At 45.3% G+C, this 288,358-nt stretch overlaps 7 protein-coding genes across 12 annotated transcripts in view; 4 read left to right on the forward strand and 3 right to left on the reverse strand.

Moving 5' to 3' along the window:
- Window positions 1-79,106: 79,106 nt before the first annotated feature.
- On the reverse strand, window positions 79,107-85,602 carry LOC310700644 (uncharacterized protein C17orf67). The gene is made up of 4 exons (XM_083490623.1): window positions 85,463-85,602; window positions 84,122-84,222; window positions 81,387-81,507; window positions 79,107-81,268 (listed from the first exon to the last, which is right to left on the reverse strand). Exons 1-3 carry the CDS (start codon window positions 85,509-85,511, stop codon window positions 81,391-81,393), a joined length of 267 nt encoding a protein of 88 aa, XP_083346749.1. The 5' UTR covers window positions 85,512-85,602; the 3' UTR covers window positions 79,107-81,268; window positions 81,387-81,390.
- A 3,292-nt stretch (window positions 85,603-88,894) lies between these two features.
- DGKE (diacylglycerol kinase epsilon) lies at window positions 88,895-118,535 on the forward strand. Its single transcript, XM_083490107.1, has 12 exons — window positions 88,895-88,999; window positions 90,209-91,421; window positions 98,880-99,039; window positions 99,741-99,860; window positions 102,373-102,516; window positions 104,082-104,239; window positions 106,524-106,575; window positions 107,296-107,409; window positions 107,565-107,636; window positions 109,204-109,331; window positions 109,574-109,685; window positions 110,788-118,535. The coding sequence occupies exons 2-12, from the start codon at window positions 90,961-90,963 to the stop codon at window positions 110,980-110,982; spliced, it is 1,716 nt and encodes a 571-aa protein (XP_083346233.1). The 5' UTR covers window positions 88,895-88,999; window positions 90,209-90,960; the 3' UTR covers window positions 110,983-118,535.
- Window positions 118,536-132,145: 13,610 nt separating this feature from the next.
- Window positions 132,146-143,860, forward strand: LOC310700570 (meteorin-like protein). The gene is made up of 4 exons (XM_083490456.1): window positions 132,146-133,242; window positions 137,340-137,749; window positions 139,003-139,062; window positions 142,981-143,860. The coding sequence occupies exons 1-4, from the start codon at window positions 133,112-133,114 to the stop codon at window positions 143,295-143,297; spliced, it is 918 nt and encodes a 305-aa protein (XP_083346582.1). The 5' UTR covers window positions 132,146-133,111; the 3' UTR covers window positions 143,298-143,860.
- A 4,283-nt stretch (window positions 143,861-148,143) lies between these two features.
- Window positions 148,144-167,372, reverse strand: TRIM25 (tripartite motif containing 25). 2 transcript variants are annotated; one of them, XM_083490068.1, is made up of 9 exons: window positions 166,132-166,939; window positions 164,499-164,594; window positions 162,084-162,317; window positions 160,985-161,141; window positions 159,218-159,277; window positions 158,886-158,972; window positions 155,075-155,101; window positions 153,290-153,397; window positions 148,144-152,193 (listed from the first exon to the last, which is right to left on the reverse strand). In XM_083490068.1, the coding sequence occupies exons 1-9, from the start codon at window positions 166,756-166,758 to the stop codon at window positions 151,664-151,666; spliced, it is 1,926 nt and encodes a 641-aa protein (XP_083346194.1). In that variant the 5' UTR covers window positions 166,759-166,939; the 3' UTR covers window positions 148,144-151,663. The 2 variants fall into 2 exon arrangements, with proteins under 2 accessions (XP_083346194.1, XP_083346195.1); XM_083490069.1 differs by lacking the exon at window positions 159,218-159,277 and having other exon boundaries at window positions 166,132-167,372.
- A 4,614-nt stretch (window positions 167,373-171,986) lies between these two features.
- On the reverse strand, window positions 171,987-185,926 carry COIL (coilin). The gene is made up of 7 exons (XM_083490093.1): window positions 185,629-185,926; window positions 182,617-183,787; window positions 180,649-180,735; window positions 177,071-177,118; window positions 174,815-174,884; window positions 174,145-174,233; window positions 171,987-172,201 (listed from the first exon to the last, which is right to left on the reverse strand). Exons 1-7 carry the CDS (start codon window positions 185,889-185,891, stop codon window positions 172,109-172,111), a joined length of 1,821 nt encoding a protein of 606 aa, XP_083346219.1. The 5' UTR covers window positions 185,892-185,926; the 3' UTR covers window positions 171,987-172,108.
- A 4,279-nt stretch (window positions 185,927-190,205) lies between these two features.
- On the forward strand, window positions 190,206-214,340 carry SCPEP1 (serine carboxypeptidase 1). Its single transcript, XM_083490109.1, has 13 exons — window positions 190,206-190,602; window positions 196,069-196,214; window positions 197,422-197,511; window positions 199,064-199,223; window positions 200,981-201,051; window positions 201,729-201,801; window positions 201,943-201,980; window positions 203,202-203,330; window positions 204,433-204,526; window positions 205,081-205,194; window positions 207,909-208,046; window positions 210,446-210,609; window positions 212,801-214,340. The coding sequence occupies exons 1-13, from the start codon at window positions 190,221-190,223 to the stop codon at window positions 212,864-212,866; spliced, it is 1,665 nt and encodes a 554-aa protein (XP_083346235.1). The 5' UTR covers window positions 190,206-190,220; the 3' UTR covers window positions 212,867-214,340.
- Window positions 214,341-226,849: 12,509 nt separating this feature from the next.
- RAB11FIP4 (RAB11 family interacting protein 4) overlaps window positions 226,850-288,358 on the forward strand; it is a 219,313-nt gene continuing 157,804 nt past the window's right edge. For 3 of the 5 annotated variants that reach the window (XR_014522597.1, XR_014522598.1, XM_083490042.1), the window contains exon 1: window positions 226,850-227,168. Coding sequence is in view for 3 of the 5 variants with exons in the window: in XM_083490042.1 (XP_083346168.1) it covers window positions 227,016-227,168 (153 nt within the window). In the remaining 2 variants the exon portion in view is untranslated. The remainder of the gene's footprint in view (window positions 227,169-288,358) is intronic. The other 2 variants (XM_083490044.1, XM_083490043.1) reach the window with 2 other exon arrangements.

Genomic DNA, 288,358 nt, shown 5'->3' on the forward strand with positions numbered 1-288,358 from the left:
CTGGACCTATTGGTCAGGGGTCCCTTTACCTTTACCTTTAACGTTTCCACAGAAGACATTTCCCTCCCCTCATCAACGTAGGGAGAACAACAGCCTATGTAGAGATGTCCCATTTTCAAGCGGTGCCATTGTTTCCCATGGTACATAGCTAGTCCCTCCCTACATGCCATATATGATGGAACGAATTTTGCCTGCATGCCATATCCGATGGTACTAGTTTTGCCTGCTTCAGGCTGCACCTGAGTATACCCGATTCCTTATTTGAGATGCTCGTTCCTTGGGCGTGTGAGGGTGCTAGCTGCACGTGCTACTCTTTCTTTCCCCCGCCAGTGAAGTATTTTTATTTTGTCTTAATCTGAGTAAGAGAAATTAGCACCATTAAATAAATAGTTCATCCTTTTTTCTAAAAAGAAGTAAACCACAAGACCACCTGCACCCCATCGCCTTACTTTATCAGAAAGCATTTCCAGACCCTCCAAGTGACCCTGTTTTCCAGGGACAGTTCCGAATTTACAGAAGCCGTCCCTGTTTCTGATTTGATCCTGGAATGTCCCGCTTTTCCTTAAAGGTAAAGGGACCCCTGACCATTAAGTCCAGTCGTGACCGACTCTGGGGTTGCAGCGCTCATCTCGCTTTATTGGCCAAGGGAGCCGGCGTACAGCTTCCTGGTCATGTGGCCAGCATGACTAAGCCGCTTCTGGCAAACCAGAGCAATGCACAGAAATGCTGTTTACCTTCCCGCTGGAGTGGTACCTATTTATCTACTTGCACTTTGAGGTGCTTTCAAACTGCTAGGTTGGCAGGAGCAGGGACTGAGCAACAGGAGCTCACCCCATCGCAGGGATTCGAACCACTGACCTTCTGATTGGCAAGTCCTAGGCTCTGTGGTTTAACCCACAGCGCCACCCGCGTCCCCTTAGGACGTCCCTATTTTCACTGGAGAAATGTTGGAGGGTATGGAGTTATCCTTTCTTGCTCCACCCCCAAATTGCATTCTGCTCTTTAGGTCACAGGTATTGCTCATCTTGGGGTTCAGGTGTCTTACTTCTCTGTATTCCAGTGGTGTCCAAACTTTTTTGAAAGAGGGCCAGATTTGATGAAGTGAAGGGCCGTGAGTTGTGGACCTTTTTTTAGGATTGTTAAGGTTTTTTCAGGATTTTACCGCACGAAATAAACTGCCACAGGGGCCGGATTAAACTGACCGGCGGGCCAAATTAGGCCCCCAAAATGGACTTTGGACATGCCTTCTGTATCCTGATCAAATCAAAAATCCCTCAGTTTCTTCCATGGGAATTACATACTGTATTGTGCTTGTGTTTTCTTTTCTGTGCAACGACAAACATCTGTGTCAAAATTAATATGGTTATCAAATCAAAACCCACCCAGCCCCCCCCTTTTTCAACCATCCTAAAGCAAGCCATGTGGCCAACATCTGGAATATATGTGGGAATTATTCAAATGAGCTGTAGAAGTAATCATTCTATTCCAGGCGTCGACTAAGAGATGAAAAGAATGGGATCGTCAGCGTGTTATGTGGTATAAGCAAATATACGTAAATATACCAACTGTCCCAGTGGTTCCCTCAAGGAATATTACTTGGTTACTTCTCTACTTTTTGTTTTTAAAATAATTCTAGGGTATTCAATTTTTTAAAAAGCAAAGCATCACACTTAAAAATAAATTTAATTCAGTTATTTTCAGGATCCCTATGCTGAATGCACTAGTGAGTAAGTTGCATTCTGAGTGAGCCTTAGTTGAGAGATTCAGTCTTATGTTTGAGGCCCTTTGCTTCACAGATAAAACTCCTTATTCGAGAGCCACATTGTTCACTTAGTTTTGAAGTTTGGAATCATAGACTTGTACAGCTGAAGGGACCCAGTGTGGTGTAGTGGTTAAGAGCGGTAGACTCGTAATCTGGCGAACCAGGTTCGCGTCTCCGCTCCTCCACATGCAGCTGCTGGGTCACCTTGGGCTAGTCACACTTCTCTGAAGTCTCTCAGCCCCACTCACGTCACAGAGTGTTTGTTGTGGGGGAGGAAGGGAAAGGAGAATGTTCGCCACTTTGAGACTCCTTAAGGTAAAGGTAAAGGGACCCCTGACCATTACCGTAGGTCCAGTCACAGCCGACTCTGGGGTTGCGGCACTCATCTCGCTTTATTGGCCGAGGGAGCCGGCGTACAGCTTCCGGGTCATGTGGCCAGAATGACTAAGCCGCTTCTGGCGAACCAGAGCAGTGCACAGAAACACAGTTTACCTTCCCGCCAGAGCTGTACCTATTTATCTACTTGCACTGGTATGCTTTCGAACTGCTAGGTTGGCAGGAGCTGGGACAGAGCAACAGGAGCTCACCCCATCATGGAGATTCGAACCGCCAACCTTCTGATTGACACGCCCAAGAGGCTCAGTGGTTTAGACCACAGCGCCACCCGCGTCCCTCTCTCAAAGTACAAAGCATGGATCTAAGGGCACCCAGCATGCTCTATGGGGCTTTGACATTTTGGGATACGAAATGTCCCTTGGGAAAACTGAAAATAAAAAATAGAGCGAATTGAGCAGTCCTTGGCAGCAGCGGCAGTTTGCCTAAGGCCAGCTCCTGTTGGTTCTGCTTGACGACTGGAGAGAAGAATACGTAAAAGCATGTTCAAGGAGGTTATTTTTCCTCTCCCCTCAGTCTTCCTGGCGCTTCCAGCCTTGGCTCACAAACACATATACAGCTCTTTAAAAAAAAAAAAAAAACCCTGACAGAATGAGGGTTTTCAGCAGCTCCACTGGCTCCTCTCCTTGGAGCAGTTTGAAACTTTCTGACGGCTTAGCAGCTCGGTGGCGTCATTTTCACACCCGTCTTAGCACACAGACGGAGGACAAGGGGACCGAGGAAGAGACACTTGGCAGAAGGAATGTTTGACTCTTTTCCATACTGTGAAGCCAGTGTGAGCTTCAACCAGTGCCAGATTTACGTATAAGCTAAACAAGCTATAGCTTAGGGCCCCACTCTCTTGGGGGCCCCCAAAAAATTTTAAAGGGAGAAAAAGCTGGATGTACATTTCCAAAATATAAGATAAAAAGCAAATAAAATAAAACCTACATACAGCAACAGTGTTTTGTGTTGCGTAGGCTCCTATGATGTAAGTCATGGGCCCCGCCTGCTAGCCTGCTCCCTAAAATATCACTGCTTTGCTCATTTCTATACAGTGATACCTCTGGATACGAACGGGATCCGTTCCGGAGCCCTGTTTGCATCCTGAAGCGAACGCAACCCACATCTGCGCGGGTCCCGATTCGCTGCTTCTTTGCATGTGTGTGACGTCATTTTGACCGTCTGCGCATGCGTGAGGGACGAAACACGAAAGTAACGCGTTCTGTTACTTCCGGGTTACTGAGGAGCGCAACCCGAAAGCGCTCAACCTGAAGCAACATCAACCCGAGGTATGACTGTATATAGGGTGTCTACATTCTGCATGTGCAAACGGCTTTAGATACCTATTAGGTCCGTAAATTACCATATAGCATATATTCAACACAAAAAAAAGGGACAATTTGTTGTTGACAAAGGGCAGCTGGACATATAAAGGGCCCCATTACCTTCAGTTGCTTAGGACCTCATCAAACCTAAACCCGGCCCTGTCTTCAACATTTTGTGCCTAAGAGGGAACGGTAATCGATTTTTGTTGATTGGCTTCAAGCTGATAACTGTCACTAGGAAAATCCAAGGAGCCTTTGTTTGTAATTAATTGGGCCACACTGATTTGATTGATTGATTGATTGATTGATTGATTGATTGATTGCCACATTTGGTATCAGCACGAAGTTCCATTTTCAGGCACACCTAATTGTTCCACAAAGGAAAGCAGCCGCTCTCAGTTTATGTGGTATCTGTTTTGGCCCTACAATGGGCTCAAGGGTCTGCATTCAGATCTCAGTGTCGCTGGAGTGTTCCTTGAGGACGTACTCTGACTGTGCACACATCTAAAGCACCTTAGAAGTGCATTTCCCCCCTCAAAGAATTCTAGGCACTATAGTTTGTTAGGAGTTGCTAGGAATTGCAACTCTGCAAAGCGTAAACTACAGTACCCAGAATTCTTTGAGGGAAAGAATGTGCTTTGCACGTAATTCAAAGGTATAGCTTTGAACATAATTCAAAGGTATATGGAGCCTCAGTTTATAGCATGGGTAGGCAAACTAAAGCCTGGGGGCCAGATCCGGCCCAATCGCCTTCTAAATCCAGCCCACGGATGGTCCGGGAATCTGCGTGTTTTTACATGAGTAGAATGTGTGCTTTTATTTAAAATGCATCTGTGGGGCATAGGAATTCATTCATCCCCCCCCCTTCAAAATATAGTCCAGCCCCCCACAAGGTCTGAGGGACAATGGACCAGCCCCCTGCTGAAAAGGTTTGCTGACCCCTGGTTTATAGGCCCGCATGAGACCACGATGTAATTACACAACAGAGGACTGAGCCAAAATGACACACTTTTTAATGAACTTTTTGACAGTGGCAGAAAGCTTCCCCATCCCTTCCCATCCACCTTGGTGATCATGCCAAACATGTACAGAAGTGCTTTCCTATTCAGAAAGCACTGGTCTCATTCTGAGTGGGCCTTTTCTTTTTGCCCTCAGTGATATTGTCACAAGTCAATGCCTGATTGGTTGCATAGCAGGATCCCTGATTAGCTGGAATCATTCATGTTACTAATACAGTCATACCTTGGGTTACAGACACTTCAGGTTGCACATTTTCGGGTTACGGATGCACCGAAACCCGGAAGTACCGGAACGGGTTACTTCCAGGTTTCGGCGCTTGCGCATGTGCAGAAGCGCCGAATCACAACCTGTGCGTGCGCAGATTCAGCATTGCGGGTTGCGGACGCTGCGGGTTGAGAATGTGCCTCCCGCATGGATCACGTTCGCAACCCGAGCGTTCACTGTATAGGGAGATTGTCTTCATTCTCAGTTAGCCTTTTACATTCGGTGACATCATACAGTCAAAAATAGCACCACAGTGTCATCCCAGTCATCCGTGATTAGCCAGGATCATTCGCATGACTTCTTGGCATCCATCTGTATTGGGAGACAATGGAGGAGTTTGCCTTTGGGAGTAAGTTCAAACTGTTGGAAGTTTACAGCATCTGCTGTGGCTATAGAGACTGATACAGGAGAGACGTTGTTGTTGTTGTTATTATTATTATTATTATTATTATTATTATTATTATTTATATATATACCGCCCTATACCCGGGGGTGGCGCTGTGGGTTAAACCACAGAGCCTAGGACTTGCCGATCAAAAGGTCGGCAGTTCGAATCCCCGCAACGGAGTGAGCTCCCGTTGCTCGGTCCCTGCTCCTGCCAAACTAGCAGTTTAAAAGGACCTCAAAGTACAAGTAGATAAATAGGTACCACTCCGGCGGGAAGGTAAACGGTGTTTCCGTGCACTGCTCTGGTTCGCCAGAAGCGGCTTAGTCATGCTGGCCACATGACCTGGAAGCTGTACGCCGGCTTCCTCTGCAAATAAAGTGAGATGAGAGCCGCAACCCCAGAGTTGTCTGCGACTGGACCTAATGGTCAGGGGTCCCTTTACCTTTATACTCGGGGGTCTCAGGTGATTCACAGAATAAAATCAAGATATAAAGCCACAAAATACATAATAAAAATAAAAACAACAATCCAATAGCCCCCCCCCCCCCGTTTTGTTGCAGCTGGGGCAGAAGAAGGTGTCCAGTTGTCACGTGACTATTCCAAGAGTAAAGAAAGTCATGGTTTAGAAGAGAATGTGGCAGCAAAGCAGGAGTAGAAAAAGGAATAGTTACAAACGGGATCAAAAAAAATGTGACTACTAACAGTCTTACAAATATGGGTTTGCTTGTTGCAGGAAATATTTCTAAACACACTACTTTTGACCTGGAAATCAAAACAGGTGAACATTTGGGCGCAGTCCTAGCTGTCAGACAAACTCTAAACGTTCATAGAGGAGCCCTAGAAGAAGAATAAAAAAAATGAAAATGAGCCTTCATTTCTCAAAGAGTGAACCTGGCTTTGAACATGGGTAGGTAAGTTTGAGCAGCCCTACTCTTTCCCCAAAACAAACAGCCTACTTTCATCTTCCCTTTCCAGTGCGTTACCCCAACCCAAATCTATTGCAGGCATTGCTTTGTTATTGGGTGAGCTGAAAAGGGATGGCTGATAAAGGTTCTGAGAGTGCACCATGCCCTCTAGTGGACTTTTGATTTTTTTAAAAATTAGGCAGCATGCATGATGCCCAAGAATCTTCTTCACCGTAATGTAGGGAAGCAACGCCTAAAAAGAAACCCATGATGACTCAGGAAAAGGGAGAAGATGCCTCCCTAATGTTGCTGCGGGTTTATGCAAAAGCCATGCAAGCTATAACTTGGCGTCAATCTAGCTACATCAAGCCAGTCACAGGAACAGCTATCGTGGTTCTTAGAAGAAACAGCATAACCCTTATTCCGGACTTATTAGGATGTTCCAGCAGTTAGATTTCTAAATTCAGCAGAACCATCATTGAATATATTTTATAGTGTTGTAAGATGCAGCAGCTGCCAGTGCTTTTCTGAAATGCACATCGCATCTCTCAGATAACATTTGGAAATTGCTTGAGACATGGTTGTTGTTGTTGTTGTTTAGTCGTTTAGTCATGTCCGACTCTTCGTGACCCCATGGACCAGAGCACACCAGGCACTCCTGTCTTTCACTGTCTCCCGCAGTTTTGTCAAACTCATGCTGGTAGCTTCGAGAACACTGTCCAACCATCTCGTCCTCTGTCGTCCCCTTCTCCTTGTGCCCTCCATCTTTCCCAACACCAGGGTCTTTTCCAGGGAGTCTTCTCTTCTCATGAGGTGGCCAAAGTATTGGAATCTCAGCTTCAGCATCTGTCCTTCCAATGAGCACTCAGGGCTGATTTCCTTAAGAATGGATAGGTTTGATCTTCTTGCAGTCCACGGGACTCTCAAGAGTCTCCTCCAGCACCATAATTCAAAACCATCAATTCTTCTTTATGGTCCAGCTCTCACTTCCATACATCACCACTGGGAAAACCATAGCTTTTGAGACATGGGGTTACTCCAAAAATTTAAAAAAATAAAAAGGTTAATAATAATAATAATAATAATAATAATAATAATAATAATAATTCATTATTTATACCCCGCCCATCTGGATGGGTTTCCCCATCCACTCTGGGCGGCTTCCAACCGAGTATTAAAAACAATACAGCTAAAACTTCCCTAAAGAGGGCCGCCTTCAGTTGTCTTTTAAAAGTAAAATAGTTGTTTATTGCCTTGACATCTGCTGGGAGGGCGTTCCACAGGGCAGGCACCACTACCAAGAAGGCCCTCTGCCTGGTTCCCTGTAACCTCACTTCTCGCAGTGAGGGAACTGCCAGAAGGCCCTCGGCGCTGGACCTCAGTGTCCGGGCAGAACGATGGGGATGGAGACGCTCCTTCAGGTATACAGGGCAGAGGCCATTTAGGGCTTTAAAGGTCAGCACCAAAACGTTGAATTGTGCTTGGCAGTGTACTGGGGGCCAATGCAGATCTTTCAGGACCAGTGTTATATGGTCTTGGCGGCCACTCCCAGTCACCAGTCTAGCTGCAGTAACTATGCGAATGATGAAATTATAGACTCGGGTTGGAAATTAGTCTTCTCTAGCCATTAGCTCAGTTTGTGGGATGTTATGGGATACCTATGAACATCCCAACTGATCAGAACTTTGAAAAGATTGTCAGCACTCATGGCTCAGTTGTTTGCGTGGATATTGCATGTGTCTGTGAGTGGCACCTGTGAATTGTGTGAATATGAGCATTGTGTGCAAGCTCTGTGTATCTGTGTGGATGATTCACCCTTCCCTATCCCACATACTTCCTCATCCACACTGTGACTGGGAAAATAGTACAGTGGTACCTTGGTTCTCAAACTTAATCTGTTCTGGAAGTCCGTTCCAAAACCAAAGTGTTCCAAAACCAAGGCGTGCTTTCCCATAGAAAGTCATGCAAAATGGATTAATCCGTTCCAGACTTTTAAAAGCAGCCCCTAAAACAGCAATTTAACGTGAATTTTACTATCTAAAAAGACCATTGATCCATAAAATGAAAGCAATAAACAAAGTACTGCAGTCACGCAACCAATCAATCAGTAGCTGAACTGGGTTCCACACCATCACAAAAACAAAACAAAAAGAGCCACAAAAACAAAAATGCAAAATAAATAGCAAAAACACAGACCACAGCGTAACACTCAAAACGAAAGTGTGGCACTCAAATCGGAAGTGTTGCACTCAAAACAGAGCACGTTCGGCTTCCCAAAAAAAGGGTGCAAACCGGAACACTTACTTCCAGGTTTGCAGTGTTTGGGTTCCAAGTTGTGTGAGTACCAAGGCATTTGAGAAGCTAGGTACCACTGTATATGGACACCGACTTACATCCCTATGTTTATGCAGTTTTGGGCAGTCTCCGTGTTCCTTTCACACATTCAAGGGAAGTAATAGTGCCACTGTATTCTGCTCTGGTCAGACCTCACCTGGAGTACTGTGTCCAGTTCTGGGCACCACAATTCAAGAAGGACACTGACAAACTGGAACGTGTCTAGAGGAGGGCAACCAAAATGGTCAAAGGCCTGGAAACGATGCCTTATGAGGAACGGCTAAGGGAGCTGGGCATGTTTAGCCTGGAGAAGAGGAGGTTAAGGGGTGATATGATAGCCATGTTCAAATATATAAAAGGATGTCACATAGAGGAGGGAGAAAGGTTGTTTTCTGCTGCTCCAGAGAAGCGGACACGGAGCAATGGATCCAAACTACAAGAAAGATTCCACCTAAACATTAGGAAGAACTTCCTGACAGTAAGAGCTGTTCGACAGTGGACTTTGCTGCCAAGGAGTGTGGTGGAGTCTCCTACTTTGGAGGTCTTTAAGCAGAGGCTTGACAACCATATGTCAGGAGTGCTCTGATGGTGTTTCCTGCTTGGCAGGGGGTTGGACTCGATGGCCCTTGTGGTCTCTTCCAACTCTATGATTCTATGATTCTATGATTCTATGATTTTACTGAGACCTTCCTAAAGATTAAAAAAAAAAACCGTCAGTCTATCCCTCCATAAGACTTTCTGCAAAATATGTCCTGTGCCATTTGGCCTGCCCTCCTAATACTCTACTGCCTTTCCCACACAAGGAATATAAGCAGCAGGTGTGCAGTGAAATTTTTTCATAGGGAAACAGGGCTAGAAGCACCAGATCGCGAGGGCGATTGGAGGAGTGTGGCGTTTGCCCTCCTAGGTGTGTGACATCATGCTGGGTTCACAAGGAAAGGGTTAACTAATTGTAAAATGACTAACCAATGGGAACCCAATGGGCAGAGTTAACTGTGTATAAGGTTTAAGCACAGAGGGGTTTGGGGGGGGAGTTAGAGTTAGGGTGGTTGAGAACACAGTCTGGAGTTAGAAGAGAGAGAGAAGATAAGTCTGTGGGTTGGGCTAGTCTGGTGTGAGAGAATTTGTTAAGAGGAGTCAGTCAAAGAGTTGAGATAATCAGTCAGAAGGTATTAGGAAGGTATAGGCCGGTAAAGAAACTAAAGTTAAGATACTGACAGGAATATTATCTGAGAAACCATAAACTTGTTAATGTTTATAAAATAAACTTGTTTAATTGGTTCACTTTTAACAACTGACTGGACTCAGTGTTTTACCCGGAGTAACGGGTTGGTGGCAGCGGGGAAGCGAGCACAGTGGTGGCACAGGGATCAATAGACCGTTAAATGTCCGGGGACCCTGTGTGATCGCCACAGGGAGCAACGTTGAGCGTGTGACGTCCTGACGTCGTCGTGTGTTTGAACATTGTGCCTCCCTCTCTAAACCAGGCAGAAGCTTTCCAAGCTTTGGGAAGGAGGAGCCAGGGCTCTGACAGGATGCTGAAGCTCTCCTGTCTCCTTCCCAAAGCCAGGCGGGCTTGGGGAAGGTGGCTGCAGGCCTCTTGGTCCCATTGCAGTATCGCACCTCCTTCCTGAAGCCAGGCAGAAGCTTCCCGGACCTTGGGGAGGAGCCATCAGGGGAACTTTTAGTCCCCCTGGTCCACTGACTGCATGCCAGAAACAACGATGGTTCCTCCTGCTCTTCTGATTGGCTACCTTCACCTCCCATTCACTTTGCCCTCTTACCACATTGGCATGAGTTGTGCTTTGGGATGTCAGAGAATTCTGATGATAATGGAAACCGAAATTGCTGGCGTTTTGCTCATTCGCTCCATGTCTGGAAGAGAAATCAGTCCAGTGAACATGATGGCTGTTGCTGTTTTCAGCATGCAAACAATGCGTACTTGATTACATTTCTCCACCCTTCGTGTTGCATTTCCTTTACATTCAAATGAACGGGGTGCAATAATGTAAAGACAATGCGATTTATGCAATTAATTGCATAGCTTAATGTAATTTTGCCACATCGGACAGTGAGATGAATAACTGGGTTTTTTGGCAGAGGATAAAGAGCAGTGGAACAGAAACAGCAACAAATACAGGGCAGGGTGGAAAACAATGCCTTTTTACATTCCTAATTGTGCCTGTTTGAGAACTGTGGAGACAGTTCTTATGTTCTCACAGTCACACTTCATTGTCTGTAGCTGAGACGAATATTTGCAAATATTCGAAATTTTGAATCTGGGCTTTGGATGAGAGATTTCAGCCCAGCATTCAAGTACTTTAGATTTGTTGGCTTTAGATTTGTTGGGGAGAAAACAGCAAAGACCTGGTGAAGAGAGCACAGCAGAGGTTATATTTTCTGAGAATCCTCCGGAAAAACAATCTCTCAAAGGACCTGTTGATGGCATTTTACCATTGTACTGTGGAGAGTGTATTAACTTATGGTCTGTGTGTGTGGTTTGGGAGCTGCACAGTCAGGGGAAAAACAATGCTGTCCAGGATTGGAAAGACTGCGGAGAGAATAATTGGGTGCACTCTTCCCACCTTGGATCAAATCTATGCTTCCAGGTGCCATAAGAAAGCTGCAGAGATAGTGCAGGATAGTGCGCACGCCGGAAATTATCTCTTTCAGCTTCTGCATCCTGGAAGAAAGTACAGGGTTATAAAGACTAGGACTAGCCACCTGAGAAACTGTTTCTATCCAAATGCGATTTTGGTTTTAAATGCAGTGTAAGGTAGTCTTTAAGGGACGCGGGTGGTGCTGTGGGTTAAACCACAGAGCCTAGGACTTGCCGATCAGAAGGTCAGCAGTTTGAATCCCCGCAACGGGGTGAGCTCCCGTTGTTCGGTCCCTGCTGATGCCAACCTAGCAGTTCGAAAGCACGTCAAAGTGCAAGTAGATAAATAGGTACCACTCTGGCAGGAAGGTAAACGGCGTTTCCGTGTGCTGCTCTGGTTCGCCAGAAGCAGCTTAGTCATGCTGGCCACATGACCCGGAAGCTGTCTGCGGACAAACGCCAGCTCCCTCGGCCTATAGAGCTAGATGAGCGCGCAACCCCAGAGTCGTCTGCGACTGGACCTAATGGTCAGGGGTCCCTTGACCTTTACCTAAGGTAGTCTTTATGTGAGTATATTGTATTCAATTATGGAGTATCAGAGTTTTTAGGGGCTAACCAGGCTGGGATAGCTGGGGTAGCTGGCTTGTGGGTTTTTGAATGTCTGATGTAGATTTTTTTCAATTTCGTTGTTCTGTATGGGACAATGACAGTAAAGATTATTGTATCGTATCTCAACTGCCGTGATTGTGGCAGGCATTAAATACGAAATCTCATAAGCTGTCAAATGCTAAATCCATAGCACAGAGGTTTTCAACCTTATTGAGTTCGTGGCTCCCTTGATCAACTACATTCTTTCTGCGGCCCAGGAGCCCAGTTATGTCACCCGTTGCCTGCAGAGCTGGCAGCCTCTCACCCTTTTTCAAACACCCTCCCTTGTGGAGTGTATCCTCAGCCTCCTCTCCTCTCCTTGGGAGTCCTCTGGGCAGCGGCTGCTGCCACCCCTGGTATCTGACCCGCTTCCCCTACCCAAAAGAGAGCTGCCTCCTCACACTGCCCCACAGGAGTCTGGGACTTGTCTTCCATTCTCAACAACAAGGGCTAGTGGACTGGCTGCCTGGGCTCCCTCACCTGTTTGCTTGCTTGCTTCAAGATCACCACAGTTCCTGGCACCCAGCCAGTGGCGTAGCGTGGGTTGTCAGCACCCGGGGCAAGGCAAGTAATTTGCGCCCCCTAACCCATGGATTTGCACCCCCTAACCCGTGGATTTGTGCCCCCTAACCCTAACCCCCAGATGTTGCGCCCAGTGCGGCCGGCCCCCGTGCACCCCCCATGCTACGCCACTGCACCCAGCACCCCCTGGCCAGCCCCAGAGGCACCATTCGCCTGCGGAGCTTGTAGCCAGGGCTGCTGCAACAAAAGCTGCACAAGCCTTGGGGAGGCAGAGACGCAAGAGGAGGAAGGAGGGAAGGAAAGAGGGACAGAGGCCAGTGCTGCCTGCGCAACCCCTGACCATCATTCAAGGCACCCCAGCATACTGGTTGAAAACCAGTGCCATAGCATATAATCTACCAGATAGCTCCTGCAACCAAGTAACACTGCATATCATCTATCAAATACAGTGGTACCTCGGGTTACATACGCTTCAGGTTACATACGCTTCAGGTTACAGACTCCGCTAACCCAGAAATAGTACCTCAGGTTAAGAACTTCGCTTCAGGATGAGAACAGAAATCATACTCCAGTGGCAGCGGGAGGCCCCATTAGCTAAAGTGGTGCTTCAGGTTAAGAACAGTTGCAGGTTAAGAATGGACCTCCGGAACGAATTAAGTTCTTAACCCGAGGTACCACTGTACTCTCAATAACTAAACACCTCTGAAGCCAAAGACCAACAGATGTCACATACAGACTTGAAATATTCGACCGCTATTAAGCTAATATTCAGAGATTATCCAATGAACATCATTTGACATCAGCATTTGCAGAGTCAAGTTACAGTGGTACCTCAGGTTACATACACTTAAGGTTACATACGCTTCAGGTTACACACTCCGCTAACCCAGAAATAGTGCTTCAGGTTAAGAACTTTGCTTCAGGATGAGAACAGAAACCGTGCTCCGACGGCGCGGCAGCAGCGGGAGGCCCCGTTAGCTAAAGTGGTGCTTCAGGTTAAGAACAGTTTCAGGTTAAGAACAGACCTCCAGAACGAATTAATTACTTAACCTCAGGTACCACTGTATTAGGAACATTTTTGGCTACAAATTATTTTCTATTCTATCATGGAGAACTTCAGATTGTTTCCTCCCTAGCCAGCTAGTGGCTTACCATCACAGCCAGCAGATTTCCGTGTATGTATCTGCCTATAGAAGAGAAATTGTGTGTGAACCTGGGTGCTACACAACTCATTCCTTCACCCAGTCCATAAACCAGAGCTGGGCATGCATTTTCCCATCAAACAATCAACTGTAGCCCCAATTAGGATAGAGGGGAAGGGTCTTTAGTCCTCCTAGCACTATTCACTCCCCATAAAACAGCTGATTGGCATAATTGCCATTTATCCAATAGACATACAATTGGACGGAGGCTTAAAAAAAAATCATAAGCAGTTTTTTTTATTTTAAAAAGATGTCCACATTGTGTACCATCCATTTGGATCCCTCCGGTGCTCATTGATTCCCAATTTGTGCTATGGGCTGGCCTTTACTATGGCTTGCTCTTCACCAATAATGCTGATAAATCACGTTAATGATCATTTGATCCTTGGGTTCTTCTGCATCTAGTGTGAGCAGCCTTTGGCCCACCAGGTGTTGCTGAGGGACAGCAACACCCATCATCCATGGCCCTTGGTTGTGCTTGCTGGGGCTGATGGGGGTTGTAGTTCAGCAATATCTGAAGGTCCAAATGATCCTCCTGCAGCTCCTCCATCTGCCAACACAACAGATCCATGGCCAAAGTTCTTGGCCTGGATGTTGCCCTCACACCAGTGCCTATGAATGTGGCTTCAGACTTCTGCCTGCCCTTTCAGTCATGGTGGTGAGAATGGAATTGTGCACATTGGCAGAAATGACTGGCAGAATCCGAGACCAGGGAGAAGAGTTGGTGAAAGAAGACTGGAAGAAATTTAAAGACTATTTACAGAAATATTGTAAAATTAATGAATGTTAGAAGGATGTTGGATAGAAACTAAGGGGTTTCCAGCTGTAATGCTTTAGGAGATACGGGAAAAAAAGGTTTATAAAAGGGGAAAAGCTTAATGGTAAGGATTTGCTGAACTAACAAATTGAAGTGGGATACAAAGAAGGGAGGTATGAGGAGGTCTGGGGAAATAAGTGGAAGGAAGATATGTTATGGAAAATTATTTGTTTTTTAACTGTTTTTATGTTGTATTTTGTATTTTGTTTCTTTTTATTATTTTTTTCATTGTTATATTTTAAAAAACTTTAATAAATATTTTTTTTTAAAAAAGAGAGAGAATGGAATTGTGCACAATGTGCCTTGCAATAGTTTGCAGAGAGCAACCTAAAACCACAGTTCCCAAGACTGCAGTCTTGTGCTCACTGTTGACATATATAAAAACAGTGAAAATAATTGCATATATAAAAACAATTGAAATAGATAGATACAGTGCTATTTTTCTAGAAAAAGAGGTGCCGGAACTCACCATGAATGCCTCCCTTGTAATAGTATTAATAATAATAATAATAATAATAATAATAATAATAATAATAATAATAATAATTTATACCCCGCCCATCTGGCTGTGTTTCCCCAGCCACTCTGGGCAGCTTCCAACAGAATATTAAAAACACGACAAAACATCAAACGTTAAAAACTTTCCTAAATCAGGTTGCCTTCAGATGCCTTCTAAAAGTCAGATAGTTGTTAATTTCTTTGACATCTGATGGGAGGGCGTTCCACAGGACGGGTACCACTACCAAGAAGGCCCTCAGCAACTGCACCCACCTGAGGGGTGCTAGAACTGAGTTCTGGCAAGTTCCAGCTGAAAAATGGGCCTTGATAGATAGCCAAAAGAGAGCAGGTCTGAGAAGAGCGAGACATACAATGGGCACCACCAGTGAAAAGGCCCTGCTCCTGCCCAATTGCCCTCCTTCTTGAGATGGAATGCTCTTTATTGGAGTCTCCAGGTCCAGTTCAAAGACCATAAGAAGGGAGAGCAGGGACCTTGAAGTTCCCAACAGCTGTTAATCAAGCAAGCAAGCAAGCACACGGGTCACCTTTGTCACAGTCAGGATGCCTATGTCCTAGCCAGGCCTGTTCCCAATCTTGCTTTTGTACAATCTTGTTTGTTCTCAGTAACCAAAATTATATTATCAACGTATACAAGAGAAAAGTTGTTCTCCTTCATTTGCAAGGAATCGTACAAAACAAAGTGGCACTAATAAAGAAAAGTTCCAGGGTGGCAACAGAAAGCAAACTAAAAATGCTTTTGCAGTGCATCAAAACTATCCAGCAATATCAAGTTATAAGAAAACTGGTGCTGTTAACAGTAATCCTTCTAGTTTGTTAATCGGTTTGGCAACTTCCATGCACATGACATGTGATGCTAATTATTTCCGCAAAGAGTTAAATGATAACTAACCAGAGGCAGCTACAGTTGCAAATGGGAACAAAATATCTGTGAAAGGAAAAGGAGCAGGTGTGCACAAGTGTGTTGCAGGTAGAAATACTTTTTGTAATGAAGTGAGAACAGTAGTTCCCTTGCTCGAATGAACAAATAAGAAAGTTATAAGAATTTACATGCTAGATTAAAATTGATTACTTAGTTGAGAAGGGGATTGTAACAAAAACACTGGGGCCTAATTTGAATAGTAGAGTGCCTGGTATCTGGTGGGCAATCTCCTCCTTTATTTCCACACTGCGACTGCAGACCAAATCACCTGTCAGGAGAGCTATGAGATTCAGGTGAGGTTCATATGCCTTGTCAGTCCCAGCAGGTATATAAGAGGACAACCGCCCTGGCCAACATGACAAAAACAACCTTGAGCTCACATACTCCCTCCCTCTCCCTCTCTCGTTTCTTCTATGTTGCAGCCTCAAAAAGGAAATCAGAAGCTTCTGCTCCCGATTTCAGTTAACCGCAGTTTAGTGTGTTGTCCGAATCCTAAACTGTGGTTAACGATAACGATGTTAAAATACGTCAAATTCTTAACCCCACTGTTCAAAGCTGGCTTGTTCTCAAATGAACCAGAGTTAACATGGACCACTGTTTGTCAGTTCAAATGACACAAGCTGCAGTTAATCTACTACAGAAGGGAGAATGTCCTAACTCTACCTTGCAGTCATGATGGAGAAGGAGAAGGGAGCATGGAAGCCTGCTACAGCTTGTTTGCATCCCGCAACACTATGACTTAGCATGGGGTCCGGACTGAGCCACCATCTCTCAACCTCAAGCCCATGTTTGTAGCCGAGCATTAATAATACACTGCAGGGCTGTTGTAAGGATTGCTGAGATAATATAAAAGGATAATTCCATTGCTCTATAAATCATTGTGATTTTTCTTGTGGCTGTTGCTGATGTGAAAAGCAACATCCAACTTTGCTGTCTGACTCCAGAAATTTCCAGCTGTAGAAACCTGAACCTGATTCCCCCCCCCCCCAACACACACTTTAAGTTTCAAAATAGGACTGTGGTATGTGTACCACGTGCGGTAACGGCCTATATCACCCCCAAATCATCCTCTGTTCTCTTTTTTCAAAGCAGAACATGAGAAGTGCCGGATGATATTTGGGTGCCGCTCAGCTATTCCAGGGCTCTTGATGTCCGGATTTGTTTTGATGCTTTCTTTGAACTCCGTTTTTCCCACCCCAGCAAAAAGGCACAGACAGCTCTACTGAGTTAAGCATCAGACAAGTCGGAGACAATGAAGGCTCCCTCCCTCCTAGCCCCCCTCCCTTTCCCAAATTTGCAGACATCTGCTAGCTGGAGCGCAAGTCGGTGGTAATAAAGAAGACCAGGCACCCATGTGATGTGCTGCCTTAAGCATTCGCAAATGACTGAAATTAACCTCCCTTCTATCGGCTTTAATTCAGTTTACGACGGGGCGTCTTTTGTTTTATACAGCAATACAGAGGTGCCTTTGCCGTGCTAAAGATTTTAACTATAATTATAATGAATGATACTTGCCAGCAGTGTGGCCCCTAATTAGAACAAGTCCCACAGACATATTGTCTCCTTGATTTCCTCTGCTACATTTCTCTCGCTTTTTTTCTCTGCCTGGGACACATGGGTCCCATTAAACATTCGAGTATTTAATGTGGTTCCCTTAAATTACTTCTCGAGTTTTCGAGTTCCGTTGAGAAATGTATGTTACTCCGCTCGATTGCGTCCCCCCGATAGGGAAATAGATACATTTTCTCACTGGGGTTTATGCATTCAAGTCAGTTGCAATTGCACTCCTGCCCCACCTGGTGGAAAGGGTTGTGGGTGTGTAGGTGTGTGTCCACACACACGGTTGTGTGCTGTTGCACAAGGGCTGCCCATTGACTCATTGGGTCAGCAAATGAAAGCTTTTCAAACTCTTCTTTGCAGATCACTCGTAGCCAAGCAAAATTGTCTTCCATGAATATGGAAGTGTCTTAATGGTGTGTCCATAAGTGACTGTGGAGGCCAGTTCTGGATCTACACATCCTTCCACAATGGGGACATAGGTTTCCAGGGAGGAGTTGATCACGGTGAGGGTTTGCCAAGCATGCCTTCCTCTTAGCACATTTCTCCCTTTCGTCCTGAGTTCAAGCATCTTCAAAACCCATGACATCTTTGCAAAAGGCTGTTCTCCAATTGGAGCAATCGCAGGCCATTGTTTCCCAGTTGTCGGTGTTTAGACTACGTTTTTTAAAATTTGCCTTAAGACAGTCTTTAAACCTCTTTTGTCAAAGCATTACGCTTTCTATTTTTTAAAGTTTGGAATAGTTGCTTTGGAAGACGATAATCAGGCATCCGAACAACATGACCAGTCCAACGAAGTTGATGTTGAAGAATCATTGTGTTGACACTGTTTTCAAACTAATAGAAACATGGGCTGCCATGAACAGGGTGGCACATCCTTTAAAACACATACGGGAGGGAATGCCTTTACTACTAAGAAGCTTGCCACCCCACAGAATCATAGAAGAGTAGAGTTGGAAGGGACCCCATCAAGTCCAACCTCTGCAATGCAAGAATTACAGCTAAAGAAACCCTGGCAGATGGCCCTCCAATTTCTGTTTCAAAACCTCCAACGAATGAAATTCCACCACCCTCTGAGGTAGCCCATTTCACTGTCAAACAACTCTTACTGTCAGAAAGCTCGTCTCACAGTGGTCAGAAAGTCACACTTTTGTGACATAGTTGTCCACCTGAGTCATACGCGCCGAAATATATAGATTAGGGCAAAGTGTGCATGAAAATGCATATATCTTTGAAAATAACCTAAGCAGATGCTTTTATGCTTGGGGAAATCACTTTGCCAAAAAAAAATGTGCATATTAGGTTTAATTACATCTAAACGTATGAATATTCGGAGAAATTCACATGAAAATATTGCTGAATTTTCATGGCAATTCTTTTTCGGGGAGGGGGAACAGAATTACAAACTGATGTAGAGAATGAAACTTAAGGTGGGGGAAATGAGAAAATGAGAGAAACCAAAGTTGACATATGCAGTCGTCACTATTCACAGGCCCTGAAAGAGAGAGAGAGAGAGAGAGAGAGAGAGAGAGAGAGAGCGTGTGCACACACACATGCACACACACACAGTTTCAAAGATTTTCCCAGCTAGGAGTAAAATTCCATAAAGAGCTCACCAGTGCTGCCCAAAGCACTGAGCCAAAAAGCTCCAAATTCACACTAGTGGAGACCACCTTTTGTCGCTGGGTTGGGTGTCAGCGGGAGATGGCTACCAGCCAGCCACTGACCCATCAGAGTTCCTTCCCAATTCACTAAGGTGTTTTGACCCTCCTTCTAGAGCGAGATGGGTGGCACTGTGGTCTAAACCACTGAGCCTCTTGGGCTTGCTGATCAGAAGGTCGACGGTTCGAATTCCCCGCATTGCTCTGTCCTAGCTCCTGCCAACCTAGCAGTTCGAAAGCAGACCAGTGCAAGAAGATAAATAGGTACCACTGTGGTGAGAAGATAAAGGGTGCTTCCATGTACTCTGGTTTCCGCCAGTGTCCCGTTGCACCAGAAGTGGTCTAGTCCTGCTGCCCACATGACCCGGAAAGCTGTTTGTGGATAAACGCTGGCTCCCTCAGCCTGAAAGCAAGATGAGCCCTGCAACCCCATAGTCGCTTTTGACTGGACTCAACCACCCAGGGGACCTTTCCCTTTTTTAAAAACCTATTCCCACCACCCTCCATTCCCTGAAATTTGAGTCAAAAGATCTTTCAGCTGTGCCTTAATTTCCTGCACCCGTTTTTCAAGAGGGCTACGAGCAAAGGAGGCCTCTCAAAAACACTACGCTTCAATCCTTTACAGGGCGATGATCAGAATCTTACAAGAAGCCAGCTTTTATTTTACAAAAAAAGAAAATAACGAAGAAAGCGAAATGGGGGGCCATGCCGGGGTGGGGGGTGGGGAGGAGGTGGCAGCTAGGCTGAAGAAATGCTAAAAATGCAACGTAGAAGTGCCTGCAAGAAGAATAATGGCTGACATAAGGCCACTTTGGTCGAGGTGACAGTTCTGGCAAGCACATCCGAAGAAAGACTTTCACAATTACAGCATGAAGCGAAGTGTGACTCTGACTTGTTGGAACAAGCAATAAAACAAGACGGTTTTCCAGACGGAGCCTTGAAAGTATCGGGCTGTCTGTAGCGCTGACTGTATCTTTGCACGAGCCACTGGGTGGCACTGTGCAGAATGGCTCGGCTGTCCTTTGGAACAATTTCATTGTGAGCCCCATAGAAAGGGACAAGATTCATGTGGTGGTGACCACTGCATATAGCAGGGTGCTGACCTGCTGGTCCAAGCCGGAGGCCTGGAGGAACCTTTAGAATCTACTTGTTCAGCAGGAGCAAACCTCAGGGTGGTGTAAATCAAATTCTCAGCACAATTCTGACTTTGAAATTGGCTGAGTGCAGGAGATCCTCCCCTTGTGGCAAGTTAAACCAAAAAAAGGTAAAGGACCCCTGGACAGTTGTTGTTGTTGTTTAGTCGTTTAGTCATGTCCGACTCTTCATGACCCCATGGACCAGAGCACGCCAGGCACTCCTGTCTTCCACTGCCTCCCGCAGTTTGGTCAAACTCATGCTGGTTGCTTTGAGAACACTGTCCTCTCTCGTGCCCTTCTCGTCCCGTCATCTCATCCTCTCTCATCCCCTTCTCCTTGTGCCCTCAATCTTTCCCAACATCAGGGTCTTTTCCAGGGAGTCTTCTCTTCTCATGAGGTGGCCAAAGTATTGGAGCCTCAGCTTCACGATCTGTCCTTCCAGTGAGCGCTCAGGGCTGATTTCCTTCAGAATGGAGAGGTTTGATCTTCTTGCAGTCCATGGGACTCTCAAGAGTCTCCTCCAGCACCAGAATTCAAAAGCATCAATTCTTCGGCGATCAGCCTTCTTTATGGTCCAGCTCACACTTCCATACATCACTACTGGGAAAACCATAGCTTTAACTATACAGACCTTTGTTGGCAAGGTGATGTCTCTGCTTTTTAAGATGCTGTCAAAGAGCATGTCTCTGGCTCCATCTCCCTCAGCAACTACAGCACCTTCTCAAGATCATAGGATGATTCACAGCATAAAGACATAAAGTTAAAGTGTCTCTATTTTCCAGGGACAGTCCTGGATTTACACAAACTGACCTGGTTTCTGATTTGATCCCAGAAGGTCCCGCTTTTTCCTGAAGACGTCCCTATTTTCATCAGAGAAATGTTGGAGGGTATGGTAGGACGTCCCTATTTTCGTTGGAGAAATGTTGGAGGGTATGGAGTTATCCAACCCTTCAGCTATCTGAAGGCAGCCCTGTACAGGGAAGTTTTTCTAAAATATTTTATGTTTAATTATGTTTTTATATATGTTAGAAGCTGCACAGAATGGCTGGGGTAGGGTTGCCATACAATGGTACCTCGGTTTCCGAACATCTCCGTTGATGAACATTTTTGTTTTTGAGCATCATAAACCCAAAAGTAAATGCTTCAGTTTTCGAACGCACCTTGGAAGTCAAACATAAAACGCGGCTTCCGTACTGAGTTTACCAAACTGAGTTTTCCATTTTGAGACTTCCGTACTGAGTTTTCGGTTTTCAAACATTTCGGAACTCAAATGGTCTTCTGGAATGGATTATGTTCGAAAACCGATGTACCACTGTATTTCAAAAAGTGAAAATCCACCAAAAGGAAATTTGCCAAATCTACACTTCCGACATGGGTTGCCATACATTCAGATTTCCCCAGAAATTTAACAATTTTTCTGCCTGGACACTGTTTCCGACAGCCAAATCCTAGCTATGTCCAGGAAATTCCAGATGAATGGAAACCCTAGGCTGGGGCAACCCAGTCAGATGGGTGAGGTATAAATAGTAAAATGATGATAATGATAATGTAGGACATTCCTATTTTCATTGGGAAAATGTTGGAGGATATGCCGTCTATAATACAGTGGAACCTCAGTTGTCAAATGTAATCTGTTCTGGAAGACCATTCTACTTCTAAAATGTTCAACAACTGAGGCGCAATTGCCAGTTGGCAGATTCCTTTTTAAAAATGGAGAAACACGCCTCAGAAGCCGTTCAACATCCGAGGCGTGTTCAAAAATGGAAGCATTCATTTCCAGGTCATCGGCATTTGGGTTCCGAATTGTTCGGTTTCCAAAGCGTTCGACAACCAAGGTTCCACTGTATCGTGATCAGGGCCTCACAGAATACACCAAATACACTCATAGGAGTGAAGGTCAGAAGAGAGCCCTCACATGAGATCTGGCAAATCTACCTTGCTCCGCGCTCCTTCTCAAATGAGTGAAATCTGCAGAGGTACAGACTGGGGCCTTCTCTGCAGTGACGACTTCTAGACGGAGAAAGCAGCCCAAGACAAATAGAGAGCTAAGCATTTCCTTGAACGGAAGCCGGAGATGCGTCTTCCTTAAAGCAGCAGCCATGCCAACTCCTTTTACCACATGATGGATCTTTTTTCGGCTGACTGACTCCAACTACAAAAGCTGAGGCCACTGAAGAGGCCAGAGGCCATCTTGGCGGCAAGTCCTGGAAGACCTGCTCTCTGCCTTGCGGGCCTTTTCCCACCTGGCCTGGGAGGGCGGGACCATGACTGACTCCAGCTACAAAAGCTGAGGCTGCTGAACAGACTCTTGGGCTGGAGGTTTACGGGATTTTGTTGGGGGTTTTGCTCTTACTAGATATATTTTTATTTTTGCATCTTTATTTTAGATGTTATGATTTATGTGGAAATTGTTTTAATTTGGCTGTGTGCTTTTTATGTTTTTTTATTGCTTGGACTACTTTTGTTATGTTTGTAATTATAATGTTGTAAGCTGCCTTGAACATGGTTTTAACTGTGGAAAAGCAAATAAAATTATGTATGTCTGTATGTATTCTTGATTTCCTTCTGCCAGTCTTTTTTTCCCCCTTCTCGCCCGCTTCACTGAGAGATGGAATTATGCTAACTTTTTATTGCTGCTTTTGTATTTTTCATTTCAAAACCCTGCTTTGATTGAGTCAGTGTGTGCCTTTGCACGGTTGTAAGCCACCTCGAGTACAAATTTCTTGTGGAAAGGAGGTGATAGATAGATTGATGGATCAATAGATCAGGGCTGTCTCAAGACGTTTTGGCACCTGAGGCAAAATGGTGCCTGACTCCCTGCCAGAGAAGAAGGGTTACAGATAGGTAGCCGTGTTGGTCTGCCATAGTCAAAATAAAAAAATCCCTTCCAGTAGCACATTAAAGACCAACTAAGTTAGTTCTTGGTATGAGCTTTCGTGTGCATGCACACTTCTTCAGATACACTCTGGTTGATGGACTTCCATTTCATGCGGCTCAATGTGGTGCCTTCCATGGTTCCAGTTACAGATAGGTAGCCGTGTTGGTCTGCCATAGTCAAAATAAAAAAATCCCTTCCAGTAGCACCTTAAAGACCAACTAAGTTAGTTCTTGGTATGAGCTTTCATGTGCATGCACACTTCTTCAGAGAAGAAGGGGTGAGCGAAGATCTATGTTGGGAACAAGGGGGAAATAAAGATCTACATCAGAATCTACTGCCCTCGTGGATCCTGCCTCCTGAAGCAGTCACCTCACCTTGCCTCATGGGTGGGCCGGCTCTGAGACAGATAGATACATGTGTGTTCATGAGTACAGTGGTACCTTGGGTTACATACACTTCAGGTTACAGACGCTTCAGGTTACAGACTCTGCTAACCCAGAAATAGCACCTCGGGTTAAGAACTTTGCTTCAGGATGAGAACAGAAACCGCGCAGCAGCAGCAGCGCAGCGGCAGTAGGAGGCCCCATTAGCTAAACTGGTGCTTCAGGTTAAGAACAGTTTCAGGTTAAGAATGGACCTCCGGAATGAATTAAGTATTTAACCCGAGGTACCACTGTACACAGGACACAGGTGGCGCTGTGGGTTAAACCACAGAGCCTAGGACTTGCCGATCAGAAGGTTGGCGGTTTGAATCCTCATGAGGGGGTGAGCTCCCATTGCTCGGTCCCTGCTCCTGCCAACCTAGCAGTTCGAAAGTACGTCAAAGTGCAAGTAGATAAATAGGTACCGCTCCGGCGGGAAGGTAAATGGCGTTTCCGTGCGCTGCTCTGGTTCGCCAGAAGCAGCTTAGTCATGCTGGCCACATGACCCAGAAGCTGTACGCCGGCTCCCTCGGGCAATAAAGCGAGATGAGCGCCGCAACCCCAGAGTCAGTCATGACTGGACCTAACGGTCACGGGTCCCTTTACCTTTACCACTGTACACAAGAGAAAGATACATGCGCATCCACAAGCACAAAGGCATGGATTTGGAGTACACAGGCCTTGGATTTAGAGTTCCTATGTGTGGATGGTTGGATAATCTTACAGCAGCAAGCTGGCCTAGGGCTAAATGGCCTATGGATCCCTTCTAGCTCTTATTATAAGAACTGCTTCTGGAGGTATTACGCTATTTGGCTGCTAGCCACATGAGAGAGTAGCTTTGCAGGTTGTCTCCCATATCTTATTTACAAATGAGAAGCTGCAGTGCCGTTAGACCACCCTGTCAAAAAACCAGAAGCAGCCCATACGCAGGATTCATCTTAGAACGTTTATGTTCAGAGGTGCAACCTTCTCTGGAGGAGTCAGCACAACGTCTGGATGTCACTTGTGGGGCACTCTGAGCATTGAGGGGGGCTGGCCCTCTCAAAAAAAAGAGAAGAAGATGGGGTCCCCAATGCCTCAGCCCCCAGAAACCGGTGCCCTTGTCTATGTTTGTATCTATCTAGATGCTTAATTATGGGACGCAGGTGGCGCTGTGGTCTAAACCACAGAGCCTAGGACTTGCCGATCAGAAGGTCGGCGGTTCGAATCCCCGCAACGGGGTGAGCTCTCGTTGCTCGGTCCCTGCTCCTGCCAACCTAGCAGCTCGAAAGCACGTCAAAGTGCAAGTAGATAAATAGGTACCGCTCCGGCGGGAAGGTAAACGGCGTTTCTGTGCGCTGCTCTGGTTCACCAGAAGTGGCTTAGTCATGCTGGCCACATGACCAGGAAGCTGTATGCCGGCTCCCTCGGCCAATAAAGCGAGATGAGCGCCGTAACCCCAGAGTCGTCTGCGACTGGACCTAACGGTCAGGGGTACCTTTACCTTTACCTTTAGATGCTTAATTACTACTATAAGCTCTCATTCCTTCACATACACAGCATTGTTATGAAGTGGTGAGCTTTCCGCCCCTCTACCACCTCAGGCCACCTCACCCACAAACTCTCAAGGTCACATTCCCTCATAAGGGAGCTTCTGAGGACTGCATGCTAACAATGAGTAGAGCTCTCAACCTTCTCTTAGTCTCTCTCTCACACACACACACCACACAAAGATTTTATGTAATGAGACCCGCTCCATAGCAAGCATGCCTCAGGTTCAATATTCAGTCCATCCAGCTAAAAGGACCAGGCTGCACAGAACTGGAAAATATCACTCAGCTTTAGACCTAAAAGAGATGCTGCCAGTCTGAATAAAAGGTAAAGGTAAAGGGACCCCTGACCGTTAGGTCCAGTCATGACCGACTCTGGGGTTGTGGCGCTCATCTCGCTTTATTGGCCGAGGGAGCTGTCCGCAGACAGCTTCCGGGTCATGTGGCCAGCATGACTAAGCCGCTTCTGGCGAACCAAAGCAACACACAGAAACACTGTTTACCTTCCCGCTGGAGCGGTCCCTATTTATCTACTTGCACTTTGTGCTTTCGAACTGCTAGGTTGGTAGGAGCAGGGACCGAGCAACGGGAGCTCACCCCGTTGCAGGGATTTGAACCGCCAACCTTCTGATCGGCAAGTCCTAGGCTCTGTGGTTTAACCCACAGCACCACCTGCATCCCTGCCAGTCTGAATAGACAGTACCTTAGTGCAGAATTCAGCGGCCAGGTTGCTCACCGGCGCAAGACGGTTTGAGCATATTACACCGATCCTGGTCCGACTGCACTGGCTACCAATGAGTTTCCGGGCCCAATTCAAAGTGCTGGTTTTGACCTATGAAGCCTTAAACGGCTCAGGACCGCAATACCTCAAGGACTGCCTCTTTCGGTATGAACCTGCCCGGACCCTGAGATCATCTTCTGAGGCCCTTCTTCATGTTCCTCCTCCTCGAGAGGTCTGGAGGGTGGCAAAATGAGAACGGGGCCTTCTCTGCAGTGGCTCCCCATCTGTGGAATGCTCTCCCCAAGGAAGTTCACCTGCAGTCTTCATTATACATCTGTAGGTGCCAGGCAAAAACCTTCCTCTTTAACCAGGCCTTTGGCCTTTTAAAATGTGTTGGGAGAGGGTATTGTGTTGCTTTTGTTTTCATTTTGATTGTGTGTTTTGTATTTTTATCTTGTGAACTGCCCTGAGACCTGTGGATATAGGGCGGAATAATAATAATAATAATAATAATAATAATAATAATAATAATAATAATAATAATAATGGGATTTTTCTTTCTGTTTTGCAAATGCCTGTATATTGTACCCTTTCAAAGCTCCATGATGGTTGCAATCAGAGAAGAGCTTTGTGCATTTAAAAACAACCTAGACTGTGCCGAAAGCTGATCTAAAATCTGTGCACGTACACTGGGGAAAAAGCTGGTGACCTGAATAACTTCAGCAAATTGAGCCAGACTTGATAGGTGTGCTTCTGTCTCTCAGGTACATCTGTTTCTTCGCCAAGCCTTCAATCTTCCTTCATCAGTAGCAACACCAAAGAACATCGCTTTTTAATAGCCTTAGCAATTCTGCCATCCCACACATGTGGATAATTGTGCTTCAGAGCCCATATTATTTATTAGGGTCCCCGTGCTGATAGCACATGTGGCACAGCTGAGAAATGGCAGGATGAGTGATGTCTGGCCAAGCACGCTTCCATCTCATATTGGCCACCTCACTGCGGAGGCTGCAGTTTCCTCTCAGGTGATAGCAGATGGCTTGCCGCTCTTTTTCTGACAGGGAAAGCCGCAGCTGACGACAGCCTGAATTAATGCCCGACTTTCCAGCAACAACTGGTGGAGACCGTGAGATCACCAGAGAGATAAATTGAAGCTTTAGACATTGCTTCTCAGAGCATAGACCCCTCTCAAAGTAGCACAGTAGAGTTTGGGTTGCAGTGTGGATTGCCATCCGCACCGTACTTTGAAAACACATGGCTTCTGCCCAAAGAATCCTGGAAATGGTGGTTTACCCCTCAGAGAACTATAATTCCCAGAACTTTTAACAAACTACAATTCCCTTTGAGAATCCTCTGAGTTTGCTAAAAACTCAAAGGAAAAAATTCACGGGGAAATGGGATGGTTATAGAAGATATGTTCAAAAATACAATAATAGTTTTGACTCGGTGCTAGCATTCGAGTGATAAGGGAACTAAAAGGAGGTGGACCACAATTAAGGATTTATTATGTTTTCAGAATGTATTGGAAAATTTATATAGAAAGGTTTATTGTTTTGTGTACATTCGATTATAAGATAAAATATATAAGGGACTTGAGAGGAAGTCAAAGATGAAGAAAAGATTTTGTAAGATAAAAGGGGGGGATATTGAGTTTCATTATTATCATTTTGGGTGTGGGTGTCTGCACATATGCGTGTTTTTGTACGGAATGTTTGGGAGCAAATAAGACAGTAAATAACAAATAGCAAACTAAATATTGATGTGTGTAATTTTTATTTCTTAATTATATTTAGTGGTAGTATGGTTGTATTGTTTTTTGCAACATAAAATCATTCAAGAAAAATTATTTAAAAAACAAACAAACTACAATTTCCAGGATTCAATAGTGGAAGCCACGTGATTTCAAAGTGTGGGTGTGACCAAACCTTGGGCTCCATTTTTACTAATGGTAGATGTCCACGTAGAACTCAGTCGGCAGAGCATGAGACCCTTAACCTCAGGGTCTTGGGTTCAAGTCACATGTTGGGCAAAGGATTCCTGCCTTGCAGGGGGTTGGACTAGATGGCCCTCGTTGTCCCTTCTAACTACACAATTCTATGATTGTGTGGGGTCCCGTGGAGATGTCAAGGAGCTGTCAGGCAACCCCGGGTCATCCACAGGACAGGGAAGACCTTGAGACACAAAATGTACAGTGGTACCTCAGGTTACATATGCTTCAGGTTACATATGCTTCAGGTTACAGACTCCGCTAACCCAGAAATAGTACCTCAGGTTAAGAACTTTGCTTCAGGATAGAACAGAAATCGTGCTCCGGCGGCCTGGCGGCAGCGGGAAACCCCATTAGCTAAAGTGGTGCTTCAGGTTAAGAACAGTTTCAGGTTAAGAACGGACCTCCGGAACGAATTAAGTTCTTAACCTGAGGTACTACTGTATTCCGCTTTTTATTCACAGAAAACAACAACGCAGCAGCGTTCCTCTGGCTCGTCTCATTTAGCTGGAGACATTGCTGAAACTGACCACTGGCACTGCCTTTCCCTTCTAGCCTCTCAGTCTGGATCCCTCCCAAACAGACAAAGGTGGCATCTAGGAAGAAGAAGAAGAAGAAGAGTTTGGATTTGATATCCCGCCTTTCACTCCCCTTCAGGAGTCTCAAAGCGGCTAACATTCTCCTTTCCCTTCCTCCCCCACAACAAACACTCTGTGAGGTGAGTGGGGCTGAGAGACTTCAAAGAAGTGTGACTGGCCCAAGGTCACCCAGCAGCTGCATGTGGAGGACTGAGGAAGCGAACTCGGTTCCCCAGATTACGAGACTACCGCTCTTAACCACTACACCACACTGGCTCTCTCTGGCAATCACACTGGCAATCTCCTCCTCTGGGTCTGTGCAGAACTCTCTTCAAGTGGAGTGTCAGCCAGGGAGAAGAGGCAGCAGGACCAGGACTGTCCTGCTGCTGCTTTAAAACACCCTGACTGGGTCTGTGGTCGCATCCATACCACATGTTTAAAGCAGATTTATAGCGTGCCTTCCTGCAAAGAAACCTGGTTTTTCCAAGTTGCTGTGAGTTGTTTGGAGATGCCTTGCAAAGCTGCAATTCCCAGCACTCTTGATGAAATACAGCAGTGGCATAGCATGGGGGCTGTGGCCCGGGGCACATATTTTTGCGGGGTGTGACCAGGTGCCCCCACGACAGGCTGGCTTGTTGGACCCTGGCTCCAGCGCACAAAGGAGCTGCAGAGACAGTTTCCTCATGCAACGGCCCAATGCCGCCAGCCGTAGCTCCACTGCTGGGCAATGGCGTCACAACGGGGGCAGAGCACCCCAGGTTTCACATCTGGGAGAGTGACAAGGGGGTGCTTGCCCTGCCGCCCCCGCCCGGGCACGGCGGCGCAAGCAGCCATCGCGCCACTGCAGCCACATGTGGTGGATCCTCCGTTCACGGCTGCAGCCGTGAGCAGAGAATACCGGCGCCGGCGGCAAACCACTATGTACAGGGTATGTGTGGTGTTGCACACATGTGCTGTACGTAACAACGCTGCACATGAGCTATACAAAGCAGTTTGCTCCTGGCGCCACTCGAGCACCACACAGATGGTGATGGGATCCCTCTGTTGCCGCTACAGCTGCGAGCAGAGGATCCCAGAACCGTCCGTACGGCGCTGGAGCACTGACAAACCGCTATGTACAGCGCATCTGCAGCATTACTACGTACAGTGCATGCGTCATATATAGTGATGAAGAAGAAGAAGAGGAGTTTGGATTTGATATCCCGCTTTATCACTACCCTAAGGAGTCTCAAAGCGGCTAACATTCTCCTTTCCCTTCCTCCCCCACAACAAACACTCTGTGAGATGAGTGGGGCTGAGAGACTTCAAAGAAGTGTGACCAGCCCAAGGTCACCCAGCAGCTGCATGTGGAAGAGCGGAGACGTGAACCCGGTTCCCCAGATTACGAGACTACTGCTCTTAACCACTACACCACATGTGATGCTGCACATGCGCCCTACATAGCGATGCCCCACCCCGGGTGTCACAACGCCTTCGTTCGCCCCTGCTCCCGGGTCAAGCCTGATCCCGGGGCAGAGAGAGGAGAGTCGGCGGCAGCATCCACACTTTGGAACTCCCTGCCTGTTGACATCAGACAGGTGCCTTTGCTGTACACTTTCTGGCATCTGCCAAAAACCATTTTAGCAATCCTGTAGCAGTGTGATGACACACCCTGCGAGGACCAGGCTTCATTCTCATGCCCATGCATTTGGGCAGTTTGTGGTTGGCATGCCAGGCCTGCTTGGATGTCTTCTCTTTCCTCTGAAGGAGTTTCTCCACCCCCAACGTTCTACCCGGACACTGAGGTCCAGTGCCGAGGGCCCTCTGGCGGTTCCCTCACTGCGAGAAGCCAAGTTACAGGGAACCAGGCAGAGGGCCTTCTCAGTAGTGGCACCCGCCCTGTGGAACACCCTCCCACCAGATGTCAAAGAGAGCAACAACTACCAGACTTTTAGAAGACATCTGAAGCCAGCCTTGTTTAGGGAAGCTTTTAATGTTTGATGTATTATGGTATTTTAATATTTTGTTGGAAGCCACCCAGATGGGTGGGGTATAAATAAATTATTATTATTATTATTATTATTATTATTATTATTATTATTATTCCTGCAACTTTGTGGTTCCTGCAACTTTGCGGCTGCCCCTTCTTCCTTGTTCTGCCTACTTAAGCTTGACCCTGGAGCAATCGTGGACTGTGCAATTTGAGGATCAGGCTCTCTTGGCCACAGATGTGAACACTCCATACCTTCCAACGTTTCTCCGATGGAAATAGGGATGTTCTATTCCATGGGTAGGCAAACTAAGGCCCAGGGGCCGGATCTGGCCCAATCGCCTTCTAAATCCAGCCCGCAGATGTTCCGGGAATCAGTGTGTTTTTCCATGAGTAGAATGTGTCCTTTTATTTAAAATGCATCTCTGGGTTATTTGTGGGGCATAGGAATTCGTTCATTCCCCCCCCAAAAAAAAAAAACACCAAAAAACATAGAACATAGTCTGGCCCCCCACAAGGTCTGAGGAACAGTGGACTGGCCCCCTGCTGAAAAAGTTTTCCATACCCTCCAATATTTCTCCAAAGGAAATAGGAATGTCCTAAGAAAAAGACGTTCCGGGATCAAATCAGAAAAAGGGATGACTGTAAATTTGGGACTATCCCAAGAAATTAGGGACAATTGGATGGTCTGCACCAGTGGCGTAGCGTGGGGGTGCAGGGGGGCCGGCCGCACCGGGCGCAACATCTGGGGGTTAGGGTTAGGGGGCGCAAATCCACAGATTAGGGGGCGCAAATTACTTGCCTTGCCCCGGGTGCTGAAAACCCACGCTACGCCACTGGTCTGCACACTGCTTTTTGCTCTGCATCCCAATGGGAAGTGGTTCACACATGACATTAGCCACGATCCATATCTATCCTGCCATTCCTTACGATGCCTTCTGCCCCTGAAGCCGGCTTCGATCCGAATTGAGAAGAAGAATGCCCTAGCTGTGTTTTCAATGGGTACACAGCCAGGGTGAGTTTTCCTTACCACGCAGGAGGATGAAATCCATTCGGGATTTGATAACTCCAGCCAGCGAGGGCCACACACATACTATAAAGTGCTCTCCAACCACAAAATCTGCCTGGAGTTGACTTGTTGCCTAGAAGGAGGAGGGGGTAATATTAGATGCAAGGGGGGATTAAAGGGTTAACAGCCAAGGAGGCACAATGAGGCATGGGGGGCGGGAGAGGGGGAGAAAGTCAACAAAAGCCCCCTCATGTCTGATTTAATTAAGAGATAATCCCCTTTCTATTAGCCTCGATAATCATGAGTCACCAGTAGTTAATGAAGGCAAACGTACACAGTGATGACATCATGTGAATGGCACAAATCTCCCTGACGAGGAATGCGACGGATTACTCCGGCACAGTTGAGCCCTGAGCCTATGGCTGTTAGGCTTGGGTTAGGAGATTTTTTTAAAAAAAAGAAATTAACATGAGAAATATTTCTCAAAGCACCAACATGAGAAAGGAATTATACGACCTCAAGTTATTAAAAACAATAAGCTCGCTTTTTCAAAAGGTCTCATTTACTTAGAATAATATACACTCGGCTCGACATGAGGCCGCGATTCCATCGCTTCGTTCCGATGACATCAGGACCCGCAAGAGCAGAGTCGTCGCGTTTTATCAAGGGTTCTAATATCACGTCCTCCCCTCTGGGATGGAACCATGGCCTCCCCTTTAATCTGCGGTGCAGTGGTTAAAACCTGATATGGATAGGGGCTTAGAGACGGGTGTTAGCTTTGCTTCAGCAAAGTGGCTTCTGACTGACGAACGGCTAAGCCAGAAAAGGGATCATTAAATTCATGACCCAGGGATTTATTTATTTTTATTTATTTTTTAAGGAACCGTGTTTTGTGATGCTAACACAAGCATATCTGGATTTTTGAAAGGAGCAAGTCAACTACCATTTAAATGTGTTTACTTAAAAATGGAAAGCGTAATGCCGGTGGTCAACAAAAGAGGTTCAAAGACTCTCTGAAGGCAAATCTTTACAAACGTAGTATAAACACCAACAACTGGGAAACACTGGCCTGCGAGCGCTCCAATTGGAGAACAGCCTTTACCAGAGGTGTCATGGGCTTTGAAGATGCTTGAACTCAGGACGAAAGGGAGAAACGTGCTAAGAGGAAGGCACGCTTGGCAAACCCTCACCATGATCAACTCCCGCCTGGAAACCTATGTCACCACTGTGGAAGGACGTGTGGATCCAGAATTGGCCTCCACAGTCACCTACAGACTTACTTTTAAAACCGTGTTTATGGAAGACAATCTTACTCGGCTACGAGTGATCGCCAAAGAAGAAGAAGATATCTCACACTTATCTCCAAGGAGGTCCAAGTGGCTCACGTGATTCTTCCGCTCCTAACTAAATGCCCATTAAAAAAACAACCTGTGAGGTAGGTTTGGCTGAGAGGTAGCAACTGGTCTGAGGTAAGCCAGTGAGCTTCAAGGTCGGGGGAGGACCTTGGAACCCTGGTCTCCCACGTCCTAGTCCAACACAAACCGCTACATCACGTTGGGTTCCACTAGGGGAAGAGATATCGCCTTCAAAAATCAAGAGGGTTGAGGAGGAAATGTCACTAGCCAAGTGGCCCAGCCACTGCCCATTTATGCAAAAAGAGGGAAGGCATCCGCTCAGGAATGAGAAGTGAAAATCTTTAAGGAAAGGGTTGGGAGAAGTGGTCCACCTACAGCACTCATCATCCTTGACCATTGGCCATGCTGGCTGGGACTGATGGGTGTTGGAGTCCCACGAACATATGCAAGACCTCATGTGAACTGCCCCTGCTGTGCATTATAATTTATTCAGTCAATTTAAAATCTTTGTTCTCAGTCTCCAGGTAGTGTGTATCGGTTGATTGGATGGTTTTTGCTCCATCGACTGGAAAACAATGACCAAAACTATACCTCTGAAAGCAACATATATCACAAACTAAAACTGGTATGCAACATTAACTAATATAAGACCAGGGTGTTTTTTTCCAGATAGAACTCACCTCTCAAGTAGGCGCCATTGACATTCTAAGAGAACGAGGGAGGTGTTCATGGTGAGTTCCAGCACCTCCTTTTCTAGAAAAATAGTGTTGTTGTTGTTGTTGTTGTTTAGTCGTTTAGTCGTGTCTGACTCTTCGTGACCCCATGGACCAGAGCACGCCAAGCACTCCTGTCTTCCACTGCCTCCCGCAGTTTGGTCAAACCCATGCTGGTAGCTTCGAGAACACTGTCCAACCATCTCATCCTCTGTCGTCCCCTTCTCCTTGTGCCCTCCATCTTTCCCAACATCAGGGTCTTTTCCAGGGAGCATACCCCCTCTGTTTCTGGGGGTAGTACATAACCATCATATCTAGGTACCACTGATGGATTTATTCGCCACAAATATGTCGAATCTCCTTTCAAAGCCTTCAAAGGTTGTGATAGTTGTAAAATGCAGCCAATTGGATTGTAATTCGTCTTCTGTCATCCCCTTCTCCTTGTGCCCTCCATCTTTCCCAACATCAGGGTCTTTTCCAGGGAGTCTTCTCTTCTCATGAGGTGGCCAAAGTATTGGAGCCTCAGCTTCAGGATCTGTCCTTCCAGTGTTCTAGAAAAATAGTACTGTATAATACTAATGGGAACAGTTGCTAAGCCATTCAGTTGTGAAGACAACAATTGGCCAGAACCCTCTGAAATAAAAAAGTGCTTTAATTTTTTACCTTGGCAGAGCTCTCTGGGAACAGATTTTCACTGCATGGGAACTACCATTAAGGAAGCAATGCCCACTACAGTTTTTGATAGCTGCTACAATGAGGTCCCACGCGCAGACAGACTTTGTATTTGTGGCCAACATCAGATGGAAGACGTCACTCATCTGTTAGCCTGCCCGTTATCTAGAAACCCAAGAGATCGCTTTCTGAAACCTTTGTTTGTACACCCTGGCAGAAATAGTTTGGTTTCTTTTGAGCGACAAGAATAGTTTTGTAATGCACATAGCCTCCCTCTATGCCCTTGCTGGGGGTGGGGGGAAACAAACAGGAAAAATGAGTTTGATAAACTTGCTATGAATTGTTTTGGTGATTCAGAGGTTTAATCTGAAATCAAGCTAGATGTAAACTTGCTAGCCTCTCTGGCATCTTCTCTGTGGATGTCAACATATTAACAATACGCCGGCTCCCTCGGCCTGAAAGCAAGATGAGTGCTGCAACCCCATAGTCGCCTTTAACTGGACTTTAATTGTCCAGGGGTCCTTTACCTACTAGGTGCTGTCGAAGGCAGGAATGTTTCTGAGTACCAGCTGCTGGAAATTTCATTAGATAGTCCCAGACCCAGGTAGGAAGACCCCTTTCTCCCCTCCATTCAAAACACGACAGATACTTTGCTGTTTTCATAAAATAATAGAATTGTGTAGTCATCTAGTTCAATCCCGTACAATACAGGAATAAACCCCTGACCATCCGAAATAGAACAGATTTAGCATCTACTGGACCCTGCAGCTTTGCCTATCATTTGATGTTTAGAAGGATAAAAGGAGAATTCTGTCATTTAAGTTCTCCATTTTCCTTACTGTCCTTGTTTTTTAATGTTGGTTCTTGAGAGATAATCATGTGAATTGCTGCCCCAGATTGAATTATTTTGTGGCACCGCTGCGTACCGTATTGCAGATGCAGTTGCTGGACAAGAAAACCACATCAATAAAGGAGTAGATAAATAAATGAATCGAGGAGAAGAGATTTGGGAGCAAAGCTTGGAGATGTCTGAGGCAGGGGTCCTTTTTCTAATTATGGGATGGTAAGCTCGGAGACTCTAGATGCCCAGGCGAACTGAATAAATAAATCTCTTAAAGGAAAAAAAGATAGTTGTCTGCCAAAGAAACCCAATACTGAATGCTAGGAGTGCAGCTCCGAAAAAGATTTAATTGGAGATATAGCCCTAAGAATATGTAAATAGTCTCTCATTTTCTCAACTGAAAGGAGAAACAGATGCCAGGCCTGGGATCTGAGATTAAATATGAAAAGCAGCGAGGCTCCTAACATGTTGTTTAAAATGTATATAATGAGATCCCTATCTCCTTAAGGATTGCACACTGCTTTGGATCTTGTGCACTGTAAAACACACACAGAGAGAGGGGAGGGAGAGATCGAGACTTACTGGAATACCACTGTAGAAGCTGGGCAACAGAACTGGAAGATGCTCTTGACATTGATGGGAGTCCTATTAAAGCAAATGGAGCTCGTGCTTTGTTGTTTAGTCGTTTAGTCGTGTCTGACTCTTCGTGACCCCATGGACCAGAGCACACCAGGCACTCCTGTCTTCCACTGCCTCCCGCAGTTTGGAGCTCATACTGTAAAGGTAAAGGGTAAAGGGACCCCTGACCATTAGGTCCAGTCGTGACCGACTCTGGGGTTGCGGCACTCATCTCACTTTATTGGCTGAGGGAGCCAGCGTACAGCTTCCGGGTCATGTGGCCAGCATGACTAAGCCGCTTCTGGCGAACCAGAGCAGCGCACGGAAACACCGTTTACTTTCCCGCCGGAACGGTACCTATTTATCTACTTGCACTTTGACATGGTTTCGAACTACTAGGTTGGCAGGAGCAGGGACTGAGCAATGGGAGCTCACCCCGTCACAGGGATTCGAACCGCTGACCTTCTGATCGGTAAGTCCTAGGCTCTGTGGTTTAACCCACAGCGCCACCCACGTCCCTTGGAGCTCGTGCTAATAGTAGGTAAAAAGGTTCATCTTGCTTTCAGGCTGAGGGAGCCGGCGTTTGTCCACAGACAGCTTTCTGGGTCCCCCTAAAATAAATCCTAGCTATGCCCATGCATGGCACAGCTCATTACAAACAGTTTATTACAGAAAATGAAAAGGTGGGCTGCCGCCCCGCCCCCACCGCCATTCCAGATCACCTGTCATTTCTCAGCACCACAGACACTAACTATGCAGTCTTCCTGTCTGAATGACGAGCTAAAGCAAAAGAAGCAGGTTTTTCCAAAACAGAAAATAAGTGGTACAACATTGCTGGGGGGTGGGGGGCAGGACGGATGGGATAGGCTCAAGTTCCTTTTGGAAAGTCAACAGTCCTGCGGTTTAGGTTGGTCAGGAAAGATTCCCAGATCGGTTCTGAACAACTCGCGCCAGTGAGTTCATAGCACATTTCTCCGCAGCGCAAGCTTCTGGAAGGACTCTGTGGCACCTTGGGAATAGAATTGATCCAAGATCATGTTTCTCCTGACCTGACATGGTGAAACTAAAGAAATAAAACATTAAGAGGTTGGTGGAGGCATGTTTAAATTTAACAGGGGTGGGGTGAGGAGGTATGAAAAGTGTATTAATAAGCCCTCCTCCCCGGTGATCTTTTGCCAAAAAAGAGAGGGAGAGGTGCCATAGCTGATGGGGGGGGTTCAGTCCTACTCAGTTCAGGTGCATGAGGGAGTCCCCACACTGAGCCTCTTGGGCTTGCTGATCAGAAGGTCGGCGGTTCGAATCCCCGCGACGGAGTGAGCTCCCGTTGCTCTGTACCAACTCCTGCCAACCTAGAAGTTTGAAAGCAGGCCAGTGCAAGAACTCACCATGAATGCATCCATCATTCCCTTAGAATGGCAATGGCACCCACCTGAGAGGTGCTGGAATTGAAAAATAGACCTGCCTTTGACAAAGATTTTGGGGTCTTGGTAGGTACTTGCTTCAGCACATATCTTTTTAATGTCTTGATTAAAATACAGTGGTACCTTGGGTTACATACACTTCAGGTTACATACGCTTCAGGTTACAGACTCTGCTAACCCAGAAATAGCACCTCGGGTTAAAAACTTTGCTTCAGGATGGGAACAGAAATTGTGCAGCAGTGGCGCGGTGGCAGCAGGAGGCCCCATTAGCTAAAGTGGTGCTTCAGGTTAAGAACAGTTTCAGGTTAAGAACGGATCTCCGGAGCGAATTAAGTACTTAACCCGAGGTACCACTGTATTTGCATAATGTGCAATTACTGGTGCCTCTAATTAGCATGTGCAGCATGTGGTGTTGATTTCTCTGATGCCCTAACACTGCCAAAGCTAAGCGGATGGGTGTACTTGACCAGTGCTAGCTTATAGGGGGAATGGACCACACTGGAAGCACCACACAGGGCTGGACCTTGGTAATATGGCACCCTGTGTGGGGCCAAACTGTGACAACCCCCCACCTCCTCAGATAGCAACATTTGTAGGTACCCAAGCGCTCCTTGTCACATTTAAACTGGGTTACTGGTGCCTGTTGGGAGGTGGGTGGCGCTGTGGTCTAAACCACTGAGCCTCTTGGGCTTGCCGATCAGAAGGTGGGCGGTTCAAATCCCCGTGACAGGGTTGAGCTCCTGTTGCTCTGTCCCAGCTCCTGCCAACCTAGCAGTTCAAAAGCCGACCAGTGCAAGTAGATAAATAGGTACCACTGTGGCGGGAAGGTAAACTGCGTTTCTGTGCATTCTGGCTTCCGTCACGGTGTCCTGTTGTGCCAGAAGCGGTTTAGTCATGATGACCTCATGACCCGGAAAGCTGTCTGTGGACAAACACCGACTCCCTTGGCCTGAAAGCCAAATGAGCGCTGCAACCCCATAGTCGCCTTTCACTGGCCTTCACTGTCCAGGGGTCCTTTACCTTTTTTACCTTTACTGGTGCCTATGCACACAATGTCAAGGATGTATGGCCTGAAGAGTGTTGTACTGGCCTGTTAATGCAAGACACATAGGCAGCACTGACTTACTTTAAATAAAAAAAATCCTTCCAGTAGCACCTTAAAGACCAACTAAGTTAGTTCTTAAAGACCAAGAACTAACTTAGTTGGTCTTTAAGGTGCTACTGGAAGGAATTTTTTTATTTTGGCTATGGCAGACCAACACGGCTACCTATCTGTTACTTTAAATAATATTTCAAGCACATGGGGCCTTGCACATGTAAGGTCTTTGCACCCAGCTAGCACCATATTGAAATTGAATTGAAATACTTTATTGTCACTTGTACAACTTGTATACAGTGAGATTACACGGGCACCCCCCACTCAGCTCTCTTAGTCTTAATTCCCCTCGTTTACTGACGCACACCAACCAAACCCGAAAGTCAGTTGCCCTGTTGTTATCTTTTCATTCAGCAGCCTAACAGCCCATGGATAGAAGCTGTTCTTTACCCTGTTGGTGCGACTAACTATGCTTCTATATCTTCTGCTCGAGGGCAGGAGATCAAGAAAGTGCCGGCCAGGGTGTGAATCATCCCTGAGAATTTTCCTCACTCTCCTGAGGCAACGTTCTTCAGCGATGTCATCCAGCAAATTCACAGGACAGACCATAATATCTTGTGCTGTATTCACCAACCTCTGTAGGCACTTCCTATCAGTTGATGTCAAACCAGCATACCACACCGTGATGCAGTATGAAAGGACACTTTCTATTGTGGACCGGTAGAAGGAGATCATCAAATGTTGATTGACATCATTCTTTCGCAATACTCTGAGGAGATGGAGTCTCTGTTAGGCTTTCTTAACCACCTGGGCTGTATTGATTTTCCAAGTAATGGCTTCACTGAGATAAACTCCTAGGAATTTAAAGGAAGAGACTTTTTCCACACAGCCCTCCCCAATGTACAGTGGGGCTAGTTCTCCTCTCTTCCTCCAAAAGAATATGCCAACCTGGTCTTAAACCTGCCATACTTATGAACTGGATTACAGTCATTTTTCAGATGCCATGTTGTAGCTTTCATATGCTGTGCCCATTTGATGCCAGTTTATTTTGCTCCATTTAAATACGGCCACAGAAGAAGAGAAGGGCCTTTGGTAGAGGAAATATAATCAGACAGAGATAGCTAAAACTCCAAAAGTTAAAAAAAGGAAGTGGAAAAGCAAAGAGACTGGAAGAAACATGGTTAAAGGCAAAGAGAAGAGAAAAACAGAAAGGGGACGAGCCAGTGAAAACACACTTCTGGCTGCTGCCAATGCGGCTTGAAAACACGAAAAAATTAATTGCAAATTTTGAAAATTCATCCAGAATCTAAGCTCCCTGTGAACTTTTGGCAGCACTGCCAGAAAGCATTATTGCTTTGAATTTGGGATAATCTTTAAGCAGAGATGTGAATAGCTTGTGCAGGGAGAAGGATAAAGGAGATCCCCCCCCAAAAAAAAATTGTCAATGTAACTAGCTTTTGGGGGAGGGAAAAGCAATAAAATTAGATACGGGGGCTACCAAAGCACAGAGGCCATCAGTGGCAAGCCTTGAAGCTGCCACTTGGAATCATAGAATCATAGAATCATAGAGTTGGAAGAGACCACAAGGGCCATCGAGTCCAACCCCCTGCCAAGCAGGAAACACCATCAGAGCACTCCTGACATATGGTTGTCAAGCCTCTGCTTAAAGACCTCCAAAGTAGGAGACTCCACCACACTCCTTGGCAGCAAATTCCACTGTCGAACAGCTCTTACTGTCAGGAAGTTCTTCCTAATGTTTAGGTGGAATCTTCTTTCTTGTAGTTTGGATCCATTGCTCCGTGTACGCTTGTCTGGAGCAGCAGAAAACAACCTTTCTCCCTCCTCTATGTGACATCCTTTTATATATTTGAACATGGCTATCATATCACCCCTTAACCTCCTCTTCTCCAGGCTAAACATGCCCAGCTCCCTTAGCCGCTCCTCATAAGGCATCGTTTCCAGGCCTTTGACCATTTTGGTTGCCCTCCTCTGGACACGTTCCAGTTTGTCAGTGTCCCTCTTGAATTGTGGTGCCCAGAACTGGACACAGTACTCCAGGTGAGGTCTGACCAGAGCAGAATACAGTGGCACTATTACTTCCCTTGATCTAGATGCTATGCTTTGTTGGCTTTGTCCCAAATGCAGACCCTCCATGTGTCCCTGTATTCCAGGGACTGTCCCAGATTTACAAAAGCTGTCCCGGTTTCTGATCTGATCCCAGAATGTCCCGCTTTTCCTTAGGATGTCCCTATTTTCATCGGAGAAATGTTGGAGAGTATATGCAGTTATGTGAACCCTGAGCCAAGGAGATAAGTAACTATACAACCTTTAGAAGAAATCTTAAGGCAGCCCTGTATAGGGAAGGTTTTTTAAATGTTTAATGTTTCATTATGTTTATATATACAGTGGACGCTCAGGTTGTGAACGTAATCCGTGCGGGAAGCACATTCGCAACCCGCAGCGTCTGCAACCCGCAGTGCCGCATCTGCGCACGCGTGGGTTGCGATTCAGCACTCCTGTGCATGCACAAAGCGCAATTTATCACATCTGTGTATGCGCAAGCACCGAAACCTGGGAGTAACCCATTCCGGTACTTCTGGGTTTGGCGCGGTGCGCATCCCGAAATCGCACAACCCGAAGTGTCTGACTTTTAGAAGGCATCTGAAGGGAAGTTTTTAATGTTTGATGTTTTATCGTGTTTTTAATATTCTGTTGGAAGCTGCCCAGAGTGGCTGGGGAAACCCAGCCAGATGGGCGGAGTATAAATAATAAAATTATTATTATTATTATCATCATTATGGCATAGGATGTCCCTATTTTCATTGGAGAAATGTTGGAGGGTATGAATACCTCCTCTTCACTTGCCATTTGTTTCTGGAGCCGGTATGCATGTTAAACCCTGCCTTGCGTCCGGAGACAAAATGAGCATAATGTCTTCTGCAGGCATCTGTCCACAACACAAAAACCACCTAATAATATGTCTCAATTCATCACCCCTTAGGTTGTGTGTCTGCTTTATGGAGACCAAGGCCTGGAATAACAAGGATGGTATTGGCCAACACTGAGGCACCTTGGCAAGACCGGGAGGGGAAAAATCTGCCCACTCAGTGCCTGGCTCCAGACGATGCTTGGATGATACCTAAATTCCCCAGCAATTTTTATTTTATTTTTTTTGGAGCGGGGCGGGGCATGGAGTCAGGAAAGAGAGTGCGAGAATGGAGAAAATTAACTGCCTGTTTTGCTTTTAGTAATCGAGAGCCTCCTGCAATGTGCTCGATGGGCACTCGAACAAGAGCTCGTTGTAATTCTCAGATTCCCACATCATGCCCTTCTCAAGCCCAATTAGTTCACAGTAGCACAGCAAGTCGACCAAGGAAAGTTTGATCTGGTCCAGGCCTCACCAAAACTCCACCCTGGAACCCAACTGCGGTGCCAGCACAGGGCTGAGCGTTGGAAGATGCCAAGTGGCGGAAGATTAATCTGTTTGCATTCTTGGTGAAGGTATTCTACAAGCACCTTCCCCACCTGCTCGTCTTATTTTTTTAATGCATATTTATTAGGGCTGAGGTAGCATGGGGACGCGTTGTAACAACAACAACAACAACAACAACAACAACAACAACAACAACAACAACAACAACAACAACTTTATTATTTATACCCTGTTCATCTGACTGGGTTGCCCCATCCAATCTGGGCAGCTTCCAGCATATACAAAAACACAATAAAACATTTTTTAAAAAAAACTTTCCTATACAAGGCTGCCTTCAGATGTCTTCTAAAGGTTGTATTAACTATCTTTCTTGACATCTGATGGGAGGGCATTCCTCAGGGCGGGTGCCTCACTACCAAAAGGCCCTAAGCCTGGTTCCCTGTAACCTCACTTCTTGCAGTGAGGAAACTGCCAGAAGGCCCTTGGAAGTGGACCTCAGTGTCTGGGCTGAGCGATGGGGGTAGAGATTTCCTTCAGGTATACAGCACTGAGGCCATTTAGGGCTTTAATGTCATTTTATCACTTCCCTCCCCCAATAAAAGCACATCCTTATTGGCAATTTGAATTGGTGGTGGTATCAAAAGCATCCATCCCTTGTGTTGGGGAAGATGTGTATGGGTGAAGATGGAACACATATCCCCATTGCCCTGTTCCTGCAGGGCTCAATGGGAAGGGACATGCATTACAAGCAGAAGATTCCAGATTTGATCCCCAGCATCTCCCCATGGGGCTGTCAGAGGCCTCTTCCTGAAACCTTGGAGAGCCACTGCTGGTTTCAAGGCTCTTCAAGGCTTCAGGAAAGCTATTTCTCTCCCAGTTGCAGCAAGAGCAGAAAAAACAAGGTAGAGGTCTTTTTAATGAGTTTTATTCAATCTGAATTGTTGTTGTTTAGTCGTTTAGTCGTGTCCGACTCTTCGTGACCCCATGGACCAGAGCACGCCAGGCACTCCTGTCTTCCACTGCCTCCTGCAGTTTGGTCAGACTCATGCTGGTAGCTTCGAGAACACTGTCCAACCATCTCATCCTCTGTCGTCCCCTTCTCCTTGTGCCCTCCATCTTTCCCAGCATCAGGGTCTTTTCCAGGGAGTCTTCTCTTCTCATGAGGTGGCCAAAGTATTGGAGTCTCAGGTTTAGGATCTGTCCTTCCAGTGAGCACTCAGGGCTGATTTCCTTAAAAATGGATAGGTTTGATGAGTTTTATTCAATCCGAATAGTGAGAGACAAAACAACGCAACAAGCCTTAGCACTGGCGTTGCTCCAAACTGGGCTCCTCCTCACAGTGGCGGAACTTCATGCTCTGGCACCGGGGGGGCGGGGAGCAGGTGGGGGCGGGGCTGGTGCGCCCACAGGTGTGTGGGCATGGCACCCAGCGCGGGCAGGGGGACACTGCGATGGCACCCCACTGGGATCACGCTGCCAGGGGCAGAGCGCTCCCCCTGCACTCCTCTTCCTCCATCACTGCCTCCTCCCTTCTTCCTAGCAACAGCGCCTTCTCTTACGGTGGCCACTCATGATCAAATGTCTCATTCATATATATATATATATATATATATATATATATATATATATATATATATATTAGAATATATATATTATATATATTAGGAATTTAAACAGAACATATTATCTAAAAACATATAATCCTTAATCCCCCCCCCTTTTCCCCGTTCCCCCCCTCCCATAAAACAACCCATCCTCTCACCCCCACCCCCGACTTTCCTCAGTTCCAATCTCTGGTTTATCTTCAAATGCTATTCTCAGCATGTTACAAAATTGTATAAATCCTTAATTTGTCTAACTGGTTATTATCAATAAAGAGTTTGTGTATGTTTATTCAAAACCTGCCAAAGAGTCCAATTCACTTTGTTGGATCTTTAGATACTTTGTAAAGGGTTCCCATTCATCTTTAAAGTCACAGTTATCCTTGTCCTGTAATTTATGTGTCAGTTTTGCCAGTTCTGCATAGTCCATCAATTTCTCTTGCCATAATTCTTTAGTCGGGATTTCCACGTTCTTCCATCCTTGTGCTATTAAGACTCTCGCCGCCGTTGTCGCATACATGAAGATGTTTTTTCAACTTCTTTGGTAGGTCTTTTCCTAAATGTCTCTGATTCCGTTGTTCCTGCACTTTCAATGAACGTAGCCTTCTGGGAGAAGGGGGATCAGAATTACTCTCCGGTGAGAACGTGTCAGCTGTCTGCTCCTCTGCAGTCCCCCCCCACACACACACCTTCTTCCAACACTGCCCAACTCCTCTGCTCATCTATCTGTGAGTTGTGACCTCCTTCAAACTCCTCAAAGCCCTGCTGTAATTCAATGCTGCCTTCCTCCTCTCCTGCAGCGTCAGGAGAAGCAGGGAGGGGGGGTGATCTCCACCACTCCTCCTCCAGTTCGCCCTCTTGAGTCCATTCCCTGACAGCTGGGCAGCACAGATGAACCAGTAGTCTAATTCAGTATAAGACAGCTTTCCATGTTCCTGATGTGTTCCCTCTTCCATGAAGACATTCAAAGTAAAATCACGAATGCTGAATTGGAGAGAACCATAATTTCTCCAGGGCTGATTTCCTTCGGAATGGATAGGTTTGATCTTCTTGCAGTCCATGGGACTCTCAAGAGTCTCCTCCAGCACCATAATTCAAAAGCATCAATTCTTCGGCGATCAGCCTTCTTTATGGTCCAGCTCTCACTTCCATACATCACTACTGGGAAAACCATAGCTTTAACTATACGGACCTTTGTCGGCAAGGTGATGTCTCTGCTGCCTGCTGCCATGTACCAAATTACGTATTGGGGGTCCTAATCTGGCTAAAATAAAGGTGGGAGTTGGATGGTGGATTTCATTCTGGTAGGGCCCCAGCACCTCTCTACCCCCACCCCTACCCCAAGAATTTGAGCACTGGGATGGTGGCTCCTTTTTCTGCCCCTTTTCTCTCCTTCTGTCCACCTGGTGCATCTCTGGGAGAGTAGCTGGAGCAGCAACAGGCCTTCAAAGTCCACCATAAACTTGTGCTGGAAGGCGGCTAGCTGACAAGAAGGAGCAAGTGATATTTCAACAGTTGCAGTACAACACAGAGTGCAATTCCACCCAACATGCGAACACGCCTGGCATGTTGGCATTGCGTACTGAATATTCTCTGCACTTTCTGATTCCACCGCTCGTGTTCTTTTCTGTACAGCTTTACACATGGATCCGCTTCAAATGTGAATTTATTCTCTGCGGGAACATAGAGGATAGACACACTCTGACCACCTCTTTCCTGTCTTGGGAAGCAGACCAGAGAGGTGGGTGGAGGTGGGTGCTGGCAACCGCCTTATGTGTGTAGCTATGTTATGCGGCCACTTTCCCATTTTTAGGATCAAAGAGCTTGGCACATAGGAGCTTCATCCTTGCTTTCCCAAACGAGAGCATCTCCTTTTGGAAGTGTTATTCCGAGCAGCCAGTTATTCAAGCCCGGCTTCCTTCCTACACAAAGGCTTTCTAGTTTCCACAAAAACGTAGACTTTCTACATTTAAATTTTAAAGGTAAAAGTAAAGGACCCCTGGACAGTTAAGTCCAGTCAAAGGCGACGATGGGGTGAGCTCTCATCTCACTTCAGGCCAAAGGAGCCGGCGTTTGTCCACAGACAGCTTTCCGGGTCAGGTGGCCAGCATGACTAAACCGCTTCTGGCGCAACGGGACACCGTGACGGAAACCAGAGCACATGGAAATCCCGTTTACCTTCCCGCCACAGTGGTACCTATTTATCTACTTGCACTGGTGTGCTTTCAAACTGCTAGGTCGGCAGGAGCTGGGACGGAGCAACGGGAGCTCACTCCGTCGCAGGGATTTGAACCGCCAACCTTCTGATTGGGAAGCCCAAAAGGCTCAGTGCTTTAGACCACAGCACCACCCTGTGCAGTGCCTGACACACCCCTGCTGATGAGCCCAGCATGCCTCCCCATCTGGCACTGATGCTCTGGGCTCCTTCAAGGGTTGCGCCAGAGTGCTGGACATTTGGCACTCTGGCACAAACCTGCTGATGGGCACAGCTCACCTACCCGCCTGGTGCTGGCACAGTGGATTCAAGAAGGAGGTCAACGGTTGGAAAAGCCAGCCATTGGGGGCCTTCTCTGCCCCCTCAACATTGATGGGGCCCAGCCTCTCGCCCAGAGATTTCGAGGGGACCCCCTGGAATTGGTGCACCTGACAGATGTAGGTGGTGGAGAAGAAGACACTTACTTGCCTAAGAACTCTCAAACGCTCCCCCATCTTCAAAATGGCCAGAGACCATCTGCAATGTTTACACTGACTCTGCAAGTTGCCTTTTGCATACACATGCACGTACATATAAAATGAAAACACACACACACACAGCTCAAGCCTGCCCAAAAGAATAAATGACTAACCAGGTTTTTTATTTTTTAAAAAAAAATCAGTACACAAGCGAGATTCAATGATTTATGAAGAAATCTTAGGTCCCGTCAAATGGAATTTTCCCAAAATAAATTCATGTAAACAACTCGCCACAAAGAGGCAGTCAGAGCAGCCTGGAATGTGTAAACAGCTTTAACAGTTGAGAATATAATCTCCTTGATGGCTGGACTGGTCTACTGAGATTCATGCAGAGTATCCCCTCAGCAAACCACCTCCAGCTCTAGCCGTTTTTTGACATCATAATACCACCCATTTCATGAGTTCCCCGCCCCTCTCTCTTGAACCCTGCCCTCATCCACAGAAGGCCAGAGTTGCTTCAGCTCCCAAGACTGAATGTATTTGGGTTCAACATTCTTTGTTTTTGAAGATGGCATTTCAGATGGTACTGTGGTGGCGGTAGCAGTGATGATAGGGCATCGTGCGCACAAAAGCTCACAGATTTACATAAAATCAGTGCCGGATTTATGTACAGTGGTACCTTGGGTTACAGACACTTCAGGTTACAGATGCCGCTAACCCAGAAATAGTACCTTGGGTTAAGAACTTTGCTACAGGATGAGAACAGAAATCGTGCTCCAGCGGCATGGCGGCAGTGGGAGGCCCCATTAGCTAAAGTGGTACCTCTGGTTAAGAACAGTTTCAGGTTAAGAACATACCTCCAGAACGAATTAAGTTCCTAACCAGAGGTACCACTGTATAGGCTAAGTAGGCTGAAGCCTAGGGCCTCTAAATCTAGGGGGCCTCACTAGCCAGCCCACTCCCCAGGGGGCAAACTGAATTATAAAGCTCCAAAATACAGGCCAAAAGAGAGCAGGTCTGGGAAGAGTGAGCCATGCAATGGGCACCACCAGTGAAAAGGCCCTGCTCAGTGTAGCTCCTGCCCTGTCATTTGATAGGGTGCCCACTTGCCCTCCTTCTTGACATGGAATGCTCTCTATTGGAGTCTCCAGGTCCAATATAAAGACCATAAGAAGGGAGAGCAGGGACCTTGAAGTTCCCAACAGCTGTTAATCAAGCAAGCAAGCGCACAGGTCACCTTTGTCACAGTCAGGATGCCTATGTCCTGGCCAGCCCTGTGTCCAATCTTGTTTTTGTACAATCTTGTTTGTTCTCAGTAACCAAAATTATATTATCAACGTATACAAGAGAAAAGTTGTTCTTCATTTGCAAGGAATCGTACAAAACAAAGTGGCACTAATAAAGAAAAGTTCCAGGGTGGCAACAGAAAGCAAACTAAAAATGCTTTTGAAGTTCATGAGAACTATCCAGTAATATCAAGTTATAGGAAAACTGGTGCTATTAACAGTAACCCTTCTAGTTGGTTAATTGATTTGGCAACTTCCATGCACATGACGTCTGCTGCTAATTCCCCTCCCAAAAAAGTTAAATGATAACTAACCAGAGGCAGCTACAGTTGCAAATGGAAACAAAATATCTGTGAAAGGAAGAGGAGCAGGTGTGTTCAAGTGTGTTGCAGGTAGAAATACTTTTTGTAATGAAGTGAGAACAGTAGTTCCCTTGCTTGAATGAACAAATAAGAAAGTTTTGAGAATTTACATGCTAGATTAAAATTGATTAATTCATTGAGAAGGGGATTGTAAGAAAAACACTGGGGCCTAATTAGAATAATAGAGTGCTTGCTATCTGGTGGGCAATCTCCTCCTTTATTTCCACACTGTGACTGCAGACCAAATCACCTGTCAGGAGAGCTATGAGATTCAGGTGAGGTTCATATGCCTTGTCAGTCCCAGAAGGTATATAAGAAGGCGACCCTGCCTGCGGCCTGCCCAGGCCACATGAATGTGTCAAAAGCAATTATTTACGCATGAATTGAGAAGTGTTCAAGTCCATTCATTCTTGGAATGTGCTCTGCATGAACTACATAGGTGGGATCTCATAGCACCCCCAAACACTGAGATTAGCACAGCCCCTTGCTCAGACATGGGTTTATTTATATCCCAACTTTCTTCCAATGAGCTCAGTGGTTCTTCCTCTACTGGAACAACCCCGTAAAGTCCATTAGGCTGAGAAATGGTGACTGGCCTGAAGTGATCCCAGCGAGCTTTGTGGTTGAGTAGGAATTCGAACTTGGGTCTCTTCCATCCCAGTCCAATCCTCTGACCACTACACCATGACTCAAACTGGAGTCAATGTAAGATTTACACATTTTTGAACCCACAGGCAGCAATAAAAACAATCACCCGCCACTCTCAATTAGATCTGTTTAAAAACATGAAACATGGACACCCCACCCTGCTTTTGTTACCGAAGAGAAAGTGTCGCCAAGTACAGAATTTGGCTTGCCTCTTTAGCACTGGGAATAAATGGTAAGGTAAAGGGGACCCCTGACCATTAGGTCCAGTCGTGACCGACTCTGGGGTTGCAGCGCTCATCTCGCTTTATTGGCCAAGGGAGCCAGCGTACAGCTTCCGGGTCATGTGGCCAGCATGACTAAGCCGCCTCTGGCAAACCAGAGCAGTGCACGGAAATGCCGTTTACCTTCCCGCCACAGCGGTACCTATTTATCTACTTGCACTTTGACGTGCTTTTGAACTGCTAGGTTGGCAGGAGCAGGGACCAAGCAACGGGAGCTCACCCCATCGCGGGGACTCGAACCACCAACCTTCTGATCGGCAAGCCCTAGGCTCTGTGGTTTAACCCACAGTGCCACCCGTGGCACTGGGAATAGCCGCAAGCAAAAACAGCCTTCTGTGCAGGCAGATCTCTCCTGCTCTTATTTTTAAACACAGCTGGTTTTAACATAGGGAAAGTGTTGCTTTGTGTCTGCAGCATCCATATAAAAGTGATGAAATGAATCCAGGTTCTGAAATGTAACAAATATTCAGACCAAATAGCATTGTACCTGGTATCTTAAAATATTAGATGATTGGAGTAGACCAGCTGCAGAAATATAGAGTTTTCAGGTGTTCCTCATTGTGCATGCAATATTCTCCCCACACACACTTTTTAAAAAAACCACTCACCATTTAAAGTCACTGTGATACCCTTAACTCTATAGCTCTAGAAAGGTGCATGTGTGTGGTATTAATATTTGATATTTCTGGTTTTACAGCAGGAACAAACCTATTTCTCTTTGATCCCCATTTTACTGCTCAGTGCTTTAGAGCTGCCCTGGGAGGCTGAGAAAAATATCTTTCTTTCTCTTTTATTTTATGTTACACATCTGTTTTGTTGGAGAGAAAAACCATGTCAAATATTAAATTGGCTTCAGAAGTGGGAAATGTTTCTGAAACATCGACAGAAGGTGTTGCGCTTATGCCTGTGACTGAGGGAGCAATTCTAGGAAAGGTGGCTGAGGGCAGGCCACAGGATCACATCATTCTCCCTTTCTATCAGTAGGCCAATGTGCAGAGAGGGAGGTTTGCTGCCGGAGGAACTTTGAGGTGGTGGCAGAAAGTGCCATCGCTGCTCCATGAGGAGAAATTCCTCCTCCAGAGGCCATGAATCCACAGGTCTCGAAGCTTCCCTGTTCGCTCAACACACACACCATAAACTGGCTACAAAACTATGTCAGCTCTAGAGCTAAAATAACTTATTGCCCCCACCCCGTACTGGAGTACAGTGGTACCTCGGGTTACAGATGCTTCAGGTTACAGATGCTTCAGGTTACAGAGTCCGCTAACCCAGAAATAGTACCTTGGGTTAAGAATTTTGCTTCAGAATGACAACAGAAATCATGCAGCAGCAGGAGGCCCCATTAGCTAAAGTGGTGCCTCAGGTTAAGAACAGTTTCAGGTTAAGAACGGACCTCCAGAACGAATTAAGTTCTTAACCCGAGGTACCACTGTAAATGGGAAAGGTTGCAGCAGGAAGAAGACGGAAAACCCCATTTTCTCCCAACTCCCCTGCCCTGTCCCCCAGACATACATTCTCTCCTGGATGGTGTGAACCTGCAGAGATTAAGAAATGGTGGCGCAGAATTCTCTCTCCCCCTCAGCTCCACCTTAGGATTGCTGTGCCAACCAATTTTTGAGTACTGCCAAATTACCATACCTCTTTTGCTTTGGTGCATCAGTGGCTTGCACAATTCCAACATATTGAGGAAAAGTACTATCGTTTCAAAATATGTCACTCTTGTGTGAATTTTATTACGAAGCTTGTAGACCAGGCCTGGGCAAACTCGGCCCTCCAGATGTTTTCAGACAACAATTCCCATCATCCCTGACCACTGGTCCTGTTAGCTAGGGACCATGGGAGTTGTAGTCCCAAAACATCTGGAGGGTCGAGGTTGCCTATGCCTGTTGTAGACCTCTGGCCTAAGTATACCAGGCAATAGGGACAGAGTTCTCTCGCTATTCCCTATATGCCACTAAACCACCTAGACATGCATAGCATTTCCCTTTGTGCTTCTATGGTGTGCACCGCAGTAGGTCAGCAGTTTATGCTGGGGAGAAAGGTTTGGCTTTGAGCAGAAATGCAGATGGATTATTGCTGTTCTGCATTTGCTATTTACCAAAGGGCTCCTCCAAATGCCTATTTGACATTCATCCTGATTTTCTTGCACAAAGCTTACACAGCGGTTAGACTATGCCAGGTCTTTACTGAACATACGTCCTGATTTGTTTGCAAGATGCAATGAGTGTTCATCCTTCTCGGTAGTGGCGCCCGCCCTGTGGAACGCCCTCCCATCAGATGTCAAGGAAATAAGCAACTATCTGACTTTTAAAAGACATCGGATGGGAGCCCTGTTTAGGGAAGTTTTTAATGTTGTTGTTTTTTTAAAAAAAAAATTTGTTGCAATTTTAAACAACAAAAATAACAACAAAGCTACAGAAAAACAAAGAAGTACAAAGTAAAGTTATACAAAGAAATAAGAATAAAGAGAGTAAGAATAAAAGATAAGGAAAAAGATTACAAATGTTCATAAGACATACTTTCATGATCTTTGGACTTCCTCACGTCACCCTCCCCTGCGTTCTCCATCATATAGTTAAATACAGCAATTTATTACCTTACTTCCAATCTTATTTTGTAATTCTCAGATATCCAATTCCTAATTATAGATATTTTGATCATAAATTAACCTGCTAAATTTGAACATAGTGTTTCTTCAAATTTCACAATTTCTCTACACATCACCTAATCTCATATATCTTACATTAGATTTACTGCTGCCATATTGCTCTCATTTGTGCATACTCCTAACATTCATACAATTTATAACGTTTCTGTAAATAGTCTTTAAATTTTTTCCAGTCCTCTTCCACCGTCTCTTCTCCCAGGTCTCGGATTCTGCCAGTCATTTCAGCCAGTTCCATGTAGTCTATCAGTTGCGCCTGCCATTCTTCCAGAGTGGGCAAATCTTGTGTCTTCCAATGCTTTGCGATAAGTATTCTTGCTGCCGTTGTTGCGTACATAAAGAAAGTTCTATCCTTCTTCGACACCCCTTGGCCGACAATGCCCAGAAGAAAGGCCTCTGGTTTCTTAAGGAAGGTATACTTAAATACCTTTTTTAGTTCGTTATAAATCATTTCCCAGAAAGCCTTAATCCTTGGGCACGTCCACCAGAGGTGAAAGAATGTTCCTTCAGCTTCCTTACATTTCCGGGAAGTTTTTAATGTTTAATGCTGTATTGCGTTTTTAATATTTGGTTGGGAGTGGCTGGGGAAACCCAGCCAGATGGGTGGGGTATAAATTATTATTATTATTATTATTATTATTATTATTATTATTATTATCCTGTTTGCAGGATTATTACACACCTTCCCTTGACTCACCAGTTCATCCCACACTTTTCAATGTGTTTCCCATCACTGCAAAAGGTTCCCGTTTTGTTTGGATTTGTTGCACCAGGGCAACAAAGCACTTTAGAATACACAAGCCTAAAGTTCAGGTATGCATTTCAATCTCTCCCACAAAATACGTGTAGTCTGGAGGCACTCAAAGACTCTATAAAAAATCCAACATTTATTATCAGGCAAATGGTAAATTTTTGCAAGCTTGACTGGTGTTATGTACCACCTATAGATCATTTTCATTAAGTTCTCTTTTAAGGCATTACATGCCGTAAATTTCATACCAGTGGTCCATAACTGTTCCCAGTCAGCCATCATAATATTATGTCCAACATCTTGTGCCCATTTTATCATAGCAGATTTCACCGTTTCATCCTGAGTATTCCATTTCAACAGCAAGTTATACATTCTTGACAGATTCTTAACTTTGGGATCTAACAATTCTGTTTCCAATTTTGATTTTTCCACCTGGAAGCCTAGTTTTTTGTCCAAATTATATGCCTCCATTATTTGATAATAATGGAGCCAGTCTCGCACTCTGTTTTTTAATTTTTCAAAACTCTGCAATTTTAATCTATCTCCCTCTTGTTCCAGAATTTCCCAATACTTCGGCCATTTGGCCTCCATACTGAGTTTTTCTGAGCCTTTGCTTCCATTGGTGACAACCATCTTGGGGTTTTATTTTCTAACAAATCCTTATATCTTATCCAGACATTAAACAGTGCTTTTCTAACAATATGGTTTTTAAACGCTTTGTGTGCTTTAACATTACCATACCACAGGTATGCATGCCAACCAAATACGTTGTTGAAACCTTCCAAATCCAACACATCCGTGTTTTCAAGAAGCATCCATTCTCTCAGCCAGCAAAATGCGGCTGATTCATAATAAAGTTTAAGGTCTGGCAGGGCAAATCCACCTCTTTCTTTAGCATCTGTTAATACCTTAAATTTTATACGAGGCTTCTTGCCCTGCCAGACAAATCTAGAGATATCTCTCTGCCACTTCTTGAAACAGTCCATTTTGTCCAAAATTTGCAATGTTTGAAACAAAAACAGCATTCTTGGCAGTACGTTCATTTTTATCACAGCAATTCGGCCTAACAACGATAGCTTCAAATTTGACCATATTTCTAAATCCTTTTTCACTTCAGTCCAACATTTTTCATAGTTATCCTTAAATAAATTCATATTCTTAGCAGTCATGTTAACCCCTAAATATTTCACTTTCTTAACCAGTGTCAATCCTGTCTCCTTCTGAAACTTATCTCTCTCAATCTCAGTTAGATTTTTCTCTAAAACTTTAAGGAGACTGAAGGTACTTTCTTTCACCTTTGGTGGACATGTCCAAAGATTAAGGCATTCTGGGAGATGATCTATAATGAAATGAAAAAGGTATTCAAATATACCTTTCTGAAGAAACCAGAGGCTTGCTTTTGGGCATGGTTGGCCAATTGGTGCCAAGGAAAGATAGAACTTTTTTTATGTATGCCACAACAGCAGCAAGAATACTTATTGCAAAATACTGGAAGACGCAAGATCTACCCACCAGGGAAGAATGGCAGATGAAACTGATGGACTACATGGAAATGGCGGAAATGACTGGCAGAATCCGAGACCAGGGAGAAGAGTCGGTGGAAGAAGATTAGAAAAAATTTAAAGTATATTTACAAAAGCATTGTAAAATTAATGAATGTTAGAAAGATGCTGGAATGAATTTACATGGTTTTAGCAGAAAGGTTATAAAGAATTGAGTAAAAATAGATTGTTAATGGGTCAAAGTGTAAAATTTAAGGTTAAATTGTGTCAAGATAAACTATGGAACAAAGTTGGAGAAAGAGGGAAAGGACTTGCTGAAACAACTAATTGAATTAGAACACAAAAAGGGAGGTGTGAGGAAGTCAAGGAAATAAGTAAATGAAAGATAAAGATATGAAAATACTGGATGTTAGTGTTTTTAAATGTTTTTGTTTTTTCACTCTTATTGCTTTGTTGTACTGTTTTTGGGTTTTCTTTTTTTCTCTCTCTTTTTTTCTTAGTATTGTATTTTTCTTTTATTTTTGAAGTATTGTAATCTTTTTTCTTTTTTATCACTGCCTGCTTTTCTTTTTTTTGTAATTGTTAAACTTTAATAAATATCATTTATAGAGAGAAGAAGAAGAAAAAGACTCTATAAAAAATCTTCAACGGAATTCCCATTAGAAAAGAAGGCTTCTTCCAATAATCTAGGTAAAGGTAAAGGTAAAGGGACCAATAATAATCTAGATAATCCAATAATCTAGAGGAGAGATTAAACTCTTCCTCCATCCTAATGCCACAAGACCTGTTGATGTGTCAAAGATTCAGGCCAATGTGTAGACATGGCTTCCATGTTTATTTTTACCTTTCTGTTCAGTGCTAACAAGGCAGTTTACCTGGGCAATTAATGGAAGCATTTGCCCCGTGAGAAGGTGAGGCTCCAAGTCTTAACCTTCCCTTTAAAAGTAAATGAAATAGCTGCTTTCCACCCCCAAAATCGTTTGCTTCCCTTTACTCTTGCAGACAGATCCCTGGAGGAGGAATGAGGGAGCTTTCTCTTCTGTGAGCATCAAGCCTGGGGCATAAGAAGGGCATCTGTTGCTTTTGCCCCTCTGTCTTTCCTCTTCTAACGTTGCAAGTCCTGCCAGTTTTCACAGGGTGCATAGACATGCAGTCAGAACGTGCATTTGCTGCCTTCCACATATGCAGGTTTTGGTCATTGTCCACACACTGACATTTTCATATTGTTAGCATTGTTACACGTCGCTCCCAATCTCTGAGCAGTGCAAGATTCCAGGGAGTTCCAGGCATGCTGCTCAGAGTCCATGTTTCCTTTTAGAAATGAAGCAAAGCGGAGACTGTGGTGTCTTTATGATATATGGTTTACTTACACATACAGTGGTACCTCGGGTTACAGACGCTTCAGGTTACAGACGTTTCAGGTTAGAGACTCCGCTAACCCAGAAATAGTACCTCAGATTAAGAACTTTGCTTCAGGATGAGGTCAGAAATCGCGTGGCGGCTGCGGGAGGCCCCATTAGCTAAAGTGGTACCTCAGGTTAAGAACGGACCTCCAGAACGAATTAAGTTCTTAACCAGAGGTACCACTGTATATACAACCTGAGTACGATGGAGGGGTTCACAGCATTAATACCCCCAAAGGGTCTTGCTTCTCTTATAGCCATAGCCTTGGATTCAAGCAAAAAAAAAAAACATTATACTCTGCATCTCTGCCTTCCCAGCCTGCGGCTTTTCTTCTGCTGTTGTTTAGTTGTTTAGTCATGACCGACTCTTCGTGACCCCATGGACCAGAGCACGCCAGGCACTTCTGTCTTCCACTGCCTCCCGCAGTTTAGGCTTTTCTTCTAGGTCACATTAAACAGACTTTCAGCTCTAAACTCTGGCTTTTGTCCTTCTCACTATCTAATAGTTGGTGGAGGGGGTCACACTCATTTGATGTCTCTGACACAGAGCCACCTTTCCTGGGTTCTCTTAATGGCCCATCTCCCAGTCAATCTGCTGGGAGGGGCCACAGTCATTTGCTGTCTGACACAGAGCCACCTTTCCTGGGTTCTCCCAATGGCCCATCTCCCAGTCAATCTGCTGAGCACGGGAAGCTGGGTCCAGAGATTAGCAGCTTGGCATCCAGTTAACTCCCCAAGCACCAGGTCACTAAACCATTGCCACTGTGTCTTTTCTTCTAGCAGATCAGGATAAGCAGGTGACAGCAAAAACTGCAAAGAAAATAGCAAAGGCAATCAGAATAAGATCTGTTATTTGATTAACTTTTTAACAGTTTTTTAATCAAAAGAAAGCCTATTACTTCACATGTTTTATCCGTGGCTAAAGGATTATGTATTAATTCTCCCATTTGTATTGAACGTCCTTTGTATAGCTAAGCATTTAGATCTATCCTCAATACATTATTGCTATGGCTGATGCAAATATAGATTCTATTCTATTCTATTCTATTCTGTTCTGTTCTGTTCTGTTCTATTTTATTCTATTCTTCTCCCCAAGCCTTGATTAAAATCTAACACCTACTGGACCCAGGAATTTAGGACAGTCTGGCACCCACAAACTCATAACACTGTTCTCTTAATACCTCAGACTGCTTTAAAATTATGCATTGCAAAAAATATATATACAGGAAAATACATTTTTTTAAAAAAAAATAGGCTTCAAAAATATGCCTTTGATGGGATCTTCCTAAAGGCCTATGTCTGCAGTGACCCCTTCCATGATCTATTATAAAATACAAGCATGACTCTGGGCAGGATTTGGCTGAAGAAAAGCACCCTTAAAATAAGAAAATTCCTTCCAGTAGCACCTTAAAGACCAACTAAGTTAGTTCTTGGTATGAGCTTTCGTGTGCATGCACACTTCTTCAGATGTGTATCTGAAGAAGTGTGCATGCACACGAAAGCTCATACCAAGAACTAACTTAGTTGGTCTTTAAGTTGCTACTGGAAGGAATTTTTTTATTTTGACTATGGCAGACCAACACGGCTACCTATCTGTAACTGAAAAGCACCCTTGTTGCTTATAGACCTGTTTTACCTGCAGTTGCTCTTAGTCTGCGCTTCAGAGGAAAATGAGGCTTCCATTATGTGTATCTCGTCCTGGGCCTCATCGGATTCTAACCTGAGCCTTTTCTCTTTTCTGTCATTCATACTTTTTTCTCTCCCCCCCCCCCAAACTTCCATGCTCAACAACAGGATGCTCTCTTCAGTTCTTTCTCTCTCCTTTCCCTCCCTCATCTCGAGAGGTGCAAACAAATCCGGAGCCACTCTGTCTGCCGGCCGCGCTCTCCGTTTAAAGAAACAGACACACATTTCTCACCGAAGAACAGTTAGGTAAACAATAATATTTTTTTAACACAGAAAGTTACTCAGCATTCACAGCGTGAAGCCAATGTGTCTAGTAAACCCCAAACTAATTTTAGGAAGATGGCATCTAGGGGAGAGGTTGCTTCCCCGCCCCCAAGCTCCTTCATTTACGTTTGTGAAACTTTGTGGCTGCAAGCGTTTTGCTGGTCTGGGGCAAAAGAGAGGCAAAGAGACATGTTTTAAAATAGCCTGATATAAAGGGGGGGAACTGCCTCTTGTGTCAGCAAGGATCTTTGCACTTGCGCTGAAATTGTGGGTGCGCATCACTTCGAATAAGGGGATCCCTCTAGGGCTTGCAGTTATTATCATTGTTAATTGTATTTATATCCCGCCCTATACCCAGAGGTCTCAGGGTGGTTCAAAGAAAAGATCACAACATATATAATCAGAATAAAAACAACAACCCAATAACACACACCCTGAAAAGGGTATAGGATGTCAAACAGATCAACCAAAGGCCTGGTTAAAAAGGAACGTTTTTGCCTGGTTCTTAAAGGTGTGTAATGAAGGCGCCAGGCGAACTTCCCTGGGGAGAGCATTCCACAGATGGGGAGCCACTGTAGAGAAGGCCCCGTTCTCGTGTTGCCACCCTCCGGACCTCTCGAGGAGGAGGGACACAAAGAAGAAGAAGAAGAGGAAGAGTAGTTTGGATTTGATATCCTGCTTTATCACTACCCGAAGGAGTCTCAAAGCGGCTAACATTCTCCTTTCCCTTCCTCCCCCACAACAAACACTCTGTGAGGTGAGTGGGGCTGAGAGACTTCAGAGAAGTGTGACTGGCCCAAGGTCACCCAGCAGCTGCATGTGGAGGAGCAGAGACGCGAATCCAGTTCACCAGATTACGAGTCCACTGCTCTTAACCGCTACACCACACTGGCTCACAAAGAAGGGCCTCAGAAGCAGGAGCTGGGGAAGGGGGGTGCGGTGGGTGCAGGCCACACCAGGTGTCACTACTTAGGGGGTGACAAAATGCCGGGCGGCACTCACCGCGAGACCTGCAGTGCGCCTGAGCCACGCATCTCTCCTGGGCTTCGCACGGCCCAAATGGTCCACCCGCTGCCTCCCCCCAAGCTGTAGGGCGGCTGAGTAGGAGGAGGCAGGCAGACTCCAGAGGCCCCATGGTGCGCCCTGCCCCTATGGGCAGCTTGCCATGCCTCTGGTCGCACTGCCGCAGGCGCCCGAGCAGCTTCCTCCGCCGCTGCTCAGAAGATGATCTCAGGGTCCGGGTAGGTTCATATGGAAAGAGGCGGTCCTTGAGCATGTCTCAGACAGTAAAAGGTTGCCCGCCAACCCCTGCTTGAGTCACAGTTTCTCGCCTCCCCTCTCCCCGTTTTTAAAAAGTTTTTGTCTTGCCTGAGGATTGAACATTTCACTGTCAGGCTCTTCAGGAAATCTAGGAACTGGGACACTAAACCAACTGAAGACAAGGCAGCTGGTCAGACCTTTGGAGAAGGAAGGAAACAGGCGTGGTTCCTTCTGCCTTGTCCAGCTAGTTCATCGGTAGGCAAACTAAGGCCCGGGGGCCAGATCCAGCCCAATCGCCTTCTTAATCTCCAGGAATCAGCATGTTTTTACAAGAGTAGAATGCGTCCTTTTATTTAAAATGCATATCTGAGTTATTTGTGGGGCCTGCCTGGTGTTTTTACATGAGTAGAATGTGTCCTTTTATTTAAAATGCATCTCAGGGTTATTTGTGGAGAATAGGAATTCGTTCATATTTTTTTGTTCAAAAATATAGTCCGACCTCCCACAAGGTCTGAGGGACAGTGGACCGCCCCCTGCTGAAAAAGTTTGCTGACCCCTGAGCTAGTTGCATCAACTGCAGCAGTTGAAAGAAGATGAAAAACCCACCACCACCGGTCCCAATCTAAGAAGAGAAATTGGCATGTACAGCAACCCTGCCTGCCCTCCCCTTGTCACATGGAACTAGCATTGGGTCTGATTGGATACGCACATGTCCACCCAGAAACATTAAGTTACCTCCAAACTGTCAGTATTTTGCAGGATGGATTCAGGTGCATTCTGGGAATGTGAGGTTTGCCCAATTAAAGCGGGATTAAAGTACTCTGTCGGTCAGGGGAAACAAACCCACTTTTTTTTGCATTTAGGAGTAGGATGGGGAAATACACCAAAAAAAAGCGTGGGATAAGCGACTGCAGAACAGGACGGCGTTCAACTTCTTTGACACAATCAAATCTTGACGAGGCCAGTACGAATGTTCATTGTCGTATAACCTGCCCACAGACAAATCAGAATGGATGCTCAGCAGAGTCAAGATGTAGCCTAACCTGCACGTGAGCTTCATTCGAGCTAAGCAGAGGACCTTTGCTTGGTGTTATTTATTTATTTCATTTCAACAATTTATATGCTGCGATGGTGCAGTGCAAGCACGGCCAGATTTAGGTTTGATGAGGCCCTAAGCTACTGAAGGTAATGGGGCCCTTTATATGTCCAGCTGCCCTTCGTCAACATCAAATTGTCGCTGCTTTTGTGTATTGAATATATGCTATATGGTAATTTATGGACCCAATAGGTATCCTAATAGAAGACTCCCTGGAAAAGACCCTGATGTTGGGAAAGATTGAGGGCACTAGGAGAAGGGGAGGACAGAAGACGAGATGGTTGCACAGTGTTTTTGAAGCTACCAGCATGAGTTTGACCAAACTGCGGGAGGCAGTGGAAGACAGGAGTGCCTTGCGAGTTCTGGTCCATGGGGTCACAAAGAGTCGGACACGACTAAATAACTAAACAACAATAGGTATCTAAAGCCATCTGCACATAACAAAATATGTATTTTATCAAAGTAATGGTTGAACTGAAATACAATTAAGAAGTATTTTAATAGTGAAATACATTTAAGAAGTATATTAATAGTGAAATAATTATTAAGCTTAAACTTAAAATGATTTTTTATTCATAACAAACTTAAAAATGCAAACACATTGGCATTTGGCAATAACAAAAGTTCCTTTAGAAACACAATTTACAAAGACCCATAGAAACTGGAGGGGGGCAAGAGTGTGGAGCCCTTAGCTATAGATTGTTTAGCTTATACAGTGGTACCTCGTGTCAAGTACCTTACGAATGCTTCGGATTATGCGCTCCACTAACCCGGACATAGATGCCCCTTGTTGCAACTTTTGCCCCAGGATGCGAGCAGAATTCGCGTGCTGGCAGTGCAGCAGCAGCGGGAGGCGCTGTTAGTGAAAGCGCGCCTCGTGTCACGAGTGGTTTCCGATTATGAACGGACCTCCGGAATGGATTAAGTACGTAACACGAGGTACCACTGTACAGTGGTACCTCGGGTTAAGTACTTAATTCGTTCCGGAGCTCCGTTCTTAACCTGAAACTGTTCTTAACCTGAAGCACCACTTTAGCTAATGGGTCCTCCTGCTGCTGGTGCGCCGCTGGAGCACGATTTCTGTTCTCATCCTGAAGCAAAGTTCTTAACCCGAGGTACTATTTCTGGGTTATAGCAGAATCTGTAACCTGAAGCGTATGTAACCTGAAGCGTATGTAACCTGAAGCATATGTAACCCGAGGTACTACTGTACGTAAATCCAGCACTGACTGCAAGTGTAAAAATATACAATGAAGATAAAATAAGTTTATTTTTTAATTTTTTAAACTTTATACATTTTTCTTTTTCATTCATTACATACACCTCAAATTCTTAACATTTACTATGTATACCTTCCTGCCTCCCCTCCTCCTAGGCTTCCCCCAACTTCCACTTCTGGTTTGTTTTTCTTTTCACCCACTTTTCTATCTCCTAACAGAAAAAGTTATTAATAACATAACATCAAACCTAAAAACATAAAATTAAAAATAAATGCACCATAATATTTCACTATCTTCTAAACATTTTCTAATACTAATAATGTGAATGTTTATTTCAATCCTGCCATCAAGTCTATTGACTTTCTTTGTTTCTGCAAGTATAATATACAGTGGTACCTCAGGTTAAGAACTTAATTCGTTCCGGAGGTCCGATCTTAACCTGAAACTGTTCTTAACCTGAGGTACCACTTTAGCTAATGGGGCCTCCTGCTGCCGCTGCGCGATTTCTGTTCTCATCCTGAAGCAAAGTTCTTAACCCGAGGTACTATTTCTGGGTTAGCGGAGTCTGTAACCTGAAACGTCTGTAACCCGAGGTACCACTGTAAATGGTTCCCATTCTTTTTCAAAGTCGCTATTGTCTTTTTCTCTTAACCTGTCTGTCATTTTTGCCAGTTCTTCACAGATAAAATAAGTTTAAACTCAGCGTCATGTTGGAATGCTGACCTAAGAGGCCTGCTGAATTGATCTCTCTCACAGAGATTGAGCGGGTGAGGTATGTGCAGATCAGGCGTGGAGGTTAGGGAAGGAGAAGCCCCAGAGATTGGGTGGGTGGGAGGAGAGGAAACGGAGTCACCTCCACTTCATGGTTTGAGTGGGGGGAGATGGGGATGGGGGCTGGATCAAGCTGAAGTCACTGGGGCAGCCAGCAGTGGCAGCTAGTGAAATTGCACATCCACTGTGGCCGCTGCTGCTTTCCTGCTAGCTGTGAAAAACTCCCCCGCCTCAGTGCCAGGGGAAGGTAGTGCCACTGTGCAATCCGCTGCCCTGTTCACCATATATTGCTGTGTATTTCCAGGTCAACATTGTTATCTTGGTGTGATTTCAAAACCGATTTTGGCTAATACAGTGGTACCTTGGTTCTCAAGCGCCTTGGTACTCAAACAACTTGGAACCCAAACACTGCAAATCCATAAGAATGTTACGCTTCCCATTTGAGTGCCACACTTCCATTTTGAGTGTTACGCTGATGTAATGGGTATGAGTTACTCGTGCGTAAACTGGTGCCTTTCTCGGCTAATTTGCCTTGTTAAACCTTTCTGACTGCACAGCCCCTTCTCATCGTGGCTGCCTCAGTCACTGGCAGAATCCGTCAGTGGGCGTTTCTTGAACCTCTTCCAACATAAAAGTTGTTTGACACCCAGTCTCCTCCTCCTCTCACTGCGCGGGAGTCTTCTGCTCAGGGAAGCCGTGGGTAGCGGAGGACCTGGGCTCTCCTCACTGATGTCCAGTGAAGAGTCCTGGAGCCCTCTCTCCAATTCCCCCATCATCTGCCCCCCTTTATCCCTGGTGTTGCGCTGATTAGCTTCCCCCTCTACTGAGCTGTTTCTCCCCCTGCTGCTGGGTCCTTCGCCAGCATCATCTGGGAGCCTCCCCTTCGCCTCTCGCTCCGATGTCAGTTCCCTGACAGCTGAGGACCGTCTTTTTTTGCTATTTATTTTGAGCTTGTGTGTTTGCGGCTCTTTTTGTTTTGTTTTTGTGACTGTGTGGAACCCGGTTCAGCTACTGATTGATTGGTTGATTGTGTGACTGCAGTACATTGTCTATTGCTTTCTTTTTATGGATCAATGGTCTCGTTAGATAGTAAAATTCATGTTAAATTTTACCGGTTGTTTTTAAAAGTCTGGAATGGATGAATCCATTTTGTATTGCTTTGTATGGGAAAGTCCACCTTGGTTTTGGAACGCTTTGGTTTTGGAACAGACTTCTGGAAGGGATTAAGTTTGAGAACCAAGGTACCGCTGTATATTGAAAAATTGCACAGCACTAAAGCAGGCCATAAAATTTGTGATATTACCATGCAAAAATGACAAAAAAGTAGGGGGGAGGCAAAGGATGAGGCCACAGACCCCCTGGGTGCGTTCCGTGGACCCCCAGGGGTCCCTAGACCCCTAAATGGGAACCACTAATCTAAGGAATCAGGTGGTCTTTAAAGTATCCTGGACACAAGTTGCTAAGGGGCTGGTAAGTTAATACAATGTTGTACCTGGTAGCATATAGACAGCCAGGGCTGTTCAGCCTGGAGTTACCTTCTGGTGGTAATAAGTCCATTCTAGCAACAGCTTTGCAGCATCTTGAGCCTCCAGATCAGGCCCAAGGGTAACCCAACATAGAGCACATTGTAATAATCGAGTCTTGAGATTCTCAGTGGAGGAATCACCATGATCAAGCAATTCCTGTTGAAGGACAGCGATAGTTGGCATAGCAGCTGTAACTGCTAAAAGACATTCATTGAGGCTACTTCCAGCATTGGAGAAATGTTGGAGGGTATGGTAGGACATCCATATTTTCATCGGAGAAATGTTGGAGGGTATGGAGTTATGTAACCCCCGATCCAAGGAGATAAGTAATTATACAACCTTTGGAAGACATCTGAAGGCAGCCCTGTATAGGAAAGTTTTTTAACAAAATGTTTAATGTTTTGTTATGTTTTTATATTTGTTGGAAGCCACCCACAGTGGCTGGGGCAACCCAGGAAGATGTGTGGGTTATAAATAGTAAAATTATCATGATGGAATGGGACATCCCTATTTTCATTGGAGAAATGTTGGAGGGTATCCTATCAGGGCGATGGGCAGGGTATACATAATAAAATTATGATAGTGATGGTGATGGAATAGGATGTCCCTATTTTTATCAGATGAATGTTGGAGGGTATGCTCTTGCTTGCTTGGATAGAAGACAGGGAGGGTTGTGAGAGTGTGTGTACACACAAGTCTGCAGCACAAAGGTAGAATTTGCATTTACTCCACCCATATTTGCCCCTGGTCCCACCCACCACAGTCATGTGACCCTTGGAAGGTTGTCCAGATGGGTCACCATCCCTATATTAAGGGAAACCCTTATACACTCCTTTCCAATGATTTCCCAGAACACAGTCTGAAACAGGAAAGCAGGAGGGTTAAAATAAAATGTGTATGTTCATTTGGTGGTGGAGGGGCAACGTGCCAAGATTTCCAGGACTTCTGAGCTAGACACCCTGGTTTGTGGGGCTGTCTCAGTCCCACGGATGATTTCTTCGTCCCACATGGAAAATAGTCTTTTCCCAGAATTTTTTTTTTTATTGGGGGGAAATACCTTGATTTCTTTCTTTCTGCCTCCTCCATCACCCCACCTAGCACGATTTGTTTCTGGAAACTAGAGGGCCGAGGGCGCCACACATATTATTGGAAAGGAGGAGAAATGATAAACAGGCAGGCTTGAACTAATTGGACAAGCCAGGAGCAGGAGAATTTGGCAGGGCACAGGGATGTAGGACAGGCAGGTGGAGGAAGGGAGAATTAACACAGAAGCTACGGAAGGGAAAATACGAGCAATCAGAGAGAGCAAAATGGCAGGCTGCTTGCTGCGGCTTGGCAGGTGTAGGGAGAAAAGGACTAGCTGCACAGATAGCACTTGGAAAGAGGAACTGTGCCATGGATATGTCAATGTGGGAGACATCTTGGAGGAAAGAATGCTTCTGTCCGCCTAGTTCCCCCCCCCCTTGAAACTATTCCCCATCAGTTTTTTTCACCTGCTGTCCCCAGTTGGGCTCTGAGACCAGATATAAGCCTGCCTGCAAGAGAAACCAGCCTTGGGTGGGATAGGAATTGCAAGGAGCGGTCTAAGGGCCACATTCCTTCACGGTGAGCCTTCCAGGGGCCACTTGCCAGTGTGGACCTCCCTATCTTAGACTACTGCAATGCGCTCTACATGGGGCTACCTTTGAAGGTGACCCGGAAACTGCAATTAATCCACAATGTGGCAGCTAGACTGGTGACTGGGAGTGGCTGCCGGGACCACATAACACCGGTCCTGAGAGATCTGCATTGGCTCTCAGTATGTTTCCGAGCACAATTCAAAGTGTTGGTGCTGACCTTTAAAGCCCTAAATGGCCTCGGCCCAGTATACCTGAAGGAGCGTCTCCACCCCCATCATTCAGCCCAGACACTGAGGTCCAGCACCGAGGGCCTTCTGGCGGTTCCCTCATTGCGAGAAGCCAAGTTACAGGGAATCTGACAGAGAGCCTTCTCAATAGTGGCGCCCACCCTGTGGAACGCCCTCCCTTCAGATGTGAAGGAAATAAGCAGCTATCTTATATTTAAAAGACTTCTGAAGGCAGCCCTGTTTAGGGACGTTTTTGATATTTAATGCTGTGTTGTTTTTAACACTCGATTGGAAGCCGCCCAGAGTGGCTGGGGAAACTCAGCCAGATGGGTGGGGTATAAATAATAAATTATTATTATTATTATATCTCATTGTATCCTGTCCTTCCTCCTATGCAATGTTTGCCTGAGTCTCTAGGCTTCATATTGGACCTTCAAACTTCTTCCAAGACAGTTGAGCTGCCGTAGGCTGGATCTACACTGACCTGTTTTAACATTATATTTCCCCATTCAAATAATATTAGATATGTCATTCTAAAACGTCACAGGGCACACTTGTCAATTAAAACGTTTTTTACCTTGGGTTTTTTCCCGTCCAATGTAAGTGCCATATTTTTTGCTCTATAAGACACACCAGACCACAAGACACACCTAGTTTTTGGAGGAGGAAAACAAGAAAAAAAAATTCTGAATCTCAGAAGCCAGAACAGCAAGAGGGATCGCTGTGCAGTGAAAGCATCTGTGACAGCTGCGCAGCCTGCATTCGCTCCATAAGACGAACACACATTTCCCCTTACTTTTTAGGAGGAAAAAAGTGAGTCTTATAGAGCGAAAAATACGGTAATACCCGGCCACACCATTTTCAAAAACACTGCTTCTTTCCCTGCTCCTGCTCGCTGGTTGCTCTGTCCTAACCTCTCGTATCACATTTTAATTCTTCCTCCCTCCATGTCCTTTGTTATCTGCCCCTCGAATACCATTGGAGGGGGGGGTCAGAGTTTGAATGCAGTAAAAAAAAGGTACAGTGGTACCTTGGTTCTCAGAATTAACCCGTTCCAGAGGTCCGCTCCAAAACCAAAGCATTCCAAAACCAAGGCGCACTTTCCCACATAAAGTAATGCAAAATGGATTAATCCATTCCAGACTTTAAAAAAACAACCCCTAAAACAGCCATTTAACATGAATTTTACTATCTAACGAGACCATTGATCCATAAAATGAAAACAATAAACAATGTGCTGCAGTCACACAATCAATCAGTCAGTAGCTGAACTGGGTTCCACAAAGTCACAAAAAACAAAAGAGCTGCAAAAACAAAAAAGCAAAATAAATAGCAGAAGCAGACAGACTTCAGCGTAACACTCAAAACGGAAGTGTGGCAATCAAATTGGAAGCGTAACACTCAAAATGGAGCATGTTCGGCTTCCGAACAAAGTTCGCTAACCAGAGCACTTAATTTGCAGTGTTTGGGTTCCAAGTTGTTTGAGTACCAAGGCATTTGAAAACCAAGATACCACTGTAAAACACTACATAGGGACATATGAGCAGTGTTTCACCGATATAGCAGCATAAAACGAGTAAAAATTAAGCAATAAAAAAGACAAGGTGATAATGCGTTATGAACATAAAAAATAGGACGCCATGTGTCCATCTATGTTGTCGAAACCATTTCTTAACCCTTCCTTAATGTTAAAAACCATGAATGTAGATTCACCCCTAGACCACAGAAGAATGTTATTCCTCTCTTCTTTTTTTCCCCTTGCCCACAAAACGTTTTTATGATTTTCCATACAAGCACTGGAGGAAAATACGAGTAACCACACTGGCCTCAGGTGGGGTTTGTGTGTGGGTGTGCGCGTGTCACACCATCTCTGAGCAAGGAGGAGGAGCAGCAAGGATGGAGGAGTTCAGCAACCGTACAGAATTGTGCGGCTTTTGAAATCTCGGAACGGCTCTTTGCTCTTATGAGGAGGATTTTGACGTGCCCATTCCCACAGCTCTCGATAACAGGGTTGGGAAAGGAAATGCAGGAAAAACCAGAGAAAGTATTTAGAAAGCCCTTTTCGCCTCTTGGCATTTGCTGGAATCTGGGATTGCGAAGCCAGAGGAATCCAGTCCGTGTGTGAGCTGAGAGTGCATGCACGCGCATTAATGTATAACAGGGGCGAGTGAGGAGGGGAGTCGCCTTTTTATGATGGTGTCTACTCTGCACTCTTCTTAAAGGCCTCTTTGTACCTGAGCAATGCCAATTTCTTTATAGGAACTCTCTCTCTCTCAGCATATTAATATATATGGTTTGGGAGCGTGGGGGTGGCGTGTCATTACTTCAATTTCAACGGAGCCAACTGCTGTATCTGGTAATTTTTCCCCCCTGCCAGTTTCCTGCAGCGAAAGCAACGTAGCTGTCACAAGCAGAACGTTCTACAGAATGTTAGAATTCCTCAACAACAACAACAAGTCCAAGGCAAAACGAAAAGCTTGCTTGTTCGTGGCGGCTTCTAGAGTATCTCCAGTAAAATGCCATGGATGTTTGCCACCAGACAAGCACAGAAACTAGTAAACTACTCCCCTGAAATTCTTTTATTCCCTCAGGGGGACTCGTGGAAAGGGATGCATTGATGGCTGCCATCAGATAGACACACGAGCTGGCAATAAAATGCCCGTGATTCACTGCGTTTCATTCCGCAGGGCAACTTATGCAAAGGTAGCGGCTGATATTTATGTTCGGTTTATGCCTCCGCAAGATGAGAAGAACGAACACCCGGTTTTATAGCATGTGCATAAAACCCCGCAGGGGAGGAATTATTTAGGTGGATTCCTATATTTCACACTAGTCAATTTTGTTTCCAATCTGTTAAAATGTTTCTATACCCTGGTGAGTTCCAGCACCGTGTGTGTGTGTGTGTGGTGTGTTTTTTTAAAAAAAATGCACTGGTCAAAGGTGTTTCTTCTTTGAGTGGACTTAACCAACTAGGGGTCCTTTACCTTTTACCTTTTTTTATTTATTGAGAACACGCTCTCATACAAAAAACAAAGACACGCCCCAAAGCTGACTTGAACATGTGTATTATTGCACTGCTAATAACGTGCGCTGTGTGTGCATGGGAAAGTTTGTGGTCGAAGCATCCTGCTTGTTAACTGAAATTCAAAGCCACAAAATAACATCTGCATGTCGCCGGTAACATGACTGGTAGCTCAGGACCAAGAGCTATAAATGCCTAACAGTTTTAGCATTGTCCGATGATCCCTTTTTGAACCTAACCCACCATACTGTCCCTTAGCAGGGATGCTATAGCATCATCCATGGACCACAAACATTGAACTTCAATTTGGCCTCTAATTCTATGTTGCATCATGCTTTCCAGCCAAAAGATAAGGAGGCCTATTTTGTAAAGCGAGGATATTTTCAAGCAAGGATACTTTCCTTTAAAAATGGCAACTGTTGGCCTTCAGCATAAAAAGGTAAAGGGACTCCTGACCATTAGGTCCAGTCGTGCCCGACTCTAGGGTTGCGGCGCTCATCTTGCTTTATTGGCCGAGGGAGTACAGCTTCTGGGTCATGTGGCCAGCAGGACTAAGCTGCTTCTGGCTTAGTCCAGAGCAGCACACGGAAACGCCGTTTACCTTCCCGCTGGAGCGGTACCTATTTATCTACTTGCACTTTGACGTGCTTTCGAACTGCTAGGTTGGCAGGAGGGTCTTCAGCATACAGGGAAGCAAAAGCTTTGGGTCCTAGGTGTTGTCTCTCCAATGTGCCCAAAATCGAGGGCAGGATTCCTTGCTTGTGTAATGAGGCTCCCCTCATGTGTCCCCCACATGGGGGTTGGACGAACACCCAGAACACTGTATGGGGGAGAGGGGTCATTGCATTGGGCAAGCTGAAAAGCTTGCTCTGACAGAACATCCAACATAGTGTGACATTGGATTCCTGAAGGAGCGTCTCCACCTCTATTGTTCAGCCCAGACACTGAGGTCCACCTCCAAGGGCCCTCACTGAGAGAAATGAGGTTACAGGGAACCAGGCAGAGGGCCTTCTCGGTAGTGGCGCCCACCCTGTGGAACGCCCTCCCATCAGATATCAAGGAAATAAACAACTGTCTGACTTTTAGAAGACATCTGAAGGCAGCCCTGTTTAGGGAAGTTTTTAATGTTTGATGTTTTATCGTGTTTTTAATATTCTGTTGGGAGCCGCCCATAGTGGCTGGGGAAATCCAGTCAGATGAGCGGGGTATAAATAATATATTATTATTATTATTATTATTATTATTATTATTATTATTATTATTATTACCTTGCCACCTAGGAATCTTGGGTTAGCACTGGATCCAGGAGAATCCCCAAGCAGCGACTTGATCCTTCATGGGAGTGGTACACCATCCAGCAAATTAACTAAGATGGGTAATTAAATAAACAGTATAGGAATGACAATACCAATCTACCTTGCAGGGTTTTTGTTAAAATTTCAGTGGTGATTTGTGTGAGATAGTTTGAATGATCAGGAGCCATGTACATGCTTAGCTGGAGTATTTTCATCTTATCAGCTCAGATACTAACTTTTACTCCCTCTAGAGGAAGGAACCAGAGACAAGTTATTGGAAGCCTATCTTTGTAGAGTCATCCTTCCTATTTTAGCAAGAAAAATAAAAATATTTCCTATTTGAGCCAGAGTTCTGCACTAAACATCTTCTCATTTTCCTGTTCTTATAGATAGAGGGTAACCTCTGGAAATTACACATTCATGCTAATGCGTTTAGATTTAAAGTACCAGGAGTTGATTTAAAGGTTCTCAGGAGACAAAAAGTGGTCGCGGGCATCATTGGATAACCCTGTTGTTCAGGACTTGAGCAGTCTGCATGTGTGAAGAATATCTCAACATTTCCTCACAAATCTAAACCTTTTTTTTTTCTGGCCAAAATCCACATGTCCTTATTTAACCCTAAATACCTGTCTGTAAGCTTCCAGGAATGTGTTCCTTTGTGAAATATTTGGAAAGATCGCTCCCTCCCTAACCCTCCCCCCCCCCAAAAAAAACCCCTGCTTCTAAAGTCAGCAAAGTTTCATATTTAGAGGAGTGAGACACCAACACATCCTATCCTGAGTAAGGTCCTTTGATCGGTCGTGACACTGAATGAATAGTAAATATATCCTCAGACTCAGAGTAAATATCAAATGGCATGTAACTCAGGTAGAAAGGAGCAAATTTTACACACGTTGGCCACAGACGCCTTGTCATTTCCCAGCAAATTAAAGGGTCTTCCGTTGGACCTGTAAATTTAAATTTATCATGCTAGTATTCTTCCATAATTAAAGCAATAGAAGACCCCCTGTTTTTTAATACCGTCTTCCATTCCCTGCAGACAACAAGAGCTCCGTGCTGTGTGTGTGTGTGTGTGTGTGTGTGTGTGTGTGTTCAAAGGAGAGGGAAAGAGGGTTTGAGGGCTAGGCCTTAAGGCTTCTGTTTTCCTCAGTTTTAGCCCATCCCCAATTAACTTTATTTCCCCTTAAGGTTTTGCTTGCATTCCTGGCCAGAAAAAGAAGTGCTTTTTCATGGGTTCTCCTCACTTCTTGGCAACTGGAAAACCCTTTCCCCGATGCTGGGGTCGCCTCAGTAACGGCACCACAATCTCCTCAGTCAACAAAATAAATAAAGAAGTGGCGAGTCTAGGTGTGTGGCATGTGCTCCGCCAAATTGTTGCTGCAGGGGTGGAGAAGGCCAGTGGGGAAGTTGCCCTCAGCGGTACAATGTGAGTTTAAATTACTACGTAGCAATCCGTTCCAATGCCTGCCCAGGGCCAAGCGTGTTGCTCTGCTTTTCTTTTCTTTTCTTTTCTTTTCTTTTCTTTTCTTTTCTTTCTTTTTTTCTTTCTTCTTAAATTTTGTTTTTTACCAACCACACAAAAATAAACAGTGAACCCCCCCCCAGGCGGCTGATAAATTGGGTATACAGTGGTACCTCAGGTTACATACGCTTCAGGTTACATACGCTTCAGGTTACATACGCTTCAGGTTACAGACTCCGCTAACCCAGAAATAGTGCTTCAGGTTAAGAACTTTGCTTCAGGATGAGAACAGAAATCGTGCTCTGGTGGCACGGCAGCAGCAGGAGGCCCCTATTAGTGGTGCTTCAGGTTAAGAACAGTTTCAGGTTAAGTACGGATCCCCAGAACGAATTAAGTACTTAACCTGAGGTAAAACTGTACAATATTCAGTAATATACATATTCAATAATATTCAATAATAACATATTCAAATCAACCATATGTACACTTCTATATGCCTTAGCACGCCTCCCTCCACAAGGTTTATTTAACATTTAACATTTTAATTGCCCCAAATTGTTCAAACCTACCCAAATACAGTGGTACCTCGGGTTACATACGCTTCAGGTTACAGACTCCCCTAACCTAGAAATAGTACCTCAGGTTAAGAACTTTGCTTCAGGATGAAAACAGAAATTCTGCTCTGGCAGCGTGGCGGCAGTGGGAGGCCCCATTAGCTAAAGTGGTGCTTCAGGTTAAGAACAGTTTCAGGTTAAGAACAGACCTCCAGAACGAATTAAGTTCTTAACCTGAGGTACCACTGTAATTCAATATTTTCTCAAACCAATCCTCCTCTTTCTCACTGACCTTAAGCCCTTTCATTCTATGTATCTTCACAGTTAGGTATTCTAAAATTATAATATTATTCAGTTTTTTCCTCCATTGGTTCACCCCAGCTCTTCTGCATTTTTCCAATTACTCGCTGTCAGGGAACTGACATCGGAGCTAGAGGCGGAGGGGAGGCTCTCAAATGATGCTGGAGAAGGGCCCAGCAGGGAGAGAGGCAGCTCAACAGATGGGGAAGCAAATCAGCGCAACACCAGGAATAAAGGAGGGGAAGATGGGAGAATTGGCGAGAGGGCTCCAGCGGGGAGAGTACGGGTCCTCCGCTATCTACGCCCTCCCTGCACAGAAGACTTCCGCGCAGGGAGAGTAGGAGGAGACTTGGTGTCAAACAACTTTTGTGTTGGAAAAGGTTTAAGAAACGCCCACTGACGGATTCTCCTAGCGACTGAAACAGCCACGAAGTGAAGGGCTGCCCAGACTGAAAGGTTTAGCAAGGCAGCAAAGCCAGGAGAGGCGGCAACTTACGCACGAGCAACCCATACTCATTACACTCGCTATAACCTGCTTTTCTTTGGACAACGTCAGCGAGTCTGGGGAGGGGGGTGCCTTGTCGTCTGGGCATCCCGGGACCTCCATACACGCTTCCCACACTGGTGCCTCAGGGAGGTCACTTCAGTGCTGCTAACGGAGCAGCTTGACGTCACCCCCAGAGCTGTACCCCATTGTCTCTTGAGACAGACGGACACCAATAACAACAACTACTGCACAAAGGAAAAAAGCACGCATTCATTGCATCAGAGCCAGCGTGGTGTAGTGGTTAAGAGTGCTGGACTCGTAATCTGGTGAACCGGGTTCGCATCTCCGCTCCTCCACATGCAGCTGCTGGGTGACCTTGGGACAGTCACACTTCTCTGAAGTCTCTCAGCCCCACTCACCTCACAGAGTGTTTGTTGTGGGGGAGGAAGGGAAAGGAGAATGTTAGCTGCTTTGAGATAAAGTGGAATATCAAATCCAAACTCTTCTTCTTCTGCACACTTTGCCTCTGGCCCTGCCCACCCCTCATAGGAGCCAACTCCTGGGGGCCAAGGTCCCTTCAGACCCCCCATTAAATATTTGAGGGGGGCTCCCGGCTGGTGGGCACTGTCTTTCAAATGGTGTGTGTATGTGTTATTTCATGTGATTGATTATGCAGGGCAGGGTTTACCTTTCACCCCAATATTTTATTCAAGTTGGCACCCCTGCCACCACTAGCCCCCCAAAAGTTGCCCAGAAAGAATCGTTGTCCTCAGGCTGCAAATGTTCCTCACCCCTCCAGCAAAAGGGGGGGGGAGATGGTCTGAAGCCTCCCCCCCCCCGGCAGACTATGCAGGAGGAGGGGATAAAAAAGGGTAAAAAGGTAAAGGGCCCCTGAACAGTTAAGTCTAGTGAAAGGCAACTATGGGGTTGCGGCGCTCATCTCGCTTTCAGGCCAAGGGAGCTGCCGTTTGTCCACATACAGCTTTCCGGGTTATGTGGCCAGCATGACTAAACCGCTTCTGGTGCAACAGAAAACAGTGACGGAAACCAGAGCGCACAGAAATGGCGCTTACCTTCCTGCCGCAGTGGTACCTATTTATCTACTTGCACTGGTGTGCTTTGGAACTTCTAGGTTGGCAGAAGCTGGGACAGAGCAATGGGAGCTCACCTCATCGTGCAGATTCTAACCGCCGACTTTAAAATCAGCAAGTCCAAGAGGCTCAGTGCTTTAGACCACAACTCCACCTGCTCCCCTGCTGTGGAGGGCATAGACAGAACTGCACCCTACACCCCCTGAAGCAGCTTTCTGCTTTTAAGGAAAGTGGGGGACACCATCCCATAACACCAGTGTCACCCAGTCACCCAGTAGCCAATCTACTTAGCTTTTCTCCATGAAAGGCTGGGGGACAGTCGCCGTCTTGTTTGCTTTTGCCTTATGTTATATGATTATAGGAAGCAAAGTGTTTGCTAATTTTAAATGCTGCTGTTATCATTGCAAGCTGCTTTGAGCTCATTGCTGCTGTGGGAATACAAATAACATATCATATCAAAACATTGGCTCATCTAGTTCAGTAATGTCTACTGGCAGCGGCTGCAGAGTTTCTGCTGGAAGTCGTCTCCAGGCCTCCTTAGAAATGCTGGAACATCCAGTTTGCAAAGCAGGTGATCTACCACTGAAACGATAGATAGATAGATGATAGATAGATAGATAGATAGCTAGATGATAGCTAGATAGATAGATAGATAGATAGATAGATAGATAGATAGATATAGATAGATATGGGTGGGGGGTTTGAAATGTGAAATGTTCAACTGCATGTCTGCACACTCTAGCAAAAGTTTTAAAACACACGCCCCCATCTCACCAAAATACAAACTAGGGGGAAGTTTTAATCAGGCTTAAAGGGAAAGGGTAAAGGCACCCCTGACCATTAGGTCCAGTCATGGCCGACTCTGGGGTTGGGGTGCTCATCTCGCTTTATTGGCTGAGGGAGCCGGTGTACAGCATCTGGGTCATGTGGCCAGCATGACTAAGCCGCTCCTGGCGAACCAGAGCAGCGCACGGAAACGCCCTTTACCTTCCCACTGGAGCGGGGGACCAAGCAAGGTACCCAAAAAATAGGGATAGCAGCGAATGAAATGAACTATTGGTTTTGATGGTCAAGGCTTTTGCTTTTGCAGATTGAATAAGTAGCTGTGTGTGGAGCTGAATATGGCAACAAGATGTAAAGATAGTTCTTGATGCCAGGCTCACATTCCAACCAATGTGTGTAAATATATCTCAGAGCAATTGTTTACTGAGCAAGTGCCCATGTTTCTACTCAGGCTTTGTAAACTAAAGTTTACTTATGGTGAAAATTATACAAAACGAAACTACTTATAGGAAGAGGTAACTGTTAACAACTCGATGGTTTATATAAGATCACTGGATCAATATGCCAAACTATTCCTGGATTATTAAACAAAATAACGATACATCTTTTCCATATATATATATATATATATATATATATATATATATATATATATGGATAGGTTATAATGAATCTGTTTTTCCTCATTGTATGGGGAAAGCGCTACATTATAGCCATGAGACACCTACAATTAAGACTTTTATCATTTGAGCCAAAAAGTTTATATAATTTACATGCAGGAACAGTGACATCTAGTGGACAGCTAGCTTTCAAAGATTTCCAGTTCCAGTGAAGTGGTTTGCTGGTTTGTGAACACACAAAGATTTAAACGATACAAGTTAAACATTCTAGAAGTTCTTATCTCATGCACCAAATCCCAGATCTGATTCCCCTGCCACCCCTTTTAATTTATTAAAACTGTTTACAGGGGAACTGGGCAGGCTAAAGAGTGAATGCTGGTGAGAACCCACCCATTTTCCATCTTAAGTGGCCCAGAGCTACGTACTTCTTTTAGTTTTGATATTGTACATAACTCTTGCCAATGACTTGGCGGGGGGTGGGGAGCAGAGGACCCAATCCACAACATACCCTGTACTACTGAACCAAGAAAATCCTGGCGCCACCACATAGCTCAGAATAAGCCAGTTTGCTTTCCCTTCTTGGAAACTTCAGCCTAAATTTGCATCTATACCTATAAAATAGCAGGTGCAAATTTGTGCCCCAAGTCTTTGAAATACATACCAATGCCTCTAGTATTAGATATTCTTATGGTAACTGCATTCTAATATTCTAACTGTTTTCTGAGAAACTTTATTGAAACCCGCCTTCACGGGTACAGCTTCGAGCAAGATATTCACATGGAGAATAATGGAAAGTTATGTGGCTTTAAGATATAGAATACGTAATGTAATAGCTAAGCTAATGCTAGCATGGGCCAGAATTTTTTTTCTAAACATTAATAGAAGAGGCAATTCCTAGATTGCCTAGGCCAGGGGTGGTCAAGGGGATCCCTTCCTCCAGATGTTGTTGAACTACAATTCCCATCAGCTCCAGCCAACATGGCCGATGCAATGCAGCAACATCTTACCTGCCACAACCTGAGCTAGCCAGATCAGAGCACCTGAGATAGTCATGGGTGGGTCAGTCCTGGCTACAACAATATTTTCAAGGCCCAAGAGATGATAGATGATAGATAGATAGATAGATAGATAGATAGATAGATAGATAGATAATAGATAGATAGATAGATGATAGATAGATAGATAGATAGATAGATAGATAGATAGATAGATAGATGATAGATATAGATAGATGATAGATGATAGATGATAGATGATAGATGATAGATGATAGATGATAGATGATAGATGATAGATAGATGATAGATAGATAGATAGATAGATGATAGATGATAGATGATAGATGATAGATAATAGATAGATAGATAGATTATAGATATATATATAGATATAGATATAGATATAGATATAGATATAGATATAGATATAGATATAGATATAGATATAGATAGATATAGATATACAGTTTTACCTCGGGTTACAGACGCTTCAGGTGACAGACTCCGTTAACCCAGAAATAGCACCTTCAGGTTAAGAACTTTACCTCAAGATGAGAACAGAAATTGTGCTCCGGTGGCACGGCAGCAGCAGGAGGCCCCATTAGCTAAAGTGGTACCTCAGGTTTAGAACAGTTTTAGGTTAAGAACAGACCTTCAGAACAAATTGGTTCTTAACCTGAGGTAGCACTGTACAGTGGTACCTTGGTTCTCAAACGCCTTGGTACTCAAACAACTTGGAACCCAAACACTGCAAACCTGGAAGTAAGTGTTCCAGTTTGCGAACTTTTTTCGGAAGCCGAATGTGCTCTGTTTTGAGTGCCACACTTCCGTTCCGATTGTTACGCTTCCATTTTGAGTGTTTTGTTTCTTATTTGAGTGCCACACTTCCATTTTGAGTGTTATGCTGTCTGTTTTTGCTATTTATTTTGTGTTTTTGTGACTGTGTGGAACCCAGTTCAGCTACTGGTTGAATGACTGATTGTGTGACTGCAGTACATTGTTTATTGCTTTCATTTTATGGATCAGTGGTCTCGTTAAATAGTAAAATTCATGTTAAATTGCTGTTTTGGGGGATGTTTTTAAAAGTCTGGAATGGATTAATCCATTTTGCATTACTTTCAATGGGAAAGTGTGCCTTGGTTTCGGAATGCTTCGGTTTTGGAACGACTTCCAGAACGGATTAAATTTGAGAACCAAGGTACCACTGGATATATTGGCTGGGGTGAAGTGAGTGGGGACCCAGGACAGGGCCTTCTCGGTGGCAGCCCCTAAGCTATGGATCTCCCTCCCCACAGAGGCGCATCTATCATCTTCATTCTCCACCTTCCAATGAATGCTGAAGATGCATCTCTTTCCCCTTTGCTTTTGACACTTGAGATGTATGTTTTTAGGACCCACCTTGCTTTGGTGATTTTAAGTTATTTAAAACAGTTTTCAGTATTATGTTTTAAAGTTGTAACCCACCCTGGAAGTTCAGGGTGAAGGGCAGGTAATAAATAAGTACAGTGGTACCTCAGGTTAAGAACTTAATTCATTCCAGAGGTCTGTCCTTAACCTGAAACTGTCCTTAACCTGAAGCACCACTTTAGCTAATGGGGCCTCCCGCTGCTGCTGCGCCACTGGAGCACGATTTCTGTTCTCATCCTGAAGCAAAGTTCTTAACGCGAGGTACTATTTCTGGGTTAGCGGAGTCTGTAACCTGAAGTGTATGTAACCTGAGGTACCACTGTAAGTAAGTGCAAAGTGGGTCCTCTGAGAAGGGCACTCTATAATTGGGGGTGCAATAACAAAAAAGGTCATCTCAAAGGAGCTCAGAGAAAAATCTCAGGGTCTAGGAAGGTACATGTGGTAAGAAGTGATCCTTGGTATACCATGTTCTCACACGATAAAGAACTTTGGGTTTTTTGTCATAATGTTTTGGTTTTCCTAGGTAAAGGTAAAGGTACCCCTGACCGTGAGGTCCAGTCGCTGATGACTCTGGGGTTGCACGCTCATCTCGCTCTATAGGCTGAGGGAGCCGGCGTTTGTCCGCAGACAGCTTCCTGGTCATGTGGCCAGCATGACTAAGCTGCTTCTGGCAAACCAGAGCAGCATACGGAAACGCCGTTTACCTTCCCGCAGGAGCGGTACCTATTTATCTCCTTGCACTTTGACGTGCTTTTGAACTGCTAGGTGGGCAGGAGCAGGGACTGAGCAATGGGAGCTCACCCCGTCACGGGGATTCGAACCGCCGACCTTCTGAGCGGCAAGTCCTAGGCTCTGTGGTTTAACCCACAGTGCCACCGCATCCCATTTTCAGTTTTCCTACAGTTTAACAATTTTAACAATTTCATAGAATTTAACAAATTCAGTTTTGGTTTCGGTTTCCATACAGTTAGGTGGCCAAAGCAGTTTCAGCACCTAAATTCTAAATGAAATGGATTTAGGAAAATCAGTTGCATTCCAAAGTGCCTTGAATTGGCCAGCAGACATTTCCTTAGGAAAGAGCCATTAGCCATAAACCAAAAGTTGTTCCAATATATGTGGTTTTTTTTCCAGGAGCAGCTATACTCCATTAAGGTAGCTAGGATCACCCCTCTGTCAACAAGGCATTTGCCAACTTCCTGCTAATAAACCAAGAGTGGAACATGCAAAGATGTCATCCAGCCTTGTCCAAGCTTCTTGTCCCCATCCTCAGGCCTTCAGTACCGATAGTCAATCAACAAACAGGATCAGGCAGGACTTTAGACCAGGGCCAGTCCACCTATGAGGCAAGGGGAGTCAACCGTAGGCACAGCAGATTGGATGTCGATATTTGTTCCCTCCTTGTTCCTGATGTAGATCTTCACTCAACCCTTCTTCCCTGACAGGGTAATGGGGGCCTCAGGTGCCAGATTGTCTTGGGCCAGCCCTGTTCTGGACTAGGGATGTGGGAGAAATTCAACTTACGGTAGTTTTCATCTCAAGGCAAACTTGCCTAATTTGCCTTTTCTGAAATGCAATGCAAACTGAAGAGTGGCCATCCTTCAGAATTAATTAATTAATTAATTAAATTCATTAATTCAATTTATTTTAATTAATTCTCCAAGCAAGCAATGAATGCACAGAGGCATATATTGGGGGTAAAATCTGCACACAGGTGCATGTATTGGTGAAAATAATATACCAAAAAAAAAATCATTAGATGCAACCCTATTCCCTGTATAGGGAAGCTTTTTAAGGTTTAAGGTTTTACTTTGTTTTTATATATGCTGGGAGCCACCCAGAGTGGCTGGGGCAACCCAGTTAGATGGCAGGGGTACAAATAAATTATGATTATAATTATGATTATGATCCATTTTCAACAGAGCTCAGCAACAGAAGTGCACGGTTGTACTGAGGCAGCACCGGGTGTTGAAATTATGCCCCCCCTAAGAATTTTGCACCCAGGGCAACTGCCCCTGTGCGCACCCCCCCCCCCAAAAAAAAGCTACGTCAGCCCCAGAACCACTTCTACTTCACTTTCATTTTGGGGCAGGTCACACTTCAACACATCCTTGTATATACCCGTAAAGTATTCCTGGGGAGTTTTTTTGCACCTCTTAGTTACTGAACTAAAGCAGATTCATCTACAAATTGTCACTGTATAGCAGATAAGAACTCCTCACTCCCAGTGCCGTAGCGTGGGGGGTGCAGGGGGGCCGGCCGCACCGGGCGCAACATCTGGGGGGCACTCGCACTCACAGCTCTCTGCCCCCTGCTAAAATCCACGGGTTAGGGGGCGCAAATTACTTGCCTTGCCCTGGGTGCTGACAACCCACGCTACGCCACTGCTGACTCCCATGGGAAAACCACCATTGATACAAGATGTAAGCAAGGAGCAAAGCATGCCTTGCAATCATCTGGCAATTTGACTGAGACTAAGTGATTTACCGGGGAGGACCTGGTTGGTGGCAGCGGGCTAGTGGTGTATGGGTCAATAGTCTATGAGATGACCAGGGGCTCTGTACGAATGCCACACATTGTACTTTCACACCTGGTTCACTGCACGCTATATTTTAGACTCGTGATCTGGCGAAACAACTCCCCCGTTGGACTGTTGAAGGAGGGTGGGAATGGGGAGCGGCAGATCTGCAAGCAGCTATTACAGCCACATTTATAGAGTAACAAGTCACCGCCTAGTGAAAATTTCTACCCACACTCATCATCAGATTCAATGAAGAAACACCAAAATAATGAAAACAAGCTTTGTTTGAAGCAGGTTTTATATGAGGCAATTAACAGAATGCTAATGCCGAGCAAATGGTTGCATTTAATTACAAAGTAATTAGCAAAACTACTGTCATTCAGCTCATCTTCCAAATCCGCTACGTTATTTGCCCCCGTGGCTACTTATTAGTGAAAGCTTCCAATTTCCTTTTCTACCCTAAAGTGGAAGTTTCTGACATTTGGAACAAAATTGCAGCTACGTATTCCTCAAACTTGGAGGAAATATGAAAGGATGTCTCTGAGGACACAAGCTGTTTTAATTAGAAACTACCCCTATTTGTACTGCCCAACTGATACACGAGACAAAACCCTTCAAAATGTGCACTTCTCCACAATAATGAAGGACCAAATGATGTGCACAAAAACACATTGTACTGGAGGAAATGGCATTCAAAGAGAAGTGTAGATCAGTCAAAACTGCATTCAAATATGTGTGCATTAGGAGAAGTTTGCAATGAGACGACAAATCTTCATGGGGATTTTTAAACAAAAATATGCACATTGCTGCGGAAGTGCGGAGAAACGGAACTTAAGATCAGAAAAAAGAGAAACTGAGGGGAACAAATAAATAGAAGTAGTGGAAAAGAAGGAAGGGGGAGGGCAGCAAGGTGAAAAAATGGACAGGGCTTCTGCACCATTACTAGTTGTGCAGAAGAAGAGGTGATTTCAGTGGGTCTGCTTGCCATTTAAGTTTGTGATAGGAATTTTGAAGTCTTAGATATATGGTAATGTTCATAAGTGTACCAACCAAGCACATACATAGATCAGCACAGGAAGGCCAACCTGGAACCATTTTGATTCCTAAACTGACCAAATCTTTTCTCTGCAAGGTCAAAATGGAAAAGCCTCCCCATTGTGTTTTCCTTCACAAATCCTGTCTTAAGGGTATGTCTGTGTTTGAATAGGGTGTGAGCCTGTGACATGGCCCAGGAACTAAGTATTTATCATTACAAAAGACTGGCCAGGCTCCCCAGGAAATCCAATCAAGTAACCTGCCAGACAGGAGATAAACAAGGGCAGGAGGAAAAAAATATATATTAAAATTTCTGTTTTAGACTGCCTTTTCTGTGATGTAGGTGTGATGTATCTGAGGGGTCTTAGGTTACACCCCTTCTGTGATGTATGTATGATGTTTCTGGGGGTGGGCTTGATCTACAGGGTGGAAATTTTAAAAGTCTTTATAAGGCCTTGCATGCCATTTTTCTGGGTCCATCCTCTCTCCTGCAGGTGAGGGGAACACCCTGTTGCAACAGATCAATAAGGCCAAGCCTACAGGCTGCTGTTTTGCTCCAAATAATCCTGGTTGGTGTCTTTGTTTTTGTCCAAGGGAGCCCTCGGGTTTTTCCGTTAACAAGCTACACCTTCTGAAATCCCCGCTTCTATGCAACTAGTAAGGGTACAGGGGTCCTGCCTTCTTTTGCATCTGGTCTTGCTAGAGAGGCAGTAAAATCATTAAGATCTCCATCTTCTCTGGGAGGACATTTTATTAAACTGGGTAGGATTCAGTTCCAAATCAGGCATCAGATCACATTATACATTATAATTGGTAAAGAATGAGCAGAGATGGGAGAAGGATGCAGGCTAGTTCCATGCATAAAATCAGAACTGTAGATTTGGAAAAGACCCTGAGGATCATCTAGTCCAAACAGCTGTCTCATATGGGGATCAAATTTTCGATCATATTGGCATTATCAGCACCACACACTCTAACCAACCGAGCAATCCAGGAATGCTCAGTTCAAAGGAACTTTGCTCCCAAGTCAATGGGCAAAGCATTGCAGTTGAAGGAAACTATGCCAGGGCACAGGAAGTCCTTGGCATAGCTGTCAACTTTCAGATTTGAAAATAAGGGAACAGCAGCCTCAAAAATAAGGGATCAGCAGCCTCACCTGTCCCGGGGACAGTCTACGGGATATCTAACAATCCGGGATAGCAGCGGGAAGCAGCGGGAAACGGCGCTGGAATAAGGGAATTTCCCGCAAAAAAAGGGAAGGTTGACAGCTATGGTCCTTGGCCATTGAGGTTGTTGACTTAAAAACAGATGCACAGATGCTGACTTAAACCACTTCATGTGGCTGCATTTGAAGAACAAGAATAGCAACAGAATTCTTAGGAATGTCTAAGGAACCTACCGCTTTCTAAACTAGAAATCACGATTCCATGTTTCAGAGAGAGACGGAGGCCTGGGAGATTGCACAATTGTATGCCTGTGCTTTTTCATCAAAATGAAGCGCTTATCGTCGTGACCAAGAAAGCTCAGCTAAGTAGCTAGGACCGCAGATTAGTCTCCAAAAACACCCAAGCCTTGGATGTTCTACTGGCATAGACAGTACTAGGTGAATCTTGTCTCATTTAACGTTGACGGTTCCTTTTCCCACACACAGAAGGATGATCTGGGAAGAAATATTGGGAAATGTTATCACAACACTGCATTGCAAAATGAGGTTTCTGCCCCGAACGAAATAGTTAAAAATGAAAAGAAGGCTTGCCGTCATTTAGAAAGGAGCTGACTCTTTTACACCGGGTGAACTATATTCCTGTTACAATGAGGGAGGCAGTGTGGATTCAGCCAGTGCTCAAAGAATTGTTCTTCAGATCTCTGTTCCAGTTGCTGGAGGTAAAGCAGGTATTCCTATTAAAGGAAAGTATTTTTTAAAGCCACTCAGAGATGGGCCACTGAGTCTGTTGGTTGGATGTACTGAACCACCTTAGAGTGACTGTTGCTTTACCCATAGTATATGCTAACAGCAAACTCAGTGACCCAGTTTGCACGTAATGCTAAGCCAAACTATGGTTTAGCACGAATGAGTTAACATGCAGGTTCCCGGAGAGATCACAGCTGCTCTGCTCTTCCTTTTGCCCTGCTGCTACTATGTACAGTGGTACCTCGGGTTAAGAACTTAATTTGTTCTGGAGGTCCGTTCTTAACCTGAAACTGTTCTTAACCTAAAGCACCGCTTTAGCTAATGGGGCCTCCTGCTGCCGCCGTGCCGCTACCAAGCGATTTCTGTTCCCAGAGCAAAGTTCTTAACCCGAGGTACTATTTCTGGGTTAGCGGAGTCTGTAACCTGAAGCGTCTGTAACCTAAAGCGTCTGTAACCTGAGGTACCACTGTACTAAGCCATGGCTTAGTGCTATGTCTGAACTCAGGCTTGTGGTTTATCTCACTTCAGGCAAACAACAAGCTGTAGGTTTGTTCTATGACTTATCCCTCACCGTTCATGTGTAGTGAGACAAACGCTAAGCCAAACCATAGCTTAGCTCACAATAGAGCAGCAGAACTGGAGGAAGAGCAAAACGGCCCCAATCTTCTCTCCAGGAACCTACACATTTGCACATTTCTGCTACTACCCTTCTGAGAAACACCCCACCCCACCCTCCCACTATATAAACTGTAAGGGTCTGGTGACTTCTGTTTCAGTGTATCTGAAGAAGTGTTCATGCACACGAAAGCTTATACCCAGAACAAACTTAGTTGGTCTCTAAGGTGCTACTGGACAATTATTTAATTTATTTTGACTGCGTCAGACCAACACGGCTACCTACCTGAATCTGTTTTATTAAACTCAATTTTATTAAAGGTTTTCAACGTATAATACAATAAAAACCAAACTAAGCTGCTATCTAAAGAGAACAAAATAATAATAAAGGGAAAAAGAGAGTAAAGACAAAGAAGAAAGAAGAAAAACACTCACCCACAAACAAAAATGTATATTCGGTCAACCTTCTATCTTAATCTTCCGTTCACAAACAGTGATCCACATCTTCCCAGCTCCCACATGGGACAGCTCCCATCTTTCTTAGCATCACATCCTGAAAAAACCACTCTATTCTGTCTCTCTTCTATCAATTTTCTCTCTGTATGTATCTCCATATCATATCATATCATATCATATCATATCATATCATTCGTATCATAGTTATAAGTAGTATGATTTAAAATTTATTAATTTTAAAAAACTATCAATAATTAAATAATAAGAAATAAACAAAGAAGAAAGCATCTAGACCTAATCAGGTTTGTTTGTTTTTAAGTATCAGTAAATAAATACAGCACATTTTAAAACACTGAGCAGAGACACCTAGACGTCCATTAAGGCAGAGGTCCCCTGCATGATTGCGCCTCCATGTCTGCTTTGCATTTAAGACAATGTTCTCTTGTACAAGTTGCTTGGTTTGCGCGCAAATCAGAGACAACGTGAAAAAAGAACATGGTGGTGTAATGCGGCCTCGCTTCACAACAGTTTGTAGCCAATGGTATAAGACCAAAGTCCCTCCTGTGCGTGAATGGTAGTTGAAGGTCTGTAAAGATGAATTAGGGACGCAGGTGGCGCTGTGGGTTAAACCACAGAGCCTAGGACTTGCCGATCAGAAGGTCAGCGGTTCGAATCCCCACGACGGGGTGAGCTCCCGTTGTTCAGTCCCTGCTCCTGCCAACCTAGCAGTTCGAAAGCACGTCAAAGTACAAGTAGATAAATAGGTACCGCTCCAGTGGGAAGGTAAACGGCATTTCCGTGCGCTGCTCTGGTTCGCAAGAAGTGGCTTAGTCATGCTGGCCACATGACCTGGAAGCTGTACACCGGCTCCCTCAGCCAATAAAGTGAGATGAGCGCCGCAACCTCAGAGTCGGTCACGACTGGACCTAATGGGCAGGGGTCCCTTTACCTTTACCGATGAATAAATGACAGGCATATGGAATATATGAGACTAAAATGGAAGGCCACTTGGGGGGGGGATCCTGGTCTCTTTTATTAATTTCCTAAAAATGATCAGTAATGTAAATATAGAATTACAGGCTTAATATTATAGTGGGTCATTGTTGTTTTTTAAAAAAGAGGATTTGTCGTGCATACTCTTCTATCCTTCACTTTGTACATTAATGCACAGAATAATTAAAGCATTGCTTGATTGATGCCCCCTTCCTGCAGATGAAATACAGCTTTCTTAACTAAAAACTGAGCCATTTTGTTAGAATGGAGAAGCAGGTGTGTACAGTTATTGATTCTCAGACCTGGGGAGCAGTGGCGAGGAGTCTCACAGATAGAACACAGAGGTACATTCAATCATGCCATCATAGAAATGATCCGCTTGAGTTTATTTTGGGGGGGAAATGTTCAAACGCTTAACAATAGAAGCTTTGTGCTGATTTTAATGGTTTGCTTAGAATCTGTCGCATTTAAAGATAAGCCAGCAAAAACAAACAACCCAAAAGCATCTGTTTTACTTAAGTGAAATATTAAAATCACCCTCATTGGTTCATCAGGGAATCCAGCTTTTCTTGGTCTGTCTTCGCGACGGGTTCTCAAAAGCTGCTTGGCTTGTTTTTCTGGTAGTATTGGCGAGGCATCTTTTTAAAAAAGCGAAATGGACAAGAATAGTTAAGTTTTCAGGTACAGGCTAAAGTGTTTGGAAGGCTTATATTATAGATGTGTGCGTGTATCTCTCTCTCTCTCTCTCTCTCTCTCTCTCTCTCTCACACACACACACACACACACACACACACACACATATATATATATATATATATATATATATATATTACAATACACAAAGTGTTCTTTCATTACAGTGCCTTCTCAGGAGGATATTACATTCCAGGAGGCATGAGTGGAATCTGAAACCATTTTTAATAATAAACTAGGGCTTGTTTATAAGTTGGATAGGTTAAAGTAAACAAAACCTACATAGAACCACATCTCTTCACAAAATTAGGAAAGTATAACGGCACCGTCTACTTGTGATCAGATTTACTCTTTTTCCATTGGGTACAATCCACTGGGGTGTGCATCTGTGTGCGTGTGCGTGTGTGCATGCAAGCCCCATTGAAATGAATGGAAGGCGTGCTCTGAACAGCCCTCATTCATTTGAACACAGTATGTGCAGGAGAACATCCTGGTTAATATTGCACTTCATCGTCTAAAGGGCTGCTATGCAAGATAAAGGCATTTATTTTATTGATTGATTGATTGCTCTGAGAGCCTTATCTAGGCAAAGAAACAGCATGGATCACTGAGCAAGAGCTGCAGTAAAATACTGGCAATTTAAAAAAAACAGGTTTACAACTTTAAAGGACCCTGTGCAACGTTTTGTCGAAGTTAAGTGCGCTGAATTCAAAGGCAATCACTCCCAGGTAAGGATGCATAGGACTGTAGCAGCACAGTGAGATCTTAAGCATATTTACCCAGAACAAGTACATAAACCCTAGTAGGAAGTGTGTTTAAGAGAACAGCAGCTAGCAGTTTGTTTACTGATCTCTGACTCTAATATCCACAGGATGGATCTCTTTCAGACTGCAATCCTAAAAACACTTGCTGGGAAAATAAGCTCCGTTGAATTCAGCGGGGCTTACTGCTAAGTAAACATGCGCAGGAATAGGGCTGATATTGATCTCTATAGATTATCTTCCACACTAGCCCGGTTGTCAAGCTGTCAAAATTAAAAGGCTGCAGTGTAACACCACAGTAGGAAGCACAGCCAGAATCGTGGAGAAAATTTCAGTAGCAAAATACAACAAGCCAGTTTGCTGTCTAGAGCTCCCGACAGAATAGTACATATTCCCTTCCACCCCCATTGCTAATAATACCTACCTACAAAAATGGTTAGAAGGGTCAAAACAATAACAAAAGCTGTCTTCATTTTGATTCTGCTGCTTCTTAGTCTGCTCCTCGAAAATGAATTACCCCGACGGAGGTATTAGCCTACTTGAGGCAGCTACGTCAGTCACAGATGTTTGTTTATTCTTTGACTACTATGACTTAAGAGTATGAGTTTGAGGACATCTGGTCCTGGGTTTTGAATATGGCTATTGTGAGCTTTTGACATTCTTGGGGGGGCTAATCTATTCCTTGGGAAAAGAAACAGGCAGGCCTTCTTTGCAGCGTTTCAACACTTTTTAAAAAAACAAAACAAGACATGGAGAGGAGCACCAAAAAGGCAGAAGTAAACAAGGAGGAGGGTGTCCGAAAGGTGCTGTGCGCCAAGATGTATTGCCTGAAGTGTTTGTGTGTGATTATAGAGAAGGAAGCTAGCTCAGGCAAACACACTGTCTACACCAGAATCATTATGATCAATTGTTTCCAAAGAAGAAGAGTTAGACCATGGGTAGGCAAACTTAAGGCCCGGAGGCTAGATCCAGCCCAATTGCCTTCTAAATCTGGCCCGCGGATGGTCCAGGAATCAACATGTTTTTACATGAGTGGAATGTGTCCTTTTATTTAAAATGCATCTCTGGGTTATTTGTGGGGCCTGCCTGGTGTTTTTACATGAGTAGAATGTGTCCTTTTATTTAAAATGTATCTTTGGGTTATTTGTGGGGCCTGCCTGGTGTTTTTACATGAGTAGAATGTGTCCTTTTATTTAAAATGCATCTCTGGGTTATTTGTGGGGTATAGGAATTTGTTCATTATTTTTTTCAAGGTCTGAGGGACAATGGACCGGCCCCCTGCTGAAAAAGTTTGCTGACATCTGAGTTAGACTCTGAAACAGGCCAGACGGCCCTAAGTTGTGGAATTCCCTTGCTACAAAGATGTATCTTGTACCTTCACTTTGGCACCTGAAACCTGTGTTTTCAGGACTCATCCTATTCCCATGGCTGCAGTTTGTTTTAACTGTTTTTAGTACTGAATTTTAATAATAACAATAACAATAGCAACAACAACTATTATTATTATTATTATTATTATTATTATTATTTATTTATTTATTTATTTATACCCTGCCCATCTGGGTAAGTTAAACTGTTGTAACCTGTCATAGGACCTGTTGGTGTAGGGGTGGTTATAAAATTAACAACCAGGGCTCGCTACTGGAAATTCCTACACCGTGCCGAATTCTCCTTTCTCCCCGTTATATTCAGTTCAACTTACTCTTTGCCCTAATGTCATTAAAGTGTGGCACTTTCCTCACCCAACAGGCACGGAGGGCAGGGGAGGGTGTGTATGAAAAACAAACATTGCGCCAATTAGCAATGGACCATATTGAAATAAAAATTCATTTTTGTCATCATCTTCTGGAGTTGATGCGGGAAGATGGCTGTGATGGTTTTCGATCCAGAGCCTATATCATCCAGGAAATCTTATTGTGGGCCTTGAAGGGCTGGCAGAGGGGAGACAGGGTGGGGAAACTGCATTCTATTGACTCGCTTCTGGTGGTGTTTCAAGACAACACCATCCTACTGAACTTACCAAGATCCACTTTTGTTCCATGTGCAGTCTAGGGCTGCCAGCTTCTGAACTTGGAATCTGTAGCTGCAACAGCAATTTGATTTGAAAAATGAACTGGCAATTGCATTTGGCTCTATGCCGTTTAAAGTATTACCCATTCACTTCTGCATTATCAAACCTCTATTAAAGGCTCAGGAAGAAGCTGGGCTGTGATTCTATTTACTTAGCCAGTTGGAAATACAACTTATACCATGCAGTTGGGCAAATGGGTTTAGGCATCAGCCTTTGAATGCAGCTTCTCAAGCTCAGCACACAAACAGCACATCTCAGACAAGTATTCCATTTCTTCCTCATCTTCTTTCAATTTAGCTCCCTCTAGCGGGATTGCAATCTGCCAATCCACTTTCTCTGTAATAAATCCCTCTGTGTTATATCTGAGGCTAGCTCCGCTCAGTAAACCCACTTGAATTTACATGCATGACTAATTGAATCTGTTAATTTCAGTGGGACTACTTTGGGTAGGTCTTCATTGGGTACAACACTTTAAGACTTTAATCCTGCAACAAATGGATTGTGGTTGTGATATAATTAGGGAGGGAAAACCCCTCCTGATAGCACTGTTGATATTGGTCTTTTAGCTTCACTTTATGTTTGAATTACAAGGTGGGGAGCACCAGACCCTTCAAGTGTCCCTATTTTCCAAGGACAGTCCCAGATTACAGAAGCCATCCCGGTTTCTGATTTGAACAAGGAATGTCCCACTTTTCTTTAGGATGACCCTATTTTCATCGGAGAAATGTTGGAGGATATGGAGTTATGTGTGACACCTGAGCCAAGGAGATAAGTAACTACAATCAGTGGCGTAGCGTGGGTTGTCAGCGCCCGGGGCAAGGCAAGTAATTTGCGCCCCCTAACCCGTGGATTTGCGCCCCCTAACCTGTGGATTTGTGCCCCCTAACCCTAACCCCAGATGTTGCGCCCGGTGCGGCCGGTCCCCCCTGCAGCCCCCACGCTACGCCACTGACTACAATCTTTAGAAGACATCTGACGGCAGCCCTGGATAGGGGAGTTTTTTTAACGCTTAATGTTTTATTATGTTTTTATATATTTTGGAAGCCATCCAAAGTGGCTGGGGCAACCCAGTCAGATCGGTGGGGTATAAATACTACTGCTACTACTACAAGCAACAACAACAACAACAGACGAGGAAACCGCACTTTCACTGGAGAAATGTTGAAGGGTATGTATTATTTTATTTTCTTCCCCATTCTTTACCAAGACCCCAGGGTGGGTTACAGCAATTTTAAAACACTGTATAAAGCAGTTTTAAGCAAATTACAGACAAGAGAATAAGTTAAATCCTATATACAGTATGTGTCCATTGTCAAAGTTCAGGGTGAAAAGGAGACAACCTCTTCAGTGTACAAGGAAAATGCATGATGGTGTCTATCTATTGGGAAAGCCAGATGGGCAGGATATAAACAAGAAAAATTATTACTATCATTATTATTACGTTGTTGTTTGTTGTTGTTGTTGTTGTTGTTTTGGAACAGGGTGTCCCTATTTTCATCGGAGACACGTTGGAGGGTATAGAACACCCGTGTCTTTTGGGAAAGGCTGACGTTTTCAAAAAGCAAATTATAGTCAAGAGAAAGTACAGTCCAAAGCACAGGCGGGAGGGGAGTCAGTGACGCAGAGCGGGGCGGCAGGTGATCAGCTCCCTTCCTCCTTCCCTTCGCCCGTCCCTTTCATCAGCATCGCTTGTTCGACCTCTCCCCCCTCGTCACGTGGGCCGGCGGCCGGGCGGCCGTTTCCTAGCAACCCCGCATCAGCAGCTTCCTGGCCCGCCGTTCCTCCTCCTCCTCCTCCTGACCCCGCCCCTCTCCCGCTCAGAGAGCTCTTCCGCTTCCGGCGCTCATCCCTTGCCTGGCTGCCTCTCCAGAGGGTCCCGTCGAGCTGTCGGTGAGAGACCGGGGGGGTCGGGGGGGCTGAGGGGACTGGGGGGGGGGGACCACCAGCAGCAGCAGCATCAGAACTGCCAGGGCTGTTCGCTGCTGCTTCTGCCTGGAAATGTCATGGGGCGGTGAATTTGTAGGAGGGACAGGTGGCCGCCCCAGGTTTATGAAGGGATTTCGCAGCCTCACAGTGTGTTGGGGGGGGGGCGGCGGTTCGTTACTATTATATACTATATACAGTGGTACCTCAGGTTACAGACGCTTCAGGTTACAGACGCTTCAGGTTACAGACTCCGCTAACCCAGAAATCGTGTTTCAGGTTAAGAACTTTGCTTCAGGATGAGAACAGAAATCGTGTGTTGCCGGTGCGGCAGTAGCAAGAGGCCCCATTAGCTAAAGTGGTCTTCAGGTTAAGAATAGTTTCAGGTTAAGAACAGACCTCCGGAACAAATTAAGTACTTAACCTAAGGTACCAGTGTATATGAAAAGGAAAAGCCAAGCAATAGGCCTAGGAAATGAAAGCCGAGTGAGGTGCGCTTTTGTACATGAAGGTTGGCAGGTTGGTATCTGAAGAAGTGTGCATGCATACAAAAGCTTAAACCAAGACAAGCTTAGTTGGTTTACAGTGGTACCTCGGGTTACATACGCTTCAGGTTACAGACTCTGCCAACCCAGAAATAGTACCTTGGGTTAAGAACTTTTCTTCAGGATGAGAACAGAAATCGCTCAGCGGCGGCAGCGGGAGGCCCCATTAGCTAAAGTGGTACCTCAGGTTAAGAACAGTTTTAGGTTAAGAACGACCTCCGGAACTAATTAAGTACGTAACCAGAGGTACCACTGTATAAGGTGCTACTGGACAATTTTTTATTTTTTTATTTTTATTTTGACTGCGTCAAACCAACACGGCTACCTATCTGAACCTAGGTTATGTAACGTTTCATTTCCGGTTATTATAAACGTCAGAAGCCGCCCAGAGTGGCTGGGGCAACCCAGTGAGATGGGTGGGGGTACAAAGAATAAAATTATTATCATCATTATTAAGGGTAGAAGAAGGTACCACAACTGAGTGAGCAGCCACTGCTTTTGTGGAATCGTAGAATTGCAGAGATGAGCCCAAGGGTTGTCTAGTCAGCCCCCTGCAATGCAGGAATATGAAGCATCTGCTGCCCGCCCCCTCAACCCTCAGGCTAACTCAGGTTGTTGTTTTTAATTTCAGATGACTTAATCCGGAGCTACTGCACCCTTCTGCTGTCCTGCCCTCATGGACTAAAGTTGGCCCAAAAGGCACAAGCCTAGCATTAAAAGGGGCGGGGAACCACCTGTGTTGCACCCTGGGTGTGGGTGGGTGTTAAGGGGTAAATTGATTGTTCTTGTTCTTGTATGCGTGTAGAGCAAGAAGCAAGGTAGTCATAGCCATAACAAGGAGAGAAACGAGGTGCTGTTGTTTATAGCATGGAAGGTGAAAGTGCTTGACTCTGTTTTTGGAGTTGGCATTTGCTTCTGTGCATCGGCTTAGTGTTGGGTTTCTGCTATAACAAAGGACAGGTGAGCTATAGCAAGAAAGCAGTCACTGTTGTCATGATGGTGTGATGTTGTAAGGGTACATTGATAGGAGAAAAACAAGTTGTGGTGAACTATTTAATAGCACGAGAAATATATGTAGCATTGGAATTGCGTAAAACTAAGTCTTCTGCTTTGTCAGGTATTTTAAGACAAGTGGATATTTGATTTCAAGACACAGATGTTTAAGCCTTTCTTTAGGGGAGCCACAAATAAAAGGAAAAAGTGAGGCTTTGTCCAGTAAGGTCTAATGAGGAAGGAACAGGCAATGTGGTTAATGATGGCAGATTAGGGAAAACTTCTGAAATGAACATGAGCAAATCTATGTTGGGACCTACATGATCAAAACATGCTCCCTTGTGTCAGGTTTAATTTGACACCTAGAGATTGATACTAAATCAATTAAGGATGGAAGGGGCTGAAAGGAACAGCTCCATATTCTCTCCAAGACCGTTTCAAGAATGGAGTCTGGCCTTCTGGACTCTGTGCTCGGTGATGGTTCCCGTACTGATCACCTTGTGGTGCAGCTTTCGGCGATCTCGGAGGCAGGAACTGATGCAGGACATTTTCCGTAAGAGCAAGCACAATTGGCAGGACACAGATCTCTTCAGCCAGCCCACCTATTGCTGCATCTGCTCTCTGCACATCCTTCAGGGAGCTTTCTGCAACTGCTGTGGGCTGTGTGTCGATGAAGAGTGCCTGAAGAAGGCTGACCGGCGTTTCCTCTGCAAGGAAATAATAATGAGGGGTGAAAGCGGCTTCAGGACCTCTATGGTACACCAGTGGATCCGTGGCAACGTCCCTCTGTGCAGCTACTGTGTCGTGTGCAAACAGCAATGCGGTACCCAGCCCAAGCTGTGTGATTACAGGTAATGCTGGGAGTACAATTTATTTATTATTACATTTGTAGCCCAGGTACTCATAAAGTGGCGTATGCTCTTCTCCCCCTTCTGAATTTATCCTTGCAACAGCCCTGTGAGGTAGGTTAGGATGAGAGATGGTGATGGCCCAAAGGTGAGCTTCATTGCTGAGTGGGGATTTTAACCCTGGTCTCCCAATCCTAGTCAAACACTTACCGTATTTTTCGCCCTATAGGATGCACTTTTTCCCCTCCAAAAATGAAGGGGAAATGTGTGTGCGTCCTATGGGGCGAATGCAGGCTTTCCCTGAAGCCTGAAGAGCAAGAGGGGTCGGTGCGCACCGACCCCTCTCGCTCTCCAGGCTTCAGGAAGCTATCCACAAGCCTTGCAAGCCCGGCGGGAGGTCCCGCCGGCTCGCAAAGCTTGCGGGCAGCAGCCTGCAGCCCGCAAGCTCGGGGGATAGCGGGGAGGCGGAGCGCCGTCACCCCGCTATTCCCCGACCTGATCTGGAGGCTGGCGGGGGGGGGGAGAAGCAAGCTTACTTCTCCCCCCCCCCCGCCAGCCCCACAAGCTCGGGGGATCGTGGGGAGGCGGAGCACCACCACCCCGCTATTCTCCGACCTGAACTGAAGGCTGGCGGGGGGGGGAGAGAAGCAAGCTTACTTCTCCCCCCCCCCGCCAGCCCCACAAGCTCGGGGGACGGCGGGGCAAGCTGCTGCCCCACGGAGGCTAGAGAGGCTGTCCCTGAAGGCAGAAGAGGGAGACGGAGCGCTCCATCTCCCTCTTCTAGCTTGGGGATGGCTGCGCAAACCTGGGGGGGAAATAAAATTTTTTTCCTTGATTTCCCCCCCAAAAAGCTAGGTGCGTCCTATGGGCCAGTGCGTCCTATAGGGCGAAAAATACGGTAACTACTACACCACAAAAGGGTCACAGTTATGAGACACGGTGGTGGCAGAATGCTTCCCTGTGGAGGTGAGTCATCAGAAATGTGCTCTGCATTTTCTCATTGTGTTCACAGGCTACCTCTAACTTTCCATGAACAAGGTGATGAGTACTCTTATCTGTGATCTCTGTACCCTGCTGAATGAAGCTATGATTTACCGTATTTCCAAAGACTACAAAGAAAGTAGGCCAAGTAGAGAGGTGTTCTTAGTGAACGCTTTTCAACTTTACAGCTTCCGTCTCCTGGAGAGCAGTACAACCTGTTCTTACTGGCTTAGGCATTTAATTTAATACTAAAAGTACACAAGAGTCCATTTTAGTAGGTTAAAGAGATAGAAATATATATATTAAAACAGGAAGGGAAGGTATTCATTCTCTTTATTCCACAAGCTGGCCTAATGAAAGCTTGAAAGGCCCCACACCCCTGGTTGCTTGTGATGAGCAAATACTTTCTTATAGGTGTACATTGGTTGGCTAGTAACGCTTTTTATGGTCTTTTAGCTTAGTCAGCCAAGCCAGCCTAGTGGGATAAGGATTACGGATAAATCAAACCAAAATAATTACTTAGTAGAATTCTAGAGTCATCTATGCGTTGTATGTAAGTACAGCAAGTGTGTTTACAAAGCATCATCTTATCTCTTCGTTTGGATGGTGCAGCCTATTGTCAGAGATTATGGGAGTTGTAGTCCATCACAACCTGAAAGAACCAAGTATTCCCCATCTTTGCTATAGGGAATGTGACAGGCACATGACAGCTTTTTCCTCTGGCTTTTCTTGACAACCCTCCTCTTGGAAACTTACCTGAAGCCAAAAGTGGGTGGGAAAGCCTCTCATGTTTTCTCACATTTAGTGATGAGTTGAGTGAGAACCGATGTGCCCAAGGGCAGTGTAACTGAAAGTATGATTCTTCTGATGCAACTGAAACACATCTTTGGATTAGATTGCTGCGTGAAAAATACCAAAGGCAGAAATCCTGGGATGTAAACCACCCCAACTAGTGTGGAAGCCCAGTCCCTAATCCCAATTGCAAGGGAACAAGCTGGTGATTAATATTCATCAATGGTGAGCAAATGGTTGTCTGCACATGCTCAAAGGCTCTGTTTTATTTATTCAGTGATGTTGCGTAACTGAGCCTTGGCCTTGGAAATAGGCCCCTAGGCAAAACTGTAGCTGAAATTTTAAAGCATTAAGAGCTTTGTAACGAGTCATACATTAATTGGACATTAATACATGCAAGTTCTTGTGCAATAATTTGGCACCTGTGTGCTAAAATCAGAGTGAAGGTTTATGAGTGGAACATGAGGTTCTTATCCACTGTGTCTTGCTCTATAGAGTATACAACTGCTGTTCTAGTTTAGAATTGGATTAGCACACAGAGTCCTATATATAGTGTCCAGGGCTTTTTCAATCTGCTCTCTGAATAGTAAGAGTGAGAATCCCACCTCTTGTCCAGTTATCATAGGCCAGGCATGTCCAAAGTCCATTTCGGGGGCCTAATCTGGCCCACTGGTCAGTTTAATCCGGCTCCTGTGGCAGTTTATTTCCTGGGGTAAAATTCTAAAAAAAAATCAATCCTAAAAGAAGCTCAACAACTCCAACCCTAAAAAAGGTCAACAACTTTGGGGTAAAATCATAAAAAAGCTCAAGAACTTCAATCCTAAAAAAAAGGTCAACTTTGGTCGGCCCTTCACTTCATCAAATCTGGCCCTCTTTGAAAAAAGTTTGGAAACCACTGTCATTGGCCATAATATGCATCACTCTCAAAGTTATTTCCTAGGATCTTGGTCTTGCTTGAGTAGTGCACTTTCAGAATCTGGAATATATAGAACCTAGGGCAGTGTTTTGCAAACATCCTGAACGCATCTCCTCTTTCTGAAGTTTAGCTTTTCTTCCCACCTAACCCTAACCCAGCATGAACATCTCTGTAGCAGTTGAGTGGGTCAGAATCCTCGCACACAGACAAATGTGTGTGCATTTCCCTGCTCAGCATGAAGTTTTCTTAACTGTGGCAAAGAGATGTTTAAAAGATTGTTGTAGCAAAAGTGCTTCACAATTCTCATTTCTTCATTTCCCCCCAGTTTCTTGCCTGCCTCCAGTCCAGGGTGGATTTGATTTAAATCAAATTGATTTAAATCATGATTTAAATCACTAGTCAGTAAGACATGTGATTTAAATCATTATTTTTACAGAAAAACTCATTCTTGCTGGTATAATCTTAATATTTACAACCAGATGAAGATTTCTTTTTTGGAATAATAAATTTTCAGAGTAGTTTTTACACTTATATCAAAAATTACTGATTTGGTTATACTGTTAGAAATACATAGACAGATAATGATGAAATTATTGTGAGGTTTAATAAGTTAACTGTTTATATTTGGACAACTTTTCTGCTGTACTTTATTGGAAGGAGAAAAAGAATCATTTGTAACGATTTAAACAATTTATTTAACTAAAAGAATAACATTATAGCATATGTATCCATGTTTGTTAACTGATGTGGTTAAACAATTTCTTTTTTAAAAAAACAGACTGAGTTTTAGTACACATGAAAAACTTAAAACAAATCCTTATTTCCTGATGAATAGCCTTTGGACTATAATGTAACTTAAATAGAAAACTATCTTTAGAAATATTTTTCCTCCAAAAGCATTTTATTTTAAAAATCTGATTTAAATTTTAAAAAATCAGATTTTTATTTATTTATTTATTTAAAAAAATCATTGATTTTTATCCACCCTGCTCCAGTCTCACTCACACACACACCCTCCGAATCAAGCCCAGGTCTTGATTGCATAACAGATGCATATGTTTTAATCCCTGCCTTCTGGCACAGTTGAGTTCAACAATCAGGAAGCGGAGAGAAATGCAAGCTTTTTTCCTGGCCAGGGAAGTGTAAGTGCCAGAGAGAGGTGGGATGAGAGAGGCAGGTAGTTTGCCATCTGGCAGGGGCTAATTGTTCCAGGCAAATGAAATGGCTGAAACAATAGTACGTTAAAATGCAGTGCATTTAATTGCCTTTTTTACTCGAGCATCTCAGTGCCATCGACATAATGCGCTTGGGTTCTTTAGTCACTTTTTCCTTTCTGTTTGTTCAGAAAGTATTTTGGGTCACCGTTCCAACTAAGGACTCTCAAGGTGACATCACAACTCCCCTGCGACGGTGAGGGCTATAAAATTCTTTTCTTTTGAGCTGAAGCATACATCTCTTTCTAAATTCTGGCAGCAGATGGTAAGGCCCATAAAGGTGCCCTGTTCACCTGGTGGGTCTTATATTGCTGATCTGGCGCTTGGAGGGAACAACATAGTTGATTCTAGGAATTGTTTCTTTTGGAGTTTTGAGTGCTTTTTTCACCTTGTGGTTTTTAAGTTACCGGGCCAAACTGCCTCTCAAGCTTTTAGCCAAGCTTGAGTTAAATGTCCTCTTAATAGCTTAGTCTGTTTAGTGTGCATTAAGGACCTCATTCACTCCTATCCTCAATGAATCCCTACTATGTAGTATTTTACAATGTTTAATATTAATAAGTTTGTACCAGAGTACGTTGTGTACCTTTTCCAGGAAGAACATCCAAGGCATTAATATGTCCCCCCCCTCCCTTCACAGGGGAGGATTTTTATGGCTAGTCTCTTTCATCCTTTTTGTAGATGTGCCTTTATTAACATGGGAACAGGCAGCATTGCTTCCTGGTCATAGTGGACATCTGCACTGAAATTATTATTTGTTGGTCCTGGCAGTTCTTTAGGAGATTATAGCCATCCATCTCTATACAAAACGTGGCTTGGCAGCACCGCTGACAGACCCAGGATCGTGTGCATTTTCCAGGTGGATCAGGGAGTGAAAGACTTTGGTCAAGTGGAAGTGCTGATCACACCTGTTGTGATGTAGGGTGGTATGCTAGTAGACCTATTCAAATTCATGACCGTGGCTAAGTTAGGACCATTAATTTCAGAGGGTGGAATTCCAGCATTGCACTATTACAGGTTTTCCATCAGTGCAAGACTCTACCCCAATGCACTGTTCTGGGGGTTTTCCTGAACCCCCGTGTCCCCCAAGCTGATTTGGGGGGCAGGGAACAGTGTTAGAAACTGAGATACGAAAGCTAGGAGTTAAATGACACCTTAAACCTAGGTTATGGGCGCAACAATGGAAGGTCCAGGCACGCTTTTTTAATAACAGGAATACACAGCTGAAAATGAATGAACTGCGGCTAAAATATTCTACGTGGCCTTAGTCCTTCCCCTGTCTACGTGGCCTTAGTCCTTCCCCTGTCTACCCCCCTCATATTCTTAAGACGGCCTCTTCTCCAGTCTTCCAGTAGCTGGAAGTGGGGAGGCAGAAAAAGATCCTCCTTTCCTTTCACTCTGCAGTTTTAATCCAAAATCTTAGGTGCAGTACTGCGCCCAGAGCTCAGAAACGGGTCACACTAATGAAATCCCCAGTTGCAAAATGCACCCAGAACAATGGGAGTTTCAAGCACGGGCACAGAATTGTGGGGAAAGCCTCTCAGCACTCATGAGAGTCCTATTACCGGCTCATGCTAGCACAGCTGTTTAGTTGAATCTGGCCCTGTAGGTTTACTCTGAGTAAAACTTATTGGGATACCACTCACCATGGGTATCTTTTTATGGTAGCTATACCAATACTGTGGTACCTCGGGTTACATACACTTCAGGTTACATATGCTTCAGGTTACAGACTCCGCTAACCCAGAAATAGTACCTTGGGTTAAGAATTTTTCTTCAGGATGAGAACAGAAATCATGCTCCGGTGTCGTGGCGGCAGCAGGAGGCCCCATTAGCTAAAGTGGTGCTTCAGGTTAAGAACAGTTTCAGGTTAAGAACGGACCTCCGGAACGAATTAAGTACGTAACCAGCGGTATCACTGTACGCATTTTGTTATTCCAGTTTAAAGGCACAGAGTTGGTATGTAGATTTTTTTTAATAGCTTGACTATTGCTAGAGATTACTATGTAAGCCTTTCTGTTTATACAGCTTACATGCTTGTTGGTTTTTTGATGTTCATTTTTATAGTGTTCATTACATAGTAATAAAAATCATTTTTTAAAAAAATCCAGTAAAAATAGAATAAAATTGAATATGCACTGAACTTTCCCTACTTTCCCCTGAACCCCGAGACAAACTCAGAAACGTAGATCTTGTAGTGCTTCCACCCAGTGCTCAGGATTTGACTTGGGCTTGTCTTTAGTGAGAGAGTGTTTTGTAACTGGTGGAAAATGCTGTGAGTGCTTTTATATATGTCCTTGCTGGCTGAATCTGGCATGCATCCTTAAAGTGGGGGGGCCTCAGAGAGAATAATGTGGAGGTGGGGGAAACGGGTCTCTGGTATATTGGGGCTTTTTGCCCTTTAGACTTGATTGTTTACTGCATTTATATACAACTTTTTTGACTCATAGGTGGCTAATGGTTTAAAATAGAAAATAGGGGCTGCAAAAAATAATAAAACAGGCAAATTGTCTGAGTGTTGTAGCAAATACTATGCAAGTGGAGCTCCACTCACATGATAGGGAATCCCCTACACTCCCCATAAGCGCCCAAAATGTTCCCCAACCCTCTGGAGCAGATTTTGAGGGAGGGGATTGCTGGTGAGAGGAGCAGGGAGTTCTGTTGCTCAATTGGAAATCTGCAAGTGCTAGTGGAACAGCAGCATGGGATAAAACCCAGAACATTAAAAAGTTGGTCATACAAACTCCCCCGTCTGGTCTTCTCATTTTCTGTTATAAACAACAACTTGAATTTAGAGACTGTATAGACGTATGGATTCTGACTGGTGTGCAATTGGAATTTATAAATTTTGGGAATGCAAAGCTAAAGTAAATTATCAAATCATCAATTCTAGCATACGGGGGGGAGCAACAAAATAATATAATTTGGCATCTGAACAATTGTAGTTATAATTTGGTATCATAATTTGGTATTGACAATGAGGCTTTTATTGGATTATTGTAACTGAAAACTATCTATCCATATATCTATATCTGTCTATCTATGAGAGAGAGGGTGAGACTGTATAGACATATGGAGGACATTTTTCTGAAAGAGTTGTGGAAGATCGGTACGTCTTGCATACGTCTTGGTTTGCATACGTTTTGGATTACAAACACGTCAAACCCAGAAGTGCATATCCCAGTTTGCAACTTTTTTTGGATTACAACCTATTTTGGGGGGGATTACCAACAAAAAAAAATTGGGGGTCTCATTGGTGAAAATGCGCCTTGGGTATAACCTGTTTTGGTTTACAAACAGACCTCCAGAACGGATTATGATTGTAAACCAAGGTACCACTATACTTGTTTCATCCTTCAAAATCCATGTAACAACTCGTGAGTTGAGAGAAATAAGGAGGCAGCAGAGATTTTCTTATTTGATGATTGCACCATTCAAACAGTGGCCCTACCCACTTTTCTTCTTGAGCCTGTTAAAAATGTCTTTCTCAGCAGCTGCCTGGCGACACAAAAACAAAAAACAGTTGCTTGAGTTCAGTCAACCTCATTATTTTCTTTTCAGGTGTGTGTGGTGTCAGCAAACCGTACACGATGAATGTATGCAGAGCGCTTTGAAGAACGGGACGTGTGAGCTAGGAGAATTTCGCAACTTAATTATTCCTCCATATTACTTATTCAACGTCAGTCAGATGCGAAAAGACAAAAGAGTGGACTATGGCAAGGTAATCCCTGCTCTAGAGCTACATCAGAGATGGGGAACCTATAGCCCTTCATAGGATGGAGGAGAACATCGTGCAAGTGGGAATTAAAAAAGAAAAACCAGGAAACCATGGTTTCCCCTTTACACCCCAACCAGGGAGTGTTGTTTGTTCCTCTCTGTCTGCTGCTGACTTGCTGGCCATGGTTTGATAGAGGGCAACAAATTACAAACACTGCTTTGTACATAATATAATATTTTGCTAGTACAGTGGTAAGGGGCAGCAAAGCAGGAGCGGTTGGTATGCTCTTTATTCCAGATAAACCATGCTAACCCAATGTTCGTGGCTCCATTCCATCTGAAGGATTAGGTAATAATCTCACGGAGTTCTTCCATGCTGTAGGAGCTGTTGATCCTTTGAAGATGTCACTGGCATAAAGTTTGCATTAAATTTGCATAAAATACAGACACACAAATTAGCTTATGTGATTTAGCCCTTAAAAATTGTTTGGAAGTGAAAAAAGTAGCGTTTTGTCTAAACTGCAAAGCTGTTTATTTTGCTGTAGCTTTTTTCTGAAATATTATTCTAAAGGGTTCAGTCTCTCTTTCATAGTTTCAGTTAGTTACCCAACAATGAAATAAGAAGGGAAAGAACCGAGTGCTTTTTATCTGCTTCATCACACAGATCGGCATGCAAATACTTACTTGTTTCTTTCTGTTCTGCAGCTAGCTGCCTCCTGTGGGAAAAACTGGACTCCCCTAATCATTCTGGCTAATACTCGGAGTGGAAACAATATGGGGGAAACATTGCTTGGGCAATTTAAGATGTTACTAAACCCAATTCAGGTAATTGTATTCATTCATTGAAATGGTTTTATTGTTGAATCAATCTTATTGCTGGGGGGGGGGGGAATGATATATTTTAAACACATTATGTTAAAGACCCTCAGGGTACAATCCCAAACATGCTTTCTAGGGAGTAAGCCCCACTGAACACAGTAAGATTTAGAAAAACATGCACAGGACAGCATAGTGTAGTGGTTAGAGTGTCACACTAGAACCGAGGAAACATCTTGGGCTGGTTACTGTCTCAGCCTAAATCTACCCCATGACAAGTTTAAAAGGAAGGGAAAATGCCCTACTACTTAGCTGCTTGAAGGAACAGCAAGACAAGACCATAGTTATAATAATTATAGCCTGCTTGTTTGCTCAGGAAAGCCCTGTTGTCATGTTTTAGAACTAAGCTTAAAGTGTGTTTTGATAAGCCTGATCTTCCTGAAGTAGTACTGCAGCCTTGCAAATCAATTCACAAAAGTTTTAGCCTACAGCTTTTTTAGCAACGAATTTTGCTGTATATGTGTGGCTTTAAAAACAACAACTGGAAGTTCTACTTAAAGAAAATGGAAACTCGGGTTTGGGTCATAGGAAGAAAATGTTTAGAGTTTAATCTTTAAAAAATCTTGATGCAACTTGAAATGGGCATGGGAAATTACGGGTGTGCGTATGTATCATTGCATATGAGCCTTTCATTACAGATTCCTTTTCACAAATTGTAAATGACCAAACACAAGACATAGAATCCTTCTTACCCGACTTCCCCAGAAAAAAAAAACCCTGGCACTTGTTTACAAAAAACAGCAACCATGCACTGCTGTGCAGGTGAACATTTACATCTCCCCTCTCTTCTGCCAGCTTAAGCCAGAGTTCTCTAGAAGGAATTTTTTGTTGGCTGGGCTTGACCTTAGAATGTGTGAAGAAAGAGGATCTCTGAAAAGATTCCTTTCCCCCTTCTTACTTTTAGTACATCAAGTAGCCACAAACGATTCTGCATAACCCTCACACAAACACACTTTCTAAGCTGTTTTGTCTTAAGGCTTTTGCTGCAAAAACTGCAGGTGCCTTAAAACCATTCCTTGGGTTCTTAGGCTTCTGCTTCAAGACAAGGAAAAGGTAAACAGGATGGGGCTTGTGCGGGAAGGTAGACACTTTCTATCCAAAGATGGACAAAATTCACAGGATGTACATATTCACAGAGCATACACCATCTTCTGACCTGAGTCTTAATTAGGCTTGCCATATTTCAAAAAGTAAAAACCAGGACACCCTTTTTTTAGGAAGAGCCCAAAATTACTGAGCTTTTTTTAATGGAAATGCAACAAAAAACCACCCAGATTGTCCAGTTTACTTGCTGAATATCCAGGATAAACTGCTGCCTTCCGGAAATCCCCGCCCAGGACGTCGCTTCCACCTTTGAAATCCTGGTAATATCTGGGAAATCCCAGGCATATGGCAGCCCTGTCTTGATCTGTTGAATTGGTTCTGTGGACATAGGGTGGTCCTTGGTTATCATTTGTGGCCAGGGGCAACACAACGACTCCCTCCCCTTAAACGTGTTGTACTGTTTTGTGACCTTCCGTTGCCAGTTGTTATGGAGTTCCTGTGCTTTCCTGCTGATCAGGCTGTGTGCACAGCAGGATTTAATCAAATGTGCTACACGGCAGCAAACGTATCTCCTACGAAAAAAAGAGCGCAGCACATTGTTGTGTTTACTCTTACAGATTGGACACTGCACAGTTGTTTTGTGCAAGCCTTTTGCACTGTGGTTACACTGCACATGGAGAAAGCCCCTTCTTGTTTCTCCGTTTTAAATTGGTCAGGAATGTTAAGTGTGTTTTTAGAGGAGGAGGAGGAGGAATGGGTGCTGGTTTTTTCCCTCTCTCTGCGTTGTGTATTTTCTTTCTTCGTTGTTTGTTTCAAAGCCGCACTAAAATAACCCACTTGCTTTTGGAAACACTTGCAGCGTTCTCCCTACGTTTTGTGCCTTGAACTCAACTGGGCAATGGCACCGGATGCTATGACAGGAGCCTTTTGTTCCTTAAGTTTCCTGTTTAGTTTTTTTAGTTCTCTTCCTCCCAAATCTCAAATGAGTTTTTAAATCTAGGGGAGCCAGGCTTTTGAAATTCTCTGTGCAAACAGGCTGTGTCGCAAATAGCCTCAAAGCATAACACACCTAACGTATTCAATAATATCTTATCTCGCTTGTAAAGACAAGGCAGAAAATCATCGCTATATAGATGGAAATTCTCTTTAGGCACAATTAGATTGTAGTGTATCAGTGCATCGTTTTGCTGTTTGCTTTCTTATCATAGTGACAATATTTGACCTGTGAAGTAAAATATTTCTGACTGCCATTTTAGGAATAAGCTCCTTTTTAAAAGGTACAAAATAATAATAATAAACCTGTCTCTTATTTTGTATCTGATTTCAAGTCTTAAAAGGTATACCGCTCTGATATTTTGTATGTTTGGTGGTTTATAAATCCTTGCCGGTAAACAAATAAATTCTATTTAATTTCCAGATTTTTGAACTAACCAAAACAACACCTGCAAAAGCACTGCAGCTCTGCACTTGGTTGCCTTGCAATTCTGCTAGAGTACTTGTCTGTGGTGGAGATGGCACCGTGGGATGGGTCTTGGATGCGATTGATGACATGAAGATCAAGGTATGGTGTCCCAAAGTGACTTGGCAACCCACTGATTTCTTCGCACTCCCATCTGTGCCAGGTTCACCTGACCCAGTAAAGGTAAAGGGACCCCTGACCATTAGGTCCAGTCGTGGCCGACTCTGGGCTTGCGGCGCTCATCTCGCTTTATTGGCTAAGGGAGCCGGCGTACAGCTTCCGGGTCATGTGGCCAGCATGACTAAGTTCTGCTCTGGCGAACCAGAGCAGCACACGGAAAAGCCGTTTACCTTCCTGCCGGAGCGGTATCTATTTATCTACTTGCACTTTGACGTGCTTTCGAACTGCTAGGTTGGCAGGAGCAGGGACCGAGCAACGGGAGCTCACCCCGTCACGGGGATTTGAACCGCCGACCTTCTGATCGGCAAGTCCTAGGCTCAGTGGCTTAACCCACAGCGCCACCCGCGTCCCTACCTGACCCAGTACTGCAGGCCAAACAACCCATGTCATCACTTTACTATATGCTCCCAGAGTAACTTTAATCTGCCTCTTTTTTTCCTTTTTACCAGGAGTACCATTTAAATCTTTTATTGGGGGGGGGGGAGAGAATGTTCTCAGCAAGGCATAGCCTTGGATTTCTCCAAACCTTTAATGGCACAAAGGCCATTTATAAGATCATAAAATTATAAATGAATTCATTAAAAATAAGTGAAAAGTGCTTATTCCGGAGAGATTTTATGAAGGCTACCTTTTCATATTTCTAAATAGGACTGTCATAGATCATTGGCAAAGGTGCCATAAGTAGTCAGCCCTCCTCTCTCCCCACCCATATGTTGTGCATGGGCACATTTAATTGTTCCACAACCCTTGCTCTGTGCTTCTAACACACAGTTTCCCAAAATGGCCCCCTGTCATTTTTCCTGTTTCATTCTTCACTACTGCAAATTTTGCTACTGCTTGATTTTTTCCAACAAAGAACTGCCTGCTTTTAGGTGCATTTGGTCGCTGGTGTGGTTTTAGTTCTGCTTTTTTTTTTTAGGGCATTGTTTTTATTTTGTGACAATTACCTTTTTCGTGACTGAAAAGGATGTTTTGTTGGGCGTTATTGTCGGGTGATCAGTTCCAATGTAACTGATCTCAAAGGTGGTTATAATACTTCACTTGTTTTCCCCACCTCAAAGACTATCATAGCTTTGGAAGCAGGTTGCAGACACCCCAAGGAACCCCGTTTTTCCATTTGAGAATCCCTGTTTATATAGGTTTCTTACAAGCAGCTGATTTCAGGCTCCCATCCTTTATTATTATTATTATTATTATTATTATTATTATTATTATTATTCCGGTCTGGTCTCTCTCTATTTGTTGGTATCTAAAATTTAAAGGTAGAGAAGAGGAAAGTTACATACCCTTTCCTTTGATTAGTATTATAATTTTGACATCTGCTCTCTTTAGCCTTCCACCTGTAACATTGAATAGTAATTTTTGAACCTGATTTCCAGTTAATGGTGTTTTTAGGCAGTCTTTTATATTCTGGGATTAAATTTGAGAAGTTGCCAACCATGTAAAATCAAGAGCCTTAATGCTGAATCAATATTTCTGTTTGGCAGGGCCAAGAGCGCTACATCCCACAGGTTGCAATCTTACCCTTGGGAACGGGAAATGATCTGTCGAATACACTGGGCTGGGGGGCTGGCTATGCCGGAGAGATCCCCGTGGAGCAGATTCTGCGCAACGTGATGGATGCTGATGGAATCAAGCTGGATAGGTGAGCTTCCAAGCAAGCCATCTCTAAGATCCTTGCTTGTTCCTCCCACCCTCTAACCTCTCTAAAATATCACTATAGGGGAACTGATACATTGAGTTCTGACATCTGTCCTCAGTTCTGTGCATTGCTACAGCTCTGTTTCAATGCCTGCCTGAATCATATCTAGTTTGAAATGTTTTAGTGGTGTGAGTAGTTATGATTAATTTAATTTAACCAAAAAAGATTAAACCCAGGAGTGAGTGGGGAGGGCAGTCCAATTAGAAGGGGGAAATGGTTAGAGGTCACATAGGAAGCAGCTGTACATGGAAGCAAAGCTCATGGTGATTAGAGATCAGGGAGCCCTTCAATAAGCTGCTTTGCAGAAACTGAATGTCTCATTTTTAATCCAAATGCAGGCAAGTACAAGCGGAGCATTCCCAGTTTATAAAACTGCAGCAGGATTTCAATGGGTTTAGGTACTGGGGGCCCCATGGCATATGCTAGCTGTATTTATTTCTTTATATAAAATTTGTTCTCTTGTACACGCTTTCGAGGCTTTGGGATGTTAGGTAGTCTCTAAATGGAATCACAGAATTGTAGAGTTGGAAAGGGACCCCAAGGCTAATGGTCCAGTCCACCCCCCTGCAATGCAGGAACCTTGCCCAGTTTGGGGCTCAAAATCCACGACCCTGAGATTAAGAGTCTCATGCTCAACCGACTGAAATATCCAGGGGTCATTTTGTGTTTGGCAACATGCACCTTCCATTCGTAGGAAATGCTACCATGCCCATTTGCTCCATGGTAAGCACCGTGCATACATTGGTGCAAAATAGATGTGCACTGCAGCCTTCATACACACACACACACATAGATTTAGCTAAAGTAACTTGTACACACAACAGGACCCTCAAGATGACCTATACTCAATAGAGGGTTTTTTAAAAACCACAATATGTACTAAGGCAGAACCCATGTTTCTTTGTGGCTGTTACAGTCTAGAATAGGGTTGCCATATTTCAAGAAGTAAAAATCCAGACGCAACAAGTTGTTTGAGCTTTTTTTGGAAAATTGCCCAAAGAACGTTGTAGGACCATGGTTCAAGAGGTTTGCACTAGTGGTGGAAAATGGTCATTCTCATGTAGGTAGCTGAGCACAGTTAGTTCCAGGAGGGGAAGAAAAAGCTGCAAAATAATGATGTTGTCCATCACACTGTGTATAAATGTGGGTTTTCCTTGTCCTTTGAGGGATTGATGTGGTAATGTTGTCCATTTCTATAATGTCTTAAATAGAATTTTTTTGTAAATAAGGGTTGTGCTCCAGGATACCTTGTTTCCGACGAAGAAAGGCTAGCCTAACCCCACTTATATGCAGGCACGATGAACACAGTTACAGCACAGTCCTACACATGTCTTGAAAGCAGTAGGACTTGCTTCAAATTAAGTTGGGTTTGGATTGCAGCCCTGGTCCTGAAGCCTTATCTTGAAGGACTTGCTCAGCCACTGTCATGATTCCTAAAAGCATAATGTTCAAAAGGGGTTGTTTTATTTTTTTCCTAATGTCAGTTTCAACGTGTCAGGCAAGTAGAGCCAAGTTGCCATCTCTGCCACGTTGCATGTTCCTTTATTTGGCATTTTGACATGCCGTCTGAGGCTTGTTTTGTGGGATGTGGAACCCATAGCAGTCAAGTACAACATTCCTAGAGTGGACATGCTAGGGAATGCTTTGTTCCAGCCAGGAGAAAACTTCCTGTTTCCTCCTGAGCTGTGACAAACTTCCTCTGCATGTGACTCGAGGCGTGTGTGTGTGTGTGTCGCCTAACCTGGGCACAGCTCCTTCTTTTGCTCTCTTCTCCATTTTGCTTTTCCATGTGTTTGCAGAAGTGACTACCTGTTCACAGTCACTTAGGCACTAACTCCCTTATGGGATAGTTCCACATGTGTATATAGTTTTGTAACCTAAGTCTGCCTTCAGGGATCCAACTGTGAACTGAATGACTGTGAGTAAACTACTTTTATATTGACTTTAATAAGGCTGTTGTGTCTGTTCTTTTTATGAGGGAGTAGAAGGGATCTTACCAGGAATCTTATATTGGGAGGCTCAGACGAGCCTAAAACAAGCAAACTGCTGTGCATTTAAAGGGGAATGTTACTCTGCTAAGATATAGAACTTGCTAACGCAAGTTAGGAAAGATATCATTAAACAATATATCCTCTCCTGCATCCCTGAACATGCCCACATGCTTGAGAATTTGACTTTGAAATGCAAACAAAAATGTACAATCTGCGCCTTTTCTCCCCTTCTGTAGGTGGAAGGTTCAGGTAACAAACAAAGGATACTACAACTTAAGGAAGCTTAAGGTACGATTTGGAAATGTGTGCATGTATTTAATCGCTCTAAGCCTGGGGGGGACAAAAAGTGCTGCTTGGTCACCAATGGACACCTTCTGGCACTGAAACATCTTGGTCCTATGGGTTGCTGGGATTTTTGGAAAGAATAGAGGACTAGTTAAATTGTGGATCCAGTAAGCTGCTGCTCCATCAATCATGGTTCCTCAGGACCTCTGGGTTCAGCTTAGTTATACCCTCCAGGGGTGGGACTGCATTGGGCTGTGTGAAGGGAGACTTCTGTTCCATATACTACCACCCTCCAGTGAGTGGATCAGGAGTTCGGACAGCTGCCTAAATCACATTGTACAGTGGTACCTTGGTTGTTGAATGGCTTGGCTCCCAAACAAATCAGCTCCCGAACACCGCAAACCTGGAAGTGAGTGTTCAGTTTGCAGACGTTTTTCGGAAACCAAACATCTGACGTGGCTTCCAATTGAGTGCAGGAAGCTCCTACAGCCAATCAGAAGCCACATCTTGATTTCTGAATGGTTCTGGGAGTCAAACGGACTCCTGGAATGGATTAAGTTTGACATCCACTGTATAAATTTTTCTACGAACATAGAAAACTATAAAAAAATAAAGTAAATCTGTTAAAGCAACAGTTTTATGAGTGGGATCTACTTCTGAGGAAGATCAGGATTCACAACAGCCAAGTGCTAAAACTGTTAATGCTTCTCCCTCTTCTTGCAGGTCTTCACAATGAACAACTACTTTTCCACAGGTCCAGATGCCCTCATGGCTTTAAACTTCCACGCCCATCGTGAAAAGTCTCCCTCTCTCTTTTCCAGTAGGATTATTAACAAGGTATGTCGGGTAAAACCAAAGCTTGTTTTAATACTTACCTTTTCAGAACCCTAACATTTAATTTAAAAAATCTCCAAAAGAAGTTGTGGTAGCAAAAGTAAAAGCTCCTCTGTGTACAGGCTTTCTTTTTCACAACAGTCTTTCTTTCTTTGCAGGCAGTATATTTTTTCTATGGGACCAAAGATTGCTTAGTACAGGAGTGTAAGGATTTGAACAAAAAGATTGAGGTAAGATGGTTGTTTGCTCCTCTTCATACTTAATTCATTTTGCAGTAGAGCTGGGCAGAGAAACCATCTCAGAGTTTTTTTTGCACTTGGGCAAAAAAAATGAGAGGCACAAATACAAGATGGGTGACACCTGGCTTGAGAGCAGTACATGTGAAAAGGATCTAGGAGTCTTGGTTGACCACAAACTTGACATGAGCCAACAGTGTGACGCTGCAGCTAAAAAAGCCAATGCAATTCTGGGCTGCATCAATAGGAGTATAGCATCTAGATCAAGGGAAGTAATAGTGCCACTGTATTCTGCTCTGGTCAGAATAGAGGGGTGATATGATAGCCATGTTCAAATATATAAAAGGATGTCACATAGAGGAGGGAGAAAGGTTGTTTTCTGCTGCTCTAGAGAAGCGGACACGGAGCAATGGATCCAAACTACAAGAAAGAAGATTCCACCTAAACATTAGGAAGAACTTCCTGACAGTAAGAGCTGTTCGACAGTGGAATTTGCTGCCAAGGATTGTGTTGGAGTCTCCTCCTTTGGAGGTCTTTAAGCAGAGGCTTGACAACCATATGTCAGGAGTGCTCTGGTGGTGTTTCCTGCTTGGCAGGGGGTTGGACTCGATGGCCCTTGTGGTCTCTTCCAACTCTATGATTCTATGAAATCCAAAATGCTCTTGGAGAGCAAAAATGATTGACCCTCTGTGCAGATGGGAATCGGAGGTTTGTGGTGGGCCTCAGACAATAATGGGATTATTTGGCTTGGCCTCACTCCCCATAGTCTTCTCACTTTTATTGAGCTAAAAAAAGGAGGTTATCTTGAAACCCTCAGAACTCTTCTGTGTAAAATGGCAGCATGCCTCACTTAGAGTCCCTTCCTGACATATCCAAAAGTCTAGCTTTGAATTTGCTCTTGGCAATGTCTTTTCTTCTTCTCTGGCAATCACTTGTAGGTGAGTAAGATTGTCTTCCATAAACATGATTTTTAAAGTGAGTCTGTAAGTGACTGTGGAGGCCGATTCTGGATCCACACATCCTTCCACAGTGGGGACATAGATTTCTGGGCGGGAGCTGATCACTGTGAGGGTTTGCCAAGTGTGCCTTCCTCTTAGCGCGTTTCTCCCTTTCGTCCTGAGTTCGAGAGTCTTCAAAGTCCACGACACCTTTGGTAAAGGCTGTTCTCCAATTGGAGCGCTCGCAGGCCAGTGTTTCCCAGTTTTCAGTGTTTATATTACATTTTTAAAGATTTGCCTTGAAAGAGTCTTTGAACCTCTTTTGTTGACCACCAGCGTTATGCTTTCCGTTTTTAAGTTCGGAATAGAATAGTTGCTTTGGAAGACAATCATCAGGCATCCACACAACATGACCAGTCCAACGAAGTTGATGTTGAAGAATCATCGCTTCGACACTGCCGATCTTTGCTTCTTCCAGTACACTGGCATTAGTTCACCTGTCTTCCGAAGTGATGTGTAAAAATTTTCAGAGACACCGTTGATGGAATCTTTCAAAGAGTTGGTGATGGCGCCTCTCTCTTGCCAATGTAACTTGCTAACAATCTGTTGTATCTCTTTTAAAGCTAGAGTTGGATGGAGAGAGAATTGATTTGCCCAGCTTGGAAGGCATCATAGTTCTGAATATCGCCTACTGGGGAGGCGGCTGTAGACTGTGGGAAGGAATGGGGGATGAACTTTACCCTCCGGCAAGGTAAGATTATATACTCTTTTGTACATGATCTGTGTGCATTTGGTAAAAGTTTTGGGGCCCGTGCATCCAGGGGTTTGCTCACTTTGTGGGGACTTGTAGACTTGTTTTGCAGCTTCATGCATACTGGACTGCTGAAGCAGCAGAAACATTTTGAAGCAGTATGACTGAAGTGTTCTTCTATGACGAGTCGTGTTTAAAGTTGTGCTTATAATGGTAAGAAGCTCCCCTTTTCTTTCTCTTAGGCATGATGATGGGCTGTTGGAAGTTGTCGGAGTCAATGGCTCTTTTCACTGCGCTCAGATTCAAGTGAAGCTCGCAAATCCCATTCGGCTGGGACAGGCCCACACTGTGAGGGTAGGTGATCATTTTGGGGTGTGCCTCCAGGACTGCTTTCCACACTTCTTGGTCCAGCCTTCTGGCACTGAGCCTGGAAGTACAAGCAGCAGGTACCTTGGCTCCATCTTCATCTGGAAGCTAATCCTCAGGTTGTTATGAGGGCCACACATAGCTTGTGGATTCCAAAGTCACTTCAGTCTGTTGTGTGGACAGACTGACCAAAACAGAGGAGCACCTTCAGGAGGATGCTGTGTGACTGCATTGTATCTTTAAAATAAGTGCTAGGCATGTACTTTTGACTGGTGGCTTAGTTAACTTTTGGCTAACCAGCCTGGTACTTTTTTTTCTGTAGCAGGCAGTCAGCAGTTAGTGCCACTTAATTTTACTGGGGCATTGGTAGCGTTACACCCCAAATAGTGGCTTCAGAGCAACCTGTTCAGTTTCAAGTGACATTCTAGGAAACTCATGAACCATACATATGGAAATGCTCTCTCCATAAACTACAGTCTTGGAGGATGATTTGAAAAATGGGGTGGTTGCTTACTTGTTTATTAACTCTACTATTTTTTGACACACGTTTCATCTGGAGAAGCTAGGGCAGGTTGCAGTTCAACTTAAAAACATAAAATACATCCAAAATATATTTTACTCGTGGATTTCTAGCCTGCCTTGTCTCAGGGGGTGGGGACCACTAATGGCCTTTAACAAATGCTGTGGGTTTTGCTGTTGTGAAAGAAGCTCAAGTAGCATGAAAGGAAGAATAGGGAAGGAAGGAAACAGGAATCCCCTTTCATTATCTGTATGTAGCCCTGCTGGTTTGAGCCAAGGAAGTCTCCTTTTTCCACCAGTCTAAACAGTCTTGAGTTGAATGGCTAGTTGCCTCCTTCCTCCCCTCAAGCCCCCCTTTTTAACTCTTCTTTTCCCATTAAATGCCAGTGAAGTTTATTTTTTGCCCCCAAACTTTCTCTTGCCATTTAATAAATGCTATGAGCTGATCTGCTACAGACATTAAGCATCCTCCCCTAGTTCAGTTGCCTGGCCTGACACGGCTTTCAGGTTTTGCCGTCTCTGCAGTGGTTTGACTTTGCTTCTTTTTCTTTACGTACCTTCCCAATTCCAGTTAATCTTGAAGAATTCAAAGATGCCAATGCAGGTGGACGGAGAACCCTGGGCACAAGGCCCTTGCACTGTCACCATTACGCACAAGACGCACGCGCTGATGCTCTATCACTCAGGGGAACAGACAGACGACGACGACATGTCCAGCATATCCGAACAAGAACTTGCCAAGGATCAGACAGATGAAGATACCTAGGTCTGGGCCAGGTTTTTGGTATGCTAAAAATGGTAACTCCAGCTTGGCTTTGGCTGAAAAGCTTAGCACTAGATATTCCGTCTCCAGTAAACCTCTTAACGCCATGCCAATCTCTGTACTTACAACTGGCACAGGAGTAACTAAGCCATGCTTTTAGTGAGATAGCGATATAGATATATATAAAAGCTGAACCAGGCTTAAATTCAGCAAGCACTTTTACTCTGGTTTATAGCAGCAAGCTGAAGCGGATGGGGGGGGGGGAACTTTCATGGTTACTTTACACTGACTGCTCTGCAGACTGAATGCCGCCTTCTGTAGGCTTTCTCTCAGAGTTTGTGTATAGTCCTATGGACTAGCTGCTGGTGTCTGTGATGTCTAATTGTGTAGATCTGAAGAGCATGAAGAAATGTCGTTTGGGGACATGTTGGCTCAGTGCTGATAGGCCCCTGTCTGGTCACTTGAGAACCCTGTGGACTCAAGTTCTCCTTTTCCATCCCATTTTTCTCATGAATTCCCCCTTCCCTTCCCTCCTCCTCCTTCTTTGAGCCAACCCTGATGCTAAGTCGTATCAGCACCAGGGTTTTCACTGCCTGTGGTTAGCTTTGAAAATGAAAGTGAATAGGGAATTTGCACGTGAGTGAAGTATGATGAACCACAGGATACTCTCGATGGGGCAAGCGTTATGTCTGCACCAGACCATGACTAGCTTCATTTTCAATAATAGAATCACAGCACCAGATGTTATTTGACTTGCACTTAGTGTCGCTAGGCCTCATAGATATTTAAAAACCATTGCATATCACAGCACTTGATATTATTACCTTCTTAGGTGATGAACAGAGAGAGTTCCTGAACAGTAAGTTGCTTATCTAACCAGTCAAGACCTGATAGATACTTATGGTTCTGGTTTTCAAAGAAGAGTATTCATTTGACCAGTACGTAACGCTTCCTTCCTCACTGGCTGATCAGAGATTAAATGATGTGTTAGATCCCTGAATTATACAAGACAATAGCAACGAATATTCTAGATGAAACTGTCCAGTGCAACTGTAGTCTTGTTTTCAGGGAAACAGATTTGCAAAATTCAGTAACCAAACCTTCTCCACCTGACTGACAGTCCCAGTACTTGTAATTTTAAATTTCAGAGAATTCCTAAATAGCCTGTGAACGATGCACTGATTCCGTTCAGACCACTTTGAAAGAAGAACTCAAATGAGAACATATTATCCACTATCTCCGAGTCCAATCCCCAATTGCCTTCTGTTTGCAGAAGGGACTGCAATCCAGCAAGGACTCCTGATGGAAAAAAAGGAGGAGGCAAGTTTCAATTCTTTTCCCCTCACCGTTCAAGGGTGTCCCCCTAACCTTCCAAAGTAGATTTTCAGGGGGCTGTAAATTGAAACAGGAATTGGTGGAAATCACTCTTGCCACTGGGAAGCACACTCCAAGTCTGCTTAGGTTACAGGTACGTTTTTGTTTTTTTCTTGCTGTTCACAAATCCCACTGAAACAAACCAAAGTAGTACAAGGATAGAAATTCCTCCTTGTTTCAGTGAGTCTTGTGGAGGGATACATTCCTGGCATAATATGCCCTTGGTCTTAACACTGAATTATTCTTTTCCCCCTTAGGAAAGATTCCCAACTCCATGTGTATGTGTGGTAGTACTTCTAAGAGACCGTTTAGTAATGCACGTTATTCACTTGTGTAGTATAATTACAAGTTTTAGAAACACTAGCTTGTATAGTTTAAATTAAGAGTGCCCCCATGCTCATTTTGAGCAAAGGAAAATTACGTCTAGAAATCAGGCAAGTTTCAATATTGGTGATACAGTTTAATAGTCTTGGGCTGGAGCAGACTATGTAAATTGACAGACCAAATATGATCCGTTGAAGTCAGGGTGGTTGTGTGTTTGTTTTTGTGTTAAACCTTTTTTCACTGGACTGATTTTGACGGTCAACTAGTTGTATTCTTAAGCTATTTGTAGCGTTAGCAGCGTGCTTGAAGGTCCATTTGACTCCATGTATGTCTTCCGTTGCACAGGACAGTTCCCAAATGCATACTCGTCAATGCATAATGAGTAAGTTGTGTTATTGAGAGAAATACACGCCAGTGATTGCCAGGACTTCATGGCTGGGGTATCATTGCTGTAGGACTTATTGGTCGGCACTAGTCTCTTGATAACCATGTCTAAGAATCTGTTCTATGGGGAACATCACTGCTCAACGAAGACAAAAGGGGCCTTCAATCACCACCTGTACCTCGTTGAAAATTGTTACAAATTCTTGTGTACCTTCTAAGCTGATAAGAACAGCAAAGAGGTATATGAAAAGTCATTATCCGTGTCCTCAAAGCACTTGACCAAGAAACAGATTCCGAGCTGCTAGGTGGATGTTAATAGAGACCTAACCATTTGATTTCTGTTCTTATTTATTTGAATGATTCCTATGTAAGTGCTATGCTCTGATTTTGAGTGTCCTAGTGTTTACGTAGTAGGCATTTCCGCAAGTGGATTCCGGAAAGAATCTGCTGAATATGCTTTACCGTTTCCTACTGAAGAATGTATTATTAGTTCAGCACCTTGGAGAGGTAGCAACGCACTTTCACCTTTATTCTTCTGTTACCTGGACCACTTCATTCTGCCAGGACTGCCAGGACATTCCTGCTTTGAGTTTCTTCCTGTGCCATTGTACTATTCATCTAGCTATCAAGGGGCCAATCTGAGCGGCTGTTGGGCTCTGTAGGATAGGATTGTAACACTCTCTCGTTCTGGTTGATGCATTCTCAGACCACCAGGAATCTTCCAGGTGGGGTGGGCCCTTCTACTATACGATGCAGTTATAAGCAGGCTTCTCCAGTTTGTGAAATCTTACATTTGTCACGCTCTCTCCTGTTTCCATGCTTAATTCCTGTACTCCTCATTACGTCAAAACAACAGTGAGAGGTGCAAGGGCATGCCTACTGCAAATAGAGGATTTCTCAGGCTGTTGGGTGTGTGAGCTGGTTTTAGCGTGTTCAAGTGACGCTCCAGTTTGGTTTCAATATTTGTTCCTGTAAATCAGCTAGGGAACACACCCTTGAGAGGAAATATCAGCTCTTTTTTTAATTACTTAAACTACTGAATCTTGAACAAAATTCAATGGACATGGCAACTCCCTCAAACAGTGCAGTTGATCAGTTATCCAAAAGGGGGTGCTCAGCTACTGAGTTACAGCTCTAACATGAGCTGTGGTTTCCCCACTCAAGTAGTTTACATTATGACTAGATTTGTAAGAATCTGTTGTTGTTTAACACTTCCTGATCTGCTGCTGCTGCTGCTACTAACCGCCCAGAGTGGCTGGGACAACCCAGTCAGATGGGTGGGTACAAATAATAAAATTATTATAACCTGGAATGAACAGTTATTGCATTAAGATGTGGCAAGCTGTGTGGAATGCCCATATCACACAGACGTTCCATTTGATTCAGGTGATCTATTTGCCTATCTGGCAGCTTTTTGCACCGCTATGGTGCAGTGACCACTTGGATGTGTGGCTGTCTGGATGGTGTGATGAATGGATAAGCCCTTGGCTGCTGTAATGTGCAAACCTTCTTCTAATGAGCGACTAGAGATAAGGCAGAAACAGCTACCAAGAAGATTGCCACCCCTTGTTTCTGTCATGGCACTGGGAGTATATAGTAAATATCCTGGAGCAAAGTTCTCCAAAACCATTGGCAATACTTAAGTAGCTTCAGCCTCTCTAACTAGCAAGAGTGAAATGAATTAAAAGTTACTGCTCCCTGGCTAGTGGAACTTTACAAACTGGTTTGGGATAAGACTCAGAAGAGCAAACAGACGCACATGGTCTTGCTTTTCTAGAACTCTCTAAGGAAGGTTTTTTTTTAAAGGAAATTGTTGGATTGTGTGAAATACTTTGCTACTGAAATAAAGCGATTGAAGCACTGATGTCTGGATAGTTTTCGAGTTTATTCTTTTTAGAATAATTTGTATGATATGATCTTTTATCATCTGCTGCTTAATGTCATTGTGAGAACCTAGGCCAATGAGAAACGTAGATCTGTCTGTTGTCTGAGCTTATATGGTCTGCATCAGCTAAAATAGTCCCCTTTTAACTTTTAAGTCAAAGTCCACCTTATGTCTGAGTACTTTACATAGCTTTCCACCCCTCACCCCAAGAGGGGAAAAATGGGTTGTATCTTATTTGTAGTGAAATTAGGGCTGGTTGTGATGGTGACTTCCCTGGCACATCTCAAGGCAAAAAGCTGGGAGGCAAAAACCAGGAGTCCTCTGTGTACTGGTTAGAAGTAAATCTGCTGCACAGAACTTGGGAGGATTCCCCCAAATGATCCACAAGTTCAGAGTACCAGCCTCACAGCTCACTTGTGAGAAAGTGCCGAGCATTTCTAGCCATTTCGAATGCTGGAAGGCACTCAAATTCAGAAGTTAGTGTTGTGGTGCATGTAGAGAGCAGCTTATGCGCAGGGTGCCTCATTCGAGAGAATGAGAAGCCAGCAGATATCTGAGCACAGGGATGCGTGTTTGGGTGTTGATGCAAATGAGGAGCCTGTTGCAGGTAAGAAGACTTGAGGTGCCCCCTTGGAGCTGCTGTTTCTGATTCAGATTTGCTGCATTAGTTTTTATGCACTGAGCGAAGCAGTGTGCTTTGGTTATAGACAGGGTGAGCGCTGTTGCAGATAACAGCCCCCCTCTTCCGTCTCTGTAAGTGGCATGTAGGCCGAGTTACCTTGTGTCCTTACAATAAGCATTTCCTTCCCTTTGCCCTTTCTGTTGATGGCAGGAAAATTCTCAGCAGCGTGATACCAACACACAAGTTGGAGTAAGCATTCCAGATGGGGCGCTGGGAGTTTTAGCCCGGTGGCCCTTTATAAGAGTTCCTCTGAAAGGTTAACCGTTTATGCTATGCCAGGTAAATTTTAGAAAAATTCTGCTCCCTTTCGAGTGCAAACTGTCTCGCCATGTCATTCCCCGTTGCAAATGAGATCTCTCGTTTGTTTGCTCTCCAGTACCAGCACTGCATCTTTCTCAGGTATTTTTTATATATATATAATTTATGTTGCTTGAGGAATTTACATTCTAGATTGTGTCCTTTTGTTTTTCCAAATGCACATGCTTCTAAAATGGCTGTCTTTAAACGTGAGGTATTCTACCTTGCAATGCTTTCCTTCTCGCGGAGCGGGGGGGGGGGAGTGCTATCTTTCAGAAGGTGTGCGTGCTGTCCGCACGTTCAGTTTGCGTCAACCAAAAGTCCCTAACCACTGTACTTGATTGTCTTTGAATTTGTCTTCAGGTTAATTAGTTGAAACATAGAAGGCGTGCAGAAGCAATTAGAGCATGCAAGTGGTGACTGCTCATAGGGCAAGGATGGTGTTTCAAGGCCTTGTGTGTGCACACTGCTTATTTTGGAAACTCAGTGCCCTTGGCATAGTGCATGCAGTTCCCTCCACTCTCACGATCGCTCCGCTTTCTTCCTGAGAGATGGTTGTTGCCCACCATGGTCTGTGCATAGCCAGAATTGTGCTTTCAAGCTGGGGTTATGTAGAAGAGGCATGGAGGAGTTAACCAGCCTTTTCCAGGGATACACCCCATGTTTCTGATGGCATGTCTTTTGAGAGAGAGAGATGCTAGCCAAAGAACTGTCGTTCTGGCCTTCAAAAGTTCAAGGGCATGTGTTAAACCCTAGTCTGGGGTCCTTCCTAGTGAGGAAAGAGCAACTATGTGGCCAAAGCAAATACCAATGATGCTGGACTTTCACCCCCAATGTGACTAGTGATCAGGGATGATGGAAGCTGTATTCCAGCAGCTTTCAGAGGGCCACAGGTCTCCACTTCCCTGTGATACAGTCTACATCCTTGCTTATGTTTGCTCACTTCTCACCATGTCCTCTTCTCCACAACTAACTCCTGGAGACTGCTTTCCATAAAAGGGTGCCCCCCCCCCATTTTAACCGACATTGTAGATATAGGTGTGATATTATTATAGTTCTAAATTATAATAAGCTGGAATGTAGCCTCCAATTATAGCCCCTTGACCTGGGAATTACAGCCCAATTATAAACCCTTGACCTGGGAAGTCGGCTTATAGCTGTGGCTGCCAGACTATCACTCTTTTACATACCAAAATTTTAAGGTAAGGGTACATTTTTGCAACCTGGAATGAAGTTCTGTTCTTTTTAATGGGGCTTAATTCTTAGTTAGCATGTGTAGGGTTTCTCTCTAAGCCAGAGTAACTATCCCTAATAAGTCAGTTGTGGTTGTAGGTCTCTTTCTCTCTCTCTGTCTCAATGGTCTCTGAAACCCTCAGATAGCTCATAGCTGAAAGGTGAAAAGGTAAAATGACATGTCTTGTTTTTAACCACATCGTACCCTTTGGATGGGTGCTGTCAAGACGTGGTTGGAACATGAATGTGTTCATCATTGAATGTGCGCTCTCAAAGAGCTTTGAGAGCTTAGGTGGAATGATAACTCAACCACACCTTCCCCTGGGTGGAAACCGGTCTCACAAGGGTGGCTTAAGAGTGTTTTGGGGGTTTTTAAATGTCAGGCTGGTGGTCATACTCTGATTTTAGAAACCTGCTGTTCCATGTGAGCACATCTGAGTTGCCCCTGCAGTGTATAGCTGTTGTAAATTATTCTAAACGTCTGACCTGCTTTTCGGGGGCTTGGGGCGGCTATCCTACATGTGGGCATTCTAGGGTTTTCAGCGTTTAAGTGAGATTCCGCTTTATCACATCCCAGAGATCCAGAATCAGGGAAGTGACTAATGCTTAGCTTTCACAGGTTACAGGTGAGGCAGTCAAAATGTTCCTGAACTGCAGGTGGCAGATTACATAGAAGGATCATTTTCTATTGGGGGAGAACCAATTCTAGTTTTGTACGTACCTGTGAGCAGGCTAGGCTAGAACCCCTTTCCTTTCTATGTGCATGAATATCTTTTTCCATGAAAGAAGCCTTCTGCCTTCAGTCTGAAGTGTTCAGGAACAGCTCCTCTCAGTGGGAACTAGGCCTCCGAGTCTGAGCTGAGACACCCAGGACTCGCTGGGTGGCATCTTTTCTCCCTCTGCTTATCTTCTATATAAGGTGGGGATGAGAATACCATTCTGTATTAAAGGAGTGTTGTGAGAAGTACTAAGATGACGTAGGGCAATCCTTCAGAATATTCAAAGTGATTTATGAAACAGAATTTTAACCTGCACGGCTCCCAAGTCCTACAAGCCGTCAGAATCGGTTTTAAGAGTTCTCTGTACATCTTCCTTTCCATGATGCTGCACAGGTGATGTGCTAGAAAGAAACCTCTTGTCTCCTCTTTTTTTAAGGGACCCTGTTTTCATACTTTGGAGAGCTGCCGGGTTTCCTTGTGTTTCTATCAATCTGTCTGTTTGTTTGTTTATTTGTTTGTTTGTTTTCCTCTTGTGTGAATTTAGACAGAAGAAAATGTGTGTGGATCTGAATCTGTATTGTCTGCTCTTTGGTGAGACGCTGATCTGAATTTGTTTTGTTTTGTTTACATCATCTGTTAATAAAAGATTGGCACCGAATGTTTGAGTCCCTCTTTATTTAAATAATAATGGTTTCCAATCAAGCAACCTGTTAACAAAAATATTAATGGCCTGTGTCAGTACAGAAGAAGCATGTGACATTTGATGTTATGTGGGCTCAGGTCTATGAAAGTGGTGCCACAATAAATGGTTGCTTTTGGGGTGCTGTGATGCTTTTTTGCTTTTGCAGCAATAAACAAGTAAACCTACTGCCTGGAATTTGCCACAAGTGAAAAGAGAAGAGGTATTGGTTTATTACGTAGATCATAAACTTTAAACAAGGGCTTTAGGGCAGACAATGTAGTTTGCCTGTGGTTGTTGCTGAGTTCAACTTTGGGCACCCCTAAATTGGATGGGAAAGACTTCTTTCTGAAACCCTGGTGAAATAATAGTGGGCCATATGGCCTGACTCTGTATAATGCTGCTTCCGCTGTCCCTAAAGCAGGGGTTACTAAACTTGCAGCCCATATGATGCATGTAAGCTCTCCAAAGTTTTTTGTGGGCCGCACCCGAAGGCAAAAATTCCCCTTTGAAAACAAAATGCAGATGCCTTCACAGGTCCCCTGCTGTGATCAGTGATACCAAAAGGTTGTTGTGAGAGCCTCCCCCCCAAATGTATTTTTTTAAGAACTAAGAATGGTCATAACCTTACCAACAAAGGTCTGTATAGTTAAAGCTATGGTTTTCCCAGTAGTGATGTATGGAAGTGAGAGCTGGATCATAAAGAAGGCTGATCACCAAAGAATTGATGCTTTTGAATTATGGTGCTGGAGGAGACTCTTGAGAGTCCCATGGACTGCAAGAAGATCAAACCTATCCATTCTGAAGGAAATCAGCCCTGAGTGCTCACTGGAAGGACAGATCCCGAAGCTGAGGCTCCAAGACTTTGGCCACCTCATGAGAAGAGAAGACTCCCTGAAAAAGTCCCTGATGTTGGGAAAAATTGAGGGCACAAGGAGAAGGAGACGACAGAGGACGAGATGGTTGGATAGTCTTCTCGAAGCCACCAGCATGAGTTTGCCCAAACTGTGGGAGGCAGTGGAAGACAGGAGTGCCTGCCGTGCTCTGGTCCAGGGGGTCACGAAGAGTCGGACACGACTAAACAACTAAACAACAACAACAAGAATGGTCATGTACCCTTTTTAAACTTTGGTCCCTGGGGGGTTCATCAGGGATCAATCCATCCCTCTGCATGAAAAAGCCTAGCTTACCTTTCTAAAACAAATTATTCAGAGTTGCAAATTTTCTCTGCTCCCCCTCGTTGAAATGCTTAATGCAGTAGCTAATAAGTGAATCTTCCAGTCGTGGGTTGTTTTACCCATGATGTTCTGGACCTAATGTAAACCATGGTTTGCAGGATTGGAGATGTAGTGTGGGTTTGCAACTCAAGTTTCAGTGGGCTGAATCCAGTGGTGTCGCTGTGCCGATGGGTAAGACTTGCATCCCCAAAACGTAGGGGATTTTTTTTGGGTGACTCCCTCTTCCCCTTGCTGTCCAGTCCCCTGTATGCCCCCTATAAATTTGCTTGGGGGAGCCTCCTTCAGAGCAGATTTAAGGGAGGTGGGGGCCTGCAAGGGGGGAGAGGGAATTGCTGAAATTGCTCCTGTCTTTTGCTAACCTTGTGATCAGGTGAGCAACACTATTGGATGCAATCCAATTTGTTCTTTCCCGGTTCTGGCAAACTCTAGTTTACGCCCCCATCCAAACCAGCAACTAGGTTCTGTGCTTGCCTTCCGAGTTAGGACAGAAAGGCCTATAGTTTGAAGCTGAAAGACGATGACCAGCCATGGCTTGCTGGTTCAGACGTGAATCAAGCTGATTTGTCGAGCGGTGCAATTTTAAATTGACTATGCAAAGAGGAGGAATGCACAGCCCCATTTATTATCTTTCAACACACGGAAGCCAAACTAAACCTTGGCCTTGGTTATGTTTGCACCAGGCCATGGAGTTTGCAAGCTGGGGTGGTACAATCACAGCAGCTTGAGAAAGGCAGGCTGTGAGTTCATAAAATAGGCTGGGATGTGGGCAGTGGGAGCCCCAGTGCCATGCAGAAATGAGAATTGTCTGTAGTTCAAAAAGCATTTCATGCGCTGTGGTGTTTTCATTCATATTCTCATATATATATATATATATATATATATGTTTTCGTAGATTTTCACGGGTACAGGAATGCAGGTTTTGGTGTCCTCGGGTGTCTTCCCGTGTAAAAGTTGGGGTGTCTAGGCGACGTTTCGACGAGGTCTCACTCGTCATCTTCAGGCTGGTGCTTTCGGCTTCTTGTTACTGGAACAGAGCGGGATCTCAGTGTTTGAGTTCCTATAAATACTGTAGAGGGGTGTGGTGTATTGCCTCAAAAGTTCTGGGCAGAGGGGAAGTTCCCAGGCTAGTGTTCTTTTCTTCTTTTGTTCCTTAATTACTTGAGGGATATCTTGAGTGATTTCTTGAGTGATATTCTGAGTACCACTTAGGTGGGTCATTAGGTGTGGATTAGTTGCTAAAGCCTTCGTGTCTTGACCTCTTGAATTTGTGAAGAGTTTTTCTGGGAAGATGGCTGTACTGCACTTAGTTGTGCTCTGGCTTGGCTTCGTGTATAGGGGCGAGCTGTGGTTTTGTGCCCTGTGCCAGCCAGATCTGTGTAGGGATTGCAGGGGGGTGCAGCATCCGGAGGTGCCACTATGGTTTGGTTACTGGATGGTGTCTGTAATTTATCTGTGGAGAGGGTCTGGGTTTGGGTCTGGTGTGGTTGATTGGTGGTGGCGTTCTGTGTGCCTCTGGATCTGGTGTCGGTTTTTGTGGGGAGGGCTAATTTCCAGATGTCTGGCAGGCGGGACGTGTCGTCACGCTTGTTCATGTTGTGAGGGTGTTTCTCTATCTCGATGGCTTCCATGATTATTCTCTTGTGGTGATGTTCCATGTTAAAGAGCAATTTGGAATCTGCAAAATTAATTTCGTGTCCTGTTTCTTTCATGTGTTGGAAAAGAGAGGAAGATTTTTCTTCTTTTTTGACGGCATTCTTGTGTTCTGCGATACGTGCATTTATTCGTCTGTTTGTTTGTCCAATGTACGTGGCTGGGCAGACTTTGCAGGGTATTTCATAGACCCCTTGGTTTTCCAACTGGATTTTATCTTTGGGGTTTCTGAGGATATTGGCTATTTTTTGGTTGGTGCAAAAGGCTGTTTTGATATTGTGTTTATGGAGGATTTTGCTAATTTTATCTGTAGTGCCCTTGATATAAGGAAGGAGGGCCATGCCATTGTTTTCTTCTGTGTCTTGGTTTTTGGGGGGTGTTTCTTTTTGGATTAGCTTCGTAACCCTGTTTTGCTGGTATCCATTGGCGATTAACACATTTGAGAGATTCTGTAACTCAGTTGTCAAGTGGTCTTTGTCAGCCAGGCGTTTGGTTCTGGAGATGAGGGTCTTGGCTACGGAGTTTATTTGTGCAGGGTGGTGGTGTGATTGAGCATGTAAGTAGCGGTTGGTGTGTGTTTTTTTCCGGTAGATAGTGTGTCCTAGGGAGCCATCAGGTTTTTTGTAGATTAGGACGTCAAGGAAGGGAAGCTGGTTGTTGGCTTCTATTTCCATAGTGAATTGTATTTTGGGGTGTAGGCTGTTGAGATGTGTGAGGAAGCTATCTAGTTTTTCTTTCCCGTGTGGCCAAATTACAAAGGTGTCGTCAACATATCTGAGCCAAAGTTTGGGTTTGTGTTCTGACTTGTCTAAAGCATTGGTTTCAAAGTGTTCCATGTACAGATTTGCGATGACCGGTGAGAGGGGTGATCCCTATGGGATCACCCCTCTCACCGGTCATCGCAAATCTGTACATGGAACACTTTGAAACCAATGCTTTAGACAAGTCAGAACACAAACCCAAACTTTGGCTCAGATATGTTGACGACACCTTTGTAATTTGGCCACACGGGAAAGAAAAACTAGATAGCTTCCTCACACATCTCAACAGCCTACACCCCAAAATACAATTCACTATGGAAATAGAAGCCAACAACCAGCTTCCCTTCCTTGACGTCCTAATCTACAAAAAACCTGATGGCTCCCTAGGACACACTATCTACCGGAAAAAAACACACACCAACCGCTACTTACATGCTCAATCACACCACCACCCTGCACAAATAAACTCCGTAGCCAAGACCCTCATCTCCAGAACCAAACGCCTGGCTGACAAAGACCACTTGACAACTGAGTTACAGAATCTCTCAAATGTGTTAATCGCCAATGGATACCAGCAAAACAGGGTTACGAAGCTAATCCAAAAAGAAACACCCCCCAAAAACCAAGACACAGAAGAAAACAATGGCATGGCCCTCCTTCCTTATATCAAGGGCACTACAGATAAAATTAGCAAAATCCTCCATAAACACAATATCAAAACAGCCTTTTGCACCAACCAAAAAATAGCCAATATCCTCAGAAACCCCAAAGATAAAATCCAGTTGGAAAACCAAGGGGTCTATGAAATACCCTGCAAAGTCTGCCCAGCCACGTACATTGGACAAACAAACAGACGAATAAATGCACGTATCGCAGAACACAAGAATGCCGTCAAAAAAGAAGAAAAATCTTCCTCTCTTTTCCAACACATGAAAGAAACAGGACACGAAATTAATTTTGCAGATTCCAAATTGCTCTTTAACATGGAACATCACCACAAGAGAATAATCATGGAAGCCATCGAGATAGAGAAACACCCTCACAACATGAACAAGCGTGACGACACGTCCCGCCTGCCAGACATCTGGAAATTAGCCCTCCCCACAAAAACCGACACCAGATCCAGAGGCACACAGAACGCCACCACCAATCAACCACACCAGACCCAAACCCAGACCCTCTCCACAGATAAATTACAGACACCATCCAGTAACCAAACCATAGTGGCACCTCCGGATGCTGCACCCCCCTGCAATCCCTACACAGATCTGGCTGGCACAGGGCACAAAACCACAGCTCGCCCCTATACACGAAGCCAAGCCAGAGCACAACTAAGTGCAGTACAGCCATCTTCCCAGAAAAACTCTTCACAAATTCAAGAGGTCAAGACACGAAGGCTTTAGCAACTAATCCACACCTAATGACCCACCTAAGTGGTACTCAGAATATCACTCAAGAAATCACTCAAGATATCCCTCAAGTAATTAAGGAACAAAAGAAGAAAAGAACACTAGCCTGGGAACTTCCCCTCTGCCCAGAACTTTTGAGGCAATACACCACACCCCTCTACAGTATTTATAGGAACTCAAACACTGAGATCCCGCTCTGTTCCAGTAACAAGAAGCCGAAAGCACCAGCCTGAAGATGACGAGTGAGACCTCGTCGAAACGTCGCCTAGACACCCCAACTTTTACACGGGAAGACACCCGAGGACACCAAAACCTGCATATATATATATATATATATATATATATATATATATATATAAAATTTTTACTTTTCTAATTTGTATTTCAAAATATTCATTTAAACAACCTTAATTCAATGACTTCCCTTCATCTTTACTTTTCTAATTTGTATTTCAAAATATTCATTTAAACCACCTTAATTCAATGACTTCCCTTCTTCTCTTTCCGTGGTTCATTTTGCATACCATACATTACATCCCGGCATATTTTACATGAACTAAACCATTCGGTAATCCATTGTTACATCCACCAAAACTTATTTAAACTGTTGAATTTATCTTAGTGCTGCCAGCATTTTCAAACGAACACAATTTTCACTTATATATCCAGTAAACATTTTCCAGTCTTCTTTAAACATATGTTCTTCTTTTTCTCTTATTCTATATGTTAAATCTGCAAGCTGCACATATTCCATCAGTTTAAGTTGGCATTCTTCTTTGGTTGGGACCTCGCTCATTTTCCATTTTTGGGCTCGCAAAACATGGGCCGTGGTAGTAGCATACATAAATAATATTTTTTAACACCTGGGAATTTCCCTTTGAATTATCCCCAACAGAAAGGACTCTGGTTTTTTGGAAAGGTACTTTTAAACATTTTTTTTCCAATTCATTATATATCGTTTCCCAATACTCTTTTTACCCTTTTAGAGGTCTACCACCGTCAACCTCATTTCATCTCCAGCACTTATCTGATTCGGACTTAAACATTTTAGCAAGTCTTAAAAAAAGGTAAAGGGACCCCTGACCATTAGGTCGAGTTGTGGCCGACTCTGGGGTTGTGGCGCTCATCTCGCTTTATAGGCCGAGGGAGCCTGCGTACAGCTTCCGGGTCATGTGGCCAGCATGACTAAGCCGCTTCTGGCGAACCAGAGCAGCACATGGAAACACCATTTACCTTCCTGCCAGAGCGGTACCTATTTATCTACTTGCACTTTGACGTGCTTTCGAACTACTAGGTTGGCAGCAGCGGGGACCGAGCAATGGGAGCTCACCCCGTCGCGGGGATTCGAACCACTGGCCTTCTGATCGACAAGTCCTCTGTGGTTTAACCCACAGCACCACCCACATCCCTTTTAGCAGGTCTACACAAAGTTAAATACCATCTATAAATCATTTTCAGGTAGTTGTGGTGTTTTCAGATGTAAAATATAAACCCGCACTGGGGTCCTCCTGCCCTCTCAAAGTGGTCTCCGCCATTTCCCATTTTCACTAGACCTGCAGTTGTGGAAAACGACCCACTGACAAAACCAACTAGCTGTGGATGTGGATGTCCACTGGGGAAGGGGGGGATGGGCTGTGAGTTTGCTGGTAGTAGAAAGAGCGGTTCAGAGATCAAGTGCCTCAATGGCTTCTAATGGCAGCAGATGGGCTGGTTTTGAGTGCGGAGTACGTTGGGTCTGAATGAACCCTCCCGGGGGGTCACTTCATCATGGTGTCAGCATCCTCCCAACATCCTTTCCTTTCTGCTTCCCTGACTGATTCGGAACAAAGGAGGAGCTTTGGCATTTCAACTCCCGATATTGTGCCTGCGATCAGACCTTTTAAAAGACTATTTGCATGTAGCTTTTGATTCCAAAATGAGGTCGGGTCAGATACATTCAGCCGACGTTTTGCTCTGAGCGGCGGCATAATTGTCTCGAACCGAGCTTCAGAGATCACTATGCTGCCTTTGTTAGCACAAGATCTTAATGCCAGCTCCCTCCTTCCTCCTAAGGCTGGCAATCGCAAAATTATTTTTGCGCGACATATTAAAATTACGGTAACCTAAGTCCTCCATAGTGGGACGTGGGTGGCGCTGTGGGTTAAACCACAGAGCCTAGCACTTGCCGATCAGAAGGTCGGCACTCATCTCGCTTTATTGGCCGAGGGAGCCGACGTACAGCTTCCGGGTCATGTGGCCAGCATGACTAAGCCGCTTCTAGCGAACCAGAGCAGCGCACGGAAACACCGTTTACCTTCCCGCCAGAGCGGTACCTTTTTATCTACTTGCACTTTGATGTGCTTTCGAACTGCTAGGTGGGCAGGAGCAGGGACCAAGCAATGGGAGCTCACCCTGTCACGGGGATTCGAACCGCTGACCCTTTGATCGGCAAGCCCTAGGCTCTGTGGTTTAACCCACAGCACCACCCACGTCCCTTCCCTTTACCTTTACTATCTTCATATTGTCTGAAAAAGCCTGGATAGCTCAGCTGGTTAGAGCATAATGCCAAGGTCGCAGGTTTGATCCCCGTATGGGACAGCTGCATATTTTTCAGGGTCCCTTCCAATTCTATGATTCTATGCTCCTCAGCAAGCCATTCGGTCTGAATACAGTGGTACCTCGGGTTAACAACGTAATTCTTTCCAGAGGTCCGTTCTTAACCTGAAACTGTTCTTAACTTGAAGCACTACTTTAGCTAATGGGGCCTCCTGCTGCCGCTGCGCCGCCAAAGCATGATTTCTGTTCTCATCCTGAAGCAAAGTTCTGAACCCAAGGTACTATTTCTGGGTTAGCGGAGTCTGTAACCTGAAGCGTATGCAACCCAAGGTACCACTGTATAGCTGTTTCTACTGCCCAGGACCATAAAGAGAGCTGGACCGCCAAAGAATTGATGCTTTTAAATTATGGTGCTGGAGGAGACTCTTGAGAGTCCCATGGACTGCAAGAAGATCCAACCTATCCATTCTGAAGGAAATCAGCCCTGAGTGCTCACTGGAAGGACAGATCCTGAAGCTGAGGCTCCAATACTTTGGCCACCTCATGAGAAGAGAAGACTCCCTGGAAAAGACCCTGATGTTGGGAAAGATGGAGGGCACAAGGAGAAGGGGATGACAGAGGACGAGATGGTTGGATAGTGTTCTCGAAGCTACCAGCATGAGTTTGACCAAACTGCGGCAGGCAGTGGAAGACAGGAGTGCCTAGCGTGCTCTGGTCCATGGGGTCACGAAGAGTCAGAAACGACTAAACAACAACAACAAAACTGCCCAGGATGCAAGGAGGGACCGCAGGAACTCCACCTTGACCCACGCTCTCCATTTCACATTGGCTGGCCATAAAAAGAGCCTCTTTCCCTCGCAGTGGCTGGCTGCCCAGAGCACAGATCGCGTCTCCGGGAGCTGTCCAGAGCCATGGCTCTCTCAGCTGCCACTCCCCTCGCTCTGGTCAGCTGTGGACAATGTGAGAACGTTCTGTTGGCAACAAGGTAACAGATGGCCTTAAAAGTCTTGCTGCCCGTGAGCCTTGCCTTATTGAGGGGGGGAGAACAATAGTGCACAGAGCTGAGCATGTGCCACACAAGAGCGCACAGAGCCATTGTCCGTGCCCGGGTGCGAAATCCCGATTCCACGCTTAAGGGAGGCTGAAAGGGAGCCTCGCTCCTCGAGACCCGCAAAAGAGCAGCTCCCCATGTTGCACATTGAAGCCCAGGAAAGGCAATGCATATAGAAATCTAATTATTGGCAGGCACAGAGCGGGCTTTTAGCATGATAATCGCAGGGACCCCCGGGGCTTTCTTGTTCAGGGACCCCTGAAAGGCGATCCTGAAAGCCAAAGTTAAAGCCATTGAATTTCCATCAATCATTCAATGTTTGCTTTGATTGCGCTGACAAGATTCTGTTTTGTTGGCTCTTAAAAGTGCAGTGAGAAACTCTTATTAATCACTTTAAGATATATATTTTTTTCTTTCCAAAGACAAAAGGAGGTTAGTCTCCTCATTAACCGTCAGCCGGAGCCAGAAGGGCTGAGAATGAGCGCTTTGTGGGACAAAAGGGGTTTCGGGTAACGGTGCACTCGGGTGGACTTTTTCACTGCTCACCAACAGGGTGCTGCCGATTTTGAAACCGTGCTGTGCTTTCAAAGCCAGAGGGTCGACTTGGTGCGCACATCGGCCTGGCGGTGCAACGAACTGCCAGATGTGCGAGCCAGGCTGACAGTGAGATCCAGCAGCAGAGATTCCTCACCACTCATTCCCCAGGGGTCCTAGTAGTGACTGATAAGATGCTTTGCATGCAGTCCCAGGTGGAACTGGGGAAAACTTCTGCCTGCAACCCTGGTATGCAGCTGCCTGTTAGTGCAGACCAGGCATAGGCAAACTTGGCCCTCCAGATGTTTTGGGACTACAACTCCCATCATCCCTGACCACTGGTCCTGTTAGCTAGGGATGATGAGAGTTGTAGTCCCAAAACATCTGGAGGGCGAGGTTGCCTATGCCTGGTGTAGGCTATACTGGCTTAAGTTTGGGCTGGTCATGTGTGGATGCCTGATGATCGTCTTCCGAAGCAACTACAGTGGTACCTCGGGTTACATACGCTTCAGGTTACATACGCTTCAGTTTACAGACTCCACTAACCCAGAAATATAACTTTGCTTCAGGATGAGAACAGAAATCGCGCTCTGGCGGCGCGGCAGCAGCAGGAGGCCCCATTAGCTAAAGTGGTACCTCAGGATAAGAACAGTTTCAGGATAAGAACAGACCTCCAGAATGAATTAAGTACTTAACCCGAGGTACCACTGTACTCTATTACGAACTTAAAAATGGAAAGCGTAATTCTGGTGGTCAACAAAAGAGGTTTAAAGACTCTTTTTCGAGGCAAATCTAAAAAAAAATGTAGTATAAACACCGACAACTGGGAAACACAGGCCTGCAAGCGCTCCAATTGGAGAGCAGCCTTTACTAAAGGTGTCATGGACTCTGAAGACGCTCAAACTCAGGACGCAAGGGCACACTTGGCAAACCCTCACCGTGATCAGCTCCTGCCTAGAAACCAATGTCCCCGCTGTGGAAGGATGTGTGGATCCAGAATTGGCCTCCACAGTCACTTACGGACTCACTGTTAAGACCGTATTCATGGAAGACAATCTTACTCTACTACGAGTGATCGCCAAAGAAGAAATGGACCCAGTGGTTTGACTTGCTATAACACATCATAGCTGCATTCCCATTTTATAAAAAGCCAAGAGGTGCAGTGGTGTGCAGTCAGTGGACCAGGGGAACTGGTATAGTGGTTAAGAGCGGTAGACTCGTAATCTGGTGAACCGGGTTTGATTCCCTGCTCCTCCACATGCAGCTGCTGGGTGACCTTGGGCCAGTCACACTTCTCTGAAGTCTCTCAGCCTCCCTCACCTCACAGAGTGTTTGTTTTGGGGGAGGAAGGGAAAAGGAGATTGTTAGCCGCTTTGAGACTCCTTCGGGTAGTGATAAAGCGGGATATCACATCCAAACTCCTTCTCCTCCTCCTAAATTTTCCCGCTGGCAGCTCCTTCCCAAAGCCCAGGAAGCTTCTGCCCAGCATAGGGAGGGAGGTGCGATGCTTGGATGGATCCAAGAGCTCTTCCGCCACCTTCCCAAAGCCCACCTGGGGAGGATGCAGGAGGACTCCAGCATCTTGTCAGAGGCCTGGCATCTCCTTCCCCAAATCCCTGAAGCTTCTTCTGCCTGTCTTAGGGATGGAGGCACGAGATGCTCACGTGATCACTCACAAGCTGATGCCTCCAGCCCTAACTGTTCCCCTACAAAAAAAAAATCACTTCATGCCTCTGAAAAGGTTCACAATTCTTTCCGGTTTGGTCTTGGGAACTCCTCTTGAAATCAGTGGGATGCAGCTATGCTTGACTTTGAGTGGATTATTATATTATATATATTTATATTTATTATTATATTATATTATATTATATTATATTATATTATATTATATTATATTATATTATATTATATTATATTATAATTATACATACATACCCTGCCCATCTGGCTGGGTTTCCCCAGCCACTCTGGGCAGCTTCCAACACAATATTAAAATACAATAATGCATTAAACCTTAAAAGCTTCCCTAAACAGGGCTGCCTTCAGATGTCGTCTAAAAGTCTGGTAGTTGCTGTTCTCTTTGACATCTGGTGGGAGGGCGTTCTACAGGGCGGGAGCCACTACCGAGAAGGCCCTCTGCCTGGTTCCCTGTAGCTTTGCTTCTTGCAATGAGGGAACCGCCAGAAGGCCCTTGGCGCTGGACCTCAGTGTCCGGGTAGAACGATGGGGGTGGAGACGCTCCTTCAGATATTCTTCAGATTCCTGACTTTAGGCGAGGAGCATTTAAAACTTCCCAGAAGGTTATCACAAAGCCATGCTGCTTCACCCTGGTCCAATTGGTCTCCAGCAGTAGCCACTTCACAGTCCCTTGTACTCAAATCATGAAAACCATTTCATAACCACCAGCATTTGGCCAAAGGAAAACAGGCACTTTTGTTTCACAGAAAATGAATCGGCGGTGGGGGTGGGGTTCAATTATAGCAGCAGCTGGCAATTATACTGGTGGCTTCCTCCATTTAAAAAAAAGCAAGTTAGAAAAATCATCTTAATAAAATGCATTTCCGTGGAACACTTTTTCAGATTTAGTTACTATGCATGTTTATGCATTGAATATGAAATACCAGTCAGATTGCCTGCACAGAACCTGAAAATTCGGCAAAAAAAAACAACCACCCCTTTAACAGAGGATAGGAACAGCCTTGGGGCTTCCTGCTGGTTTTCCTCCTTGGCCTTTTAATTCACCTCTTCTCTGCCTGCTGTGAAGCACATTAGAGTCCTGCTCACTACAGCTGGCAGAGACAAAAGAGGAAGGAATAAACAGCAGCAGGTTTAAAAATGACAAAAGAGCCTTCCCCGGGTGGCAACCTGGCAACGCTTAGAAACACCAGTGCACTCCCCAAAGGTGACTGGCTTTTTAAAAATGCACTGCTCAAGAGCCAAGTAAGACAGAGATTGTTTTCCTCTTTGGCACTGTCATTACTTTTGAGCCTTTCTCAACCGTTACTGTACTCCAAAACCCAATGGAGAGGCTGTTTAAAATCGAAGGTGCATTCTTGTGAGTTTATTGCAGGATGGGGGGGAATGGATAACATACAAACAAAAACTGAAGCCCCATACAGCTGTGAAGAAAACCTCAGGTCCGCGTTGCGCACTTAGCAAAAGTGTGCAAAGAGCAGGTGAAGTATTAAGTGCATCAACACACACCTGCAACAATCAGCTGGACAACTGCAATATTTATAGCATTTATACAAGGGTGCTTGCTGAAGAAGGCCTAGTTCAGGGGTCAGCAAACTTTTTCAGCAGGGGACCGGTCCACTGTCCCACAGACCTTGCAGGGGCCAGACTGTATTGGGGGGGGGGGAATGAACGAATTCCTATGCACCACAAAGAACCCAGAGATGCATTTTAAATAAAAGGACACATTCTACTCATGTAAAAACACGCTGATTCCCGCACCGTCCGCGGGCCGGATTGAGAAGGCAATTGGGCCAGATCTGGCCCCCAGGCCTTAGTTTGCCTACCCATGGCCTAGGCAAACTCCAGCCCTCCAGATGTTTAGGACTACAATTCCATCATCCCTAGCTAACGGGACCAGTGGTCAGGGATGATGGGAATTATAGTCCCAAACATCTGGAAGGACGGAGTTTGCCTAGGCCAGAGGTCAGCAAACTTTTTTAGCAGGGGGCCGGTCCACTGTCCTTCAGACCTTGTGGGGGGGCAGACTATATTTTGGGGCAGGGGGAAATGAACAAATTCCTATGCCCCACAAATAACCCAGAGATGCATTTTAAATAAAAGGACATATTCTACTCATGTAAAAACACACTGATTCCTGGACCATCCGCGGGCCGGATTTAGAAGGCGATTGGGCCGGATCCAGCCCCGGGCCTTAGTTTGCCTACCCATGGCCTAGAGTTTAGAGCTGCACATAAAATTATAAAGTGGGAGCTGACCTTTCGAAGCCATTTTTTGACTCAGAGAATTGTAGAGTTGGAAGGGGTCGCAAGAGTCATCTAGTCCAACCTGTGATAGATGGCCATCCAACCTCTGCTTTCCTCCAAGGAAGGAGAGTCCACCACTTCTCGCAGGAGTCTGTTCCACTGTCAAGCAGCTCCTACTGTCAGAAATGTTTTTCCTGGTGTTTAGTTGGAATCTTCTTTCTTGTAACTTGAAGCCATTGCTTTGAGTCCTACTAGTATTAAGTAGTTTAAACCTGCTGCCTTTTGCTTATGTTGCCTGTACAGTGGTACCTCAGGTTAAGAACTTAATTCCTTCTGGAGGTCTGTTCTTAACCTGAAGCACCACTTTAGCTAATGGGGCTTGCCGCTGCAGCGCCATTTCTGTTCTCATCCTGAAGCAAAGTTCTTAACCCAAGGTAATATTTCTGGGTTAGCAGAGTCTGTAACCTGAAGCATATGTAACCTGAAGCGTATGTAACCTGAAGCATATGTAGCCTGAGGTACCACTGTATTGTGTTTTTTAAAAAATAATTTTTGTATTTGATTTTTTAAAAAGCATAAACATGTAACAAAAAAACAATTCCAAATACAAATATTGATATTACTCTGAATTTCCTGACTCCACCCCCCATCCTTTCCATGGATGATATTGATAATATTTACAACTGCATATCCAAATTCTTGTCCTAAATCATCCATCGTTTCTGTTACTTTACAAGTGTGGTTGTCTTAAAGTTCTTGTCTTCTTGATTTCTGAACTTCCCCGTTAATTTTGCCATTTCGGCATCATCTCTTTTGCGGTCTGTATTGACCCGTTGTTGGTCCTAGCGTTAGTGGTGAAGGCTGCAGGAGAGAGATGTAATAATGAGATGGAAATAATAATAAAATATTAATAACGATAAGAAGTTGCTGTTATTCTTTCCTGTACCACCTTCCCAACCCACAGCCCATACATGAACAACTAAATGCATGCGCGCGCACTAACTGGGCATTCAATAATGGCGAGAACGCTCCTTGCTGCCTTATGTATGTATAATTTGGTTTGGTTGGGGGGGGGCGCCTCTTTGCAACAAAGCGCAGCCCCTGTGTTTGGCGATGCTGGGGGGAGAAGTGGGAGTTCTGGAAAACCAGGGACATCTGTCAACTCAACCGCAGATTAGACCTCGTTGAAATACAGGCATGGTAGGGAGGGTCGGGCGCTCTCCCGTTTCATTCGCTTCGTCCTGTTGCGCACAGCGCGCGCCTCTGTCTCTCCAGTCTCCATCCAGCGCTCTCCAACGAGGCCGCTTTCCTTCTCCCTACCGCGGAGAGAGAAAGGAAAAAGAAGCACCCTTTTGGGCTCCCCTCTCCTTCCCTTCTCGACGGAGGGATTGGCTTCGCGCTGGCTCGGCCCCCAGCTGCCCCCAAGCCGCCGCTTGATGTCCCCGGAGCGGGAGGCGCGGAGCAAGCGCGCAGGGACGCCGCCTCTGCGGATGCGGATGCTGTTCCCGCTGCTGCTCCGCCTGTGGCTGCAGCCGTGCGCCGCCGACTACTGCAGCTGGAAGGGCAGGTAAGCCGCGGGCGGAGAGGGCGAGGCAAAGCGACGCGCAATTTACGCGCCAGAGGAAAATGGATATTATTATTATTATTAATTCAATTTCTATATCCGAAGATCCCAGGACAGTGCACAACATCCGCCGAGGAAATGGATATTATTATTATTATTATTATTAATTCATTTTCTATATCCAAAGATTCCAGGGGAGAGCACAACATTAACAGCATAATTCGCATAGCATAATAGCGTAATTTTAAATACCTGGCAGATTTAAGCACATTGTCCTGGCAAACAGTCTGATAGGTTTAAGTCCCATTGAGTTCAAGGGAAGCGATTTCAACTTCGCTCTCCCACTGAACTCAAAGGGATTTTAAGGCTGGGGCAATGTACACTCCTCCAAATGCATAAAATATTGTTCTCCTGAATGCAATGGGGCTTATTTCTGAGTCTGTATGTATAGAATCACGCTACACAAGGCTCCCCACCACCTCCCCATCAAGCTCTAACTTTCTGCAGTTCTTAAATATAGACTGCTTGTTCTGAAATGATCCCTGTATAATTACTTATTTAAAAAAGCTAAAACTTGTTTGTCTCAACAACGTACATAATGCGTCAATTGGCTACCTAAAAGCAGCCATGTTCTGCTCTGTAATCTGAAGCATATAGGTGCTGAAAGCTGAACAGGCATCCGTAAATCATATTGTTAGATTTGATATTTGACTGAGTAGAAGATTTCCCCTTTAGCCTCTGGCCTGCTCTGGCTCAAAGACTGACTTCCTAAATATCTGTCCCAAAATTGCTATTGGTGAATGTGACTCCAGTCCAGAGATAAATTCATATGAGCTGAAACATACACACCACTCAGAAGGCCAAAATGGTTAGTTTTATATGTATGAATTTTTGTGTGTGGTTTTTTAATAATAATAATAATAATAATAATAATAATAATAATAATAATAATAATAATAATAATAATTTATTATTTATACCCCGCCCATCTGGCTGGGTTTCCCCAGCCACTCTGGGCGGCTTCCAAAAGAATATTAAAATACTGTGATACATCAAACATTAAAAGCTTCCCTAAACAGGGCTGCCTTCAGATGTCTTCTAAAAGTCTGGTAGTTGTTGTTCTCTTTGACATCTGGTGGGAGGGCTTTCCACAGGGAGGGCGCCACTACCGAGAAGGCCCTCTGCCTGGTTCCCTGTAACTTGGCTTCTCGCAGGGAGGGAACCGCCAGAAGGCCCATGGCGCTGGACCTCAGTGTCTGGGCTGAACAATGGGGGTGGAGACACTCCTTCAGGTATACTGGACCGAGGCCATTAGGGATTTAAAGGTCAGCACCAACACTTTGAATTGTGCTCGGAAACATACTGGGAGCATACGTTATTCTTATATTAAGAATAACATGAAACAACACAAAAAAACAACAAAATAATGTGTATTGGTAACTAGGCGCAAAGCAAAATGCAGGTTCTGTGTATAAGGCAGAAAATAGTACCAGCATACAATCAGACCCTTAGAATGGTAGGCTTGGAAGGGATCCTGATAACAATCTCTTCCAACCCACTGAAATGCAGGAATATGCAGCTATCCCACATGCGAATTGAACCTGTGACCTTGGTGTTATCAGCACCATGCTCTAACCCAGTGTTTCCCAACCACTGTTCCGCGGCACACTAGTGTGCCGCGAGATGTTGCCTGGTGTGCCGCGGGAAAAATTAAAAAATTTGAAAGATAGCTTCATATCCGGAGAGGCGGCCTTCAGGCGAGTTTTAATTTTAATTTTCCTTCTCCCACTTAATGCCCCACGCTCGCCCGAGCAGCTTGCAGTCCTCGGTAACCACGGCGACCCGAGGGAGGGGAGGGAACAGGGAAGTCGAGGGCGGCGGCGAGCCGCGATGACGTCAGTGGGCCGCGCCGCCTCGCCCTGGCACGGTGTGAGAGCCCCGGCTAGTGGCGCGAGCTTCGGAATAAGTGGGATCCGCGTGCGCGAGACCGAGATCGCGGGTAAGGAGCTCAGCCCTGGGCAGGAGGAAGCGGGGCCGCGCGTGCGGGCCACATCCCCACAGAGAGCGAGCCTCCCCCGGCCCACCACTCCGGGCAGGTCCACTCGCATGAGGGGGCGGTGATGGCGACGGCCGGCAGCTTGCCTGCAATGCCATCCCTCGAGCAGGCGAGGAGCCCGGAGGCTACCAGATGCGAGTCCTCTTTCCCACCCTGCTCGGGAGTCCAGAGCACTTGGTCGCATTCAGGATCCAGAGTGGGGAAGCGGGGCTTGTGTCTGGGCTGGACACATTGGGCTGCCTGTGCCGCTCGACCTGCGGGGAGAAATCAGGGTGGGAGTCACGACCGTGAGGCAGGGCTGCCAAGTGTGGCAGAAGAGGACACGGCCGTCGCACCTGTCCTTAGGTAGGAGCTTCTTCCGTGTCAACCTGCTGCCCTAAAGTCTTGGCTTTTTGGCGGTTGGCACAGAAGGAAGGCAAGGGGGAGGGGAAAAAATTGAAACTTACACTTTCGTGCGTCCCTCCCGGCGTGACGCTGCGCGCTGACGTCACGGGGCTGTAATGGTGGTGTGCCTCAAGATTTTTTTCATGAAACAAGTGTGCCTTTGCCCAAAAAAGGTTGGGAAACACTGCTCTAACCAACAGAGCTACCCAGAGTTAAGTTAATAACCAAGCCAAAAATATGTATGAGTTACAGGGAGGGGGGATGAGGTTCCTTTAGGTAATAGTTGGATGCGAGTGGCGCTGTGGTCTAAACCACTGAGGCTCTCGGGCTTGCCGGTCAGAAAGTCAGCGGTTCGAATCCCTGCGATGGAGTGAGCTCCCATTGCTCTGTCCCAGCTCCTGCCAACCTAGCAGTTCGAAAGCCCACCAATGCAAGTAGATAAATAGGTACCGCTGTGGCGGGAAGGTAAACGGCATTTCCGTGCACTCTGGTTTCCATCACGGTGTCCTGTTGCGCCAGAAGCAATTTAGTCATGCTGGCCACATGACCCGGAAAGCTGTCTGTGGCCAAACGCTGGCTCCCTTGGCATGAAAGCGAGATGAGTGCCGCAACCCCATAGTCGCCCTTGACTGGACTTAATCGTCCAGGGGTCCTTTACCTTAACCTTTAGGTAACAGTTGATAACAGAAATAAATCTGAAGCAAAATCAGCATCAAAGGGATCCTTTTGTTGTTGTTGTTGCTCCACGCATCATTCTAAAGCGTTGTGTAAGTTTATCAGTCAGAGCAAAGTACCATGCCCATCTCAACAGTGTGGTTAGCTTTGATGAAGGCTCTCTTCTCCTCAATGGGTGGTTTCCTCTGCCAGTGTTGAGGAAATTCATTCAGTGCCACACTTGAGAGATCCGGCCCGATGCCCCAATCTTGAGAGGGATGGTTTATTGGCTAGTTTTGGGTTTTATTTTGTGTTTTTATATTGTGGTGTTATATTGTGAACCGCAGTGAGACCTGCAGGTATAGGGGTGGTGTACTAATAATAATAATAATAATAATAATAATAATAATAATAATAATTTTATTTGTATGCCAAATAATAACAACAACAACAATAGTAATATGGGACGCGGGTGGCGCTGTGGGTTAAACCACAGAGCCTAGGACTTGCCGATCGGAAGGTTGGTGGTTCGAATCCCCGCAACGGGGTGAGCTCCCATTGCTCGGTCCCTGCTCCTGCCAACCTAGCAGTTCGAAAGCACGTCAAAGTGCAAGTAGATAAATAGGTACCACTCCAGCGGGAAGGTAAACAGTGTTTCTGTGTGCTGCTCTGGTTCGCCAGAAGCGGCTTAGTCATGCTGGCCACATGACCCGGAAGCTGTAAGCCAGCTCCCTCGGCCAATAAAGCGAGATGAGCGCCGCAACCCCAGAGTCGGCCACGACTGGACCTAATGGTCAGGGGTCCCTTTACCTTTACCTTCTAATAATAGTAATAATAATAATTCCATCCGGACAAAAACACTCATGGAGGAGGCGAAGCAGAGCTGGTAAGGGGTGTGTCCGATGGCAAGGGGTTTGGTTATGGAAGGAGGTGTGGCCTGGATAGAGTCCCAAGGGCCAGATAGAGAGATTTGGTTGTCACAGTTGTCCATCCCTCTGTTTTCTAGCGGCTTGAGCTGGGAGCCCCGCTCCCGTGCGGTGGAGCAGGTCCACCTGCGCTGCACCGAGGGCTTCCTGGAATGGATGTACCCGACCCGAGCCCTCCGCGTCATCTTGGAGCCCAACCTGTCCAGCGCTCAGCACACCGCCGTCTGCATCAAGCCGTCCAACACTTTCCAAGGGGCCAACATCTACGTGGAGCGGGATGGGCAGCTCCACCTGCTGCTGAGTGACGCTGAGGAGCCCCGCCTGCACCAAGTCTCTTGCTTCAGCACCCGCACGCCCCAGAGGGTGGCGCTTTTCCTGCAGGCCAGTCCTCAGAGGGACATCAGCCGCAGGACAGCCAGCTTCCAGTACGAGTTGCTGAGCAACAAGACCGTCACAGGCCCAGACTTCCAGAAAATGGCGCTCGTGGAAGGTAAACGATTACGTGTGGGTCTCGTTTCCCCCAGTTTGGTGTTCGAACCTCATGTGGGGACGTCGATCTTCAAGTTCACATGAAATAACCCCATCCCACCCCAAAAGCTGCTCATAAAACAATTAGATCAATAAAATATCAAACGTATATATATATATAAGAAAATGCAAGCTATTCACATCAGCAGCTGCAACCAGGTCAAAAGATAAAATGAAAGCAAAGCTAGCCAATCAATCAGCTATACCAGAAGCCCTGAAGAGCAAAATAAAACTTTTACCCATTTTTCTGCTATTATTATTATTATTTATTAATTAGTATATATTTAGACCTTGCCTTTTCCCCTAAAGGCAGCTTACAGATAAAAACATAGGGAAATATAGGGAAAACAAACATTAAAAAATAGTTAAACATTGGTAGTATTAAAGCTCTGTACCTTGGTTTTTGAACAGCTTAGTTCTCGAACGTTTTGGCTCCCGAATGGACTGTTCTGAAGTGACTGTTTCCGTTTGCGAACTATTTTTGGAAGCCGTACACCTGACGGGGCTTCTGCAGCTTCCAAACATTCTGGAAGCCAAATGGGCTTCCGGAATGGATTCCATTTGACTTCCAAAGTACAACTGTACATAAATATAATCTGTTTAAAACATACAAATAATTACAAGCCACAAAGAAGGCTGCCTCTTGCAACCCCACCAGTTAAACTATAAAAGAATTAAAATAATATAAGAAGAAACATGTTGAATGCTATGAGCACACATTCCCAGTGAACCACCCAAGATATCTAATTCCAGAGAGTGCTTGTCTTAAAAAGACCTCGCAGCTCATTTATTTGTCAAATGTCCCTATTTTCACTGGAGAAATATTGGAGGGTAAGAAGCTGACCTCTACAGACCTGAGCAAATTGACAGAAATTATGTACTGCTTTGGAAACAGATGCTCCTGAGTGGATTATCACAAGACCCCTCAAGGTCAGAGGTGAGGAACCTGTGACTCTTCAGATGTTGTTGGGCTGCAGGCAGCAGGGCCAAGAGCTGGGGTGAAAGGAGCTCTGGTCCATCAACGTCTGCAGGACCCCAGATTCCACTCCCCCACCCCATGTTACAGAAAATCATACAAATGCTCTCAGATGCTCGGAATGAAGGCATAACCTGATGCAGATGCCAATGAGGCCGTTGCAGCAGGCTTACCGTTTGGGACTCGTTGAAGAGCCCCCTAGCAACCCTCCTTATCGACTTTGTGTTTTCCTTCCCCAGCTATGTGCCGCCCCTGTGACAACATGGAACTTCTCATGGCTATTTGCAGCAGTGATTTTGGTAAGTGAGCTTGGCAGGAGAACATCGTTTTTTGGAGAGGTGCAAACGGGGCAGTCCTGTGCGTATTTAGACTCAGAAGTAAATCCCACTGTGTCTCAGGTAAGTGCACAGGTAAGACTGCAGCCGGAATGAAAGGCCTCTTGCTGATCAGCTGTGAAGTTGGAGCATAGCACAGAAGCCTACTTTTGCATGCCTAAATGCACCTCTCCTTGAGCAAGGAAATAATGGGACATACCCTGTTCACAAGCTCAGGCAGAGCTTGTTTCCCTGGTAGAGTCGGCAGGCATGCTTCCTCCACCGTGCACAACTATCATAACATAACATGGGACATGCTCACCTGATGTGAACAGAAATGTCCCTCTGGGATAGCTCTGTCGGTAGAGCATATGACTCTTAATCTCAGGGTTGTGGGTTCGAGCCCCACATTGGACAAACAGATTCCTGTTTTACAGAGGGTTGACCCTCAAGGAAAAGGGACGCGGGTGGCTTTGTGGTCTAAACCACTGAGTCTCTTGGGCTTGCCGATCAGAAGGTTGGCGGTTCGAATCCCTGCGCGGGGTGAACTCCCGTTGCTCTGTCCCAGCTCCTGCTAACCCAGCAGTTTGAAAGCACACCAGTGCAAGTAGATAAATAGGTACCGCTGCGGCAGGAAGGCCAACATTGTTTCTGTGCGCTCTGGTTTCCGCCGCGGCATCCCATTGTGCCAGAAGCGGTTTAGTCATGCTGGCCACATGACACGGAAAGCTGTCTGCAGACAAATGCCAGCTGCTTCAGCCTGAAAGCGAGATGAGCGCCGCAACCCCATAGTCGCCTTTGACTGGACTTAACCGCCCAGGAGTCCTTTATCTTTTACCTACCTGACCCTCCAGGGCCCTTCTGTGATTCTAAGTGCAGTTTTCATTCTTTTCTGTGAGAGGGACTTTGGTGCGTAAGCCTAGCAGAATGGATCACCAAAAACCCTGGAAGTAAATGCTCTGATTTTCCTTGGAACACGAATGTCCGACGCTGCTTCTGCTTGAGTTCAATAAGCTTTTGCAACCAACCGGAAGCCGCGCCTCGGTTGTCAAACGTTTCAGAAGTCAAACGGTCTTCCAGAATGGATTACTGTACGTTCGACAACCGAGGTTTGACTGTCGAAAATTTGTCTCCTGCAGGACTAATTGGTTCTGGCAGGATCTGGTATGAACCACTGAGTTGAGCCCTATGATGGTTCCATGCTGCTAATGGTCTTTAAGGTTCACATCACTGAAACGTCAAGCATTGATTTTCATGAACAAATGGGTCATCACAGATAGAACTTCCATGCCAACTCCAATCATGCCTAGTGGTGGCCATTCTGTCTTCTGTAACCACTTTCCTGGGAGTAAGATCCTCTGAACTTATATTGCACTACAAGTCGTATGAACAGGCTCATTGTGTAAAGGTCTCCTCAAAGCCAATTCACATCACTATTGGGGGAGGGCTGGATGGTGGGCATCTTTTCGAGCCTTGGTGACTTTTATTTTTGTCGCCATCCCAGACCGATAGTGAACTTCAGAATGATCCGTCACATACATCTGGCTCCACTGTATTCGTGGTGATGTTCTACATTGAAATTTGGGTCCTCAGGATAGCATTTAGATGGCCACTGCCTTGAGTGCACCCTGAATTCTGCCTGACAAAACACCCCTCCTCATTAAATATACCGTAATTTTTGCTCTATAAGACGCACTGGACCATAAGACCATAGTTTTTGGAGGAGGAAAACAAGAGAAAAAAAATTCTGAATCTCAGAAGCCAGAACAACAAGAGGGATCGCTGTGCAGCGAAAGCAGCAATCCCTCTTGCTGTTCTGGCTTCTGGGATAGCTGCGCAGCCTGCATTCGCTCCATAAGACGCACACACATTTCGCCTTACTTTTTAGGAGGGAAAAAGTGAAGTCTTATAGAGCAAAATATACGGTATATATTTTTAAAGCCTGTGGGTGAATAAATCATCCCTAACTTGGTCACAAGCCCATTTCCACACCTATAGCTCTCAGACAACAATTTCTACTTGTGATCGAAAATAAGGCACCCCAAACCAACTAATCAATTATGGAATTTGTCTGCAAAAGAAGGCAGCATTTGAAATCTCCCCCCTTTGAGGATAATTATCTCACTCATGTCATGGGCACAAAGAACTTACTTAGGAAGATTTCGGGAACTTCCTTAGTTAATCCAATTTCCTGAAGCCACTAGCCTTTTAGCATAACAGATGTCCCCCTGTTCTGTCCCCCTTCTCCCCCCCCCCCCCGGCACTCAGCTTCAGTAAAGTCTATTGACAAACTATAATGCTCTTGTTCCTCCTGCTCCAAGTTGCTCCTGAGGTCTGAGGGCCTCTGCTCTTAAGAACCATAAAGCTAAGTGTGCTTTGGGGGTCAATTGCACTTTCATGACCAGTTATTTGATCTAATCCACACACACACACACACACACACACACACACACACAAACCTGGTGGTGGCAACTGCTAAATCCAGGGCATGGAAGTGAAGCCATAAACAGAGTCAGTTCTAAGGGCTCTTTCGTCTGCTCTGTGGATGCTTTAAGTCTAAATGCCCCCCACCATGTGGCCTTCAGCACAACATCTGTCAGTCGTGTGTGTGTGTGTGTGTGTGTGTGTGTGTGTGTGTGTGTGTGTTGCAGGCCCAGCAAGGAGGAACTTCCTCACTTGAGACCCGGGTAACCAGTGCTGGATTTACGCAAAAGCAAAACAAGCTATAGCTTAGGGTCACACTCTCTTGGGGATCCCCAAAAAGTTAAAAGGGGGGGGGACTGGATGTACATTTTCAAAATATAAGATAAAAAAAACACAAATAAAATAAAACCTACATACAGCAACAGTGTTTTGTGTTGTGTCCTATGGTATAAGTCATGGGCCCCGCCTGCTAGCCTGCTCCCTAAAATATCACTGGTTTGCTCATTTCTATATATAGGGTGCCTACATTCTGCATGGCAACATGTGCAAATGGCTTTAGATACCTATTAGGTCCATAAATTATCATATAGCGTATATTCAACACACAAAAAACAGGGACAATTTGTTGTTGACAAAGGACAGCTGGGCATATGAAGGGCCCCATTACCTTCAGTAGCTTAGGGCCTCATCAGACCTAAACCCGGCCCTGCCGGTAACTTAATCAACTGAAAAACAGTGGGGCTCATTGCTTTAGCTAAGCAAGAGAAGGAGGGAAATGAACTACCGGCTTGAGCAGAGTAGAAGACATCGGGCACATCCGCACATGACATTTAAAGCACCGTGATACCAATTCAAAAACGTCAGAGTTTCCCCCAAAGAATCATGGAAAGCATCAGGAGACCCCTATTGCCCTCACAGAGCTACAATTCCCAGAGTTTTCTGGAAAGAGGGACTGACTGTTAAACCACCCTAAGGACGGTAGCTCTGTGAGGGGAAAGGGGGTCCGCTGACAATTCTCAGTAACCTTAACAGACTACACATTCCATAGTTATTTGGGGGAAGCCAAGCTATTACTGTATAAAGTAAAAGGTAAAAAAAGGCAAAGGACCCCTGGATGGTTAAGTGATGTCAGATGATGGGCATGGTTTGGGGAAAATGGAATCGTGGGCCAAATTAGACCCACTGGTGGGCCAAGTTTGACCCACAGGCCCAGATGGAATCTTCACCCCTAGAGTTACACCTGTCTTCAAATTGTTGGTTTTCAGGTGTCAACTAAGAAACAGTTTTCTTTGCCCAGGCTTGATAATGCAATATTTAATCCTTAGCAGCATTACATGAGTCAGTGTTTCGACGATTTGTTGTTTCAAAATGCACTCACCTGTTTTCAAAATTATGTTTGTTGCGGATTGCCCTGTGCCCATTTGGCGGAAGGGCGATTCATAGTTCCCTTATAAATAAACACACAAAATTTACACCTAGTGGTGAGAGGATCGATCCACAACGTCACCCATGATGCGGAGAATCACATGTCCCAGGTGGAAGTCGGCGCGCGGCGGGTCTACAGGCAGAAAAACCAGATCTTTCAGCAAGATAAAGTGAGCGGCGAATGGCGAGGACCCGTCAAGACCTTGCTGCAATGTAAGGTGAAGAAAGGAACCGGCGATTTCCTCTTCACGGGCAATGAGCACTTTGGGGAAGCTTGGCTGGGCTGTGCCCCGCGATTTAAAGACTTCGGTGCTGTCTATCACAAAGCTATTGAGAGGGGGGCAAATCCCTGCGAGTTTCCATTTGACTAAGGAGTCGCCATGCCTGTCGTGATGATCCAAAGGACCAATTTCAGGACAGCTTTGCGTATAAGGGAGAACGATGGTGCTCGTGTTGTTTGGCAGAGGTGCAACGTCAAAAGAGAAGTGTGCGTTTTCTTTAAGGGAAAGGGAGCCGAGAATAGCGACAGGTTAGCTCACAAGTCTCTTCTTGGCAATGGACTCGCCATGCAGTTGTGGGCAAGTTAAGTCAACCCACTTCCTGACTGGGAAAAGGGGGAAGTTGTAGTGGTCTACCTCACAGGGTTGTTGTGAGGGCAAACAATAAAGAATGTAAAGCACTTTGCTAATAAAAATAAAGAACAGAGGAAGGATGAGTCGGAATTGTATTGTCTCCAATATCAGATGTGTTTTGAACTCCACTGTGGCGATCACACAGGGTCCCCGGATGTTTAACGGTCTATTGATCCCTGTGCCACCACTGTGCTCGCTTCCCCGCTGCCACCAACCAGTTACTCTCTGGTAAAAGACTGAGTCCAGTCAGTTGTTAAAAGTGAACCAAAAAAAAAAGAGTTTATTTTACAAACATTAACAAGTTTATGGTTTCTCAGATAATATTCCTATCAGTATTTTTAGTTTCTTTACCGGCCTATACCTTCCTAATACCTTCTGACTGATCTCAACTGTTTGACTGACTCCTCTTAACAAATTCTCTCACTCTCTCACACCAGACTAGCCCAACCCACAGACTTATCTTCTCTGTCTCTTCTAACTCCAGACTGTCTTCTCAACCACCCTACCTCTAACTCCCCCACCCCAAAACCCTCTGTGCTTAAACCTTATACACAGTTATCTCTGCCCCTTGGGTTCCCATTGGTTTGTTGTTGTTGTTCAGTCGTTTAGTCGTGTCCGACTCTTCGTGACCCCATGGACCAGAGCACGCCAGGCACTCCTGTCTTCCACTGCCTCCCACAGTTTGGGCAAACTCATGCTGGTGGCTTCGAGAAGACTATCCAACCATCTCGTCCTCTGTCGTCCCCTTCTCCTTGTGCCCTCAATTTTTCCCAACATCAGGGACTTTTTCAGGGAGTCTTCTCTTCTCATGAGGTGGCCAAAGTATTGGAGCCTCAGCTTCAGGATCTGTCCTTCCAGTGAGCACTCAGGGCTGATTTCCTTAAGAATAGGTTTGATCTTCTTGCAGTCCATGGGACTCCCAAGAGTCTCCTCCAGCACCACAATTCAAAAGCATCAATTCTTCGGCGATCAGCTTTCTTTATGGTCCAGCTTTCACTTCCATACATCACTACTGGGAAAACCATTAGCTTTTACTCATATTCTGCTCAAAACTGCCTTTTGCCATGTAAGGAAGACCTACCCACCAACCTCGCTTCCAACAGGTTGAGATCTGAATTCAAAACACATGAATGTGCCACACTATCTCATCTAGTTAAGTAGTTCTCAATAGTCACTGACTTTCCTTGGTGAACTTAAGGATTCACATTAACCACCTGACCGCAGCCTTTGTCAAACATGTTGGGTGCAACAAACCCGAAAGACAACATCTGTTGGTAAAGGACAATGCCAAGCTTTCAGGATTATCAGAGCTCTTCTGCATGGTTTTTGGGGCTGCCAAGTATATATTAACGTTTGTTGATTAATTAAGAGACTACAAGAAATGCTGCTTGTTATTCTGGCAGATTTTTGTCTGTGTAGAAAAATATTTCATGCAACTGCTTAGGGACAGCAAGCATTGCCTTAAAAAGAGGCACACCATTTGTGCAAGAGGAGAATTGACTAGAAACAAAAAGTGTTTCTTCTTTTAGAAAAAGCTTTTTTTTCTTTCTTCAAAATTTCCTGAATTGGCGTGAGGTCTTAATAGTTTCCCCTTATGTATCTGCACACATGGAATTAAAAATAGCAAGCAAACACGCAAGGAGTCTCTCGTGAGTTAAGTGATCTAAGAATTTCAGATCCACACAAAGGAGCCAAACCAACTGTTGGCGTCTTGGAAACAAACGTATTTGCTTTATTCATTTGACTGAGCAATCTATGGTGGGAAGAATGGAAACTCGGCAGAAATATAAATCAGTTTCATCTGCAATCACTAGCTCAGCCGTTTTAACCAAACTACGGGGCTAAAAAGAAAAGTATGGGCAGAGTCCTGTGATATGTAAAACTAGTGGGGGTTTTACTACCTATCTCAACAGAAGGTAGGGGGGGAAAGAGGCTGGATTTGAGCTATGAGCAACAGAAGTAATTAGATTATATTATCATGGTCGTGATTCAATAGATAGAAGATAGGATGCAGCAAAAGGGGAGAAACAGCATGGAAAACAGGGTAGGAAGTTGACAAAGATGAAATTGTGTTTCGATTGTATATGTTAAAAGTGTTGAAACTTAATAAAATATAATTGAAGGGGGAAAAAGAGTAGTTTTATTTATCCAACAATGAATACACATTATATGTAGCATTAAACGGTATCATTTGGAGTATTTCTGATATTATCTTTAAACATACACACACTATTCCCGAATCATCATGGAACCATGAATTCGAAGTGTTGGCATTCTCTCCTAAATTATCTCCTTCTTTTCAATTAGCTTATTATTATTTTAATGGGGGGTCCTCCCTCCCTCCCACAGCTTTTTGGACTTGCTCACATAATTGCCTATATTTTATGTAAATGGAATTGTTACACCGTAAAATGATATACAAATGTGTCTACCACACAAAGTCCAATAAAGAGCCTGAATGAACCCATTATTTACAATGTAACGGCATCTGATAGCAGCCTGGGAAACACAGACCTGACAGATGCTCGCCCGTGACAAGGCCTGAAAAAAAATTGAATGAGGAGGGCTCCAATAGACCACAATTAATTGACTTTTAAAATAACTCCTTTTTTCACAGTTCTACTTGGCTGAGCAGGATTCACAAATTGCTGTCTTGAACTTTTTAATGGGACAAAATAGCTGCCAATGAAAGTCTAAATGACATGGACTTTGAATGGGAACCATACAATGACCACACCGTGACATGTTTTTAACTGACATATTGATTATTTGAGAAGTAGCAGTCACTCAATTGAAGACGGAGGAGAAGGGGAGGGGAGGGCTGGGGTGGGGGTGGGGGGTGGAAGCAGTGGGTCAGGGTGAGGAGCTATGCGGTTTCTTAAAAAGTTGCACATTCTGCTCAAAATGTAGAGGAACAATTTTTTAACTCAGAAAGAAAAAATAGTAAGTGCCCAAAGCAAGGTTCGAACAATTCAGTAAAGTTTCACAGAAAAACGTGCTAGCTTCCAACTTGTGGCTGCATCTCCGGTCCAAAACAGGTAAAGTGGTACCTCTGGTTATGTACTTAATTCGTTCTGGAGGTCTGTTCTTAACCTGAAACTGTTCTTAACCTGAGGTACTTTAGCTAATGGGGCTTCCCGCTGCTGCTGCGCCGCCGTCATGCGATTTCTGTTCTCATCCTGAAGCAAAGTTCTTACCCCGAGGTACTATTTCTGGGTTAGCAGAGTCTGTAACCTGAAGCGTATGTAACCTGAAGCGTATGTAACCCGAGGTACCACTGTATTTCTGGATGGTCAGCAAACAGATCCTCTCAATGAGGAATTGTGGTCAGTTTTGAAATAGTGCAAATCTATGCCTATGCCTAATAATAATAATAATAATAATAATAATAATATTTTATTATTTATAACCCGTCCAGCCACCCTAGGCGGTCCCAACAGAGTATTAAAAACACGATCAAACATTAAAAACTTCCCTAAACAGGGCTACCTTCAGATGTCTTCTAAAAGTCGGGTAGTTGTTTATTTCCTTGACATCTGGTGGGAGGGGGTTCCACAGGGCGGGTGCCACTACCAAGAAGGCCCTCTGCCTGGTTCCCTGTAACCTCACTTCTCGCAGGGAGGGAACCGCCAAAAGGTCCTCAGAGCTGGACCTCAGTGTCCGGGCTGAATGATGGGGGTGGAGATGCTCCTTCAAGTATACAGGACCGAGGCAGTTTAGGGCTTTAAAGGTCAGCACCAACACTTTGAATTCTGCTTGGAAACATACTGGGAGCCAATGTAGGTCTTTCAGGACTGGTGTTACCGTATATGGTCGCAGTGGCCACTCCCAGTCACCAGTCTAGCTGCCGCATTCTGGATTAATTGTAGTTTCCAGGTCACCTTCAAAGGTAGCCCCACCTGCAGCACATTGTAGTAGTCCAAGCGGGAGATAACTAGAGCACTGTCAACATTGAGAGGATAAGATTGTGCACCAAAGGGAAAAGCACACAAGTGCAGAGAATGTCCCCAATTGGTGAGATAGGTGCATCTCCTAGTGAGATCTGGACCCAAGACTTCCTGGTTCACAGTGTAGGTCAGAAGTCAGCAAACTTTTTCAGCAGGAGGCCAGTCCACTATCCCTCAGACCTTATGGGGGGGCGGACTATATATATATATATATATATTTTAAAAAATGAATGAATTTCTATGCCCCACAAATAACTCAGAGATTCATTTTAAATAAAAGCACACATTCTACTCATGTAAAAACACCAGGCAGGCCCCACAAATAACCCAGAGATGCATTTTAAATAAAAGGGCACATTCTACTCATGAAAAAACACGCTGATTCCCGGACCGTCTGTGGGCCAGATTTAGAAGGCGATTGGGCTAGATCCAGAACCCAGGCCTTAGTTTGCCTACCCATGGTGTAGGTGGATGCTGCAATCCTATGCAAGTTTCACTGGCATTACTTGACGGAGGTACCGCTGCTTTCAATTAAGATTCCCTACAAGTGAATTAAGTTTTCGGGATTAAGGTTAAACCCATGTTCATTCCCCAGCAGAGGCAGCAGGTTGTCTTTTCCAACAATCATCACTCCGCAGTAACGATCATAAAATCAAACTTTATTGAATTTTCACTTAATGAACATCAAGCCAACCTGCAAGACAAAGGCTGTGCAGTCTTGTATACATTGCAACATTACATTTGACAGAGTCTTGCCTGACACTGTAATGGGCCAATCACAAAGGCAGCCCAGTGGCAAAAAAAAGGAGGAATGCCAAAAACATTCACTCTCTTATTTTTAACCTCTGCTTCTTAAAAACAACCCACAGACCAACATGGTTCGCAATCTGAACTAGAAGAAACATTAGCTAGATTTTGATTTTTATGTTCTGTTCTTCTATACAAGCTTCCAAGCTTGCTGAAGTTATTTCCCAGCAGTGTTGCAGACAAGATAAGCTTTCATTTCATTTACTACACTGAAAAGCTGGGCAGAAATTGGTAGCTTAGATACTAGATTACTATAATTGAGCCAACCATGTATCCATGTAAACACAGCCACACTGCTAGGCAAACATTGCTTTTCGGTGAAGGGTTTCATCTGGTCTGGGAAAACAACAGCAGAAAATCAAATTGTATCATTGATTATCAAGGCAGAGTTGAAAAATGAGGCTTAGCATCCTTCCACTCAAAACCAATAGGACATAATACGTTTAATTTTTGCTTGACTGGATCCATTAGTATTATTCTACTGCCTGTCTTGCCATAACACCCCCCCCCCAATGGTATTCTAGGCTAGGAAACAAGCCTTAACCTAAGAAGAAACAGATTACCTTTCATTTTTATCTCAACAATCAAAAACAGTGATCAACTTTTAGCCAGTGGTCAATATTTGTGCCAGGCAAAAGACTAAAAGTAGTGAGATTCCCAAAGATCATCATCTCAAACCCCATTGCAACATAATCAGAAGATTTCAGCAAAGATCAAGGAAGCTAGATCGTAATGAGAGCAGAAGGGCAGCTGGACATCAACCAAGTCACTGTAGGAAGCATCCCAAACCACACAAAGTTTGGATAAGGGGAACTGGTTCTACTGCGCTTTATAGCTTGTGGGTTATTTAAACACATGGAAAAGTGTGTCAAGAGCCCATGAGCATTTGTAGGAAGAATACCTAAAGTAAAATACCCAACTCATTTGAGAAAGTAGTCCCCAAGGACACTTCTACAAAAAAAGAAGAAGTTAGTAGGCCTTATGAGAAAAAGGATACACACCCAAAATTCTCTCTATGGAGGGAGATGATGTCCTCAGATCCTACAATACATAGGCATGGATCATTAGGGGGAAATGTGGTCCCAGAGCTCCTGAACACCAAGGTTTTGCTAGGCTGGAGAAGAATAATCAGATCTCTATTCCAGCAATTCTTCCACCCTAGCAATTCTTCCATTACCTCAAGTTTATTATGTATTTTGTTTCAAAGTCACACCACGGCTTAACGCAGTAGTGTTCCCCTTGTCTGCCTCACACCCTACTTTGTTTTCAGCTCATTCATCACTCTTTCCTGGCTTTCTTGAACTTCCTTGGGGTTTTCTGGAAGAGGGCCAACGATCTACTACATTTTCATAACCTCCACAGAAGGTCTCAGTAACTTGTGCCTCAGATTCCTGGACTATTCTGAAGAAGAGTCGTTTGGTGCAAAAGCCCAGCTAGCAGTAGGGATTCAGAGATGTCACTGCTTGGAATATTTGGAAAGGAATTATTTCCCAACAGTGTGTTATCCCTCGATCCTTTGACTACGGAAAGAAACCCATGGCTTGATTCTTAAACATGTGGGCCAACTTGCTGTGGCACTTTGCTATTATCTCAGGCTTTCTCCAGAGGTCTCAGCTCATGCCTAGCATCGACGCTTCTCAGTTTTCATTTCGCCTCTGCCAGAAGACCCCTGGCATGTGAGGCTTCTAAACTGGAGAGCTTCAAGGCAAGAGATTTGGTCAAAAGCATCTTTGCAAAGTGTGTGTGTTCTGGCCCCAGAAAGGCCAAACGTGTTGCCTACTAGCAACAGTACAAAACACACATTTTCTTAAGACCTTAGCAGTGCCTCCAGCTTGTTCCTCTTTAATAAAGAGTGTTGCAAACTTCTCTTCAATTGCTTATGATGTGTAACTGTCGGAAAGACACGGCAGCAGGTATCAAATAAAGAAATCTAAGACATAGGAATGCTAAGTATGTTGACTAGAAAATCTTAGCTTTCCAGCTTCTTCAGGGCCTTCCCAGTTTGCTGACTGGCAGATCACACATTAAGTCTGAAACACCCACTAGGAGGGATCACTCAGACACATGATCCATGTTGGGCATGCTGGTTCTTCACACTAGTGATCTTTTAAGTCAAAACACTATCAAACTCTGCCCTTGGAGAACTGAATGTCCAACAAGAGGGATCAAAATCTCCTTCAACAGTGAAGAGCAGAAGATTCCATCTACCAGACTAGCCTGAAAGATCTCACATTTCACCCACAGCCTCTTCCCAATACCTCAAAAATCAGAAAAAATGCCGCAGCTAAGATTTTCAAGGACCAGGATGAGAAGTGAAGTGCTTTATTCCAAGCGGTCAACGAGACAGAGGGTGTGAAGCATGGACTGCTGCTGGCGATGTCTTGTTGTTGTTCTAAAGGAAGCCGTTCCCCTTCAGCAAGGGTCTCTGACCAGGAAGTACAACCATAACATGAGCACTTCCTGTCCAACCTTCCTGTCCTGGCATGCTGAATATGGTTCAAAGCCTCCAACAGCATCAGCTCCTTAAGTTCCCATGACTCCAAAGAAACGAATTGAGCTAAGAGAGGCTTATCTGCATCTTCATAGATGCTACAAGCAATTGAAGGGAGGTGGGTGGGTTCCTTTCATAACATCATGGGTAGTTAGTCTGAAGAGACTGTTTTGCATCCCTCCTCCATGCAGCGATAGCAAACTGATTGCCCCTGCTCTTCTTCAAGAGCAGAATTAGCAATATCGGATACAGGAATACCCAACCACCTCCACAGCCCTGCGCTGTTCTTGTTTATCAAAACGCAACTCACTAAGCATCACAACAGACTATTTCAAAGAGAAATCTGTTTGAAGCCTGATCTGCCTGAGACAGTGAGATTGGGAATGTGCCAGTGCCCATATGGCAAGAACTGAATTCTTCCGGCAGGGACACAGCAGTGGGGATACACCTTAGATATCCTGTGCTCTGAACTTCTGACAGCGTGTTAGGGATGGAGGCAGAAGCAATGCAAAGCAAGGGTCTGCTCAGACATGCCCCAGACTTGCATGTAACGCGTGCCAGGAGTTCTGTGTGCCTGAGGAATACAGTCCACTGAAAGCGCAACAGGAAAACACCTCTGAAAGTTTCCTAAGGACACTCTCAGAGAGGCTTCTGCAAGGCAATATTCTTAGTGGATTGTGGCTTTGATTTAGTAGCTCTCAGATTCCCAGAAAGCAAGGTCAAAAGGGTGAACTTTTGCTTTGAAGCCAAGGATTCTGAGAGAGAGAGAGAGAGAGACAGACAGACAGACAGACAGACAGGGAGAGATAACATACGGACAGGCCCTATGTGAGCAAAGCAAATGGTGGCGGTTCCGTTCTTCACTTCAGCTGGCACAGCGAGATAGTGGTCCCGCTGGAGAACACCCAGAACGCTGGATAGAGCGCTTCCGTGAACTGCGCCCGGAATTTGTAGAGCAGGATGAGTTTCTCGCCGACCCCGAAGAAAATGACGAAGCCGCCGTCGTAATTCAGCAAGACGCCAATCTTCTTCAGCTTGGTGTTGGGCAGGCATTTCTCGACGTCGTTGTGCCAGGCCGAGATCCTGGAGTTGAACCACTCGATGCACCAGGAGCTGCCGTTACGCCCCAGGCGGCTCTCTGCCCCCTGCCTTGCCATGCTCCCATAGCAGACGCCGACCCCGCAGAAGGTGTTGTGCTCCAGCTCCACTTCCCAGTAATGGATGCCCCGCTTGAAACACTGGAAGGCCACCACCTGGGAGCAGTAGGTGAAGCGCTGAGGGTGGTGGGGGTAATTCTGAGGAGTTTCCGACACGGATATCTTGGTGTTCCTCTCAGAGAGCAGCACTTTCTTGTGGGCGGTGTTGAAATCCAGAGTGAATTTTGTCGCAACTGCGGAGAAGGAAGTTCAGGGGAGAAGTGAGAAGAACGGCCACCTGATATTTTACAGAGCAAGAGGGGAAATTGAGGAAGGTTGGGGAAGAAGAGCACAATAGTCTTTGCTATTAAGAGAATTTCATTTATATAAAGATAGTGTGAGGAAAAAGAAACAAAGTGTGTGAGAACAGGGACGGGACCCATACATTAATACATTAGTCGCCAAAATTGTGGAAACCTTTTGGGAAATTTCTGAGGTTTCATGGCTTATAACACCACTATTTTTGGAGAAATACCATAAAATTATACATCAATGGAAATATACAGTGGTACCTCGGGTTAAGTACTTAATTCGTTCCGGAGGTCCGTTCTTAACCTGAAACTGTTCTTAACCTGAAGCACAACTTTAGCTAATGGGGCCTCCTGCTGCTGCCACGCCGCCGGAGCACGATTTCTGTTCTCATTCTGAAGCAAAGTTCTTAACCCGAGGTACTATTTCTGGGTTAGCAGAGTCTGTAACCTGAAGCATCTGTAACCTGAAGCGTATGTAACCTGAGATACCACTGTAATTTAATGAAGAATGTAATGCAGCAAGGTTTGTTCAGTTATCTGAATTCTGTCAAACATTATAGCCAAATAACCAGAAAAAGGAATTTACCATACCCCTTGAGCCAATCACCCATCTCCTACTACCCTTCTGAGAAATACCCCACCCCACCCTCCCACTATATATAAGGGTCTGGTGACTTTAGAGTATCTGAAGAAGTGTGCATGCACACAAAAGCTTATACCCAGAACAAATTTAGATGGTCTCTAAGGTGCTACTGGACAATTTATTATTATTATTTATTTATTCAGAAAAAGGAAGCACAACTTGTTTAGGGTGACTGTAGCCAATGAGCGTGAGTGTTTAGAGAGCCAATTAGGTGTTATGAGCCATCAATCCTCGGAAAGACACTTTCCCCAAAAGGTTTCCACAATTTTGGCCACTAGTGTATACTTAAAAAAAAAAAACACTGGACCTTTCCAGTCCAAAACAATGTGACAGAATGTTGAGAGCGTGATGGAATTCTGGGAACTGAATTTGCATACACAGAATCAGGTGACTTACATTCCAAAAGCTCTTCTCGGGATTTACTTAAAAAGCTTTCCAGAGTTATCGACGGAATCCCTGCTTGAGGCCTGCTAGAACTTCGTCCTCTCTGGCTGGGACTTTGTGCTGGGGAAGGGAGGGAAATGGAGTCAGGTGATGATTATTTTTTTTTTACAATACTCACATTTTAAACAACCGTCACCAAAACAGGGCAACTTAATTTCTGCAAGGTTTTATTCAACTCTACCACACAGGTTGCACAAATAGGATCTTACAGCCAAATACAAGCCAAATTCATTCAAAAGTCAAGTTGCCTTGATTCTGAAGGGTCTTTTCGTCATACAACTGGGTTTAAGATTGCACGCTATTCCAGGAACAGCTGTTGAGCTGGAAAGCAGGAAACTTTGATAATCTTAGGGAAGTTTTTAATGTTTGATGTTTTATCACTTTATTATTATTATTAATATTCTGTTGGGAGCCACCGAGTGGCTGAGGAAACCCAGCCAAATAAATGGGCGGGGTATAAAATTATTATTATTATTATTATTATTATTATTATTATTATTATTATTATTATTATTATCAAGAGCCAGGAGCCGCTGAACACCATGTAACCCAGATGAGGAAAAGCCCAAGGTCCTTTTTCAATCACTTAAAACACTTCCATTCCCTGGTCCTTGTGTTCAGTAACACTTCAGAGCTCCTTTAAAACATCCTTATTTTCCCTACACCTCCGAGTCTTCTAGGAGAAAGGTGGGCAGAAAGAAGATCAGAATTTACTGGAAGATCTCTCCCGAGTTTTGCAGTAGATCTGTTTCCTAACATTTAGACGCTCCTCAGGCTGAACCCTCTTGTCCAAGGCAAGACAACACAGTTTCAGAAGAAGAAAGCCGAGTCTTCATCTGTTTTACAAAAAGGCTTTTGGTTGGAAAGGCAGTACATAATGCAAGCAAATGGATCTTGGCTCCATTTCGTTCACTGCCCATGGTAGCATAGCCAGGATGCTTTCCTAGCAATCAATTTATGCAGATTCTCACGTCTGCTTCACCTGACCGCTAACGTGCCTCTAATACTCCCTCTGGTGGCTTGATCACATCTGAAATATGATTTGGTTCGCAGAAACCTTAGTAGGAGTTAACATGAGAAACATTTATTCATTTGCCAGGTTTCTAACCAACCACAAACAACTTACAGCAAAACAATGATATAATTTAAAACCAATACAGTCGTACCTTGGAAGTCGAACGGAATCCGTTCCGGAAGTCCGTTTGACTTCCAAAACGTTCGGAAACCAAAGCGCGGCTTCTGATTGGCCGCAGGAAGTTCCTGCAGCCAATCGGAAGCCTCGGAAGCCCCATCAGACGTTTGGGTTCCAAAAGAACGTTCAAAAACCGCAACAGTCACTTCCGGGATTGTGGCATTTGAGGGCAAAACATTCTAGTACCAAGGCATTCGGAATCCAGGGTACGACTGTAGAGAGTTTAGAACGTAGAATTAGCTTACAACCCTCCGAACTGTAGAATTCCTTTCCCACAGAAGTCATCCTCATTGTACAACTTTTTGTCAGATACTGAAGATGCGCCGCTTTACCAGCTGAGATATATGCTTAGGACGTTGTTAGCTTAGAACCACATATACAGGATGTTGGCAGGGATACTTTATGGATAGAGCCATGAGTCAAGGTGCCCCACACATCTGGGTAAGTGCATGAAGAGCACTCTTGCGACACCAGGCTCAAAAGACAGGTCGGCTATTCCTCAACTTTTAAGCAAGGCAATGCAATTTTTGCAAGAGTGAACTTACATCGTTTAGCAGGTCGCCTTCTCTGCTCTGAAAAAAAGGAGAAACGAAACAGTTGTGGTTACTGGGGAACGTAATGAAACAATATATTTTTTTTAAAAGCAACTTCAGCGTATGCTAAGTATGGAGCACCTGTGCCTTGCGACTAGAGGTTTGCCATCTGGAAAAGTCACTGAAACTTATTTTCATTCAAGAGTTGAATTTATCTAGCTAAAGTCCAGTCTACCTCCAACATCTCATTCTGCAGCAGATGTAAGGCAGGCCCCAAACAAATCTAACCGTTTTCTTTTCAACTCTAAATTGTAAACTTCTTCCTTGTTCTTTTGGCTGCACCCTCCATGTTTTTATTGGACCATGTTCCATTCTGCCATCTTCCTCAGTCTCTCCTGGTTATCTAAATTTATCTGCCTTTGATCATCCATTTTTCTACATTAAAAAAAAGGAAAAACCTCTTCAAACTTCACACTCGTTATAAGCTACCATGTGTTACCTTGCGGGTGGTATTCTTCAAAAGAAATGCCAGTGAACTTGTGACTTGATTCTGGTGATTTGGCTAATAATAGGTTGGGAGGGGGGGACTGGGCAGTCGGCAGGGCAGGTGTTCCGCCAACAACACAGGAAGCACAACAAAAAGGAAAAGGGAGTGATGCAACATGACACCCATTGCTGATGCTCAGAAAGGACTCATGCACAGGAAAGTTTTTTACGTCTGATGTTTTATTGTGTTTTAACATTCTGTCGGGAGCCGCCCAGAGTGGCTGGGACAACCCAGTCAAATGGCAGCATATAAATGGATAATAATAATACCGTGGTACCTCGGGTTAAGTACTTAATTCGTTCCGGAGGTCCGTTCTTAACCTGAAACTGTTCTTAACCTGAAGCACCGCTTTAGCTAACGGAGCCTCCTGCTGCCGCTGCGCCGCCGCAGCATGATTTCTGTTCTTATCCTGAAGCAAAGTTCTTAACCTGAAGTACTATTTCTGGGTTAGCGGAGTATGTAACCTGAAGCGTATGTAACCTGAAGCGTATGTAACCCGAGGTACCAATGTATTACATATAGTAATAAATTATTATTATTATTTTTAAAGGACATCTGAAGGCAGCCCTGCTTAGGGAAGATTTTTAATGACTGATGTTTTAATGTATTTTTAATCTCCTGTTGATAGCCTCCCAGAGTGGCTGGGGAAACCCAGCCAGATGGGCGAGGTATAAGTACAGTGGTACCTCGGGTTACACACGCTTCAGGTTACAGACTCCGCTAACCCAGAAATAGTACCTTGGGTTAAGAACTTTGCTTCAGGATGAGAACAGAAATCGTGCTCTGGCGGCGCGGCGGCAGCAGGAGGCCCCATTAGCTAAAGCGGTGCTTCAGGTAATGAACAGTTTCAGGTTAAGAACAGACCTCCGGAACGAATTAAGTACTTAACCCGAGGTACCGGTGTAATAACTTATAAACTGTTGTTTTTATAGCCTTGTTTTTAATCAGAAAAGAAGCGGAAGAGCTATATCAGCAGACGCGCACCTCATTTTGGGAAGAATCTTCCTTCTTAAAAGCAAGCAGAGTTGGGGAAGAAATTGCATGCAATTCAACAGTATCATTGTGAAAAATGGGCGGGGAAAGGGGCCCGCCAATCAATCTTCAGTAACCTCACGCCTTATTTACTGCTGTAACCAGGTATGCTTTTTGCCTGAACAAACATAATGGGTGGAGGCAGTGAATGTCAAACAAAGGGCAAAGCCCAGGTCATCACCTGGCAAATAAGGCCTGCTGCACACAAGGAAACAACGGGGCCACAATCACCGTTGGACTTTGGCAACCGAAACGCCCTTTTACCATCAGGTATGCAGAACAGCACAAGAGATGCTGCCTGCGCCAAGGAGCTTATATTTATAACAGCGCCGCCTAGAGGAAGCTAGGGAGAAGAGAGGGAGCAGTAACGTAAGAGGGTCTCTTGATGAAAACTTCCTTGAGGACTCAAGACATATTTAAAGAGTTCCCTACAGCAAGAAAAGGGACGCGGGTGGCACTGTGGGTTAAACCACAGAGCCTAGGGCTTGCCAATCAGAAGGTCGGCGGTTCGAATCCCCACCACGGGGTGAGCTCCCTTTGCTCGGCCCCAGCTCCTGCCAACATAGCAGTTCAAAAGCACATCAAAGTGCAAGTAGATAAACAGGTACTGCTCTGGCGGGAAGGTAAACGGCGTTTCCGTGCACTACTCTGGTTCACCAGAAGCAGCTTAGTCATGCTAGCCACATGACCCGGAAGCTGTACGCCGGCTCCCTCGGCCTGGAAAGCGAGATGAGTGCCGCAACCCCAGAGTCGGCCCCGACTAGACCTAATGGTCAGGGGTTCCTTTACCCTTTACAGCGAGAAAAACAGATGCGAGTAGGATTTGAAATACAGTGTTACCTTGGTTTTCAAACAGAACGCATTCAGGAGCCGTTCAGAAACCAAAGCGCGGCTTCCGAATTGGCTGCAGGAGCGTCCTGCAGCCAATCAGAAGCCACAGAAGCTGTGCCAGAGGTTCGGCTTCCAAAAATCGTTCAAAAACCAGAACACTCACTTCCGGGTTTCGATCGTTCGAGAGCCGACCTGATCGGGAGCCAAGGCATTCGGCTTCGAAGGTACGACTGTATGAATTATTAAGGTAAGTGGGTTAAAATGGATGTCTTGAATTCTATAGGTGAAATGTGCACCATTTAAAGGTAAAGAATATGAAAATTTTGGAAAGGGAAGATGGGAAATCAATGGGAAAAGAAGCATGTGGTTTATGTTAAAATTTGTAAAGTTTTTGGGTGAAAAATCAATAAATAGGATTTTTTTAAAAATAACATGGAGAGTCTCAAGCACTGCTTGGGCAGAGAGGGAGTGACGTATTCAAATCTAGGGACATTTCCAGAATTAGACTTGCAACAAACAGGCTTTAAAGTGTGCAGGCCCTCTGCCGTTATCTTAGAATCCAAAATCTGCAGTGGCTGGGGCAACCCAGCCAGATGAGCGAGGTATTATTATTTGTTTTTATTGTTCCACCTTTCCCCCCAAGGAGCTCAAGATGGCATACACAAATCTCTCCCATTTAATCCTCCCAACAACCTTGCAAAGTAGGTTAGGCCAAGAACGTCTAGCCTGCCCAAGGTTATTCTATGAATTTCACATCAGAGTGAGGGTTTGAATTTGGCTCCTTCTAATCCAGTGTCCTCTGGGACGCAGGTGGCGCTGTGGGTTAAACCACAGAGCCTAGGGCTTGCCGATCAGAAGGTCGGCGGTTCGAATCCCCGCAACTGGGTGAGCTCCCGTTGCTCGGTCCCTGCTCCTGCCTACCTAGCTGTTCGAAAGCACCTCAAAGTGCAAGTAGATAAATAGGTACCGCTCCGGCGGGAAGGTAAACGGCGTTTCCGTGTGCTGCTCTGGTTCGCCAGAAGCGGCTTAGTCATGCTGGCCACATGACCCGGAAGCTGTACGCCGGCTCCCTTGGCCAATAAAGCGAGATGAGCGCCGCAACCCCAGAGTCGGCCACGACTGGACCTAATGGTCAGGGGTCCCTTTACCTTTACCCTTAATCCAGTGTCCTAACTGCTACGCCACAGTGTTTATCTTTGGGAAGGCCAACAATTATAGCTGTCTGCCCAAAGACAGTAAATATCCACCTTCTCAAAGATTAGCAACTTAGGCTGCGTATGTAAGAAAACTTGGGAGGAGCCCCTGGCTTCCTGTAACCTCTTATCTCAATAGCTCTGCTTGCTCACACAAGAGGAGAAAGAGAGCGAGAGACTCTGGAAATTATCAATAATAATTTGTGTCCTCAACACTCACTAGTGTCTGCAGCAGCAGCAGCAGCATCCTCTTCTGTCTTCTTCTCCTGTGAAGATGTTGATGGAGGGTCGTCTCTCTTTGGTGCACCTTTGAAAAGAAAACACCAGTTAGAAGGGTGGTGATACTGGTCTTCTGCAGCAAGCAAGAATCTTGCTGCATATCTTAAAAGACAGCCAGGCAAAAGGAGGAATGGGCATGCGCATGACTGGAAGCGATGAGTCTGTCGTAGGACCTTCCACCCACTTAGCAGCCAAGGCTGGAGTTAAGACGCATCTTTGCTACTGCAAAAATAATTTAGCAAGCAGCAGGGGGTCACATGCATTTTTACTTACTGGATGCAGCAATTTTCCCCCCTGGCTGCACAAAAGGCTTCGGTTTCCACTGTGCGGCTCCTGAAAGTAAAGTATATGTGTGCATGTATGGACACGCACAGTTTTTCACAATGTGCTTTGGCCCGGTTTCCCCCTGGGAACAACACCACAGGTGTACACATCTGGTGGTATGGTTTGGATCTGTAGCCTAAAGTTATTTGGCAAACTGTTCCAAATTTGTTCCTAGGCAATGTGCCGACATAATTATTCCCGGTGGACGGATAGCTCAGTTGGTTAGAATCAGCTAGCCAGAATCGCCACTGCAACGGGGACACTATTTGTAAACCCATTTTACAGACAGGGAGGTGTGAGGCTAGGAGACTGGACCAAGGGATTCAAATAGCATTCAAAATTTGCCAGGCACATTTTGTACCTGGCTATCAGACACATGTAACCAAGGGAAGATGCCCGGGCGCCAGGATGGCGCCTGACGTCTCCCCCACCTGCAGGTGCATGCCTGGGGATCCTTGGATCGTGACCGTTTTCACACACTAGCAACACATCCTGTAGAATTCTATCTGTTGTATTTTATCTGCACAATCATTATGAATTTCAGGAACCAAAAAGTTGTGAAAAATACGACTTTTGAGCCGGCTGCCCCAAAATGGCAACTAGGCATTCTGTTTTGGCGACTGAAGCCCTGGTTTAAGGAGCTTTTGGCACCTAACATACCGTATTTTTTGCTCTATAGGATGCACTTTTTCACTCCAAAAATTAAGGAGAAATGTGTGTGCATCCTATAGAGCGAATGCAGCCTTTGCGCTGCTCCCTGATCTGGTCTTTGAGGCTGGCGGTGGAGGAAAGCAGCGCTTCCCCCCACCGCCAGCCTCACAAGCTCGGGGGACAGCGGCAAGGCTCCGTGCAGCCTTTGCGCTGCTCCCCGACCTGGTCTTTAGGGCTGGCGGTGTGGAAAGCAGCGCTTCCCCCTGCCAGCCCCAAAGAGCAGGTCAAAAGGAACCTGAAGCCTCCGGAGCCCAGCGGGAACTCCTGCCACATTCCAGAGGCTTCGGGTTGCCTTCACTGAAGCCTGGAGAGCGAGAGGGGTCAGTGCGCACCGACCCCTCTCGCTCTCCAGGCTTCCAAGGTAGCCGCCTGAGGCTTTGGGTGAATGCACCTTGAACGGACCTTGTTTTAGAGGGGGAGAACAAGAAAAAAAAATTTTTTTTCCTGTTCTCCACCTCCTATGGTCCGGTGCGTCCTATAGAGCGAAAAATACGGTATATATATCTGTGTTTCTAACCTAGGTCTCCTCACTCCAAGTCAGTTACTATGCAGAATTTACAAATCAATCGGGCTCCCACCTTCACCCATATTCACATTAATACCTAATGGGTAATTAAGAAAAACATGGTTTTCTGTTGTTATAAGCAGTAGTTCGAGAGACCCTGGACCTGTGATTCTCATATACCAAAACCATTTAGTCTTTAAAACTTTAATACAGTGTGCACTGAGATACAATAAGCAAAAGACACATGCTAGTAAACAAAACAGGCCAAGTACAGTGGTACCTCAGTTTAAGTACTTAATTCGTTCCGGAGGTCCGTTCTTAACCTGAAACTGTTCTTAACCTGAAGCACCACTTTAGCTAATGGGGCCTCCTGCTGCCGCCGCACTGCCAGAGCACAATTTCTGTTTTCACCCTGAAGCAAAGTTCTTAACCCGAGGTACTATTTCTGGGATAGCGGAGTCTGTAACCTGAAGCGTATGTAACCCGAGGTACCACTGTACCTTCTTTTTTCTTCTCCTGGGGTTGAGCCAAGAACTGTTTCACGTTTTCTTTGAGGCCAAAGGCTTTTTGATAAACGGTGTGTATCAAGTTTTGATCCAGTTCTAGTTTAGGTATGAAGACATCTTTGATGGGTAACTGCCGGAGTTTTGCTGCCTTCTGAAATAAAAGTGGATGATCTCGTGAGGATTTCTGCTCTTACACACTGTCACATTCCCTTCCTGTCTGGACACGGGTGGCGCTGTGGTCTAAACCACTGAGCCTCTTGGGTTTACCGATCAGGTCAGTGGTTCAAATCCCCACGACAGGGTGAGCTGCCATTGCTCTGTCCCAGATCCTGCCAACCTAGCAGTTCTAAAGCACACCAGCGCAAGTAGATAAATAGGTACCACTGTGGCAGGAAGGTAAATGGCATTTCCGTGCGCTCTGGCTTCTGTCACGGTGTCCCATTGGACCAGAAGCAGTTTAGTCATGCTGGCCACATGACCCGGAAAGCTGTCTGTGGACAAACGCTGACTCCCTCAGCCTGAAAGCGAGATGAGCGCCGCAACCCCATAGTCGCCTTTGACTGGACTTAACCGTCCAGGGCTCCTTTACCTTTTTACCTTTGTCTAGAAGGGAGTTATCATCACATACTGCCCTCTGGAGCAGCAGTCGTAGGAAGCTGCTGTCATGCAGTGTTTGCGCAGATGAAAAATATAGTGGCACCCAAGCCTAGGCTGCCCTAGGAAATCAGTTCAGGACCGAACAGAGTTCAGGGCAGTCCTGGATTTATGCATAAGCTAAACAAGCTATAGCTTAGGGCCCCACTCTCTAGGGAGACCCCAAAAAAATTTAAAGGGAAAAAAACTGGACATACATTTCCAAAATATAAGATAAAAAACAAATAATATAAAACCTATATACAGCAACAGTGTTTTGTGTTGTGTATTGAACTATTAGGTCCATAAATAACCATATAGCATATATTCAACACAAAAAACAGGGACAATTTGTTGTTGACAAAGGACAGCTGGACATATAAAGGGCCCCATTACCTTCAGTAGCTTGTGGCCTCATCAAACCTAAATCTGGCCCTGGTTCAGGGAAACAGAGGTTTACCTTTAAGAATGTGATGTCGTCATCCTCTGTCAAGGTCACTTCAATTTGGTCTCTCGCTCCCTGGATTTCGGTTTTCTTCTTACCCAGCACTTTATAGACATATTCGTATTTATCTTGGACTCTTTTCTCCTCCGCTAGGACTTTCTTCACAGCTTCTTTTTCTTCCTCTTCAATTAAAGCAATAATTTCCAGGAATTCTGCCTTCAGCAGGTCCAACTTCCGATTAGATGTATCCTGAAGAGACAAAAAAAAAAAAAAAAAAAAGCATTTGGAAATAAGAGTTCAGAAAGTGATAATGGGTAATTAGGCCAAATGAGAACTCTACATGTACTGAATAAGCTTAATGCTTTCAGATTTTTATATAGCAAAAAGGTGGGAGATCACAAAGAAGAAAGCTGGAGCCTCAAGTGAATGTTGAACACAGCTTTCTGAAATGTTTTAGTTCTATAAATCATCTAATATGTCAACACAAATAGAAGTTATTAATACTGCAGTTGTTGCATAAGGGATTATTATTTTGACCAGAATATAATTGAAATTAGTAAGATTTTGGAACGCAGAAATAAAGAAAATAATCAAACCATCAATTCTAGCATGCGGGAGGCCACGTAAATTATGTAATTTGGTATTTGAACATTTGGTATTAGTAACTGTATTATGATTTGGTCTTGTTATAATGAGGCTATTATTGGATTGAAACTGAAAATCAATAAAAATTATTATTTAAAAAATGAAATGTTTTATTCACTAAGACCTTAGCATGCATTTTAAAATAGGCATTTTTATTTTTATTTTAAAAAACCAATTTAATAAACTGCATATTCTCTGTCTTCTCCCCACTCAAGAGGACATGTACCTATTGGCTTGGAAAAAAGTCACCTGTACAACAAGAGAGAGACTTCTGAGGTACAGAAAAATTTTGGAAATGAGAAAGAAAACTTTAAAAAAAAACCCCCAAAAGGGATTGACAAATAACCGTGAGCTTCCAGGATGTATGAAATGTTGTGGTGTCAGTTAAGAAGGGAAATGGTAGATGAAATCGGAGGTGGAGGGTGGGGCTGTGGGGAACGGAGAGAAGGAATGAGTCTACTCAAGTCGCCAGCATAGTTACAGGAAGTACTAAGGCAGGCATAGGCAAACTCAGCCCTCCAGATGTTTTGGGACTACAACTCCCATCATCCCTGACCACTGGTCCTGTTAGATAGGGATGATGGGAGTTGTAGTCCCAAAACATCTGGAAGGCCAAGTTTGCCTATGCCTCTACTAAGGGATGGGCAGAGATGTATGCCGCAAGGTTAAATGAAAGACTGCCCCTTGCTGCACTACATAGGGGTATTTCAGGAGGAAATGAAAGCAGGACCCCTTTGCTACTCCCCAGAGGTAGCATACAAACTGCTCTAAAGGTAAAGGGACCCCTGACCGTTAGGTCCAGTCGTGGACGACTCTGGGGTTGCGGCGCTCATCTCGCTTTATTGGCCAAGGGAACCAGCGTACGGCTTCCGGGTCATGTGGCCAGCATGACTAAGCCGCTTCTGGCGAACCAGAGCAGTGCATGGAAACACCGTTTACCTTCCCGCTGGAGTGGTATCTATTTATCTACTTGCACTTTGGCGTGCTTTCAAACTGCTAGATGGGCAGGAGTTGGGACCAAACAACGGGAGCTCACCCCGTCGCGGAGATTCGAACCACCGACCTTCTGATCAGCAAGTCCTAGGCTCAGTGGTTTAGACCACAGCGCCACCAGCGTCCCTTACAACCTGCTCTAGAGGTATAATAAAATGGTCAGGTTCTAAATACCAAAAGGCAGCTTCCAAACCTGAGCCCTATTTGGAGACACAACAACCTTTTGTTGCATGTTGTGCCTTAAAAAGAAACACTCTGTAAATAAGATTTAATGGGTATAACACTGGATTACTGAATGATTTAGTTCATGTTGTAAAATATGCAGGGATGTACGGAATGCAAACTGAACCACGGAAAGAGAAGAAGGGAAGTCATTCATTTAAGGTTGTTTAAATGGATATTCTGAAATGTAATTTAGAAAATTTAATAATAATTATAATACACACGCACACACACACACAGAGTGCTTTTTTCTGGGGGGACGCAGGGATACGCATACCCCTAAACATTTTGTGGATCTAAGTTTGGCCTCACTGAGGGGCAGTATTTCAATATGAGTAGGAAATATGAGTTTGTGAGCTGTTTCTAGGGATAATAGAAAATATCTATTGCCACCAGCAGTGTAAGACTGTGGTACGGCAGGCTGATGTTAACCAGCTGGCCACCAGCTGACAGAAGCTCACATCCGCCATCGTGGTCTTCCCTTTAAACTCAAGGCGGGTCGCTTGTGGTGCACAAATCTCCCGCCCCTCTCATCAAAAGCAAGCTGTGAAAACACGAATCATTTCTTACACTGGTTTGCTTCTGTTGCACTCGCACTTGGTCCAAGGACTGCAAAGCCTTCTCGTTCAGAGCATAGAGTTCTGTTAGTCTCTGCTTCAGTTGGGACTGTAAGAGAATAAAAGAGGCTCCGCTTTAAGAGTACAGATCAGCTATCGACATCCACAGACACGTCGTTCCTGCTCTAGAGCAAAAAACAGGAACCCGCTTCCCTCCGGATATTAACACACTGCAACTCCTATACTTCCTGACCATTCCTGACTAAGGTTGGGCAATACCTGTTTTTTAAAGTTGTGGTATATCAACAGCTAAATGTTGGAATATACGAGTACAGTGGTCGTATGGAATCTGTTCCGGAAGTCCGTTCAACTTCCCAAACGTTTGGAAACCAAAGCGCGGCTTCCGATTGGCTACAGGAAGCTCGTGCAGCCAATCGGAAGCCCCGTCGGACGTTCGGGTTCCAAAGAACGTTTGCAAACTGGAACAGTCACTTCCGGGTTTGCGGCGTTCAGAAGCCAAAATGTCTGAATGCCAAGGCGTTTGACAACCAAGGTACAACTGTATATTGCAATGTCTGAAATAACGGGGGGGGGGGGGCGCTATGTAGAGGCATTGGCTGGCTTCACTGTTTTCCTCACATTGTGATTTTTGAATAGCATGCCTCCCTCCTCCACCAGCCCAGTTGTCTCTCCTCTTCACCCAGCATAGAAACTATAACTTCACAAGGCTAGGCTCCAGGGAGGGTGCCGTGATAAAAATGCAACAGCCGCATGTCCTTTGAGCCCTCCTGCCCCCACCAATAAAGCAAATAAATAGAAATACTTGACTAAAGGTAGAAATTGTAGAAAGATTTTGAGCACTTGGGGTCAAAAGAAAGGAAATGTTGTTGAGACAGTTCATTCTAAATCTGCTGGACAGAGCCAGACAGAGGATGACCAGTGGGTGTCCTGCCCTCCAACATAAATCCTAGCTATGTCCATGGATCGAAGGGTACACAGCATGCTTCTCTCACTGCCCTCCTTGAGCAGCTTTGCAAGGCTTCGCAAAGCAGCTCAGGGCTGGTGCTGTTCTGGTTTGGTTGAGAGCTGGGTTGGCACATGGTGGGCTCCTTTCGCCCACTGCGTCCCCTTCCCGGACGCCATGAACACATGCTCTGTTGCCAAACCATAGTGCTCTGCCCCTCCTCAACCAGCCTGCTCACTGGCCTCTGTGCCTACCAGGCGAGTGCCTAAGTGCAAGGCCGCATGAGCAACATTTGCGACACAAACCAGCCTTTCCCTGGCCACACGCCTTCCAAATTTAGATGACAATCTCCATGTCGCCCCTCTGACCATTCGCTGTGCTGGCCAGGGCTGACGGGATTTGGGAATCCAATACAGTCGTACCTTGGATCTCAAACGCCTTGGCTCCCGAACGACCAAAACCCGGAAGTGACTGTTCCGGTTTTCGAGCGTTTTTTTGGAAGCCGAACGTCCGACGGGGCTTCCGATTGGCTGCAGGAGTTCCCTGCAGCCAATCAGACGCCGCGCTTTGGTTTCCGAATGTTTTGGAAGTCGAACGGACTTCCAGAACCGATTCCATTTGATTTCCAAGGTACGGCTGTACACCTGGACGGCGCCAGAAGCCTGGCAAGGCCCCGTCTCACCTCCTTCTCGTCCTTGGCCTCTTGCAAGGGGACGGTGGTGCACGCCTTGTGCGTGACCAGGCAAAAACAGCAGATGCAGCTGTTGTGCTCCTTGCAGTAGAACTCCAGGAGCTTCTGGTGGGTTTGGCACTTCCGGCGCTGGAGGTCCTTCACCGGCGGCACCAGCTGGTGGCCCTTGAAGGCGGGGCTCTCCAGGTGCGGCCGCAGGTGCTCCGGGCAGAAGGAGGCCATGCAGGTGAGGCATGTTTTGTCGGCCACCTTCTCCAGGCAACTGTCACAGGCCACCGAAGAGCGGGTGCTGGTGGTTTTGGTGGTGGCATCTCCAAGGCCTTTCTTCTTCTCGGTGGACTCGCCTTGGGCGCTCTGGAACTGCTCCACCACCCTGCAGAGGACCGTGTTTTTCTTCAGCTCGGGGCGACTGTCGAAGGCGCTCCTGCACTGAGGGCAGCAGAAGTTCCGCAGCAAGCCCGACCAGGTCATCTCCAGGCAAGGCAGGCAGAAGTTGTGGCCGCACGGGGTGGTCACGGGGCTCTCGAAGACGCACAGGCAGATGGAGCAGGTCAGCTCCTCTTCCAAGCCCACCAGGGAAGGGGCCGGGGCCGAGGGCGCGCGCAGCAGCTGAGCCATGGCTGGGGCGCGCGAGAGGAACGGAGACAGAAGCGGACCCCGCCGTCCAACCCGCCCGTCGCAGCAACTGGCAGCGTTTGCAAAGTGGAAAGCGAAACTTAAAGAGACCTAGCGCCTTGCCCTCTTTCCAGGAAATCACGTGGCCCCCCCGCCCGGAGAGCCGCAGGGCGGGGGCGCGCCTGGACGGGGCGGGGCGTGCTCGCGTCTCGCTCTTCTCCCCTTCGCCGCTTAAGGAAAAGCACGGGAGACGTCTTTGCATTTCGCCCTATGCTCGTCCCCGGGCAATTCCTGCGCGGCGGCGGCGGCGGGGCGGCCGCGGGGTTGGGAATGAGGTGTCACCGCTTGCTCGCGAGTAAGCCCAGCCGATCTCAGACGAAAGGGAGCTCCTTTGCATGCAGGATTTTTTTGCTGGGGGGGGGAGGGACAGGCTTTATACTAGAGGGGGCAGAACCTCAGCTAGTCAGGGGCGTCGCCAGGGAGGGGCAGCTGCCCCCCCAAATCAATAAAAATACATAGCTCCTTGAGGTTCTACCCCCCCCAAAGGCTTGCCCCTCCCAAGAAAAATCTTGGGCAGGGCAGGCTTTATGTTAGAGGGGGCAGAACCTCAGCTAGTCAGGGGCGTAGGCAGGGAGGGGCAGCTGCCCCCACCATGAATAAAAATACACAATTCCCTGATGTTCTCCCCCCTAACAAAAATCCTGGGGAGGGCAGGCTTTATGTTAGAGGGGGCACAACCTCGGCTAGTTGGGTATAGCCAAGGGGAGGCAGGGAGGGGCAGCTCCCCCCCCCCCCAAAAAAAATCCTGGCTATGTCCACACAGTTAGTTGAGGATTTTTATTGATTGGTGGGCAGCTGCCTCTCTGCCACGCCCCCTTGGCAATGCCCATGTTTGGATGCTTGCTTGCTTGCTTTAGGAGTGAACTGCAGTCCATGCACACCGTTTCTGTGCAAAGGTTTGCTCGGAAGTGTAACGGGGCCAGGGGGTTGCCAACTTGAATAAAATATTGTGGGAGGGGGCAAGTAAACCCCGCCACGCATAATCGATAACATGACAGGGCGCACACATGCACGTCCACACTATTTGAATTGAAATGGCAATTAACTTGGGGGGGGGCACAGACCCCTTAAATATTTTAGGGGGGGCGAAGGGACCTCTGCACCGTAGGAGTTGGCTCCTATAAACAAGACTTTATTCCCAGGGAAGGGTCCGTCAGGATGGCGATCGAGTGCTTCATGTCCCGAAAACATCCATGCTGGACAAATGGAGGTTGCTGAAGGGGGGTGTGCAGTTCTTGTTGCTTGGTTGTCGTCCTAACGGGATGACACGCATGTGTGAACGGAGCCTGACCATTGGATAGAGTTTACAGTGGCACCTTGGTTTACAGATGCTTCAGGTTACAGACTCCGCTAACCCAGAAATAGTACCTCGGGTTAAGAACTTTGTTTCAGGATGAGAACAGAAATCGTGCAGCAGCAGCGTGGCAGCAGCAGGAGGCCCCATTAGCTAAAGTGGTGCTTCAGGTTAAGAACAGTTTCAGGTTAAGAACGGACCTCCAGAACGAATTAAGTTTTTAACCCAAGGTACCACTGTATATAAAAGGGATGCGGGTGGCGCTGTGGATTAAACCACAGAGCCTAGGACTTGCCGATCAGAAGGTCGGCGGTTCAAATCCCCACGACGGGGTGAGCTCCCGTTGCTCGGTCCCTGCTCCTGCCAACCTAGCAGTTCGAAAGCACGTCAGAGTGCAAGTAGATAAATAGGTACCGCTCCGGCAGGACAGTAAACAGCGTTTCCGTGCGCTGCTCTGGTTCACCAGAAGCGGTTTAATCATGCTGGCCACATGACCCTGGAGCTGTGCGTCGGCTCCCTCGGCCAATAAAGCGAGATGAGTGCCGCAACCCCAGAGTCGGTCATGACTGGACTTAATGGTCAGGGGTCCCTTTACCTTTACCTTACCACTGTATATGCATTACTCCACCATCCATCAATGCCAAGTGATCAAGGTAAGGAAAATCACATGATAGACATGAACCAGTTCTTGGCACAGGAGGAATGTGTGTGTTTGTATAAAGGGGCACATCATTGTTCTATTTGCTCACATCATGTATCCTGCTGGTGACTAATCGCTCCCTCTAACTTCAAGCTCAGGTGGCGAGTGTTGGCAGGATGAGAACCAAGACATGAGCACAAGAGAATGCCACAGGGACCTTGAGGTTTGCAGATTTATTTTTTTAAGTGGGAATTGATCCCCTCTCACCAGCCCAGTGAAGACAGCCTGCTTACTGCCGCTTAGGAGGCAGGGAATTCTTGCAGTGGAGTTGTAGGAAAGGACAATCAGTTGGCCGCCTTGCACCCTTTGCAGTTTATAATACTCGGGAGTAGGGCTTCTCAAACTTGGGTCTCCAACTGCTGTTGAAGTGCAGACTGATTGAGGACCGGGACATTTGCAGGGAAACCAAAATGCTTTACATAGCTATTGTACTACCAACCTTACTGTATGCTTGTGAAATGTGGACTATTTATGAATGCCATCTCCAGCTCCTCGAAAGATTCCATCAACGGTGTTCCATCAACGATGTTTAAAAGATTTTACACATCACCTGGGAAGAAAGGCGAACTAATGCCACTGTACTGGAAGAAGCAAAGATCACCAGTTCTTCAACATCAACTTCATTGAACTGGTCATGTTGTGCAGATGTTTGATTATCTTCCAAAGCAACTTCCAAAGCTGGTTGTCAACAAAAGAGATTCAAAGACTCTCTCAGGGCAAATCTAAAAAATGTAGTAGAAACACTGACAACTGGGAAACACTGGCCTGCGAGAGCTACAATTGGAGAACAGCCTTACCAAAGATGTCATGGGCTTTGAAGACGCTCGAACTCAGGACGAAAGGGAGAAACATGCTAAGAGGAAGGTATGCTTGGCAAACCCTCACCATGATCAACTCCCCCCGGAAACCTTTGTCCCCACTGTGGAAGGATGTGTGGATCTAGACTTGGCCTCCACAGTCACTTAGACTCACTGTTAAGACCGTGTTCAAGGAAGACAATCTTACTTGGCTACAAGTAATCGCCAAAGGAGGACTATAATTCTCACCATCCCTATCTAGCAGGACCAGGAATGATGGGACTTAATAGTTCAAAAACAGCTGGAGACCCAAATATGGGAGACTCTGCTCTGGAGGATATGGCTGGTTTCTTGCCCTAAATTGGGAGCCCTCTTGCTAGGGCATGTGGGGAACCTTAGGCTCTCCAGACGCTGCAGGACTACAACTCCTATTGGCCCCAGCAGGCATGGTCAGTAGCCAGGGATGATGGGAGATGTAGTTCAGCAACAACTGGAGGGCCTAAGGTTCCCTGTCCCGTCTGCTAGGAAGTGAGGCTACACCACAACATTTTGTTCCAAATCCCACTTGTTGGAATTGGATTGTTGTTCAGTCGTTTAGTCGTGTCTGACTCTTCGTGACCCCATGGATCAGAGCACGCCAGGCACTCCTGTCTTCCACTGCCTCCCGCAGTTTGGTCAAACTCATGCTGGAAGCTTCGAGAACACTGTCCAACCATCTCGTCCTCTGTCACCCCCTTCTCCTTGTGCCCTCAATCTTTCCCAACATCAGGGTCTTTTCCAGGGAGTCTTCTCTTCTCATGAAGTGGCCAAAGTATTGGAGCCTCAGCTTCAGGATCTGTCCTTCCAGTGAGCACTCAGGGCTGATTTCCTTCAGAATGGAGAGGTTTGATCTTCTTGCAGTCCATGGGACTCTCAAGAGTCTATCCAGCACCATAATTCAAAAGCATTGATTCTTCGGCGATCAGCCTTCTTTATGGTCCAGCTCTCACTTCCATACATCACTACTGGGAAAACCATTGCTTTAACTATACAGACCTTTGTTGGCAAGGTGGATGTCTCTACTAAGATGCTGTCTAGGTTTGTCATAGCTTTTCTCCCAAGAAGCAATGTATGAAAACAATGTATGAGCATAGCTGTCATTTCCCCCCCTTTTTAAGGGAAATTCCCTTATTCCAAATAGGATTCCTTGCAAGAAAAGGGAAAAGTTGACAGCTATATGTATGAGACGTTAAATTGGGAGTGGTGGAGAGAAGCACACGTCCCACAAGTTTAGACGCATTTTTATAATTATGATCTCTCCTAGTGTTTGAACAATGGTGAACCCTAGCCCAAAGGTAGGGTTGCCACACTTTCATGACTCAGCACATGGCAGCAGGTTTCGTGATGCTGCGCCAGCTCGTACTGTTTGCTGGCAAGTTCAGCTTGTGCTCTTGATAATTTCAGCTGGAGGTGATCCATGACATTGCAAACAGTAAACAGTAATATCACTTACATAATTTTTGCAGTATGCTAAATGCATAACCAAAGTGAGTCAAGTGCTCGGTATGCAGTCACACTCACAATGTGTAAGGTACACCTATGTGAAAGGCACATTTCTGAATTTTGTTTGGTGAGGCAGTTTGCTGCATGTAAAAGGTAAAAAGGTAAAGGACCCCTGGACGGTGAAGTCCAGTCAAAGGCGACTATGGGGTTGCGACGTTCATCTTGCTTTCAGGCTGAGGGAGCCGGCGTTTGTCCACAGACAGTTTTCCGGGTCATGTGTCAGCATGACTAAACCGCTTCTGGCGCAATGGAAGCCAGAGCCCATGGAAACGCCGTTTACCTTCCCGCCACAGTGGTACCTATTTATCTGCTCATACTGGCATGCATTCGAACTGCTAGGTTGGCAGGAGCTGGGACAGAGCAACAGGAGCTCACCCCGTCATGGGGACTTGAACCGCCAACCTGATCGGCAAGCCCAAGAGGCTCAGTGGTTTAGACCACAGCGCCACCTGCATCCTTTACCTTTACTGCATGTATAGCTTAGCTTGCTAAAAGCCAACCCTCCGTGAATGAGGAATGAGGAAGCCCTTGCAGACCGTTTGTGAGCTTTGACACCCATCATGGGCAACTAGGTTGCAGGAAGTATGTTTTGCTTTCATAATACAATTGTATTACCTAATCTTGGAGAAGTTGTTTCCACCCCCTTTTATTTCACCCATGGAAGAGACTACCAACGAAATGTTGACCTCCCTATTGTTCGCTTTAATGGAGAGGGCAGGGAGCAGATCAAGTTCCTCCACTGAAATAGACTCCATAGCCCTATGAAAATACTTGGCTCTTAATGTAAACATCTCAGAACAAGCACCTGAACCATGGCACAAACTTTTCTTAAACCTCATTTCAGTTTTTGAAATCCTTTATTTTTTTTTAGAAAAAAAAACACAGCAATTTGCATACACTATCTTCAGAAACAGAAGGACAGCATTTCACAGACTATTTACAGATGAGTAACGTCACAGCTTAGGGATTTCCATTTCCTGTGCCTGATTCGTTGTTATTCGGAGGGTCAACTATTAGTCTGGGTTCAATCAACGCATCCCAACTTTCAGTTATCTAAAAGGGGAAAAAAATGCATGTAAGACTCAACATGAGCAGATCAGATACATGCCGTTTCACCAGCATTAACCCTTTTAAATAAATTTAACGTGATTAAACTATTTTGTATAATAAAATCAATTTTAACACACGCTTGCCCAAGAGACAAATTGCTGAACAAGACCTATGTCTGATAGCTTCGAGGCTGAATCGGTTTCTCTCCCTGGCTGCATTCAGGCATCATGAAAAACATGGCAGGAATGAGTAAGCAAGCCTGAGGCTCCCTCCCACTTCCCAGGGCGTGTGACCATCAGGAGATCATAAGCCTTCACTTCTTTTTTCAATCAACCTGTGGTTAATCTCTATGACTTATTGAAACAAGCCAGCTTCGTGTACCTTGTTTGAAGTTGCCTCATTTCAAGCAAACAATAATTCGGGGGGGGGGGGGGACGGGACAGATTGTCAGGGCTGAATGACACATAATGCTGCAGTTCATTAAAAGCAGAAGCGAAAGCTTCCAATCTCATCCCTGTTGCCACGTTGGATAAGGAGCGTGTTAAACCCAAAGGTCACCTAGGCTTCTTCCTATCGCAATAATGTCAAAATGATTGCATGCTCTTAAGTTAAAACAGTAGACAAAGTGCCAGCGCTTTAGTATACTTGCATTGATTAAGCAGTATTTCGTTTGCACACAACATCTAAAACAATGCAGACTTCTATAAATATTAAAAATAGGGAACTAGACAGAGAATTTGTATTGGTACCAATTTATTTCTTGGTGTGATATTTAGTGTCTTAATCAACAGGAGAACCAGTGAAACCAATGGACTGGTTTCATTTGGTCCGCTTTGAGTATGAGGGTTGCATTCAACACAGCACAAATACAATTGTTCCGTAAGCGCGAGGATTTCTCCGTGTGCAACGTCATGCTTTCCCTTCTCCTCCCCTAAATATGTTGCAAGGGTTCCCCCAACCTTCTAGAGCAGATTTGGTGAGGGCACAGAAAAGTCTCCTTGCACTAGTGGTAAATTTTGCACTAAAATGACTAGCTAGTTGAACGCTGCCCCAAATTATTTGGATATTGCCCTTCGAACACAAAATAATAATAATAATAATAATAATAATAATAATAATAATAATAATAATAATAAATTTATTTATACCCCACCCTCCCCGGCCAGAGCCAGGCTCAGGGCTGCTAACACCAGTAAAATTACAGTAAAAACATAATGGGGGGAGCAATTTAAAATACAGGTTAAAATGCAATTTAAAATGCAGCCTCATTTTAAAAGTAGCCCATAGATCAAAACTATAAGGGGAGGGAAACATAAGGGTCAGACTGAGTCCAAACCAAAGGCCAGGCGGAACAGCTCTGTCTTGCAGGCCCTGTGGAAAGATGTCAAGTCCTGCAGGGCCCTGGTCTCTTGTGACAGAGCATTCCACCAAGTTGGGGCCAGTACTGAAAAGGCCCTGGCCCTAGTTGAGACCAATCTAACCACCTTGTGACTTGGGACCTCCAAAATGTTGTCATTTGTGGACCTTAAGGTCCTCTGCGGGGCATATCAGGTGAGGCGGTCCCGTAGGTACCTGGGTCCTAGGTCTCCTCTATAAGGAGAATACACTTCCAATGTGGATGAAAACTCTCCAGCACAGAGAATTCCAGCAGGGCTCAACAGAGCTCTATTCCCTCATGTCTCCCCCGAACACACCTTGGCACATACAAATGCTATATTACAGGCAGTTGGGGGACAGTCTGGGATACCTCTCCTCTCTCCTCTAGCCTGTCCTATAAGACAAGTAACTTGCAGTGCAAAGGGTTGATAATCCTCCACGCACAGAGTCACTGCAATTGAGTAGAGAATGGAATGTGCCCTACGAATATGGTAAAAAATAAAAGGTCATTGGAATAATGTTAAAGGAGGCTCCTGCAAATTAATTTCAAGAAAGTGCTACCCCCATACCTTCCTATCGTGAGATACAGCATATTCTATTCTTTCGGCTCCATCTGCAGACTGGTAAACCAGATCAAACTTCCCTGGCTCTTTTGAAACTTAAAAGAAGAAACAAAAACCACAACAAATACAATTAGAACATTCGTACAAAGGTTTGGAGGTACTTAGAATGTGACTGGAAGTTGCAAGGGTGGTTATGTAATTGGGGCTGCAATCCTATAACCACTTTCCTGGGAGTAAGTCCCATTTAACACAGTGGGACTTATTTCTGATGCATAAACAATCGCACTGTAACGTGCAGTTAAAGCAGAATGGCGTACAATTAGTAAAGAAAAGTCAACTTTAAAAGAGAAGTTGCTGCCTTTCATATGAGAAAATATACTGGGATGTAGCCAATATTAGTTGTGAGAGCAGAACCACTGAAATGAATGAACATTTGGGTCATAGAATCATAGAATTGTAGAGTTGGAAGGGACCCTAAGGATCATTTAGTCCAACCCCCTGCAATGCAGGAATATGCAGCTGCCCCAAACGGGGATCGAACCTGCAACCTTGGCATTATCAGCACCACGGTCTAACCAACTGAGTTATCCATTAATTTCTGTGGGTTTATTCCAAGTAGAACTTGCTTGAATACAATCCATATTCACATTCAACTCCGAAGTTGCATATCTCTTACCTGATGAGAAAGAAAGAATTTCAAGTTCTAGCTGTTTGTTAGCAGGATTCCAACTGACAATTTTTCCTTCCTTGAAAAGGAAAAAAGAAAAAAGAGAAAGGAAGAAACGCGGTGTTTATTCTAGGTCGAGAACAAATGGACAAATGTCATCTGTCCCACATTTAAATCCTGTACAAACTGAAATAAAGGTAAAGGGACCCCTGAACATTAGGTCCAGTCGTGGCCAACTCTGGGGTTGCGGCGCTCATCTCACTTTATTGGCCGAGGGAGCCAGCATACAGCTTCCGGGTCATGTGGCTAGCATGACTAAGCCGCTTCTGGCGAACCAGAGCAGCACACGGAAACGCTGTTTACCTTCCCGCTGGATTGGTACCTATTTATCTACTTGCACTTTGACGTGCTTTCGAACTGCTAGGTTGGCAGGAGCTGGGACCGAGCAACGGGAGCTCACCCCATTGCGGGGATTCGAACTGCCAACCTTCTGATTGGCAAGTCCTAGGCTCTGTGGTTTAACCCACAGCACCACCTGCGTCCCACAAACTGCAATAGATTGGCATAAATCATTAGAATGCCATTATATACACAAGTCAGTTCTGAATGTTCCGTCACACTCAAGGGTGACCCAGGAACAGAACTCATGGACGGGGCTAAAGATAAGAGCAGGCTTGATTCTCAGTAGCAGGCTCAACAGAGATAGAGCATCATTAGTCCATGCCTGATCTGCCTTTGTCTATCACATGTACAGTGAATTAGTACCATTTGCTCCTATGGGGGGAAATAACCTTTGAACTGAAAAGACACTGCTGTAGCAAGGACAAAGCCTGATTTTTCTCCTTTAACCTTGGGTGGTTTAATCTTCATAGGCAGAGATCCTCACAAAGGAATGCAGTATGTGTATGTGTGAATTAACAATTTCACATTCAAGAATTGAATCAGAAGCCAGGACCAGCACAGAAGCAGCTTCAAATTCTAAACAACTCTTATGGAAGAAACTGCTCCCTGTCATGAAAATGGGGTCATTGCAGAGCATTCCCCACCCCAACAGGTGCTGAGAACGCTCCTTTACTTTTTCCTAAGTGAATACCCACCTGCCCAGGCTTCTTGCTGTACACCAGGGTTTCTCAAACTTGGGTCCCCAGCTGTTTTTGGACTACAACTCCCATCACCCTGAGCTAGCAGGACCAGTGGCCAGGGATGATGGAAATTGTAGTCCAAAAACAGCTGGAGACCTAAGTTTGGGAAACCCTGGTATGCACTATGAGACTGTATGGTACAATGGTTATAGAGTGTTGGCCTATGACCTAGGAGACCAGGGCTTGAATGTCCACTAAGCCATGGAGCTCCCTGGGTGACCTTGGGACAGTCACCGTCTTCCAGACTATCCTACCTCTCAAGGTTGTTGTGAGGATAAAACGGGGAGGGGAGAATCATCTGCATTGCCTTGAGCTCCACGGAGTAACAGGTGATATATAAATGAAACAAATAATCTGGATACTTTCCTGCATACTGACGAATTCTTAGCGAATGTATACAGACAAAGTTCGTGGAATGTTCATTTATTTTATTAAGCCACACAAAACAGAAGCACATTCGGAAGATGAAGGCTCCCCCACTGGCAAAAAGTTAGCAGTGCATGTTTCTCTCTTTCCCTTTGCTCCTGGGCATTAAACGTATGATACTATAAAAGGGACGTGGGTGGCGCTGTGGGTTAAACCACAGAGCCTAGGACTTGCCGATCAGAAGGTCAGCAGTTCAAATCCCCACAACGGGGTGAGCTCCCGTTGCTCAGTCCCTGCTCCTGCCAACCTAGCAGTTCGAAAGCACATCAAAGTGCAAGTAGATAAATAGGTACCGCTCTGGCGGGAAGGTAAACGGTGTTTCTGTGCGCTGCTCTGGTTCGCCAGAAGCGGCTTAGTCATGCTGGCCACATGACCTGGAAGCTGTACACCGGCTCCCTCGGCCAATAAAGTGAGTTGAGTGCCGCAACCCCAGAGTCGGTCACGACTTGACCTAATGGTCAGGGGTCCCTTTACCTTTACTATGTAGTGGATTTTCTTGGGATAGTTCCCTTCCACTCTATGATTCTAAAAGCTTGGTGAATCCAAATTTGAACTATGCAAACTTCTGATGTGTCTCATGTTCTTAACCGTTATTAGAATAAACAATGAGAAATGGCAATATTAAAATGCCAAGATGCAATCTAGCTAAAAAAAAAAATACCATCAAAACACAACGAACAGTAGTCAGTCTCAATACCTTATAATCAGATACTTCAGGAGTGTAATTTTCAGTTAGCTCCAAAAGCTGTTGAAAGAAAATCAAACAGAAAGCATGAGACAAGCTGGTAATCCTTTTCCTTTTCTGGAAAAGCAACACAATTCCAACAAAAGAAGAATGGTTATTAAAATTAAGTGAGTATCTCAAACTAGTAAGACTAACAGAATTAGTAAGAAACCAACCAAGTGGAAAAATCAGAATGGGATGTCTTTGCAAATTATATGAGAAAAGCAAGTTCCCATAATTATGATTGGCTTAGCCTGGATTAAAAACTCCACAGGTAAACAAATTGTCTCTCCAAAATGGACTCAAGGGCATCCTGATCAAATTTGCAGACGACACCAAACTGGGAGGGGTGGCTAACACCCCAGAGGACAGGATCACACTTCAAAACGACCTTGACAGATTAGAGAACTGGGCAAAAACAAACAAGATGAATTTTAACAGGGAGAAATGTAAAGTATTGCACTTGGGCAAAAAAAATGAGAGGCACAAATACAAGATGGGTGACACCTGGCTTGAGAGCAGTACATGTCAAAAGGATCTAGGAGTCTTGGTTGACCACAAACTTGACATGAGCCAACAGTGTGACGCGGCAGCTAAAAAAGCCAATGCAATTCTGGGCTGCATCAATAGGAGTATAGCATCTAGATCAAGGGAAGTAATAGTGCCACTGTATTCTGCTCTGGTCAGACCACACCTGGAGTACTGTGTCCAGTTCTGGGCACCACAATTCAAGAAGGACACTGACAAACTGGAACGTGTCCAGAGGAGGGCAACCAAAATGGTCAAAGGCCTGGAAACGATGCCTTATGAGGAACGGCTAAGGGAGCTGGGCATGTTTAGCCTGGAGAAGAGGAGGTTAAGGGGTGATATGATAGCCATGTTCAAATATATAAAAGGATGTCACATAGAGGAGGGAGAAAGGTTGTTTTCTGCTGCTCCAGAGAAGCGGACACGGAGCAATGGATCCAAACTACAAGAAAGAAGATTCCACCTAAACATTAGGAAGAACTTCCTGACAGTAAGAGCTGTTCGACAGTGGAATTTGCTGCCAAGGAGTGTGGTGGAATCTCCTACTTTGGAGGTCTTTAAGAAGAGGCTTGACAACCATATGTCAGGAGTGCTCTGATGGTGTTTCCTGCTTGGCAGGGGGTTGGACTCGATGGCCCTTGTGGTCTCTTCCAACTCTATGATTCTATGATTCTATGATTCTATGAAATGTGTAAAATGATTATAGACAACCAAGATATGAGATTATAGGAACCATATAGTAGTCAAAGGAAGTCAATCTTTTTATTTTATTTTATTTCTTTGATGTAATTTTTCTTTCTTCTCCAGCGGGTGCAGAATGCTGCAGCAAGGCTCCTCATGGGGTCTCTGCCATGGGAGCATATTCACCCAGTGCTTTTCCAGCTGCACTGGCTCCCGGTGGAGTACAGGGTCAGATTTAAGGTGCTACTTTTGACCTTTAAAGCCCTTCACGGCCTAGGACCCTTGTACCTATGAGACCGCCTCTCCCAGTATGCCCCACGGAGAGCCTCAAGGTCCATAAATAACAACACCCTAGTGGTCCCGGGCCCTAAGGAAGTTAGATTAGCTTCAACCAGAGCCAGGGCCTTTTCAACTCTGGCTCCAGCCTGGTGGAACGCTCTGCCTCATGAGACCAGGGCCCTGCAGGATCTGATTTCTTTCCGCAGGGCCTGTAAGACAGAGTTGTTCCGCCTGGCCTTTGGCTTGGAGCCAGTTTGATTCCCTCCCCCTCTTCCTTTTTTTCCTTTCTCCTCCTGTGATGAGGCTGCATTTTAGTATTTCAAAGTTTCAATATTTAAATGTTGTATTTTAATCTTATTTTTAAGTTGTAGTCATTCAACTTGTTTTTATTATTGCTTGTTATTGCTTGCCCTGAGCCCGGCCTTGGCTGGGGAGGGCGGGGCATAAATAAAAATTATTATTAATTATTAATTATTAATTATTAATTATTAATTATTATTATTATTATTATTATTATTATTATTTACTACCCGAAAGAGTCTCAAAGCAGCTAACATTCTCCTTTCCCTTCCTCCCCCACAACAAACACTCTAAGTGAGAGAACAATATAAATCTAAATAGGATTTTTCTGGGGGGCAGGAACCACACACACATTGATGCATTAATTTATCTAAACTGAGGAAGGGGGCACATCAGCTGATCTAGATGTCAGAATAGTAGGAACTCTGGTCCCTGTTCGCAAGTAATCAAGTCCCAGGTTCAGTCCCTAGCATTTAAAAGTTGCAAGGCTGGAGAAGCTTCTTCCTCAAGTCTAGAACTGTGGACAATAACCAGAGCAAACAATAGCGGGCTGGGCGGACATGTTGCCTGACTTCACATAAGACAGCTCTGAATGGTTTCTACTTGAATGTGCCTCTTCGTGGATGATGATGAGGTCTCCATCTGACTCTCCTTCTCTGGTAACATCTCTGATAGAGTAGCTGCCCTACTAGTCCCTGCAGGAACCACCTACTGATGCACCTATTGAGTGGCCGCCAAGACCATATAACACTGGTCCTGGAAGACCAACATTGGCTCCCAGTATGTTTCCGAGCACAATTCAAAGTGTTGGTGCTGACCTTTAAAGCCCTAAACGCCCTCAGCCCAGTATATCTGAAGGAGCGTCTCCATCCCCATCGTTCAGCCCAGACACTGAGGTCCAGCTCCGAGGGCCTTCTGGCAGTTCCCTCCCTGCGAGAAGTGAGGTTACAGGGAACCAGGCAGAGGGCCTTCTCGGTAGTGGCACCTGCCCTGTGGAACACCCTCCCATCAGATGTCAAGGAAATAAACAACTAGCTGACTTTTAGAAGACATCTGAAGGCAGCCCTGTTTAGGGACGTTTTTAATGTTTGATCGCATGATGATGATGATGATGTTGGGAGCCGCCCAGAGTGACTGGGTGGGGTATAAATAATAAATTATTCTTATTATTATCTTTAATCCGATTTTGAGCCTGAAGGAGAAATTATGTTGAAAGCATCATCAACAATGGTGGTTGCTCACCATTTAACAACTGTTAGAGAGACAAAGTTTCTTTTCTTTTTAGCCAGCCGGTATCTTCCTAGGGTTTGTATTTTCAGTTTAAATACACAGTTTTAATTTAAGTAATTTACCTAAGTATTTGTGCAGTCTTCTCGGACTTCTGTTTGCAGTTCTTATTATGTATTGCACTCCTTTTTTCCAGCAAGGTTAACAGAGTGCAAGAAACAATTTAATCCACCCAAGTACATATGCAAATAGGCGAAAATATGACCTTTCAAGAATCATAGCCACCTAAAACAGATGCTTGAGGAGTTAAAGACTTCATGCCAGAACTACGTTAACACTACAAGTGTGTATTTTAGTCTACCTCACCCAACAGAATGTGCTAACACACTCATCATAAGAAGTCTTGACTCCAGCCCTCAAATTCCTGCCAATGTTACTAGTGTCTTCCCTCCATACAGCTTGCAAGATGACGGAAGAGCAGGATAAAAATTATCTAAGCAAGAAGCGAGGAACAAAAATGTTTTGAGAGTTCATACCTTAAAGGCAATTTTCTCTCCTACTTGTGGAGGAGCAGCTAACAGAGGCAATATGCTGTAGTCCTTCTTGGGAGCTTCTGGTGGATTCTGTGAAACAACGATTAAATACATTATCATCCACAATCAAACCCAGTGAAGAGCATTAATGTGATATAGAGGGCAAAAGACGGCAGGGGGAAATTGCAGGAAAAGCCAGAGGCAATGAGAGAACTTCCACATGCAGATGCACTCTACCTGGGTTCCAGATATTGGGAACAACCAGGGATGGAAAGCCACCACCTTCGTGTCCTGTTCGTCAGGTTTCAGAGGTATCTATATTTCCTCTGCGGGCGACAAAATATGAAACCCAATGCTGCTGTTCCAATTGCTGAAAGTTTTCTGAGGCCGTGGAAGTGTCTGCTAACATCTGGAAAATGTTTTCTTTCTCTATAACCTTCAGGTCTTAAGATCAGTAGAGGGGACGCCACTGCCCTCAGAAGTTTTGGGGGGAGATCTGGGAAAGGGCAATATCTGTGGCAGCCCCTAAGTTGTGGAATTCCCTTCCCACAGATGTGTATTTTACTTTCACTGTATGATTTTCATCATATGCTAAAGACACACCTCTTCATCTTGGTTTTTGACACCCAAGGTACACGTTTAGGTCCACTCTATTCTTCTGATTTTAAATTGCTTTACCAGGGAGCTTATGGTGAAGGGTAGTTTATTATTATTAAAATAAAAAAATTCCTTCCAGTAGCACCTTAAAGACCAACTAAGTTAGTTCTTGGTATGAGCTTTCGTGTGCTCATACCAAGACTTAGTTGGTCTTTAAGGTGCTACTGGAAGGAATTTTTTTATTTTGACTATGGCAGACCAACACGGCTACCTATCTGTAACATTATTATTATTATTATTATTATTATTATTATTATTATTATTAATCCCTTTTTCCAATTCCCCCTTCTCCCAGAACCTCCTTCCATGCTGCCCTGAAGAGTACCTCAACTCCCTGGAACAGATTTCCAGGGGACTACAGTAGAAAATCAGCAAAAAACCATCTCCCATTCTCTTAAGCTAAACCCTTTCTGCAAGCAGAATGGCGGCACTGGATTTCTTCACCCACAATGCTCATTTGTGGGCTACTATTTTGTACGTAATTTAGGGTGTAGGCAGGGTCGTCACGATCACACTAACATTTACACGCTTTGCTTTACACCAGTTTTTCTTTTAATTTTGTGAGTTATCAGTGTTCCATCGAGAACAGCTCAAGATACACGTTGATCTACCCACATGTAGGTGAGGAATCATATGATTATATGCTGCCTTAGAGTTTTTAATTTGATTCAACACATGTAATTATTATTAATATTGATTATTTTCAGTTGTTATCCTTGAGAAACGTAGAAAATAACAGGATATATTTATCCGAAAGTCTTCAAACTTACACGACCCTTCAAAAATTTGGTAAGGAACCAAATGGTACATAATACTGTTTTATAACTTATGATAATTTAGAATTAAAATGTATTTTCATGTAATATTTGATACTTCCAGCTGATGAAGGTGAATACATCGAAACAGGGCCCTGTCCTGGTTTCTAATCCATAACTGACTTCTGACTTCTGCTCTATGATTGAAACTGAGTCTTCATCTGCAAACTGATAAATTATAAGGATCAACATTATTGTCAAGTGAAAAAGAGAAAACCTTTGTAACGAATTATTGTGTTATTCCTGTCTTTATGAGTTTGGGTTTGTAATCTCTGTTAGAGTTTGTAATCTCTATTTGAGTTTGTAATCTTTGTCAGAATACATACGTTTGAATGGATTAGTTTTTGTTACTATTGACTATTGATTTGTGAGTAGGGACCAATCCCACTATTGAAACTTACATTGGCCTGAGTTCTTGGTGTGCTTTTTTCTTGGTATATTTAATAACAATAACTCCAACTTAATGGAGACTAAAGCAGGCAGTCGCCAGCAGACTCACCTGTATAATAACTGAAGAGTTTGTTGCTACTTCGTGCAACTGTTGCTGCTTTTGCTGCTCACCGTTGTAATTGTGGAAGAAGTTAAGATTCTCTCCCCTTCCTCTTCCCCGGCCCCTCATCATCCCACGACATCCACGGACCCTAGGCCCTCTCCAAAAGGGGTTTTCTCCTCTGCCACGACCCCGCCTGCTGTCGCTGGGACTTATTTCTGGTCCACAAGTGACAGCTGGCAGCTGTTTCCCGCCATTCCCTCCCAACGCCTGACTGACTGCAGAATTTGTCTTGGGTTTCTTAGCAGTGCAAGCCTCCGAGTCTGAGCTATCAGATTCTGAAGAGGAGCTTTTAGGTTTGCTCCTTGAAGCTGGGCCTCCCGCAGTTCCTTGGCTATTATATGGAGGCTTACTTTTCAAGTTATTGCTCTTCTGCTCCTCCTGCTCTCCTGAAGTAGAATCTGAATCTGAACTTGAGGACGGACTCTTGACTTTTTTACTACATGCTGCCTTGGGAAGATCACTGCCTTTCTGTTTAGTGGCAACTTTACCAGCCGATTTCGCAGAAGAAGCCAGTTGTGGTTTGTTTACGTGCTGTGATGCCACCTTAGTTTGATGTGAGTGTTTTCGTTTTGCATCTGCTATATTGTGGTCACTCTCGCTTGATGAAGTGGAGGAGTCGCTTGAGGTTTCACGTTTCTTTGTGCCGGACTGTCCTACTGGGGTTTTCGCTGCACTTTTTTGGCTGGGGCTCAAAGAAAAAGTCCTGTTGGTCTTTTGTGAAGTGTTACTTATTTCTATGGCTTTTTCTTTTCTCCTTTTCTGTTTATCTTTGGTTGCCCGCTGCTCTTTTTCCCGGTCAACTTTTTTTTTAAACTTCTTGGAATGGCAAGTACTATCATCGCTCTCGCTGTCTGTGGCAGAGGATCTTCCGATCGCGTTTTTCCTTTTCTTAAGGGCCTTTGGGTCCTGAATGTTTGCAGCGCTCTCTTCCTGACAAGAAAGACGCTCGCAGTTCCATTTGCCCTTCTTTCTTTTTCTGTGACCTTCATCTTCGCTGCCAGAATCTTTCACTTCCAACTTCTGCCGGCGTCGTTTCCTTCGTTTTTTTGATTGGTTACGAAAACCGTTTGCAATTGTATCATTGTCTTCTTCCCCGATAACCTCCTCCAATTTGACTCTGTTGGGATATCATGCAAGAGAAAGTTCTGTTATGATCATGGCATCATTTATACATTGTTACTCTAAAAACATCCATTCGTGCCAAACTTTAATCCTACACTGGCAAAGAAATCTTAGGGATTTCAGTTGAACAACCTGTTTGCAGTGTGTGTTTCATGTTCCTTTTTAACCAAGCCTTTGGTCGATCTGTTAGGCATTCTATACCCTTTTAAAATGTGGCTCTTTTCTGAGGTTTTTTTAATTGGGTTGCTCTTTTTATTCTGATTATATATGTTGTGATCTTTTCTGTGAACTGCCCTGAGACCTCCAGGGATTGGTGGTATTGAAACTCAATAAATAATAACTTTTAGCTAGCAACAGTATGCATACTGCAGGCATGGCCAAACGTGGCCCTCCAGATGCCTGGGGACTACAATTCCCATCATCCCTGACCACTGGTCCTGTTAGCTTAAGGTTACCAGATTTTTTTCAATGAATTCAGGGGCACTTTTCAACTTCAATGGATTTTGTATGGGGACTGATTTGTAGAAACGGGGACTGTCCCCAGGAAACGTGGACAACTGGTAACCTTATGTTAGCTAGGGATGGTGGGAGTTGTAGTCCCAAAACCTCTGGAGGGCCAAGTTTGGCTATGCCTGGCATAGTGCGTATGTGTAAAAGATATCTGTAACCTGGAGTTCATACCTTGGAATGTATTTTGCCTCTACCGTTCCTTTTTAACAAGGCCTTTGGTTGATGTGTTTGACATTCTATACTCTTTTAAAATGTGGCTCTTTGGGGTGGGGGTGGGGTTGATATTGGGTTGCTCTTTTTATTCTGATTACAGTGGTACCTCGGGTTAAGTACTTAATTTGTTCCGGAGGTCTGTTCTTAACCTGAAACTGTTCTTAACCTGAAGCACCACTTTAGCTAATGGGGCTTCCTGCTGCTGCCGCGCCGCCGAAGCACCATTTCTGTTCTCATCCTGAAGCAAAGTTCTCAACCTGAGGTACTATTTCTGGGTTAGCGGAGTGTGCAACCTGAAGCGTATGTAACCCGAGGTACCACTGTATATATGTTATGATCTTTTCTGTGAACCACCCTGATACCTCCGGGTATAGAGCGGTCTACAAACTCAAATAATAAAACAATAATAATAATACAGTGGTGCCTCGCAAGACGAAATTAATCCGTTCCGCGAGTCTCTTCGTCTAGCGGTTTTTTCGTCTTGCGAAGCAACCCTATTAGCGGCTTAGCGCTATTAGCAGATATTAAAGGCTTAGCGGCTAAAAGGCTATTAGCGGCTTAGCAGCTTAGAAAAGGGGGGGGGAGCGGGGAAAAATCGGAAAACTTGCAAGACGTTTTCGTCTTGCAAAGCAAGCCCATAGGGAAAATCGTCTTGCGAAGCAGCTCAAAAACGGAAAACCCTTTCGTCTAGTGGGTTTTCCGTCTTGCGAGGCATTCGTCTTGCGGGGCACCACTGTACCTTCTGAGCTCCAGATTGGGGGGGGGGAGTCCTACCACCCACCCCCAATTGTCCCGTCCTGTATTTTGCCAGAACAAAGGGGCGGGGAACACCCCCCAGCAGTTCTCAATCTGTGGGTCCCCAGAGGTTGTTGGACTACAACTCCCATCATCCCTGAGCTCTGGCCTTGCTAGCTAAGGGTGATGGAAGTTGTAGTCCAACAACATCTGGAGACCCACAGGTTGAGAAAGGCTGCCCCTAAACATAAGCCACCTGCTGGTTCGTTCAAAGTGGGGCGGGTTGGGGGGCGCGAGGGCGACTCTCACTCCCACCCCCGACCCCACCTACCCAGCCCTCTTTCTTTCCCACCCCCTGAGCGCCCTTCTCAGCCCCACCGGAGAGAGTCGTTGTCCCTCACGATCCTGGCGCTCTCGGTGGGCGGCAGCAGCGCCCCGTCGAGGAAGAGGCTGAGCTTGGCGCGGCGGCTGAAGCCGAACTTGTCCCGGACGAGGCTGCTCAGGTCGGTGACGAGGCGCACCTGGCGGGGCTCCAGGAGCAGCCAGCACAACCCGCAGGCCGGCGTCCCCGGCGGAGGGTAGTCGAAGAGCAGCCGGAGGCGCACGGGGGCCTCGCCGCCGCCGCCGGTGGCCGCCGCCATCTTGGTGAGGGCGGGAGAGGAAGGTCGGGGAAAAGGGAGATGGGAGGAGCCTCCGCTACGGCGCCCCGCGAGGGACGAAAAGGGAAAAAGCTTTATTGATTTTGAAAGTTGCAAGCAGCATGCGTCTTGTTAAGTGAATAAATAATAAGAATCACAATCTTTCACATGTATGCGTGTGAGAGAAAGAGATGGACATTTAAAAAAAATTAAGATTTCTCCCAGCACTTTATGTTTCCATGGACATTTTTTTCCATTTCCTAAGTGCATTAGCAAACAAACAAAAAGGGAGGACTGGATATCAATTGCAAATGCAATCTTAGGAAAGATCGCTGGGACGCTGGGCTGAGTTACCGCAATCGGGAAGGGGCGGGAGTCGTGCAAGGTGGATCATGACAACGTAAAACCCGGCGACCGTGCAATCGACGCTGTGCTTGTTTTCCAAGTTATATACTCGCTTCGAACTTGTAGCCGCTCCAAATCCTCGAAAAATTCCATCGACGGTGTCTCCGAAAAAACTGGCATATCAATTGGGAAGGCAGGGGAATTATTATTCTTATTTATATTTATACCCAGCCCATCAGGCTGGGTTTCCCCAGCCACTCTCTGGGTGGCTCTCAACAGAATATTAAAAACACAATAAAATATCAAACATTAAAAACTTCCCTAAACAGGGCTGCCATCAGATGTCTTTTAAAAGTCAGATAGTTGTTTATTCCCTTCACATCTGGTGGGAGGGTTTAAAGACTCTCTCAAGGCAAACCTGATTATCGTCTTCCAAAGCAACTACTCTATTCCGAACTTAAAAATGGAAAATGCTGGTGGACAACAAAAGAGGTTTAAAGACTCTCAAGGCAAATCTTTAAAAATGTAGTATAAACACCGACAACTGGGAAACACTGGCCTGAGAGCGCTCCCACTGGAGAACAGCCTTTTAACCAAAGGTGTTGTGGACTTTGAAGACTCTCGAACTCAGGACGAAAGGGAGAAACGTGCTAAGAGGAAGGCACGCTTGGCAAAACCTCACCATGATCAACTCCCACCCGGAAACCTATGTCCCCACTGTGGAAGGGCATGTGGGTCCAGAATTGGACTCACTGTTAAGACCGTGTTCATGGAAGACAATCTTACGAGTGATCACCAAAGAGAAATAAGCTTGTTTAGGAAGCAAAACATTTATTTAGGGATTTTTCCTTAAAAGACAAACAACACAAAAAACCCTAGAAGACAGATGTTGCATTGTGTTGTGTCTGCCATCACCTTTCCTGAAAAGGAGTGCAAGGGTTTGAGCTGAAATTCACCTTTGTCCTTCAAATGCAGAATGCGCGCTTTGAATATTCACTGCGACTTGCTCCGATGTTTCTGGGTTCATATCCCATTATGTTGTATTTGCCTTTGAAAATGGGTTGAGAGGCAAGAGCTGATAGTCCAACCTAAAACACAGAATGGTGCCCTGAATGTGTATACCAATTTTCACCCCAATAGCTCAGGGTTTCATCGCTTTGCCACATGAGAAACCAGCTTATAAGTGGAATGCTAAATGGAAGAGTAAACTGAAGGCCTCGTTTTGCTCATCCAATAAAACCAATTAGTTGCAATGTTCATGACTCAAAACTAGGAAGCACCAAAGTTCTCCATAACTGGTTGCAGCTAATGTAGTAGTTCTCAGGAATATGAAACGGAAAGCAACCCAGGGCAGCAAGCATTATAAGAGTAGCTGCAGACCCTTCACGGTTCAAGTAAAGTTCGTCTGTTTGCGTAATTTATGCAGTTTGCAGGAGAAAATAATCACATTATTCTCCATCCAGGCTTGAAGATTGTCTCCTGGTTTCTCTGGAAAGTGGCTGAAACAGCTGGATTGTGCTTTATGTGTGTTGTTGTTGTTGTGTGTTGGTCCGGGACAGAGAAGCAGCGTTGTAGGTTTTGCGTTGTAAGGATGCAATCCAGATCGTTTTGGAATTAACCAAAGAGCTCTCCCAGAGCTTTTAAATAGTTTTGCTTTCCATGCCAAGTTTTACTGGAACAACTTTGCAAAGTAACTGCTGCTGTTCACTCAGAGCACATGGGCCAGGTAAAAATAAAATACTACTAATAACAATAATTTCTTCTAAAGGATTTATAGCAATGCCTTTGGTTGTCAGCTGACCGGGGGCGGGAGAGAAACCCTGGTTAATTCCTGCATGTTTAACAACCCCATTGCAAACAGAAATTAACAGGTTAAGCATAGCCTTTTTTTTCAAATGTCGGCACACACCAAGCTGCTGTTAAAGGCACAGGCAGGTTAAAATGTGCAAACCATAAGAATTAATGGATCTAAACTGATGGATTCTCATAATGCTAGTGTCGGCATGCCAAGGCCAGCATCTATGCAAGCAACGGGCTGGCTCACCATATCACAAAAGCATGTAAAGAAAAAAGTGAACATAAGAGACAGCTAGAACCTTGTACAGACTATCTGCAGCATGTTTGGAAAAGAGGAGTTTGTGGCATGTAGAAAACATGCAAACAGAACTCCTTAATCGTAGGCAGAGATATGGGCCTTTTCCCACTCAAAGGGACCCCTGACCATTAGGTCCAGTCGTGGCCGACTCTGGGGTTGCGGCGCTCATCTCGCTTTATTGGCCGAGGGAGCCGGTGTACAGCTACCGGGTCATGTGGCCAGCATGACTAAGCCACTTCTGGCGAACCAGAACAGCGCACGGAAACACCGTTTACCTTCCCACCTATTTATCTACTTGCACTTTGACGCGCTTTCGAACTGCTAGGTGGGAAATTCAGCACTAGTGTCTGACAAGAAGGTAAAAGACCCCTGGACAGTTAAGTTCAGTCAAAGGTGACTATGGGGTTGCTGCGCTCATCTTGCTTTCAGGCAGAGGGAGCCGGCGTTTGTCCGCAGACAGCTTTCCGGGTCATGTGGCCAGCATGACTAAACCGCTTCTGGTGCAACTGAAAACCGTGATGAAAACCAGAGCGCACAGAAACGCCGTTTACCTTCCCGCTGCAGTGGTACCTATTTATCTACTTGTGCTGGTGTGCTTTCGAACAGCTAGGTTGGCAGGAGCTGGGACAGGGCAACAGGAGCTCACCCCGTCGCGCGAATTCGAACCTCCAACCTTCTGATTGCCAAGCCCAAGGAGCTCAGTGGTTTAGACCACAGCGTCACCTATGTCCCTTTTTCCTAGAACATTAGTTGGACCACAAGGGTCATCCAGTCCAACCCCCTTTTGGCCAACCCCACCTGGGTCATATTCCGGCCGCAAGAAAGTGTTCTTGTTGCCGGGGCGCCAAACCACACTTATAACACTCTCACAAAATAGAATCATAGAATTGTAGAGTTGAATGAGGATCATCTTCTAGCTCAACAGCCTGCAATGCAGGAATATGCAGCTTTCCCACACGGGGATCAAACCTGCAACCTTGGCATGATCAGTACCACGCTCTAACCAACTCAGCTATCCAGGGTGGGTCAGCAATGGCCCGAACTATTTCAGATTCAAACACTGAATGGTTCCTGAGGATCAAAACGGAGAGCAAACATTGGTGGACTTGTAAAAGGGCAAAAGAGTATTGGGAAATAATTTATAATGAATTGAAAAAAATGTTTAAAAGTACTTTCCCAAAAAACCCAGAGTCCTTTTAGTTGGGGATAATCCAGATGGAAATTCCCAGGGGTCAAAAAAGACTGTTTATGTATGCTACTACTGCGGCCCGTGTTTTGTTAGCCCAAAAATGGGAAACGAGCGAGGTCCCAACTAAAGAAGAATGTCAACTTAAACTGAAGTAATATGCACAGCTTGTAGACTTAACATAAAGAATAAGAGAACAAGTGGAACATACATTTAAAGGAGATTGGAAAATGTTTATTGAATATATGGGTGAAAACTCTGTGCGCTTGAAAATGTTGGGAGTGTTAAGATAAATGGGTGAAAATTGTGTGCACTTGAAAACGTTGACAGCATTAAGATAAATTCAACTGTGTAAATAAGTTTTGATGGATGTTATAATGGAATACCAAATGATTTAGTTTATGTGAAACATGCAGGGATTTATGGCATGCAAAATGAACCATGGAAAGAAAAGAAGTCATTGATAATTTTAAGGTGGTTTAAATGAATATTCTAAAATGTAAAACTGAAAAACTTAATGGAAATTATACAAAAACAAAAAACAAAAACAAAACAGAGAGCAAAGGAGCGAAACAGATTAGGCAAAACCAGCTGCGTCAGCCACGCAGGAAACTGGTACTGCAGCACGATCGGGTGCGAAACCCAGCAGATCTTCAGCTCTCTCATTTGCATAACCAAATTGCTCCCGACGTAATTAAGCACCTGCATGTTTGACAGCGTGCTGCTGGCATTCCTCCGCGCAAACTTGCTCGCGCTGAAACGAAGTGTCCCTCATCCATCTTCCCGCAGAGTGTCAAAACGCTCGCCCCACCCACGGCGCAAACGCGCAAAGCTTGCACGAACTGGCAAGTGGAAATCAATCATCGGCTGCACTTCCCCGGCTGAGGCGGAAAGGGGGCGGCTCTTGCCCGGCTCTGCCGCCCGCCCGGCTCCCTTAAATAAAAAGGCGCACTTCCCTCTCGCACAAACAGCTGACAAGCAGACAGAGTCATATGACCGCCAGCCAGGAAATCGTGGGGCAAGAGCAGAGATGTTGCTGAAATTGCCGCAGGCGATCGCGCTGTTTTCTCTGGCCACTTTGGGCTCAGGTGAGTTTTAAGGGGAAATGACCTTTGCAACTCAGTGCCTGGCTTTTTCGTGTGTGTTGTTTTAAGCTCTTACTAGAGGGGAAGTGCCCGATTGAAAACAAACCACTATCTGACTTCTAGAAGGCATCCGAGGGCAACCCTCTTTAGGGAAGTTTTTAATGGTTGACGTTTTATCGCGTTTTTAATATTCTGTTGGGAGCCGCCCAGAGCGGCTGGGGTATGAATATTTGTTGTTATTATTCGCAGTTAAACTGAACTGTAAATACACGCTTACTTATTATTTCCCAGCTACTTACATCTCTTTGGAAGCAGGGTTCACTGGTATCCATGGGCATAGCCAGGATTTATTTTTTTTTGGGGGGGGGCAGGATTTCTGTTAGGGGAGGCAGAACCGAATTATCTGTAATGCAAATTAGTTACTTAAGCATTTTCATTTATTTACTTGATTTAGGGGGAGGGCAGCTGCACTCCCCACCCCTTGCCCCGCTACGCCCATGCTGATATCTTAAGGAATTTGCTTCTGGCTTGCATTCCACCGCCCACCGTCGCAATCCTGTACGCTGGGAGTGATGCCTGTCGGATTCAGTGGGGTTTGCTTCTGGTTATAGGATCATGGTTGTAGCCAAAGGTGGGGGCAGCTGCCCCCATCAAGAAAATAAATAAAAATACTTAGCTAAAAGTAGAGATTTTGACAGATTTTTCCAAGCATTTGGGGTCAAAAGAAAGTAATTTAAAACAACTGTTGTTGAGACATTCCATCCCAAATCTGCTAGACCAGGGGTCAGCAACCTGGGGTCAGTCAGTGTGGTGTAGTGGTTAAGAGCTGTAGACTCGTAATCTGGTGAACTGGGTTCGATTCCCCGCTCCTCCACATGCAGCTGCTGGGTGACCTTGGGCTAGTCACACTTCTCTGAAGTCTCTCAGCCCCACTCACCTCACAGTGTATTTGTTGTGGGGGAGGAAGGGAAAGGAGAATGTTAGCCGCTTTGAGACTCCTTCGCGTAGTGATAAAGCGGGATATCAAATCCAAACTCTTCTTCTAAGGCCCATGGGCCGGAACTGGCCCATGAGTCGCCCCCAAACCAAGTTGCCCGCTCGCTTTCTGTGCTAAAATCGCGGGTGCATGCGATCCAGCCCACGGAGGGATCTCCGCAGGACCGATCCGGCCCAGGCAAGATAAACTTTGCTGACCCCTGTGCTAGACAGAGCCAGACAGAGGAGGAAAACAGCTGCGTGTTCTGCCCTCCTTAACATAAGTCCTGGGTATAGGATTGCACAATGAGTTTGCTTTTACAGAGAAGCTCTTTCTGCCTGGTGGCCTTGATTACTTTCAAGCCAGGCGATCTCTGCAATGGTTCAGATGCTGATCCCTGCAGCTCTCTGTAGTGAAACACACTGGTTGGAACCCCTAAATGGATGCGTTGGTTATTCTCCACCTGACCCTCTCTGCCCACCCAGCTCTTGTCTCTGGATGTGCAGATGCAAAAGGAGCATGAGGCCCCTGAACCTGTAATGTCTGAATGGAAGAAAAGGAATTTTAGGAGGTCCAAACTTACCGCATTGTAGTATTTATGCAGCCTGTTAGGGAAAGAAGAGCTGAAATCCCCTTGTGTGCACCACAACTAAAAGTGCAGGGATGATGTCCTCTTTTGCAGTCTAACCCTGTAGCTTTCAGTATCGCAGGGGTAGTCTTTGTGGGGGGCAGTCAGATGTTATGGGACTCCAGTTCCTGGCAGCCCCAGCTAATACGGCTAGAGCTCAGAGATGGTGGGAACTTGGAGCCTAAAAGAAAATGCAGGGCACCATATTGAGTATCCATACTACAGTAGGCAGTTTTCATGATTCCCCCTGCTGCAACACATTAGCCAACACATGAATGGGGAACTGTGGCACCCCAGATTTTGACCTTTAACTCCTGTTGTCCTTGATCATTAGCTATGTATCTATCTCAACAGTAAAAGACATTAGAGCAGGCTTCCTCAACCTCAGCCCTCCAGATGTTTTGGGACTACAACTCCCATGATCCCTAGCTAGCAGGACCGTTGGTCAGGGATGATGGGAATTGTAATCTCAAAGCATCTGGAGGGCCAAGGTTGAGGAAGCCTGCATTAGAGTGATGGGTACCAGAGCAAGGGTGTTCTGGTGGTGGCCCTGTGATTGCGGAATTCATTCCCCATCTTTGACCTTTTTAATGTGACAGTCTTCATTCATGTCCATTGTTGTACTGATGACTTCTGCTCATTTTTAGGGGCAGTAATCCAGTTTTTAACTCCACGTTGTTCGTTACATGCTTATACTTTGCAATTAGTGATAGGAAGGTTCCCTTAAAAGGCAGTCTACAAATCAGTCAATAAATCAGAAATAAAAGAAGACACAAGATCTACCCACTCTGGAAGAATGGCAGATGAAAGTGATGGACTATATGACACTGGCCGAGATGACAGGCAGAATCCGTGATCAGGGAAAAGAGACGGCGGAAGAAGAATGGAGAAAATTCAAACGTTATCTTAAGGACTACTATAAACTTGATGAATGTTAAAATGTCGAGGTTTTTTGGAAAAAAAGGGATACAGTGACATAAGATTAGATTACAGAAAAGATTAAGATGACAGAGGTTGGAAAGGAACATTCAGAAGTTGCTTAAAAATTGTGGACATTGGGATGCAGGAAGGGGGGGTATGGGGGAGTCCTGGAAAAGAAGTTTATGAAAAAATGCTATGAAACTATACGTGTTTGTATGTCTTTTTAGTTGTTTGTTTGTCTTTAAAAATTTGTAAAATCAATAAAAAAATTATAAAATAAATAAATAAATCAGAAATAAATGTATGTGTGAAAGTTCTGCGTGTTTGCAGGATTTGCCCTGTGTTTCCAAAGTGACCATCCTGTGCATTCTTCATGGGAGTAAATCCCATGGAACACAGGGAAATAAAAAGGCATAGAAACACACACAGGTTACATATTTTACTCTCTGGGACTAAATTTGTCAAACCTCCAACTGCCCTCTTGGATTTAACAATTAACTGCATTCAACAGGGGATTAGATTCCTAGCATAGAGATGGAGCGATGGCTGGCTCTGGCTGAATTTCTGCTGAAAGAATTCATAACAGCCACGTGAGAAAAAAGGTGGCACCGTTTTCTGGGAGTAGTCCATTCGCAACCATAGCTTTACACCTACAGATGGGTGGGGAGGCTACTCTCGCCCAGAGCAGTTGCATTGACTGTTGCGGCATCAGATTCTGGAGGAAGGCTGAATCCTATTGGTGGAATGCAGTGAGTGACAATCAAGGTTTTATTGGAAGCCTACATGGCAAAAACTTGCCTAGGAGCTGGTTTCTACGCCTGTGTTTATCAAGCTGTGTGCTGCAGTTAGTGGGGCGAGACTGAAATGTGACAACCCTTCCTGTTTGCTGAAACAGCTCCACACCAGGCCACCTGATGCAGTAATGGCTTCCTCAGTCTCGGCCCTCCAGATGTTTTTTTGGCCTACAACTCCCATGATCCCTAGCTAGCAGGACCAGTGGTCAGGGCTTCTGGGAATTGTAGTCTCAAAACACCAAGGTTGAGGAAGCCTGATGTAGCAGGACGAGATGGTAAAATGGGTCTGCAGATGGAGAGCTGCACTACTGAATGTTGTGTGCGTGATCTCTGCAAGCAGAAAACTAGAACAACAGGGAGATAACCTACAGAAGGTTTCTCCCCGATGTGTTCAATTTCTTCTAGGGAGTTCTTAAGAGGTGGAGCATTCAGAAATGCCCTACATGCAGTCCAAAGTACAGTGGTACCTCAGTTTTCGAACATCTCTGTTGACGAACATTTTGGTTTTCAAACGCCATAAACACAGAAGTAAATGCTTCGGTTTTCGAACACACCTTGGAAGCTGAACATGCCGCGCAGCTTCCGCTGAGTGCAAGATCCTGAGGCCTAGCTGTCGGCTATAGAGTTTTTGGTTTTTGAACGTTTCAGAACTTGAACGGTCTTCCGGAACGGATTCTGTTCGAAAACCGAGGTACCACTTTAGTAAGTCCAAAGTGGTAAGAAGTCATTTCGCCACCTCATTTCTGCTGGATGTGTGAACCAGACCACAACCTCTTATTCACATCCATTTTAATTTCAGAAAGCTGAATGCATAAATATATTCAGGTATGTCCCACGGTAACAGTGCTCTGGGATGCCAGAGGAAAAATACATAGCTTCCCGGGGTGTAGACAGAACACCCAGTGCCTCTGAGTAATGTGACAGATTCTGAGATATAATCCAAGCGAGATGCTAAAGTACACAGCTGTGGGGGTGAAGGTCAATTAGTTATCTCCTTTCCCTGATTGGTTGTGCCTAGAATATCCTAGCTGTTCACAAGACTTTACGGAAGGAGCTGTAGGCTGACTTTGCCGCCCCTCTCTTCTGCTGGCAATGTTCTTGAAATGTCCAGTGCCAACTGAAGTGACTGCCCATCCAAGTTATGGTTGTTTGCGCTGATGCACAATGGGACTTGCTCCCCTTCTCCTTTCCCTGTGTGTCCCCTGCACCATCCCCAAATCTACTCCAGAGGAACCCCCCAAATATATTTAGGTGGCTTGGAGGAGAGTGGGAGGTTGTTCTGTTGCGCAAGCAGAAATCCTTACGGTGAATGTTCACCTTAGCGCTGTGCGGAATACAACCCAAATTATTGCTTTAAATCAGGCGTAGGCAAACTCCGGCCCTTCAGATGTTTGGGACTACAATTCCCATCATCCCTAGCTAACAGGACCAGTGGTCAGGGATGATGGGAAATGTAGTCGCAAACATCTGGAGAGCTGGAGTTTGCCTATGCCTGCTTTAAATCACACCAAATACCCTTTTGCAATGTAGCCTTGAACGTCTCTAAGAGTAGGCCTCTGGGCTTCTGCAGATACTCTGACCTCAGCCTTGTGGTTTGTCTGAATTGCCTAAGAATCCTTTGCGAGGGCGTGTCTAGTAATTTTTCAGCGACGATCTGGCATGCAACTGCTTTTATGGATTCGAGTTGCACTGTACGATACCAGCCTGACCCATTGCACAAGTAGCAGTTTCTCAAGAATCATTGACACAGTGATAGAAGAAGCAGCTTTGTGTGTTGAAATGGGCCGAACATTGATCTTGGTAAAGTCATACCTCGAGTTGAATGTGCTTCGGGTTGAGTGCGTTCGAGTTGCGCTCTGTGGCAACCCGGAAGTAACGGTCTGGGTTTCGCCACTTGCGCATGCGCAGACGACCAAAATGACGTCACGCGCATGCGCGGAAGCGGCAAAACGCAGCATGCACAGATGCGCCGTCGCGTCTTGCATTCCGTTCGGGATGCAAACGGGGCTCCGGAACGGATCCCGTTTGCATCCCGAGGTACCACTGTACTGGAGTCAAAAGGGTTCCTGTCCATATTTATTATGTCAAGCGCATGCACCACCTTTCTATAAAGTGTAGCAACCGGTGTTTTTTCTCCTCCTCCTTTTCAGCTGTGTATTTAGAGGAACCAAAAGAACCGAAGCAGGCATGGGGGTATGTCACTGTCAGGCCCAACGCCAGCATGTTCTGGTGGCTGTACTATGCCGACAGCCCTGCGAAGAATTTCACGCAGCTCCCTCTGATCATGTGGCTTCAGGTAAGTTCGGGCAGGATATGGGGTGTGATTTGCAGAAGGATTATGCTATCAGTTTACTGTGGCAGTCAGCAGCGGGTGGCGCTGTGGTCTAAACCACTGAGCCTTCTGGGCTTGCCGATCAGAAGGTTGGCGATTATTCCCTGTGACAGAGTGAGCTCCCATTGTCCTTTCCCAGCTCCTGCCAACCTAGCAGTTCGAAAGCACACCAGTGCAAGTAGATAAATACCGTATTTTTCGCTCCATAAGATGCACCTAAACATAAAACGCACCTAGTTTTTAGAGGAGGAAAGGGGGAAAGCCCATTTTTTTGAGGATCAGCTCAAAGTTGTTGAGCTTACTTTGCAAAGGGAAAAAATCCTGTTTCTATAGGGTTAAACTCACAGTTCTGCAGGTTAAACTCACAGTTCTGCAGCTTCTTTAGGAAAGGAAAGGGAGTTGTTTCTACAGTTTCCAGACAGATAATCTAATCTGCCAGTCACGTGTCGCTGGGGAAACAAACAGCCTCCGTCTGCGGAACATTCAACAATGGAGGCCTGGGCAAGGGGCTGGGGCCGGAAAGGGAGCCAGCGATCGACCACACATTCGCTCCATAAGACGCACAGATATTTTCCCTTACTTTTTAGGAGGAAAAAAGTGTGTCTTATGGAGCGAAAAATATGGTAGGTATCGCTGCGGCAGAAATGTAAACGGCATTTCCATGTGCTCTGGTTTCCGTCATGGTTTTCTGTTGCGTCAGAAGCGGTTTAGTTATGCTGGCCACATGACCCGGAAAGCTGTATGTAGACAAACACTGACTCCTGAGAGTGGAGATGAGCGCCGCAACCTCGCAGTTACCTTTGACTGGACTTAACTGTCCATGAATCCGTTACCTTTTACCTAGGTCCTAGGACATTGTTATAGATCAGTATATTGTGATGTTTTAGCTAGTGAAACATCACAATGTTGAAAACCAGATATCGCCCAGCCCTACTGGCTGATGTTGGACTCCAACTCCCATCAGCGCCAGACTGTAAAGCCCAATGGTCAGGGATGATGGGAGTTGTAGTTTAACATCTTGCAGTGATTGCTGAGGAAACGCAATCCATGTTCAGCCATAGGAGAAACCATCTACCTCTGATGACCTACTTCACAGGGATTTTGTGGAGACAAAGAATGGTTTATAATCTGTTTTTCTCTCCTTTTTCCCCTAATCTGTGTGGCTTCACAGGGTGGCCCGGGGGCTTCAGGAACAGGATTCGGAAACTTTGAAGAGATTGGCCCTTTAGATAGTGATCTAAAGCCAAGAAAGACAACTTGGGTATGTATCATGGCTTGTGACTAGAAGATTCATTACCTACCCACCCACCCGTTGCTGTCTAAGGAGTTAACCATGCTTGCTCACATGGTTATGAGATTAAGCAGGAAAAAGTGTGTCCCATGGAATTTAATACGAATGGCTCTTCCAGATCATGATCTCTGCACGTTGCAGTTGATCATACTATATTGCAGTTTCTGTTTCCCGTTTCTGTTTTCCTTTGCCCATACAATATGTGAGCTTTAGGATCCTTCCTGCATGTTTTCATCTTGGAACCAGAGTTGGCACTTATTTTATTTAGTCATTTATTTGTAAAAATATTTGAATACTGCCATATCGCAGAAATGTGTCATCGTGGTTTGCAACAATAAAAAGGATACTATTTGGAAAATAATTGTAAACAAGTTGAAAACGCTAGCAGGATTAAGGTAAATTCAGTGGTATAATATATAAAAAAGGAAGAATAAAGGGAGAAAATAAACTAAAAGGACATGTAAGAATGTGCAGGAATGGTGGGGAAATTAAAGGAATCGGGGAAGGGGAAGGGAAGTCGTTGAATGTTTTGTCATAAAAAAAGATATTAATGGTGGAAATATATATTCGAATGTGAATGTGATTTTGGAAACGGTAATAATGAAAATTATATTTTAAAATGTGATAAAAACCAAACAATGGAAGTTTTAACTGGCCCTGATCCTTTTAAACGAACCCAACAAACAGAAATGAAGTGGGTGAAACATCATCCTGAGTGAAAAATGGAATTGTAATTCCAGGAAAAGTCTCACTTGCTTAATTTCTGTACATTATGTGGGTGGTAAAAGTCATTGTCAATGTTGTTGTTGTGGTGGTGTGTGTGTGTTTCACAAGATTAGCTAGCCTCAAAGGCTTGTTGCTGCTTATGCTGATAGTCAAAACTTGCAAGCGTACGTTAAAGAGTTTGTACTGTGGCTTTCTTTGTATATATATTTACACACCATCTTCTAAAACCTCAAACAATGCAGTCGAAAAACAATAACCTGGAACAGGAGGGGCAAAAATGGGCTTTGTTTCATGTTGGGCACACCCCACACATTTGCATGCGCACACACATACACACACAGAGGCTAGGAGCCTCAATGGCACCTCTCTTGAGGCTTCATCTGGGTCCAAAAAACCTGGCTAGCCACACATACACACACACATTAGCTACAGCTCTGAGGAATAGTCCACTTACGGGGCATCGAAATTATTTTCCTTGTTTTGCCCAGTTTGAATCTATCTGTTGCAAACATCTGAACCTGACGGAAAAGGGAAATGTGAAAACTTTGGGGAGGGTTTTTCTTTACCAAATGCACAGCCACACTTTGCTCTGTTGTCAAGTCATCTTGAGCCATACTACTGCTTATAGAAGGTTGGACAGTGTTCTCGAAGCTACGAACATGAGTCTGACCAAACTGCGGGAGGCAGTGGAAGACAGGAGTGCCTGGCGTGCTCTGGTCCATGGGGTCACGAAGAGTCGGAAACAACTAAACAACAACATATAGAAGGCTTACTCTGTTTTCTTTTGGTGATGCAGCTGCAGACAGCAAGCTTGCTGTTTGTCGATAACCCTGTTGGTACTGGATTCAGCTATGTGAACGATACGCTTGCGTACGCCACAAATCTCTGCACAGTCTCCACAGACCTGATGGTGGTTCTCAGAGAATTCTTCAAGACTATGCCCGAATTCCAGGCAAGTAACCAGATAAGGATGGAATAATTTTAAGTATTAGGTAGGAAATGTTACTTCTACAGCTAGAGCTGCAAGTAGTCCACTGAATGGCCACACAAGCCTAGAATCGAGTGTCCATGTAATATAAAAAAATAGAAATTACTTGAAATAAACAAATAGGCCTAGGATTAAGTTACAGTTAAATCAATGGGATTTAGAATGTTAAGAAAAGTGACTAAGATGGACTATAATTGAAATTGTTTTAGTTTAATAATGATATTGGAAAGCTGTTACTTTTAATTACAAGGAAACTCAGAAGGGAGGGATTTGAGGAAGTCAACCAAGATGTTTAAAAGGTTGGATTTGTGAAGAATTAAGTTTGTTGTTATAGTTTATCTGTTTATTGTTCCCTCTTTCCCCTCCTTTTTCCCTTTTCTCTTTCTTCTTTTTTCTTTTTTCTGTTTTTGTGTATCTTGCTTTGTGGTTTGTATTATCATGGTGGAAAATCTAATAATTTTATTTAAAAAAGGAGAAAAGAATCGAGTGTCCAACATTTTGAAGTCAAATGTACATATTATGGCGATTACTTATGACACTATTATCTCTACCCACCATCCCTGCCGTGATGTGTGTGACATGAGGTCATTGGTTACATGGTAGAATTTGGAAGTATTTTTACTTCCAGTTTGATTAACCACAGTTTAGTGTTCCTCCAGACCCCAAACTGCCATTAATCTGAAAAATTGGCAAGTCTTTAAACCAAGGGTTATGACGCTGGGTTGTTGTAACAAACTATACTTGGGATCAATCTCAGTTTAGCGTTCAGACAGAATGCTGAACTATGATGAATCAAAGGAAATACACCGGAAATCGGGAGAGATGGGAAGAGCTCATGTGAGCTCATTCCTGTCCCAATAAGCCATCGTTTTATCATGACATCTGAATGCCCCTCTTGTGTTGAGAATTTCCCCGCCCTGCAAATGATTCTCGATGAATAAGTCCATTTTAGAATCCCAGTTTTGTGTTTTTAAGTTACTAGGCCGAATGACTTTCCAGAAAGGTTTGAGAGTTTCCAAAGCCATTGTAGAGTACAGGGATTGGGGCATGAGAGTCTCAACACTTTGTTTATTTCCTGCTCTTTTGCACTTATTGCTTCACATTCTCGGCTTCCTCAAATTGGGCAATGTGTTTGAGGAAGTCTGAGGAAATCAAATCCCCGCTCAGCTCATTTGGTAACCTTAGGCTGAGAGTGATTGGCCCCATCGTACCTCACTGGGTTATTGCGAGAATGAAATGGAGGAACTAGGTACCCTGGGTTCCTTCGAGATGAGTCAGATGAAATAATATTCTAGTCCTTGGTTTTTCAGAAGTGAAAACCGGCATTCATAAGATCTCATGCACATCAATCCAATTTGGTATACTTAGTTTATAGTGGAGGAGTTTGTTTTATCTTTGGAAAGAGAATGTGGCAAAAATCTGATGACCAAATCCTCAGCGGGGATCCTACAGTTCCCATAATTCCTGATTTTGGCCATACCGGAGTTGTTCAGTGATGTATATGGTCACTAACCTGTGGTCTTATTTACCCTTAATGATTGCAAATGGAAGTGAAGGCTTTATAATCTGGCCTTGCTCCTCAGAATAGTTCAATTTCCGGTGTGTTTGGGGAGGAAGGAAATGCCGAAACTTTTATTTTTGTCTGTTTGGAGATGAGGGGCAGGCGAATAGAATGTACGGTGCTCAAAACCTTAACTGCTTTCATGGGATTTCTCTTGTAGAAAGTCCCTTTCTACATCTTTTCAGAATCGTACGGAGGCAAAATGGCTGCTGGCGTCGCTTTGGAACTGCATAAGGTACGTGGATCAAACCTTTCCCTGAAGGCGGGGAGGCAATAACTTGTGGCCCTCTAGAGGTCACTGGGCTACAGCTTCCCTCATCTCTGACCATTGGTCATGCTGGCTGTGGCTGATGGAGTCTGAAGGGTGACAGGTTTCCCATCTCTGTGCTAAAGAGATTGGATTCTTCCTTAGCAACATGACTCTTCTCATGGGTGCTAGCTAATAATCATCTGCCACGGTTGCCATCAGTTGTGGAATGCAGTCGTACCTTGGTTTTCGGACGCCTTGTGACTCGAAAATTTTGGCTCCTGAACGCCACAAACCTGGAAGTGTTCCAGTTTGCGAACGTTTTTTGGAACCCAAACATCCGATGCGGGTTCCGCAGGTTCTGATTAAGTGCAGGAAGCTCCTACAGCCAATCAGAAGTTGCACCTTGGTTTTCAAACGTTTTCAGAAGTCGAACGGACTTCTGGAATGGATTCTGTTCGAGAACCAAGGTACGACTATACTGGCTGCCCCTCTGTTTGCTCTGAAACAGCACCCAAAATCTACAGGCCTTGTTTATAGGTTCATGTGTTCTTGAAGGCGGTACTGTCAAATTTCTGGTGCCCTACTCAAAATATTACATATTATATTGGTGTAGATCTCATTTTACACAAACTCTTGTTGACTTTTCTTTTTCTTTTTCAAAGGCTGTTCAAGCTGGGACCATACAGTGCAATTTTCTCGGTGTAGCGCTTGGTGATTCGTGGATTTCTCCTCTAGGTATGTTAATGGGAGTCTTGAGAACACCTCTCCTGCCGTCCTTGTAATCAGGGATTTTTTTCAGCCGGAGTGGGTTTAGCTGGCTGTTAAGGAAGTCTATTGCATCATGGAAACTCGTGATTTATCTTTTTTACCCTTTAGATTCTGTGATTTCCTGGGGACCTTACCTTTACAGCACTGTAAGTGTTTACTCGGTCCATGCTTTTTGCAGTTAGTTTTTTACTTTTTCATGAGAACCATCAGATCTAAGGCCCATCCAGCCCAGAATCCTTGTATTTCCATAGGCAGTTGGTCTTTTTTCATGTGAAATGCAAAAGCCACTCCCTCTCGTTTGGGCTGCAGTACTCTCAGATGCTAGGGCGGCCCCTTATACTGTGTACACACCATACATTTAAAGCACATTCTCCCGCCCTCCCAAATAATCCTGCAGATTGTCATTTGTTAAACTCTGTGATGAGTAAACTGCAATTCCCAGGATACCTTGTGTTTGTGTGGAGTGCTTTATAGATGTGGTATGTACGGAGCTTCAGGCATCACCGAATAAAAGAGGATTCAGACTTGCATAAGAATTACATGTGCTAATTTAAGTGTATAGATAAAATTTTTGGAAAATATGCCCTACCATAGTGCAGAATACTATGACTTGGTGTGTACCTGGCCTTTCTGCAATTAATCCAGAATGCAGCAGCTAGACTGGTGACTGGGAGTGGCCGCCGGGACCACATAACACCGGTTCTGAGAGATCTGCATTGGCTCCCAGTACGTTTCCAAGCACAATTCAAAGTGTTGGTGCTGACCTTTAAAGCCCTAAACGGCCTCGGTCCAGTATACTTGAAGGAGCATCTCCACCCCCATCATTCAGCCCGGACACTGAGGTCCAGCACCGAGGGCCTTCTGGCGGTTCCCACATTGCGAGAAGTGAGGTTACAGGGAACCAGGCAGAGGGCCTTCTCGGTAGTGGCGCCCGCCCTGTGGAACGCCCTCCCATAAGATGTCAAGGAAATAAACAACTATCTTTTTAAAAGACATCTGAAGGCAGCCCTGTTTAGGGAAGTTTCTAATATTTAATGCTGTATTGATTGGGAGCCGCCCAGAGTGGCTGGGGAAACCCAGCCAGATGGACAGGGTATAAATAATAAATTATTATTATTATTATTATTTATTTCTCTGGGTGCTAAGTGTTGATAAGCAACTTCAAGGTCCCTGCTGTCTCTTTTTTATAGTTTTTGATCTTTAACCCATCCTTGGACCACGCATCCTTTTGAACAGAGGACGCCTTTCAAATAGAGGGACTGTCTTCTTGAAAGTATAGAGACCTTGTCCCCAGCATATGGCAGGGTGGTCAACACATCTGTCATACGATTTTCATGTATGTTCATTTCCCCTATTTTGCACTGCAGTCTTACCTTGACGATAAAGGTTTAAAACAAGTGACCACGGCTGCCAAGAAGGTCCTTGATGCTATGAATAAAAGGCAATTCAAGCTGGCTACATTGCTTTGGAGTAAGGCCGAAGATGCCATAGAGGAGGTAAGCTTTGTAAGGAGTTTGTGTGAGCAGATTAGACAGAGGTCAGCAACCTCAGGCCCGTGGGCCGGAAGCGGCCTATGAGGGTTGCTTAACCGGCCCATGAGCCACCCCCGAACTGAGCCGCTTGCTTGGCGAGTCCCCGCGCGCCGTGCTAAACCAGTGCAGCATGGCACAGGTACTCTCTTCTGTGGCTCCGGAAATCGCTTCTGTGCATGCCCAGATGCTGGAAATTGCATCTGTGCATGTCCACGATGAGGGACGTGGGTGGCGCTGTGGGTTAAACCACAGAGCCTAGGACTTGCCGATCAGAAGGTCGACGGTTCGAATCCCCGCAACGGGGTGAGCTCCCGTTGCTTGGTCCCTGCTCCTGCCAACCTAGCAGTTCAAAAGCACATCCAAGTGCAAGTAGATAAATAGGTACCACTCTGGCGGGAAGGTAAACGGCATTTCTGTGCGCTGCTCTGGTTTTCCAGAAGCGGCTTAGTCATGCTGGCCACATGACCCGGAAGCTGTACGCCGGCTCCCTTGGCCAATAAAGTGAGATGAGCACCACAACCCCAGAGTTAGTCATGACTGGGCCTAATATGTCCACGGTGCTGGAAATTGCTTCTGCACATGCCCATATGCCGGAAATCGCTTCTGCAGAGGCACAATTTTAGGCGTCTGAGCATGTGCAGAAGTTATTTCCAGAGCCGCGGACGTGCGCAGATACGATTTCCGGTGTCGCGCTGCAGCAGTCCGGCCCATGGAAGATCTCTGTGGGAGTGATCCAGCCCATGCCCGGTAAGCCTTGCTGACCCCTGGGTTAGTAGTTTTGAAGAAGCAGAGACAGTTTGATGACTGGGTGTAAAGGAGACTCAACTCATGACTTGTGGTAGGGTTGGCATAGGTCTGTTTTTTTTTGCAAACAGAACCAGGAAGTGTATGTCAAAAAAACCGCTCCACAACTTTTTGGACAATCATTCTCCCCCACCAGAAAGCTGAATTTTGACTTGTCATGGGGGAAAACCCAGAGCTGTATAAAGCTGAGGTGTGCTGATGTCTTCTGGTGAGAAGCTCTCATTCTCGCTCTCCTCACTGCATTCTCCATTTTCTTTTCTAGTACACGAATGGTGTGAATTTCTATAACATTCTGACTCAGGATACTACTTCATCCACAGCTGCTGCGTCCATTGCAAGCGAAACAGTCCCTGTGTGTAAGTTCATAGGGAAATGCCCTATTTGACGGCAGGTTTATCATTGCCAGAAATATCTTTGTGCCCCAGGCACATTGCCTCCAACTGTCACATTTGGTGGCAGCCATAGGATTTGGGAATTTCCATGTTTTTCCATGCAAGGCCTCATTTATGGCCTTGGATGCTACACTGGATCATGTGACTAGACAGGTCATATGACCAAGGAAAGGAAATATTTTACCCGGGGAATCTTTCCTAGCACCGAATTGCTAGACCTAGTGCCAAGCCATGACTTTTTAATTTGTCTTTTAGCTATTAGTTTTGATTCTGCTGCCACTCATGGGATGTTTTATTGCCGTCTCATGCTGTCTGATTCCCTCCAAGCTATTGTAGGCTGTTTTTGTTTTGTTGGTTTTTAAATTTTTGGCCTACTACGAATCGCCCTGCAGTTCTTGCAACTGAAGGGCGAGGATTTAGGCTCTATAATTAATATGCGTCATCTTTCCAGATAAACCGGCTCATACAGTCTCCAATAAAAGCCTTTCTCTATTTCTCTCCCCTTCTCTTTCCGTAAGTGAAACTATTCCAGCGTCATGTACAACATCAAAGTAAGGACAAGCTGAGTGATTTGATGAACGGGCCCATCAGGAAGAAGCTGAAAATAATTCCAGACCATGTCAAATGGGGAGGTAGGGCCATAACTCTGGAATAAAGCTGAAAATTTCCTGAAAATAAGCGGTATTTTGTATACTCTGATCTCTGGAAAATTGAGGGGGTGGACCTTTTGATAAAGCAGGCATAGGCAAACTCGGCCCTCCAGATGTTTTGGAACTACAACTCCCATGAACCCTAGCTAACAGGACCAGTGGTCAGGGATGATGGGAGTTGTAGTCTCAAAACATCTGGAGGGCTGAGTTTGCTTATTCCTGTGATAGAGCATTTCTAGTCTGTTCCCTATAAGTCTTCCACTTTTTGAACTGGATTCTATAGTGGTACCTCGGGTTACTAACACCTTGAGTTACAAACACTTTGGGTTACAGACTCCGCTAACCCGGAAGTAGTATCTTGGGTTAAGAACTTTACCTCAGGATGAGAACAGAAATCGCATGGCAGCAGCAGCGGAAGGCCCCATTAGCGAAAGTGGTACCTCAGGTTAAGAACGGTTTCAGGTTAAGAACGGACCTCCAGAACGAATTAAGTTCGTAACCAGAGGCACCACTGTACAAAGAAAGAAATTGCGACCCAGTGGAAAATCCCATCTGTTCGAAGAGCAGAAGTGGCTTCCATCAAAAGCGCACACACACCCCCGCAGCCCAGTGCCAGATTTATGTATAAGTTAAACAAGCTATAGCTCTGTTGGGGCACCCCCAAAAAAATTAAAGGGGAAAAAACTGGATGTACATTTCCAAAATATAAGATAAAAAACAAATAAAATAAAACCTATACACAACAAGTGTTTTTGTGTTGTGTAGGCTCCTTTGATGTAAGCAATTGGCCCCGCCTGCTAGCCTGCTCCCTAAAATATCACTGGTTTGCTCATTTCTATATAGGGTGCCTACAGTCTGCCTGGACTGGGTGCATGGCAGACTGCAGTGCAGCACAGTTGAATGTCGGCCAAGCTGTTGTACCTGTTATCTAATATTAAAGAGTGCTTGTAGACTGATGATCAGGCAGCATAGACTTAAGGGTGTGAGTCTTACGCCTACTGATTGGTTTCATGTAATACATAATTTGTTTATTTTGATCCCATTATAAAATTACTTTAGAAAAATATTCATCTTTATTATGAAGTAAAGGTAATGGTAAAGGGACCCCTGACCATTAGGTCCAGTCATGGCCAACTCTGGGCTTTGTGATGCTCATCTCGCTTTATTGGCCGAGGGAGCGGGCGGCGTACAGCTTCCAGGTCATGTGGCCAGCAGGACTAAGCTGCTTCTGGCGAACCAGAGCAGTACACGGAAACGCCGTTTACCTTCCTGCTGGAGCGGTACCTATTTATCTACTTGCACTTTGACGTGCTTTCGAACTGCTAGGTTGGCAGGAGCAGGGACAGAGCAACGGGAGCTCACCCAGTTGCGGGGATTCGAACCGTTGACCTTCTGATCGGCAAGTCCTAGGCTCTGTGGTTTAACCCACAGCGCCACCCGCGTCCCTTATTATTTAGTAGGCCTATATTATTTACAAGTGCAGTTCCCTATTTACCCCCACTTGCTACTATAGTACTATATAGAAATATTATAATTATATCAAATATTTTACTTACTTATAAAGGGCCCCATTACCTTCAGTAGCTTAGGGCCTCATCACACCTAAATCCAGCCCTGCTGTAGCCCCACTTGTCCCCAGTGCTCCAGAGCAGATTTGTGGGGAGCAGTGGGGAAAGAAAGTATCTACTAAAGTTGCCTCCCCTTTCTGCTAGTTGGAGTGTTCCATGGGCAGAAGGAAACTCAAGATCCCAACCAACGGGTGATAGTCAACTAAGTTTTACTCAAGTGTAGACCCATTAGACTTAATGGACATGCCTAGGTTTCAGTAGGTTTACTCTGAGTAAACCTTAGTGGACAACCACCCTGTGGATTGCATCTAATCTTAGTCATACTTGGAGTAGACCATGGGTAGGCAAACTAAGGCCCGGGGGCCAGATCTGGCTCAATCACCTTCTAAATCTCGCCCGTGGACAGTCCGGGAATCAGCGTGTTTTTACATGAGTAGAATGTGTACTTTTAAAAAAATGCATCTCTGGGTTATTTGTGGGGCATAGGAATTTGTTCCTTTTTTTTTCTTTTCAAAATATAGTCCGGCCCCCCACAAGGTCTGAGGGACGGTGGACCAGCCCCTTGCTTTAAAAGTTTGCTGACCCCTGGAGTAGACTCATTGAAATTATTGGACATAACTTAGCTGCGTTAATGTCAGTGGGTTTACTCTGAGTAGTACTTAGTTGGACGCAAGCCTTTGAGTCTAAATTACATTCTGACCTGATGGCAGTTGTGAACCTTGGTGGAAAACTCTGTCTGTCTTGGCAGGCTTGTTTAGTTTAAAGAGAGCATGTGGAAGTATATTCTTCTCAATTACTTTTCTCTGTTTAATGAGAAGAGCGTATATACATGAAGACTTTAAAATTCGCACTTCTATTTTTTTTTTAATGCAAATTCATTGTTGGAGTTGATACGCAGTTTTATTTGCACAGAAAAAAATGGAAGGTGGTCAACTGTTGTTTCTTAAAGTACATGTCACTAGATGTTCTGATTTCTTCTCCAACACATAAAATGTTCTACTTCTCCTTAGCAGTATATCATACTGACTCAGATAACTCAGGGCCTGGCCCCATGAGTGGTAAAGCCACGCTGATTATATTTCCTTTCCTTGCCCCTGTCTCTTAATGTTTTTGCTATCATTCTTCCAGGCCAGTCAAAAGACGTGTTTGCGAATATGGCTGAAGACTTCATGAAGAATGTAATAGATATCGTAGACGACTTGCTGGCAGCCAACGTCAATGTTACTGTCTACAATGGCCAGTTGGATCTCATCGTTTCTACCATAGGTAAGGATATTTCTGGGGGCGCAAGGGTCAGGGGTCAGCAGAGAGAAGGGAGGATGACGATATAGGCAAGGCGTCGCATTTTTAAGATCCCATTTGCGTCTCAGTCATGATACTATATAGCAGCGTTTCCCAAACTGTTTTCAGACTACAATTCCCATCATCCCTGACCACTGGTCTTGCTAGGTAGAGATGAAGGGAGTTGTAGTCCAAAAACAGCTGAAGACCCAAGTTTGGAAAACCTTGGTGTAAGTTAAACTTGTTTGCTAAGGAGTTCGAATACTTGCTGTGCCCCATTCTGAGACTTCACCAGTCATTACTCCAATATTTTCAAAGCTATAAGATCTAGAAACTTAATATTTGCTTCCTCCCACCTCCTGCAACTGTCTATCAACCCAGCGTACAAGGAGCTGCAAACATGTGCAATTCTGATAAGCCATTCAGGCTGAGTTCTTGCAGTATGCAGTTGATAATATACACAACTGACTGGCTTTCAGGGCCTGTTTCATCACAAGGCAATATGATCAATGCCCTGAGAACACAGATTGACTTGTAGCCATGAGAACTCAGGCTTCTGGAAGCATGCTTGAATGCCTGCCCAAATATTTGGATTATAACCAGGTTGCCTTGTCCTAGGCTAAAACAAGAACTTCTGCAAAATGTACAAAGCCTATACAGTCATACCTCGGGTTCCAGACGCTTCAAGTTGCGTTTTCTCGGGTTATGGACCACCGAAACCCGGAAGTACCGGAACGGGTTACTTCCGGGTTTCGGCGGCCGCACATGCACAGAAGCGCCGAATCGCAACCCGTGCATGCGCAGACGTGCCTCTGCGAGTTGCGAACGTGCATCCCGCACGGATCATGTTCACAACCCGGGAGTCCACTGTATTCAAATATCCACTTTTATGTCGTTATCTCTTTACACCTAAGGCAACATGGTTTGTGGAGACCTGACGGGAACAAGCTTGCTGGCTCAGGTTTGCATTTAAGATGCAAACAACCTGCCAGGAAGAGGTGAATCCGCAGCAGTCAATTTAGAAAAGCAATTTTGAAGGCGGTTCCAGAGATTATAATTGTTAGTATCAGGAAGGACAGGGTGGAGACGAGAGGCGGTGACTGTAGAAGTCACAGGCATATTCTGTGTGCACGCGCCAGTTGCTTAGAAATGTCTTAAATGATTCCCTGATAGTGTCATGGTTCTCCTCGGGTAGTTGGCAACCCACCTTTTTGTAACATCTCATCCTGTTGCCAGTTGAGTCACTCTATTTCAATATTCCTACCCTTGGTTCCTCATTCTGGTTTGGATTCAGTGCCAGTCGGTAGTGTTTCTGGCACGAGTGCTCTGTCCTCTGTCACTCAGTACAGCCACGAAGAGGAGAATGCAATTTGTAATGTCCAATCCCAAACTACAGTTTCTTAACAATTCCGGCTTGCCTTCCTAAGATACTGGACTCAGCTACGTTAGTAAAGAAACAGTGATTTGAATGTGCTATAAACATGCAGCACCAGATGGCGCCAGAGAGCAGGGATTTTTTTATACACCCTTTTCCATAGGGTTTTTTATTTATTTATTGTTATAATCTAATTTCTGACTTATTTATAGTGGTTCCCCCTGCCCGTGTGTAGATCCACCCATTGTCAAGACCAAGCACAGGCAAACTCGGCCCGCCAGATGTTTTGAGGCTACAATTCCCATCATCCCTGACCACTGGTCCTGTTAGCTAGGGATGATGGGAGTTGTAGTCCCAAAACACCTGGAGGGCCAGGTTTGCCTATACCTGTACTAAGGGAGGAACAGAGATGTATGCCGCAGGTTTAAAAGAAAAACAAGTTTCTATGCCAGGCATAGGCAAACTCTGCTCCCTCGGCCTGAAAGCGAGATGAGCGCCACAACCCCATAGTCGCCTTTGACTGGACTTAACCGTCCAGGAGTCCTTTAACTTTACCCCCTTTCAGGCTTCCTATGGAGCTCTTTTTTGTTCCTTTAAATTGATTACAGTGGTACCTCAGGTTACAGACGCTTCAGGTTACAGACTCTGCTAACCCAGAAATAGTACCTCCTGTTAAGAACTTTGCTTCAGGATGAGAACAGAAATCGCGTGGCAGTGGGAGGCCCCATTAGCTAAAGTGGTACCTCAGGTTAAGAACAGCTTCAGGTTAAGAATGGACCTCAGGTTAAGAACGAATTAAGTATGTAATCAGAGGTACCACTGTATATTGATTATTGCAGGGCTGGGGGGAAAGTGTGGCATTCCAGGGTCTTCTAAAACAGGCAGAAAAACCCAATAAGGACATTTCCCGCTACCGCCACCATTTTTTGTGGAGTGTGATGTCTGGCAAAACAGGACACCTCTCTCTTACATGAGCATTTTCTCTCCCCCCCCCCAATTATCTCTTTAGGCCAGGAAGCATGGCTGCGGAAACTGAAGTGGCCCATGCTGAAAAAGTTTACTGCGCAAAGGTGGAAGCCTTTATATGTAGGGTCAGAATCCACAGCGACGGCCGCTTTCCATAAATCCTACGAAAACCTGGACTTTTTCTGGATTCTGAAAGCTGGGCACATGGTAAGTTAACTCATATGCCTTGGGAAAGAAACAAAATGGAATATAAAGGAGGCTTGATTGCTTTCAATTGGATGCTCCTGTTGCAGTCTTTTCAAGGAGTTACTTTGTTGGCAGTTGCAGTACATCATTTTTGGGTTCAATGACTCGGAGAGCAGGGATTTAGCACCGTATGGAGAATCTTCACTTATGCTCCCGTGCAAGGTGCCAAAGGAAATAATTATAATAGCCGTCTTAATATTTCACAGAACAAGGAACACGGAACAATTGAGTTGAAACCTTTTATTGGTCCAGCTGGTTTTATAAAATACCGCTAGAAGCTTTCAAGCTGCAAAGTATCTTTCTTCAGGCCTGTGTGTTTAAGAGAGAGAAATACATAAAAACCAATAGGTTATATGTGACCAGGCTTATAGTCATAACAGTTCCACAAAACGGCACTTGAAATAGGGTTGGGGGCTGTTTGTCATCGAGCCAAGGCTAGGCTACTTCTGGTATGCAGGTGGCGCTGTGGTCTAAACCACTGAGCCTCTTGGGCTTGCCAATCAGAAAGTCGGCGGTTCGAATCCCTTTCGACGGGGTGAGCTCCCGTTGCTCTGTCCCAGCTCCTGCCAATCTAGCAGTTCGAAAGCACACCAGTACAAGTAGATGAATAGGTATGGCTGCAGCGGGAAGGTAAACAGCATTTCCATGTGCACTGGTTTCTGTCACGGTGTCCCGTTGCTCAAGAAGTGGTTTAGTCATGCTGGCCACATGACCTGGAAAGCTGTCAGTGGACAAACACTGGTTCCCTCGGCCTGAAAGCGAGATGAGGGCCGCAACCCCATAATCGCTTTTGACTGGACGTAACCATCCAGGGGCCCTTTATACTTCTGGTACCTGCCTGGGCCTGAATAAGAACTACAAAGGATGAAAGGGAAAGGGAAGCGAACACAACTGCTTTGTCCTTAAGGGGCCATGTCAAAATGACTAAACCCTGTAGGTAGTTAGGTAAAATCCTGAAATCACCAACTGCCAGCAAGAGACAAATCTCTTGATGTCGCATTAGTCGCTGCAGTTCTGTTTCTTACAGTGTGGAAGCGTGGAGCGGGCACAATGATGATTGGATAATTTATTCAAGATAGCAGGCTCCCATAAGTTGAGACCTTTCATTAGACAATAGTGATGTGATGAGATTGCACTGGCCTTTGTTTCTTGGGAATTTTTCAATCCCGTCGTTGCGCTTGAAATCAGTAGGCCTCAGATTTCTCTTACAGTTCTCTACCTACGCCAAAAAATACTGTGTGTGGAGGGGAGGGGAGCCTTACCCTAGCATCTCTGGATCGCTGTCTTTAAATGATAGCAAATCCTGAGATGAATAATATTATAGCTGGGGTTTGCCCCCCCTTTTCTTTTCTAAATGACTAATCATTAGCTGTGGCTACCTGTGACATTCTCTCTAGCTGCTTCTGTCACCATTATTTATTATTTATTATTTATTCAGTTTTCATACCACTCTTTATCAAAAGATCCTGGGGCAGTGTACAACATTAGAAACACGTTACAGAACATCCATAATAAAAAAGTATAGTGACAGACAGACAAATAATAAAAGAGTTAATAGCAGTCCATGCATGCCAACATGATGTGATAGAGTCCTGAAGAATTATTATTATTAATAATAATAATAGTTTGCAGACTGCCCTATACCCGCAGGTCTCAGGGTAGTTCACAAGATAAAATCAAAACAAAAACAACCCCAAAAAACCCCAGCCACATTGTAAAAGGCTTGGATCCCGAACGCATTGCAAGTCGAACGTTTTGGCTCCTGAACACCACAAACCTGGAAGTGAGTGTTCCAGTTTGTGAATGTTCTTTGGAACCCGAACATCCGACGTGGCTTCCGATTGGCTGCAGGAGCTTCCTGCACATCGGAAGCCGCGCCTTGGCTTCCGAACATTTTGGAAGTCAAACGGACTTCCGGAATGGATTCCGTTCGACTTCCGAGGTACCACTGTGCTTGGACCTAGGAGACCAGGGTCAAATTCCCACCCAGCCGTGAAGCCTTATCTCTCAGCCTAACCTACTTCACGCTGCTGATGCAAGGATTAAATGGAGACAGGAAGAAGTGTGTTTGTGTACAAGCTCTCTGGAGAAAAGGTGGAATAAAAACGTAATAATGGAAAGAGAGTAAAGATCACGTTCCTCTCCTTAACAGGTACCAGCCGACCAAGGAGATATGGCGCTGAAAATGGTCAAGATGGTGACCCGCCAATGCCGCTAAGAGAACTGCTGGCTTGGCTTTCCCACAAGAGCGCATCATGCTGTTGGAATGTTCTCATTGCACACGGAACTTGCGGGTGGGACAGTAGCTCTTCAGCGCGGTGGAGTCTTTTCCCTATATGATACGCTATGCAAGGCATTTTTTTTAAAGCATTGCCCTTCACACTCCTCTGAAACCACAGCCTCTGTCTCCGCAGTACCCCCACTGACCTTCGGTACGATAAATTAATTCACCGAACATCTGCTTTCTGCACCGTCTCCGCTTAAAACGGGTAAGAGCTTAGGATCAACTGAGGTTTGCCGAGCCCCCCGGAGGACGAGTGAAAAGCAGAGGCTCTGTTTGACAAACCCTTCTATTAAGCCACAGCGTTTGCTGTGAATGACTCAGGGCAACTTTGTATGTAGAAAACACAAAACAAGGCTAGGATTAGGAGCAACTTTGTAGTCAGGCTGGGTGGGGCTGTTTGGCTGACCCCGGAGACAAAAGCCCACGTGGCACCAAAGTGCACAGGCTTGTAAAATGTGTGGGGTGGGGATGGGGAAATGCAAATTATGATAGGGAAATTTTATTACATCTAATTTTAAGGTGACTATTTTTTTTATATATATACGCATTCAGAAAAGCACTGTTACACAGGCAGTCTGGGCTTGCAGCCCTAGCTTTAAACTCCCAAAGATACCAGTCTTCCTTTTGCAACCTCCTGAAGCTTGATCTACGGCACAAAAGTCTGAAACATGGCCGTGGGGAAACAGGCCACAGCAATCGCAGCATCAGCGCCCCTGTTTTTCACTGTTGATGTGATTGAGGCTACAGTCTTGGGCAGAGGGACCAGCAGTGGCAGAGGACTAGCAGGGAATGGGGCAGTGCTTAACCCTTGCACTCCCGCCCAGTTTCCCCACTTGAACTTGACCCAATGGAAACGATCTGAGCAGTAACTCAACCTGTCGTTTAAAAACCCAGCACGACATTGTAATGGTGTTGTGGGGGTTTTTTTGGTAGGTATTCTTTCCTGTGCTTCACGTTTTCTTGTTAAATTGGGCAGCTGGCAGTAAGGGCAGCTGCTGCCACCTTAATGAGGACTAGTTGCTAGGCTTGTTTTGTTTTTGCTGTTTACAATCCTTCCTTGAATGAAACGAGGCCCTCAACCAGAAACTCCCAAGGTGGGTATGCAGATCTCTGGACCTTTGTTGCTCTGTGAAATGGGAAGATGAAGGAAAAGGTCTTGCCGGATGCTGCTTTGCGTTGTCCTCTCGTGGCTGTCCCGTCGCGCCTGTGCCCCCCCCCCCAAGTTCAGAAGTCGATATAGCAGCACCCCAGGATCAAATTGCAATACATCTCTCGAACATTTGTCCAGGAGGAGAGCGCTATGTCTTGTTCAAATATGCCGGATGTTGGAAATGGAAACCATGTTGCTTACTTATGTAATGCATGTCTTTCTGATGACTCTGAATAAATAATAAATGGATGGAAGCCACATTTGCATGGTGCATATGAACTCTGCACGCAGCGCTCTTCAAAACAAACACTTAGAGACAATTATATGTTTCCGGTGAATACTTCTCCATAGGCCATTAACATATATGTTAAAGGTTTAGATGCCCACCTTTGTTTACTAAAACAGAGCTTCCGTCGTTTTCAGTCTGCCTGTTGTGGCGGCCTAGGCTTTGTGTGTATGCCCTAGTGCCACCATTTCTTTGGTTTTGGGATAGAAACCAATTTACCTACCTTCATCTAAACCAGCAGTGGGGAGCCTGTAGTGCTGTGGATGGTGTTGGACTTCCAGCTCCCATCATCTCCAGCCAGAATGCTAGGAATCTTTTGCCCAGCATGGGAGTCAAACCCACAACCCTGAGATAAAGAGACTTGTGCTCTACCGACTGAGCTAATAATTGCTACTTGATAATAGCTGTGATTGGATGGGATGCAGGTGGCGCTGTGGGTTAAACCACAGAGCCTAGGACTTGCCGATCAGAAGGTCAGCGGTTCGAATCCCCGCGACAGGGGGAGCTCCTGTTGCTCAGTCCCTGCTCCTGCCAACCTAGCAGTTTGAAAGCACGTCAAAGTGCAAGTAGATAAATAGGTACCGCTCCGGCGGGGAAGGTAAACGGCGTTTCCGTGCGCTGTTCTGGTTCGCCAGAGGCGGCTTAGTCATGCTGGCCACATGACCCGGAAGCTGTACACTGGCTCCCTTGGCCAATAAAGCGAGATGAGCGCTGCAACCCCAGAGTCGGCCACGACTGGACCTAATGATCAGGGGTCCCTTTACCTTTAATAGCTGTGATTGCAGCTGAGGGCATGGCACCACTTTGGAGGAGCAGAGGATTCTACAACATAGCTTTAGATTTTTATTTTCCTTTTAAAAGATGACAACTTAATACAGCTGTTTGCTACAGAGATTTTCTGCCCGATTCCACCTAAAACGTTTGTGCTGATTTTTCAGCAAGCGTAGACAGAGAATGTGGTCAGTTTTACTTCTGTGCATCATCCCATTTTTCTGAGACATATAATACACCTGAACCTCTTTAAAAAAACCCCCAATAAATCTGCCCACAAAGAGGTTGTAGGATATATTCTGTACCTTCATTAATTGTCACGGATTCTTGGCCCTGTTGTCTGGTTACTCATAACATTGCAGTGGACTTCTGAGCCACCAGGTGGAGTAAGGAGACTTTAAATATCCCACCATAGACTGCATAGTGTTAACAATTTAAGCAGTTATGAAAGAGGGTCACAGACCAGAATGTGCGATGACACACAAGTGGCAAGGTAGGTGGTTCATCCACAAATGCGGTTCTTCACAACTGTGAACAGGGAAGTGGGGTAGGGGAAATGAAAACAAGGTACTGCGGTTAACTCTAAAGTCATTCCCTGCTCCTTCCTGCTCAGCCTGCACACAAAAAAAGCATTTTGGTTCCTGAAATGCGTTCAGATTGTGCAGATAAAATAGAACTGATAGAATTCTACAGGATGTGGAATTAGTGTGTGAAAACAGTTCAGCTCCAAGGATCTCCAGGAATAAACCTCCAGATGGTGGAGATGTTGGGTGCCATCCTGACACGCAGGCATTTTCACTTGGTCTCAATCTGGCGAATTTCAGACACTGCCTATGAGCTTCATGGCAAGTGCAGATTGGAAGCCTGATCCAAGTATTTTATTTTATTTTCGAGCTGTTAACCTCCCTTCGTGAGGTCTAAGGACAGGTTGCAGCGCTTTAGAAAAGCGATATTAAAATTAATTTGAAACAGTTGACAGTCACAAAAATAGGGTGGTTCCTAATCGATATCAGGTGCCAATGGCTAGGGCAGGCATAGGCAAACTTGGCCCTCCAGATGTTTTGAGACTACAATTCCCATCATCCCTGACCACTGGTCCTGCTAACTAGGGATGATGGGAGTTGTAGGCCAAAAACATCTGGAGGGCCAAGTTTGCCTATGCCTAGGATAGGGTAAAGAAATCTGACTTCAACCTACCATAGAAACTAGACCAGGAAGGTGCCAAGTTTGATGGGGAGGGAATTGCACAACTGAGAAGCAGCCACCCCCAAACCTCTGAGGATGATGGGACTTCCTTGAGTGGCCCTGCTGCCAATAATAATAATAATAATAATAATAATAATTTATTATTTGCACCCTGCCCATCTGGCTGAGTTTCCCCAGCCACTCTGGGTGGCTTCCAACAAAAATTTAAAATACATTAAAATGTCACACATTAAAAACTTCCCTGAACAGGGCTGCCTTCAGATGTCTTCTAAATGTCAGGTAGTTGTTTGTCTTTTTGACATCTGATGGGAGGGTGTTCCACAGGGGAGGCGCCACTACCGAGAAGGCCCTCTGCCTGGTTCCCTGTAACCTCACTTCTCGCAGTGAGGGAACCGCCAGAAGGCCCTCAGTGCTGGACCTCAGCATCCCGGCAGAACAATGGGGGGAGACGCTCCTTCAGGTATACTGGGCCAAGGCCAGCCCAAGTGGGACTGTGAGAAAGGTGGTGGTCTTTCAGATATTTGGGCCTAAGTTGTTTAGTGCTTGAAATGCTAATGTTTAAAGACTAACCATTGCCCCACACTGAGCTGAAGGCAAGGATGTGGGTGGAAGGAAGGGGAAATAATGAAATCAAGTTGGTAGATTTGGGTGCAGGAGACTGGGACGCTGAGAGACGAAGAACCAGGACAGAATGCTGCTGTTTCTTATATGTGAGCACCAGAGTTTCTGCTCTTCATGCTGCAAGTACAATAGCCAAAGGGGAACTTGCAGATCTCCCATGTGATGAGCTGTATGAGCTGTCTTTACTGCACTGGAGGCCAAAAGAAGAAGAAAATTGCAATTTTCCCTGAAGCTCCTCTAAAAATGGGAGATGCAAGAAAAATGAAGAACTTATTTATGTATGCTACAACAGCGGCAAGAGTCTTGGTAGCACAAGGATGGAAGAATGAGGAAATCCCAACAAAAGAACAGTGGCAAGAAAAATTGATGGCTTATGCAGAACTGGCTAAATTGACATACAAACTGAGGGACAAGGACAACTGTGACTTTAAGGAAGAAGGGGAGCTTTTTACAAATTATCTAAAAAGATAACAAAATAAACTGGACTTCTTGGCAGGGTTTGAATAAACATACACAAATTTATTGGTTGATAACATGATAGAAAGATAACGTAAGGATATGTACAAGTTTATAATATGCAGAGAATAATATGTGCTGAGAAATCAGAGAGAGGAGCTGAGGGAAGTTTCGGGGGGAGGGTTTGATGGGGAGTGGGGGAAAAGGGGGGAAATAATGAATATGATATGTTTTGAAATTTTGTTACACTGAAATTGTTAATAAAAATATTTTTAAAAATAAAAATTGGAGATGCGGCTCTGTCACCCCTCTCCTGCCTCACGTGCTCCTGCCAAAAATATTTTTCTCTTCGTGAGAAAGCGACTTCCTGGAAAGCGCCTTCCAGTCAATTTGCAGGCAATTCTGATTTTGATGGACCTATGCCAGGGGTCAGCAACCTTTTTCAGCCATGGGCTGGTCCACTGTCCCTCAGACCATGTGGTGGACCGGACTATGTTTTTTTTCAGGATGGGGGTTTATTTCCCAGTACGTTTCCAAGCACAATTCAAAGTGTTGGTGCTGACCTTTCAAGCCCTAAACGGCCTTGGCCCAGTATACCTGAAGGAGCATCTCCACCCCCATCGTTCAGCCCGGACACTGAGATTCAGCTCCGAGGGCCTTCTGGAGGTTCCCTCACTGCGAGAAGTGAAGTTACAGGGAACCAGGCAGAGGGCCTTCTAGGTAGTGGCACCCGCCCTGTGGAACGCCCTCCCATCAGATGTCAAGGAAATAAACAACTATCTGACTTTTAGAAGACACCTGAAGGCAGCCCTGTTTAGGGAGGTTTTTAACGTTTGATGTTTTATCGTGTTTTCAATATTCTGTTGGGAGCTGCCCAGAGTGGCTGGGGAGGCCTAGCTAGATGGGTGGGATATAAATAATAAATTATTATTGTTTTTATTAGAGGTAGGCTTCCTGGGATTTCCAGTGATATGGTATCATGAGACATGCGGCTATCAGTAGGGGGGGAAATTAAATCTTTATGCTGGATAGTAGGATTAGAATCTGGGTTTAGTGAAGGCAGAGCAAAGGCTGGTGTGATGGGATGATGAGCTGCTTGTGCGTAAAAGCGTAGTCCCTCAGAGTCTGTGCAAGTTCACAAACCTCTGTCTGTGACGGAGCCCCTCAGACATGGCTGCTCTAGTCACTTGCAGATTCCGACAGTGGTTGCTTTCGGAATCGTTTCCAGCATAAAAGCTCCTTAACGGAAACACGTCTTCTGGACTCGCGGCATGACAGTTTCCGGCGAGGAGTGGGTCTCCCTATGGGAGGTTCAGATACCTCCCCACTGTTCTCGCTGGACGTGTCCCTGAGCCCTCCCTCTTGCTCGCTTTCCCTCAGAGATCCACCTCTCCCCCTGCTGGTTCCTGCTTCAGCTGCTGAGTCTCTCCCAGCCTCCGTGAGCCCTTCCACCAGAGACCCACCTCTCCCCCTGCTGGTGCCTGCTTCCGCTGCTGAGTCTCTCCCAGCCTCCGTGAGCCCCTCCACCACCTGTTCCTCCGATGGCAGTTCCCTGACAGCTGGGTTAGATGAGAGAGGTTGGTTAACAATTTTGGAGATAGTATCGAAGACCCTGGTCCAGAATATATAGATAATCTTGCATTCCCACTAAGCATGAAAATATGTCCCAAGGTTCTCACAACCTTTCCAACAAAGGAGGGACACAGGGATGTATTGATTTTGGCTAGACAAGCCGGGGTCCAATGCCACCTGAAAACAACCTTCAGAGAAGCTTCTTGAAGGCAAGATGAGAAAGCTCTTAACTAGGAACCTGGAAAACATGAAAAAACTGCACATCTGCTGTTAATATATCTATAGGAGAATGTGAGATGTGTTTCCTAGGGTGAACACAGCCTGCAAATGTATTAAGAGACGTTGCTACTGTACGTTGGAAGGTGATGGAAATGGCAGGTGATAAGGTCACCAGCCTTTGGGTGATGCATTTGCTACAAAAGGAGTTGTGACACCAGCTAAATAAGGAGGGATGGCATTGATAGGGGAAAACATCTGACAACTGGCAGAATCCCGCTAGCTCTGTGGATACTGCAGGGCCTCACCGTGAAATGTCTCCTCCTCAATCACTAACCTTTAACAAGCCAAAATGACAAGCCCATCAAAAGTGATATTTCAGGAGCAGAAAAGGCGCTTCTCCTTCCGTAACAAGCCCTACGCTTGCTGTTCCACAGAGCACATGATCTGAGCAGAGGGTATTTCTGGTAGTGACTAATACGGCAGCCGGCACATCATATATTATCTGTTTCCATCCTGCTGGTTTGCGGCAGATATCTGCGTGCAGTTATGAGGGACAAGCCTGCAGCTAAAAAAGAAAAGCCTAAAAATAGCTCAACAACTTTTGTTTCCAGATTTTCACTTTCTTCATGGATGCACATGCAGTTGTTCCCCAGAAACCCATTCTGTCATATCTTGGCACTTTGTTTCAGTTAATCCCCATTCATAAAGTGGGAAGAGGTTATTGCAAAGGGCTATGAACAAGTAGGGCCTGCAACAAAATGTTGCAGTGTGGTGTTCCCATCTTCACTATTTCAGTGACACCATTCCATTCCGCCTTCCACTTCCCTCATTTTCAACCACCCTCGCTTCCCAGTTTGTCAGTATTCCATAGTATGTACATCCTCTATCTGGAGTTTCCCCCAAGATTGCTGCTTCTTTATCTCGTACTTCTACAAACTGTGAGGTTCTCACAAGCCTGCTGATATAACCCCCCCCCCCCGATCCATAGATGGTGACTTCTTTGCTATGTAAGCAATGGCGCAAAAGAAGGAATGGGTGACTTTAAAAGAGGATCAGACAAATTCATGGAGAGCGTATTGCGGTTAGGGTTAGGGTTGCTTATGGAATGGTGAGGCCAGTTGCCTTTCTCTCTCTGGAAAAGTTCATAGAGCTAAAGGAGGAACTTGGGAAAACTGGCTCTCTTCCCCACTTCCTCTTCCAGCTCTATGTGCTTTTCAAAGCTCAGATTTTCTATGGGATCTAAGTTTACACGTGGAGCAGAGAGGGATGTCTCCCATGGCACTCACTCAAAAATCCAAACAAGCTCATGGGTCAAAATAACAACAACAATTATTTATACCTTGCCCATTTGGCTGGGTTTCCCCAGCCACTCTAAAATAGCTGGCTTTTCCTCTGGACCATTTCTGGTCTCAGGGGCACGGGTGGCACTGTGGGTTAAACCACAGAGCCTAGGGCTTGCCGATCAGAAGGTTGGTGGTTCGATGGCGTTTCCGTGCGCTGCTCTGGTTCACCAGAAGCAGCTTAGTCATGCTGGCCACGTGGACCGGAAGCTGTACGCCGTCTCCCTCGGTCAATAAAGCAAGATGAGCGCTGCAACCCCAGAGTCGGTCACAACTGGACCTAATGGTCAAGGGTCCCTTTACCTTTACCTATTTCTGGTCTCAGACCTGGTCTCAGATCCATTCCCTCTCTTTCTCCCCCCCCCCTTCATTCTCAGACCCCTCACCCCCGCTGAAAGCTGTCACATTGCAAATGGGCATTCTCGGTTGCTTCCCAGTGACACTTCCTACAGCACCATCCAGATTCCTCATTTCTTGCCTCTCCCAGATCTCATTAGTGTGCGGAGACAGTTGATGGGCAGCTGTCAGACTGTGGCTGCTCAGTGCCTTGTGATCTGTAGCAAGAACATGTGGTTTTAGAATCACAGAACTGTAGAGCTGGAAGGGCTAAAAGCCCCCGAGGAACAAATCGGAAAAAGGGAAGGTTTCTGTTTACTTGCCTGCATCATGCGCATGTAGTTAACCCACCTATCTGTGAAATGTCCATTAGTGCGGCAGATACGAGGTTTCCAAAACATGAAAGCTGCATGCAAAATTTCAATACAGCAGGAATCTGCAGAACATAGGGATGGTATTATTCCTTTCCACTTGGAACCTGTTGCTTCTCCCAACCCATGCACCCCCTCCCATGTTGCATGGGGGTCCATTTCAGCCACCAGTCACAAGGAGGGAGGCAGCAGGGAACAAACCAAACAAGACCAGACCAAACCAAACAAAACCTGGAAGGCTCCTTTCTGTCCTGAAGATGCAGATGAGGAGGCTGCTGCTACACACACACACACACACACACACACACACACACACACACACACAGCTGTGAACCCAAGACACAAACCTGGAATCTGAATTCCAGAATTTTATATTCAAGTCTGACACTATCCCTAGGCCTGCACTCTAAGGAGACTCGAGCATTTTTTCGTGTGTAAATTTTAAAGCTTGCTTCCTTCATCTTCATGCAGGGAGCGGCAGAAATGATATCATCGCCACTGCCTGGAAAATCTCCCCGGTAGACCTTGCTGGGCTAGATGGGTGGTGGCGGGGGGGGGGATGCAGTGGCGTAGCGTGGGGGTGCAGGGGGGGCCGGGCGCACCGGGCGCAACATCTGGGGGTTAGGGTTAGGGGGCGCAAATCCGCGGGTTAGGGGGGCAAATTACTTGCCTTGCCCCGGGTGCTGACAACCCACGCTACGCCACTGGGGGGATGACACCCTTGTTGTTGTTGTTTAGTTGTTTAGTTGTGTCTGACTCTTTGTGACCCCCTGGACCAGAGCACGCCAGGCACTCGTGTCTTCCACTGCCTCCCGCAGTTTGGTCAAACTCATGTTCGTAGCTTCGAGAACACTGTCCAACCATCTCATCCTCTGCCGTCCCCTTCTCCTTGTGCCCTCCATCTTTCCCAACATCAGGGTCTTTTCCAGGGAGTCTTCTCTTCTCATGAGGTGGCCAAAGTATTGGAGCCTCAGCTTCAGGATCTGTCCTTCCAGTGAGCACTCAGGGCTGATTTCCTTCAGAATGGATAGGTTTGATCTTCTTGCGGTCCATGGGACTCTCAAGAGTCTCCTCCAGCACCATAATTCAAAAGCATCAGTTCTTCGGCGATCAGCCTTCTTTATGGTCCAGCTCTCACTTCCACACATCACTACTGGGAAAGCCATAGCTTTAACTGTACGGACCTTTGTTGGCAAGGTGATGTCTCTGCTTTTTAAGATGCTGTCTAGGTTTGTCACTGCTTTTCTCCCAAGATGCAGGCATCTTTTAATTTCGTGACTGCTGTCACCATCAGCAGTGATCATGACACCCTTAGAAGATAATAATTCCACTCCTCTGGTGGCTGCTTCTTTCTCATCTCAAGCTGAGTGACATTGGTGGTCATTGGTCACCATCATCTACACATCCAGACTCCTGAGGTCTTCGACTTCTGCAGGCCATTTTGACAGGTGGGTGACAGCTTTTTCCTTTGCAGCCTGGCTGAAATTCAAGCAGGACAAATAAAAGGGCCAAAGTTAAATGTAAAGAAAGAGAAGGTTACTTTTAGCATATGTGGTGGATGTCCAGGGTAGGAAAAGCTTTCTGGGAGATGATATACAATGAATTGAAAAAAAATGTTTTGAATGACTTTTGTTAAAAAAACACAGAAGTTTTTTTATTAGGAATTACAGGTACCGACATCCCAAAAGACCAGAAAAGATTCTTTATATATGGAACAATAGCTGCCCAGATGTTATTAGCCCAAAGATGGAAAGGCGACAAAGTCCCAAAGAGAGAAGAGTGGCAAACAAGCTGAGGACCAAGAATAAGAACTATGAGGACAAAAACTTTACAAAAGAATGGGGGAAATTTTTTAAGTTACTTAAGACACCACTGTAAGCAAATGGAAACAATGGCAGAATTTTGATTCCACTTGTAGTGTAACAAATACCATGGAAAATATGGATTGATACAACAGTTGGAGATTGCAGAGGATGCAATATGAAACGTTTAAAATGGGAACTCCAGGGAGGGGGTGGGGAAGTCCTGAGATCCAAGGAATCTCTGCATATGGATATGTATTTGAATTTTACTTTATAATTTTGTATTGTAAAATCAAATAAAAATGATTTTCAAAAAGAACAGAAAAGAAAAAAGGGGGAAAGTTCCTTCACAGGTGTGGGTTGGATTCAGCAGTGGCCCCAAGCCCTCCCCCAAGGAATCAGCTGCACAAGCCCATCCCGGTCATAGTTGTCAACCTTCCCTTTTTTTGCAGGAAATTCCCTTATTCCAGCGCCGTTTCCCGCTGCTTCCCACTGCTATCCTGGATTGTTAGATATCCCGCAGACTGTCCCTGGGACAGGTGAGGCTGCTGCTCCCTTATTTTCAAGGCTGCTGATCCCTTATTTTCAAATCTGAAAGTTGACAGCTATGATCCTGGTGGGGCCTGTGTTTGTTGCCAAATTTAAAAGGCACTTGATACAAACGCCGCTTGCCATGGAGCAATTGGCAGTGCCTTTTGCAGAGTCTGACTGTCCCTTTGCAACCTGTCCCACCACACCTGACATCAAATGGCATAGGTAAAGGTAAAGGGACCCCTGACCATTAGGTCCAGTCCACATCCTAGAAAAAAGTTGAATTTCTAGAAAAAAGTTGAAACGGAATCCTTTTGCTGGTAGAATCAAGTATTTAACGAGGTGCCCTTTGATTCCAGCTGCAAGTGTCAATATTAACATCTCTAGCAAAAAAAAAAAGTAGAAAATGCTTCTGGAAGTTGAAGTCCAGTAATGCTCTTCAAAACATCACTCATAAAAATCTCAGGAAATGTAAAAACAGCTGTAATGGCACAGTGTGAACTCATTAACAGGCAGGGCCCAGCTATCAAGCTGCAGAAATCCTGGCGAGAGTCCAAGCCCTCAAGTACCTGGATTTCACAAGAATCCCAGCACTTGCTTCAAAGGCTGTAATCAAGATTTACACAGCTCGAAATCTAGCAGCAGTGAGAGTCTCTTTTTTTTCTATTCCCAGCTCTTCACAGCTAATACATTAGTTCTCCAGGATACCTGAGCTGTTGATCTCTGGTTCCTGCCCAATTTATATGCCTCCCAGCTGTGGAAGATTTGATTTAGGGATGTGTAACAAGGTGTTTACTAGTGGAGTGTGTCGAACCCACACCTGTCATGTATTTTCCTAATAGAGTGCAAGGGGCTGAATTTGGCTAATTACTAATTATTACTAATTACTGTTACCTATAAATATATGAAGTTTCCCCCCTAGCAACCACCACCATGCCCCTTGAAATCAAATAGTTAAAAAGAAAATATGAAAACGGTAAACACGCAAAATCTGGGACCCAAATTTGAAAGCCATTTTTGTGTGAAATATTATTCCAGCTCAAGGTTTTTGGTTTGAGGGTTGTTGTTTTGGTCTTTTCTCATTCTGTTTTTTTAAAAAAGATATTTATTAAGATTTTTTAAAGAGATACATAAGAACATATAAAAGATAAAAGAATACGAAACATAAAGCAAAGAAAATAAAGACTACATAAAAAAAAGAAAGACTAAACATTTCCCCCTTTAAAGTTCTAAATTTCTTAACCCTGTTTCTTGACTTCCCCACACCTCCCTTCCTTGTGTTCCTGTTTACCATCAAATTCAGCAAATCCCTACCCTCTTTCAAATCTCGTTATCTATTAAAATATTTAAGTAAGTCTTATTTCCAAACTTTCATCCCTATTACATTCCTTATTGCATAATCATAACTTATTCACTAATGCCATATTATTTTATATCTCACATCATTTTAACATTCATGGATTTTACAATGTATCTGCAGGTAGTCTTTAAATTTCTTCCAGTCCTTTTCCACCAAGTCTTCTCCCTGGTCTCGGATTCTGCCAGTCATTTCTGCCATCTCCATAGTGTCAATTACTTGCATCTGCCATTCTTCCACGGTGGGTAGATCTTGCATCTTCCAATGCTTTGCGATAAGTATTCTTGCTGCTGCTGTTGCATACATAAAAAAAGTTCTATCCTTTTTTAACACCAATTGGCCGACTATGCCCAGGAGAAAGGCCTCTGGTTTCTTCAAAAAAGTATATTTAAATACCTTCTTCATTTCATTATATATCATTTCCCAAAAGGCCTTAATCCTTGGGCACGTCCACCAAAGGTGAAAGAAGGTACCTGGTCTTTTCTCATTCTGAAATGCTAGCGAATGGGGCAATTTTTGATGTGAATGCACCAAAAGGAATTTCCCCCTGCAATGGCTGTTCACTCTTCCCTTTATAGAATAGGTAACAACTCATGTCTGAGGACTATTTCACATGATCATATTCAATGTAGCAGCCATCACTGTCCCATTAGGAAAATGGGAAATAAGCTCCACAGAGGCCAATGGAATTTACTCCAAGGTTAGTCCTGAGATTGGGGTCCTAATAATTTACCACCTGACATGTCCTGGGTGAGGCCAGTTGCTGAATCTTGGTTTAACTTAAGCATGGCATGCTTAATTTAAACCCAGCATGCTTGCAAAGACTATTCACTCCATAACATTTAATCATATATTTTTTAAAATCACCATTCCACCAAGGAGCTCAAGGCAATTTGCCCCTTCTCCATTTCATCTTCACAACGACCCTGTTAGGTAGGTTAGGTTGAGAGATAGCAACAAACCCAAGGTCTTCCAGTGAGTTTCTCAGCTGAGCAGAAAGCTGACTCTGTGTCTCCCTGGTCCTAGTATTACATTTTTAAACGCTTTAATCCACACGGTTAGCTGTACCAGGTGATTAAACACTGGAAAGTCAGGGGTGCCAACTTGAATAAAATATTGAGGGGGCCCAGATGAGCCCCACCCCATATATTCGATCACATTATGTGGCACATGCGCACCATTTGAATGGCAATGCCCATCAACTTTTGGGGGGCATTATTTTATGGGGGGGTCTGAGGGACCTCGGCCCCTAGGAGTTGGCTTCTATGTTGGGGGTGGGGGAGATATTTTCTTAGTGCCACCTACCCAACCTCACCTTTGAAGACGAAGTCAATTAACCAAGATTAGCACCCTTGACTCCGTCCACCTCCCCCGTCTCTAACGCGGAATACAATCCTCACGATTGCCAAAACCAGCTGTTGAAAGGCGGGGGAGGGGACCTAAACTGCCGAAAACTGATTGTGGGTATATATAACAGAGCAGTGCAAGGGAACTAAACCTCTTGAATGTGATCTGGCACATGCGCTTCTCGTTTTTCAATATATGTCGACAGTTCAGGTTCCGAGTTTAGTGGTGGCTCTTCGTGTAAACGAATCCGGCGTCTTAGAAACGTGAAAACGGAAGATTGAGTGAGTACGTGTGTGTGAGAGAGAGATAGAGGAAGAGTTGAGGAGAGATGGCATGCGCCGGAACGGCAACCTTGCCCCCTAGTGGTACCCAACGCTCGCATCCCCTGGGCGGCCGCGGGCATCTTCTTTGATGTGCATCCTTCGTCCCCCGCGAGCTGGTCCCCTCGCGCCCTGCCTCCTCCTCCTCTCGCCATTGTTCCTCCCTCCGCCTCCCCCCCCGCCGCCCCCTCCCGCGCGCCTTTCTCCTCCCTTTGCTGATGTCATTCAGAAGCTGTTCAGGCTGAAGGCGAGAGAAGAGCAGGAGCCGCTCGCCTGCCCAGATCATGGCTGCTGCCGCCGCCGCTGCCTCCGCCCCCACCGCCGCTTCTCCTCCTGCGGTGATGGACCGGGAGAGCCTCTCGCCCGCGGCGGCGTCCAGCTAATCCCCATAGGGCGCCATGGAGCCCAGTGGCCTCGGGGAGCCACCGAACCTGATGCAGTTTCTGCGGAAGCTCAAGGAGGTCTTCGATGTGTGCGATGAGGACGCCGACGGCTTCATCCGGGTGGAGCACTTCGTCGCCCTGGGGCTGCAGTTTGGCCAGGGGGATGAGGTAAGGCAACTTGGTGGTGGTGGTGGTGGGGGGACCTGCGTTCCCGCCGGATATTTAAGAACTGCCTTTCCTTCAGGGGGGAGCATTATCCTTGGAGCTCCCCAGATCTCACTAAGCCCTATTTTTGAGACTGCTCCCCCACCCACAACCCCCAGATTCTATCAGAATGATACACATCTCTTACAGCACATGATGGGGCTCAGGGTTTCAGAAATGGTGTGCATTTGTCCTGGAATGTGTGGAATAAAGGCATGCCTCTGAGCATGTGCAGAGGGCCTTTCCCTCACTGCTGTGGCTGCCATATGTTTAAGTAAGCCAGTGAGCCTTTGTGCTGGCTTCTATCTTCATGGCCTGTACTTTAGAAAATACGCACTAAAGGAGCACCCTTCCTCTTGGGGGGAGTCAGAGACTCCTGCTCCCCATGCAGAAGACTGGTGCGTTGGAGAGAGCAACAGTGGAACACCATAAAATGGTGATTAAGGCATGTTCTTGGTGCTGAACCCCATAGAAGCACCAAGTGCCCTAGTCAGGACTGGGGGTATATCCCTGTGTCACAGAACGGAACGTACTTGCATGGAAATCTGTGGAGGAGAGTGACGTCTTAAGGAGCCTACATTGGCCACCCCTGATTTCATAGCTCTGTGCTTCCAAACGACTTGAGATACATTTATGGCCCTGAATCCTGCATGTAGTTGCAACATTTCACCAATAGCCTTAGGCAGGGAGATGATGTGCACATCACTTTAAAAGCAGTTATTGCAATGAAAACTGAATCCCCGTTGTGAGAATTGCCTTCCCCACCCCCCTTACTTGTAATTGACCATCACATGTTTGCTCCTTAGTCACGTCTTCTGTGTTACAGATTTTGGACAGACTTATTTTCTCATCTTCCTTATATACGTCCCATAGCCTACTAGACAACAACAGCAACCTTATTCCTTACCCATCCCTGCTCCCCTGGCCACTAGTATAGTTCTTACCTGCTGTTGGTTTTCTCTTTTTTTAATTGCCTGATCTCACTAGCAGTTGACTTGTCTCATTGGGTGATTATGCGAAGAATGTCAATATCTGTAGGGCAAAGCTCTTCAAACTATTTGCGTGATTGCTGAACAGGACTAGAACACAGTTTCTTTCTCTAAAACAGCCTACAGGCATCCCACAAAGGGGGAATGTTGGAAGATTTTGGTACTGGTCTTGCTGGCAATTTCTTTTGATGCGAATATGGAGATGGCTTTTGTGCTTCATCAAAGTGTTTGAACTTGGTTCGTCTTTGTTTTCCCTTTGCTCTGATATGGAGTGTCAATAAAGTTGGTAGCTTTACCAAGGCATCCAATGAATGTATTGTATTGCACAGAAACAGAAGACCCTTGAGCTTCAACGCCCCAAAACCATTATGTTGAAGCCATCAACAATTCTAAAACAACTGGGTTTGAGAATCGTAATTGGTTTGAAGACCATAACTTAACTTCGGCGCTGAATGGAACTACTGGACATCAAAACTAGTTTGAGTATCAAATGTGTTTTCAGTTTGCTTGTTTGTTTACGATCTATGCCACAGGCTGAAAACCTGTAGCCTTCCAGAGATGTTGTTGGTTTCCAGTTCCCAGCAACCCAAACCAGCATGGTCAATGGTAAGGAATGGTGGGAGTTGCGGTCCAACAACATCTGGAGGGCCACAGCTTCGTCACCATTTTTCTATGACCTCCAGAAGACATCATTTTATACTTAAAATGGCCATTGACTCCCTCCAGTGATAGTACTTTCAAAGGCAGTAATGTCACCTTAGGCCAGGCATAGGCAAACTTGGCCCTCCAGATGTTTTGAGACTACAGTTCCCATCATCCCTGACCACTGGTCCTGTTAGCTAGGGATGGTGGAAGTTGTAGTCCCAAAACATCTGGAGGGCTGAGTTTGCCTGTGCCTGGCTGAGGCATGTTTGAGATTCATGGTTTTAACTTTCTTGCCGGACCCAAAGACACTTAATCTCAGATCAGCATAACATTCAGCCTTCTATTTTATATCTATATCTATAATTAAATTTTCAAAAGTTTAACGTATTCACTTGTATACATAGTAATTTTTTCTTTGGTTTTGTAGACTTCCCATCCCATTTTCCATGGTGTTTTTAGTTTACCCTGTTTGCTGCACCCTGTCTTCTATCTCTTATACCATAACAACAATACTATAATCTCTAATTCCTTCTGTTGCTCATAGTTCAAATCCTGCTCATGAGTTCATCATATTATGGAATTTCTTTAAGTAATCCGAAAAAGGCTTCCATTCTGCTACAAAGCAATCGTCCATCACATTGCTTATCCATTCTTCTTTGGTGGGAACTTCTTCTTCCTTCCATTTTTTGCATAAAGAATCCTAGCTGCTGTCCTTACATACACAAACAGCTTAGTCATCCTTTTTTGAAACACATATATGTTGTTGGACTACAACTCCCACCATCCCTGGCTATTTGTCCATGCTGGCTGTGGATGGTGGGATTTGTAGTTCAAAAACATCTGGAAGGCCACAGGTTCGCCACCTCTGATGGAGACAAATAAGTTTTAGCAGGTGCAGCTTTCATTTATTCATATATATGCCATCTTTCCATCAGAAAGATCTGTGAGGTGGCTTACAACAATTGAAAGATAAGAACACACGTATTAATTGAAACCAGCTTTGGACATAGCAACAGGGTGCAACTAACAATATCAGCATCAACAGAGTTAAAAATAAAAGTGATGCTTAAACTACAGGGAACCAAAACAGTTAATGTGCAACCACAAAAGTTTTACAAAATTGTAAGGTTTTTGGTCTGATGCCTGCAAGGAAGGAGCCAGGTGAGCTTTTTGCCACTAATCAAGAGTGACTCACAAGATGGTGCTCTTTCTTGTGATGGCCTATGGGGTCTTGAATTGTGGAGGCATTAGGAATAGGACCACCAGGGATGATGTGAGTAATTGGACAGGTTCTCATAGGAGTAGGCAGTCCTTGAGAGATCTGGGCAGCAGGTGAAAATACTGCATTTGGCATTTTTTCCAACTCTACATAATTCTTAAAGATAGCTTTCAGTAGAGAATGTTTTATTGAATTGTTATGGAAATTATCAACAGGACAACGGAAATGGATTTTCCATGTCCTAATGGTGGCCAAGAGATTGATATTGAGGAATTGGAAAAATAAAGAGATGATACCCTTCAATCAATGGACTGATGATATATCACTGGCAATTTATGAATGGACTTCTTAAAGTCACAGACTCTGTATGGATAAATATGATAACATTTGGAATGAGTTTGTACAAAATGTAGTGGGCTGTTAGCATTTACATAAGCACTAGGACAACAACACTATACCAATTTATACAAGAATGTATGGGAAAATCGTATATTGCTTTTTTTGTATATTCTCGTTTTTATATGTATCATTGTTGTTGTTCTCCCTCTCACTTTTCCTTCTTCCCCCCCTGTATCACTTTATTTCTTTTAACTGAAATCGCCCTAATAATATATAAATATCCCGTCTGTGGAATGCTCTCCCCAGGAAGGTTCGCTGGGTGCCTTCATTATACACCTTTAGGTGCCAGGCAAAAATGTTCCTCTCAGGCAGGCATAGGCAAACTTGGCCCTCCAGATGTTTTGAGACTACAGTTCCCATCATCCCTGACCACCAGTCCTGTTAGCTAGGGATGATGGGAGTTGTAGTCCCAAATACCTGAAGGGCCGAGTTTGCCTATGCCTGCTCTCAGGCCTTTGGTTGATTGACATTCAATGCCCTTCAAAAATGTGTTTGGGTGGGGGTGTTATTGGGTTGTTCTATTTTTTAATTTTGATTATGTATTTTGTGTTTTTATTTTGTGATTTTGTCCTGTGAACTGCCCTAAGACCTACGGGTGTAAGGCGGTGTACCAATTTAATTAACAACAACAACAACAACAACAACAACAACAATAATAATAATGACAAGCCTTGGCTAGTGTAGCTATACCAATGCAATTGTGCTGTCTTGAGTTGCTTCAGTTGTTTTGATTTTGGCGTTGCGTTGGTAACATTTTTTGCCCTTCCTCAGCAAGTCCTAGGGTTAGGGCCCAGGGGTCAGCAAACCTTTTCAGCAGGAGGCCGGTCCACTGTCCCTCAGACCTTGTGGGGGGCTGGGCTATATTTTTTGTTGGGGGGGGGAGAGAACGAATTCCTATGCCCCACAAATAACCCAGAGATTCATTTTAAATAAAAGCACACATTCTACTCATGTAAAAAACATGCTGATTCCCGGACTGTCTGCGGGCCAGATTTAGAAGGTGATTGGGCCAGATTTGGCCCCCGGGCCTTAGTTTGCCTACCCATGGATTAGGCTGCCATGATGTAAATAACAGTGCAATTCAAATATGGATGGGAGCCTGGGTGATAGAAGTTTACCCTCTTGATGATGAGCACTGAACATTTAGTGGAAGACTTCAGAGGAGTGAGGCCTGAGAGATTATATTCCCTTTGTAGAGTTGCATCGAAGAGAAAAGGTCCTGCGGGTGCCTCTCACCTCATCCTCTCCCATTACAGTGATACCTCGGTTTAAGAACAGTCCTGTTTACAAACGATTCGGTTTACGAACTCGGCAAAACCGGAAGTAGTGTCCCGGTTTGTGAACTTTACCTCGGTCTAAGAACAGAATCCGAACAGTGGGAGGGCACCGGCGGCGGGAGGCCTCATTAGGGAAAGCACGCCTCGGTTTAAGAACGGTTTTGGTTTAAGAACGGACTTCCGGAACGGATTAAGTTCATAAACCGAGGTACCACTGTACTGATGCAGTTTGATGGGAAAAGGCATTTTAGGAGATTCTAATTTGCAGCTCTAAGATTACAGCAGCAACCCCAGCAGGGGCGCGGACTTATAAAAAATATTGGGGGGGCCCGGGAAAGCTCATGAATAATAAATAAGCTCATGAATATGCAGATAAAGTGGCGCCGCCTCCTCGTGAGCGAATAGGGGAGAGCGTGCTGCGCCTATTAATCAGCTCCGAAGGAAATTGGGTGCAGCTTTTGCTCGGGAGGGAGGGCAGGAGGCATGCAGCCCGACCCTGTGCATTTTGGGCTGGGGGAGGGGCGGCGGTGGCGCTCTGCTGGAGGGGCGCCCGAGATTATTGGGGGGGCAGAGCCCCCCCAAACGAATTTTTGAGGGGGCTCGGGCCCCCTCAGGCCCCATGGAGTCGGCGCCTATGAACCCCAGTGCACATTCTGGGATGAGTGTACCTGTTATGCATTGGATGTAGATATTTTAAGCTCTGCAAAGGAGGCAACCGAGCCTAAGAGGATTAAAAGTTCAACCCTTTATGGAATAGAAAGTGGAATAACTTAACCTGTAATGTGCCAAAGGATGCTAGAAATCTTAGCAAAATCGCCAATAATTCATGCATCCAATGAAACCGAACTGCTTGCTTAAAACATAATAATTCAGTGTAGTTTGTGCAGCCAATGGAATGAAGGAGTTCCTGAAATTTGGTTTCAGTCAGGACTCCTGTTTGCAGATGACCTAAAGTGGAAAGTATTTATGATTTTTCCTGCCTGCGTAGAAGATGTGAAGAAGGGAAAAAGCCAATGCTGGTCATTTTTAAAAGGGCTGATATGTTCTCTTGTGTTTGGCAGAGTTGACTAATGCAAGAGAAAAACAAGTACCGTAGCTTCTCGAAATTGGAAACATGGTTGGTTTCATGCTACAAAGGTGGGGGAAATGGCACCGTCTGAAATTCTCTTTTATCGCAGCATTTAAATATATAATTGTGATACATTGTGCTAATTTCTTAGTTGACATTTAAAATGTTAAAGGTGATTTGCAATCAAAATATTCAAGGCGGTTTCAATCTAAACCAAGGTATCAACAAAAAGCAGAGCACATATGAAAAAGAGCAAAATATCAATAAAAAATGATGTTGATTTTAAAAAAAAACTTAAAAAGCAGTAGCAGCATAAAACATCTGCAGGTTAGTAACCTATAAAAATTAGCTGAAATCAAACAGCCTTTGGTTCCTGTCTAAGCAATGAGCAGCAAAGGAGCCAGGAGGAGCTTCCTTCAGACTGGGGGGGGGGGCTGTTTCATGTCTTGCGTGCCACAGGTGAAAAGGCCCTGTTATTTACTGTATTTCTGATGGAGGTGGGCAGGGAACCAGATTCTGGGTCCAGAGTCTTCAATGTCAGTAAAGTAGTCTTTATGGGAACTGTGGCTCACATTAGCATATATTATTATTATTATTATTATTATTATTATTATTATTATTATTATTCTATTACTTATACCCCACCCATCTGGCTGGGCCTCCCCAGCGACTCTGAGCAGCTTCCAACAGGATATTAAAAACATGATAAAACATCAAACATTAAAAACTTCCTTAAACAGGGCTGCCTTCAGATGTCTTCTAAAAGTTGTTTATTTCCTTGACATCTTATGGGAGGGTGTTCCACAGGGTGGGCGCCACTACCAAGAAGGCCCTCTGCCTGGTTCCCTGTAACCTCACTTCTTGCAGTGAGGGAACTGCCAGAAGGCCCTCGGAGCTGGACCTCAGTGTCTGGGCTGAAGAGTAGGGGTGGAGATGCTCCTTCACGGGCATGATGCCATGCAACGGACAGGTAGATGGCCCCACCTACTTTCAAACTTGGTCTACAGCAGTGGTTCTCAACCTGTAGGTTGCCAGATGCTGTTGGACTACAACTCCCACCATCCCTAGCTAGCAAGGTAGGTCAGAGCTCAGGGATGATGGGAGTTGTAGTCCAACAACATCTGGGGACCCACAGGTTGAGAACCGCTGGTCTACAGAGAGTGAAGGAGGGGGAAAATCCATCTCACTTGGTGGGTCCAGTTCCTCACCCCGATGCATACTCTATGACAGTGTTCCCCAACCTTGGGCCTCCAGCTGTTTTTGGACTACAATTCCCACCATCCCATCACTGGTCTTGCTAGAGAGGGATGATGGGAGTTGTAGTCCAAAAACAGCTGGAGGCCCAAGGGTGGGGAACACTGCTCTATGATACAGGTTACCCAAGACTTTCTTTCCTCATCATAAAAGTTGTATATTGCACAGCTCCAGTGGTCACTTAGCATTAGGGCCAGGGCTGTAGCTCAGCAATGGAACATCTGCTTTGCATGTAGAAGGTCATGGGTTCCATCTCTGGCATCTCCAAGCAGGACTGGGAGAGACTTCCTGTCTGAAACCCTGGAGATCTGCTACAAGTCAGTGTGTAGACTGAGCTACATGGACCAATGATCTGACTCAGTATGGCAGCTTCCTGCGTCCCTTATTGGTCCCTCAAGAGCCAAAGAAATAGGATGGGGTGCATGTTATGAAGTCACAGGGAGGGTACACAACCAACTGGGACTTTCTTTAATGAGAGGCTTACAGAGAAAAGCCAGCAGCCAACTGATTGCTGGAGGCAACTCTTGAACTGGAACCGAGAAGAATTAATAATAATAATAATTTATTATTTATACCCCGCCCATCTGGCTGGGCTTCCCTGGCCACTCTGGGCGGCTTCCCAAAAAATATTAAAATACTGTGATACATCAAACATTAAAAGCTTCCCTAAACAGGGCTGCCTTCAGATGTCTTCTAAAAGTCTGGTAGTTGTTCTCTTTGACATCTGGTGGGAGGGCGTTCCACAGGGAGAGCGCCACTACCGAGAAGGCCCTCTGCCTGGTTCCCTGTAACTTGGCTTCTTGCAGTGAGGGAACCGCCAGAAGGCCCTCGGTGCTGGACCTCAGTGTCTGGGTAGAACAATGGGGGTGGAGACGCTCCTTCAGATATAATTAAGAAGTTCCTGATATCGGAATCCAGGAGAAACCAATACAAGTAGTTCTTTTATTGCATGGGGTGTTTGTGTGATCTGAGCATTTCATCTGCAACATTTCAAGGTATCCTTGTTTGCCTCTCTTGGCTGGTGGAGAACAGTCAATTGGGACCTTAAAAGATGTCTGCCAGACCCTCTGTGTGTGTGTGTGTGCATACAGGTGTTATATAATGATTAGCTTCTGTGTTGATGAATCGGTTTCCGTGGAACTTGGTAGTCTCTTATTCCAATCCTACGGCTACCCCTATCAATCTTTGCAGCTGAAACAGAACAAATCCCTGCCAAATTTAATGTGTGCCACAACAAATCTCCTTTTCCTCGTGTATTGGTTGTCCTTGCTGTATTCATTTCATATCTGCTTAGGGAGATAGTGGGATTTCTGGAGCTGGTGTTCTGCTGTGGGAAAGCTTTACATTGTAACAGCTCTGTTTAACTGGGGGGGAAATCAGCAAAGGTTGCACAGAATTGGGAAGGGATTCAACACAGCAAGAAGAGCAAGGAGCTATCTGAAAATAAGATTAGTTAATTTCTTTCTGGTGGAACATGTAGACTGGTTGCCTTGGGAAATGGAAACAGCTGAAAAGTAAATACAATAATACACATTCAGTGGCCTGAGGTACATGCTTGTGGGGAACTTCAGGAGCTCCTGTTCTCACAATGGCCCACTGGATGCCTATAGGCAGCCCACAGCCAGGGCATGAGGGCAACAGCACACTTCCACTTGTGGTCCCTGGTGACTAAATAGCAGCCTTTCATCTCAGAGCCCCTCCCAGAGCTACACTTCTCAGAGTTCTCTGAGAAGGCATCATAGTGCTTTAAATGCCTGGTGTGAATGTGGCCTAGAGTAATATTCAATAGTGATTCCAGTTACATGTGTATGCCATCAAATGCCAACAGTGTCCTTCAGCTCTCTATATTGGACAAACAGGCCAAACCTTACGCCAAAGAATAAACGGACATAAATCTGACATCAAGAATCACAAAACAGAGAAACCAGTAGGAGAACACTTCAGTCTCCCAGGACATTCTATACAAGATCTCAAAGTAGCTGTTTTACTACAAAGGAATTTCAGAAATAGACTGGAAAGAGAAGCTGCTGAATTGCAACTCATTACCAAACTTAAAACCATGGAGAGACCTGGTCTGAACAAAGACATTGGATTCTTATCTCATTATACATGACTAAGCCATTTTTCACCTTCTCACCCCTTGCCTTTTCCTGTAAGACCTATTGCAGTCGTTAAGAGTCGTCAACAGGCTCATCTCAGCTATCTGCCAATCTCCCATTCCCACCACCCTTCTGAGTAATACCCCTCCCCACCTTCTCACTATATAGAAGGATCTGGCAACTTCTGTTTCAGTGTATCTGAAGAAGTGTGCATGAACACGAAAGCTCATACCAAGAACTACCTTAGTTGGTCTTTAAGGTGCTACTGGAAGGAATTTTTTTATTCAATAGTGATGTTGATCACAGAGTTTGATCACAGTAGCCCATGTTGTTCTCCTTTAGACCGAAGAGACGGGTTTCTCAACAGCAGCTTTGTAGTGCTAGCATATCCAAAGGGCTCTGGCCATGCCTAAGATCTGCTTTCAAACTGTAAAGGTAAAGGTAAAGGACCCCTGACAGTTAAGCCCAGTCGCAGATGACTCTTGGGTTGTGGCTCTCATCTCGCTTTACAGGCCAAGGGAGCTGGCATTTGTCCGCAGACAGTTTTTCCTTGTCATGTGGCCAGCATCACTAAGCTGCTTCTGGCACAATGGGACACCGAAACCAGAGCAGTGCACAGAAATGCCATTTACCTTCCCGCTGGAGTGGTACCTATTTATCTATTTGCACTTTTTGGCGTGCTTTTGAACTGCTAGGTTGGCAGGAGCTGAGACCGAGCAACGGGAGCTCACCCCATCGTGGGGATTCGAACCACCAACCTTCTGACCGGCAAGCCCAAGAGGCTCAGTGGTTTAGACCACAGTGCCACCTGTGTCCCTTTCAAACTGTAGGTGCTTATACAAACACACACACACACTGGACTGGATATGGCTATCTTATTATTGTTATCTGTGTGATGTGTTACTTCTGATTTTCTTTTTCCTGTGCTGTGTGATATTATTTACCAAGAGTGTACTTTTGCTTTGTGCCTTCAGCTTTACAATTGTGTATTGTTAACAGGATGTGTGGTGGAGGCGTGTGTGTGTGATAGGACCCCTGTTGCTTTAAGCAGCTCTGTGGCAAGAAAAATTCAATAGCTGGAATCTTTTCCAGCTCTTCACATTTGCTTTCTGGGGGGAAAGCTTTAGTAGTTAAGTTTCGGCTGTTGGCTTGTATGTGCTTGTTTATGACCTAAACTGCCTGACTGGTGATTTCAGGACTTAATTCACATGGATAAGCAATGTGCCGTAATTTGACATGAGGACATCGCAGCCTGCCGCCTAAAGCAAAGGCATGATCTAGAAAGATTGGGCAATGATATCCAGAATGTTTCAACCTCACCCTCTGAGAATCAATTATGTGCTCCCATATGTACTCACTTGCTGGGAACAAAAGGCCATAATGGAAGGAAATGAATCCTAGATTTGATGAAGTCTATCTGTAATGACTACCCACACCTAGAGGAGTGACTTCAGCAGTGCCCGATGACCAAATAGGCACAGGCCTATGAGCCCCACAGCTTTTCGAATCCCAGGGACTGAATCTGGGATCTTTGGCACTCAAACTATGTGCTTTGTCCATGAGTGACATGTGCTATCATAACGGTGGCACAATGCTAGCCTACCTTTGGGCTTCAGTGGTGCAGGGAGACTTGCAACTGAAATAAAAACATTAAGGTATCGTATATAATTGTTTATAAATGTACCGAGCAAACATGTACATAAATATATAAACCACATGTCTGAAGCAGAACAGGAAAACAGCCCTGACTCCCAAACTGACCAAATGTTTTCTCTGCAAGGTCAAAGGAAAATGGAAAAGCCTCCCCATTGTCTTTTCCTTCACAAATCCTGTCTTAAGGGTATGTCTATGTATGAATAGGGTGAGCCTGTGACCTGGCTCAGGAACTAAGTATTTGTCATTACAAAAGACTGGCTAGGCTCCCCAGGGTATCCAATCGAGCATTAACAGGTAACCTGCCAGACAGGAGAAAAACAGCGCACTCATATTTCTGTTGTAGACCGCCTTTTCTGTGATGTAGGTATGATGTATCTGGGGTGGTGATCTTGGGCTACACTGCTTCTGTGATGTATGTATGATGTTTCGGGGGTTGGTCTTGGACTCCAGGGTGGGCAATTTAAAATGTCTATACAGTATAAGGCCTTGCACACCATTTTTCTGGGTCCTCCTCCTTTCCTGCATGTGAGGGTAGCACCCTGTTGCATCAGTTCAATAAAGATCAGACTTACAAGCTACTTTGCTTCTCAATATTCTCTGGTTGGCCTCTGTTATTTTCTCCGACCGACGGAGAACCTACAAAGGACTTTAGAAGGGCTATTGTGTTCCCCATAAGGGAATAAGGGCATATTTTCGTTTATTACACAATGAACCCATCTCTGCCCAAGCAGACCGAAGTCAGTCCACCGTTGATTTCTGATGAATTCGTTAAGGAAAAATGAGCATGCTCAGGTTATTGAGCAAAGACCTGCTCCAGATTCCTCCTCCTTTGGAAGTCATGAAAGGCAGGAGATTTTCAGTCCTAGCACTCACAGCACAGCAATCCTCTGTAGGGTTGCTGGGTTGCAGCCTGGAAAATAAACTTTTCCCTCTTTAAACACACATCTAAGGAGGCTAGAAGGTACCATTTCCCCTCCTCCTCTGATCCTTTTCATCCACCTGCCTGTGCCTGCCATAGGGGCAGGAGTAGAGTTCTGTTCTCCTACCACAGGTGGGCAAAAGGACAGGCTAAAAAGAAAAAGGAAAGGAGAAGGAACCAGGAGTGTCTGCAACCCTGTTTCTCACTTTATCAGTGATTTTAAAGGTAAATGCTTATTCTCTGATGTGCACCTTAGCAATCCTGTTCTTCAGGGAGGCCTGATAATGTAATTGTCATGAGGACAGATAAGGATGTACCCTTTCAAAAGGTTGTGTTGATATCCTTTGATGCTGCACTATTCTGACGCTGTGCTGTATAAGACCTATTACGGCTTTACTATACAGTCCCTGCTGAGGTTCCTGGTGTGGCTATGTTCATTGCAAATGGCTTGGGTAGCTGCCAAGCCAGAAAACTGATGACCCTGGCAGCTGTGTCTCTATTACATAAAGTTGGTGGCAGCATTTGAGGGTTGATCCTGAGGGAAGGAGAGGAGTCTTTGTCCTATGATTGCTGCTGGGGGGGGGGGGAGGGTCCAGAGCAGATTGCACTATCTACGTCTTTTGCAAGCAAAACAGGTCCTTACTACTACTACTACTACTACTACTACTACTAATTTATTATTTATACCCTGCCCATCCGGCTGGGTTTCCCCAGCCACTCTGGGTGGCTTCCAACAAGGTATTAAAATACAGTAGTCTGTTAAACATTAAAAGCTTCCCTAAACAGGGCTGCCTTCAGATGTCTTCTAAAAGTCTGGTAGTTGTTCTTCTCTTTGACATCTGGTGGGAGGGCGTTCCACAGGGCGGGTGCCACTACCGAGAAGGCCCTCTGCCTGGTTCCCTGTAACTTGGCTTCTCCCAGCGAGGGAACCGCCAGAAGGCCCTCGGAGCTGGACCTCAGTGTCCAGGCAGAACAATGGGGGTGGAGATGCTCCTTCAGGTATACTGGACACAGGCTGTTTAGGGCTTTAAAGGTCAGCACCAACACTTTGAATTGTGCTTGGAAACATACTGGGAGCCAGTGTAGGTCTTTCAAGAACAGTGTTACGTAGTCTTGGCGGCCGCTCCCAGTCATTAGTCCAGCTGCTGCATTCTGGATTAGTTGTAGTTTCTGGGTCACCTTCAAAGGTAGCCCCCCATAGAGCGCATTGCAGTAGTCCTTGTGAGAGATAACCAGAGCATGCACCACTCTGGTGAGACAGTCTGCAGGCAGGTAGGGTCTCAGCCTGCATACCAGATGGAGCTGGTAGACAGCTGCCCTGGACACAGAACTGATCTGTGCCTCCATGGACAGCTGTGACTCCCAGGCTGCGCACCTGGTCCTTCAGGGGCACAGTTACTCCATTCAGGACCAGGGAATCCTCCACACCTGCCCGCCTCCTGTCCCACCAAAACAGTACTTCTGTCTTGTCAGGATTCAACCTAGTGCCCTCCCTCACAAATTGTGGGCCACTATGGAGGAAATTCAGCTGCAGGGAGCAACAGTGTTTTTTTCTGGGGCTACGCTGCACCAACACCTTTTTTTTCTAGAAGAAAAGCACTGGGGAGATGGGCTCTTTTCAACTCTACATTTCTATGATTCTAAGGGCAATTTTGAGAGATCAAATGATGGGAAGGGAAAGGGTTAACAAGCCCTCCTTTTCCCCCAGCCCCCCCCTGTCCCCATTCACTCTGCTTTTCTGCTCTTGGCTGAAACTTCCAGAGTTAGTTTTCAGATTAAAAAGTAAAATTTAAGATTATTGAGGGTTGGGGAAAACCTGCCTATAGATTAACCGGAGCTGTCCACAGGTTTAGTGCTGAAGGTACTGTTATAACTACTTGCCTCCTCTGCGTCAAGCAATGGTTTCAAATGGTTTCACTGACCATCTACGAGTTAACTTAGTCAAAATAAATCCACTAAATGATGATTTGGTGTTATGGATGGGTTTCCCCCATTTAGTGTAGCTGTTCCCACCCTTACATAGTTGATTGTTGACATGGTTTCTTTGCACTCCCATAAAATTAACAATTGTTTGGAGACACGAATGGCATGTTAGGAGATCCTTGTCTCTGTGTACATGCAAAATGTGAGTACTAGTTTGCCTCTCTTGTGTGTGTGTGACTTTTTGATTGGTAATTAGCCGGTGTGTATATATTCATTTATGAATCCCCAAGGTATCTAATCTAGTCTCTTAGAAGTATTACATTCTCTGTGCTTATATAATCATTTTAACATGAAAGGAAATGGGGGGGGGGACCTTCCATTTAACTCCTAAAATCTATTCCTTTGCTATGTGTTTCTAAATGTGCTTTTAGAACGGATAGCTTGTCTGGTTAGCTCCACCATTTTATTAGTGTTTTTTTTTAAATTTCATTTGTACTTTTCAGATATATACATTTCATGTTTAGTGAAGTTTTTAATATCTGATGTTTTATTGTATTTTTAATATTTTGTTGGAAGTTTTTAGGGGAGTCGCAGTTGTTCAGCTTCTTTGTGGGGAGCCAATGATCTACCAGTGATCTAACGCAGATGCCCAGTGATCTACTGGTAGATCACGATCTACCTGTTGGACATGCCTGATTTAAATGACCCTTGGGGTCCCTTCCAACTCTACAATTCTATGATTCAATGAATAGATAGACAAATAGTCCTACTCAGTCAGTGCAAAGGAAACTTTCTGTGTTCCTCTAGAATACTTTTGCCCAATTCCCATTGGTTTCCATGATGTCAAAGTACTTCCTAGTGAATATGCACTAGTGAGCTTCAGTTTACTATTGGACCAGCATGCAAAAAATGCCTGAGGCAAGTGTTGAAAAGTGTCCATTCATGGAGCTAAAAGATAGCTACTACCACAGAAGCTGCATGCATGAGTCTGATAGTCAACTAATGCCAGAACCACTGAAAAGGAAAAGCTTTGAATGATCTTTGGTTTCTGTTTCAAGTGCTGCCATTTTTACATCTCTCTCAAGCATCTGCCTGTCAGGAGCTCAGCCTACACTCAAGTAGGACCCTGGCAGAGACACATGCCCGACTGGCATGTTCTCTCCCTCCTGATCATTTGTTCGGGAGCTTCATAAGATTTCTTCAGCCTGAACATCACAGCGACTGATGCCAACACACATCAGCACACTTAGGGATCCGCAGAGTCTGCACAGCTTGTGTAATAGACCTCAGCAACTCAGCATTTTGGCTAATCTACTTTATTTACATATAAACACACATGGAGCACTGCAACATGGCTCCCTCTCTCTCTAGCATCAGACAGAATTGAGAAAAAGAACAAAGGGCAATAGTCCCACTTCACGGAATACAGTAATACAAACATCCTGTATCCGTCACTTCCCACTTTGTGGAGTCAAAACATATACCGTCATGTGAAAGACAACAATCCCATGACTGCAATCATGGAGCAGGAATTCTAACACTGCCTTCCTATGTTTTGCCTTGGCACATAATGATTAAGGCGAAAACAGTCCTGACATATCTTTTTAACAGACACTTCCTCCTAGATCCAGGGAAGCCTTCCATTTTGTATTCTTCTGGAGACAGAGCATGAAATTTGTGCGCTTAGACATCTGTTCCTTTGCATAATGGGTTGCATATTTTATAGGTTGGTTTTTCCCCCTTTGTGCCTGACAATTTTCGGTTTTCAAACGTACCAATTGGCATTCTTCACTGTGCGGTATTGTCTGGGCAATCTTCAGAAATTTTATTCCTGTTGATATTCAGATTTCTCCTACATGTGGAGCTTTCTTTCTCCTCAGCGTCATTAAGCTCTGGAAGGCGTATTATGTAGATCAGCTACAATGAATTGTGTGCCGTGTTGTACAATTAATGTTTCTGGGAAGATGGTGACTGGTAAGAGAGGCCTTTTTTGATCTCCAAGCTGTGTCATCAACTTTGCATAGCTGATCTGTCAGCAGCCAACACGGTAGAAGAATAAAGGAGATTTCTTTCTTTTTTCTTTTTTTTAAACACATCTGTTTCTATGTTTAGCAGAGTAAAGTGAATTCGTGATTCTTTGTTGGCTGACTCACTTTATCGCATGAGAGGAGTGCCTTTTGTTTCGTAATCATTTAAAATAGTTTAAAGGAATCCATTCTCATTTCTAGGCAATATAGCATCAGCATTACAGTGGAGGTGGTGAGGAAAGAGTATAGAGTTCTTTCCCTGAATACGTAAGTTTTTACTTGTCTTCCAAACATATGTGCTGAGTTTTCCCAAGGAGGGACTTCCACAAGAAACAGCTTTCCAACAGAAAAGGTCTTGGCCCTGTCCCACTCCAGGATTGCCCTGGCTTCAGCCCTACATCACTGTGGAGGAAGTCTTGTTGACCTTGGAAGGCCCTGCTTCTGAGTAGACATAGGTTTGAGTAGACATATTGACCCATTGTTTATAAAGTGTATCCCATTTCATGGCTCTGAAAGAAGCAGCAGAGCATCTAGCGTTGTATGTAAAACAATCAAGGCAACATCTAATAAAAAATAGACAGCTCATTAAAATATAATGCAGCCGAGCAGAATGATGAGTCAAATCACAGTGCAGAGCAAGGAAACATGGGAAAGGAGCAGTACCTTTCTTCTGGGGGGGGGAGTGGGCCAGTAATCACCATGAAGTAACTGCCACATTTTTAACCAGTGCTTCTCTTCTAGGAAAAAGGGGGCTGGTACTGCGTAGCCTTGAGAACCCCCAGAAAAAAGCACTGGAAAGGAGAATATATTGTCGTTGTTGTTTAGTCATTTAGTCATGTCCGACTCTTCGTGACCCCCTGGACCAGAGCACACCAGGCACTCCTGTCTTCCACTGCCTCCCGCAGTTTGGTCAAACTCATGTAGCTTCGAGAACACTGCCCAGCCATCTCATCCTCTGTCGTCCCCTTCTCCTTTCTGTCCTGAAGATGCAGATGAGGAGGCTGCTGCTACACACACACACACACACACACAGCTGTGAACCCAAGACACAAACCTGGAATCTGAATTCCAGAATCTTATATTCAAGTCTGACGCTATCCCTAGGCCTGCACTCTAAGGAGACTCGAGCATTTTTTCGTGTGTAAATTTTAAAGCTTGCTTCCTTCATCTTCATGCAGGGAGCGGCAGAAGTGCTATCATCGCCACTGCCTGGAAAATCTCCCCAGTAGACCTTGCTGGGCTAGATGGGTGGCGGTGGGGGGGGGATGACACCCTTGTTGTTGTTGTTTAGTTGTTTAGTCGTGTCTGACTCTTCGTGACCCCCTGGACCAGAGCACACCAGGCACTCCTGTCTTCCACTGCCTCCCGCAGTTTGGTCAAACTCATGTTCGTAGCTTCGAGAACACTGTCCAACCATCTTGTCCTCTGTCGTCCCCTTCTCCTTGTGCCCTCCATCTTTCCCAACATCAGGGTCTTTTCCAGGGAGTCTTCTCTTCTCATGAGGTGGCCAAAGTATTGGAGCCTCAGCTTCAGGATCTGTCCTTCCAGTGAGCACTCAGAGCTGATTTCCTTCAGAATGGATAGGTTTGATCTTCTTGCAGTCCATGGGACTCTCAAGAGTCTCCTCCAGCACCATAATTCAAAAGCATCAATTCTTCAGTGATCAGCCTTGTTTATGGTCCAGCTCTCACTTCCATATATCACTACTAGGAAAGCCATAGCATTAACAATAGAGACCTTTGTCGGCAAGGTGATGTCTCTGCTTTTTATATTGTCTTACATCAGGCTTTTTAAACAAGTGGTTAGCCAGTTAGCCACTCCTTTATGAAGCTGTAGACTTCTTTTGTGTTAAGAGCTTGATGCAAAGTTGAACACTTCCATGCTGGTGACTTGGGGGAAGACATTGCCAGGGGAGGAATTTGGTTTATCAAATTTCAGCGGCACCCTTTGCAAGGTCAAAATTCAGCAACCCCCATCTTTCTGTTCTGCTCAGTTTACTACAGTAGTACCTTGGTTCTCAAACACCTTGGTTCTCAAACGCCGAAAACCCAGAAGTAAGTGTTCCGGTTTTTGAACTTTTTGGGAAGCTGAATGTCTGTTTTGGCTGTCAGTTATTGTTTCCAGGGTGCCTGCACCAATCAGAAGCTGTGCCTTGGTTTTTGAACATTTTGGAAGTCAAATGGGCTTTCAGAACAGATTAAGTCTGGCGCTTTTGTTTTTGCTATTTATTTTGCATTTTTGTTTTTGAGGCTTTTTCGGTTAATTTGTTTTTGTGGACTGTGTGGAACTCAGTTCAGCTACTGATTGATTGATTGTGTGACTGCGGAAATGGATAAAAGCCCCCCATCCAAACAATGACTATCATCAGTGCAGTTAAGAATTAGAAAAAAAATATTTTTTAATCATCTACAATACTGTCTTATTTATTTTATAGTACAGCACATTGATTATTGCTTTCATTTTATGGATCAATGGTCTCGTTAGATAGTAAAATTCATGTTAAATTGCTGTTTTAGGAGTTGTTTTTAAAAATCTGGAACGGATTAATCTGTTTTGCATTACTTTCTATGGGAAAGCACACCTTGGTTTTGGAACGCTTTGGTTTTGGAACAGAGTTCTGGAACGGATTAAGTTTGAGAATCAAAGTATCACTGTACATCATAATTGTGATGCCCTTTCTTGCAGTCCTCATCCCCCCCCCGCCATACCTCTATTCTAACTCTCTGGATTTGCTTTAAAAGTTCCATATAGATTCTGCGCCTAAAGGAGGCTTTTTTTTTTTTTGCACTTATTGGAGGCTTTTTGCCTACTTAAGCTTTGTTGAGCAGATTGTTGGAAGTGAACTTGCATTCCATTCAAGGCAATATGCCATCCCTTCTGAGCAATACATGGTGCTCCCTGAGCTGTGTAGCTTTAGATTTTACGTCCCTACTACAGGGCGATGATATATTTGTGTGTGTGTGTTTTAAAAAAAGCTTACTTGACTCAATTAAGTGGGGAAGGAGGGAGTGGTTAGAGAGATGAATGATAACAGGACATGTCAGACACAATTGCCAGCCACATAATGCATGATTTTACAAAGGCAGTGTGACTGTAAATAGAAAGCCCGGTAATAGCCATCTCTATTACCTTCTGTTCAGAATATAATTAAAGGCCCTCACTTGAGAATAAGCAGAGAAAGTCTTTCATTGTTTTCAGGATTAAAGGTAAAGGTAAAGGTACCCCTGCCCGTACGGGCCAGTCTTGCCAGACTCTAGGGTTGTGCGCTCATCTCACTCTATAGGCCGGGAGCCAGCGCTGTCCACAGACACTTCTGGGTCACGTAGCCAGCGTGACAAGCTGCATCTGGCGAGCCAGCGCAGCACACGGAACGCCGTTTACCTTCCCGCTGGTAAGCGGTCCCTATTTATCTACTTGCACCCGGGGGTGCTTTTGAACTGCTAGGTTGGCAGGCGCTGGGACCGAGCAGCGGGAGCGCACCCCGCCGTGGGGATTCGAACCGCCGACCTTTCGATTGGCAAGCCCTAGGCGCTGAGGCTTTTACCCACAGCGCCACCCGCGTCCCTGTTTTCAGGATAACCCCCCAAAAAAAACCTGTGGTTTACCTTTCACAAAGCTACAATTCCCAACCCCTTAAGAAACTGCAATTCCCACAATTCTTCAGGGAAATGATGTGCTTTAAACTTATGGTGTTTGTGTGCAGCCTTAAAAAACAGGGTTGTTTAGAGCAGAAAAAAAACTATTAATGTATACTACTACAGCAGCTCATATGATATATACTCAAAGGTGGAAAGAGGAAACAGCTCCAACAAAAGAGAAGTGGCAATTACAATTAATGGAATATGCAGAAATGGCAAAGCTTACCAGAAGAATTAAGAAATCAAGAAGAGAGACTTTTTATGACTGAGTGGAGAAAATATATAGGCTATTTGAAGATACAGTGGTACCTCAGGTTACATACGCTTCAGGTTACATACACTTCAGGTTACAGACTCCGCTAACCCAGAAATAGTGCTTCAGGTTAAGAACTTTGCTTCAGGATAAGAACAGAAATCGTGGTCAGCGGCGCGGTGGCAGCAGGAGACCCCATTAGCTAAAGTGGTGCTTCAGGTTAAGAACAGTTTCAGGTTAAGAACAGACCTCCGGAACGAATTAAGTACTTAACCTGAGGTACCACTGTACACTGTAAAGAACTTAAAACATTAGCAGGGTTGACTGGTGCAGTTAGAGATAATTAAAAAGAATAATAATGAGATATTAGTATTTAGATGGGACGCGGGTGGCGCTGTGGGTAAAACCTCAGTGCCTAGGACTTGCCGATCGCATGGTCGGCGGTTCGAATCCCCGCGGTGGGATGCGCTCCCGTCGTTCGGTCCCAGCACCTGCCAACCTAGCATTTTGAAAGCACCCCCGGGTGCAAGTAGATAAATAGGGACCGCTTTATAGCGGGAAGGTAAACGGCGTTCCGTGTGCTGCGCTGGCTCGCCAGAGCAGCTTCGTCACGCTGGCCACGTGACCCGGAAGTGTCTCTGGACAGCGCTGGCTCCTGGCCTATAGAGTGAGATGAGCGCACAACCCTAGAGTCTGGCAAGACTGGCCCGTACGGGCAGGGGTACCTTTACCTTTACCTAGTATTTAGATATAAATTTGATATGCAGTGGAGGAAAGATATAAAATATGTAACCGCAGAAAGGAAGGAAAGGAAGCTGAAAGAAATGTGGGTGGTTTTTGTGTAAAGTTGTTTTTTCTTTGTTAAAAGGTATGTAAAATGAGAAAATTAAAAATATTTTTTTTAAAAAAGAAAATATTGTTCTTTCCCCTGTTTACGCATCAAGGAGCTAAATGCCTGTTTCATCTAGTTAAGCCCAGAAGACAGTCCTAGGATTTCGATGTGTGTGTTTTTTACCCAGGAATTTCTAATGGAGAGAGATGGGGTGAGAATAACTTGACAAAACTAGAGACCAGGTTTCAGTTTCCATCTGTGCCATAGATTAGGACAGATTATTACTTATTGGCTTTGGTTTTCCATCTGTAAATTTGAGGTAGTAGTGATAGCAAGTGCCATTGGTTAAGAATGTAAACAACTCTGCTTTCTACTTTTCTTTTTGAAGAGGGATACATAAATGTATAAAATATGTCACCTTGAGCGTGTTGCCGATAACATGGATTAATTAGTTTCTTGATGTATTTTAGGAGCGGTTTGGGGCATTTTCAATAGGGCCACAGATCAAACAAGGATGTATTCATTTCATGTAGTACTTTGGCAGGCTTGCTGGTTGTTAAATGCCAGGAAAGCTTATTATCTTGGCCCAGTTAAATGAAAAAATGTAGTGGAATCCAAAGGGAAGCAGTTGAAGCCAAGAAGCCACTCTGTCTTAGGTTTTGCATTTATGGTGGCTTATTTATTTTTTTACCCCTTGTTGTCATAGGTTTAATGTAGCCTCAGTCCGAATGGTGATTGTTACATATTCAGTGATCTGTGTTTGCCTGAGCTTGAGTCTGAGCTCCTGTGTTCTGATTTGATACATGATATCCAATCACAGAACATTTCAGGATTTGGGCCTCTGCCATTGGCCCTTAAACTCTGAGTCATGATTCGCAGCTTGGAAGTTTAGACAGCCAATCATGTTGGGAGTGGGAGTGGCCCAGACCTTCAGCAACGTATATAAGCAGTTGCTTTGCCCCTGTTGTCCAGTTCTGGTAGTTCAATAAATGTTCTAGCTATTATCACTGTGTCTTGCCTTATGGGAACCCACCTACACTTCAGTGATCTTCCAGCCATGGATGGTCTTGGATAGTTTTTTGCCCATATCAAAAGGTGCCAATTTGATAGTTTTATATTCCTGAAAGCCACATCTTCAAAATCTTGGGTGCTGTGATCTCATGTGATTTTGTATGTGGAACAGAAAGATCAAACGGTGCTCACCGTATCTGGTGGGAACCTGTTACACTGAAGAAGCAGTGGCTTGATCCCTGTTAATCCAAAATGACAAATCCTTTTTAATCCGCACACATTTGCTCTCTTCATTTGGGCAATTACAAGTGTAGAAAGTCTCTCTCCCTCTCCCCTCCCCCTTCTTTCTTTTAAGAAACTGATTATTATGGAGGGAAGATTGCATTTAGCCACGGCCTTAAAAGTCTATTTGTCCACACTCTGCAGGGATGACACTAAGCTGAAGAAAGACTAGGGATGGCTCTCTGGTTTGCCTTTCGTTCCAGAATTTATAGACTGCAATCCCAAGGGAGGGTGCAGCAGCCATGTCACAACCAGGGATGATGGATGGCTTCCAGCAGGAAGGGGCTCCATGCACAACCATTTGTAGAGTGGCCAGGTGATAAAAAGGGCCATTTCAGGAGGTATGGTTTATCATGCTGAAATCCTCTCTTCTGCACAACTACTACAGGAGCCAGCCCAATTTTTTTCACCAGGATACCCTAGATTACTGTAATAAACAAAAATCTACCCTTATTCCCTTATGGAGGACACAAGAGCCCTTATAGAGTCCATTGTAGGTTCTCCATCGGTCGGAGAAAATAACAGAGGCCGACCAGAGAATACTGAGAAGCAAAGCAGCTAGTAAGCCTGATCTTTATTGAAACTGATGCAACAGGGTGCTCCCCTCACACACAGGAAAGAAGGAGGACCCGAACAAAGGTGTGCCTGCCTTTATACTGTATAGACATTTTAAATTCCCTGCCCTGAAGCTCAAGACCACCCCTCCATACATCATACATACATCACAAAAAGGGGGGGAGCTCAACAGAAATCTGAGTGCATTGTTTATCTCTTGTCTGGCAGGTTACCTGTTAATGGTTACTTGATTGGATACCCTGGGACAAAATGGTTCCAGGACTTTTTCTGTGGGGTTTCAGACATGTGGTTTATCTCGTCCTCTGTTGTCCCCTTCTCCTTGTGCCCTCCATCTTTCCCAACATCAGGGTCTTTTCCAGGGAGTCTTCTATTCTCATGAGGTGGCCAAAGTACTGGAGCCTCAGCTTCAGGATCTGTCCTTCCCATGAGCACTCAGAGCTGATTTCCTTCTGAATGGATAGGTTTGATCTTCTTGCAGTCCATATACATAAACACACATAAACACCTCTGATTGGAGGTATATGCACCTCATCTGTCCACACATCACCATGGGAAAACAGAGCTCTTAGATGCTCGTTATATGTGTGTGATCTGGGGACCAGATGTCCCAGAGAGATGAGATCCGCTGGATCAAAGATGTTGCATGGAAAGCAAGTTTAGAGAAAGCCATTTTTGCACATATGTCCTCGTGGATTTGTACCAGGGAGTACTTCACAGATGCATTAACATTATCTTTTAAAAAGTTTGCCACACTCTGCAATGAGGTCTGGTTTTTCAGGATAGTCGCATTTTTGCCAGCAATTAAGCCGCAGCTTGTCATTGCTGACAAGTGGACTGGCATTGCCAACTAGCTTTGTCATGAGTGAATGGCTGTTGTTTATTTTTAACCTAGCCAGCTTAATTCAGCCCCCTCCCTCAATCCTCGGCACTGTAATTTGTGGATCACATTAGTTCCCTTCAGCCGGAGGCATTGACTTTATCGGAGTCCTCCTAAATGGAAATAAATGTGAATGATTTATGCGGCCGTTCCACCAGAGGCCCTGCTCAATTGAGTTGATACAATACACAATAACACGACTACAAATTGCTCCCGGTATTTGCTGAAGGAGACTGCTGTTTCCCCCCCTCCCCTCTCTCTGTATTAATGTCTCCTGTTGTTTAGAAATGTGTGATATTAATGGAACTTTTCCATATGCTGCTGTTTCGCTGCAATTTGCCCTTTTTTTGGGTGGGAGAGAGAGGGCATCTTCGTAGCAACTTACAGCAGGCAAAGAATCACACAATCAGTGTTTTCATAGAGTTGGAAGGGACCCTGAGGGTCATTTAGTCCAACCCCCTGCAATGCAGGGATCTTTTGCCCAATGTGGGGCTCAAACCCACAACCCTGAGATCAAGAGTCGCATGCTCTAATATAATAATAATAATTTATTATTTATACTCTCCCTTCAGATGTGAAGGAAATAAGCAGCTACCTGACTTTAAGGATACATCTGAAGGCAGCTCTGTTTAGGAAAGTTTTTAATGTTTGATGTTTTATCGCTTTATTATTATTATTATTATTATTATTATTATTATTATTATTATCATCAATATTCTGTTGGGAGTCGCCCAGCAAGGCTGGAGAGGCCCAGCCAGATGGGCGGAGTATAATTATTAAATAATTATTTAAAATGTTCCTACCTTGTTTTGTTAGTAATAACGCAGTTTGCCTAAGTGTAGGGTCCTGGTTGCTCGGCAGCGCACTCTGGAGTCACATTTTAATAACGTATTATTATAATTCCTTAATGCTTTCTTAACGTTATAAACCATGAGTGTAGATCCGTCCCTAGTTTTCAGAAGCATTGCTGCCTCCGATGATGGAGGCAGAGTATAGACATTATGACTAGTAGAATGGTACCTCGATTTTTGAACAGCTTAGTTCCCAAACAACTTGGAACTCAAACACTGCAAAGCTGGAAATCAGTGTTCAGGTTTGTGAACTTTGCTTCGGAAGCCAAATGTGCTCCCAAGCTTCCGTTTTCACTGTTGCACTGCTAATTTGCGTCCCCCCCCCATTGTAATCCAGGCTTTCCATTTTTGACTGCAGTGTTCTGAGGTGATATTTGGAGCTTATATTTGGTGTTGGTGCTTTTGTTTTTGCTATTTTTTGCATTTTTGTTTGTGTGGCTTTTTCGGTTTTGTGACTGTGGCTTGTTCTTCATTTTATGATTGGTTGATTGATTGATTGATTGTGTGACTGTGGAAATGGATAAAAGCCCCCCATTCAAACAATGACTATCATCAGTGCAGGTAAGGAAAAAATAATACTTTTAATTTTTATCATCTACAATACTGTCTTCTTTATTTTATAGTTCAGTATATTGTTTATTGCTTTCATTTTATGGCTCAATGGTCTCGTTAGATAGTAAAACTCATGTTAAATTGCTGTTTTAGGGGTTGTTTTTAAAAGTCTGGAACGGATTAATCTGTTTTGCATTACTTTCTATGGGAAAGCGCGCCTTGGTTTTGGAACGCTTTGGTTTTGGAACAGAGTTCTGGAACGGATTAAGTTTGAGAACCAAGGTAGCCTTATTTGACAGCCTTATTTCATAAGGACTGGAGGAACTTGATAGGTTAACCATCCAATGTTAGACATTTTCTGCAGAGTCCAGAACCCTATATGTGCCAAGGGAAATGCTCTGCCTGGCACACTGTGATTCCACTTGTGGGATGGGCATTGATTCTTCTGTACACACGGAGTTCTGCAGTGTGCACCAGAGCCATTCGATTCTGGGCTGTGCCTATGGAGCCCTTCAACACCTTCTCCTAGCTTGTAGTGCTATCAATTTCTCCATTTTGGGATGGATGTAGAATAACGGTCAGCATTTTCTTGAGACTAAGAATGAAGATGCGCTAGTATGGAAGGCTGGTGGGCCATTTGAAACTTGTGGACCTTTCCTTCCCAACCCCACTTTGAGATACAGTGGTACCTCTGGTTGTGAACGGGATCTGTTCTGGGGGCCCGTTCGCAACATGAAAAGAGCGCAACCTGCAGCGGCGCACCTGCGCACGCGCTGGTTGCGATTCGCTGCTTCTGTGCATGCATGTGATGTCATTTTGCACTTCTGCGCATGTGCGAGTGGCGAAACCCAGAAGTAACCCTTTCCGGTACTTCTGGGTCGCCGCGGGACGTAACCTGGAAGAACGTAACATGAAGCGGACGTAACGTGAGGTATGACTGCATCTCCCAAGAGCCATGGGGCTTGCGGAAATGGGTACTGCCACCCTGGAAAAAAAGACCAAGATGCATGTGTTTCAATATTTAGCGAGGCCTACAAAGATGGAGATTGCACACTTCCTGCCCACAGGTTGACGATCTATAATAGACATTATACAAAGAGGGTTGGGGAAGCAACACAGAAACAGTTGAATTCAGGAACACAGAAACACTCAAATTCAGGGCCAAACATGCACTTTTGGGTCCAAATGGCACCCCAACATTTATCAGGATTAGCACAGCGAGGGGGCAGGAGAGTTTAACCCTTTCCTCCTTTGCTCTGATTCCTGGCGAATATCATTCCTCTGAAGCTGTAGTGTATATTGAGAGGTTTAGCTTTTTCTTTCTCTTTGTTTATCCCTAGTCTAAATTGTCACCATAACCTCCTGTTTGTTCAGGCCTGGGGGGAAATAGCAGCGGGGATGGGGTATTTAGACAGACTAGAATGGCACAGTCCTCACTATAATTTTCCTGGTCAAATGAACACCCCTGCCACCCCTGATAGAATAAAAAAAGGAGGAACTTAATTGTTCTTGTGGTGTAGATCTCAGACTGTAGGTAAGGGAGTCTTAATCTTTCACCATAAGTAATTAATAATATTATTAAAAGATTTCCCTGCACATAGAAAAGCAGCACATCAGGAATATGAGTTCTTTCCCCCGTTCTGACTTACATGCTAGTTTTCTTAGGTGTGAGCATGCTCGCGGAAGGGAGCATTTGATCCTGCACTCCTTCGTCTGCCATTTAATAATAATAATAATAAATAATAATAATAATAATAATAATAATATCTTTATTGTCATTGCCCCCTTCGGGGACAACGAAATTACTTGACTGCTCCAAAAAAACACTAATTAAACAATACAGTATAATACAGCAAGGGAGGTTAGATGACTTTCAAAGTCCGGGCTTCCCATTCAGGGCCGAGATCGCTCTGGAGAAGAAGCTGTTCTTAAGACGGCTCGTTCTTGTCTTCATCGTCCTGTATCTCCGTCCCGACGGCAAGAGCTCGAAGAGACAGTGACCAGGATGCGATGGATCTTTTACTATGTCCAGTGCCTTCCTATGGCACCTTGTGGCATAAATCTGCTCTAAGGTGGAGAGTGGGCAGCCAACAATGCTCTCTGCTGCCTTAACAACTCTGCACAACCCCAACCTGTCCCGGGTAGTACAGCTTCCGTACCACACACATAAGCCATAAGTGAGCACGCTCTCAATGGCACAGTGATAGAAGGCAAGCAGCAGTTTCTGCAGAAGATGGTTTTTCCTTAGTATTCTCAAAAAGTACAGTCTCTCCATTTGAAATGGAGCAGTTGATACACAAATTTACTGCATTACGTGCCATTTACGAAAACATGTATCCCTTATCAATCCATCTGGCAAGGATATCTTCCATATTAAACTGGGACCCTATACCCCACTTGCCTGGTGTAAACCTCATTAAACTCAACAGCACCTGCGTCAGAGTAGACACAGATAGGATTGCAATGTTAATTAAGCTCCAAATATTTTGAACTGGCTGTGCAAAAAAATCTTGGCAGGTTTTTGTGTTGTTGTTTTTTAAAAAAAATCCTATTATTTCCTATAAGTGCAATTTCAGGAATATCTGCTGCCTATCACATCACAGCTTTGCATAAAGAGGAACTGCGAACTGTTGGGGAGCCTTCTGAAATCTTCGTTAAATGGGTCACCCCGCAGCAGACAACACAAACAATCTTAACAGCTTCCCAGAAAAGAGACTCAGGGGTGGAATAGGCTTTGCCTGACACTGATGCACATTCCTTCTGCCTTCTGAAAGCAACAGTGGATGCTTGCTGCTTAAGCATTACAATCTTCGCAGCTAATTTATTTTATTTTCTACTTAAAAAAGAGAGAGAGAGAAAGGTTTTTTTCCAAGGCCTGGAGATCTAGGTCACAGAGTGTGTGCAAATTAATGCATCTCAGCTGTATGAATATGTGAATGTGCTGCATCCATCTTAGGGCTGTGATAAATATTCAGAAATATGTTTCAGCGATCTGAGACAGAACTTTAACGGTGCATAGCCTTTTTTTATTCACACGGTGAAGGGTATTGCAAAACCCAGCATTCCAGAGTTGTGATGGCTGTGTTGATTTGGCCCATCAACTAGCTTGAAGAATACATAGTCGATTCATCATCTGCCTTCTGAACCAATTTGATTGATTCATCCCGTTCAAATGGGCATACAGTGGTACCTCAGGTTAAGTACTTAATTCGTTCCGGAGGTCCGTTCTTAACCTGAAATTGTTCTTAGCCTGAAGCACCACTTTAGCTGATGGGGCCTCCTGCTGCCGCTGCGCCGCCGGAGCACGATTTCTGTTCTCATCCTGAAGCAAAGTTCTTAACCTGAAGCACTATTTCTGGGTTAGCGGAGTCTGTAACCTGAAGTGTATGTAACCTGAAGCGTATGTAACCTGAGGTACCACTGTATTGCAAATCATCAACATTAGGCACCTTTTTGAGTGTTAATCGGGATACATGAGGCAGTGGGAGCTGAGCCCGCAGGGTTAACAGCTGCTGCAGGAATCGAGAGAAGCATTGGGTGGCTTCACTGTTTTTCTCACATTGTGATTTTTGCATAGCACACACACAAATACCACAATTCACAGTATATTGTCAGGTCACAAATTATGAAACCGATATCAAACCAGTTTTGCATGATATATTCCCCAGCCCGTGTGTGTGTGATATTTGAACATGAATTGCATTAACACAATTAACATATATTTGTCTTGTGGTAGCTTTTCTTGCATAGCCCCATATGTTTACTTGTAACAGATATGGAAGACGCCCGCTCACCAAATTCGGAAGTGGGAAACAAACATTCTCTCTCCTTCTTTTCTATTGATTTCATCACAGTTAACATGGAATCTTGCCTCCTTTAGAGATTACATTACAGCTTTGCAGTTGTCTGGGAAATCTCTGAACTGGTCTTGTCTACACATTGATCATCTGCTTGGTTTCAACAGGAAACAATTTATTGCTTGTATTTTTAGTCCTACACCCCCCCCCCTTTCCAAACCTGACAGCCAGCAGTATTCGCTGGCATCCAATGGAGCTTCATTAAGAGGTTTAATACACTATCAGACTTGTTCACATTTATCTAGTTTATTATCCCTGTTGTCATTTTGATTTTTACCAAGTGGTGGCCAGACCGTGCGTGTGCAAAGGGCGTTTAAAAATAGAGTAAATTGCGTACATAGCCTTGGAGCCACACAGGGCTTGATTTAGGTCTATAAATAAATCTGTTGCCTCTGGCAAGTAAGAAGAAACTTCAGGCAACTTCTTTCTGGTGTTGTTTTAATGTGTTTTTATTACGTTGCACTGCATTGCACATGTTGAGGGGTGGCATCCTCATCCCCTCTCTGGTGCAAATGCAACTTGAAACACAGCAGGGGAAAATGAACTTGCTGCTCTGAGCCTTTTCCTCCTGGGAGTTTGGTCAGGAAGGTGGGTTGTGCCTTTCTGACGCCATATTTTGTGCTTTGCACCTTGATCACAGCCACATAGATTTCTAGAACCTCTGTATAATCCTCTGTGCCAAGTTCTTGATGAGTCATGGATCCCCCCAATGAGTCATCTGCCTTCATCATTAAAGCTGCATGGAGTAATCAGGGTGATTAAACTGTGATAGATCATCTCCCCACACTTTGTGATCTCACAGGGCTGGTTTACAGAATGCAGTTGTGTTTATTCTCATTTACGTTGGCCTCTGAGGAGAATTTGGCTCCAAACAGTTAAAACTGTGAAGACATTGCTGCTGTTTCTCTGAGTGATGTAGGGAATATGTACCGTATTTTTCGCTCTATAAGATGCACCAGACCAGAAGACGCACCTAGTTTTTGGAGGAGGAAAACAAGAAAAAAAAATCCTGAATCTCAGAAGCCAGAACAAGAGGGATCGCTGCGCAGTGAAAGCAGCAATCCCTCTTGCTTCTGGGATAGCTGCGCAGCCTGCATTCACTCCATAAGACGCACACACATTTCCCCTTACTTTTTAGGAGGGAAAAAGTGAGTCTTATAGAGCAAAAAATACAGTATATTAGAAAAGAGGGGGTGGGAGAGACAGAATTGCATTCTGCTTTCCCTTTTTGCAGAACACACCAAAGTTGGACTGTGCACCAACGCATTTCACTCCAAGCGATATAAAACATGACAGCAGCTCAGTGTCCTTATGCCCTTTACCTTAAGCTTCCTCTGAAACAGCATGGTGTTGTTGTTTCTTTTGTGGATGATGAGGTTTGGGAGCAAAGTGTTTCATGTCTTGCCCTCTGGCACAAGGGGCTGTCAAACCCCTTTTTACCGAGGTCCTCTCTGTGCCAAAATTATACTGTAGAGTGCACCTTGGCTCACCTCTAACTAAGAACTGGAATGACAATATAACCCAAAGGATGAACTGGAATGTTTTGGCTGCCAGTCTTCTGAACTGGTGAACTGTTGGATTCAAGAGCCGAAACTTGGCAATTTTGAGCTCTCAGAGTTGTCACATCCACCAGTCTGTTTGCAGATTCCCTTGGTGCCCAAACACAACCCTGTTGTATACCTAAACTAGTGACCTGAGACATGTCATGTATAGCTGGAATGTCACGCATGCCTTGTCACTCAACTCAGGTCAAAGGATAGAATTGTAAGAGTGGCCAAGAAAGGTCCCTTTACTCCAATAGGTCAGAACTTGTCAGGTGGTGCCCCTGGGGGGGGGAAGCAACACATTTGCTAACCTGAAGAACTAGAATGTACCTCAGGTTAAGTACTTAATTCGTTCCTGAGGTCCGTACTTAACCTGAAACTGTTCTTAACCTGAAGCACCACTTTAGCTAATGGGGCCTCCTGCTGCATCCGTGCTGCCGGACCACGATTTCTGTTCTCACCCTGAAGCAAAGTTCTTAACCTGAAGCACTATTTCTGGGTTAGCGGAGTCTGTAACCTGAAGCGTATGTAACCTGAGGTACCACTGTACATAATTTTGAGTGAGGGAGCCCTCTGCGGAAGCATAGAGTCCCAATGATATCCTATCATGGCGACTTCCGCTTTTGCTCTCCAACTTTGAAATACAGTGGTACCTCTGGTTATGAACTTAATTCATTCCGGAGATCCATTCTTAACCTGAAACCGTTCTTAACCTGAGGTACCGCTTTAGCTATTGGGGCCTCCTGCTGCCACCATGACGCCGGCACGTGATTTCTGTTCTCATCCTGAGGTAAAATTCTTAACCCGAGGTACTGCTTCTGGGTTAGCGGAGCCTGTAACCTGAAGTGTATATAACCCGAGGTACCACTGTAGTTGGCTGTATTTATAAAACAAAATAAAATGAGAGAAATTGTTTTTCACTTCAATGATTGCACACACAGAGAGAGACACTGCCCTTTATTTTATGCTATTTACAAAGCTGGACAACCCATCCACATCATGAGTGAACAGAAAGGAAGACTGCTAACTAAATTAGTATTCAGTTAGCTGCCTAGTCTGCCACTGATTTTGAATGTGGGAAATAGCCAAGACTTGACATGCAGGGGAAATATGTGCTGTGAATCCCCCTCTCCACAGGAGACTGGCTCTTATTGACTGCCTTGGCCTTTCTCCCCCTCTGAAACCCCCTGCCTCAGGGCCGACTCTACCATTAGGCAGTGTATGGCAATTGCCTCAGGTGGCAGATGCTGAGGAGCAGCCCCTCTAGCCATTCTCCAGAGTTTCCCCAAGCTGCATTTGGCACTGGCACATGCCCATTGTACAGTCCCTAAACTAGCTAACTTCCCTCAAGTGCAGGGAAGACATTCTGTTGCCAATGATGAAGCTTCAAATGCCAACCCAGCCAGCATCTGTTCGCGAATTGGGGGCAGGCGCCATTTTGTCCTTCCCCTCAGGCAGCCATAGGTCTTAGGCTGGCCCTGCGCACCACAAACATGGAACAACTCATGGTATATCTTTCCCAGACCTCCAGACGATTATCCTCCCTTAGTCTGGTTTGAAATCTATTTTGGTTTGGGGTGTGTGTGTTTAATAAGACAGGAACGTGACATGAATCGGCAATGAGCCTTAATTGAGACAATAACTTACGAGTGAGCATATGAAAAGTGGTGCCAAATAAATAGAGCTGCAGATTTTTGTGAGGTGTTTTTCAGTGTTTGGGGAAGTGGGATTTCAATGTTTGATTGGAATCGAAAGAGGAACGGCCTCCTTAATGTCACCTTGTCAGGGGAGAACAAGATAATCACAGCTCAAACTGCAGGGGACTCTCACAGGCGTCCTTCAGATGAGGCGATGGTTAATAATTATGTGAAAGAACTCAAGTGGCCCTGCCTTTTTGTGACTCCCATCATGGTTATGCCACTGGTGGGAAAATAACAGAAGAGCGAGGACCAAAAAGCTTTGATAATAGGGATGAACGAAGGGTTGGTCTCTGCCTCTGCTTGGCTTTCCCCACCCTTAGCTGGTTCCCTGTTTTATGGCCTGTATTTGCTGTGCTTGGGAATTATGCTGGGATTCAAAGCAGTTTGACAATCTAATCGTACCCCTCTGAGATGGGCTGGTTCATGGCACTGAAACCCTCTGCAGCAAGGCCACTTTCACACCATATATTTAAGTCCCTGAGGTAATACTATAAACAGTCATGGCTTCCTCCTGAGAATTCTAGGTTGCTGTTGTTTGTTAAAGGTGCCGAGAGTACATACCCCACAAGTGTCCCGGAAAAACTGGGGTATCCCATTGTTTTATTGCGAGAGAAGGGTGGCCATTTTGGTTGCTGTGATCTCAGGCTGTGATTTCCCCCTGGAAAAAGCACTTTTTGCCAGGGCCGTAATCTTGTGTGGCGCTCCAAAACGTGAAAACCTTGGGGGAGAAACTGGTGTGTGAATTCATGTGAGATCAGGGCAACCAAAATGGCTGCTGTGCTCTCACGACAAAAAAATAAATAAATGGGGAGATGGCACCCGGGAAGATAGCGTCATGGATTTTGGCTTCAAAGTGTTGGAGGGTTGCCATCTAAGAGATTAGAGTGTGCTTCAACATGCTTAGCCGTGTATCGATTCTCAAAAATGAAAATCTAGCTCATCCTTTGCGCATTATTACAAATCTTGGCAGGTGTTTGTCTTTCTCTGATCTGAGCTAATGGAGAGATAGATTCCGGTTGTGAAAGTTGCATTTTTGCATCTTATATGAAGAATCCTGCCCGGGTTGCTTCCTTTTTTCCCTCCTTTTTTAGCAGACAGAGTAGCTTTATGGCATTATGTAACTCAGTATTTGCTCTCCGTTATGCCTTCAGACTGGCACTGCAGTCTCTTTAATCATTAACAAGTTGAGAGTCAGCTCTGGCAAACATCTGCAGATGAGTGCATGGGCGGCTTAACTTAACATCGGAATGAAAAACAAGGAGCGTGGAGCTCCCTTTTAAGTTGATAGGACCTTCTGACATTCTTTCCTCTGGAGATGATCTATTTTGGGAAATGATAGGTGATCCAATGTAAGAAAATCTGAGCTCTAGCTTTAATTGAGTCTTAGTTTCCTCCATTTTCTTGTGTTAGTCGGTTCTTGTTAGCACAGGATCCAGTTGGTTCTGGAGGCTATCCTTTTGTATACTCAGAAATGGCTATATCATAGAATCATAGAATTGGAAGGGGCCACAAGGTTCATCTAATTCAGCCCTCTGCAAGGCCAGTGTGGGGCTTGAACCCACAACCCTGAGATTAAGGGGCCTCATGCTCTACCAGTTGAGCTACCTGTATGATTCGGCTGTCAGTATGTCAGAGTCACAGTTGTCAGGTTGGTCAGTTATGAGATCTGACTCCGTTGGTCGAGTCCAAAAGTCCAGTTTTTAATTATAAGAAATGATGCATTTTGTCTTGCATTCTGAAAGCAAATTACTTGCAGCACAAGGTCACAAGGTGATTTTTGCTTTACACCCAGAAAGCCGTGTAAGGAACTCTGGCACTGTGATAAAAGCATTAACACGACTATGGTAGCATCTGTAAAGGAGGTAAAGGGACCCCTGAACATTAAGTCCAGTCGCGGACGACTGGGGTTGCAGCTCTCATCTCACTTTACTGGCCGAGGGAGCTGGCGTTTGTCCGCAGACAGCGTCCGGGTCATGTGGCCGGCATGACTAAGCTGCTTTTGGTGAACCAGAGCAGCGCATTGAAACACCATTTACCTTCCCGCCGGAGCGGTACCTATTTATCTACTTGCACTTTGATGTGCTTTTGAACTGCTAGGTTGGCAGGAGCAGGGACCGAGCAATAGGGAATTCATTCTGTGAACCAGGGCTTTTTTCCAGCTGGAACTCACCAAAACTCAGCTCTGGCACCTCTCAGATGAGCACCATTGCCATTCTAAGAGAACAAGGGAGCAGTGGCAGCAGTGGCGTAGCGTGTGGGGTGCAGGGGGGGCCGGCCGCACCGGGCACAACATCTGGGGGGTAGGGTTAGGGGGTGCAAATCCACGGGTTAGGGGGCGCAAATCCACGGGTTAGGGGGCGCAAATTACTTTCCTTGCCCCGGGTGCTGACAACCTACGCTACGCCACTGAGTGGCAGAGGAAGGGGTGTGCGGGGTGTGTGTGTGCAGTCCTCCCTGGGTGTCATCAATGGGGGGGGGTGACAAAATGACCTTTAAAAAAAAATGGGCTCACGAAATTTTTTAGGAGTGACGTGGTGGCTTAGGCACCTGCAGGTTCTGTGCTGCCTGAAACCGCAGCGTGGGACTTGTGCCTGCCTACTGCCTCTCCCTCAGCCACCCTACAGCTGAGGGGGAGGCGATGGAGAGGCTTCAAGCGTCGGAGAGACTCCCCGCCTCCATTGGTGCAGATCACCTCGCCCCTAGCTACAGGACACCCCTACCCTGCACCAGGCACCCGAGCGGCTAGCTACGCTGCTGCAAGGGAGGTGTTCGTGGTGAGTTCCGGCACCTCTTTTTCTAGAAAAGGAGCACTGCTGCCAACATGCCTTGAATACAACCAAATGCCATGCAAGCTTCCCATCTTATAGGTATGGAAGAGATGCTGTCAGTTTTCTCTGCCCTTGCTTTATGCCTAGAGCCAGGATTCTTTGAACAACAACAACAACAATTTATTATTTATACCCCGCTGTCAGGGAACTGCCATCAGATCAGAGGCGAGAGGTAGAAGGGCAGCTGGATTACAGAGAGCCGCCAAAGATCTTGGGAAGCAGCACTTCCTCAACGGAGGAGGGAAGCCCCGCCTCTAGTGGGGAAGAGCTGCAGGGCTCGGAGGATGCATGAAAGAGCCAGGACACCGTGCCCGAGCAAAGTGGGGAGGAGGGAGGCCCCCCTTTACCCAAGCCTTCCCTGCGCAGTAGATTTTCGCACAGAGAGGGGAGGCGTCACATAGGGGTCAAGAGACTACTCTGCTGGGGAAAGTTTAAGGACCGCCCACTCTCAGATTCTGCTAGTGACTGAGCAAGACATGGAAGAGAGGCGTTCTGCATTGTAAATGTTTTTGCACCAATAATAAAGCCTTTGAATAGGCATACACCCGCCCATGTGGTTGGGCTTCCCCAGCCACTCTGGGTGGCTTCCAACAAAATATTAAAATACAGTAATGCATCAAACATTAAAAGCTTCCCTAAACAGGGCTGCCTTCAGATGCCAGCTGAATGTTGGCAAAGTCCTTCTGGCTGGGCAGGACGGGGCAAGCACAGAAGCCCTAGGCTTCACACAAGATTATTCTATCTTGTGCGCATAGTGCTGAATGATGGCTTAGTGTTACATGCAAAGTGTCTTTGAGCCTTGGGCCACTAAATATTGTGTGTGCGTGTGCATGTGTGTGTGTGTGTGTGTATTCTGCTCTTTTTACAGTTGCCAAGAAAAGGGTTGCCAGCTCTGCTGCCTTTTTATGCTGGCCCTGCTCCCATGCCTTTAATTGTAGCCTGGCACAGAGGCATTAAGCAGGTGTCACTTTCCCTTCTCTTAATCTCCTTGCCAGGAAAAGCTCTGCCTGCTGAATTCCTTCATGCTGGGCTATAATTCAAAGCAGAGGAGACAATGCCATCACCAAAGCTGGCAATCCTATCCACGAAGCTCACCTTAAAGATCTTTGTGTGGCGAGTTCCCGCCTCCCCACAGTAGGAATAAAGACACAGGACAGCATTATTTAAGGTTAATGGGCTAAAATTGGCCACAACTTTATTGGTTAGAGGTAAGAGTGGCTTAGGCATTGGTCCTATCAGACTATCCGGCTTCAGCCTGTTTGCTTGAAAACCGGGAAGGGTTGACACCAGCAGGGGGAGCCCTGCTGATGCACATCAACTAGGTACTCCCCTGGGGTCACCCATCAGGGGCGCGCTTTAGGCCCTGGCCTCCATAGGCTTCGGACGAGGCAACGCCCCCTGGAATCCTTTACCGGACTACCCTTCAATATTTGGGGGAGGTGATGGCGCTCCCCCCCAACACATCTACATAACAATAGCCTACCAATGCCTAACTGCCAAAACCAAGGAGTTGTGACGATTTGCTACGAGGTAGGCAAAAAACCAAATGGCCAGTGCCAATTCGCCAAGTGGAAAAAAATCCTACCAGGCCCCTCAACCGCGACCAACCGAGGTCCATAGCAATGTCAGAAGGGAAACCTTAAAGGGCAGGTGGGTGGGAAACCACAACAGCTGCGCGAACCGAAGAGGGAGATCCCGGGTCTGTGCCTGCCTTAAATGAAGCAAGCCACACCCCTTGAGCCAGCCAATTGGCTGACTCAGGGGATGACACGGCCCGAGGATTCTCCTGATCACTCGGGGCTGGAGGCGTGAGCTCGCAGTCCCACCTCCTCCGAGGTCGGAAGTGGCTTTGCATGGCTGTACTTGTACAGGAATCTGATTGCTTCCTGTCTCTCATTTCTACCCCCTTGATTTGTTTGATTGAGTGGAACACTGCGAAACGAAGTGAGAGCACTTGTTTTAGCCTTCCACGCTACCTGTAAATGCTGCGGTAATGCCATTATTTCTGCTCTCCCAAATTCTCTACAGCGAGAGCTTGTAAACATGCAGCGTAAAGGAGGCTACATGCTGGCAGTGAGCTGGCATTAATTTATCAGAAGGCACGGAGAAATGGATCTCTGAAACGAACACACAGATGGATGCAGTAGATTGTTTTCATTTCTTTAAGTTCTTATTTGTACTTTTAATGTTTGTACATTTCATTAATTTTGCAATCATTTTAACATTTCAAAGTTTGACTTCCTTCCCCCTCTTTCTGCGGTTCCTTAAATTTATTTTTTAATATCTTCTGCATATCCAAATTCATTTAATTTACTCACTTAATTATCTATTTTAAATATATACTTGTCAGAGCTGCTTGAAGATCCTAGCTCACAGAGGATCACGCTAGCCAGCGATCATTTAGTAAAAGTCTTTATTGAGTTACAGTTTCCATTCTCAAGCTGCTGCGTGCAACTCTACGTCTAGTAGCTAGATCGGCGAAGCTCCGTCTGAGTCTCCGCCCCGTGTGCACCAACTTAATATCCTAGCCCGGCTCCACCTTTTCCGCCTGACTGTCCTCCTCTGGGTCCCTCTACCCCCCGGGGTCTCTTCCTTCCGGGATTCTTCTGACGCTGACCCCCCGGACCCTCCTGTCTCCTTGCGCCGGGCTTTAGGACCTGGCTCCCTTTCCGGGCTGCTTACTGCGTCGCCTTCCTCTGCATTTGAACTTGGCGCGCGCGCCCAACCTTCCACTTTCCGCTTAACCGTTTCTTCTCTCCCCGATGGAGGTGTGGCCATTCCTGACTCGTGCCCTCCCTCCTGTGGTGAGCTGCCAGCGCTTGCCCCCTGGCTCCCTTCCTCTTCCCTGCTCTCTGGCGGTGACGCTGGTCCCGATTTCCAACTGCTCTCCTCTGAGTCCCCTCTGGCTCTATCTTCCTGGGGTGCCCCCCTAGACTCCCCCCTTGCCCTGGCCACTGGTGCTCCTTTCTGTGAATCCTCTGATTCACTGGAAAGACTCGGAGATCTCGGGTCGTCGTCATCACTCATCTTTTCTTCTGCCTCCTCCCCTTCGCTCTCTGTTTCCTCCCTTGCCCTTGCCTCTGCTCCTAAACCCCTGACATCCATCCCCCCCTCGAAGCCCCCCATTCCCCCCTCCCCTCCTTCCGGTGCTGGAGCTGGGTGCTGCTGTTGCAAAGGGACGAACGTCGGATATCGTTCGCTTCCCGTGGCGGGCCTCCATCTGAAGTCTCCCGGGTCTTCCTCCCTGCTCTCGTCGACGACGGTCACCTCCGCTTCCATCTCTGTGCCGCCGTGCTCGAAACCAGGGTCGTCCCCGAAAACGTCCATGTCCGTCTCTCCCTCACTTCCTCCTGGCGGCGTTGCTCGTCCTGGGCATTCCAGCCACTTTCTGCGGAACTGCTCCTCTGGTCTATCGTCCCACCAATACGAGGGTTCTGAGGCAGATCCCGAGGGTGACCCCTCCGGGGAACGGACGTCTCGTGTCGGGTCCTTGTCCGAGTCGAACCCCCGGAACGTGCTGGCCGAAAGCGTGGGCATGAAAAGCCAGTCGTCGAAAAAGTCTGCTGGCATTGGTCTATGTGGGAAGAGGGCATGAAACTCGTCTTTGAGCAGAGGTTCGTCCAAGGCGTAGCCCGGCACCCAGCTGTTCGCACTGGCCGGGGTGCCCTCCTTGGCGAGAAAGTATTCTACCCCCTCTTCCCCCCATCTGGAGTCCAAAATCTCCGTGACTTCGTTGATGCGCTCCTTCTGTGCCACTCCCGCGTGCCCTGTTCTGTCTCTGACCGGACTCGGCGCCGTTCCGGGTTCCTGGAACCTGTGCGGTGCCTTGTAGGGAGTGAGCACCGATCTGTGGAACACCGGATGCATTCTGGAACCCTCCGGAAGTGCCAGTCTGAAAGCTACCGGGTTGACCTGCTCTTCGACTAGGTAGGGCCCCAGTTGTTTATGCCCTAGTTTCTTCTTGGCCAACGACCTGGCCGGCACTGCGTGGGCTGCTAACCAGACCCAGTCTCCCACGTGGAGCTCTTCGCCAACCCTTCTGTGTTTGTCCGCTTGTACCTTGTATGCGTGCTTGGCCAGCTCCAGGTGGCGCCTCAGCTGATCGTGGACTTCCTGCAGCTCCGACGCGAACGCATCTGCTGTCTGCGGCTCCCCCTCCCCCATTCTTTCCAGTCCCGGGAAGGTTCTGGGGTGCCTCCCGTTGTTGGCGAAGAACGGCGTGACCCCCGTGGACACGTGCTTCGTGTTGTTGTAGGCGAACTCGGCAAGCGGCAGGTAATCCACCCACGTCACAGGCTGTTGATTTGCATAACATCTCAGGTACTGCTGCATGATGGCATTGACCCGCTCCGCTTGCCCGTTGGTCTGCGGGTGTCTCGCCGACGCCAGGTTGATCTTGACGTTCAGGAAGCCCATCAGCTTCTGCCAGAAATTCGAGATGAACTGCCGCCCCCGGTCGGACAGAATAGACCGTGGCAGACCGTGAACCTTGAACACGTGGTCTATGAACAGTTTGGCGGTTTGCTCCGCCGTGGCCACCTTAGCACACGGAATGAAATGTGCCATCTTGGAAAACAGGTCCACCACCACCAGCACTGCCGTCTTGCCCCTCGAGCTGGGCAGATCCGTGACAAAGTCCAGGGCCACCCTTTCCCAAGGTTCGACCGGAGTTTGCAGCGGTTCCAACAGTCCGGCCGGCGGTCTGTGCACTGGCTTGGCCCTCTGGCAGGTGTCACACCTCGCCACGTAGTCTGCGACCTCCCCTCTCATTCCAGGCCACCAGAAATCCCTGGCCACTAATTCCACCGTCTTCTCCTTGCCAAAGTGCCCGGCAGTGGGCGCGTCGTGCAGCTGCTGCAGCACCTTGGCGCGAAGGTCGTCTCCCGGCACGTAGATGGCCCCTTTACGGATGAGCAATCCATCTCGTAGCTGGAAACCGTCGGCCGCTGCCTTGCCCCTTTGCACTTCTGCCATCTTTGCTTGCGCGAAGGAGTCATCCTGCAACGCTCGTCGCACCGCCTCCAGGTCCACGGTTGCCGCAGCGCACGCCCACACTGTTGGTGCGAAGATGTGCATGGCGGCCGCTGGCGTTGCGTCCTCCAGATACTGTGGCTTACGGGAGAGAGCGTCCGCCATGATGTTAGTGTCCCCCGGGACATACTCTATGCGGAAGTCGAAGTTCGCAAAGAACTCAGCCCAACGTATCTGCCTCTGGTTTAGGAACTGTGCCGTGCGCCAGTGCTCCAGATTCTTGTGGTCCGTGCAAACCTGCACCGTGTGCTTGGCGCCGATCAGGAAGTGCCTCCACGCTTTGAACGCTGCATGAATGGCCAGCAACTCCCTGTCCCAGATGGTGTAGTTCTGCTCGGACTTGCTGAGCTTCCTGGAGTAAAACGCTCCCGGTCGCCACACCCCCTGCGGGTCCTTCTGCAGCAGGACCACCCCCACGGCTCTGTCTGAGGCGTCTGTCTCCACCCTCATCGGCCTGCTGGGGTTGACATGAAGCAGCTGCTCTTCCGACGCGAAGAGACGCTTGAGTGCCTGAAAGGACTGCTCCGCCTGCTCTGTCCAAATGAACTTCTTTTTCTTGGAGCTAAGCGTGTCTGTGATGGCCGCTGTCTGCATAGCGAAGCCCTTGATAAACTTGCGATAGAAGTTCGCAAAGCCGACAAACCGTTGGACCTCCTTCCGGTTGCGTGGGCTCTTCCAATCCAACACCGCTCGAACCTTGGCGCTGTCCATGGCGAGCCCCTTGTCAGACAGCTTGTAGCCCAGAAAATCCACCTCCGTCACGTCAAATTGGCACTTCTCCAGCTTGGCGTAGAGCCTATGTTGCTTTAGCCTGCTCAGCACTTCCTTGACGTGTCCGTCATGCTCCTGCTGCGATTCCGAAAAGATCAGGATGTCATCTAAGAAACAGACGCACGTCTTGTAGAGAAGTCCCGCCAACACGTGATGCATGAAAGCTTGAAAAACGTGGGAGCCATTTTGCAATCCAAAAGGCATAACTCTATATTCGTAGGTACCCAGTGGCGTGAACATGGCCGTCTTCCACTCATCTCCTTCCCGCATGCGAATGAGGTTGTACGCCCCTCGCAGGTCTAACTTGGTGAACACTTTTCCCTTGCGTACCTTTGCGAGGAGGTCGTCGATTCGGGGCATGGGGAAGTCCGATGGCTTGGTCCCATTGTTTAAAATGCGATAGTCCACTACCAGTCTTTTTTGGGGCGTGTCCCGCTTTTTAACAAAGAAAACAGGACTGCCCCCCGCTGCCTTGGACTCTTGGATGAAACCGCGCTCCAAATTATGATCTATGAACTCTTTGAGTTCTTGCAGTTCGTCCTCTGACATGGAATACAGTTTCCCTTTAGGCAGCGCCGCCCCCGGCAGCAGGTCAATTTTGCAGTCATATGGTCTGTGAGGGGGTAGCCTGTCTGCCTCCTTCTCGCAGAAAACTTCCAAAAATTCTGCGTACTTGTGGGGAATCGCTTGCAGCGTGCCTAGCAGCAGCTGTGACTCCTCTTCCTCTCCTTCCTGCCGGGGCACGATGCAGTGTTCAGCACAAAAGGAAGAGCCGAAGGTCAGCTGCCTCTGGTACCAAGCCAGCGTTGGGCTGTGCTTGTCCAGCCAACTCATTCCCAATACAATGGGCGTATCCGATAGTTGAGTGACATTGAAGCTGATGATTTCTTTGTGATTCCCCAGTCGCATCACCATTGGTGGCGTCTGCTTCACCACTTGCCCCCCGAGCAGCTCCCTGCCATCCACCGTGACAACCTGCAGGGGCAGTGTGGCCGGCAGCAACTGTATAGCGTGTTTGTCGACAAAGTCCTGCCCTATAAAGTCCGCATTGCTGCCTGAGTCAATGGTGATTGGCACGTCCATGGTGATTCCATTGGGCAGCTGGAGAGATGCGGTGAGCCTCACTACTGGTTTGGGCGGGAGGGGGTTCACGGGCTGTAAAATCTCTGGGGACTGCGTCACTAACACGTCTGGCTGGGCCCCAGGGCCTCTTCCTCCAGCCAGACTGCGTCGTTTCCCTGCTGTGGTCCTCCTTGCTGCGTTGCTGCAGTCACCATTGCTGAGGCTGCAGTGAGCTTGTGGAGCCTCTGGGGACACTCTTTCGCCATATGCCCTGGCTCCTCACAGACGTAACACTTCCTGTTCCCTCTAGGAGGCTTCGCTTTCACTGCCGCCGGTGCTAGGGCTCTGGTTGCTGACTGAGCCCTTGCACCTCCAACCTCCATAGGTTCCGCTCCTCCTCCTGGCGGAGGCGTGGATTGCGCACGCGCTGCTTCTCTGGGAAGGAAGGAGGAGCCCCTGGCTGGTTCGCACCCTCCACGCCCTTCGTCCCTGCTCCACGGACGTTCTTCCATCCGCACCCCCACTGCCAGTGCCCTCTGAACGACCTCCTGGGTGGTCCGGGGTCTCTCCCCCCTCGCGATTTCATCTTTAATCGAGCTGTGTAACCCCTCCCAAAAGAGGTCTCTTACAGGGGCCGAATCTCTGTCCCATTCCAGGGCACTGACCAAAGCGAAAAAGCGGGCATGGTACTGCCTCACGCTGGCCCTCCCTTGCCTTAGTCCATGCACCTCCTTCCGGGCAAGATCCACGTCAATGCTTGATAAAAAACACCCATCCATCGCTTTAATAAAGGCATCCGCATTTTGGAGCGCCGGATCCTTATCTCTCCATAAATTGCGCAGCCATGCTTTAGCATCCCCATGCAAATGGGACATGATGAATCCCACTTTCTCTTGCTCATCTCTAAAGTCTTTATTCAGCAGTTGCAGTGCGCACAGTACGTCTGCTCTAAAGTTGGGATACTGTTGCAGGTTCCCATCGAAGTGAGAGACCAGACCGCCTGTTCGTCTCGCCAACCCAATTCCCTCCTGCCTGGGTGTCTGCTTTGTAAGCACGTCTAATCTGACCTGGAGATCCCTGCAGGCGGCAGCTGCCTCCTCCTCTCTCTTCCTGGATGCGAGAGCCGCTGCATTCAGTTGTGACACTGCTTCTCTGAGTTCCGCTATCTGCTGCTCAGCCGTCATGTCGGCTGCCGTTCGTGAGCTCGCTGGTAGGCACCTGCTTCTCTCCCCTCCTCGAGGCTGTAGATGCCCACAATTGTGAGACGGAGCTTACTGTCAGAGCTGCTTGAAGATCCTAGCTCACAGAGGATCACGCTAGCCAGCGATCATTTAGTAAAAGTCTTTATTGAGTTACAGTTTCCATTCTCAAGCTGCTGCGTGCAACTCTACATCTAGTAGCTAGATCGGCGAAGCTCCGTCTGAGTCTCCGCCCCGTGTGCACCAACTTAATATCCTAGCCCGGCTCCACCTTTTCCGCCTGACTGTCCTCCTCTGGGTCCCTCTACCCCCGGGGTCTCTTCCTTCCGGGATTCTTCTGACGCTGACCCCCCGGACCCTCCTGTCTCCTTGCGCCGGGCTTTAGGACCTGGCTCCCTTTCCGGGCTGCTTACTGCGCCGCCTTCCTCTGCATTTGAACTTGGCGCGCGCGCCCAACCTTCCACTTTCCGCTTAACCGTTTCTTCTCTCCCCGATGGAGGTGTGGCCACTCCTGACTCGTGCCCTCCCTCCTGTGGTGAGCTGCCAGCGCTTGCCCCCTGGCTCCCTTCCTCTTCCCTGCTCTCTGGCGGTGACGCTGGTCCCGATTTCCAACTGCTCTCCTCTGAGTCCCCTCTGGCTCTATCTTCCTGGGGTGCCCCCCTAGACTCCCCCCTTGCCCTGGCCACTGGTGCTCCTTTCTGTGAATCCTCTGATTCACTGGAAAGACTCGGAGATCTCGGGTCGTCGTCATCACTCATCTTTTCTTCTGCCTCCTCCCCTTCGCTCTCTGTTTCCTCCCTTGCCCTTGCCTCTGCTCCTAAACCCCTGACAATACTCTTATGAAACTGCAGGTTATTACAATAATCCTGCCAATGTTTTTATCTGTTTGCAATTTATCTGCAAAAATTCAGTACAGTGGTACCTCAGGTTACATACACTTCAGCTTACATACGATTCAGGTTACAGACTCCGCTAACCCGGAAATAGTGCTTCAGGTTAAGAACTTTGCTTCAGGATGAGAACAGAAATCGTGCTCGGGTGGCGCGGCAGCAGCAGGAGGCCCCATTAGCTAAAGTGGTGCTTCAGGTTAAGAACAGTTTCAGGTTAAGAACGTACCTCCGGAACGAATTAAGTACTTAACCCGAGGTACCACTGTAAACCATTTCCATTCTTTTATAAAAGGTTTCTTACCTTGATTTCTTCCGGTAAGTTTTGCTATTTCTGCATATTCCACAAGTTTTTGTATCCATTCTTTCTTTGCTGGGACTTCTGCTTCTCTCCATTTTGGGGCGAGTAGCATTCTTGCCACTGCAGCAGCATACATAAATAGATTTCTATACAATTTAGGTAGTTCTGTCCCTATAATTCCCAAAAGGAAAGCTTCTGGTTTTGGTTTTTTTTCAATGGTTATTTTTAACCAGGCCTTTGGTTGATCTGATTTACATCCTATGCCCTTTTAATATGTGTTATGTTTTGGGAGGCTATTGGGTTGTTGTTTTTATTTTTAGAAGGTATTTTGTGGTTTTATATCTTGATTTTATTCTGTGAACCGCCCTGAGACCCCTGGGTATAGGGTGGTACATAAATTCAACAAATAATAATAATAATATATTGGCCCTACCACCCAAAATCATCATCCGATGAGTTGTAGCAGGCTAAAAAGCATATCGACCAGGGCTCCTGAAGGCAGCTGCTTCTTGCAGCCGTTATTCCTGATCGCTGTTCCACTCCTTTGCACTTGGGGGCACGCAACCTTCCTTCCGATGCTGAGGGATGGTTTATGAGAGTTGTAACTTGAATCGCAGGATGAAATTGCGCTGTCAAAGTTCAGGAGAAACCAGCTGCTTCACGCCTAGCTATGCAGAACCCCAAATGCTCAGGCAGTTGGGGAGAATTCCTCTAGCTATTGCTGATGAAAGCTTATTGCTTGTGGTGTAAACAAAAATTGCCCTTTTCCCTTATGGGGTATCCAAGAGCCCATATAGAGTCCTTACATAGGTTCCCAGAAACATCATACATACATCACAGAAGGGGTGTAACCTAAAACCACCCCTCAGATACATCATACCTACATCACAGAAAAGGCGGTCTAAAACAGAAATTTTAATATTGTTTTTCTCCTGTCGTTGTTTATCTCCTGTCTGGCAGGTTACTTGATTGGATTGCCTGGGGAGCCTGGCCATTCTTTTGTAGTGATAAATACTTAGTTCCTGGGCCAGGTCACAGGCTCACACCCTATTCAAACACAGACATACCCTTAAGACAGGATTTGTGAAGGAAAAGACAATGGGGAGGCTTTTCCAGTTTGACCTTGCAAAGAAAACATTTGGTCAGTTTAGGAATCAAAATGGCTTCAGGTCGGTCTTCCTGTGCTGATCTATGTACATGCGGTTATGAACATTACCATATATCTAAGACCTCAAAATTCCTATCACACTTGTGCTCATTACTAGTGGAGAAAGGTGCAGATATGAATGATTAGTGTTGGTTCTCAAGAGACAATGCAATCATGGGGGGTTTAAGGTAGCTGTGGGTTTATCACACCAGTTAGTTATGAAAAATGAAGTGGGTGGGTATGGGGTGGGGGTTGCACGTAATTCATTTGGTCCTTTGCAGAATTGCAAACTATTGATTACAATACTCTTTAAGTGACAGATACCAAAAGAGTAGCCCTGTTAGTCTTTTACAGCAAAAACAAATTCCTTCCAGTAGCACCTTAAAGACCAACTAAGTTAGTTCTTGGTATGAGGTTTCGTGTGCTTCAGTGTATCTGAAGAAGTGTGCATGCACACGAAAGCTCATACCAAGAACTAACTTAGTTGGTCTTTAAGGTGCTACTGGAAGGAATTTTTTTTAGCAAAAACAAAGAATCTGTGGCCTTCCACTCCCATCAGCCCCAGTCAAGAGGGCTAATCTAAGTTCAAAATGGGGTCTGAGCTGCAGAGCTCAGACATTCACATGTGGTCAACTCGGAGGCATGATGAAGAAAGAGAGAGATACTTGGGCAGGAAGGAAGTATGTTGCGTTACATCTTCCTGCCAAGGCAGATAGAGGAAGTGATCTCACTGAGTACTCTCTCGCAAATTTTGTAGGAAAGCTTTGTGAACCTCAGCCCCTTCATGTGCCTATCTGGCCAAACATGAATGGCTGGTTTTACCGCAATAATGTCCCACAACAATAGCAAAAATGGCTGGATTCCAGACTAAAACCCTATGCTCACTTGGGACTCTGGGAGTAAGCTTCCTTGAACCCAATAGGGCAGGCGGTATTCAAGATGGTACCCTCTAGATCTCACTCGCTGGATCAGCACCTTGTCATAGTGAGTAGGCTTGCATCTTCCTATGACCCTTGTGAGCGAAGCCGTCGGGAGTCTCGTACTCCCAGCAGGGTCACCCAAGGCGGTAAGGTCAAAGGGGAGGAGCTAGACAAAGAATGAACCAAGAAGTCCTCAGCGCAGAACAGGTGGAAGATAGCAAGCGGTATGTTGCAAGAGCTGTGAAGGTGGATGAAGGCTGCAGCAGATAAGAATCTACTGGTCGTCATGATTACTCATGACATCGGAATAGAGCCGTACCGCGAAGACTCTGCGTTGGTCTGATCTACACACATAAAACAAATTCACGCACAGGCATCTTCTGAAAAAACCATCCCAAACCCAAACCCAAAAAAGTCCCATGGCGATTGGCAAATGGTAACGGGGGCAGGACTGTGAAATCTGGAAGCCCCTAGTCCTAGTCACATGGGTGGTGGATAGAGATTCAGTTGTTCTGCCTCAAGGAATGAGACAGTTGAGCAGCTTGGCAGCTGTATCCATGACTGAGAAGCCCTACTCAGGATCTACTCTGCTTGCCCCTAAAAGGGGGAGGGACTAGAAAAGGTGCTCTAAGAGGAAGACACACTTGGCAAATCCTCACCATGATCAACTCCCACCCAGAAACCTATGTCCCCACTGTGGAAGGACGTGTAGATCCAGAATTGGCCTCCACAGTCACTTACGGACTCACTGTTAAGAGCAGGTTTATGGACGACAATCTTACTTGGCTATGAGTGATTGCCAAAGAAGAAGAAGAAGACCCTTCAGATGTTGTTTGACTCCCACTATCTCCATCCAGCATGACCATTGGTTGGGATAATTGGGTCTGTAATCCAACAGTGTTTGGAAGGCACCAAACTGGCATGCCGCTGCAATAGGGCTTAGTTCTGAGTAGAGATGTAGGACTGCATTTCAGGGTACCAAGTACTTTTTAACACCGTCACTTGTGAGTAGGTCCTCTGTTGGCATATGCCAAACATGTGCAGCTCCCCAAGTGTGTAGCTTCGTGGTAGTGCAGTTTTTTGCTGGAAGAACTTCAGTCAGACTCCCAACTCTTCAGTCAGTTCAGTCCTTTACTGACAGGTCCAAAGGGTGAAGGCAGTTTCACTATACAGTGGTACCTCGGGTTAAGAACTTAATTTGTTCTGGAGGTCTGTTCTTAACCTGAAACTATTCTTAACCTGAGGTACCACTTTAGCTAATGGGGCCTCCTGCTGTTGCCACGCCGCCTGAGCACGATTTCTGTTCTCATCCTGAAGCAAAGTTCTTAACCTGAGGTACTATTTCTGGGTTAGCGGAGTCTGTAACCTGAAGCGCCTGTAGCCTGAAGTATCTGTAACCCGAGGTACCACTGTATTCACTATCTACAGCTTCCACTAGAAGGTGAATGCTTCAAATGCAAAGCAAGTGCAACTCACAGCACAGAGTTCAGTATCAATCTGACAGAGCTTCCTTGCAACGAAGCAAAGAGGCAATGTACGTTGTTGTTTAGCCGTTTAGTCGTGTCCGACTCTTCGTGACCCCGTGGACCAGAGCACGCCAGGCACTCCTGTCCTTCACTGTCTCTCGCAGTTTGGTCAAACTCATGCTGGTAGCTTCGAGAACACTGTCCAACCATCTCATCCTCTTCATCCCCTGCTCCTTGTGCCCTCCATCTTTCCCAACATCAGGGTCTTTTCCAGGGAGTCTTCTCTTCTCATGAGGTGGTCAAAGTATTGGATCTGTCCTTCCAGTGAGCACTCAGGGCTGATTTCCTTAAGAATGGATAGGTTTGATCTTCATGCAGTCCATGGGACTCTCAAGAGTCTCCTCCAGCACCATAATTCAAAAGCATCAATTCTTCGGCGATCAGCCTTCTTTATGGTCCAGCCCTCACTTCCATACATCACTACTGGGAAAACCATAGCTTTTACTATATGGACCTTTGTTGGCAATGTACAGCCCCCTCTTAATATACCCAAGAATGACCACACCCTTGGCCAGTTGCCAGATCACAGTGACCTTACTTGGCTGGTTGCCAGGTCACAGTGACCTTCAAACACTAATCACAACACCTGCAGGTGCCAGATAAATGAAGCACGTGCACCAGATATTTCTTAACAGCCATTACAGGAACCTCAACGTAGTCAAGCCACAGGAGATAAACAGTACTGTGCCGCTGCTGTTCCACATTCAGCACTTAGTTGCATTTGGACATTCTATAAATTTGGAGGCAAAAGCGAGTGTATTAATAGCTGAGCTGGTTGGCAGAGCAAAGCCTCAAGTCAAATTGACACAGCACGCTAATTCACTTCCCTTCCTTGAAAGTTGGTGGCATCAACAGTTGTCACTCACGTGTCAGAGCCATTTTGTGTCTGGCAATTATCCCTGTCAAAGCTGGTGGTGTTTACTGCCTGTTTCCTTTTGGGTGCTCTTCCGATAGTGGTGAGGTGAAGATTAAATGTCCTAGCTGCAGGCTCTGAAAGGTTAAGTGTCTCCTCCTTGAGCTAAGTGGAAGATTGTGCATTTAAGGACTTGTTTCTGTGTCGGTGGCTCTCATCAAGAAGCTGAAAAATTTCCCTCCTGATTGAGGGTCTTTCTTAGGTCATCCTATCTGGAATTTGTATTGTGACTGTCTGAGAAGGGCAGGAAGACAATTAAAAAAAAAAGAGTTGTATTTCTGAGCTGTTTTCATGGAAATGGAGCTACGTGCTTCAGATGAAAGCAAACATGTGGGGCTATCTTGTGGGGCCAGACCTAAAATGGTGATGGCCACTTGCACAAAAAATAAGAAGGCAAAGAAAAGGGCATAAAGGTAAAGGTAAAGGTACCCCTGCCTGTACGGGCCAGTCTTGACGGACTCTAGGGTTGTGCGCCCATCTCACTCAAGAGGCCGGGGGCCAGCGCTGTCCGGAGACACTTCCGGGTCACGTGGCCAGCATGACAAGCTGCATCTGGCGAGCCGGCACAGCACACGGAAACACCATTTACCTTCCCGCCAGTAAGCGGTCCCTATTTATCTACTTGCACCCGGGCGGTGCTTTTGAACTGCTAGGTTGGCAGGTGCTGGGACCGAGCAACGGGAGCGCACCCCACCATGGGGATTTGAACCGCCGACCTTTCAATCGGCAAGCCCTAGGCGCTGAGGCTTTTACCCACAGCACCACCCGCGTCCCGTGGTGGCCACTTGCACAAAAAATAAGAAGGCAAAGAAAAGCGCATACATTGGCCTAAAACCTGCATGTGCTAGTTTACAGGTATAGATGCACATTTAGACAGTGCTATAATGAAAATCAAAATACAATACAGTGGTAGCTCTGGTTATGTACTTAATTCATTCCGGAGGTCCGTTCTTAACCTGAAACTGTTCTCAACCTGAAGCACCACTTTAGCTAATGGGGCTTTCCGCTGCTGCTGTGCAATTTCTGTTCTTATCCTGAAGCAAAGTTCTTAACCCGAGGTACTATTTCTGGGTTAGCGGAGTCTGCAACCTGAAATGTATGTAACCTGAAGCGTATGTAACCCGAGGTACCACTGTACAGTCATACTTTGGATCCCGAACGCCTTGTGAGTCGAATGTTTTGGCTCCCAAACGCTGGAAGTGAGTGTTCCGGTTTGCGAACGTTCTTTGGAACCCGAACGTCCGACGCGACTTCCGCTACTTCCAATTGGCTGAAGGAACTTCCTGCAGCCAATTGGAAGCTGCACCTTGGTTTCCAAACATTTTGGACTTCCAGAACGGATTCCATTCAACTTCCAAGGTACCACTGTACAGCGACCAAGTGGCCTGGGTGCCTGTTCAGTTACCTGCCTAGGTGTAAACTTTTTATAGGTAGGTGCAAGACCCTCCCTGATTATGGATCCTTAGGAATGTCCTCTGACAGCCCTTCAAATTGAGGACTGTAAAATAGACATCCTGGTCAGGTAAAATCGCTGGAGGGAATAGCACAGAGCAGGAAGGATGGAAGAGACTCACCCAGGGGGCAAGTGTGTTGCTGTGCATTACTGGGAGGGAAAAGCAATGGGGAGGTTGTTGTGGTGCACGTGCACTGATAGAACCACTCTGGTGCTCTCACCCATGCACCCACACCTTGCCAACCTCCCCACTGCCTTGCCCTCAAGGTCATAGCTAGGGAGTGGCGAGGTGGGCCCCTGCCAGGGACGCAGGTGAGGAGGGCACAAACTCGGCTAAAAATATGTCCATAAATATGTCTTTAAATAAAAATATTGGTTATTGCCTCATAAGAAAAGGTTTTAAATAGAGGGTGAATTGAATGGGTGGTGGTGGTGGGTTTGGAGGAGAGGCGGAAGGAAGAGCTACCGTATTTTTCACTCTATAGGACACACCAGACCATAGGATGCACCTTGTTTTAGAGGGGGAGAACAAGGGGGAAAAAAATCTCCTCCTCTCTGCACAGCGCCTCTTCAGCGAAGCAGCAGGAGAAACAGAGCCCCTTCCATTTCTCCTCCCGCTTAGCTGAAGGGGCGCTGCACCTTAGCTGAAGGGGCACCTACCCTTCAGTGAAAGGAACCTGAGAGGTGCCGGAACTGAGTTTCTCTGTGAGTTCCCCTTGAGGGAGGAAAAACCCTGAAGCTACTTCTAGTTGAGGGGCTTGGCTTGGGCCCCTCAAGGCACCACATGCACAAGCGAGGAAGGCCACATTTGAATCCTGGCCCTGACATCCCCCGCCTTTGGTGCAGAGCAAGGTGTTTAGCCAAAAATACAGGCAGGCAATGAAGAAATAATCATGTGTGGCCCAAAGCCTGAGAGGGGAAGGGGAATATTGCTATGTCCCTTGCTTGGCATTCCTGCTTACGTCCTCTTGGCTGACAGAGTGCTCTTGACACCCCTTGCTGCTGCTTCTGTTTCACGAACCAAAGAGCTTTCTGCATTTGGTGTTTTCCACCTGCAAAGCAGAGTTTGCTCCCTCCAAAGCTTGGTTTCTCCCCACCCCCTCATGTTGGCACAAAAGAGCTGTGGTATATCACTGCTGCCTATTACAGTGTGCAAATGAACAAGTGATTTAGAGAGAGTTGGGGAGGGGAGCAAATTTCACCTCATATCCTCATCAGAGGCGTTGTTCCAAATTTATTTTCAGCTTTCCTGGTATTCTGTTCTCTGCAGGGATTCCTCTTTTAAGAAGGAAAAAAAGGGGGCTTAAGTCAAAGCGATGGCCTCGCTGCTCATCCCATTGTGGGGAGGAAGGTGACTCTGCTGGCTGACTCCATAACTGGAGCATACTCATAAAGCTTTCACTCTACATTAGAAGGGTGGTATTAGTAGTAGCTGCTTACCTTATTCTCGCTGTGCTGCGGCCTTTCAAGTCAAAGAATCAGCCATTAAGTTGCAGTCACCTACCAACATTTCTCCAATGAAATTAGAGATGTCCTCTCCGATGAAAATAGGAAAATTCCTTCCAGTAGCACCTTAAAGACCAACTAAGTTAGTTCTTGGTATGAGCTTTCGTGTGCATGCACACTTCTTCAGATACACTGAAACAGAAGTTGCCAGATCCTTCTATATAGTGAGAAGGTGGGGAGGGGTGTTACTCAGAAGGGTGGTGGGAATGGGAGATAGGCAGATAGCTGAGAGAGCCTCTTGACGACTCTTAACGACTGTAATAGGTCTTACAGGAAAAGGCAAGGGGTGGGACATTGGATTCTTATCTCACTATACATAACTAAACCATTTCTCACCTTCCCACCCCTTGCCTTTTCCTGTAAGACCTATTACAGTCGTTAAGAGTCGTCAAGAGGCTCTCTCAGCTATCTGCCTATCTCCCATTCCCACCACCCTTCTGAGTAACACCCCTCCCCACCTTCTCACTATATAGAAGGATCTGGCAACTTCTGTTTCAGTGTATCTGAAGAAGTGTGCATGCACACGAAAGCTCATACCAAGAACTAACTTAGTTGGTCTTTAAGGTGCTACTGGAAGGAATTTTTTTATTTTGACTATGGCAGACCAACACGGCTACCTATCTACTACGATGAAAATAGGGACGTTCTATTCCAGACCCTCCAGTATTTCTCCGATGAAAATAGGGATGTCCTAAGGAAAAGTGGGACATTCCAGTCCCTGATCTATGGCTATGCTGACTGGGGACCGGAATGTCCCGCTTTTCCTTAAGACATCCCTATTTTCATCAGAGAAATGGAGGGTACCGTAGGACGGAATTCAAAACTGGAAGATGTCTGGTGAATGTCTCTTTGAGGCAGGGCTGTCTTAACTGTAGGTATTAGGGGTACAGGGCATCTGGGCACCGGGCTCTCAGGGACACCAGGCCAAGAGTCCGGGGCCTGAGAGCTGGAATCTGGGGAAGAGCCAGCCCGGCTCTGGCACAAGTTCGGGTGCAAGCAAGATAGTGAGGTGCTGAGGTGGCTGGCTCCATCCTCCTGTGCACCTGGGATTGGGGTAGGGCCATGGAGAGGCACGCCCAGAGCGTGCTGCCCTCCCGGCGAGGTGAGCCTAGCGGCGCCGCCTCAAGCTCCCCTGTGCCCTGCTCTGCCCTGCCTGCGCACCTCAACGGCCAGCCCAGAGCATGCTGCCCCCCCCCAGAAAGGTTGACAACTCTGGGCAACCTGGGGGGAGCGCCGGGCGGATTTTTGCACCCCAGCGCCACGTATGCTTAAGACAGCCCTGCTTTGAGGTTAGTTTTATATTCATGGCATTTTTTAAATAAAGCAATTTTAAAGCTTGATTTGGAGCCAAAGAACAGTATAAAAATAAGCAAACATTTGCTGTGTTAAAGCATTCCAACAAATCAAAGAGTACCCCTCCCCCCTACGTATCTCATCTTGTAAAAGTATCTCGGGCATAACTGGAGTCAAGGGAAGAGTTTCAGTCTTGTAGATTCTAAGTAAAGATTGCAAAGATACAATATATTTCAATACAAATTAGATAGGCACACACATCCAGCAACCGCAGGCCTGTTTTCCCAGTCTAGCTGAATTTTGTTACCGTCTTCGGCATTCTCAGCAACGTGTGCTCTGCACCAAGAGGGATACTCTAATCAAATTTAAGATGCCATTGCTCTGCAGTGGATCTTATAAATCATGCAAGAACCTTTCAAACTCCATCCTGGGGAGAATTCTATGTGTTTGATTTCATGCTACAGAGAAAATTCCAGCTAGGTGCAAGCAAACTATATGTGCAAAATCCTCTCCTAAGAAATGCTAATGGAACCGCTCAAGGGATAGTTTGACCTTCTTAGCTGTGATATTTGTCTGACTTCCTTCCACCTGCTAAAACTGTTAGGAGCATGGTTCATAGATGCCTCCAGAGTGGGAAGGTGTAAAACAGACAGTGAGAAAAGACACAAGGGTCAAAAGAGAGGAAGAAAGGGACCAATAGCCAAGATTCGTGCAGCGAAATAAACATTAGATGCATAGGAGACATATAACATCCAAAAAGTGAAAAAATGTAAACGCCCTTGGTTCAGTATACCCGAAGGAGCGTCTCCACCCCCATCGTTCAGCCTGGACACTGGACAGTGTTACCCCCATCATCCAAAAGGGGGGGGGGGGAAGAAGGCCCAGGTTACTATTGACTGCTCAGCTTGGTGCTGATACCAGAAGAGGTCCTAGAACAGGTCAGTTTGTGAGCCCTTAGGAAAGGATGCATGGGTTTCCCAAAAACAATTTGTGCCAGATAAATCTCATTTCTTTTTTGACAGAGTTACAAGCTTGGTGGATCAGGGGAACGCTGTGGATGTAATGTATCTTGATTTCAGTAAGGCTTTTGACAAGTCCCCCATGATATTCTTGTGATTTGGATGTGTGTATGTGTGTGTTGAGAGAGAGAGAGAGAGAGAGAAATTTCCACAACGCACATGCTCTTTCTCTCCATGCAGAAAGTTCCAGGTTCAAATTCCCAGCATCAGGTAGGCTTGGAAAAGACCCTTATCTGGAGTCCTGCAGTCACTACTTGAGAATGTAGACAGGAGGAAACTTGATGGATCAATGAGATGATCACGATAGGGCAGCTTGCTATGTTCTCTGTGTAGCTGAGGAGCCCACCAAGATGATAGGTATATGAATGTGATGGTCTTCCCATCTTTGTCTCCACCACCTGGTATTCAGAATTATACTGTCATCCATGCATGTCTCTAATTCTTTAGAAGCCATCTAAGTGGCTACATGGCTGTGAATTCTACCAGTTATTACACGCCATGCAATGGAGTACATTCTTTCATCACTCCTAAGCCTCCCGTCAATCAGCTTCACTGGGCGACCTTGAATTCTAGTATTATACCCCATCCCTCTCTGTGTCATGGCATCTTCTCCCCCCACATCCCTCTGGTCTCTCAGGGAAACTTTTGAACTGCTGATCTTAAAACGCACTACCCACAAGTCAAGCCAAGATTTATTTTATTCTGCTTTCACATTTTGGAAGAGGCACAGCAACATAGCTGTCAACTTACAGATTTGAAAATAAGGGACCAGCAGCCTCGAAAATAAGGGATCAGCAGCCAAAATAAGGGTTTTCCTTTCCCCCCACTGTGTGCCCCCGCTCCAGACTGACGTTTTCCCTGGCAAGGGGATTCCGATTCCAAGCACAGGTATGTTCAATTTCTGAGCCCCTCCGAGCCAAAGGCAGAAAGCCCAGCCAGCAGCCAAACGAAGCATCAAGCGGTGGTTCCCACAGCGCAGCAACCCAGCAAAGGGGATGCAGCAAGGAAAACCACCGTCACCTCTCCACTGGAAAGTGCTGAGCAAAGGCGAGTCCCCAGGCAATGCAGCCAATTTGATCAGCACAAGGCATGCAAGCTCCACCCCCCAGTCGTTCTTAGACTCCTTATTGGGTGAGCAACGCAGCCAAGCAACACAGTTGGAGCCTCCCTCCTCCCTGGCCGGCAGGGAGGGAAGGAGAGGAGCTGCTTCCTTTGAATCCCGGGAAGTTTAAGGGACATCATCAATAAGGGACAGCAGCGTGACACGGCGCTGGGATAAGGGACTTTCCCACCAAATAAGGGACTGTTGACAGCTATGCACAGCAATTACCCCAGAGGAGGCTTCTGAAGGTATTTACTGATGTGCATCTCTTCTTACGGGGTTCCCTAATCCATTTATTTCATCCCCACAGAACCAGTTCTGCCTGTTCTAGGAATGGCTGGGGCTGCTCAGCAACATTTGGAAGGCCACAGTGTGTTCACACTTGATGCAGAGCCCTGAAATGAGAGACAACAGCTCCAGCTCTTGGGTTCAGAGTGTCTCTCTGTCCCTTCCTGCTGGATCCTGCCCACAGCTCCATTTCCTAACCCATCAGAGAGGCCTGCTGTCACTTGCAGTTTACTGCTAAATGGCCTCGGTCCTGTATACAGTGGTACCTCAGGTTACATATGCTTCAGGTTACATACACTTCAGGTTACAGACTCCGCTAACCCAGAAATAGTTCCTCAGGTTAAGAACTTTGCTTCAGGATGAGAACAGAAGTTGTGCTCCGGCAGCACGGTAGCAGCAGGAGGCCCCATTAGCTAAAGTGGTGCTTCAGGTTAAGAACAGTTTCAGGTTAAGAACGGATCTCCAGAACGAATTAAGTACTTAACCCGAGGTACCACTGTACCTGAAGGAGCGTCTCCACCCGCATTATTCAGCCCGGACACAGATCCAGCTCCAAGGGCCTTCTGGCGGTTCCCTCATTGCAAGAAGTGAGGTTACAGGGAACCAGACAGAGGGCCTTCTCGGTAGTGGCACCCTCCCTGTGGAACACCCTCCCTTCAGATGTGAAGGAAATAAGCAGCTATCCTATCTTTAAAAGACATCTGAAGGCAGCCCTGTTCAGGGAACTTTTTAATATTTAATGCTGCATTGTTTTTTAACACTCTATTGCGAGCCGCCCAGAGTGGCTGGGGAAACTCAGCCAGATGGGCGGGGTATAAATAATGAATTATTATAAGATCCATTCACATTGGCGCCCTTGATGTATATTTCTTTTTTCATCTCCCTTCCAAAATCTTTTGTATTGATTTAAGAATCTTTTGACTTCAGTGCGGAGCTCCTCCTCTGACTCCCCCACAACCCTGTTTGATGAGCCGTCCATGTAATTCTGTTTTTTAACCGCTCCCCAAAGGCACTGCGAGGTTCTCTTTTGGCCTTTGACTTGTCGTCTGCTTCTTCATCTTCAGATCTACGCAAAATCAATTACAGGCCTCCTGCTGGCTTGTTAACAAAATCTACCACTCTCTGCTATTAATTGAACGGAGAGGAAAGGCGCCATCGGGAAGCCTGGCCACACAGATGCCTCTCAATAGCTGTCCCTTAAAACCTTGGCTAGCCTCAAGACTGCAGCGATATGTGGGATGATGCAGAGAAATGCATCCCCCCCCATTCCAACCCCCAGCCAAAAGCGGGTTGAGCTAAGGCTAAGCAAAGCATATTGTTCCCTTCGTCAGACACAGCTGAAGATCACAATAAATTATCTTCTCCTTGCATGCCTCGCTGTCAGCCTTTGATCAGTGACCCGTGATAGTTCTGCTGCATCAGTTATAACTTTGCTTCGCTTTAATATTTGAAGGATCTGAGTATTGAGCTGGGCAGTCCTTGCTTCAACTCTCGCCCTAGCTGCCGAACTTACTGGGTGGCTTCTACTTACTGTGGGTACCACAGGGGCAGTTGCCCCAGGTGCAAAATTGTTAGGGAGTGCAAAATTTCGATATCCATTGCTGCGTCAATACAGCTGTGACCAAAGAATTGCTTGCAACTTTCTCCCTGCATTCTCTCAAATCCAAACTCCTCCTCCACCACCACCTCCTCCTCCTCTTCTTCTTCTCCCCTCTCTCTCTCTCTCTCTCTCTCTCTCTGTGTGTGTGTGTGTGTGTGTTATCTATAGGTTTGGCATATGTATACATGAAGGTCTGAGTCACTCATTCTGTCAGGCTGTGGCTGTGGCTTCATCTTAGGCCACTCTGATAGGCAGCCGCTCTCTAAGGACTTAGAACATGGATGGGGAACTTGGGAGGTCCTTCAGATGTTACTGACACTTCAACTCCCATCAGCCCCAGCTAGCATGGCTCAGGGATGATGGGAGTCATAGGCCAGTGTTTCCCAAACTTGGGTCTCCAGCTGTTTTTGGACTACAAGTCCCATCATCCCTAGCCAGCAAGACCCAATGGTCAAGGATGATGGGAATTGTAGTCCAAAAGCAGCTGGAGACCCAAGTTTGGGCAACACTGCCTTAGGCAGAGGTCTTCCACGATCTTGCTACCTGAAATCCTTTTAAATGGAGGTGCCAAGATTATTCACGCAAAGTCCTTTTTTTAATAATATTTTTTATTAACAGGCCAATCAAGTCACATTATTTCCAAATCACATTAGTTCCAAATTATACAGCCAAATTTTTAAATTTTGTTGGGGGTACCCATACTTCAAGCTCCAAATGGGGATCCAAACATCACTTATGTTGCTGCTTTAATTAAACAGTTCTATCCAGTTCTGTCCAGATAGTCTCTTTATTACTTTCTTCATCTTCTTGTTGTTATCATCATATAATCCTTTCTTTGCGATCTCTGATAATCTTCACAAGCAGGTTGGAAACAAACATCTTCTGCGTGGGTTTTACACTCTCCAAGAATCATATCACTTAGGAACAGATGCCAGTCCACACTTCCATAAAATTTTTATCCTCGGTCTGTCCTTTAGTTCTCCAGGCTTGCCAAATATATCAGAATATCAGGAGAGCTCTGCCAGGTTTAGATCGCATTCCAGTCATGATTCACATTCCAGTGATCCTGGTCCTCCTCCCTCCATCTTTCTTAGGCAAGCCTGTCTTAGCGAGACGCCATTTAAAACTGCGTCATAAAACTTTCCTCCGTTCTCCTTTGTTTACCAATTATCTCTTTGATCTATAATTCACTCCACACAGCTCTTGAATTCCTGCTTGTGCTTAATAAAATGCCACGAACTTCTTTCTGGGGTGGAGGGTTATTAATACTCACATAAGGCAAAGAAAAGTTTTTTCCTCCACCCCCCTTCCATTTCACTCCAAACGTACCAGTCTCTTGATGGTGGTTCATCACTTGATTTATTTGTCCCATCCATCGCTCCGGTCACAGAGATCCATTAATCAACAGTCTTATCTCCCGAATTTTGCCTGATGTATATGCTTTAGCTTCTTTCCAATTATATGTTTCCAATTATATTTCCGAGCTAAAGCAAACCCGGGCGCTGATTGGAGACAGCGTCAGGAAGAGCCGACTTCACCGAGGGGTCGTGCCAAGTGACCGGCACCCCCTTCTTTCGAATCCGGGGGTGCATTGTGGCCACCGCTGGCAAGGCAGTTCCCCCATCTCCTTGGGGGTGGGGGTGGGAAGGCTGCATACTTCCCATAGCAGCCTCTTAATTACCTCATGTGGGTCGGAGAGATGTTATTGTCGGCCATCTTCCAATGCTTAGTGCCAGAAGCTTGAGAAGGCTGCTTGCTAGCTGGCAGCTGCTTCTTACTGCTTGTTCAAGTACATTATATATCTTAGGGAACAAAAGGAGTTCAGTGTCGTGAATCCTGATTACTCAAGTGATGTTCTTAACCTTTTACAGGACCATAAATAACACTGGTAGCCCCATAGCCTTTCACTATTACAGAGGCGTCTGATTAATTGTCTCTAGTGTGCGGGGGAAAGAAGGCAAAGCTGTGATTTCTTTTCAAAACAGAGAGAAAGGATGGGTGACGCCGCTGACGCCAAACAGATAACGAAATTATGGATTCACTTCTACTGCTGTGTTGTTGTTGAGCGTTTTGTGACCTGCGTCATTTGAGTTGTAGAAAAGTGAGGTGTGAATGTGTTCTGTAACTCAGCAAATGGCATAACATTGGCAGGCACTCAATACAGAGAGAGTAACATGGATTCTACTTGTGCCATTCCTTCTAAATGGGGTTTCCCACAGGCCACTGTGGGGTTGGCCACTGTGAGATCAGGGTGCTAGGCTAGATGTGCCCCTGGCCTGATCCTCCAGTCTCTCCTTATGCTCCTATGGTTATGCAGCCAAACTGTTACGTTCCCAAGGCAAACATTCATTCATTCATTCGACTGATTGATTTTTTGTTTGTTTGATTTTTAAAATTAAATTTCTGTTTTACATTTTAGAATGTTCACTTAAGCAATCTTAAAATATCAATGACTTCCCTTCCTCTCTTTCTATGGTTCATTCTGCACAACATAAATCTCTGCATATTTTATATAAACTAAACCATTCAGTATTCCATTATTACATCCATCAAAACTTACGTACACTGCTGAATTTAACTTAATGCTTCCCACATTTTCAGATAAACACAATTTTCCTCCATATATTCAATAAACATTTTCCAATCTTCTTTAAATGTATGTTCTTCTTGTTCTCTTATTCTATATGTTAGGTCCGCAAGTGTTACAAGTGTTATTAGAATCCTGTTGATGTTTGCATCTGCTTACAGTGGTCTCCTAAATAAATTATAAAGTTTTCCCATTCTTTCTTGAAATTTTTGTTTTTTTTTTTTTTTATAAAAATTTTTATTGCGTTTCTTTTCATAGGTTCACAAGTTAATTTACATAGCAACATACAAGAAACATTTTTTTTATATATATATATAAAGAAAAATAAGAAGAGAAGAAAAAATTGAGTATGTTACACATCATCTTTCATAGATTTACTTTCTTTTGGACCTCCCCACATCTTCCCAACATTGCATTCATTGTTCTAACCTGATCAGCAATTTGTTACCTTGTTTCACCACTTATTATATCTTTGAATTTATTATGTTACCAATTTCAAAAGTTTGTAGTTTACTTTTACTACCTTCACAATAAACATAATATATTGTTTCAAATTTGTTTCCTTTTCTTTTTAATCTGAACTTACTTTATCATTTGCTTAAATAGGTTGCGGAAGCGTGACGTTTCCTAATCGTGCACAATCTTAACATTCAAACAACTTATAATATTTTTGCAAATAATCCTTGAATTTTTTCCAGTCCTCCTCTATTGTTTCTTCGGTCAGATCTCGAATTCTGCCAGTCATTTCTGCCAGCTCCATGTAGTCCAGCAACTGTGTCTGCCAGTCCTCCAGTGTGGGTAAATCTGGTGTCTTCCAGTACTTTGCGATGAGGATCCTTGCTGCTGTTGTTGCATACATAAACAAAGTTCTGTCCTTCTTTGGCACCTTCCGGTCCACCATGCCCAGCAGAAAGGCCTCTGGTTTCTTAAGAAAGGTATATTTAAATACCTTTTTCAACTCATTGTATATCATTTCCCAGAAGGCCTTTACTTTCGGGCAGGTCCACCAGAGGTGAAAGAATGTCCCTTCTGCCTCCTTACATTTCCAACACTTATTGTCAGACAGGTGGTATATTTTAGCCAACTTGACTGGGGTCATGTACCACCGGTATACCATTTTCATAATGTTCTCTTTCAAGGCACTACATGCCGTGAATTTCATGCCGGTGTTCCATAACCTTTCCCAGTCCGCAGACATAATGTTATGTCCTACATCCTGTGCCCATTTTATCATAGCAGATTTAACTGTCTCATCCTGTGTATTCCATTTAAGCAGCAAGTTATACATTCTCGAAAGTACCTTAGTTTTGGGTTCTAATAACTCCGTCTCTAGTTTCGATTTCTCCACCTGGAAACCAACTTTTTTGTCCATTTTAAAAACCTCTTGAATTTGAGCATAATGTAACCAGTCTCGCACCTTATTTTTTAACTTGTCTTGGCTTTGGAGCTTCCAGTTGTCTCCAACTCTTTCAATTAATTCCCAATATTTTGGCCAGTAGGCCTCCATATTGGGCCTTTTTTTAGAAACCTTGGCTTCCACTGGTGATATCCACCTCGGGGTTTTACTTTCTAGTAAATCCTTATACTTCATCCATACAGCAAAGATTGATTTTCTGACAATATGGTTTTTGAACAATTTATGAACCTTTGCCTTGTCATACCACAAGTATGCATGCCAACCATAAACATTGTCGAACCCTTCCAGGTCTAGGACATCAGTGTTTTCCAACAAGAACCAATCCTTCAACCAGCAGAGGGCTGCAGCCTCATAATACAACCTTAAATCCGGCAGGGCAAACCCCCCTCTTTCTTTTGAATCAGTTAGTATTTTAAATTTTATTCGGGGCTTTTTGCCCTGCCAGACAAACTTAGATATATCCTTCTGCCATTTTCCGAAACATTCCATTCTGTCCACGACCTGTAGGGTTTGAAATAAAAATAGCATTTTTGGCAAAACACACATCTTTATAGCTGCAATTCGGCCTGACAAGGTAAGTTTCAATCTTGACCATATATCCAGATCCTTTTTAATTTCCAACCAACATTTTTCATAGTTATCTTTAAATAGGTTTAAGTTTTTGGTGGACAAAAATACCCCCAGGTACTTCACTTTTTTTACCACACTTAACTCTGTTTCCTTCTGATACACCTCTGTCTCTGTAGGTGTCAGATTTTTGACCAAAACCTTGGTTTTTTGTTTATTAAGCTTGAATCCCGCCACCCGACCAAACTCCGAGATAAGTTCAAGAACTTTTTTTGTGCTAGATTCTGG

This window comes from Podarcis liolepis (genome assembly GCF_965112155.1).
Source record: "Podarcis liolepis genome assembly, chromosome: 2".
Classification (NCBI taxonomy): Eukaryota; Metazoa; Chordata; class Lepidosauria; order Squamata; family Lacertidae; genus Podarcis; species Podarcis liolepis.

Coding starts and splice junctions, on each gene's coding strand:
- LOC310700644 (XM_083490623.1), bottom strand. CDS start 85,511: ATGAAGACAGCTTTTGTTATTGTTTTGACCCTTCTAACCATTTTTGTA. Junction 84,223..85,462: donor CCTTCTAACCATTTTTGTAG/GTAGGTATTATT, acceptor TTTTTTAAAAAG/ATGCCTCGCCAATACTACCA. Junction 81,508..84,121: donor TCCCTGATGAACCAATGAGG/GTGATTTTAATA, acceptor TTCCTTTAATAG/GAATACCTGCTTTACCTCCA.
- DGKE (XM_083490107.1), top strand. CDS start 90,961: ATGGAAGGGGCTGAAAGGAACAGCTCCATATTCTCTCCAAGACCGTTT. Junction 99,040..99,740: donor AAAGAGTGGACTATGGCAAG/GTAATCCCTGCT, acceptor TCTGTTCTGCAG/CTAGCTGCCTCCTGTGGGAA. Junction 107,410..107,564: donor CCAGTAGGATTATTAACAAG/GTATGTCGGGTA, acceptor CTTTCTTTGCAG/GCAGTATATTTTTTCTATGG.
- LOC310700570 (XM_083490456.1), top strand. CDS start 133,112: ATGTCCCCGGAGCGGGAGGCGCGGAGCAAGCGCGCAGGGACGCCGCCT. Junction 133,243..137,339: donor TACTGCAGCTGGAAGGGCAG/GTAAGCCGCGGG, acceptor TCTGTTTTCTAG/CGGCTTGAGCTGGGAGCCCC. Junction 139,063..142,980: donor TATTTGCAGCAGTGATTTTG/GTAAGTGAGCTT, acceptor ATTTACACCTAG/TGGTGAGAGGATCGATCCAC.
- TRIM25 (XM_083490068.1), bottom strand. CDS start 166,758: ATGGCTCAGCTGCTGCGCGCGCCCTCGGCCCCGGCCCCTTCCCTGGTG. Junction 164,595..166,131: donor AGGCCAAGGACGAGAAGGAG/GTGAGACGGGGC, acceptor ATTCTCTTACAG/TCCCAACTGAAGCAGAGACT. Junction 162,318..164,498: donor TGCAACAGAAGCAAACCAGT/GTAAGAAATGAT, acceptor TTGTCTCTTCAG/GATACATCTAATCGGAAGTT.
- COIL (XM_083490093.1), bottom strand. CDS start 185,891: ATGGCGGCGGCCACCGGCGGCGGCGGCGAGGCCCCCGTGCGCCTCCGG. Junction 177,119..180,648: donor GAGAGAAAATTGCCTTTAAG/GTATGAACTCTC, acceptor TTCTTTCAACAG/CTTTTGGAGCTAACTGAAAA. Junction 174,885..177,070: donor CTGAAGTATCTGATTATAAG/GTATTGAGACTG, acceptor TTCCTTTTCAAG/GAAGGAAAAATTGTCAGTTG.
- SCPEP1 (XM_083490109.1), top strand. CDS start 190,221: ATGTTTGACAGCGTGCTGCTGGCATTCCTCCGCGCAAACTTGCTCGCG. Junction 190,603..196,068: donor TCTGGCCACTTTGGGCTCAG/GTGAGTTTTAAG, acceptor CCTCCTTTTCAG/CTGTGTATTTAGAGGAACCA. Junction 201,981..203,201: donor GACCTTACCTTTACAGCACT/GTAAGTGTTTAC, acceptor TTTGCACTGCAG/TCTTACCTTGACGATAAAGG.